The sequence below is a fragment of the Podarcis muralis genome, chromosome 16, assembly GCF_964188315.1.
Source record: "Podarcis muralis chromosome 16, rPodMur119.hap1.1, whole genome shotgun sequence".
In the NCBI taxonomy this organism is placed as follows: Eukaryota; Metazoa; Chordata; class Lepidosauria; order Squamata; family Lacertidae; genus Podarcis; species Podarcis muralis.
The window spans coordinates 19,980,104-20,268,461 of record NC_135670.1 but is presented as its reverse complement, the minus strand read 5'-3'; the positions used below and the strand labels follow the sequence as shown (position 1 = coordinate 20,268,461).

The 288,358-nt window shown below is 44.2% G+C and overlaps 1 protein-coding gene and 1 non-coding gene across 2 annotated transcripts; both read right to left on the bottom strand.

Annotated features, from left to right (window-relative positions):
* Window positions 1–56,035: 56,035 nt before the first annotated feature.
* MED13L (mediator complex subunit 13L) lies at window positions 56,036–221,805 on the bottom strand. Its single transcript, XM_028711063.2, has 31 exons — window positions 220,911–221,805; window positions 191,421–191,658; window positions 154,836–154,920; window positions 151,535–151,618; window positions 116,361–116,506; window positions 112,120–112,311; window positions 111,558–111,746; window positions 106,680–106,842; window positions 104,596–104,700; window positions 102,755–103,480; window positions 96,851–97,073; window positions 95,484–95,589; window positions 94,802–94,926; window positions 93,972–94,071; window positions 90,135–90,355; window positions 89,047–89,252; window positions 85,009–85,955; window positions 82,622–82,801; window positions 82,028–82,251; window positions 79,877–80,069; window positions 77,956–78,406; window positions 77,045–77,264; window positions 74,404–74,592; window positions 72,795–73,018; window positions 71,641–71,783; window positions 70,946–71,104; window positions 69,265–69,441; window positions 66,437–66,591; window positions 62,414–62,575; window positions 61,165–61,277; window positions 56,036–59,146 (listed from the first exon to the last, which is right to left on the bottom strand). Exons 1-31 carry the CDS (start codon window positions 220,968–220,970, stop codon window positions 59,014–59,016), a joined length of 6,639 nt encoding a protein of 2,212 aa, XP_028566896.2. The 5' UTR covers window positions 220,971–221,805; the 3' UTR covers window positions 56,036–59,013.
* A 36,045-nt stretch (window positions 221,806–257,850) lies between these two features.
* Window positions 257,851–257,924, bottom strand: TRNAN-GUU (transfer RNA asparagine (anticodon GUU)). Its single transcript has one exon. It is a non-coding gene; the product is annotated as a tRNA-Asn (tRNA).
* Window positions 257,925–288,358: the final 30,434 nt, after the last annotated feature.

The following is a 288,358-nucleotide window of genomic DNA, read 5'->3' as shown; positions in this document are numbered from 1 at the left end:
GCGTCTGTAACCTGAAGCGTCTGTAACCTGAGGTACCACTGTACACAGATAGTGAATAGGGGGGGGCATGGGATTGGTTGTTGCCGTGAGCCAGAGATTTGGTGTGTTATTGGTGGCTGTGTCAAGGGCTGGTGTTAATTGGCTGTTGTTTTGGCAATTGGGTGGGTGATTGGCGGCTTCTGCCAGCGAGGGAACAGACGATAAGTGGGTTTTGCGAAACGTGAGATTAGCAGTGTAGGTCAGTCGGGTAAGCAGTTTTCGGCAACCCCCCTAAGAAAAGCTCAAGAACTCTGGGCAATATTCCCCCATTTTCTAAATTTGGAGTCCCCCAAAATAGGGGGCGTCTTATATAACGGGGGCATGTTATACATGGAAAAATATGGTATTGGGCCCAGTCAGCATTGAGTTTGACCCGCTTTGTGTACTGTGTTCAAGAGTTCCCTGACTCCACTTGGCCAGGAGCCCAACCTAAAGTCTTTCAGGTTGGAATAATAGACTCATAGAATTGTAGAGTTGTAATCATCTAGTCCAGGAATATGCAGCTGTCCCATATGGGGATTGAACCTGCAACCTTGGCATTATCAGCACCATGCTCTAACCAACTGAGCTATCATGAACATAGGAAGTTGCCTTAAGAACATAAGAAGATCCTGCAGGACCAGACCATATGTAGTTGGATAACACCCTGCAAACAAGCAATCTTGATATGGTCCTATGCATGGATTTGTGTCACAACAGGAAGCTGAGTATGGAAGCAAAACAAGTCACTCTCACTCAACAACGCAGCAGAGTAAGGAAAGGGGGAGTCTCACAAGTGTTATTGGTAGGGTTGCTATTGATTTTCTGTTTCATCTTAAAACATTCATGTGTCAGATTTGTCTAAGTAATGGTTAACGTTGCCAAAGTGAAAGTGGCAGGTACCTGACCACAGCACTAGCTCAAAACATCTAGATAATGTGATCCCTGCTGCACCCGTTCCTAAGAAACAGCGGTCTCTCCTCTAATGCTCTTTGGAGGAGATTTCTCCATCATTTTCTCGCCAATGATCAAATGTCAGCCTACCTAATGTTAACTCCAACGAAGGTGGAGAAAGGATCTCCCAGGTAACCAGGTGCGGTAGCCATTTTTCAAAGCATAAGTTATTTTGCCCCTCTCTCAGGTAGGGTTGCCACAGCTCAACAACTTTGTGCAACAACAACAAAAAAAAGCAGCTTGACAACCTTTGCACCCAGATGTTCACTTTTTGAAATATGGGCAACCCTATTCTTAGGCCTCATCCTTTCCCCTCCCAGAATTCTCTGCAAGAGGGATGTATTGCTAAACCACTCTGCAAATTGTAGCTTTGGGAGGGGAACAGGGGCCTCCTATCAACTCCCAGCACCCTTCACAAACTACACTTCCCAGAATTCTTTGAGGGGGAGCCAAGACTGCTTAAAGTGGCATCATAGTGCTTTAAATGTAACAGGGTGACTGCGGCCATTGCCTCCTGTGCCCTGTGGATTTGTGAAGGGGTATTTATTGAGATCTTTCACAGGGGCACAAGCAGGTCCTGGTAGGCACCTCCTAATACAGAGAAGGTAGACGAAAATCTTCAGGAATGTGTGTAATGGTACAGAGAGCCTGAGACAGTGAGCCATGGCACATAAGAAAAGGGGTGCCTTTCATCTGAAACAGGTTGGCAGGGATGTCGTGTGTCTCAGAAAAATAAATAAAAGCAGACCTGGAATTGAGCAAATGCTTCTGCCTGCTTTTGTGTGAACTCCAACGAGATGCCCCTCTCGTTTGTGGGCAGGACTTTTAGAGGTAATTATATTATAATTACCAAGACTTTCCTTCTTTCACAAGCTATAGATTTGGGGGAGTCCCCCCCCAAAAAAACCCCTAGAAATTAATAAATGCTAGGATGTTGATTATTTGGGATGTGAAGGGAGAAATACAAGCTACAGAGGAACTCCTGGATTAGCCAGTACAAAACGACCTGGCCAAGCTATGGTCATTAAGGCGAGCCATTGGCAATGCAAGAGAACTGTCCTTCCCCCTTGCCCTGAGGTGTGAACAGAGCTTTGGAAGGTGGCCAGGGTTACTGGGTGTGAGGTGACAGGAAAATAGAGTTTTTAGCAGGGTGTTCTGGGAAGAAGAAAGAGGGAGAAAGACTGGGATCCCTCTTGTATGGATTGGCTGGGAGAGATGCCTTGGACCAGGGGTCAGCAAACCTTTTCAGCAGGGGGCCGGTCCACTGTCCCTCAGACCTTGTGGGGGGCCGGACTATATTTGGGGTGGGATGAATGAATTCCTATGCCCCACAAATAACCCAGAGATGCATTTTAAATAAAAGCACACATTCTACTCATGTAAAAACACACTGATTCCCAGACTGTCCGCAGGCCAGATTTAGAAGGCGATTGGGCCACATCTGTTGCCTGGGCCTTAGTTTGCCTGCCCATGCCTTGGACTCAAGGGCTGCACTGCTGGGAAGGACAAGCCCCTCTCAAAATGACCATGCCGTAAGACCTGGGCTCCCTCCATGAAGACTGAAAGTGTAAATAGGTGAATGAACCATATTTTCTTAAAGCTATGACAGTCTCAATTCTCCAAAGCACCACAGACACTGGGCTAGTGCTTGGAACCCCCTGAGACCTTGTTATTGCTCGGCAAAGAGCGGGAGTGGCACCCAACTTTTGTAAATATGAAGTTGCTTGAGAGCAGGGCTGGAATAACGGAATTACGTTTTCACCTTGAATTGAGCCCCGACTATTAACCGTGGGCACAGTCGCTGCCCGTTGAGGGTCAGGGCCAGGGAAACAGCAAAAGGGGCCTGTCAACAGAGCTTGAAAGGAAGAAGGGAAAGGATGCAAACTGTTTTCCTGGGAGGGGGGAGGGATGCTTATAAAGATTTATACATATTTTAAAAAGTGATATAGCCACACAGATTATGTCCCAGCACTCTATAAATCAGGGGGTGCCGTCTTAGGCCAAGGTACGCCGTGATTTGGTGCCCTGCTAACCCATGGCAGTATGGCTTTTCCAGCATCTCCCATGACATCATTGCTGTTGGATACCTCTTTAGAATAAATAACCTCTTCCATATGTCCAGGAGTGTGGAGCTCCTGAAATACACTTTATTTGATATAACCTTCGAGGACGCCTTAAATCACTTGGGTTAATGGGCAGGTATAGGAGAGTCGGAGGAGGAGGGAAACGATCCAGTTTTAATTTTCATGACTCCAACAGAAACGTTTTGGGTGAGGTCACCTTGGAGCGTATCAGGTATGCTGCGGGGAGAGCGAGGGAGCAATGGAGCGGGGTCTACAAAATGCAGGGGCAAGCACCTAGGTTTGTTCCCCCCCCCCCATGTAGAGTTAAGTTAAAGCCACTTAGAGGCACACTTCCTCCTCTGGCAAAATGTTTCTGCACTCCCTGAGCATTGTTGCATGAGAGGATGCGTAAGCAGCTGCCTTGTGCAATAGATTGCACCGTCTGACGTGTCTTGTGTTTCAGCTAGTGCATCGAGCCTCTCCATTGTGAAACATTGAAACTCATAAGGAGAACCCTGCGGGGTAGGATAGGGCAGGGCACACACAGAGAGAGAGAGATACCATTTCCTGTTGTTCCCTGCTGCACCTGATCGCTTCTGTGTATGCATTCGTTTTCTGGTTTGATCCAGAGCCAAAAATTCAGGTAGAAAGGACACCCTGCAAAGCCAAGGTGTCGTAAGAAAATCAGAACACAATAAGAGCCCTGCAGGATCAGGCCAATGGCCTGTCTAGTCCAGCATCCTGTTCTCACAGTGTCTGGCCAGACGCCTGTGGAAAACTTGCAAGAAGGATTCAAGCATCAGAGCATCTCTCCACTTCCTGTGGTTTCCAGCAACTGGTCTTCAGAAAGCAATGCTGCCTTCAGGTGTGGAGACAGAGCATAGCTATAATGGCAAGTAGCCATCAATAACCTTCTCTATTTGTCTAATCATCTTTTAAAACCGTCTTCGTTGGTGGCCCTCACTGCCTCTTGTGGGAGTGAGTTCCATAGTTTAACTCCATCCTGAGTGGAGAAGTACTTTCCTTTCTCTGCCCTGAATCTTCCAAGTAAATCCTTGGTAAAAAGGGAAGGGAGATGCAGGAGATCTGTGGTCCAATATAAAAGACCAGTGCCTCAGATCCCTGCCTAACAATCCCCCAGTGTAGTTATACCCCAGTGTAGGTCCTATTGCACCAGGGGCAGGAGGCGGAGAGGGCCGAAAGCTGACAAGTTTTCAGTGTCCTCCCTCTCTTCTTGGATGAGCCATGAATTTTCAGCAGTGAGATTGTATGAAAATGACGTATTGATGGTATTTAACTCTGAGTAAATTAGCAAAAATGGACTAGCTCAAATATCTGCTGGAAATGTAAAGAAAAGGAAGGCATTTTTTAATCACATGTGGTGGAATTGTAAAGTAATAAAAGAATTGTGGGAAATGATATATATAATGAATTGAAGAAATTTTAAAAAATAATGTTTGTTAAAAAACAAGAAGCCTTCTTATTAGTAGGTTCAGAAATACTGAAGGAGAAGGAAAGACTGTTTATGTGTGCAACGACAGCAGCAAGGATGCTGGTAGCCCAGAGCTGGAAAGACGAAAAGGTTCCTACCAGAGTGGAATTGTTGGACTATGCAGAGATGGCAAAAATGACCGGGAAAATCAGAAATCAGGAGGACCAGAACTTCAGCAAAGAATGGGGAGATTTTATATTATATTTGAGAGACCGCTGTAAACAGTTGAACTCTTTAGCAGGTCTTAAATAACTCGTGTAATGTAACAAAGACTTTGGATACAACGGAGAACTGGAAAATTCGAGTGACATAGTATGCAGCTGAAAAGGTTAAGTAAAAAACCCACGGAGGGGAGAAGGGAAGTTTGGAGATCCGGAAGGATCTCGTGCATTTGTTATTGTTTGTGATTTCGAATGTGAACATTAATTTGTAAAACCAAACAAAAACTATTTTTTTAAAAAAAATGAATTTTCAGCAGTGGGTTCTCAGCTGTGTCCTGCAGATCAGCATATTGTCACTAAATTTAGCCAGATGCTTTCTCAGCATTCTTCAGCTGCATGGCTGGCTGTGGGTAGTTCTGTTCTGGAGTCCACAGTGCACAGATCTCCCTTCCTCTCCTCTTTGATGCTGCTCCTCCACACACACTTCAGCCTTTTGCAAAAAGACACATTCTCCTCCTCCTCCCACCCCTCCACTTCGCTTTCTCTCAAATCAAGGTCCACCTTAATGACATCTGTCTGGGGCTATGGGTTCACATATTCTCCAAGGCTCAAATGCAGTGCCGGATTTACATATAAGCTAAACAAGCGATAGCTTCGGGCCCCATCCTCTTGGGGCCCCCAAAAAAATTTGAAGGAAAAAAACTGGGTGTACATTTGCAAAATATAAGATAAAAAGCAAATAAAATAAAACCTATACACAGCAACAGGTTTTGTGTTGTGTAGGCTCCTATGATGTAAATAATGGGCCCCGCCTGCTAGCCTGCTCCCTAAAATATCAATGGTTTGCTCATTTCTATATACAGTGGTACCTTGGTACTCAAACCTAATCCGTTCCGGAAGTCTGTTCCAAAACCAAAGCCTTCCAAAACCAAGGAGCGCTTTCCCATAGAAAGTAATGCAAAATGGATTAATCTGTTCTAGATTAATTTCAGTTCAACAATTACTTTGATAAAATACATATTTTGTTATGTGCAAATGGCTTTGGATACCTATTAGGTCCATAAATTACGATATAGCATATATTCAACACAAAAAAACAGAGACAATTTGTTGTTGACAAAGGACAGCTGGACATATAAAGGGCCCCATTACCTTCAGTAGCTTAGGGTCTCATCAAACCTAAATCCGGCCCTGCTCAAATGTAGGGATAGGAGGACTGGTTAATTTTGTGGGGGTTCTTTACCCAGTTTCTCATTTTTCCCCAATCTTCAGTTCTCTACAGTACCATATCACCTGGTACATTTTAAGTTTCAAGTCATCATGAAAATTCACCTCTGTTTAATTGTGCATTGCCTTCGCCTTACATTCCACCTAACACTGAAACGGTTTTTCCTCTCATTATTCAGTAATATAGGCATTTTAATGAACATTTTACCCATATCTATGCAATTTTCGTGCACATTATTCAGTGGGGGAATTCAATGCAAAATTCAAGACGCTACCGATTTCGAAGGCTGGCTGTTTCTTGTTACAGGAAGTGCATGTTGCTTTGCTCCAAAGAAAAATGACTCGAAGTGACTTACAAACACAACAGAGATACTAAAACCCACTACAATAATCGCAATCAAGGAAAACCTAAAGAATAAACACATCTATACAAAAAGAACCAGGTCTGCCAGAGTTCCAGCCCCACAAAGAAGGAGACACAAGGGGTGAAAAAAGCCCAAGTAAAATTAGGCACATTCTCTTTTCAGGGTACACTGTATTAAATTTCCTCCCAACCCAACTCAAGCTGCTCCTGACACCAAAATTCTGTGATCCTTTCCTCTATTTTGAAGAGGGGAAGGCATTAAACGCATCATAGACTTCAAGGTGAGGAAGAAGGATGATGAGTAGCCTAAAGGCTGCTTGAATCTTTCTTTGCTTGTCCTTTTTGAAGGTCAAAGTCACCCTGCCCTGCCCGCCCACCAGCTACCCACACTTCCTGATGTGAAACAGTTCCATGGGGGGGAACTAATCTTATGGCATCTTCTCCTAAGAACATAAGAAGAGCCCTGCAGGATCAGGCCCGTGGCCCATCTAGTCCCACATCCCATTCTTACAGCAGCCAACCAGATGCCTGTGGGAAACCCGCAGGATTCGAACACAAGACCACTCCCCACCTCCTGTGGTTTCCAGCAACTGGCATTCAGAAGCATTGCTACCTCTGTTTGTGAAAGCAGATCACAGTCACTGCAGCGAGCGGTCACTGAAAGCCTTCTCCTCCATGAATTTGCCCAACCCTCTTTTAAAGCCCTACAGGTCAGTGGACATTCCTGCCTCCTGTGGGAGTGAGTTCCGTAGGTTAACAATGTGCTCCGTGGAGAAGTACTTTCTTTTATCCTGGGCCTTGGTTGAAGCACAGAATCTTGGAAAGACTACAGAACTCAAGCCGCTGGCTAGACAATTTGTAGGATGAAGGAAAAGACACTCGTACAATACCCGTCAGAAGCCTCAAAAGTAAGATAAAATCTTGTTTGTGGCTGGACACTGTGGGAACAAGATGCTGGACAAGACGGACCATTGGCCTGACCCAACAGGCTCTGTTCTTATGGGTGGGGGAAGAAGTCTAAAATGAAGCAGACACGCATCCCATGCAAACCTGTGTCCTACTTCGAGGGTGATGAGTAAGCCAGTCCCCTTTAAAGTCGCCCTTCTGCCTTCACAAGCGCTGAAGAAACAGGGGCAAACTAAATTCTTGGCCTACACCACATCCTGCTTGCCCAAAGGGCACCAGGAGCTCAGTCAGAATGACAGAGAAGGAGCCCAGGAAAATTGAGTGTAGCAGACTATAAATCCTGGCTCCCCTCACCCCTCCTCCTCCTCTCTTTATTGCCTGTCTATGAAAAACACAATCCGATATAAACCAGAGAGAGTGGAAGCAGAGTCATAAAACAGCGCGGGCCCCGAGCGTCGAGTGTCACAAGGGTGTTATATTACTGGGCATACCAAGAAGCTGATGTCAGATACACAGGCAGGTCGGCAACCCACCGGGGTGGAAAAGAACGGTGTTCTAGGCTGGCTGGCCTAAAGGTAATTTTGGAGGGTCGTGCACCAGATCCCGAAGCGAATCAGGCTGATTGGGGCAGGTCCAGGCTTCGACTGAACGGAGATGGTACTGGGTCACCCCCCAGATCACCAGGGGTTGCCTAGAATGGTAAGCAGCCCCGGAATAGGGACAGCCAAGGTGGTGAATCCAAAATGCCAGCTTCTTCCTGTTCATTCACAACAGGAATGGTCTGTTCTCCTCATTGGGAGGAACCAGATGCCAGCAAGGACACAGTCGCACTAATCTCAATGAGAGCTGTATAGGAGAACCTCTAGGTCAGGGCTGGTGGATCTGTAGACCTCCAAACACTGATGGGACTACAACTCACTTTCTTGTCACTTGAATCTGTTGGTCTGAGTCCTACCCTCTGGAGCAGCAGAAAGGACACTTGCTCCATCTTTCATGTGACAACCCTTTAGATATTTAAAGGTGGCCATTGTATCACCTCTGTCTTCTCTTCTCCAGGCTAAACACATGCAACTCCCTCAACCCTTCTTCATAAGACTGGGTTTCCAAAACCTTTGATCATCTTTCTTTCTTTCTTTCTTTCTTTCTTTCCTTCCTTCCTTCCTTCCTTCCTTCCTTCCTTCCTTCCTTCCTTCCTTCCTTCCTTTCTTTCTTTCTTTCTTTCGAAACAGATTTTATTTGATTTCACAAGTATATAATTATAACAATACTACCATTCACATCCACATTTACAGATTCCTCTCAATCTCTAGACTTCACACCTCCCTTCCATGGGTCCTTATATTGAACATTTTCTACTGCATCTTTGCCAATAATCTGTATTTTATATAACAGAATGGTCTCCATAGTACTTGCTACATTACAAGTGTTATTGCAATCCTGCTAATGTTTCCACCTGCTTACAGTGGTCTCCAAGATAAATTATAAAAAAATTCCCATTCTTTACTGAAGTCAAAACCCTTGATCATCTTGGTCACCCTCCTCTGCACAAGATCCAGCTTATCAATATCCTTCATAAACTAGGGTGCCCAGAACCAGGTGGAGGCTGACCATTGTAAAACAGAGAGGTTCTATGCCTTCCCTGGAGTCTATTGTTTCAATCAGATTTGCTCTTCTTGTTGATTTGTAACCCACCCTGGCATCATGAACCTGGTGACTCAAACAATGGATGATAAGTATTATTAACAGCCTCATAGCCAGCATTGCTCAGGAATTTTAAGAAACCAAAATGTCGGTGCAGTTTTGAATTTGCCAGTTAAAACCAATGCGGTTTTGAAAAGTTCGGTCGGCCATCTTGATTCAGTGGTGTCCAATTGTATCCAAACACAGGCAGAAACTCGCTCCTTGATCTCAGGAACCTTCCTGCGAAATGTGGTTACGTTAGCCTAAGCAATATCCACATGCCTATCAAACAAGGGGCTTTTCAAAACGTGTGGTACCCCTGCCCGTACGTGCCAGTCTTGCCAGACTCTGGGGTTGTGCGCCCATCTCACTCAAGAGGCCGGGGGCCAGCGCTGTCCGGAGACACTTCCGGGTCACGTGGCCAGCGTGACATCGCTGCTCTGGCGAGCCAGAGCCGCACACGGAAACGCCGCTTACCTTCCCGCTAGTAAGCGGTCCCTATTTATCTACTTGCACCTGGGGGTGCTTTCGAACTGCTAGGTTGGCAGGCGCTGGGACCGAGCAGCGGGAGCACACCCCGCCGCTGGGATTCGAACCGCCGACCTTTCGATCGGCAAGCCCTAGGCGCTGAGGCTTTTACCCACAGCGCCACCCGGGTCCCAAAACGTGTGGTAGATAACAATAATTCTGAAGACACAGCAACAACAACAGTTTTCTAACTGCTCGGCACATCAGAGATATAACAAAGGCAAAGCAATCTGTGAATTCAACGTGAGCCGTGATCCTGCTGACAACCTCTGTGAACCTCTGTTCAGCCAAAAGGTCCATTGAGGCAGAGGCAGAACATGACAGATTTGGGAATGAGCGCCTGGCCCGTAGTTGCTTTTGTGGCTAGCCTCAACTGAAATTATATTTCCATGTATTAAAGCAGTATTCTACTGCAAACAAACAGCACTGAACGGCATCCCCTCCAACATTTCTCCAGTGAAAATAGGGACATCCTAAGGAAAAGTGGGACATTTCGGGATCAAATCAGAAACCGGAACAGCTTCTGTAAATCTGGGACTGTCCCTGGGTGGGGGAAGGGTCTGCAGAAGTTTGGGAGAGAGTTGCCAGTGTGAATCTTTTGCTTGCAGGCCTGTACTGTGCGTGCTCCCTCCCCCCCCCCCAACCAAGGTGGGCCCTTTCTGTTCCTAATCTATTGTATTAGCTCCTGACTCTTCAAGCGCCATCTACCGAATTGCGGGGGGTGAAAGGTCAATGCATTAAGCACAGCAGATTAATACGCTGCAGTAAATCCCGGGGCTAGCACTTGAAGGAGCCAGCCATATTTCACACGTGATTGTTCCCCCGACTGATTGCGCCGTCCGGCGAGGGGCGTGCGTGTTTGGTTTGGTGGGGAGAGCGGGGGGGCTTTCTTTTTACAAGCTTTCCCCAGTTCCCCTGTTTAGTGCCGATTGCTGTGCCCCACACCAGTTGTGCTTTGATCAGAGAAACCGAATACGTGAGGTCTGGGCTTTATAGGAAAGCAAGGTCCAGATTAAGGGAATTAGCCACAGTATATCACAACTAATAAAACGGTGATTGTGCCCCACCACAGCGCTGCCCGGGGGGATAGCAGTGGCGAGGAGGGGGGGCAGAGCCTTTGCTTATAATTAGAAGGAGCAACTGCACCCAACAGGAGTTTCAGAGCTGTTAATAATACTTCTTGATAGATTACTTATTTTTGAAAGGAAGAGGTAACAGGAAAGGAGAGAGAGAGAGAGCATGCGTGTTTGTTAAGTCTCCCCAGACTTGGAGCAATGGCATTCTTAAAATTAAATGACAAAGGCAAAGTAACTCCTAACTTAAAAGTGATTAAAGGAGACAGTGGGAGACCAAATGGTAATTTTTGTGCAATACAGTGATTGTTTATTCAAGATGCAAACGAAACTGGTCTTAAATTAAGCTCTCCAAAGTATCTTTGCAGATACGGCTATCCTGAATGGCACCACTTGTACTATATTCTTCCGTGGGAATGATTATATGTGATGAATAGAATGACTTTTGCTCTGTCCCTGGCAAATGATGTGCTGGACATGTGGATGATTTGTGTGGACTGACAATAATCGTTCATGTTAATGTACTACCCGATATCTGTTTTGGGATGATGTTATGTTACATATTTGTTATCATGTTTGAAAATCCATTAAAAAGTTATTTTGAAAGAAGGCAGAACAAAGGCAAAAATAATACAGAGGAACTATAACTAATCTTAAATAAATATTGCAATATCCATAGCAGCAATGATATTTCAAAGTGCTCTTAGTAATAAAGCACTGACGTTGGTGAACTCTTTTGGAATTAAACAATCATGTCTGATGAAAAGATCAAGAGAAGTGTTGTGGTTTCACTTCAGCGTTTTGTCTTAAATGTTGGGCGAAATGTTCAAGCATCTATATTTCAGAAAAACAAATGGTGTTCAAATAACTTTTAAAAAACGGTGACTAACAACGACCTGTAACTTTTCTGGTAGTGATTGCTGCCCAGAGAAAACTGCTTAGAAATCTAGGGTATTAGTGTAGCTGCGATTGAGTTTTGGCATGTCCAGCCAACAAATCTGGAGTTCAGGCTCTTTCTAACTCTGCATTAATTTCATGCAGCGAGTATTATATCCTGAAGATGTGCAAGAAATAAACACTGTGTTAATGCAAACCAAATTCATCCTTTTATATCGATATTGCAAGTAGGGAGAGATTAACATGTCCATTTCGGCTTCTCTCTCATTTGTTTTTCTAATATTAAATTCAGATCTCCACATTTCCCCAACAGTGTGTGATTATTATTTTTTAAGTCCTCGTGAAAATTCATCAGCATTTTAGTACAGGTTCCTCCTGATATATATATACATGTTTGCATGCAATTATACGCCTTTGCAAAGGAATTCCCCCTGATTCGATGCAGTTGTTTTTGCTATCTTCACTCATAACGTGCATTTACATGCATTTTTCTACGCACTACTTGCAAAATGCAGAGAAGTTTGAATACTGAAGAATGCCTGGAGTTCGATTCCCGTATCCTTTCCCAAAGTGCAAATTTTTATTTATTTATTTTTATAATTTTTATTAGAAATCTAAACAAAACATATTATCCAAAAACATGTCATATTGGGGGGTCCCCATTTTCCTCCCTCCCCCCACCCTCCCATACAGACCCCACCCAAACACACCCCACCTTCCCTCAGTTCCAATCTTTGGTTTCTCTGTAAATGCTATTCTCTGCATGTTACAAGGTTGTATAAATCCTTAAATTATCTAACTGATTATTGTCAATAAAGAGTTTGTGAGTGTTTATTCAAAACCTGCCTTGGCAGGTCCCAGAGTGCAAATAACAGAGGTTTGCCTTTAAAAGTAACAGACGACCTCGGACGACTCTTTTTCCTTGAATATTTTTGAACAGAAGCTGGATGGTCATCTGTCAGGGATTCTTCCACTGTGATTCCAACATTGCAGGGGGGGGCAGACTAGATGGCCCTGCAGGGGGGAGGGTTCCTCCCAATTCAACATTTCTAGAATTCCATGGAAATGGAATTCCTTCCCAACCCCATCTCTAATTTCATCATTGAGAAAGCATTGGTAATGTCAGCCTTGCAGAGTAGCCCAGCATTGCTATATTAATATCGCTTGAGTGGCAGCTAAGAGAAAGCAGCGTGCGACAAGCCTGCAGTGTAGTGCAGTCTCATTATTCTTTTTGAGGGTTGCTGTGGGAAAACAATGGAGAGGTGCCTGATTTGACTGCAGCAGTAACAAGCGAGCAACTGATTGTTTTTCTCACTCATGGGGGTAGACAGGGCCGGATTTTGGTTTGATTACCCTAAGCTACGGAAGGTAATGGGGCCCTTTATATGTCCAGCTGTCCTTTGTCAACAACAAATTGTTGCTGTTTTTTGTGTTGAATATATGCTAATTTATGGACCTAATAGGTATCTAATGCCATTTTCACATGACAAAATATGTATTTTATCAAAGTAATTGTTGAACTGAAATTAATCTGGAACGGACTACGCTTTTGCATTACGTTCTATGGAAAAGTGTGCCTTGGTTTTGGAAGGCTTTGGTTTTGGAACAAACTTCCGGAATGGATTAAGTTTGAGAACCAAGGTACCACTGTATATAGAAATGAGCAAACCAGTGATATTTTAGGGAGCAGGCTAGCAGGCGGGGCCCATTACTTACATCATAGGAACCTACACAACACAAAAGACTGTTGCTGTATGTAGGTTTTATTTTATTCGCCTTTTATCTTATATTTTGGAAATGTACATCCAGGTGTTTTTTTCCTTTAAATTTTTTTGGGGCCCCCAAGAGTTATAGCTTGTTTAGTTTATATGTAAATCCGACACTGGGGGTAGGGGATAGTGCGATCCTTGGGAGTCAGTGGTTGTTGCTGGTTTAATTTCTTAAATGGATATATGCATATCAAGGGCTCTAATCGTTGTTGTTTTTTGCTCCAAAAGAAAATAAAAAGGTGATTGATGGAGCTGTTCTGAAAAACCTGCTGAAGTCATTGCAAGGCATAAATAAATAACCGCAACAAATTGTATTAGAGTACAGCGCTTAGCAATTCGATCTTGACTTTATGCAACCATGGGCTTCGGAACCTAGGCTGCTGTAAATCTTTAATCTCTTTTGACCCCCGTCCTCTGAAACACCATGCCAGGGAAAGAAGGTACCTTTCTCCATATGTGGTGGTCTCGTAATAAAGTTTACTGGGAAATGATATATAATGAATTGAAAAAGATGTTTAAGTTAACATTTGTTTAAAAAAAAACAAAAAAAAACCCACCAGAAGCTTTTCTCTTGGGAATTATGGGATCAGAGTTACCTAAACAATATAGAAATTTATTTATGTATGCGACTGCTGCCACAAGAATGATATTCGCCCAAAAATGGAAAGCCATTTTCTATATTGAAATGCAATTATGAGAACAGTGCTGCATGCTGTCTGTAAAAGATTTTACAACTTGCATGTGCCTCCTGATTTATTTTCCGGGGGGTGGGCAAAAGAGAATGCAAATTTGAACATGATGCAAAGTCTATGCCAGTTTTCATTGGAGGCTGGTAAACTAGAGCAAGCAGGGAGCTGCCCTGCCAGCCCCAGCCTGCCTTTTGCCAGCCCCCACCTTCCATGCCTTTCTACCTCCCCCCAGTCCAAGGGGCGGCCTCGCCTGTCAGCTTCCTCCTCCTGAGTCTCAGTGCTGCCCTTGTAGAATTCGGCATGGAGGAAGATGGTGGCAGAGGTAAACTTAGTTAGCTCCACCTGCCATTGGCTCTGGCGCCACCTAGTGTTGGGCTCCTTGCCTTCAGCCAATCAAAATGGGCACCATCCACTGGTCCCAATCCTTTTTTTAAAAAAAGACTTTATTAATTTTTCATAACCTAACAAATTAATTTCAGACTTCAAATTTGTTATACATCTCTCTGACAATTGGACTTTCCCCCCTTCCCTTGCTTGCTGTTTTTTAAACCCATCCCTTTTGTATACTGCGTAAATATCGCACATTTCACATAATAAAATCATAGAATCTTAAGAGTTGGAAGGGACCCAAGGGACATCTAGTCCTGCAATGCAGAAAATACATATTCCTCTATTACATCGCACATTTCATCTAATATATACCCCAATATATATATTTCATATATTGTCATTTCTTCCTGTGGCTCAAATTTCAAATCCTGCTCATGATTTCATTTGGTTATGTTTTGGTTTTTTTCAAATAATCCAAAATAAGGCTTCCACTCTTTCATAAACTGGTCTCTTTTTTTTACCAGTTTTATTCGAATTTGCGATTTTTACATAAGTTATATTATCTCCTTCCAATTTTTAAATTTCCCGTACAATTTTTTCCTTTCCCTCCCTTCCCACCCCCCACCCCCATATCCATTGGAAGGGTTCAAACAATTATCCTCAGCCACAGGCATAGCGTCATTTGTTTCCACTGAATGTCTTTTGTTCCAATAGTTTTTGAAATTGATCCCAATCTTATGCAAATCCCTCTCCTCTTTTGCATATGGGTAGGAGAGGCACATAGAACAAAGTCCTGCTGGCATCCTACTGGCTATTGTGTTGTTGTTGTTGCTAGGTATACATTCTGTGGTGTAATTAATTCTGTGTTGTACCCTGCCCTGACATCAGCACCGATGAATGTCAGGCAAGAAACCTTTTTCGTATAAGCATCCTTGGTCTCATCCATTAAGGCCCTGAAAGTCCTAACCAGCATTTTGAACAGACCCTGGAAACAAACCAGAAGCTGGCAGTGTTCAGTAAGGGAGCAAGAGGCAAACAGCACAAAGCTCCTGTTAAAAAATTCTGGATCAATGAAAACACTTGAGCTATTTTGAAACGCACCACCTTCCATTGAACAAGTTGGAAACGCTGAGATGAATGTGCTATATTGCTAATCTGGTGATAAGAACGTAAAAAGAGCCTCCAGGATCAGGCCAATGGCCCATCGATTCCAGCATCCTGTTCTCACAGTGGCCAACTAGATGCCTGTAAGCAACCAGCAAGCAGGATTCGATCACATGAGCATGCTCTCCTAACACTGCAGCTTTTGAACATCCAATGGCGCTGAATGTTGGAAGATTCAGGACAGTTGAAGGAAAGGACTTCTTTATGCAGCGCAGAATTAAACTTTGGAACTCCCTCCCACAGGAGGCACCAACTAGGATGGCTTTAAAAGAGGATTAGACAAATTCATGGAGGAGACGGCTATCAATGGCTACTAGCCACAATGGCTACACAGTTGTACCTTGGTTCTCGAACGGAATCCGTTCTGGAAGTCTGCTCAACTTCTGAAAATGTTCGAAAACCAAGGCGCAGCTTCTGATTAATAATAATAATAATAATAATAATAATAATAATAATAATAATAATAATTTATTACTTATACCCCACCCATCTGGCTGGGCTTCCCCAGCCACTCTGGGCAGCTTCCAATAAAATATTAAAATACCATAGTACATCAAACATTAAAAGCTTCCCTAAACAGGGCTGCCTTCAGATGTCTTCTAAAAGTCTGGTAGTTGTTTTTCTCTTTGACATCTGGTGGGAGGGCGTTCCACAGGGTGCGTGCCACCACCGAGGAGGCCCTCTGCCTGGTTCCCTGTAACTTGGCTTCTCGCAGTGAGGGAACCACCAGAAGGCCCTTGGCGCTGGACCTCAGTGTCTGGGCAGAACAATGGGGGTGGAGATGCTCCTTCAGGTATACTGGGTCAAGGCTGTTTAGGGCTTTAAAGGTCAGCACCAACACTTTGAATTGTGCTCGGAAACGTACTGGTAGTCAATGTAGGTCTCAGTGGCTACTCCCAGTCACCAGTCTAGCTGCCGCATTCTGGATTAGTTGTACAGTGGTACCTCGGGTTAAGTACTTAATTCGTTCTGGAGGTCCGTTCTTAACCTGAAACTGTTCTTAACCTGAAGCACCACTTTAGCTAATGGGGCCTCCCACTGCCGCTGCACCGCCACCGCACAATTTCTGTTCTCATCCTGAAGCAAAGTTCTTAACCCGAGGTACTATTTCTGGGTTAGTGGAGTCTGTAACCTGAAGCGTATGTAACCTGAGGTACCACTGTAGTTTCCTGCACCCAGCTTCGGAAACTGCATCAGACGTTTGGCTTCCAAAAAACATTCGCAAACAGGAACACTCACTTCTGGGTTTGAGGTGTTCGGGAGCCAAAACATTCGAGTCATGAGGCGTTTGAGAATCAAGGTACGACTGCATTCTGCCTCCACAGTCAGAGGCAGAATATTCTGAATCCCAGTTGGTGGAAACCACAGAAGGGGAGATGGCTTTTGTGATCGAATCCTGCTTGTGGATCTAGTTGGCCACTGTGAGAACAGGATGCGGGTCTAGATGGGCCATTGGCCTGATCCAGCAGGCTCTTCTTATGCTCTTAAATCCAATCCTGGGCTTATTGCTAAAAGAAAAGAAAATGGCTCCTTTCAGCTCATTGTCTTGTCATTTAAAAAACAACAACAACAGAGCCTTCAGCAAAATATAAAATAAAGGTCTGGTCTGCTGTCCAAACACCTCCTGAAGTGGCTTCCTGACCTGCACAATTTTTGCTCGTCCCTCTTTTTTTCTGGTGAAGTTTTTAGTGGTCATGTTAATTGAGTCCCTGGCAGTCTGAAGAGCATTTAATAGAAGGTTTAATTATTTTCTCCCCCATCTGTCTCAAGAGACAAGTGTTTTAAATAAACATCGCTTGCTTCAGAAGGCTGGAGAGAGGGTTGCTCATGTCCTCTGCCATCTCCCTCCCATGGCCAGTCTCAGTATTATTCCTTGCTGCCGAATCGGGAGCCTTAATAAACGCATTTCTTTTGAAAACATCTTGGATCGCAAGGGGGAAAGCACTTTGTGTGTTACATTGAACCTCCGCATAAAGAAAGGGCACACGCTCTCTTGAACGTGAGCAAATCTGTCGATTTCACTTTCTCTCTCCTTCTCATCTTCCCCCCAATTTTAAGTCCTGTTCTCCACATTTCCACATCAGTTTGCAATTTTTTAAAAAATGTCCTAAAAAATCCATCAGGACTTTAGTGTGAATTTCTCCTTGTGTACAGATTTCTGGATGCAGTTTTGCATTCCTTGATGCGGTTTTGCAAAGAAACTTTCCAGGGGATAATGTATTTCCAGGGTTTTATTTATATTCTGTTTCTTTGTTGTTCCCACCCTTTTCTCCCACCTGCTGGATCAGACCAAAGGCCCATCTACTGTAGCATCTTTCCCAACCAGGTGTACCTATGGAAAGCTCACAAGCAGGACCTGAGAGCGAGAGCGGAAGACTTATGAGAACCTAAGTAGAGCCTGCTGGATCAGCACCATCTAATGCAGCATCCTGTTTTCAAAGTAGCCAGATATCTTTGGGTACACAAGCCCAAGAGTACTCCCTTGCCTGTGGTTTCCAAAAACTGGTATTTAGTGGTCCATGTACCTACAGGACCGCCTCTCCTTGTATGCCTCGTGGAGGACCTTAAGGTCCACAAATGACAACACCTTGGAGGTCCCAAGTCCCAAGGTAGTTAGATTGGTCTCAGCTAGGGCCAGGGCCTTTTCAGTACTGGCCCCGACTTGGTGTAACGCTCTGTTACAAGAGACTAGGGCCCTGCGGGACTTGACATCTTTCCGCAGGGCCTGCAAGACAGAGCTGTTCCGCCTGGCCTTTGGTTTGGACTCAGTCTGACCCTTATGTTCCCCTCCCCTTATGGTTTTGATCTATGGGCTACTATTAAAATGAGGCTGCATTTTAAATTATAATTTAACCTGTATTTTAAATTGGGGTGTTGTTTTTTTTATCTATTTATTGTAATTTTACTGGTGTTAGCCACCCTGAGCCCAGCTCTGGCCAGGGAGGGTGGGGTATGTATGTATGTATGTATGAATGAATGAATGAATGAATGAATATATTATTATTATTATTATTATTATTATTATTATTATTATTCAGAAGCATTGCTGCCTCCAGCCATGGAGGCAAAGCATTGCCATCATGGCTGGTAGCCATCAATATTCCTCTGTTCCCTGAATTTGTCCAATCCACTTTTAAAGGCATCCAAGTTGGTGGCGATCACTGCGTCCTGTGGCAGTGAGTTCCATAGTTTAACCTGAGTGCTACAGCAACTCTCCCCGCTTGTGATTTGCAGCAATACATATTCAAAGCCATATTGTTCCTGACAGAGGAGGAAGAACATGACCATCATGACTAGGAAAGGTGGAAATATGTGCATCTCTAACAAAGCCCGCAAAGGTGGACTTCAGCAGAACTCAGCAGGGTTGGTTTTCTGAGGCCCCAAATTCCCAAAGCTGTTTGCTGTTTCCTGTTGGTCCTGGAAGAGAGAGCAGCAGATTATGGGCCTTCCTGTTGCCATCAGCCATGTTGCCTCTTACGGCAAGCTTGCAAAGAAGCAGAGCAAGATTTCTCTGCCTATCTCGCTTTCCCGGAGAGAGGTAGAGAGTTTAAGGCTAAGGTCACCCTCTCTGGGTTTATAATCCTAAATAAGCCGGCGAAATGGCCTTGTCGATTAGCCTTTATGAGAGAAGAAACAGGAAGATGGTTTATTTCGCAGACAGAAAGGTTACTGGGCAATTATATTTTTTATAGAGCTGTCGTAGGACAAATCGCCGGCCCCTTTTAGCTTTGATGCTCCCCAGCAGACGGCCCAATAAAGATCAGAACAAGGCAGGGCAGAGGGGGTCAGGGACAGGCCTTTCTGTGGGGCCCTGCCTCGCCAGTCCGAAAACAGATGCCCCTGGTGAGCGTCACCACCGGAGAGTTTGGGCGGGAGCCTCCACCCAGAATCTAAAACAACAACAACAACGCAGAGTTGCAAATCTCCATAACATGAGGAGCAGAGATCAGAAAGAACTGGAAAAACATCCCAGTGTTTCACATTTGCAACAACCAGGCCCGGAGCCAACACACAACATCCTTGGCCAGCTGCTGGAGTCTGTGGTTGATGGAGACACCTGCTGAAATCCACGGTCAGTGGAGATACCTGCTGGGACCTCTGCTCTGGACCACAGCAGCACTTGGAGAGGGGGCGGACCATCGCAATTGCTGGGAGTGGCCTTGGAAAAGAGGGAGTGGCCTGGGAGGAGGTGTGGTCTAGAGAGAGGACCAAGGGTCAAGTAGAGAGACCTGGAGGACCACGTTCAGCTCCTGGTCCTGAGGTTGCCCAATCCATCTTAGGTTCTACTCCACCTTCTGCTATGCTAGAGAATTAGGTTAGGACCTGGGAGACCAAATCACAGGAACACTGGAAGCTGCTTTAAGACTGAGCCCATCTCGCTCATTATTGTTTACACTGACTGGCAGAGGCTCTCCGGGCTTTCAGGCAGAGGTCTTTCCCTGGAAATGCCAGGGATCAAAACTGGGGTCTCCTGCATGTAAAGCAGATGTTCTGCCAGTAAGCTACAGCCTTTCCCGTGCTCAGGCATGAAACTCAATGGGTGACCAGGGGCAGTCACTCATTCTCAGCCTAATAGGGTTGTTTTGAAGAAAGAATGGGGAGGAGATATATGCATGTCAGCTCTCTGAAGGAAAGATGGGCTATGAATGTGATAGACAGATAGATGCCAGGAGAGGTTTTGTCCTTTTGGTTAGAGATGCACTATACAGTGGTACCTCGGGTTAAGTACTTAATTCGTTCTGGAGGTCCGTTCTTCACCTGAAACTGTTCTTCACCTGAAGCGCCACTTTAGCTAATGGGGCCTCCCGCTGCCACCGCGCCGCTGGAGCACAATTTTTGTTCTCATCCTGAAGCAAAGTTCTTAACCCAAGGTACTATTTCTGGGTTAGCGGAGTCTGTAACCTGAAGCGTATGTAACCTGAAGCATATGTAACCCAAGGTACCACTGTATACACATACCGATGGCCCTAAAATCAGATATCAATACTTCAAAATATGTTAATATATTTTATTTTATTCATCTTATTGCATTTCTGCCCTACTTTCTGTTGGAGACAGAGGCATACATACTGTCTCCAACGGTGAAGAACTTGGAGACACACACACACACACACCCGCCAAAGAAACACCCCAACTATACACATTCCACAAACATCCCCAGATCAGTTTGAAACTTTCCCAACCTGTTAAATGCATGCATAACTCTGTGTGTGTTTAAATTGCCGTTCTATTTACGCTGCGAGAGAATCGATACCGACTCTTTAAGAGCAGAAGTTAAATGCACGCATAACTCACTGGGCAAAAAGGGATTTCTTAGCACTGTCCAGAAGCCAGAACTGCTATTAAGTTGTAATCCTCGGGGCGTTGTCTTCTTATTCTTCTTATTCTTATTCTTTTCTCAAACCTTTCCAAGAGGAGCTCCACACATGGCCTGGTCCCTTCCCCTCCAAGCCCCGGAATCTTGCCCCGGAGTCACATTTGACTCTGTAATTCACCTGCCTTCAGAAACCTGCAGAATCTCACCTGTGACAGCTCTTCTAAGAAAGAGAGGAAGGTGGCGGGGGTGGGGGTAATCGGAGCCTTTTATCTGGGTGATGTACAGCCAGCTTGTCAGAACAGTGGAGCATCTGTGCCGAGAGACACACGAGGGGCAGGGGGAGGAAAGGCAGAGATGTTCGGGGTCTGACCTTGGCAAGCTCCGGGGAGAGCTTTGCGCAGCAGTGGCGCCCCAATGCCTTTGGGCACTGCGGCATGGGCCCTTGTCTGTAGCAGGGGTAGCCAACCCGGTGCCCTCCAGTTAGGGCTGTTCTGCAAAGAAATAAACACCAGTCATCAGCCCTGACCATCAGCCATGCTGACCCAGGTTATGGGTAGAGAGAAATTTGATTCAGCTCACATTTAAGCTATTAATGATCCATTTCCTGGTGGCAGCCTAGAATGGAGGTTGCATTCTTATGAAGAGCCAGTGTGGCGTAGTGATGAGAGTACCGGACTAGGAGCTGGGAGATCAGGGTTCGAATCCCCACTTGGCATTGCTTACTGGGTGACCTTGGGCCAATTATGGTCTGCTTTGGATGCAGAAGGTCCCAGGTTCAATCCTTGTAATTTCCATGTCAGACTCATTGTCTGAAATCCTGCTAGTCAATGTGAACATTGGATACATTGGTTTGATTTAGCATGAATTGTGTTCATTTTAAATTGCTATAACACACCCTGGGACCATATGGTGAAGGGAGAGTAATACAATTATTATTATTATTATTATTATTATTATTATTATTATTATTAATCTTCTGACTTTCTAAGAAGTAACAGGCAGCCTCCCCCGGCTTTCCTAAAACAGGAAGTGCATACAAATCCAGGAAATATTGATGCTTTCAAATTAATAGTTACTTCTAGGGAAATTGGCATTTTACATTGAATGGATGTCACGGAAATAATGAAATATGTACAGATATGACTTGTAGAGGAAATTTCATTATGATATTCCGGCAGAGAGGAAGAAAGAGGGGAATTCCTTTCTTTGGCCTCTATGTAATAAATCACCAGTGTCAAAGAGAAATATTAACGGTGCAGACGTATGGATTTTCCCCTTGGGAGGCAGACACTCATTCTGCCTATTTGAACGGCTTAAAAGCGAAAGCATCGGGTATATAAAATTATGCACAGTGTACGTAGGACTTCTCCCTTCTCTGATAATACTAGAAATTGATTGCATCCAACAAAGCTGAATGTTGCAAAAAGAAGCAGGTCGTGAAAGCAATTCCTTCTCAGCAGCTGGTAACCTAAGCTGCAATCCTATATCCACATACCCCAAAGCAGGGTTGGGGTGGGGCTCAAAGACCCTTTACTATTTCTGCAGCAGAGTCCCAGACTCTAGCAGCCTAGAAGTGCCCAATCAGCATGAAAAGGGAGCTTGTTTTAACCACTGAGAAGAAGCCTTCTCACCCTTTGTGCGGATGGGAGCCAATCAAAGTGAAAGGAGGAGAATCAGCCGCTGAGGATTGGCTCCTGGGGCCAATCTGGGGAAGGTGTGCGGGAATAATCCCCGAGGAGTTGTTGTTCTGTGTGCTCCAAAGCTAAGCAGTTAGGAACCCTGAAAACACAAAGAGGCTCCCTTTCAAGAAAATAGAGTACATAACCATCTGTCATAAAATTATTTTATGTGCAACAGAACTTCAACGAAAGCACAACTTAGCTCACCCTGAAAGAAGGTAGCCCCACAGGGGGGCAATTTGATTTTTAAGGGGGGCAGTTCAAGAATGAGTTAGACCAGGCATAGGCAAACTCCAGCCCTCCAGATGTTTGGGATTACAATTCCCATCATCCCTGACCACTGGTCCTGTTAGCTAGGGATGATGGGAATTGTAGTCCCAAACATCTGGAAGGCCGGAGTTTGCCTATGCCTGAGTTAGACCAAGTTAATGGCCTTTGAGGCTTCCTCCACGTAAATAAGAGTTCACTTTTTGAATTATATGTCACGGGGGGGGGGGCATGCATCAGGGTTTTAGAGATGCTTAGGTGGGGCATGGCCAAAAAAGGTTGGGAACCACTGGTCTAGCCAAAAGGCAACACAAAGAGGTCTGCACTGATTGTTGCAATGCACCCCTGATTATTACTACTGCATAGTTATAAGATTAATATTACCGTATTTTTCGCTCTATAAGACGCACCAGATCGTAAGACGTACCTAGTTTTTGGAGGAGGAAAACAAGAAAAAAAATATTCTGAATCCTAGAAGCCAGAAGCTGTTCTGGCTTCTGGGATAGCTGCGCAGCCTGCATTCGCTCCATTAGACGTACACACGTTTCCCCTTACTTTTTAGGAGAGAAAAAGTGTGTCTTATAGAGGAAAAAATACGGTATTTTAGAAAACAAGAAAAGCCCTGCTGAATGAGGCCAGTGGCCCATCTCGTCCAGCACCCTGTTCTCACAGCGGCCAACCAGATGCCTGTGGGAAACCCGCAAACAGGGCCCAAACACAAGAGCCCTCTCCCCTCCTGTGGTTTCTGGCCATTGGTATGTAGATGCATTGTCCAACCGTAGAGGCAGAGTGCCTTCATAATCTTTGCAGGAGGTGTAGCTGTGAGTGGGCGTGGCTGTGCCTACCATGACTAGGCCTTGCAGTTCTGAGTTTGACACTATGTTGGTGGCCTTGCTGGGACTGTGTTCTGAGCAGACATGCGTAGGTTTACCCTATCAGAGGCAAAGGTCCCGTGAACGTGGTGTAACCCACGAGACTTGAAAAGGTGGAAGGACATCTCCTCTGAATCTCCTGTCCCTGGCTGCTGCTTCAGACCACGAGCTTCTCCTCCAGGGTCTGTTTGGGGAAAGCCGCCGCGCTGCCGCACTTAATTCACGCAGCCGCCGGCTCCGTGAGCTTCCTCCTCAAGCACACAGCAATTATTTTCAGACACCCACCCGCCCAAGAGGGACGTGTTCGATAAAGCCGATAATTTTGTCCTATTCAGAGTCATTTAGATTGCAAGCTCTTTAGTGCAACGACCTTCCCAAACCTCCTCCCTTAATGCTTGCCTGTAAAGCACCGAGTAAACGGCTATCATTATAATAACAATAATTATGGTATTTTAAAGCATTAACCCTGGGCTCTCGGTGATCAAGGTCACCTCTTCAGATAAACAGAGCTCAGCGCCAGCCTTCAGCAAGCTGCTGGAGTTTCACTTAAAACACACACACACACCAGAGTCCAGAACAGATGAATACTGCACCAAGGGGGGCAAAGGGAATATGCCAGGGTTGGAGGTGGGGCTGGAGTCCTACTGAAGCGCTGTGGCTTGGTGGTAGAGCAGAACATCTGCTTCACAGAAGAAAGCACACTGGCATCTCCTGGTAAGGCTGCTTGTGGGTTTCCTGGAGACATCTGGGTGACCGCTAATGAAAGCACTGCTGTGCTAGTGAAAGGGCAGGTCCAAGCCCTTCCATCAGGTCCTCAGGACCTGTCATAGGCCGTACGCTCCCCCAGGAGACACCTCTCTGTGTCTTTGCTCCAAATCGCCCTTGAGGATGTAAAGATGGTCATCCTGGAAGTGTAGGGTGGTGGCGATGACAGGCTGGGAATGTGTCCCTCTGTGCAGTGTGGCTACGTAAGAGGCAGCCCTTAGTTTCAGGGGAGCAGAGGGTTGCAATAGGAGGAGCCTGTAGGGAGAGCTCCTGGATCTGAGCAACTCAGAGCAGTGCAACGTAACAACAACAACATTTTTAGTATTTATACCTCACTCAACTGACTGGGTTTCCCCAGGCACTCTGTGTGGCTTATAGTGCACATAGAAACATATTAAAACATCAAATATTAGAAACTTTCTGACACAGGGCTGCATTCAGATGTCTTCTAAAAGTTGAGTAGTTCTTTATCTCCATGACATCTGAAGGGAGGGCATTCAACAGGGCTGGTGCCACTACCAAGAAGGCCCTCTGCCTGGTTCCCTGTAGCTTCACTTCTCACATTGAGGGAACCGCCAGAATGCCCTCGGCGCTGGACCTCAGTGTCCGGGCAGAACGATGGGGTGAAAATGCTCCTTCAGGTATACTGGGCTGAGGCCGTTTAGGGCTTTAAAGGTCAGCACCAACACTTTGAATTATGCTCAGAAATGTACTGGGAGCCAGTGGACCAGTGTTATATGGTCCCAGTGGCTGCTCCTGGGAGACAGTGAATGCAAGTGAGAGAGGGATTGAGAGAGAAACTAAAGGGGGGCAGAAAGAGAGAGAGAGGATGTCTCCAAACAACAAATAAGCAGACTGAGCTGGAATGCGAGGAAGGAGAAGTCAAAAGGGGGGAGTCAGCTTATAGGGTCCTTGGATAAGAAGAGCCCCTAGCTTCCAGGGAAGCTAGGGACCCACCAGGTGTACCCTGCAGGATACCGAGCTAGATGGCTTTAAAGGAAAATCAGACAAATTCATGGAGGAGAGGACTATTGACAGCTACTAGCCAGTTTGGCTGTGCTCTGCCTCCACTGCTGGTTGCAGCAATGCTTCTGAATACCAGTAGCTGGAGACCACAGGAGGGGAGAGGGCTCTTGTGCTTGGGTCTTCCTCTCTAGTTTCCCACTTACATCTGGTTGGCCACTGTGAGAAGAGGATGCTGGACTAGATGGGTCATTGATGTGACCCAGCAGGCCTCTTCTGATGTTCTATGCACCGAGAGTTCCTTCTGACAGCACATTATTTCAGTGGCCTTGTTCCCCCACCTCTCTCTCTCTCTCTCTCAGAGCCGTCTTTCCTATTGGGCTTGGTGGCGTGTTGCGCCAGGGCCCTGGCCTCTCAGGGGTGCCCCAGCGAGTGGGGAAGCTGTGCGGCTTTGCCGGCGGCCTCCCCTTTCCCTGTACACCTGCCAGCTGCGCCCCATTGACTATATGGCAGGCAGGCAGGCAGCTTCCCTCCCAAACCTCCGCAGAAGGAGAGCGATCCCTACAGAGGCTTGGGAAAAGGTCAACAACTCTGGAAAACGGGGGTGGGTGGCGCTGGAGGGATTTTTGCACCATGGCGCCGGATATGCTTAAGACAGCCCTGCTCTCGCTCGCTCGCTCTCTCTGCAAGTGCTGAAGTCACACAACCTCCAGAAGCGAAGAGCTGAAGATAGGGATGAGCTGATAACAGCCCTCATCTCACATGAAGGATTAATCGCCTGAGCTTCCCCATTAGCAAAGGCTCTGCTCTGCCGCCTGCATCCTGTGCTCATTGGCTCAGCAGCAGGTGCTCCTGCACATTCATGGGATAATGATATACTAGAGAAGCGCCGCTGCCCTACAGTCAACAGGTCAGAATCAGCCTCATCAACAGATGTCATGTGGAAACAGGAGCTGCACCAGTTCCCTCTGGCCCCCCCAACCTTCTGATTTAGTTATGGGGGGAGCCAGAATTTCATACCCTCAGAAGCTGCCACCAGGAAACCAAATCGCCTGCAGGTAAACAGGGCTGCACAATGGCAGGATATCACCAGTGTGATGTGCGTTCCAGATGTTGTCGATGGACTCCATCTCCCATCATCCCTGATCATTGGACACGCTGACTTGGGTTGATAGGAGATGGAGTCCAGCAAGATCTGGAGGACCCTTGCTCTGTGGAGAAGCTCAGGGAAGTGGATGGGAGTTGTTATTATTATTATTATTATTATTATTATTATTATTATTATTATTATTATTATTTTAATTACCTGCCATTCACCCTAAGGTCCCAAGGTGAATTACAACATTAAAAACAACTTGCAGGTCCTGCAAGTTTAGGTGGTCCTAAAAGAACCCCATACACCTCAAGTATCAAAGGGCAGGGTGAAGAAGTGTGACTTTGGCATTCTCCAAAAGCTGTACAGTCATACCTCATGTTATGCCCGCTTCATCTTACATTTTTTCAGGTTATGTCCCGCGGCAACCCGGAAGTACCGGAAAGGGTTACTTCGGGGTTTCGCCACTCAGGCATGCGCAGAAGCGCAAAATGACATCACACGCATGCGCAAAAGCGGCGAATCGCAACCCACGTGTGCGAAGACGTGCCGCTGTGGGCTGCGTTCTTTTCATGTTGCGAACGGATCCCATTTGCAACCAGAGGTACCATTGTATAATGAAGGTGCTGGGAGCACCTCTGTGGGGATGGGGTTCCACAGCTTAGGGGCCACCACAGAGAAGGGCCCACCTTCTTCTGGGTCGCTGCCACCCCGAGTGTCTGAGGGTGGAGGAATTACCAAGAGGGCCCCCTCTGCCCATCTTAGCACCCAATATGGTCTGTAGGGGGGCATTTCAGGTGTTTGGGGCCTCAGTCGGCTCTCTAATGCATGTCTTTCCAGCAAGGAGGAACCCTGCACATTTGTTTACAAAGAGAATAAAACAACAGAATGATCGGTGAAAACAACTCTTGAAAAACATTCAAAGGATCAAATTTTTATATTGTAATTTTATGTTGTGAACAGCCCTGAGATCTACAAGTAGCGGGCGGTATACTAATTTAATAAATACTAATCATTGAATGGCCAAGGGCCTGGGTTAAGAGGAATGATTTCACCTGGCACTGAAAGACGTAGAATGATGGTGCCTGGCAAACCTCTCTGGGGAGAGCATTCCACAGACGGGGAGCCACCACAGAAAAGGCCCTCGAGTGCATCTTTTCTATTATTCTATGATTCCAGGAAAGCCTCCTCTGGAAGCCTGGCTGGTTTCTCTCCAAATGAAGACACCCATACAGTCACCAAGTTCTTGCTGAAGGAGACTTGGCTGTGCCACGCTCAGGCATCCTGAGCTCAGCGCCTCTGCGCCTTACCTGCCCGTACCTGCTTTCCCTGAAGCCTCCACTCGCGCACTGTTGTCTGTGTGTTTTGCATGGAATGAAAGGTTTCCCCCTACAAGCTGACCTGAATGTCTTCCCTTTGCTGCCTGTCAAAGGCTCCCTTTTATGTGAGCAGGTATTTCAATAGGGCCACGGTGATTTACAGCCCAAATAGCGCTGTTCCCTGTCAGAGATTGCGATCGAAGAGGTGTGTTTTGCAGCTAATAAGAGTTTCTCTCCCCCCCTCCTCCTCTGCTGTGTGTCTTCCCCCCGCAACTTCTTCAAATATTGTTTTACGAGGCTGGTGCTCGCTGTCTTCCCAACACAGAGGTTCCACCTGAGGGGATAATTCTATCACCTCAAACCCACAGGGGTGAAGCTTTGATGCTTCACTTTTGAAGAACTTGGAGCGGCTCCACTGAGGAGCTCACCTTTTTTCTCCTCCTTCCCGCCTCCCCCAAAACCGCCGCAACTTTCGAGGAACGCAGAACCGCAAAGGCAGTGTTGCATAGTGGTTAAAGCAGGCATGTCTCTAGGTCCATTTTGGGGGCCTAACTTGTCCCCCCCAGCTGGTTTTATCTGGCCTCTGTGGCAGTTCATTTATTGGGGTCAAATCCTTAAAAAAAGCTGCTCAACAACTTTCGTTGGCCCTCGTGCATGTTCACTTCAAATCTGGCCCTCTTTGAAAAGTGTGTAAGCTTCTCCATATACAGCATACGTAATCTGCTACCCGAGTTGCTTCTCCGTGAACTTTCCCCCATCATATTTGCAGTCTCGGTGTGAACTGTAACTGATTTTGTTGATTTAAAGGATTTGATATGCCGCTTTCAATTCAAATGAATCCCAAAGGCAACGTGGCAGATTGCATCATGAGTTGGAAGAACCAAGCAAGAAAAGATTTGCAAATAAGCATAACAATCTGTTTCTGAAGCTTTTTCAAAAGCAAGCAAAACATAAGCCACACATTTTTACATTCACACACACACACCCCCATGTGTACATGCTGACCAGCTCACTACTCATTCTGTCTGCTCAGTTCATAAAAATAAACAGCCAGCGCACAAGAGGACCCACATCCACCAGAAATCCCCACAGGCACCTCTCTAGCCCCACACCAGTCACATGGATTGCATCTTGTGTGCTTTTTTATGAATTGCATGTGCATTTGTAAGAACATGTTAATATTCGAATGAATAATATTTTTAAGCATGCGTCCTGGAGAAAAGTGGCAAGTAGGTGGGGGGGCGTAGGGTTCTGTCCTGGGCCAGTTGCGGATCGATGTCTTTCTAAGCAACTTGGACAAAGGAATTGAGAGGATGTTCATCAGATCTGTAGATGGCATTGGAGGGGTAACCAGTGCCACTGAAGACAGAATCAGAATTCATGATGACCTCAACCGATTGGAGTACTGTGCCAAGACCAGCAAAATGTTGAAAGCGACAAATGTAAGGTTCTAAACTTAGGCAGGAAGATGGGGAAAGGGCTGGCTTAGCAGTAGTACACGGGAAAAGGATCTAGGCTGCAGGGGTGAGCAAACTTTTTCAGCAGAGGGCCGGTCCACTGTCCCTCAGACCTTGTGGGGGCCAGAGTAGATTTTGAAAAAAATAATAATGAACAAATTCCTATGCCCCACAAATAACCCAGAGATGCATTTTGAATAAAAGAACACATTCTACTCATGTAAAAAACTTGCTGATTCCTGGACCATCCGTGGGCCGGAATGAGAAGGCGATTGGGCCAGATCCGGCCCCTGGGCCTTAGTTTGCCTACCCATGATCTAAGCTTAACACAAGCTTAAGACGGGCTGCATCTACACAGCTATAAAAAAAACACTCTGAAAATGCTGGGGGGGGGGTGTTTTAAAGCTCACAATGGAAAATTTCGTAGAGTTCCGATTTCAGCTCTACAGCACCATTTGGTGTCACAGCGTTATAATGTTTTATTTTTACTAGTGTAGCCATGAACCATCTATGTGGAGAGCAATATGGAAGATGGAGCAAGGTTGTTTTCTCCTGCTCTAGAGGGTAGGACTTGTATCAACTCTATGAGACTATGGTATCTATAACGAATTAAAGAGAGCTGAAGTCTTTATTTTGACATAATTTGGCAACAGTCTTTCTAGGTACAAACACCTTCAAGCTGCTCAACCTTTTCCTTTAATTCCAAAAAGACATTTGGTGATTCCTCTCCCCACCACCCCACCACCCCCCACTGTATAAGACAATACATGTAAATGCAGATTTTCCGGTGTCGCCGTTGTAACAGTTTGCTTGTGAGACATGTCTGTTATTATCTTCCCATCCACCGTGAATGACAACCTGTGATTTTCTCATGTCAGGACACATTTTAATCGTCTATTAGGCCGGGCTGTCCTTTTACAGCACCACCTACAGTCTCCTTTGGGTGGGGCCTCCTATTAATCATCAGACCCATAAAAAGCAATTTCCTTTGATACCGGCTCTTGGGAAAGTTTGTGCCTCACGGGGCAGAAAGGTGAAGAAGGTAAAGGTGAACCTGCGGCGTCGAAAAAGAATCCCTCATACCGCCTGGCTGACATCTGCCAGCCATCTTGAGCAACTTGCTCCTCACTTTTTTTCCTTCTTGTTTAGTAAGTTACAACAGAATGTCAAAATAAAATATTTAACAAGGTTCAGGCTCAGGGGTCAAATAAAGCTTGCCAGACCCCTCTTTCTCTCTGGCCTGTGGGGCTCTCCCTAGGCCACACCCCTTTCTTCACAGGCCACACCCCTTCTTCACAGGCCACACCCTTTCTCTCCAGGCCAGGCCCATCCCTGGCCCTGTTTTGTAACCTTGAGTGCTTTTTACCTGAGCTGAATGTGTCCTCAAGTTCTGATTATGCTTCTCGCTTGTTTGGATGAGGGACACGAAGAATTACGAGGAAGTGGGCAAACTCCCGATCTGCGGCGTTTATAGCTAGGTTGGGGCATAATTCTTTACATGCAGATAAATGAATTTTCACATTGTGAGCAAGCAGATAGCGCAACCTGCATGTAAAGGTACCCCTGCCCGTACAGGCCAGTCGTGACCGGCTCTAAGGTTGCGCGCTCATCGCGCTCAAGAGGCCGGGAGCCGGCGCCGTCCGAAGACACTTCCGGGTCACGTGGCCAGCGTGACAAAGCTGCAGCTGGTGAGCCAGCACCAGCGCCGCACACGGAAACGCCGTTTACCTTCCCGCTATAAAGCGGTACCTATTTATCTACTTGCACTTAGGGGTGCTTTCGAACTGCTAGGTGGGCAGGAGCTGGGACCGAACGCCGGGAGCTCACCCCGCCGCGGGGATTCGAACCGCCAACCTTGCGATCAGCAAGTCCTAGGCACTGAGGTTTTACCCACAGCGCCACCCGCGTCCCCTGCATGTAGACAAAGGTAAACATCACATTCTTTGCTTCGCCCCACTTTTGCCTCTGGCCCCGCCCACCACTCATGCGGACCCTGGAAGTTTGCCCAGAAGAACTGGACTGGAGAAGGAGAGAGTGAATGTGAAACAGACAGCTTCATCCACCTGGATAGCTCAGTTGGTTAGAGAGTGGGGACCAACACCTGAATCGGCACAGGCATGTGGGATAAGGTTACCAGACGTCCCTGTTTCCCGGGGACAGTCCCCAGATTTACAGATCAGTCCCCTGACAAAATCCATCTATTCAGTAGGAAGTTGAAAAGTGTCCCTGGATTCATTGAAAAAAAATCTGGTAACCTTAATGTGGGATCTTTCTGCCACTGGTGGCGGCCTCCTTTGCGACACGCAAGGCACTTCAGCCGGATCATTTGCTGGTGCTCCAACTTCAAAAGGTGTTGGGACACTTAGGAGAACAGTGCTGGGTTCAAAACAACCCACAACACCCCCAGCCCCCAAAAGCCTTCACTTATTATAGACTAATTGTTGAACCATCACTGCAGTGATTCACCTCCCCATTGCCAATATCGCTTGTCCGTATAATGGCTCCAGGCACCAACTGATGGCATCTTTGGAGATGCCAGGTGCCGTTAGGTGTTTTTGTCATGTTATACACACTTTGTGGGACGTGGGTGGCGCTGTGGGTTAAACCACAGAGCCTAGGGCTTGCCGATCAGAAGGTCGGTGGTTTGAATCCCCGCGACGGGGTGAGCTCCCGTTGCTCGGTCCCTGCTCCTGCCAACCTAGCAGTTCAAAAGCATATCAAAGTCCAGCACTCCGGCAGGAAGGTAAATGGTGTTTCTGTGCGCTGCTCTGGTTAGCCAGAAGTGGCTTAGTCATGCTGGCCACGTGACCTGGAAGCTGTACGCAGGCTCCCTCGGCCAATAAAGCGAGATGAGTTCCACAACCCCAGAGTCGGTCACGACTGGACCTAATGGTCAGGGTCCCTTTACCTTTACACACTTTGTACAGGACAGGTAAAATGGCAAAAGGTAAATGACCCCTGGGCATTTGAGTCCAGTCAAAGGCAACTATGGGGTTGCAGCGCTCATCTCGCTTTCAGGCCAAGGGAGCCAGCGTTTGTCCGCAGACAGCATTCCTGGTTCTGTGGCCAGGAAGACTAAACCGCTTCTGGTGCAATGGGACACCGTGTTGCACCGAAAGGAATGGGCAGTCTGGGTACATGGGGCTCCGTGTTTTCTTTCCTCATTCTTACAAGCAGCGATTCAGAGCAGGAAACCGCGCACGCCGGAGAGTCCACCTGTCTCCTAGATCACATGCGCTCAGCATGTGCTTTTCTGGAGGGGCTGATCATTGTGAACTCCTTGTCCCTGAGCTCAGTGTTTACTGGCTGGTTCATCTTGTTTCTCTCTCCATCTCTTAATTAGCTCTTTGCAAGAGAGGAGATGCCCTGGGAAGCCGTGGTTCGTCTGCAGGGGACAGCTGCATATTCTTGCATTGAAGTGGATGATCCAACCCTACAATTCTATTATTCCACAGTCGGAGGAAGTACATCTCTGAATCACTACTGGGAATCACAGGTGGGAAGAGCTCTGTTGAGCTCAGGTCCTGCTTGCAAACTTCCCATTGGTGCATCTGATTGGTAAAGGTAAAAAAAGGTAAAGGACCCCTTCGACTATGGGGTTGCGGTGCTCATCTCGCTTTCAGGCTGAGGGAGCCAGCATTTGTCCACAGACAGCCTGACTAAACCGCTTCTGGCACAATGGGAGACCGTGACGGAAACCAGAGCGCACAGAAACACTGTTTATCTTCCTGCCGGAGTGGTACCTATTTATCTACTTGCACTTTGATGTGCTTTTGAACTGCTAGGTTGGCAGGAGCTGGGACTGAGCAAAGAGAGCTCACTCCGTCATGGGGATTTGAACCACCAACCTTCCGATCGGCAAGCCCTAGGCTCAGTGGTTTAGACCACAGCGCCACCCATGTCCCTGCATCTGATTGGCCACTGTAAGAACAGAATACTGGACTAGATGGGCCTTTGGCCTGATCCAGAAAGCTCTTCCTACATTCCTAAGCCCAGTCTCTCTACTCTGCCTCCCCCCCGCAACTGTCTGAGAGCACAGCTGCCTAAGACTGTTAGTCTCTAGCTCATTTACAATACCATACATATATCATAATACAAAAGTGTGGTGTAGTGGTTAAGAGTGTCAGACAAGGGCCTGGGAGACCAGGGTTCAAATCCCGGCTCAGCCACAAAACTGTAAAACTCATTGGGTGACCCTGGGGAGCAGCCACAGTCTCTCAGGCTCACCTGCAGCACAGGGCTGTACTGCTCTTTTTGGTCACTTTAAAAAAAAATTTAAAGGGGGAGAAACAGACAAACGTGAGGGGGAATTGAACCTATCTGTGAAATGGAGAAATATACAAACTACGGTAATAACCTGCTTTTGCTCAGGGCTGGGATACGAATGGTTGGTGGAGCTGGAGGCTGTAAGTTTTGACTTTTTGCTGGTCTCTTCCCATCTGCTCATAGGGACTCTCCCAGGGAGACAAAGCCTATCATATGCCAGATCTTTATTATAACAACTCCACTCAAGCATACTTTTAAATATTCCCTGTGGGTCCAACAATTCTCTTTCAAGGGCAGCCTTTAAAACACTTATTTCCCCCCCACACTGGCTCACAAAAGACTGTTCTGGGCTCTTTGCAAATGTGTTAAAATAACGATCTGCGTTGGTGCATCTTTTCAAAAGCCGCCTTTTGAAAAGATTGCATTAGCGGAACCTTTTCTACAATTATCTGCATTGCAATGTCCCCCCCCCCTCCTAATTTTGTGTGTGTGTGTGTGTGTGTGTGTGAGAGAGAGAGAGAGAGAGAGAGAGAGAGAGAGAGAGAGAGAGAGAGAGAGATCACAAAATAACTCCTTTCACAGATGTGCTGTTTGATATTATTTTTACCTGGGAAATGGCAGGGATGGAACCCAGGACTTTGTGTTCACAAAGAGCATGTGCTGCCTCTGGCCTTGGGGAAAACTGCAACATCTTTGCTCCTCTTGTTAATGGTTTTGCTCCCAAGGCTCTTAGGAGCAGGAGTGAAATAGGAACAGAATGTTTTTTATTGGACTCACTCACAGCTGGTGTCACGGGACTGCCCATCAGGGAAAGTCACGTAAATGGTGCCATCTTACCTCTTTTAAATCACCTTCTTTCAGAGGCAGCAACTACAGAAAGTATCTTAGAATCATAGAGCTGAAAGGGACCTTGGGGTCATCTAGTCCAACCCCCTGCAATGCAGGAATCACAGCTAAAGAACCTCTGAACCTCAGGCCTGGAAGACAAATCGGCTCCCTCAAGACCTCTCTACCTGGCCTTTGGAACCATCCCCACGTAGGGTGGACAGACTTCCAGGGCTGCCCTGAAGTCCTAAAATTAGCCTGCCTGCCTGCCTCCAGGTGGCCAGGGGAGTGCTTAATAATGTTGTTGTTGTTGTTGTTGTTGTTGTTGTTGTTGTTGTTGTTGTTGTTGTTGTTGTTGTTGTTAAGGCTGTGCATGCAGCTTGCAAGCTTCAGCCTGGCAAGAGCCAGCTACAAATGATTGCATAGACTCTCCAGGAGATCTGCCCTCCTCCCCTCCCTCTTCCCCTCTCCCAATTAACCTCCATCTCCAGGACTCAGGGAGGGAATGCAGAGGAAGAATCGCCCCGTGACATCACCAGGGGCCCATCCCTATGTCTCACATCTCGGCCCTGAAATCTGAGGGTTTGAGATATTCCTGACCTGGCAACCCTATACACAGGCCACACCGCTCACCAAGGCTTGCATGACGACTAGAAGGAGTCCTTGATCTCTTATCTGGGTCGAGAGGGGCGTGCAAGTGTGTGTAAAAATGAACCGCAGGGAGGTTGAGTTGCAATCTCTCCAGAGCAAGCGTTTCTCCTTAGCTTGAGGGAAGCTGAGCTGTGGAACTCCTGGCCACAAGGAAAATGCAGGGGCAAAGGCTGAGTCATAGGAGCCAACTCCTAGGGGCTTTGGGGAGCTTCGGCTCCTGCAATAAAATATTTGAGGGGGCTGGGGCCCCCCAAAGTGGATGGGCATTGCTATTCAAATGGTGTGTGTGCATTGCGTCATGTGATTGATCATGTGGTGCGGGGCTTACCTGGGCCCCCGCAATATTTTATTCAAGTTGGCACCCCTGGGCTAAGTCATTTCCAAAGCTAGATTAGATAGCAGCAGGAAATGACCTGGCACTGCTAAGGATAGAACTCGGTTTATTTTACATGCAGAGCCTGTTTCTTGTCTTTCTTATAAAGGCAAAGGTAAAGGGACCCCTGACCATTAGGTCCAGGTCATGGCCAACTCTGGGGTTGCGGCGCTCATCTCGCTTTATTGGCTGAGGGAGCCGGCGTACAGCTTCCGGGTCATGTGGCCAGCATGACTAAGCCGCTTCTGGCGAACCAGAGCAGCGCACAGAAATGCCGTTTACCTTCCCGCCAGAGCAGTACCTATTTATCTACTTGCACTTTGACGTGCTTTCGAACTGCTAGGTTGGCAGGAGCAGGGACCGAGCAACGGGCACTCACCCCGTCGCGGGGATTCGAACCGCCAACCTTCTGATCGGCAAGTCCTAGGCTCTGTGTTTATTTTACATGCAGAGCCTGTTTCTCGTCTTTCTTATACCTGTCACTAAAGACTGAGTGATGTAGCTGAGCTGACTGCCAGCTCTCAATTTAGTTCAGTTTAACCGGAGCCTCAGGATCCACATCTAATCTTTAGCCTTCCAGTAGTAAACCTAGTTAGTGCAGAATGCTACAGCACAATTGCTGACAAGTGTGAGGCCTTGTCAGCATCTATAACTCAGAGATCTGCACTGCTTGCTGGTTTTGCTACTAGTCAATGCATCATTACAGTGGTACCTCAGGTTAAGAACTTAATTCGTTCTGGAGGTCTGTTCTTAACCTGAAACTGTTCTTAACCTGAGGTACCACTTTAGCTAATGGCGCCTCCCGCTGCCACCGCGCGATTTCTGTTCTCATCCTGAGGTAAAGTTCTTAACCCGAGGTACAACTTCAGGGTTAGCGGAGTCTCTAACCTGAAGCGTCTGTAACCTGAGGTACCACTGTATTTTTATTTGTGTGCTTGTTGGCAAAGCAGTGTGTAGGTGTGTGCACACACAGAGAGAGAGAAGATTTCTGGGCATTGCCCACAGATTTTCTTTCTGGATTTGCCATGGGAGAAGCAGAGTTCTTTCATAAGGGAGGGGCCGCTCTCTATCACAAGCAAGGCAGCCGGGACAGCCACGGACATTGGCTGTGAAAATCTGTGACCTGAAGAACTTCTGCTCGAGCTTTGCTTCCCCCTCCTCCCTCCCTTTCATTCTTTCCTTGCATGCCGTGACTGTTTTAGATTGTAAGCCCAAGGGGCGAGGGCAGCCTTGATACAGGCTTGTTTGATTGTTTGTAAGCCCTTGTCTGAGATAGTCTGAGAGCCCTTTTGGCTAATGGTCAGGGCGTATAAATGCCCCCAAATAAATCAACGAATCAACGGCCCCGTTTCCCCTCCCGGGAAATGGACAACTTTTCTCGGCACACAACAAGCAGATGCGGAAAATGAGCAGAGACCTCTCTGGGAGCCGTAGCTATAAAAATCCATTACCTCTCCTTTTGTTCCTCTCACATCCTGAACTTGTAAGAAAGGGGACCTAAAGAGGATCAGTAGGAAGAAAAGCTCCATAATTGTGGCTTCCAAGTACCATGCGTCTCGCACGTCACCGTGGCAACCAACCAGCCAACCGCAAGGACAGGGGTAGCTCAGTTGCTATAAATCCCCTGTAATCAGAGCATTTGGAAAAAAAATACACACAAAAAACAGGCTCTTGTGTAAAGTAGCAAAAAAAGGGGGGGAACAAGGATGAAGGGGTGGAATTAATTTCCTCTTCTTCCCCCGCTTGCCGGCTGATTGTGGTCCGAGAGCAAATTGCATCCATTCCCCCCGCACCTGGGCCTGTGGCAACGAAGAGTCTGCCTCTTACCTAGCCAGCAGGTGCAGATGCAGTCCTGTGACAAGGGCTCTTCCATCTGGAAGAGAGATCAGAGGTTTTCTAACAGGGGCTGCTGGGGGGTGCCAATCTGCTCCTCTGAAGCCCAAGTACTTCCATTGCTGCACATCCTTGAGAGATCCTTGAGGCAAAGAAAGAGAGTGGGGTGCGGGGAGGTTGAATCATTTAAGGATGTTTCCATAAACACCCGATTTCCAAAGTTGAATAACCACCGCCACATTACAAGCCTTCTCTCATAAAATACTGAGGCTGAGAAAGTCAACATATAGCCTGGACGGGTGCAATTCTGCTCTGAACAGCTTGTTCGGTTTTTGCAGGCTTCTGAAATAAATGATGCTTTTCTATGAAGGTGTGCTTTTCCCAACAAAACAAAACAAAAGCCCTCTACACACACACACACACACACACACAGCTCTGGACTGCATGATGCATCAATGCTCTGTGTTTTCATTTCAAACTGGGCACTCAGAGCTACATAATTTGAATAGTCCTTTTGGGGAGAACTTCTGGTGTCCAGAGAAAAGAGTGGAAGAAGAGCCTTGCAGGATCAGGCCAGCAGCCCATCTAATCCAGCATCCTGTTCTCACAGTGGCTGTTGGAAACCAGCAAGCAGGATTTGAACACAAGAGCCCTCTCCTCTCCAGTAAAGGGAAAGGGACCCCTGACCATTAGGTCCAGTCGTGACCGACTCTGGGGTTGTGGCGCTCATCTCGCTTTATTGGCCGAGGGAGCCGGCGTACAGCTTCTGGGTCATGTGGCCAGCATGACTAAGCCACTTCTGGCGAACCAGAGCAGCACACAGAAACGCCATTTACCTTCCCGCCAGGGAGGTACCTATTTATCTACTTGCACTTTGACATGCTTTCGAACTGCTAGGTTGGCAGGAGCAGGGACCGAACAACGGGAGCTCACCCCGTCGTGGGGATTCAAACCGCCGACCTTCTAATCGGCAAGTCCTAGGCTCTGTGGTTTAACCCACAGTGCTACCCGCATCCCACCTCCTCTCCTGTAGCTTCCAGCAAATGGATTTTCTGAGAAGTTAGACGGAAACAGAAATGGGAGTTGAAATTCCCATTGTTTGCATATCAGTCCCATGTCTGGAATGGAAATCAATCCAGCTAATATGATACGTATCCATAGTTGTTACTGTTTGGGGCCTGACAACAAAACATAATTGATTGTGACCGCCCCTTTTCATTGTGTTTCCTTTGCACCGAAATGAATCTACATTATGACAATGTAATGAGTTATGTAAATTTTCATAGGTTATGTAATTTCACCAGAGCGGTCGGCGAGACAAATAGTGTAGGCTTCTTTTAAAATTAAGGATGAATTGCAGCAGAATGAAAGCAGTACTGCAAAGAATGCCGGGCAGAGCCTTCTTGCATTCCAAGCGATATCTACTGTGTGAAAACACGACACAGACAGGGATGGGCAAAGATGAATGGTGTCTGGTCAGCCTTTAGAAACTCCAGCCAGAAGAGCAAACCCCCCTCAGCCTTGACTACTGTAATGTATTATATGTGGGGCTGCCCTTGGAGACAGTATGGAAACTGCAGTTAGCACAAAATCTGCTCGAGTCCTTTCATCATCCACTTTCAGACCAACTTCTCTCTCCCTAGCCTAGACTCTTTCATTAATATTAAATGCTGTAGCAATACAGCAATGTGCGTGGTGCTTTAAAAAAATATCTTCTCAAGGTTTCGATCACCTGAACTGCCTACATTATCTTCCTGTCATTCTAATGTCTTATTCAGCAAACATTTCTGAGCTGGGTTGGTTTTTCCCCCCCTCCAATGCCTTTGCAAGACCTTCTGCAGCAAGAATGCGTCTCACTTCACTGCCTGATCTCACCTCCCACCAATCCAGCTGGTCTGGTTCCAGTTATTCCAGGGCACTTGCTGCATTTCTGAAGAAGGTATTGTTGTTCAGATGTGGGAACACCTGTAGGTTTCAAAGCATGACACCTGAACCTCTCCCTTCGTCACTTCCCTTCAGGAACCCACTCAGTACAGTGGTACCTCTGGTTGCGAATGGGATCCGTTCCGGAGGCCCGTTCGCAACATGAAAAGAACGCAACCTGCAGCGGCGTGTCTGCGCACGCGCGGGTTTCGATTCGCCACTTGTGTGCATGCGCGTGATGTCATTTTGCGTTTCTGCGCATGCGCGAGTGGCGAAACCCAGAAGTAACCCTTTCTGGTACTTCCAGGTTGCTGCAGGACGTAACCTGAAAGAACATAACATGAAGCGGATGTAACATGACTGTACTATGACACCTTTGGCTTTTTCATGCTTCCATTGATGCTAGTTCTGCCATGCAGGGGGAATATACTAAGCAAAAGACAAGCTCTCTGTTCTTAGGCAATTACAACCCCAGGGCTGTGTGAGGCTGTGTGGAGCAGGCTGCCAGCTAAGGCTAAGCAGGCCTTGTTGGGGCAGTTTTTGCACACACGGCAATCCAGAGTGAGGGCAAAACGCATTGCCCTCACTCCGATTTGACTTCATGATGACACCAGGTGATGATGTGGAATCATCATGAAGCCAAATCAAAGTGAGGGCAATGCTCTCTGCCCTGGCTTTATTGAGCCTTATGAGAGGAGGGAATTAGCAGTAGCCTGGACTCCTGGGAGTATGATCATAGACCATGAAAAACAGAGCAGCACCCCTATGAGGTAATGTTGCAGCATTTGGAATTTAGAGGAAAGGGTGACTAAGAGGTGGCATGACAGAAGTTCATAAAATCATACATTGGCATGGAGAAAGTGGATAGAGAAAAGGTTTTCTCCCTCTCTCATAACACATGGATGGGTGGACATCCAATGAAACTGAAAATTCAAAAAAGAAAGGAATTCTTTATGATGCTCATGCATGGAACGTCACGGCGTATCATGTGCAAACCCACCTCCCCTCACCCCAGCGCCCTCGCAAGCTGGTGCCTCTGGCCCAAACTGTTCCTGGCAAAAAATTCAACTGCACTCCATTGTCCTAGTCTTATGCAGAGATGCTGGGGTGTTGACTGCTGGAACCTCTGCATGTAAAACTGATATTCTACCACTGGTCTGCAGTCCTTCGGCTAAGGCCCTGCCCCTAACTTGACCAGGATGCTCAGTTTCCCCCTCACGCCTTCTTGACTCCTCAAAATGGAAACAGGATCAGAAGACGAAGCTCAGGGTCTCCATGCCTCCTGTTTTGCTACAGTTCCCAGGAAACAGACCTGAGAGACATCACTCAGCTTCTTCCTCCTCCTCCAAACATGGAAAGCTGGCCTCTGGATAACTGGTGTGAAAGTTAAGCCAGTGAGAATGGCCTGTGCCCAGTGACCAGGGAGGAGGACTTTTGTTATTTAATAATAAAACAAAAAAAAACCCCATCTAAATCCTCCTTTCTTCCCCCACCTCCCTGGAAGAAACATTTTAAAAATATTAAAAAGGCCGCTTGCTTAAGCCGGGAGATTAAACAAGTCGAAAGCTCATCATCTCAGGTGGGAGATCGGATTCCAAACAAATGAGGAAGGACGGTGACACGTGTGGTAACAGGAGACCCCACCCGACCGGGGAACTAATCACTCAGAAAGCATTGTCCAGGGGAGGGAATAGGAGGGGGCACATGGATGAAGGGATGAGAGGCAAACAACCCCACGGGCACAAGCTCCTGGCAACCCCGGCGCCTTGCCATGGAGATGCACAAAGGAGGAAAGAGACGCAGGTCTTTCTCTGGCAGCTGGGCTGATCAGAGGCCTGGCCTCACCCTCCAAAGCAGAGGTCGGCAACCGAAGGCCCATGGGCCAGAAGCAGCCCATGAGGGTCGCTTAACCGCCCCCGAACCGAGCCGCCCACTTGGCGAGTCCCCATGCACAGGGGACCCTCTTCTGCGGCTCCAGAAATCACTTCTGTGCATGCCCAGGCACTGGAAATTGCTTCTGCGCAGGCATGATTTTCAGCATCTGGGCATGCACAAATGCAATTTCCGGCATCGCGCTGCGCCGGTCCAGCCCATGGAGGAACTCTGGAGGAGTGATCCGGCCCATGTCCAGTAAGCCTTGCCGACCCCTGCTCCAAAGGCTGGCCGACACTCCAGGTGTCCCTATTTTCCAGGGGCAGTCCTGGATTTACGGAAGGCATCTCAATTTCTAATTTGATCCCCGAACGTTCCACTTTTCCTTAGGACGCCCCTATTTTCATCAGGGAAATGTTGGAGGGTAGGGAGTTACCTAACACCCGAGCCATCTGAAGGGAAGTTTTTTTTAAAAAAAATGTATGATGTTTTATTAGGTTTTTATATATGTTGGAAGCCGCCCAGAGTGGCTGGGGCAACCCAGGCAGATGGGCAGGGTATGATGATGATGATGATGATGAAATCGGGTGCCCCTGTTTTCATCAGAGAAATGTTGGAGCACCAGCCCATCAGCTGCATAAACTGTGAAACTTGCTCCCACAGGAGGCCACCCAATTGGATGGCTTTAAAAGAGGACTAGGCAAATTCGTGGAGGAGAGTGAATGGCCACTAGCCAGAATGGCTGCACTCTGAATAGCAATTGCCAGAAACCTCAGGTGGAGAGAGGGCTCTGGAGCTCGTGCTGCCACAGAGATCTGGTCAGCCACTGAGAGAACAGGATGCCGCACTACAGGGGCCCTTGGCCTGATCCTGCTGGCTCTCCTTATGGGAGAGCGCTCTTGTCCTCAAATCCTGTGCATAAAAGTATTGGGCTAGCTGAACCAACAGTGTGTCTTGGTCTAAGACAGCTTCCTGTGTTCTCGTGTCTTAAGGGAAGGGTCATAGCTCAGTGGCATCTCCAGGCTGGACTCAGAGAAGTTGCTTCATTCAACCCTGGAGCAGTGGCATAGCTAGTCACTCGGGTGCACGTGCCCTGCGCCCAGGGGTGGGGCAAACTGGGGCAGGGTGCACTGTGTGGAGCCTCACCACTGCCTCCCCCTCAGCTGTAGGGTCACTGAGGGAGAGGAGGTGGGCAGATGCAAGCCTCATGCTGCTGTTTTGGGCAGTGCAGATCTTCTAGGCGCACGAACCACCACGTCACTTCCAAGTAAAGGTCAAGGACCCCTGGGCAGTTAAGTCCCATCAAAGGTGACTGTGGGGTTGCGGCACTCATCTCGCTTTCAGGCCAAGGGAGCCGGCGTTTGTCCACAGACAGCTTTCCTGGTCGTGTGGCCAGCGTGACTAAACTGCTTCTGGCGCAACGGAACACCATGATGGAAACCAGAACTCATGGAAACGCCCTTTACCTTCCTGCCAGAGTGGTACCTATTTATCTACTTGCACTGGTATGCTTTCGAACTGCTAGGTTGGCAGGAGCTAGGACAGAGCAATGGGAGCTCACCCCATTGTGGGGATTCGAACCGCCGACCTTCTGTTTGGCAAGCCCAAGAGGCTTAGTGGTTTAGAGCACAGTGCTACTCCCAGGAGGGATTCATGGCTCAGGCATGCTGCAGGCCCCATGGTAAATACTGCCCCCTGCGGTGTGGCACCCAGTGCCCTGTCACCCTAGCCAAGCCTCCACCCTAGAGAACTGCTGCTCATCAGAGCAGGTAATATAGAGCTAGATGAATGAAGAAGAAGAAGAGTTTGGATTTGATATCCCGCTTTATCACTACCCGAAGGAGTCTCAAAGCGGCTAACAATCTCCTTTCCCTTCCTCCCCCACAGCAAACACTCTGTGAGGCGAGTGAGGCTGAGAGACTTCAAAGTGTGACTGGCCCAAGGTCACCCAGCAGCTGCATGTGGAGGAGCGGGGAAGCGAACCCGGTTCACCAGATTACGTGTCTACCACTCTTAACCACTACACCACACTGGCTCTCAAAAAGCCAGTGGGTTCATAAGTAATAACTGCTGGGGCCCTTCATCTTTGGCTTTTGCCTCCCTCCCTCAAAGAGGACATGCAGCTTATTTGAAACGGCTCCTCATGTCCGCAGCTTTTAAGAAACCCCCCACACCAACCACCCAGAAAGCTTTATTCAAGGGCACAGTGCGATCTGCTTGCTGCAGACAGGAGATCATGGGAGACGGTCCTTAATGGCTGGGTCAGTGCATTTGAGTTTGCATTAATGTTTGCTATTTTTTGCAGGACTATTTGTATTTTTAATACAAGGCAAAAGGCACCTAAGTGCTCTGACGAGGCACTCTTTAATGCACAATTTGTATATATCCAAATCAATACATTAGTAAATGAATAATAACAAACTGGGAGAAAGCACTAAAGTTATGGGAACGGCCCACTTCCCAGTTCTCCGTCTGTTCAGACTGAAAGGGCCATTAGGAGCGAAAGGTCCCCCGGAATGTGCCACCTGAGCTGAGCCAAACATGGACCCAGCCGGCCTCGCAATATGGCAGGGCTGTTGCATTTGACAGCCTTTCCCCCCCTTATTTCAGCAGCCCCCGGCAGCAAGTGGGGGAAACCTGTTTCTGGCCAAGGGCCACATTCCTCTCCAGATAACTTTCTGGGGGCCATATGCGAGTGGCGGGGAAAGTGGGTGGGGAAATAAATGTTAATTTTACCTATGTGCAGCAGGCTACTTCCTGCACACAGACACACAGGTGAACATCTCCCTGCCCAGGCAGACAAGAGGCACTTTCAAAGTGGAAGGGCACATTCCAGCCAGGCAAAAACTCTCAAGGAGGATGTGAGGCAAGGCAGGGGGGGGGTGGTCAAGGGAGGGGTGTGTGGCCAAGGGAGAACAGATAGAGAGTCCATACCCCCCAATATTCTTACCTGTGGATCTGGGACATCAATGGGGCAGAGGCGACGGGGAGGAGGACATACCCTCCAACATTTCTCCAACGAAAATAGGGATGCCCTATTCAATAATAGGGACGCGGGTAGCGCTGTGGGTAAAACCTCAGCGCCTAGGACTTGCCGACCACATGGTCGGCGGTTCGAATCCCCGCAGCGGGGTGCGCTCCCATCGTTCAGTCCCAGCGCCTGCCAACCTAGCAGTTCGAAAGCACCTCCGGGTGCAAGTAGATAAATAGGGACCACTTACCAGCGGGAAGGTAAACGGCGTTTCCGTGTGCTGCGCTGGCTCGCCAGATGCAGCTTGTCACGCTGGCCACATGACCCGGAAGTGTCTGCGGACAGCGCTGGCTCCCGGCCTATAGAGTGAGATGAGCGCACAACCCCAGAGTCTGTCAAGACTGGCCCGTACGGGCAGGGGTACCTTTACCTTTACCTTATTCAATAATAATAATAATAATAATTCTATTACTTATTCCCCGCCCTTCTGACTGGCTTGCCTCAGCCACTCTGGGCGGCCTCCAACATAGATAAAAGCATAATGAAACATTAAACATCCCAATACAGGGCTGCCTTTGGATGTCTTCTAAAGGTTGTACAGTGGTACCTCAGTTTACGAACTTAATCCATTCCTGAAGTCTGTTCTTAAACGAAATCCGTTCTTAAACCGAGGAGCGCTTTCCCTAATGAGGCCTCCTGCCACCAGTGCCCTTCCACTGTTCGGCTTCCATTCTTAGACCGAGGTAAAGTTCACAAACCAGAACACTACTTCTGGTTTTGCAGAGTTTGTAAACCGAATAGTTTGTAAACAGGACTGTAAACCGAGGTACCACTGTATAGTTACTTATCTCCTTGGTTCGTGCGTCGTATAACTCCATACCCTCCAACATTTTTCCAATGGAAATAGGGGTGTCCTAAGGAAAAGCTGGATAAAATCAGAAACTGGGGTGGCTTCTGTAAATCCAGGACTGTCCCTAGAAAATAGGGACACTTGGAGGGTCTGAAAGGAGCGTCTCTTTTTCACTGGCCTCCACAGCGCACCAGGGAGCTGTGGGGCAGTTTCCTTGGCACCAGCCCAGCACGGCCAGGCTGCAGCTCCACTCCAGAGTCAGGCCTGACCTGGGGTCAAAGAAGCAGCAGAGAGGAGGAGTGTTGGTAGCACTGCCCCTCTCCTCCACTGGGCTCCAGCGTGCGAGGGAGGCAAGGACAGCCCCTGCGAGTATATGATCCTTGCAGCACCGGCCAGGCTGGCAGTTCCTGCAGCAGGTGGGCCAGAGATGGGGGTTCCGCTATGGGTTCTGGTACATCTCTGGGGGCTGCACAGCAGCCTCTTCTCTCTTCTCTCTTTGCTATGACCTGCAAAAGGGAGGAGGCCAGCAGCAGCCATGGAGAGGCTCGGCCGGCTCATCCTCCTCTCAGAGCTTGGCGGTGGTTCTGGAGGGGGGAAAGAGGGACATTCTCAAATCCAAATGGAAGCTGGGAATGCTTCTGTGTATCTGAGATGGCCAGGTAAAATCAGAGCGCGGGGGAGAGGAAAACATCTGACTTATGGGGCTGTGTTTAGCTCCCAAGTTCTGCTGTGATGCACCAGTGTGAATAAAAATAGTAACAGTGGAGATTCATGATATACATTGATCTCGGGAATACAACAGAATTAATAAACTGCCACTTGGTCTACCAAAGCTCACGTGATCCTTCTTATCTTGGTCGTATTGGCTGAGTTAGATATATATGGGGGCACCTAATAATTACTGTTGTTGTTGTTGTTGTTTATTACTTATACCCCACCCATCTGGCCGGGCCTCTCACACCACTCTGGGTGGCTTCCAACAGATTAAAAACACAATAAAACATTAAACATTAAAAACAGGGCTGCCTTCAGATGTTTCCTAAAAGTCAGATAATTTATTTCCTTGACATCTGAAGGGAGGGTGTTCCACAGGGCGGGCGCCACTACCAAGAAGGCCCTCTGCCTGGTTCCCTGTAGCTTCACTTCTCACAGGGAGGGAACCACCAGAAGGCCCTCAGAGCTGGACTTCAGTGTCCGGAGACACTTCTTCAGGTATACCCAAATCTTGTAAGTGCCTCTAATGGTCTCTAATGGTCTTAATCCAGCCCTGGCCACCCCCACTAGCCAGCCCCCTGTCTATCTCCTTACACAAAAGCCAACCTCATACACTCAGAATTCCTCTTCACACTCATACACACACACACCGCTACCTACACTGCTACAGAGCCAGTGTGGTGTAGTGGTTAAGAGTGGTGAACTCGTAATCTGGTGAACCGGGTTCGCTTCCCCGCTCCTCCACATGCAGCTGCTGGGTGACCTTGGGCTAGTCACACTTCTCTGAAGTCTCTCAGCCCCACTCACCTCACAGAGTGTTTGTTGTGGGGGAGGAAGGGAAAGGAGAATGTTAGCCGCTTTGAGACTCCTTCGGGTAGTGATAAAGCGGGATATCAAATCCAAACTACTCTTCTTCTGCAACGTTCCCTGCAGAATTGAAACTCAGTTGAGCAAAATCCCTTTTTGGGTGTCACTTGCTGGACAGCTTGTGGGGTGGTGGGATTAACTGGTACGCTGTGCCATCCAAACAGGGGTCGGGCAAAAACGTGGATGAGCCCTAAGGTCTGCCTGAGGTGAGTATGCCCAGAAACAAGCCTTCGAACTTCTTCACCTATGAAGATCGGCCACCCTTGTCTCCAGGGATGAAGAATTTCTCCTTCCCTTTCATAGTGTTGGCCTGTGGCGACACCTGCTGGAGAGAAGTGGGAGCAAGCTAGGTAGTTCTGAAGGTCGCTAACACACCATCGGACAGCACCAGCCTTCGTACTTCACCTCCTGACGCCCATCCCATTCCATGAATTGAATTAGCCATCAGAGCTTCAGTGCTGAATGCACCGGAAGAATAATTCAGGCTGTGCACACTGACTGTCCCAGAGAAGGGCAGGTTTGCTCCGCTCTGTGATGACCGAGAGGGGGGGGGGGGGACAATGGAGTCAGAAGAGCCCTACTAATTAGTCCAGCTTCCTGTTCTCACAGTGGCCAACCAGATGCCCCAATGGGAAGGCAGCAAACAGGACCTGAACACAGCAGCCCTCTCGCTTCCTGCAACTCCCAGCAAGTGGTATTCAAAGGCATGCCATTATAAAGGCACAGAGATAGTCATGCTCTCAGATTTCTCTTGTAGGCCACCTCTTTCTGTGATGCTTGTAGGGTGATTTTGGGTCACCATTTCTGAAGCCTTTCAAACCTGTTACAAACCTTTATCCTTTATCCTCAGCTCAAATCAAGGAGGGGGAACTCAGTTGTTCTCTTACCGACAATGAACTTCTGGGGTCCCTTAAAGTGAGAGTTGGGCTGTAAAGGCCAAAGCCTATTTTTCTATAAGAGTCCTGACCCACAGTTAGAGTCCTGACCCACAGTTAACCCACTGCTTACTGGTGAAGTGGAACAAATAGCAATCTGCAGAAAGCTCTATTGACGTTCGTTCCAATTCAGCAGTAAACAGTGGGTTTTCCTGGGGAAAGCAGAGGGACAAAAGGAAAACCCCATTGGAGCCCTGTCTAGAAATCACAGGACAAATGGAAATGGGAATGAGTCGGAAGGATCCTGTTCCCTGTGTCCTGTTGGGTTCTCATTGCAGGGGACCAAGTGCTAGAATCAAAGACCTTCCTCCACTCATCTCTGCTTGGGTCAAAATCTCACTCTCCGATGGATCCACAGGGCAATTACAGCCAAAAATAGGAGATGATGAACACCATCAAGCCACTGGCCGGGATGAGGACAGAAGATAGAATTGGCTCAAGTGTTCTGCAACCTCTTCTGGCTCCTTCGCCATTGCCCCCCGCCACAACTCCCATCTGCTCTGGAAAAGAAACAGCCCCAATGGCTGGCCACTTGAGATTACAAAAAACGTCAGGTCCATTAGTGTTTGGCAAAGTGCTCTCCGATTTTCTCCTGCTCCTAACTGGATGGGAGGAGGAAGCAGGAATGGGAGAGAGAAGATGGTATACCGGTACTTGTCACATACAGAGCCTGCCCAAACATTTCAGAAGAGTGAGGCAACTGCTAGGGATGAAAGAATCGGTCCATCCCAGTTCTCTTAGGTTCCCATCTTTTCCTATCTTAATTTCAATTCTCCACATTTCTGCAACAATTTGCAGATTATTATTTTTTATTCCTCATGAAATGTCATCAGCACTATCCACAAATTTCTGCTCACATGCAGATATTTTAGGGTTGCCATATTTCAAAGAGTGAATATCTAAACACACACACACACACACACACGAAGTTTTTGGCCAGAGTTGTTGGTTTTTAGTTTTGTCCAAGGTTGTTGAGCTTTTATTTGCAATATATATATTTAAAAATGAAGTTTTTGAAGTTTGTTTGTTTTTTTGCCATAGAGTCCAGATTTTCCCAGACATTTAAGTGATTTCCAGCCAGACGTATGGCAAGCCTAATATATTTGTATGCGGTCCTGACTAATGTACATATTTTTGCAAGAAATTCCCCCCTATATAATGCATTTTTGTATGTTGGCTTCACATAAAATAGATGCATTTTATGCACACATCACCCTTGCACATATACATACACATAAACTAAGAGAGAGAAGATTAAAACCTTGGTTGGTTGGAGACCTGCATTGCAGAATTCAGAGATGTGCAATTTTTTAAGGATAGCTGTGTTTCGGTTCTCATATTGCTTTGGAAAATGTGCATCTCACCCTTCTTCCAAGGAAAGGAAGGACGGATGAAGGGGCTTGTGGTATGATGGCTAGATCTGTCTGTTTCCATTCTGTGTCAGTTCCACATGTGTTCACTCATAGGTTTTCCATCTGTCAGCACAAAATTCTTCTTCCAAGCTACTACTAAGGATCAAGGGGAGAACTTGAGCAGGAAATCTGTCTGCTCTTTCAGATTTGCCAGTGCCATGTTGTCTCTTGCTCTCTTCCTTTACGAACCCTGACTGCTTCCATATATAATTCACACGCAGTCACGCTGCATCATGAGACTTGAAGTCTTCATACAGGGTATGCAAGGATGAAGGAAGTTGCCTTAGGATTCAGATCAAACCTTAATGCCACAGCTGAATTCATACACACCTTAGCGCTGTCCAGGTGACTCAGCGTGCTTCTCTTGAAAGCCACTTCCGACCTCGGGAGGAGGTGGTGTTGCGGGCTTCATGCCCCCAACACGTGTGCGGAGGCTGGCTTCCAGCCCCTGCGTGATCTGGGGAATCCTCGGGCCACGTCATCCCCTGGCCAGCCAGTCAGCTGGCTTAGGTGGTGTGGCTTGCCTCATTTAAGGCAAGCACGGCCCCGGGATCTCCCTCTTTGGTCCGCTCAGCTGCTGTGGTTTCCCACCTGCCCACCCTTCTAGGTTCCCCTTCTGACCTTGCTATGGACCTCGGCTGGTCACCTTTAAGGGGCCTGGTAGGAATTTTTTCCACTTGGCAAATTGGCACCAGCCATTTGGTTTTTCGCCTACCTCGTAGCAAATCGTCACAACTCCTTGGTTTTGGCGGTTAGGCATTGGTAGGGGTATTGTTCTGTAGATGTGTTGGGGGGGAGCACATCACCTCCCCCAAATATTGAAGGGTAGTCCGGTAAAGGATTCCGGGGGCGTGGCCTCATCCGAAGCCTATGGAGGTCAGGGCCTAAAGCGCGCCCCCGAGCGGTGACCCCGGGGGAGTCCCTAGTTGATGTGCATCAGCAGGGCTCCCCCTGCTGGTGTTAACCCTTCCCGGTCTTCAAGCAAACAGGCTGAAGCCGGATAGTCGGATAGGACCAATGCCTAAGGCAATACCACTCTTTACCTGTAACCAATAAAGTTGTGGCCAATTTTAGCCCATTAACCTAAAATAACGGTGTCATGTGTCTTTATTCCTACTGGTGGGAGGCAGGAACTCACCACACAACTTCCCTTGCAGGATATACACACATTTTCTTAAGTCTGGTGCATCCACCAGGGATTGGATATTACAGCCCCCCCCCCCCTTTCTGGCTTATTTTGCTGCTGCTGTTGTTAAAAGCCACTCTCTGTCTGCTTCATCACAGACCCCAAAGGCCCAGGCCCCTTTGTCTAACAGGTGGTCAATGCAGCACGTACGGTTTAAGTAATGGTTTTGCAAAAGGGTCTCCTAAAAGCAGAACAGCAACCATACAATGAGGCCATTAGAGGTGAGTGATACCCGGTGAAGTGCCCATTTAGAATGGCTTTGGTGTCCCTGGGCCTGCCAAAGCATCCAGCCACGAGCCTGCAAATCATTCAGCTGCCCCAGAAACAGGGGAATCATTCTGTACTGAGGCACGAGTCATGCTAAATTCATCTGGGAAGGACAAAAAAAAATAAACCTGGACATTGGTGGCATAGAAAGTTATGAGCTTTCTGCAAGAAGTTACAGGATACGAACTGGAAAGGAAGCTGTGAGGCTGCCATGGAACTTTTTGTAGGCATGAACAGGATTGGAAATGGGTTTGCGTGTGATACCCCCTATAGCATTGTGAGCACAAATCATCATAAATGTGCTGTAAGGAGAACATCCAAGTAGTCCCTATTTTCTTGGGACAGTCCCGGATTTATGGAAGCCATCTCAGTTTCTGATTTGATCCCAGAAATGCCCCAAGGGATTCTCATACAATGGAGTTAATGTTGAAGACGCACTTTATCTTCCCTGAATCTCCCATCATCATGATGATCATCATTGTTATTTGTTAAATTTGTATATCTCCCTATACACGCAGGTCTCAGGGCGGTTACCTAAAATCACAATATAAAAACACAAAAAACATTCAGTTCCATTGGACGTCCCGAAGGGTCTAGTGTTAGAAGGGGGGAACACTTTTCTCTATCTTCTTTCTCCAGGTCGTGCATAATTGTGTAAGCTTCTGTTGCTTCTTATTCACCTTTTCCTTGAATTAAAAAGCGCCCAACACTGCAGCCTCTCCTCTTGGAGATGATTTCATTTGCCCTTTTCTGAACCCAACCATCCTAGCTCATTCCCCAATGGGTATGTCAGCCAGCCAGCCAGCCAGCCAGTCTCTGGTCGCAGGGCTGACCTTTCCATCACGGAGCTCCGCATCCTGGAGAGGACAGCAGAAAGAGAACGCAGAGCGGACTTCTGCAAGGGACTTTCTTATTTGTCAAAGCCTGACTCCTGGTGGGCAAACACAGGCATGACTTCAGCTTTTCAATACATTAGGCTTCCCCAACCTGTTTGAACCTTCCAGATATCTTAACATACGAAGAGCCCTGCAGGATCAGGCAAATGGATCGTCTAGTCCAGCATCCTGTTCTCACAGTGGCCGACCAGATGCCTGCAGGAAACCAGCAAGCAGGACCCAAACACAAGAGCCCCCTCCCCCTCCAGTGATTTCCAGCAACTGGTATTCAAAAGCATTATTGCCTCCAACTGTGCTGGCAGAGCATAGCCATTACAGTTAGTATTTATAAAATGTGCTTTTATATTTTCTTGTATTGCTGTTTTATCAGTTATAGGGGTGTTTTTGTTGTTGTTTATATAGCATACTGTTTGCTTTTTAGACTGTACAGCCATGTGCTCCAACATTTCTCCGATGAAAATAGGGACGTCCTAGAAGATCAAACCTCTCCAGTCTGAAGGAAATCAGCCCTGAGTGCTCACTGGAAGGTCAGATCCTGAAGCTGAGGCTCCAATACTTTGGCCACCCCATGAGAAGAGAAGACTCCCTGGAAAAGACCCTGATGTTGGGAAAGATGGAGGGCACAAGGAGAAGGGGACGACAGAGGACGAGATGGTTGGATAGTGTTCTCGAAGCTACCAGCATGAGTTTGACCAAACTGCGGGAGGCAGTGGAAGACAGGAGTGCCTGGCGTGCTCTGGTCCATGGGGTCACGAAGAGTCGGACACGACTAAACGACTAAACAACAACAACATTCAATCATGCTCCTCCTCATCATCATCATTATCATCTGGCTGGAAGCCCAGCTAGATGGGAGGGGTATAAATGTTGTTGTTGTTGTTATTAATGCCCTGCCTATCTGACTGGGTTGCACCAGCCACGCTGGGTGGCTTTCAACATATATGAAAACATAACAAAACATTAAAGAACCTTCCCTATACAGGCCTGCCTTCCGATGTCTTCTAAATATTGTCTAGTTACTTATCTCCTTGGCTCAGGGGTTGCTTAACTCCATACTCTCCAACATTTCTCTGACGAAAATTGGGGCATCCTAAGGAAAAGCAGGACATTCTAGGTTGTTTTTTTGTTTTTTGTTTTTTAAATCCTGTGTAAAAGCTGGTGGTTACCATTTGCATGTTAACAGTGGCGTAGCGTGGGGGGTGCAGGGGGGGCCGGCCGCACCGGGCGCAACATCTGGGGTTAGGGCAAATCCATGGGTTAGGGGGCGCAAATCTACAGGTTAGGGGGCGCAAATCCACGGGTTAGGGGGCGCAAATTACTTGTCTTGCCCCGGGTGCTGACAACCCACGCTACGCCGCTGCATGTTAACATAGTTTTTTGGGGGGCTCATGGTTTCTGATGCTGGCGAACTGCAAAGAGGGTGCCAGTGTCGGGTCTGAAAGCATAGGCTGTCTCTGTCCCCTTCCAAACATTTGCCAAAGCAATAAGATCACATTTCAAACACAAGAAAATAGGTAGCTGTCTCCCTTGCATTAACGTTGGGAACAACAATAGCAGCTGCCGTTGCAAAGCCTTCCTGTTTGGGGACATCGAAGGTGTTTCTGGTTTCAGTCAAAATAGCAAGTGGTTTGATATCTTTTTTCAAAAAAGAAGAAAGCCCATAATGTTTATTATTTTTCTGGGCCTGCTTGCATCTTGCCGTCATGTGATTTCAGACTCGCCCGTGCCCTGCTTTGAACTGTGTGATAATGAAAAGCAGGACACACCCGCAGCTCACACGTTGGAGCTCTTCCTATGATGCACACCCTGGCTCTGATCCAGCTCTTCTAATGCCTGCAGAGACGTAAAAGATTGCTCTGTGTTAAAGTCACTTGGCAGTAAACTTGTTCCGCTGATGAAACGTGCTTTGAACCAGCGGGAAATGGTTGCTGGTAACTGTTGCAAATGTTGCGCTGGATTCCTCAAAGCTGTGCAATGCTTTGAGAACTCATCCTTGCGCTAACGGACGGACAGAGGATAATGGATGCAGCTCAGTGCCTGCTTAAGAACATTAAAAAGAGCCTGCTGGATGAGGCCAGTGGCCCACCTGGTCCAGCATCCTGTTCTCACAATGACCAACCAGATGCCGGTTGCAAACCTTCAAGCAGGACCCCAGCACAAGAGCTTTCTCCCCTTCTGTGGCTTCCAGAAACTGGCACTCAGAAGCATTGCTGCCTCTTGTCCTGAATGGGGTAACTGTGTCCCTGAAGGACCAGGTGCGCAGCCTGGGAGTCATTTTGGACTCACAGCTGTCTATGGAGGCACAGGTTAATTCTGTGTCCAAGGCAGCTGTCTACCAGCTCCACCTGGTACGCAGGCTAAGACCCTACCTGCCTGCGGACTGTCTTGCCAGAGTGGTGCATGCTCTAGTTATCTCCCGCTTGGACTACTGCAATGCACTCTACGTGGGGCTACCTTTGAAGGTGACCCGGAAACTGCAATTAATCCAGAATGCGGCAGCTAGACTGGTGGCTGCCGGGACCACATAACACCAGTTCTGAGAGATCTGCATTGGCTCCCAGTACGTTTCTGAGCACAATTCAAAGTGTTGGTGATGACCTTTAAAGCCCTTTAAAGCCTCCTCCTCCACGAATTTGCCGAAACAGGGTTGGGGATGGGGGACCTGCAGGAACTGCGAGGGCCAGGTGGGTTTGGTTGAGGACCGGAGGGAGAGGATGGAGGGTCTGACAGGGGTAGGGGGTGGGCAAGGTTGGCAAGCAACAGGGGTTGCCATGAGCAGGGGTCACAGCCCCTCGACTTGGGAAGCAGCTGCCTTGAGACCTAATATGTGTGCCCTCTGGAGCATGTTATTATAATAAGGAAAGTTATAGATAGGATGGAATGCTGAGAAACTAATTTTTTTTGCTTTTCTCTTCCCAGTAAAATTCACAGAATTGGAATTATTCTTTTCAGGGCACCATCCTGCATTATAAATCTCAGATGAAGGCTCTGGAAAACTTGGGGAGTGATAGCTCCTATCCCATCCAAATAGCTGTAGAGACTGCATTGCGCAGTAAAGTCAGAGAGTTGAGGGAAAGTATCCCTGGGCCATTCTAGTTGATGGGAGGGATAAACCCTTGGCAAGCAATTGGTTCATCCCCCCCCCCCCCAAGTTCTCTAGGGCAGTACAGTGGTACCTCGGGTTAAGTACTTAATTCGTTCCAGAGGTCCATACTTAACCTGAAACTGTTCTTTACCTGAAGCACCACTTTAGGTAATGGGGCCTCCTGCTGCTGCCGTGCCGCCGGAGCACGATTTCTGTTCTCATCCTGAAGCAAAGTTCTTAACCTGAAGCACTATTTCTGGGTTAGCCGAGTGTGTAACCTGAAGCGTATGTAACCTGAGGTACCACTGTATCTTTCTTTTCTTTTTAGAGGAGAAGGGTTAAGCAATCCTTTTGGAGGTTTTTCTCGAGAAACTTTAGGAAAGCCAAGTATTAAGAGAGCATGCAACACAGCCCTCCATGCCAGTGGCTGTTCCCCCACTCAAGCAAATTATCCTTGTGAAAAGGGTGGGGAAAGACAACTGGAAGTACAGTCGCACCTTGGTTTTTGAACAGCTTAGTTCTCAAACGTTTTGGCTCCCGAATGCCACAAACCCAGAAGTGACTGTTCCGGTTTGCAAACTGTTTTTGGAAGCCAAACATCTGATGGGGCTTCCGATTGGCTGCAGAAGCTTCCCGCAGCCAATCAGAAGCCGTGCTTAGGTTTCCGAACATTTTGGAAGTCGAACGGACTTCCAGAACGGATTTCGTTCGACTTCCAAGGTACGACTGTATCAGGAAAATCTCCTGCAAACAAGAGGTTGTAGAGGCTTTATCCTGGACCTGAAAGCAGGCTTTGGCAACTTGGCACCCTTGTGAGGTTTTGGACTACAATGCCCCATCAGCCCCTGCAAAGCACAGTTGTGCTGCACTAAAAGGATTCGGGAGGAGTCAGAACATTTATGCAGTCCAGGTAAGTTGAAATTTTTCCCAATTATAATACTAGTGTTTCTGAATTTCATTCCGACTAGTGGGCGTGGCGTGGCACAACTATGAACATTATCCCCCAACCTTTCAGCACATGCCTGCTTCCTTTAAAATGGCAGGAAATAACTGTATACCAGGATTATCGCCCCAAAGTTCGTTACTTTCCTCCCGTGATTTTCTGGGTTATGGAGATTGCAAACCCCCCCCCCCCCAATCAAGTAACACAGAAATGAGTGCTTTAAGATGCACTGTGCTGCGTTAGTTTTCTGGGAGCAGCTTTTACATGGTGTGACAGCTCAAATAAAGTGGAAATTATCGCTTAAGGAAACGTGGGGGAAATGGAATAAACTGCCGTGTGAATGCAGCCCTGGTCTACTATGATATGCTAGAACAAGGCAATGTTTCACGACTGTGGAATCATAGAATTGTAGTGTTGGAAGAGACCATGAGCGTCATCTAATCATAGCTGTCAAGCGTCCCTTATTTGGCAGGACAGTCCCTTATCCCAGCGCCATGTCCCGCTGCTGTCCCTTATTGATGATGTCCCTTAAATTTCCTGGGTTTCAAAGGAAGCAGCTCCTCTCCCTCCCTCCCTGCCGGCCAGGGAGGAGGGAGGCTCCAACTGTGTTGCTTGGCTGCGTTGCTCACCCAATAAGGAGTCTAAGAACAACTGGGGGGTGGAGCTTGTATGCCTTGTGCTGATCAAATCGGCCGCGTTGCCTGGGGACTCGCCTTTGCTCAGCACTTCCCAGCGGAGAGGTGATGGTGGTTTTCCTTGCTGCATCCCCTTTGCCAGGTTGCTGCGCTATAGGAACCACCACTTGAGGCTTTGTTTGGCTGCTGGTTGACTAAAATCCCTTATTTTGGCTGCTGAGCCCTTATTTTCGAGGCTGCTGGTCCCTTATTTTCAAATCTGTAAGTTGACAGCTATGCATCTAATCAAACCCGCTGCAATGCAGGGATCTTTTGCCCAACGTGGGGCTCAAACCCACAGCCCTGAGTCTTGTGCTCTACAATCTGAGCTATCCTATCGCCTTGCCCTCCCCCCCCCCAAAAAAAAGAGCACAGTTAACTCAAGATAGGCCGACGAGCAGCTTGAATCACCAGCACGTAAATAGAGCGGCAAAACCCACACGAGTTTCAGTAATTCAATAATTTATTCATCTAAAAAAGTGTGTAAAAGTATATAGCTCTCATCCACAAGGTATATATGAATGACATTTAAAATGGAGGTCTTTATTATTATTGTTTCTTCTTTTTATCAAAGTCTTTTTTTTTTTTTAGTGTATTGTACCAGCGATATACTGTAAGATTTAAAATGAACTTCACGTAGTTCTTTTTTTTTTCTCGTTTTGTTTTGTTTTTGTTTCAAATTGTTGGCTATATATAAAAGAGGCTCACTGCAAAAATGCTCAAGGGGGAAAAAAAGCTCAGAACTCCCCTCCCCTCCCCGCCCCAAGAAATGTACAGCTTTTACACTTAAAAAAGGTTCTGAAATATACATACAAGCATGCTGGACACTCCCTGCACACCCCTTGCCTGCCTCCACCCACCCACCCCCACCCCACTGCGCTCAAACTGTTATAATTCCAATTTCTGCATGATTTCCAAAATTAGAAATTAAAAAAAATAAAATAACTTCTTCACTCTGTAGGAAATCCAGGGCTTGTACATTTCAGATTAATTCAGTAAAAAACTCACAAGTAAAATAATGCATATTTTAAAGGGAAATATTATACAGATTTTCACACTGAAGTACATAAGATTTTTTTCTTTTTAAAATCTATTGCCATTCATTTATTTTGCACAAAAATGTATAAATATGTTACCAGCTTCTATTAACTTAAAAAAATTAAATAAAAACACCACCAGATGAAAACTACTTCTCGCTACCCCCTCCATCCCCTTATTTGTGGGGTAGTGGGGGGGAGGCATTTTAATTTTTGCATTAGAACTGGATCTCTGGGGAAGGAAAGAACCCCCTTGGTAAAAACAGCCCATTAAAAAGAAAAAAGGTAAAAGTAAATCCATCTCTAATTCAAAGTTCAGGTGAATTTTGGGAACAAAGAATCCCAAAAATGGTAAAAGATAACTTTACATAGTTTTCCTCACCAAGGTTTTTTTTTTTGTATACAAGTTTACAATCTTCATCTTTTAATGCTCTTCAAAAGGCCTTGAGAATTTTCCTTTCTGATTAAGAAAAAATAGTAATGCAATATTTTTTTAAAATCAATTTTACACTGTATACATTAGATACAAATGGTTTTGATATATCTGATTTTTCCCCCTCCTGTACATTGCAAAGGTCCCCCCTGCCCTGCCCTGCCCCTAGAGCAGAGAATAAAAGCGATCCATTTACAGGGTCTTCCTCTGACCGATCCCTTCACCCATCACGCATGGGATTATTATTATTATTATTATTAATAATAAATTTTGTTTTTAAACCTTACACCATCATTTCAAGAAAAATATTCTTTAAAGTCATAGAAATTTTAATTAATTATTATTATTATTATTTTCTTCTTCTCCTTTTTTTTTTTTTTAACCAGAACAAGACGGACTTTTGGAAGAACTTCAAAAATGGTATTCTCTCCAAGGACAATGGTCAGCAACCTTGACCACGTCCCCACAATACTTGATTCCTCTTCTTTAAAGCAGCCCAGGCCTGCCCACAGTGCAAAGAGAAACATTAGAAATGGGATCTTTTAACAGCATAGACTTCTCAAATCCTAGAATTAAGGAGTCATAAAAATAATATGATTTGCTTTAAACTTTTTTTAAAAAATGGCAAACATTTTAACTAAACCGATTCATTTTTTTTCCACCTCAGTGGTCTTTCATTTTCAAGTACTAATTTAATGATACAACTTTTAAAAATTATTTCTTTGAAATAATATTTTTCTTCCTATAGACAAATACACCAGATTTGAAACTGATAAGAGTGTAAACAATCTAAGTATGTGTGTGTGTGTGTGTGTGTGTGTGTGTGTGTGTGTGTGTATGCACATATATATCACACATACATACATAACACACACGAATATATGACAGATGAGTCTCTCCCAGTTTATAGGTGACTTGAGCTTCGGGATTAATTTCCACATCCATCAGACTCCTCTCTTAATTAGTATTTCTCCCTTCAATTTGCCTCGACGCTAAAGTGTTTTATTGCCTCCCACTGGTCTGTTGTCCTGCATTTTGCGTTATTGTTCATGTGACTTTATTTAAACCTCGCTAGAGTTCCTTAATCAAAAAAAGTCCACCAAAGATAGTAATAATAATAATAATAAAAATAGTGACTCCTAAAGTTCTTCCTCGAATGCTCTTCCTAACTTGGTTATTTTTGGATTTCCTCCATGGTTTTTACCCCATTTCTCAGTCAGAAGAATGTGAGGTATGTCGATAAATACTTCTTGGCAGAGCATAGCTGGATCAACTACTGTACCTGGTCCTCTATAATTTAACAGCCCCCATTAATAAATTAAAAAACAAACAAAACTCGAAGAGAGCATCTCCAAGACCGTTCGCATCTACATGGACAGGTAACAAATGCATGCATTCAACCCAATCCACTCAGACAGGAATTGCAGGTAGACAGAAATCCCACTATTTTTCTTTTGAAAAGACTACAAGAACTGGTTCTTCATTGCAGCCACGTTCATCTGGCGGTTTTTCAAGGAACAATGTTAAAAGAGTTTTGGGCCACCCAAACTGGTCACGACAACATTTCGCTCGGAAAGGAGAGCACTTGTCTCTTAGGCAAAGAGATCCGTGCGCAACAAAACAGAAAATAACAAAAAAGAAATAACAAAAGGGAAGGACACTGTCTTCTGTGGTCCGTTGTTCCATTAACGTCCCGCCACTGCGTTAACACTGCCCTTGAGGTTGCGGTACATCTCACTGTCTGGTATGCTTGGCAGAAGTCCTGATGTGGCCCACCAGGCACACTCCACAAACACTGGAGAAGCCTCCTGTTATTATTCCTGGAAGATACAAGGCGCTGCTTGGACCCCAGAGGCTGGGGCCCGACGAGGAGAAGGGCTCCTCAGACCCTCGCGAGCCACGGCCCGTCTTTCTCAGGTTGAAGGGGAAGGTCATCCAGGCGCTTCCGGGTGATTAGAGGATGTTCATGATGGCATTGTATAGCTGTGTGAGCACCACAAAGTGGACAGGAAGGCAGGAGCTGCGGTCCTGAGTTGCGGGGTTGCAAGTGAGCCACGACAGTGCATTGTACTGCTCCAGCACAAACCTGCAGGAGAGGAGAAGGGAAAGAAAGGGGATGGTGGTCAGGACAAGGGGCTCCTTCTGTCCCACAACCTGCACTTCCCAAGGCTTCTACTTTAGGGCCTGCTCGGTAGTGGCGCCCTTCCTGTGGAACACCCTCCCATCAGGGGTCAAGGAAATAAAGAACTATCGGGCTTTTAGATAGTTTAGGGAAATTTTAAGTGTTTGATGTTTTATTGTGTTTCTAATATTCTGTTGGGAGCTGCCCAGAGTGTCTGGGGAAACCCAGCCAGGTGGGTGGGGTATTATATTATTATTATTATTATTATTATTATTATTATTATTATTATTATTTACTGATATATCAATTACCGGCCCTTCACCAGCAGGTCCCAGGGCAGGTTATGACAATCAAAACACAGTATTAAAAACTCTTTAATACACAGAAATAAGGTGCAGCAGGCAGAGGGCCTTGTTGGTAGTGGCACCCACCCTGTGGAACACCCTCCCATCAAATGTCAAGGAAATGAACAACGGTCTGACTTTTAGAAGACATCTGAAGGCAGCCCTGTACAGGGAAGCTTTTTAATGTGTAATGTTTTCTTATGTTTTTATATATGCCCCCCAAAGTGGCTGGGGCAACACAGTCAGATGGACGGGGTATAAATACTATTACTACTACTACTACTACTACTATTATTATTATTATTATTTGGTAAGATGGAGATAGTAGCCAGGTTTCTGCAACATGCAATGAGGATTTATGAATGTTATACAACATTAACTTAAGTGTTAGATGCAGATTTTGCTGAGTGATTTTATTGCACTGAACCTTATTGGAATCTTGTATAAATGCCAATAAAGGTTTGAGAATTGAACTGAAAAAAGTATACATCACAGGAGGGTAAGTATGTCTTCTACATTTGACAAGAGCTGTGTTGCAAAGGTGCCAAGCACACCACTGTGGAGAGGGAATTCTGCAGCCTAGGAGCTCCCACAAAGAATGCTTTATCCCGAGGCACCCTCCCCAGACGTCGGAGGGAGGTGGGACTACCAAGGGCACCCTGCCTGCTGATCTTGACACCTGGGAAAGGTCTGTAAGGAAGGAGGTTTCCCTTTCCTACTGCTCAATATTTTGAGATCAGCTTGCTGTTCTACTTTTGAAAGACGGAATATTGAGAAGCATAGCCCTGCCTAAAGGGCAGGGTGAAATGTAGCTTCTTTCTCCAAGACACAACTAAATATGGCAAGACTCTAAGAGGAGATTGTGAGTACCTTCCCTTGGCCACCCAAAAATACAATAGACACTAGCTTTAATAAATAAATGATCTTATCTCTAAGACAGGCATAGGCAAACATGGCCCTCCAGATGTTTTGGGACTACAACTCCCATCATCCCAGACCACTGGTCCTGTTAGCTAGGGATGATGGGAGTTGTAATCCCAAAACATCTGGAGGGCCGAGTTTGCCTATGCCTGCTCCAAGATCTTCAAAATTTCAAGCTTTTCCTATCTAGGATGTTGTCAAATGCTGGTGATGATTCCTCACTGCTCTCTGGCTCAACCTTCCTGGCAGCTAGGCTGGAAATTCCTGCAACAGTGGAGGCTGGCTGGCGAATGGGGTGTTTCCCCGCAAACCTCAATCTGCCCTTTGCTAGCTCTCCAACTATCTGCCTACTTCCTTACAGCCAGTCTAGAGGTGGGCCTGACAGGTTGCAGCGCCTTAGCGAGGCCCTTGTAGGATGCAGCAGGGATGAGGATGGGGCAGAATCTGCTCTGCTTTTCATTGGATCTGCCCACTGTTGCTCTCCCTGCTTTCCATCCCACTAGTCCCGTTGGGCACCAGCCACCATTGTCCTGCAACGATAGGCCAACGGAAAGGAGGGCTGTTTGCACATGCCCCTCCCATAAACGTCTGCAGAACGAGCCAAAAGACATCTTTCAAAGCAAATGAGCAAAGATCAAAGGGCTGGTCAAAGGCCAGCACTTATTTCCGGGGCTTGAAAAGGCGGGGGTGGGTGGGACGGACACAAAACTCAGTTACCTCAGAACATCAGACGTGGTTTTAGAGTCCAAGGGGTGGGGAACCCTCTGGGAGTTCCGTGCAGGGAGGAGTTCATCCGTATGAGCAACAGAGATGTGGTGGTGCAACGATGCCTGTTTTGGAGGAAAGACAGGTGTCACCACACAGGGCTGCTGCAGTTTCCTTCCAGGTTCATAACCACCACCTGACGACGAGGGAGCAGCTACTCTAAGGTGACCAAAGGGCTTGGGCTAGCGGGGTTCTGCTCTCTCCTCCATCCCCTTGAACCACAACCTTCTCAAAACCTGCCCAAAAGATGCCCATGATAAATACTGGCCAAAGACATTTCCTTCAACTTGGTGGGGGGGAAAGCTGGCCAAAGAGTTCCTTCAGTCAGAGATCAAGACTGGTTCTTGCTGCTTATGGGGAGGGTGGAGCTATGGAAATTCTGCAAATATGAAAGGGGGGTGAATGCAAGGAAGGTGCCTGAGGAACCACTAACGAAAGCAATTTTGGCCCTCGCTGCCCAACCACATCACATCAGAATCTGTTTTTGCTGACAAAAGCAGGAACTGCTGCTATCACCATGTTCGGCAAGCCCATATGCATTTCAGTGAGGTGCTTAGTTTGCAGCTGATCTAGGTAAGTATCCTCCCACCCCACCCTGGCCAAGCGCCTCACAGGAAGGCTAGAGGAACCCTTGAGAGCTTTGGTCCCAGTTTTAACAATACCACCAAGCTGAATTATGAACAGCATTCATGAATCTGGTCTGGGGTGGGCATTGTGGGCATTGGGGTAGGAGAGATGGGAAGAAGGCCTGTGAACATTAAAATGAGGTTTCTGGCCATCCTAGAGGGCTTGGACTAGGGAGACAGGCATTTGAATCCATGCTTAGCCATGAAACGTGGACTAAGTCTCAGAACGAGGCTCCCCTCTCAGTGCCAGTAAGCGGGGATGCTAGGGATTGAGTCAGGGATCTGAAGCGGAGCATACAACCCAGTTACAATTCCCTGCCCTTCTTCTGTCTGCTTCAGGTACATTCTTACAAAAGAGCAAGAAGTGCTGGCTGAGGTAAGATGGATGTGGTCATGCCAAACACGGCAACACAACATTCCCCTGAGTGCATTTCTCTACAGCAAAGGGCACATACAAGGCACTTACAAAGGTGGGTCTAAGAACTTATCTATGACCAAGAGTAAAAGAGCTCTACTCAGGTTACAAATGCCACCAGAAGCAATGGCATTCCTTTCAAAAAAAATGTCCAACAAACCTTCAAAAAGAGGGGACACTGATTCTGGGCCTGTGGACAGGATGACCAGAACCACTGAGGGAGGTTCTCAGCTTTGGCAGTAGAGACGAAGTACCCCAGAGCAAGAGGCTGCTGCTTCAGTTCTTCGGGTGCCTCCCGGGAGAGGAGACGTTCTCCTTGGCTCTGGAGAAACGAGAAGTGGGATAGGGGGAGGAAATGCAAAATTAGGCATGAATGACGTATGGAGAAGACAATGGGGTACTCAGCTTCAGTTGGTACAGGAGGCTTATTAAAGGGAGGTGGCAAATTTGACTGCCAGTCTTGTCCTCCCCTCAAATCATGCAAATGTTGTACCTTGTCTCATTTAATATTTTACTGATCCTGTTAAGAAGGGCAAGCATAAGAAACAGAGAGAAAACAAAGAATCAAAAATGTAAATGATAAGGTGGCGTAGGCTGGAAGGACAAAAGTACAAAGATGCAGTGCAGGTCCAATAATAATAAAGTATTGACTAATAAATAACAAGGATATGTATAAATAAAATTATTTTCCACCTGTGAGTTCCATCACTATTGAGAATAAAGATTGTGTGTGTGTGTGTGTGTGTGTGTGAGAGAGAGAGAGAGAGAGAGAGAGAGAGAGAGAGAGAGACCACATGCCCCAATATTTGTATAAGAAACAAAATCATGCCGTACAGCCAAGTAACAGTAATTTGAGTTCTGCCTATTCAGATACTTTTAGTTTATGAGATCTTTTCAAGGAAGGCAATTTGCCAAACCCTAGAATACCACGCAAATGTTATGTCTTGTTTCAACATACATTTGTATTCCACCGGGCTTCTCTTTGCTCTCTGAGCATGACAATTTCCGATCAACATTTGTGTTGATCAGTTGGGTTGAAAATTGGAGGGATGCAGGAGCTAACAACTTCCATCAAATCAATCAACGTTCAATGCAAAACTGGTCTACAAGTCACACTGCTCATATGGGTTACTTCCAGTATCATGTGGAATATGCTGCTATATGCATTGCATATCACACAGCGTATTGATGGCAGAATTTCTGCATTGATTCTGGTAATTAAAGGCACTTAGATCAAACTGTGGTGTGATGCATGATTGTCTCAGCTTACATTTCAATGGTATAGTGCAGTCATTCTCAAACTTTCTTTCCCAGAGACCACCTGAAATTGCTGAGGGTCTTGGCAGAACACTTGATGATTTTTCTGCCAGTTGTAGCAATTGTAAGGTGCTGTGCTAGGTGCTAAATGGCAGGGATGTCAACAACTTTGATGAAGCTTCCCCCCCCCCCCAAAAGCTCAACAACTGTGGTCAATCCAATGGATAGATCATTGCCTGTGTTGTTTTTTTAATATATAGTGGGAGTAGATCGCAGTCTCTTGGAAATTGGACGTGCCTGCTATATGGTTTTTAAATGTACATTTGCAGACATATAACAGGTTGGGCTCCAAACTCTGTGGAACTATTCAAGATTTTAAATTTGTAATGTTTTATAATGTTTTCAGTTATAAAATACAAATATGCACCCCATCCCTCCTCCAGAAAACAATAAAGTTGTGGTACATTTTTACAGTAACTGCAGGTGATTTGAGAGACAGCTTGACCACCACAACATCCTCAAAAGGACCCACTTAACAGGTCCCTGCTAAAGTTGAAATTCCTTTATTCATCAAGCTGGCCCTCAAAGTGACCAGTTTGTCCACCCAGAATGCCTCAGAGTTCCCCTGGCTGAAAATTCAACAGTAGGACATGGAAGCAGCACTCGCTTGCAAACCGCAGCAATTAATTACAAGGTCCATGGACGAAAGCGTGCCCTCCCTTGACCTGGGGGGGAAATGATCACACGCTGCTGCTTTTGTACGAGCAAAAATTACACCTCAATTACCAGGCTCGTGTTAATGGTTAAGCTAGTTGCTCCAAAAGGCATTCGCCTACAAGGGGCCTCGCTGGGTTACCAAACTCCCTGATCGCTCATCTCATTATGGGAGAAATCTGAGGCTGTGCAGGATTGTCACGCCATGCTGCGAACAATCTCCAAAAATGGCTACGACTTGGTAGAAATTACTGAACAACCTGTTTGCTTGAAGACTGCAGGTTGGGTGCAGAATGGGAAGGAATGCAAGGGTTCAGAGGTGGTGAGGATGAGGTACAGAACGGATAGCAAGGCTACACTTTCAAGCAGGAGTGAGGACCCTCTTTCATACAGAGGGCCACCTTCTCTTCTGGGGGACTTTCCAGGGGCTGCATGCCAGAGCTAGTCAGGGCAGAGGGGAAAGTGAGTGGAGCAATGGATGCAATTTGACCTTTGTACCATAGGCTAGTTTTACAAGCACTTGGGCATCCCTTTCTATCCTCTATCCAGGGAAGCAAGAGGCATTATCAAAGTTCAAGCCAGACAAAAATACCCAAGGAGGATGTGAAGGGTGTGGGTTGGGAAGAGTCCTGATAGTTAACAGAGGCATCTCTGCTTTTAAGAACCTAAAAAGTACCCTATGGACAGGTGTGCATGTTGCAATATATTTAGGTTAACCCAGAGAGCAGGAACTTGAAAATGTCAGTGTCCGGGGGGGGGGGGGGGGCACACGAATACAATACAAAAACTAGGCCAGCAGCCTATTTCTATCATTCAGTGCCACACTTAGTAAACAACAGGATTCTGGAAAATTTGCATCTGCCGCCCCAAAGGAAATCCACACAGTAGCTGCCTTTAGGGACCACTGGAGATCTCTCCACTTCCGCACCTGCCACTGGAGTAAATGTGTAACCCCCGGGATGCAAAAACGAAGCCATTTTACTTTGAGTGAGGAGAAGAAGAAAACAGATGTTTGCCCTAGTGGAGCTGCGAAACTCACAGATGTGCTATTAATCAGGAAAGCAGCATCAGAACCTTTCTATTGACTTTATTGTCCCCATTATCCTTCATTTATTGAGAGCGAAGATGAAGGAAAATGTTCTCTTTTGAAGAGAAAACACTTTACAAGTCCTGCCGCCGCCGCTGCCACCACCATCTCCTTAAAAATGCACAGCCTGCAGGTTGCAGGAGCGTTCCAAGCAAAGGATGATAGGCATACATAATAACCCCCGTGAAGTGCCTCGTGCCACAGAGGCTGCAAGTGGGACGAACTTTGCTAAACACTTCAACTACACGCTAAGCTTTCCAGAGTTAGAACCTTCCTTTCTGAAATTAACAAAATTAATTTACATTTTAAATAAGCTTTGATGCTGGAGCCAGCTTCTTAAAAGCCACTTTAAGGAGAACTAACTGCTGAACTACAAGCACCCTAGGCTAAGAAAACAAAATCTGCATAAAAATCCCAGCACCTGGAGAGTGTGCGTTCCGATGGGTGGTTTTATCGCTAGCAGGAAAGGAGGAGGGTGGGGGTGGGGGGGAAAGCCTCTCTTCTTGCAGAAACCCTTCTGTGGAAACTTAAATCTAGCCCGTTTCCAAAACTGAATCCTTAAATGTGATTCCTTGAAGCCAAGGGCACCTCAGCACGGTTTGCAAAAAGAACCAAATGTATTCGATTGTCATGCTTGCTTCTTGCAACATGGCACAGCGTTCTCCCCCAGGGAAATCCTAGCTACTCTAAAGCAGGACCCCAGGGAACTTCTGAATGTGGCCTCCAAGGCCTCTTTATCTGGCCCTCAGGACTCTACTGAGGCCACACCCATCACGGGCTGTGCTTCATACTCCCCCTTGAGTGCTTTTGCCTGGCTGGGATGTATCCTTGAGTGGCAATGATGTCTCTTGCTTGTATGGATGGAGGCTGCATAGACTGTCGGGACAGGCAGGTGAACTGAGTGCAGAAGCCCTTAAATTTTTGCATGGCTGGAATGTAGCCTTACTGGACAAAGGTAAGGGTCACTCCCCTTGCATGTAGACCCCAGGAGGTTCCCCAGCCCTGCTCTAAAGTAAGCACTTTGTGACTGAACTGAGAGGGAGGGGAGACAAGAGCCCAAACCCATAATGGATTTGGAGCACTGCCTACTGAGCGAGTACAGTGCAGAAATCGAAAGGAACTTACCCGGCTATGCTGGAAGGATGGTCCTATTCCAATCCCAGAAGGAGAGCCAGGGGAAGGGACCGGGGAGGAGTTGGGAGACGAGTGGAGATTCCCAGTCATTAGAATCCCAATGTCGTTATCCATGTCATCCGGGAATGGAAGGACAAACATGTCATCTCAAAGAAGAAGGAAGAGTGAAAGAAGAGATTAGTCATGTTGCCTTGTGGGATACAGAATGACTTGGGAAATGGCAGCACTTGCACAGAGAAATGGCAACTGTTAACATTTGAAAATCCCCTGTGTTGCAAAACAGGACACTCTACACATCAATATTTTTATACCGTTTCAAAATTCATAAACAGAATACATATAATATGTGCATGGAGTTGCAAATTTTAGTGACCATTTTAGTGATCATTGAAAGTGACTTACCACTCCTACCATTTCTGTTTATGGAACATTTATTTGATTCATATTAATTTGTGACTCCATGCACATATTATATGTCATCTGTTCGTGAATTTTGAAACAGTGTGATGTTATAAAAATATTGTCAGTATATTATTAGCCGACGTGTTGCTTGTGATTGTTGTTTAGAACATTTGCCTTTGGACAGGTGTCCCTTCCATCAGGACAGTAGCCAGGACTCAGTTTTCAACAGGGCACGTGCTAATTGGGCAGCTGCTCATCAGTGGCTCAAAGCCTTGCAACCTTTCGCGTTAAGGGACCAGGGCTGAGAACCGCCTCCCTCTCCCCTGCTGTCGCTCTCAATACAGGACAGCAGAATTTCTCTAACGTGGATATGCTAAAGAAATATTCATTTCTTCACTACGTTTAAATCACACAGTAAAGGAGCTCAATACAGTGTTACATGATGACGCCTCACTTCATTCTAAAAACAGACCTGCGAGGCATTTTAGGCTGGGAAAGGGTTGGATCCAAGGGAGTCATCCTGTTCATGCAAGAACTTCCACTTATGCAATGTGACTTCCCCTCCCTCTCCAACCCCTAAGTCTGTTTTTCCCCCCCTACGTCGCCCCATGTGCTTTTTATGCACCACACAGGAAAATTCAGGTTGTTCCATTTCTTAATGCACTCTCCAGGAAGTCCCTGCTGAAAGTGAAGTAAGTGGCAGTAAATTCTTGCTCAGTAACGATTCCAAAAATATTTTCAAACACAGATCTCTCGTTTGTGAAGGAGATCTAAATGTTTGGTGAATGGTTTTCCCCTTTCCAAGGGCACTGGGTTGGCTGGTTGTGTGTGTCAAAAAGAAAAAAGAATACCACTTTTGACTTACTACAAATGAAAGTATATGATGTTGATTTGCGGCAGAGAGAGAAAGACCAAGAGATGGGGGTGGGCAGGAGCCTTTTGGCTCCTCTCTTCATCCACACCTTCTCTGAAGCATTTCTCTCCCCCCCCCCCCCAACAAATCTTTCACTCTTCCTTCTCCTCCTCCTCTTCCAAAGACAGCAGCCAGAAGTGATTTTTAACTTGGCTTATTAAAACTTGCTTCCTACAAACGTGTGCGCTACAAACCAAAAAGCCATTGCCATGCTCTCGACAGCCTCCAAGGCACAAACAAGAGGGTTAATGGCTTCAGAGGCTTTAATTATTAAACATAGAACAAGGAGTTGAGAAAATTAAATCTTAACACCATTTTGGAAAATGCTAGCCTTTAGACATGGCTCCAATTAGCACACGAAACCCCAAAGGCTAGGTTAATGCAGGTTAAATATTTGGAAGCCCTGTGCTCAGGCGGAATTTGGGGGCCATAATAGGATAGTGGCACTGGAGGGTAGGTGTCCCCCATGAGGCCCACTAAATTCCATCAGCAGATCAAAGCCAGGCCTTTGCATTAAAAAAAAAAACCCCAATCACTGAAGGGCCCCCTTCATACTGCAACTTGCATCCATTTTTAAGGCCTCTTCTCTCTCTAGTTGAAAAGTATTAACATTCTCCTTATTTTCCTACAGAAAATTGCTGAAGAGTTGTTTTACTGATTATGTGTTTGCCACCGTGGATTTCTTCAAGAGGAGGAAGGGCAGGATATAAACTGATTTAAAAAAAAAAAAACCACTCTTCCACTCAGAAGCAGCTTTTACAAATATAACCTTAATAATTCAAATCATTTTTATTTATTTCATTTATAGAACACCTTTATCTTCCAAGGATCTCAAGGTGGTATACATTGTTCTCCTTCTCCCTGTTTCATTTTAAGAAATTATGTATAGGAACAGCCAAGCTTCTGCAAAAGGATGAAACATTTTGGGAAATGAGCTTCTGGGTTCTGTGTTGTTTATCCATGTATCTCTGCTGGTCTTGCATTATTTGCCTCTCTCCAGAATATCCCTCCCTGTCACATGATTCCAGACCCTCTAGAAACCTACGAATCAGGCGCAGTGCAAGAATGCAGATTGATCAGCTTGATGCTAATCACAGAACAACAGGGCAAATCATACACCCACAAAAAATATTTGCCGCATATGGCTATAGGGTAAGAAAACAACCGGCCCTTACAAAATCCTCACTGGCCACAGCAATGCCAAACCATACCACACAGAGTCTTTGCAATTAGCCAAAGCTATTAAAGAAAGAAACTTGGCTTCTTTTCACTATGTGCAGCTTGCAAATATTGGCCAATTTGGCTTCCTAAACAAGAGCACGCTGCTAAGTAGTCAGTTGAACAGAAAAAGAAACCATTTTTCTCAATGAACAAGAAGCTCCCATTGTTTGTCTTCATGCTTCTGGTATAAAAGCAGCAGCGCTTGCCAATGACTGTTAGAGAAAGAATGTTTTAATCAACATTATAGGGCAATTCCCTACACACTGCCCAGCAGCTGACTTACCATTATTGGGGCTGAATCCATCCTCATTTGGATAGTTTGCTGGAGCGACTTGGATGGTTGCAGAGGTTGGAAACACCAAGATGTGTGTACAAGAGGCATCCTGTGGCGTATTCAGCTGGGACGACTGCAAGTTAAGAGCAGTGCTGCGGCCAAACACAGACCCCATCGTGACAGCATCTGTCAAGAGAAGCAGAGTAGATTTGTCAGGCCTCAGAATGGCCAAGGCACCATCAAAAAGAGCGTGTGCAAGTGTGTGACTATCAAAAGAAGCAACAGGAACAAATGGACTCAAACCAGCATAGCCCAATCAGAACACAGCTGCTTGCCTATGGTTTCATCCTCAGACCAAAATGTAGGGTTCTTCCTCCTCCCTCTCACACACTAATCCTTTCTACGATTCTTTGTACAAGCAAACCAGGGTTTGCAGTTGCATCTGAATCAGCCATCTCCAGTTCACATTTATCCTCCCCAAGCCTGAAATGGAAACAATGGGTTGAACTGGATTTGCAACCCAGGTTCAAAGCAAAGCTTGCTGATATGAACATAACTGGAAACCATGGCTCAGCCAAACAAGGAAGTTAGTGAAGGAACTGAAATGTGAACGGAGAACCAAACGGTCAAACCATGGTTTCCCCATTGCATTCAAATCAGCCTTTTTCTCTAACTCAGTATATCCATGCAAGAAGGAAGACAAAGGTTTTAATTATATGCCCCTGGGGGAAGGCTTTCCAGGAACAGGGAATGTTTAAAAATCAAAATATAAAGGGAAGGTGCCCACATTGCTTTAGGCTGCTACTTTTATTTTATAAGAGATACTGTTGAAAAGTAGCAAGAATGCATAGAACTGTGGTTTAGAGACACAAGCAGCATTGTGCTCATGTCCTGCTTGTGAGACTCCCACTTCAGCATCTGGTTGGCCACAATGAGAACAGATGGGCCTTTGGCGTGATTGAGCAGCAAGGCTCTTACACTCTTAAGCACATCCTCTCCCCATTAATTGGAGGCTGAACCTCTGAAGCAAAGAACCTCTGGGACTTGTGGAAGGTTCCTGCACAATTTAGAACACTTAATGTGCTTGTCCCTGCTCTCCCCTACATGATGTTACCCGAGTAGGAGATTATAATGACTAGAAGCCTATATGCAGTGGGGAATGGGGCTCTAATGGTTCTCCTCTCCTTCCTCTAGGTCCAATGGACATCCAAGTGTTAGCTACAATGCTTGCCCAAAGCTTATGCATGTGGAGTCCAATCTATGTGGACCAAATCAGTGTGATGCTTTCATGGGTCATTCAAGGGGAAGCAATTTGTGTGGATTGGGCTCTGACAAAAAGTTGCACCCAGCACCCAGGATCCAGTAAAGATGGGCAGTTGCACTGCTTCAACACATGTAAATTTTACTCTCATCTGAACACAATATTCATCAGTCAGATTGAAAAGGAGATCAATGTATTTTATATTTGAGGGTTGTGGAATGAGGGAAATGTCATCTCCTCCTGCCGCTTCGTCATACTACATCTTTTCACAGTGCTAAATACATGGGCACAGTACTTCAACATATGCCAATGTAGATATATCATTTTGAAAACAAATCCAGCCCCCACCCAAAATAGTGGAAACGGATGAGATGTTAAGTGAAGATAAACACATTAAGCACAACATCAGACTCTAGTGTGGCTTATTACCTGGCATCACCACAAATGACCCCTGGGGCTCCATGGCAACCAAACAGGCACTGAGAATTGAGGGGGAGTCTGCAGAAGAGATGCCACACATCCGACACACCTCCTTCAACTGCTTGCTGATTGTCTGCAGCGAACACTCTCCAAGCAGGATGCTCCAGTCTGGAAAAGGGAGAGCAAGGGAGAAAATGCCACTGGAGTCTCTCAGGGGATCTTCTCACACTCAAAAGAGCCCCAACAGTACTCAACCCAGTACTTAAAGGGGAAACTTGCCCACTTGACTGCAACACGGTTACACACCCCTGTCTGCACAGCTCTGCATTCACACACTGGTTCCCTCAGCATCATTCTCTGCTTCATAGTTCTTAAGAGCTCTCTCCTCTCCCTTTATGCCCTTCCTTATAATCTTTGCTCTGCATGCTCACCTGCTCTCCCCATCCTCCCCCCTTTCTCACCCACCTCCCTTTCAGCCAACAGAAGACATGATTCTGTACTACAGGTGAAGACCCCCGGACTTCTTAACTGGGGGTTAAACTGAGCTCAAGACTGTTGTGGCTTAGTGTGGTTTTAATCTGTACTGTCGTGCTGTCAGCAAGGGTTCTCTTCCAAGTAACATAATACCATAAGCAACTTTGTTCCCCAAGTCAGTACCTGTTGCTATGCTTTACAACCTGTTAAAGAGCACGTGCTCAGCATACCTTTCAACTCCCCATGGCCCAGTCGCCCAAGGCGTCCAATCACAACTCTCCAGGGCAGTGATGTCATCTGGACGATCCCAATACACCATTCCCACAGCTTCTGCAAGCCAATTTTACGGGCCGATACCTTGCACCTCCTTGATCTATGAAGATGAGAGAACAAAAGATTATTTTTGTATTTCAGCCTAGGGTAGCAATAACCTAATTTAAGTTGCGAATTCATGGGATTTCTAAAACGTATGCTCCATCTGTGAAGAACTGGAAAGCAGTAGTATAGATTCACATTGAAGAGTATTTCTTCTCACATGGGCAACCAAACAAGAACTTTGAGCACCATCGGGGTGACTATATGAATTGTCTGTAAACAGAGCCAGGCTGCTAGTCCACCTAATCAACTGATTCTGTAGTTGGAAGTGAGTGGATGGAAGTAGCTCTATACCCTCCAAGGTGAGAGCCTGATCTAGCCTGATATAGATCTGGGCCCTTCTTAGGTGAGAGATGAGAGGTATTAGATGGTCCAGCAGTGATGGGTCATGAGTCCAGTACTGCTTCAGAGGGTATCTTATTTGTGTATGCTTGGCAGTGACCCTTCAAATGTGGGCTGCAATATTGTTGAATGTGAGTAGTTTACGTATGGGCGGTTGATGATGCTTGAGGTAGTGAATGGTTGCAGTGGTTGTGTGAAATAGATGATGAGAGAGATTGGATGGCTGATTGTGTGTATGTTGCGTTGTTTGAAATTTTATATTTATGTGACCTCGTAGTGCTCTCTGATTTTAGATTATGTTCATGCATAAGGATATTATGAATTTTGCTATGTGAATCATTTGACATGGTTTTATTTGCTCATGGTGTGCATAAACTGCTTTGAGATATTTTAGATAGTAAGAAGTCTATAAATGGAAATAATAATAATAATTAATTAATTAATGCTAATGCTACTTCTACTACTACTAATAATACAGTACTGCCACTTCTGTGGCTAGCAGAAGTACTCTAAGATGTCAGGGAAATAAAGGGCTTGTCCAGCCAAGCCAAGCCAAGCCAAGCCATCCAAGATCCCCCAAACTGGAAATGCTGCGGATGACTGAAACCTTCTGCGTGCAAAGAGCATGCTCAGCTACTATGTGCAGAAACCCGATTTTCTGCCCTACCTGTTTGGCAAATCGATGTTGACAATGCAGGTTTCCAACAACTCGCCGTGCAGGTCGGTGCAGGAGGCCAGAAGCCACCGCTGGTCGTGAGATAAACAATACCCAACAAAGAGCACATTGTATTTCTGGCTGGCTTCTCCAAAGGTCTCCCCGAGCTCTGTCTGTTTGTCTTTGATGGGTGCCAGGATAAACGGAGGGGAGTACAGCTGAATGGGGCTGGGCCGCTGTAAAAAGAAGAAGACATCACGTAAGATGTTGAAAAAGCTTTTAAGGTCACAGCAGCTTTCTGCTTATGGTATGCCATTTGTCTGAAGCAAGGGCTGTGGAGAGCTACCAGCACTGTACACCTTGAACACTCAAACAGCAAATATCTCAGTATTTTCATCTTAAGGATGATCTGATACAAACACTCCTCCATGGTCCTCTATGGCTAGAAGCAGTGCATTCAGTGTTGGATGCCCACGCCTGTGGCACTCCCTCCCATCTGAGATTAGGCAGGCACCCATCTTGCTGTTACCCTTTGTGTAGTTTATTTTTAATTGTAATTTTGTGTACACCACTTAATGATTAAGCAGCATATCAATACTTCAAATAAATAGATAAAAATCCATTGCGTAGTGGGGCAGCCACTTCATAAAAACTTCTGAAAACAAGATCAGAACATAGGTATTATTATTTTTTCAGAGCAAGGACAGGTGTTGTGCCCATTCATTCACTCCCTCCTCTCTCCTCTCTCTCATCACAATATGTAACAAAGTTTTGAACTGAGATAGAGAAGGAATGGTGTTTAAACAGATTTCTACGTGGAATTTGTCGGCTCTGACCCAAGTGAGCTTCTTGCATCAAGCATGAGCTTATGCCTCAACTGCTAGTGCATGGTTGTTGTCCTTTCTCCTCAAATAATGACATGCCAAAGAATAAACGAATTACATATATATATCACGTATAAAAGAGTCAAGCCACGTGAGATAATGCAGTTCTCCAGAATAATTTTATATGCATCTTTTATGGTTAGATGCACTGATGTAGACGTCTGTTCTTGTGCTGCTTACTTTAGAAACCCTGAGTGTATATATAAGTCAATGGAGGTGCTCATTCAGGTTCCACTATGCAACTGATAAATCCTTGGCTCAAGGAAGACAGCATTTGACACCACCATTTTTATTTAATATTTTTGCAGTGTCATATTTCTGGGTGGTGTTTTGTTTTGTTTTGTTGATCTGCACAGTTGGAAGTTCTACTGACCTAAGGGTGATGAGACAATGCATCGGTGTGTTTGCTTCATTCCAAGAGACACGTATTAAGGTGTTTAGTAACATGTGAAAAGGAAGCAAATGATCATTCAGCTTTGAGGCTTCTAAAATTCAGGGTGGGAGGGTTAGGCTGCAAACCCAGCTGTGCAGTTAACCTCCTCAATGGATTGAGGAGACTATCGCTGCTCTCGGTTTCTCAAGCAGCGATTCAAAGCAACTGCCACATCCTCCTCTGCCTGCTTCTTGCAATGACTTGGGCACAAGACAGCAATTAGATACTTCAGGCCAAGTACCGGGTTCCGATTCAGCTTCCCAGGGCGGGGCTGGTTATTGTGTGTGTTTGTTAGAGCACTCACCTCCGGGTTCTTGAGAGTCATCTCGATGTTGGCTGCTGGCCCAAAGCCGGTCAGGGACTTGATGTGGATCTGTGTGGGCAGCGGTTGCCTGCACTGGCAGTAGACAGAGAACGCCAGAGACTTCAAGTGCTGAATGTAAAAGACTTGCTCGTCCTTCATGGTCTGCAGCATGTATTGGCAAGGCACAATCTAGAGTGTGATAGACAGAGGAACCAAGTCAGGATTATAAGGCTCATCTTAGGACCCATTTGCATGTTTAATATTTAAGGGGCACCCATAAAATATTTTTTTTGCCCGTATACACACAAAAGTGAAAGCAAGCAAGAAACCTGATAATTTTTTAACTGTTTTGGAGGTTGTAGCTTTTTGAGAGTAGAAAACCTGGACACGCTGTTCCCTTAATGTGTGAAGCAATCACTGTTATTCTGCCTGTTCTACAACATGAGCCATTTGCCACAGACTGGGGTGAGCTGAGTGAGTTCACACAAACTGATGCCATTTCAATGGCCTGGAGAAAACCCGCTATCAATAATACAGTCCCATTATGCCACTGCTTAGTCATCTAGAAGCAATTTTCATGTGCATGTCTGATGTACTGCAACTCCATGGCCTTCAAGAGAACCTCTGACACCCAAGTACTTCTCAGAAAAGCTCTCAGAAACAGCAGCTGCAATAGGAAACCTGCTCCTTGGCTGTTCAACTTCACAAAGATAGGAACTCAAGAGGATGGGATATTCTTTCATCCAGAAATGAGGCTTCCATATAGAAAGATGGCTATCAAGTAGAAAAGGTCCTGGCCAAGGCTTCTCCCTGACAGGCTAACTCTATCTAGTTGGAGGCAGAGGAGGAGAGGACAGGGAGTGAAGAAAGAGATGGGGGGGGCACACTTTCCCATTCTTTGGACTCCCTGGGAAGCCTGCTGTTGTTAACTGGAACTGGGTGTGGAGAGTGTAGCTGAATGGGGTACAGCTGTGGGCCTGCCCATACAAAGCAAGTCTACAGTGAGAGACTAGCCTTCTCGTTGTGAGACTTTTATGGGTGAGCTGAGAGTTTTTGGGGATCCTGGGTGAGAACCCAGAGGCTGAAAGGGAGGGTGTGTCAGAAGGAAAATAAACTGATCTCTCTCTCTCTCTCTCTCTCTCTCTCTCTCTCTCTCTCTCTCTCTCTGTATGTCTGAATGTAACTCTGTATTAATGTAACATTTTTATATGTAACTCTGTATTTTTGCAATATTTTTGTTTAAGTTGTCTGTTGCTGCTTCAGTTTTCTGTCCACTTAATGTATTAAGTGGTATAGAAATGCTGTAAATAAAATAAATACATAGAGGTAATTTCCCCCCCATGGGTAAGTGTTCCATCGTATGAGCTGCAATTGCTGTTAATACTCCAGATACATGTTTACTTTGCTGTTTGTGAGAATTAAACCTCAGACTCATCTGGAGGTCAAGATCTTTACAGAATAAACACTGAACTAATTGTCTGTTGTAATCAAAGGGCTCCAGGCAGAGGGCCTTCTTGGCAGTGGCACCCTCCCTGTGGAACACCCTCCTATCAGATGTCAGGGAGATAAAGAATTACACAACTTTTAGAAAACATCAAAAGGCAGCCCTGTTCAGGGAAGTTTTTAATGTCTGACAAGTTAGTATTTTTTATATTTTGCTGGAAGCTGCCCAGAGCAGCTGGGGAAACCCAGCCAGATGGGTGGGGTCTAAACAATATCATTTATTATTTATTATTAATTATCATCATCATAATCATCATCATTACTCCTGGGTACAGTAGACACATCACACATTCAATATGTGCCTAATGGCCACTGCCAATTTCCTCCCAAGATTTTTGTGCTTTATCTTGCTACAGGGCCAGCAAAAATCTGCTACGGTCTTCCAACACAGCTACATTCACAAAGCAAATGAGATTAAATCAAGATCTTAATTTGAATGGTTCTGCAGGATGTCCTGTGCAGGTGTCCTATGAGATATTTGCTACTAGGGGTATGTGATGTACCCTACCCTACATAAATTTAATTTCTGCTCCCAAGCCACAATAAACTCACAAAAAGACACGTTGCTCTAAAAACGTTTGCACAAACTGTGCTGTCCGGAAGAATCTTGCAGAAGAGAATGTGCTATATTCAATATGTCATGCTGTGTTCTATTTAGAGCTCTGATTTCCACTGGCAAAAGGCCATGTACTTACAAACCAAACTACAGGTTCGTGGATATAAGCAAGGCACATAATGAGCTGGCAAGAGCACCATTTGGCTCAAAATCTAAGAGGCAAACCGGTCTCTCTCTAAGTGGCCTGGGCCCAGGACACCTGAGGGACCTCCTCCTTTATCACCCTCCTTGCTTCCAAAGATCAGAAGGAGAGGCACCTCTCTGTGTCCCTTCTCAGTGTGGAGGCACTGTTGAGGATGACTAGGAATAGAGCTTCTGTGGTTGCACCAATACTGTGGAATATCTTGCCCCATAAAGAACAGATAGCCCCCTCTCTGGCTGTCTTTTGCCGACCAATGAAAATGTTTTTTGCCTGCTGAGGTCATTTTTACTTGTGATCTCTGCTGCCGAGGTTGCTTTTAAATGGGTTTTAGTGGCTAGAAGGGCCCACTATAAAAATTTCTATATAAATAGATAAGTTACCTGGAGAATGAAAGAATTCCTCATATGTTCAGGCAAGTTGTCCAGCATCTCTGTGTAACACCGCATCAAGCTCAAGAGCCAGAAGTTGGCAGAGGTGGATTCCTCCTCAGCAGTGTAGGTGAAAGGATCCACCATGTAGATGACGACAGCCGGAGGGTAGGCGTGGCTATCTGCCGACTCGGGTTCCGTTGGAATTCCTATCCTCTCCCTCTCTGCAGAACTAGAAAAGAACAGGGTGTTAAGTGCCGGTTTAAAACGTCTTCAGTAAAGAGATTACGCACGTGGGGGGCTATGGAAAAGAGGCATGGGGGAAAGGAAGGGGGAGGCCCTGAAGCAGCCAGAGAAAAGAGGACCGGCTTGCTCCAAAGGCACAGAAAAAGCGAATTATTAAGAGACAGCAGCTTAGTGCTACGAGGTTACCTTGGGCTACTCCAAAGCCCAAGCGTTGGTTGCAGCAGAACACAGGCTTAGCTGTGGTTCCTGCAAAGTAGGGACTAAATGACCCTTTGGGTCCCTTCCAATTCTGTGATTCTACACAGAGTTATGCCTCCTTAAACCCTCTAACAAGGAGTTCTCAGGGTGAATATTTTAGTTTGGGGCAAGCCCATCCATGCTGACGTATTCTGATTTGGTTTAACAGTGCTACTCTTGCGTTTGAATTTATACATTCCATCTGCCTTGGGACCTTTGGGTGACAGGATCTGAACTAGAAATGTCGGAAAGCAAAGCAGCTGAAATCAATTGGCTTAAGCAGTCTTAATGCTGCGTTCAAGATTATGAGCAGAGCGTCAACAGCAACAAAAATCACCAGTCATCGCATAGTATGTAAGGATAAACTACAGAACATCAGACATAGACATGTAGAGAAACAGAGCTAAAAACCCTCTACTGTGAATGCTCACTGGACCTACCTTTCCTGCCCTTCTTGCTGCTGTTGAGATGAATTATGCCCTGTCTCTGCATCTCCTCCAGAGACTGTGCTTCCTTGGGGTCTCTCCGTAGAATTTACACCAAGAATTGGGTTTTGACCTTGAGGTAGGCCACCGCTGAACCCTGAAGAGGAGGTAGTGCTTGTCTGGTTAATACTGGGCACTGAAGAGGATGCTGACAGCTGTGGCACTGTGGATCCAGAGGTTGAACTGTTGCCTCCTGGGAGGCTTGTGGTCCCTCCGTTGGGTGTGGGGGTGAAAGAACTGCCAGTTGGGGGAGCCCCAGGCGCAGCAAGGCAGGCCGAATTGGGAGGAATCGGTGCAGAATTCCCGGGTAGCGTTTGTTCCTGGCTTGGTGGTGGTGCTGGTGCTGTCTGGTGTTTAGGTGGCACCAGCAGGCTGCTGTCAAGTTGCAAAGTAGCTAAGTAAGGTGCTGAAAGAATACACAGATGCAAAGATGTTAAAAATCATGACCGAGAAAAAGGCTGCCTGAAGGGCAAGCCTTGGCAACAGCAAGCAAAAAAAAGCACCACAAAGTCTAGGCTTTCAAAACAAGAGTCAGGCAGGCAGACAGAATTATTTCCTTGATAAGGACTTTACTGACTGGGAGTCAAGTGGCACTGCAGAGTCCCTGCAGTGTGACAAGTGGGAGGAAAGGGAAATCATGAAGTTTCCTTTTTATTGCTTGCTCTGGAAGCCCAAGGAGTACAGATGTATAAATCCAATTTTGCAAAATGTCCTGGGAACTGGCTGTTTACGTTACTGACAGGTTTCACTGGTATGTGCTTAACTGAGGATTCAGCATATGAATTCCAATCCTGGAAGTTGTTCTGGAGTTATGTTGGGAAGGACAGGCCTCATCCATTACTCAATGGACCAAATAAGGTGCTGGCACTTTTCACATACTGGTGTGCAGGATGTTCCCCACACTGGCCAGGGAATGATCGCTCCCCTTCCTCCTTCACACACAATTTGATCAGACCTCCCTTTTGATTTGAGGTTACGTATTAGTAGAAAGCTGTTTTTCCTTGCCCCCCCTTTTTTAAAAAAAGTTAACACCGTAGGCTATCCCATGTCTTGGGGATAGAGTGGAACATAAAGTTGCATGGTTCTGAACCTGTATCTTACTGAAGGAAGGAGCAATGTTCCCGCATATAGTAGAGGGCATCTGCCTAGAAGATTGTATCTCCTGATTATCCCAAGGCAGGGGCATGTTGATTTGTATACGCTTCCTCCTTTCTGGCTTGTCTATGACTAAGCTTAGGACAGAGTAGAGTTCCCTTAGCAGTAACAGAGAAGCAGAGAAGGCTACAGCTGGGCCACATAGGAGAAAGCCAGAGAATGCCAATTCTTTCCACTATATACCCCAGAAAATATAGTGTGCTAATCATAACCATTTGATTGGGTATCACATCCAGCAGCCAAGAAACTGACCTCATGAATCATCACATACATCAGTTTTTCAGCCAATGCTCAACAGATTCAGAACAAAGTGTGAGCAGTAAAAGAAGTCAGGCTGGTTGGAAAAACAGGATATACCTGCCAAGATTAAGCAACTACAAGAAAATCACCCCAACACAAGCCCGGGGAGAGAAATGTAAAAATAACTATTAGCCATGAGAACTAGGCTCCATATATAATATATATATATAAGGAGAGGTGTTACCCTCATGTCTGTTTATATGCTTCCCAGAAGCACGTGGCTGACCACCGATGGAAAGAGGACGCTGAACTAGATGGACCTTTAGAGTTCAGTCCATCAAAACTATCCTTCTGCTCTTGGCTACCTATGCAACCTTTGGGACAGGCAGCACCATTGAGAGAATGTAAAGTGTCTGGGCTTTCAAGCTGAAGAGCCCAGCTGAAATGAATTGCCTCCGACCTACTCTGTCTCTGCACTTACCTAGGTGGTGACGACAGACTTGCGCATAAAGTTTGAGCCTGGAATGATTGTCACAGTCTTCATTGCCCCAGGGTGGGTTAAACCAGTCACTCACAAGCTCATCTGTCAGCTTCTGGGCTACAGTCTTTCCCACTTGCATGATCCCATCATGCAACACTTTACAGATTGGTTTATGTTGACCAAGTCGACACATCTGGAGACATAAAGAGGAAAACTGATTGTAGTAGTGCAATACATATTCACAAATCACAGATCTAGTTCTAGAAATCTTCAGAGGTCTGAACATGCATCCCCAATCCAGCATTTATTTATTTTTTAAAAAATGGGATACTCCCACAGGTAAAGCATAAATGAAACAAAAAGTCCATCTCTCACTTTATTTCAACTGGCTCACAATTAAGCCTAAAGGACAGAAAAGAAAAATCCAAGTTTGCCCAAGTGCAATTTATTTCAGTGCCAGTGTGCTTATCTGCCATGACTTTCACTGGAACTCAAGCACTCTGAGCTATCTCAGGATATCACACTAAAACAGTGAGCAATTGCAACAAAGCTTTCCTGCGACACAATATTTGCAATTGTGGAAATTGCAAAAGTCTCTGTTTCTGTTACCCACCCTGACTTGTTGCTTAAGCATTACTGCATCCTAGTGGATAATTAAAGTATTACCGCTGTCTTGGACTGGAAATAATAAAAAAATAGGTGTGTGCCTCTGAGAATAAACAGAAAATTGAATGGACTGGCAATGCTACACAATAACAGGGCTTTCCAAAAATAAAATTAAACCAACACGAGCAATTGCATATAATCCAAATGTGCCAATGTTTCAAAGAATTGTAGGTATTATTCCTTACCTCATGATCCCCCTGGTGTGCTAGGCTAAGAAAAAGGTTTGTATACTCCAAAGAACACCCCCACACCCCCGGATATGACACTAATTTTCTGCTTCTTTGAGAATCTGCTGAATCAGAATCAGAAGAATCTTTATTTGCATCAGCCACTAGCCATAGCAATAAAATAAAAAGAAGAGTACTGAAGATAGAGGCAAAAACTTAAGTATACAAAATATATCAATAATGAAATAATAGATCTTATTCTAATTGCCCATGCTAAAATTGCAGTTTTTGCAACCCTGGTTATCTTGAAGAGAGAATCTGATGCCTTAAAGCGGACTTTGCCAACCTGCTGCCCTCTGGATGTTTTTAATCTGCAACTCCCATGAGCTAGGGGCTGTAACTAGGGGGTGGTGAGGTGGGCCCCCGCCAGGGGCACAAGCAAGGGGGGGCACAAAATCGGCTTTAAAATATGTTCATAAATATGTCTATAAATAAAAATATTGATTATTACCTCATAAGAAAATGTTTTAAATAGAGGGTGAATTGAATGGGGGGCAGGTTGGAGGAGAGTCAGAAAGAAGAGTGAATTTGTCAGTGTCTAGGGGGCACAATGTGGACAGTTCTGCCAGGGCGCAAGATCACCTAGCTATGGCTCTGCCCATGAGCCTCAGCAAGTTTGTGCTTGCTAGAGCTGATGGGAGTCACAAACTAAAACCGGTGCAGAAGGGACCAGGTTGGCAAAGGCTAGGTAAAGGTAAAGGGACCCCTGACCATTAGGTCCAGTCATGGCCGACTCTGGGGTTGCAGCGCTCATCTCGCTTTATTGGCTGAGGGAGCCAGCGTACAGCTTCCAGGTCATGTGGCCCGCATGACTAAGCCATTCCTGGCGAACCAGAGCAGCGCACGGAAATGCCGCTTACCTTCCCACCGGAGTGGTACCTATTTATCTACTTGTACTTTGACATGCTTTCAAACTGCTAGGTTGGCAGGAGCAGGGACCGAGCAACGGGAGCTCACCCCGTCACGGGGATTCGAATCACTGACCTTCTGATCAGCAAGTCCTAGGCTCTGTAGTTTAACCCACAGAGCCACCCGTGTCCCAATTATTGCCTTTAGCCTTCCCATGCTGCTCTAGCTATGCCATTTTTCCAATAATAGATGCTGATGGTGTAATCTGTTGGGGCACAAATGAAAGACAAAAGACGAGGGCTGCTGTTTGCTAGAATTTCGGTCATGGACACCTTTTTTTTATTGTGGGGGGGCAGGCAAGGGCACAGAGTCCTAATAAACCTTACGAAACTCCCTCTTGCTCACCAACCTCATATACGGCGCTCAAGTCCCTGAAGAAAGTTTTGGCTCCATCAAGCAAGGCCTCGTTTTCTGGACACACCACGATATAAGCAACATCCCGATGGCCTCCATATGGGTCCAGCAGCAGCCTCTCCCAGAATGGCAAGGAGAACGGAGAGATTGTCAGGAAGTCCTTGTCATAGCTGACCAGCAAAGTGGGGATTGGAAGAGGCTCAGGAGACTCCTCTGAACCTGAATCAACATGGAAGGAAGTGTCAGAGAACTCAAGACACCACAGGCTGAGCTTTGACAGGCTTTCCAAGACTAGCTTTCAATGCAAAAAGTACCCTATGGCTCCGGACACCTCCCATGGAGCCACTTCCTCCACAGAAAGGTTACCGGAAATGCCTTGCAATCAAGCAATAATGGTTTTGCTGCTGTGAAAACCACAGCCAGCACAATGACTGTTGGGTGTGAATGGTGCATGGAGCGTAGCTGGCATGGTGCCTACTGGATAACACACATGGCAATGTGCATCCCACACCTGCCATTTTTAAATCTAGAAAGCTGTGATCTCCTGCACCAGCACAAAGAAATAAAAGTATAGGTGTGTTTGCTGTACCATAGGTTCCCCGTCCTGCCATTTTATGGAACTGCTGCCAGGTGAGGGGTCCTTGGACATGCTGGATGTTTTCCCAGGTCCTGCCAGTCCGCTTCTTCTGGATGGCATCTTGGAGGAAAGGCTGGAGAGACAGAAGCATGCGTACTACGTCCTGGGAGGAGAGCATGCTGATGTCTAGAACTGAAAAACAACAACAAAGCAGCTAGACTCAAGAATACAGTGACAGGCATCCAAAATGGTTCAATTCCCTTGCTTTAAAAGAAAATAATAATCACAGAGTATCTTACTTTTTTATCCATCAATATATTAATAGTAGTTTCAAAATTCCAAGGAAGTCTTTTTCATCTTTCTGGTGGTATCCAACACTATACTCTGATCTCTAGAAGCCTCACCCAAAAGAAGATCTTACAGAAGATGCACATAAGCCACAGTTCTGAGATGTGCATGCACAGCTTTCACGCATTCTGCAATTTGCAAGACACTTGAAATCCTTGTGTGACTTTCAAAAAGCAGTTTGAAGTTGAAAAAGAATGAGAGCTCCACTGGGCATAGTCCCTTGTCCACATGTTAAGAGGCTCTGCAGAATATCACATGCATGACCTACATGCTTCCAGTGGCTGCCGAGTCTTGTTAAAATAAGTGGAGTTCAGAAAACAGAATACAGGCACTCAAAACATACACAGCTTAATATTGTAGAGCATCATACATTCTAAATGACATTCAATCATTTAAGTGCCATTGCTGATCGAAACAAAATGTCAACAGCCATGCATAAAAGAGAGGTTATCAGCAGGCACTGGGTAAGTACAGAAGTACAGAGAACCCACTGTTCAGAATATTGACTGACAATTGGGCTAGGGATGAAAACCAGGAGGAGGAATGGAGTTTTCAGAAATGGGGGAGGACAAGACACATGGACATAAAAAAAGGTACACAACATCACATCATTGCAGAGGTAGGTCAACTGGGAAAGTGTTTAAAATGTCCCCAGGGATGGATGTTAGAGCTGCTAATAGAAATAAATAAATCAAGAATTTTAATGTAACTGAAACTGGCCACCAGTGTGTTCAGCTTACCTGCAAAAGAAATCGCTAAACAGTCCAATGGACAAGTGAAGTTGGCATAGAATGCTGACTGCTGTAGGTCAGCATCAGGGAAGGAAAGGGCAAAATGAACTGAGAACATAGAACCCCAAATAGAAGCACTCCACACTGCAACATTTTGTTGCAGTGCCCTGCTTGTGCAGAATAATACTGTATCATATTGGAATTTGAAATGAACAGCAGTAAAGGGCTAATGAACAAAGCCAGGAAACTTCAGGCACTTCTCATGCCAGGTCAGTATATTTGTCCATCTAACTCAGTAATGTCTACTCTGACTGGCAGCCACTCTCTACGGTCTGAGGCAACAAAGGGCCTCTGTCATTTTTCCGTTATGTGATCTTTTTAACTGGAGATGCCAAAGATTGAACCTGGGACCTTCCATATGCAAAACATGTATTTTACCCCCGAGCTACCACTTCTCTCTTTCTCTGAATTATTAAATTCTGTCTGGCCAACAAATAGGACTGTGCAGGGTGGGCAGGGCATGAATAAAGGGGATGAAAGAGGGTCAAAAAGTAAATTTACAAGATCATGGGCATGTTCACCTCCATTGCCAGTGAAGAATCTCTGTATTTAATTAGATGATCTGATAATACAACAATTTTACATTTTAAGATTCCTCGTAATGGTGACTGATGATTTATAAGTGTTGATTGTATATTGATATTTCTTGACTTTATTTAGTTTGCACTCCCAAGAATTTGGGGTTCGGGTTGAAGGCAAATTAAAAGCACATCAAGGAGTGATGTGCTGTGATTCCTGCACTGTGGGAGGTTGGACTACGCGCCCCTTTGGGTCCCTTCCAATCAGGGCCAGTCTGCCCATGCGGCAAGGTGGGACAGCTGCCTCAGGACGCCAGGCTCCAGACAGCCGAGAAGGGCAGCAGATCCAGCCTCAGAGGAACGCAACACTCAGTGCCACTACCTCCTCCACTGGGTACCCAATGCACACCTGCCACTGCGCACTCACCCGAGTGGCCACTGCTGCTGTTAGGCAGCAGTTGGCAGGTGCAAGACAATGGGCACATGGTGGGTGGGCATGCAGCAGAGGTGGCAGCGATGGGGGGGCGGCATTTCTGCTTTGCTGCTAGCAGCAAAATGCCCCATGCTGGCTCTGCTTCCATCTGTACAATTCTATGAGTTGGTGAACTCAGAAGTTTGAGAAACCAACCCTGTGAACCACCCTTATATTGAAATGAAGTTGACAACAACAACAAAAATAAAATGATTAACCATAGCACCCAGAAGTATTTTCCGAAACACCGAAGGAAAAGCAAAATCTCACCGTTGCTGTGAGGCCAAGAGTGAACTGTTGCGCTTCTGACTAGAGCTTCATCCACTTTCCCACCCGTGGGGTTATCCACATACTGCCTGCCTTGCTCCAGAGCGTTGAAGCACTCGATCCAGGAGTCGTTGCTCTCTGCCTGAACTCTGTCATAACTCCAGTTTGTGTAAGACAGCGACTGCCTGCTAGTGGCGGACATGTAGTCCAAGCAGCTCAGGGAGGTGAAAGGCTGGGTGTGCTGATTCTGGAGGAGGAGGAGGAGGCTTACTGGGGGCTCCTGAGCCCTTTTGGACCCTTCTCCCAGCTGAGGAATCAAGGTGGTCTGACACATCATCAATCTCCTCTCTGCCACCTGGCCAATGTCTGAAGTCCTGCCAAAAATATCCAGTTCATCCTCAATGAACAGCCCAGAGTTGTACCCTAGCTTGCGGTTCATAATTGCACTGAATCCACAAGTGCACCGATACTGGTCTTCATTCGATGAATCTGGGATATACAGCCCAACGTCGGCACCTTTGATATTCATGTTGCACGCGCAGATGCAGCAGCTGTCGAAGTTGCTGTCTTTGAAGATGTTCAGCACGGAGTCCGAAAGGATGAGTGTGACGTACAGGCTGTGGGCTTCCAGGATTGGTTGCACGGTGGCCGGCTCCACGGAATTGAGAGGCCGGGTTGTGGAAGGCGTCGATGCTGGCGAACCTTGGTCCGTGCTGTCGTACTTGACGGATCCTTGCCCGCTGGCAGTGCCCCCGCCTCTAGGAGTCCTTGGGGTCCTGGGTGTGCGTGGCGTAGGGACAGAAAAACGAGGAGTGGCCGGGGAAGGCAATACTCCCGCCCCACTGTTGCTGGCCGGGGCAGCGCTGTTTAGCGTCACTGGAGTGCTCATCTGGGGAGTGTTCATCTGAATGTAGTCTTGATCGGCCAGGCTCCCAACACTGGGGACGTTGCTAAGAGCAGATAAAGGGAAACAGGAAGAGTTATCTGGCTGTGTTTATGGTTTCATCACACAACTTTCATCTAAATGGGAAGTGGATACAGTGGTACCTCGGGTTACAGGCACTTCAGGTTACAGACTCCGCTAACCCAGAAATAGTACCTCGGGTTAAGAACTTTGCTACAGGATGAGAACAGAAATCGTGTGGCAGCGGGGCAGCGGCAGCAGGAGGCCCCATTAACTAAAGTGGTACCTCAGGTTAAGAACAGTTTCAGGTTAAGAACGGACCTCCAGAACGAATTAAGTTCTTAACCCGAGGTACCACTGTACAGAGTTCTGTCTTATTGAAGCCTTATCCATAGCATGCCACAAGAGATCTCGTCAACAACCAAATTAAGGAGCTTTCTGATACGGCACAGGAAAGACATGAACAAAAAAATACACCAAGCTTTACAAATTAAAAATTAAAAAATGCATCTACCAAGTGGCTGGAGCCAGGTCACTATTAGCAGTGCAACAGCTTGGAAGGAAAACAGAATGCTGAATAAATAAGACAGCCACAAGACAGCACAAACATGTATAGGAATAACAGCACTTAAAGTGCTTGCTTCTGAATATGGATCTTATATTTTAACTGATTTATACCTACTTCACCTAATCCTGGGTAAATTTCGTAAGCTGTTGAAATTCAGATCTCTGCTTGCAAACTAGCCTTTGGAGTTTGCTGTCTGCTTGTGCCACAACTGGAAGAGGCCAACACTTGTATTCACATTATTCAAAACTGCACAATTAATTTCTCAAATTTCTATCATCAGGAAACGGCCTTCCATTTCACCAAGAAGCTACTTTTAGATGACACATGCACAACTGCCATGGAATTGCACAGTAAGGGCAACATGGATGCAGATCTCCACAGTTGTTCCTACTTACCATTGCTAATAAAAACACTTTTCTTAAAATGTGCTCCTTATGGCAATTGCTCCCCTGATGAAGGAGTAGAAACCTGCAGATTTAAATGCTTCTACTTTCCCTCTTCAGCTAATGTGAAAGTTTAAATATTCATTTTGAACTCCCATTCTGCCAGCAATTTGAGAAGGAAATGCAGTGAAACTTGATTCTCCAGAATAATTTCCCTGTTATCTCTAATGGACTGGAGTGCCAGTCAGGGAAAATGAAATGGGGAAGGGGAGGGGAACAGCCTACAGGTTTAGAAAGAAGCTGAAGCGCAGCGAGTGCCTCTGAGAAGCAACAAAAGGTGACCAAGAAATCTTGATTAGCAATCACCTCTTTCGCAGAAGCCTGCAGTAACAGTCATTGCTCTAATTGGATTACACTGGAAATAAAAGATTTTTATCCCAATAAATACCTGCAATTAATAATCAGCTCAGGCCTTGGGAAGTAGTTACCATTACAGGGGAAAAAAGAAATTAAATTGCTGCCTAGGTGGTGTCAAGAGCTTCACATTTCCCCTGTCTTTTCCTTTTTTTGCAATTCCTCAGAGAACACCGAAGAACCTTTGAAGAAAGTGATTGATATAAAGGACTGATATAAAGATACTAGCTGCTTCCCCTCTAAAAATCAATTGACTGCGGATAGGAGAGCCTTACATTGCATGTTCCATTTTTAAGGGGTTTCATACATTTTATGGTTTCCATGCTTGCTGTGTTTCGAGATCAGCAGCTGGGCTTTGCATTTCATTGAGACTGCTAAACAGGGTTCCAATTAATTCTTAGTTGATATACTGGCACTGACTTCAGAGAGGAGAGGATCAGAGCACAGCAAATGGGCAGGCTGTGTCTGGACCAGGAAGAGCCAGCAAGCTGGACAAGGAAGTAAGTAATGGGAGAAAAAACTTGACTGGCATTAAGGTCAACCTCCTCTTTCTATGATGGGTGCAAGGAACCTTTGCAAGTGCATTCCCTTCCAGGCAACCTTCATGCCAGCGATGGGCAAGGTCAGCAGCAAAGGTGGGAACAGCAGTGAATCTAAATTCTACCACTGTGCAATAGGCTACTTTGTATACAACGTCACACAGCCCTGTCCATCCTCTGGCCAGCCACGCCAGAAGAATCGTCAGAATTCAGTGACACATTCTAGCCAGGCCAAAACATGCAAGGAGGGAGCACAGAAGGCCTGAGAAGAAGAGTGTGTGGCTGGAGAAGGTCCTAAAGGCCAGATTTGACCCCCAGGCCCAATGTTCTCCATCCTTGATCTATGAGCTAAGAGGTGCAATGGGCACTTTATGCCAGTGTTAAGAGCTGGCTAACTCTAAGCTTGATATGATGTGAAAATAATGACTAACGTTCCCCCTCATTTGATTGTACATTAGCAGTGGGAAGGGCAGCCATCACCCTAACCATTGTTGTCAGGGTCAGAAGGTTAGCCTGCCTCTCAGGGAGCCCTGAGAGTAGCTCACTCAAGGATGCTTCCAGGAAAGAGGAACACAGCCATGATTTTCTCCCCATCCTAGGTCTCTGCATGAGTAAAGGTCTGTTGTACACACAAGCAACTTAAAGGGAACCAGAAACCGAGTGTGGCTCAAGAGCCACAAATTAAAGGGGAGAAAGAAGACAAGGAGGGCAGAAAGCAGGAGAGATCAGCCTTAGTTCCGTGGCTGCGCTGGGAAGACAGTCTTGTGCCACTAAGCACCACTGGAGCTGGGTGTTCTGCACAGAGGTAAGCAGTGCATGCTACGCTAAGAAACAGAAACCTGAAGAGGCCAACAAGGCTGTATAAATCCCAGTGAAGTAATTTGGGGTGATGGATGTGCATGCATGAAGGATTTTTCAAAAGAAGTGAGAAAGCAGTCGCTTCTGTCACCTGTCTCTCTTTTGTGGCTGACAGATATGGGAATTGACCTCCATGGCTACACCCATCATGGTAGTTTTTTAAATATTTGATTGATAAAAATCATGCCCAGATCATTCTTGGCAGAATTAACGGTACTTCTAAATAGCCTCCTCTCCACCTCATTACATTCCAAGTTAATCCCAAAGGCTAAGTAAAAATCATACACGGTGGATTAACAAGGAAGTCAATGAATATCCTGCATGACTATGCAAAAACACATAAATCCGTTTTCTCACTTCCACTGCTGTACTTACTTGTATCCATCTCTGATGAAAGCAGCTGTAGGCGGTAAAGGAAGTTGTTCGATTTTTGGAGGAATGGCCCAGGAAGGCCGATAGACACAGGTCTCTGGGATCTTCAGAGGTAGCAGGCACTGGCTGGGAAGCATCTTCAGAGGAGCAAACATGGAGGAGCCCACAAAGGGCTGAAAGGTGGAAGATTTGTGCACAAAGGAGAAATCCTACAAAACCAAGGAATTGCATGGGTTGGGACACATAAAAGAAACATACGAATATTATCCAGGCAGCTTTTCTTGCCTAAAATTATAATTAGTGGGCTTTAGGAACCTGGAAAGGTGCCAGATACTGAGTCTGACCATTGGGTCCATGTAGCTCAGTACTGTCTACACTGACAGGCAGCAGCTCTCCATGGTTTCAGGTAGGGTTCTCTCCTAGCCTACCGCCTACCTGCAGATGCCACTGGAGATTGAACCTGTGACCATCTACAGGCAAGGCAGATGCTCTTCCACTGAACTACATCTCTTTCCCATTTTAATCTTCAACATTGGCAAGCAGCTCTAAATTCTTTGAAAACAGGAATCACGGGATTTATTCAAGCAACATTCTAAATGAAGAAAAATACACCAGAGTATCACGCTACCAGCTTTGCAACTGGGAAATGGGTGCTCACTACTTGCTTAGTACAGGTGGCAACATCAGCACCTGGCAAAGTATTATCTACCCCAAATGGCAGCAGCTCTCCAGAGGTTCAGGCAAGAGTCTTTCACATTACTTTTACCTGATCCTTTTAATGAGAGATGCCAGAGATTTAAGTTAGAATCTTCTGTGTACAAATGCATCTTCTACCACTGAGCTACAGTTTTTCCCTGAGCTCAGCCACTGTACTTTATGCCACTGTACTTAATGCTCAAACTTTGCTGCATTGGGATGTCTGGACAAAGAATGTCTGTCCTTCTTTCATTGGCTGCAGTACCTGCAAACTCCCAAATCATTTCCATGGTTATTCATGTTCATTTTAAGGCAGAGCTGATCAACAACTTTCCTGCCCATATCTCTCCACCCATGTTTCAGTTTTACACCACCACCTGCTTTTAGCTTGATACCTTGATTTCTTCTGGTTTAGGGCTGCCTAATCCATCTTCCACTTCCATTTTAAACTCTGTGAGCTGGGTTGTAACCATGTTGACCACAGGGCTTTCCATCATTCCCAGTGTAGTCACGGTCTCCGAGTTGATGCCGTCTTTATAGCTCATCACAGGGGAGAAAGCAGGGTGCTGCTCCAAGGAAGGTGGTGTTGGAAACATCCTCTGCAGATCTGCCACGGCTAGACAAGATAACCCATGTGTTAACACATTGTATATACTTTTTTTTAAAAAAGCAAGCCTTCCATGATGCTCAAAAAGCAGACTTGCTGTCAGTTTCAGAATTAGCCTCTCTGAACTCTTATGGTAGTGGATTCAATCATTTAACCTTAGCTGTGTGAAGAGACTCTTTGTTTCATCTGTCCTGAATCTTCCAACAATTAGATTATGAGAGAAGGCCATCACTACTATGGAAATGGAGGTTGGCAATTAAAACGCTCCTCTGAGAAAAACTGGCAATGAACAGTAGTTGTACTATGAACCTGCTATCTTTACAGCTTAGCCAGCAAAGCCAAATTTAAAAACAAAAACAGTACTTTGAATCAAACATTTCCCTGCTCCACCTCAATTGTATAGTTTCAAGTGACACATGTCGGGGGGTGGACATGTATACACGCAGCTCTCAACCAGGTCTGGAATGGTTTGCTCCACCATTGGCCCATATCTTTATAATCTCAAGAAGTTTATAAATCAGCAATTCATCTCAAGGTAAAACAAACTGCAGGAGCAGATCTGGGGTATCTAACGTCCTCTACTCTATTTCTTTACCTCATTCTTTTATACCGATTGTGAAACAGGATTGTGACATTTTTATTTTATGTTTTATGCTATATATATATATATATATATATATATGCTTTCGTAGATTTTCACGGGTATAGGAATGCAGGTTTTGGTGTCCTCGGGTGTCTTCCCGTGTAAAAGTTGGGGTGTCTGGGCGACGTTTCGACGAGGTCTCACTCGTCATCTTCAGGCTGGTGCTTTCGGCTTCTTGTTACTGGAACAGAGCAGGATCTCAGTGTTTGAGTTCCTATAAATACTGTTGAGGAGGTGTGGTGTATAGCCTCCAATGTTCTGGGCCGAGAGGAAGTTCCCAGGCTAGTGTGCCTTTTCTTCTTTTGTTCCTTAATTGCTTGAGGGATATATTGAGTGATTTCTTGAGTGATATCCTGAGTACCACTTAGGTGGGTCATTAGGTGTGGATTAGTGGATTAACTCCTCAACAGTATTTATAGGAACTCAAACACTGAGATCCTGCTCTGTTCCAGTAACAAGAAGCCGAAAGCACCAGCCTGAAGATGACGAGTGAGACCTCGTCGAAACGTCGCCCAGACACCCCAACTTTTACACGGGAAGACACCCGAGGACACCAAAACCTGCATATATATATATATATATATATATATATATATATATATATATATATATAGCTTTTGGTTGCTTAATAAATAATTATTAATATTAAGAACAGGCAAGAAGTTATTCATGCTTAACAACGCAGCTTGCTTTGTTCTTCTCAAGGACATATCAAGGTAGAACTGGTAAAGGAAAGGGAAGTCACAGGTTGGGCAAACATTAAGGAATGCAAGTCTCCAAGTCTAGAACCAGACTACAGTAGAGATCCTATCCATCCCTGAGCAGCGAGAGACTAGCTTGCTAGCAATATAATAAAAGGAGAAAGCAACCAAAAGAACTGCAACATAGTGTGAACAGCAGCTATGTGCATTTCCTAAACTCAGCTGAGACATGCATGCACAAAGCTGGGCTTATCAGTCACGTCCAGACCAGAGGGAACAGCCACTGATGCTACAGTGTGGTCCATGAGCCTCTCTTTGACAGGCAGTTTGTATAACATGCTAAGTATCCATCAGCAACTCTGATCAGTGCTCTCCAGCAGATTTGCCGCTGGGACATCCCTGTGGAGATTGTAAGGCACACACAGCATGCTGATGTCACCCTGCTATTCTTCTAATTGGCAACAAAATGGAGCTTAGGAAAGCACTGGTCTTGCATCCAAAAGGGAAATCCTTCAGAGAGAGACCAAGCTTCTAGCCCATCAAAATCAGTGCAGAAGGGGAAGCAGGTTCTGCTGTCTAATCGTCTCTCTTTCTGCTCTTTCTGAAATCTTTTACAGAAGCTGCTGCACAGAGAGAGAGAGAGAGAGAGAGAGAGAGAGAGAGATATGAACATTGAATGGGGCAAGTCCTATCTACTTAACCCTTCCCAACCTGCTCCACACTGTTCCATTCTTTTTGGAATTCCCTTTTTTTTAAATTAAAAAAGAAGGTGGGGGCAACTTTTCTGCAATGCAGTGTCATTAAAAGAAGAAGAAGAAAATATTTAATTAAATAAACCCACAGAACTGACTGGGTATCATTATTCATTTTCATGTGTGTCATGCTTGAGAAAGCCTTGCATATTTTAAGCAGCTATAGATCTACTAAAACTGTCAAAACCCAATCTCTGTGTACTTCATACTTCTGCATTTGAGTAAATCAGCACTGCTTTTATGGGTCCATAAAACTCTCTGACTCATCCTCGTGACACCATGGTTTTTCCCCTCAATTTGTTCTCATTACCAGCTAGAGTTAATGAGATAATGTTCAAGAATGATTTGCGGCAGAATGAGAGTTCAGCTTAGAGTGGCCGTGGTATCTCTTCTCTCCCTCTCTCGGAAGCAGGAGGATATTGTAATTCACAATGACATCTGTTAGTATCACACACACACACAATTCTATTTTCAAATATACATAAAACATTTCTAAAGCATATCACGTATGCGAGGGTTGCAGTGGGGAAACATCTGCGGATCTCAAAGGACAATACAACTCCCTGCAGTTCCTGGCATGATGGAAAAGGAGCAGGGCATTGGGAATCCACAATCTATATTAATATATGCTGGATACAAAAAGCCCAGCGCAACCCAGATTCTTCTGATTTCACCTAAATATTTAAAGTCATGCTAAGAGACAGCAGTTTGAACACTGTTAAGCTTCATTTCTCCCTCGGTATAAATTGAATGGAGATATATAATGCAGTTTCAATTAGAAACCGTGGGCTTCTATTGCAGGCAGCAAATTCCTTATCCACTTTTTTTAAAGTGGTAGCCTTTAAATGAAGACAGCATAAATTAAAATAATTGCATTTCCCTGTGACTTGTACAATCACAACTTGGGTAGGAACACTATGCTTCAAACCACCAGCTAGCAAACGAACAATGGCGTCTGGGACACCGGTACTGAACAGACACAGCTCTTGTCAAGAGGCAGCCAAGCTGTTTATGGGAGCCAGGTGATTTGATTTTATCATGCTGGTTCTATTGGATTTGCACAGGCTGCCATTTAGTTTCTGAGCTCAATTCAATTTCTGCTGGCTCAGCTCCACATCACTTTCATGCTGCTGGAATTTGTTGAACAGGTTGAACACTGTTAACTCATTAAACTGAGTGTATGCTGGGATGGGCTTCTCTTTTTTTAATGAATGACGCTTGGGCTGTTCTGACCTTATTACCGTATTGTTAGCCACTCTGCGTCACAACTTTGGAAAAATAAGCAGGACAGAGATTTCGGAAAATAAATGAGTAAGAGGCAGCCAATACCATGGAACACAAGACAATTCCAACTGAGGCAAAGCGGTCCTCCTCCTGGGTCTCTAATAAGATTGGAATACCAGTGGAATCACCCCAGATAGCTAAAGAACAGCTAAGAAAATTAATACCCATTTACATAGCAATTCTTTCAAAACATGGATGTGGGTTTTAATATTAGGTGAAACCCTGGAGACACACTTAACACTTACTTGGAGGATAAGGTACTGCTGTTCTGCCGTCCTTGCCCAGAGGGCGCTCTTCTGTCCCCACTGCAGGTATTTTTGATGACCGAAGGGCAGGTGAGACAGCCTAGATTTAGGATTTTTTTTAAAAGACCTCATTAAAAGCAAATAATACCTCTTTAAAGCCAAACTGGCCATAACACAACTTCACAGCCTTTTCTGTTTATTCCATTTTAAATAAAGCAATGAATAGCACCTTTTAAATGAAAAAAAATCAAGGGGAGGGGGCGGAGAAACCTAATTTTGCATCATTCACTCATTTTTAATTTTATTTTTTTAATGGTTTAAAAAGTCAACTTACATCTGTGTGCTTTTTACAAATGAATTTTTTGTGTGCTGGTGTTTCCCATGAAACTGGCAGAGGAACACGACTACTTTATTAACCCACATCAGCACAAAGTGAAATTTCTGGTATCGTGGGCAAAGTGAATGGAAACAGGAAAAAAAAACATAGAGAAAAAAGAATTTGGTGTATCTGCTGCATTAGACACAGACTTTGTTCTCATGCTGAAATCTTCCTTTGGGGCAAGAGGAGTGGCTGTGGAATGACATTCCATTTACCACGTAGTTCACACTATGGGGAAAACTGGAGGCTTTCAAACACAGGTTGTATGCTCATCTGTCAGGGAATCTTTAGCTGTGAACTAGATGGACCTTGGAATCCCTTCCAACTCTGCAATTCCATGAAATCAGATGGAGGAGAAATCAAGTCCCAAAATTCCCTGAGATTATATATTACTCCAAAGGGAGAGTGACACCAAGAGTATATAGCATATCTTAACACATCACACACTTACTCCAGGATCATCTTCATCTGAGTTATCGAAGAGGTTGTCTAAATCATGTAGTGAAGGGGCCAAATCTGTTACTTGTGTGAGGCTACTAGAACCAGCTCGGCCTGCGGCATTATCTTGCCGTGTGTCTGCAGGGAGGATGGAGAGAGAGAAAAAAGAGGGGGCGGGGGGAAGAAACATCAAGGATTTTAGACGTCAGGCAGAAAGGCATTAAATCACACTCTCCAAAAACACAATTGCTGTATTCCAAAGTTTATCTTTTAAAATAATCAGCTGGACATATGTGGACATATTTTCAGGTGCCAAGCAACATTACAGTTGTACCTTGGTTCTCTAACTTAATCCGTTCCAGGAGTGTTCAACTCCCAAAACTGTTCGAAAACCAAGGCACAGCTTCCAATTGGCTGCAGAAGCTTCCTGCACTCAAGCGGAAGCCGCGCTGGACATTCAGCTTCTAAAAAACGTTCATAAACTGGAACACTTACTTCTGGGTTTGCGGCATTCAGGAGCTGATTTGTTCAGGAGCCAAGCCGTTAGAGAACCAAGGTACCACTGTACTACTGTCCCCTGTTTTCTACTAATTGCTTGTGTCACAGTTCATCACTAAAGTATTACTGCCTTATGATTCTTATTAAGATGTCGAGTGGCATCTTTCACAAGAAGGGCCCAACACATTTTCACATACCTGTTTTAGGAGCAGAACTGAAAATGGACATTGCATCTTTCCCATCTGGAATGGTGGTGGAATGGCCTGCTGCAGAAATCTCTTTAGTTGCTGTTCCATCTTCTGACTGCAAACAGAGAATTTAATCAACCACAATTTCCTTAAAAGAGTTAGAAAAGTAAAATAAATCCAGGTGAGTAGTTCTGAGCTCTTACAACTTCACACCCACTGCTTTCAATGGTGTTGCAAATAGTTCTTCCGGTAACTATGCAATAACAACCTGTCACATGGGATGTGGCTCCAAACAGCAGATATAATGCCCTCCCCAAAGCAATGTTTCAAAAGCAGTAGGCTCAGTCAAAAACCAAAATAGCAGAGAAAGGTTTGTATGAATGCAGAATGTAAAATCACCATGGCTTTCCTGAGCTGTAAGACAATTCAAAAATGATAATTTAATGTATGCTAGCTAGCTTCCACATTTAGGTAATGTGTGTCCCAACTATTTTAATGAGGATTCTTAAGGATCTTTATTTCACAATGAGCTTTTCCAATCAATCTGGAATGGGGGTCCTGCATCTGCCAACGGCATTGCCAAGAAGTGTCCTACTGAAGTGAATGGAATTCTTTTCAGCAGTGCAAACTCCAGGTGCAGAAGACCTGGTTCATTAAAGCCTCCCTCATCCTCCATGCTAGGGTCCCAATCTGGAACACTCTCCTTCAGCATGCAGGCTTTTTAAAAAACAAACAAGAACAATTACCAACAAACTTTGACTTAAAGGTACAGCTATATAGTTTGTATTATGGGAAGTTTGGACTTTGGGCAGAAGGGAATGTCTCACGAAGGGCCTTAGGCTCAGTGGTAGGCTACATGCTTTGCATGCAGAAAGTCCTATTGTTCAATCCCCAGCTTGTCCCAAAGACTCCTGTTTGAAATCCTGGAGAGCAATCAGTGTTCACAACACTAAGCTAGGTCGGATTAATGCTCTAACCTGGTATAAGGCAGCTTCCTGTGCCTCTATGGCATAGACATGTGGCATTTTAAAATGGCGAAAGTATTCAGAACTATTATATTTACTCATAGGCAAACATAATCACTTACAGCTCAACTGTGTGTATGTTTGCATTGAAGCAAGTACTATTGTACTGAGTGAGTGGTAAGCCATCTGGCAGCATGCAGCCATTCAACAGAGCTTTCACTTTGGTAAGTATATGCAGGATTGCAACCTTAATCAATTAAAATTATTATGTCTAAATCTACAAAGAAATTTTTCACCACAAGACATAGAATTTAAGACTTCAAAGGTCTGAGTTGTAGTACAACAGACAAAAATTTCCAAGCAAGAATCACTGTACTCAAAAAATATTGTGCTACTAGTTTGACAGCATACCTTATTCTTCTTCAGAGATTCTCTATCAGCTCCAAGCTTGCACTTCTTCGTGCCAGTGAAGCTGTATTTGATATCGCCATCCTGAAATGTGTAAGGATCGCTGACATCTCCCAAACATTCACCAGGTTGCTGTATTAGAGGTAAGGGGTCGAGATAATTCATTGCTGGCACTGAGGGGGTTTCTTCCAAGATTTTAAATCTTTTATTAGGTTGTGCTAAGAGCCTAAGAGAAAAGGAAACAGAAAAACAGTAAAGTCTGTTCTGCAGATTTATAGATTTTTCTTACACAAACACAGCTAATATAATTCCTCTTCTGGTTCGATATAGCTGAAACAAAATGCTTCTTTAGCAGAGCATTACGAATTTACTGGCTGACTTGTAAGCTTGCATTCTGGCCTAGCCACAGAAAGGACTGAATCTTACAGAAACATCACTGAATCAAAATCTCCCCCATAACCAGAAACATTATGGAATACTTAGAGCATCTGCAGAAGTGGATACTGGAGAAAATATGGCAATAATCCTCCTCTTTACACCCAATTTTACTGGTTGTTAGTTACCTTTCAGATGTCTTTGAAAATGGAAATATGTGTTGCAATAAAAGAAAGAAAGGAATGTTCGAACCCCTATTTTTGGTATTTGCTTTAGACATTATCTTGCTGTGCAGGAACAGGATGCACAAGTTTCCTGTTCTTCCTTTTCCTCTGCAAGATTGTTGTATTGGAAATATAGCTCTTAACATTTCTCTCCCAGATATGTGGGGGGAGAAATATACTTCTGACACAGTTGTGCAGGATCAAAAGCATCTCATTTTTATATGCTGTGGTGGACAACATTTTTTCCCCATCAAGGGCTACATTTTCTGGGAGTCAATTGGGGGGAGGGCAGGAGGGCATGCCAGTGGTAGGTGGGGCCAAAGCCAGCAGTGGCCAGGCCCACCGCTTTTCTCTCCTCCTCCTTCCTGCCTAGTGTGGGTTGGTGGGGTAGAAAGAGCTTGCTCTTGACACAAGTCTGAACTGATCTATCTCAGGGGGCTTCTGAAATTAAGATGAGCGCCACGTGTGACCTTAGGGCTGCAGGCTGTCCACTCCTGTCATATGGAACATATGGCCTGAGAGCGCTTTTCTGTCCTCCAAGTCCTCCAAGCCTGGTCTCACATGAAGAGCTCACTTTAGGACATCGATTTAGCCATCACTGAGATACACGTGTGAAAAATTCACAAATATTTTTGGAGATGTTCAAGTGCATGCAAGTTTCATTCATCCCAATCTCCCATATGCCCAGCCAAAAGTTCAATTAGCTCTGTCACAGCCAAAATAACAAGAACGTATAACAACTGTAAAAGGCTCAAGGAGTCTGAGACATGACCACAGGGCTGTCCTTCCACACTGGCCATAATGATAGGGTAAGGTTCATTTCCAAACAGAATTCAGCCTGCAAAACCCTAGGCTCCAATTTAAGCACAGTATTTCTGGAATGGATCTGGTACCTACTGCATTCTTCATCTGTTCTACACACACCTAGAGATCACTGGCCACTTGTTGTGCTCAAGTTTTGCAGGCACATAAGGGGAAGAGGGGGGAAAGTTAACGAGGAAATGCCCAAAGTCTCACTTTATATGCCCTCTGATGTAAAATGGGGCTTTCTGATGTAGCATTCTGGAGGTCTCCAAACACAAATAGAAGGTACTGCTGCATAATCAATTCTAAACTCCAAATTTCTGGGCTGGGAAAGTGAAATCAATCAACTCAGATCTTTGCCAATCCTTTCTAGAGTGGAGAATTTTGTAAAAGGCAAGCTAAAGACTGGATAGCATTTGGTATAGGTATTACAAAAACAAGCTAAAAAGCTCCTTAATGACTTTTATGAAGTGCAACTGCCACACTCTCTTGAAGTACAAATATAACACTCCCTGCGGCACTGATGTCTGTGAAAGCAAATTTGAGTATTTCTGTTCGACTCTTATAACAGCTGTGGTCATTTCTGGACCAGGATAGCTTGACCACTTCAAGACTAGATTATAGCAATATACTCTTGAGGGCTTGCACTTGGTTCTGAAACTGCAGTTAGGGCAGAATGCTGCAGCACGATTGCTGACAGGAGTAAGAATCCTACCAGCATATTACACTTCTGCTAAAAAATCTGCACTGGCTGCCAGTCTGTTACCAGGCCAAGTTCTAGGTATTACTTAATAGTATATAAAGGTTTTAACAGCTTGGGACCAGCTTACTTGAGGGATTGCCTTGCCCTGGACATGCCTACCCAACCGCTTTGATCTGCAGAACTTCCAGTTTTAAAAGTGCCATGTAGTGTACTTTCCTCATTTGCTTTGGAACTCCCCGCCTATTAATATTAGGTAAACACCCCTGTTATACTGCTTTAGTAAAGGTAAAGGTACCCCTGCCCGTACGGGCCAGTCTTGACAGACTCTAGGGTTGTGCGCCCATCTCGCTCTAGAGGCCGGGGGCCAGCGCTGTCCGGAGACACTTCCGGGTCACGTGGCCAGCGTGACATCGCTGCTCTGGCGAGCCAGAGCCGCACACGGAAACGCTGTTTACCTTCCCGCCAGTAAGCGGTTATACTGCTTTAGATGCCTGCTAAAAACTTGACTGTGGCAGGACTATCCAGATACATAGTTTAGTTATGCATGCTTGTTTTTAACATTTCTTGATTTTATCTGTGTCCTATTGATTACTTTCTATATTGTTTTATGTTCACCACTTAGGGGATTGTTTTTTGATTAAGCCATTTGCAATCTTTTTCTAAATAAACAATCTCTAGGTAAAACAAAGTTAAACATCACATTAGCACAGATTTAGGCTTTGATGAGGACTGAAAGTTCTATGTAACCTCAGGAAACAGCTGGCATTTTCTTTCCATAATTCTAGATTGCTCACAACAGGGTGCACACGTATTTCCATGATCTGAGGCTGCCTTTAGCACCAGAACAGCAAGGCAAAGGAAACCAGTTGCCCACATCTAAAAAGTTTAAAACTATCCAATCTTCTCATGGACATGCAGGGACATTCATCATTTCTAGTATTTAATAGCATTTATTTAGAAGTCAAATCTAATTCTCAGTAGTAGAGCCCTTTTTAAATATGTTACCTTCACTTGCTCTCATATTCCTTAAGGAGTTTCTGCAATAAACTGCTTTTCTGGGGGGTGGATGGAGGGGGGTATGTTTGTGTTCCAATAGGGTAAAACATGGAGCAAACAACAAAATTGGCTTCTATGTGGCTACATGTCCAGACAGGGCATCATTTGGAACCAGAGACCATGGTTAACTGAAGTAATCAAATTGTTGTTGTTGTTGTTGTTGTTGTTGTTGTTGTTGTTGTTGTTGTTGTTGTTGTTAGCTTTATCTTGCCCAGGGCAACCCAAAACAACAACAAAACCGATGAACAAAAAACCCCACATAGATACATTAAAACCAAGAGGAACATCCCACCCACTTCTAAAGGGTCACAGAGAGTTAAAGGCCAAAGGCCTGATTATAAAGTCTTTGCCTGCCACCTAGCAAAAAGTATTAGGATACCAAATTACTGCTTTCCAAAGCAGCTCACCACATGCAGAGTCCCAAAGAAGCTTCTGAAAGGACTCACAATGTAACAGAGCCTAGCAATAGTGTTGTTTCAGTCATAAAGGAATCCAGTAAGTCCACAGCAGCTTCTCATACTGAAGATTACAGTGAAATATTCAAGACAGAAAAACTAATCACGCCACTCTCTATTGTAGGCCCCTGTCAAGTTCTTTATCACCTTGACACTCAGCTCACCATCTTCCACTTATGGCACTCCCACCTCCTTGGAGACTTCAGAATTGAAACAGATACCCTATATTCTCCTTCAGAGTTCATCACCTCTGTTGAATTGACTCTCTACTAGCAGCTATGACTGCTGTGAACTGCTCTGTCTTGGACCATTCTGTTGTGGAATTAGAGGACTTGTTTTACAATTACTGTCTCTTTCAACAATGAATGCACCCTACCTCCATTGGTCCTCACTTCGCCCCTTAGATCAAGTGGTCACTACTCCAGAGCCTATGAAAATCTACCCAACCAGAAAAATGACAAGAGGATTCACATTGCTCGTTTTCTAGATTTGCTATTGAAGCATTTGTTGCTTCCTCATATAATCACTTCTTATCCTTAGGGATACCAATGTAAAGCAATTTTCTTCAGAATCCACATAATCATCTTTAATCCCAGGTTTACAGCTATTTCATTTGGCCTAACATCTACAGGGCTACATCAGTGTGGTACTCAAGAGAACCCTTTCCCATCTTCCCCAGGTTTAAAGAACACAGTTCAATGGAGGGTTTGTAGCTCTGCAAGGGGCATCGGGGTCTCCTAACACCACTCAGTATCCTTAACAAATTATTCCTGAGAAACATGTTGGGCTTTTAATAAATTGTTAGTGGCACTCCTGAGAACTCTTCTCACTTGCTTTTGCTATATTCAGGAGAAGACAAAATCTCCTGTAACATCTAAAGGTAAAGCACCCTGGATGGTTAAGTCCAGTCCAATTTGACTATGGAGAGAGGCGCTCATCTCGTTTTTCAGGCCAAGAGAGCAGGCGTTTGTCTGCAGACAGCTTTTCGGGGTCATGTGGCCAGCATGACTAAACCATTTCTGGCACACAGGACGCCGTGATGAGTGCCATAGCACACCGTTTACCTTCCCGCCAAGCAGTACCTATTTATGTGCTTGCGCTGGTATGCTTTCGAACTGCTAGGTTGGCAGGACCTCGGATAAAGCAACAGGAGCTCAACCCGTTGTCCGGATTTGAACTGCCGACCTTACGAGGCCCAAGAAGCTCAGTGGTTTAGACCACAGTGCCACCCAAGTCCCTGTCTAGTTTCACCTTTAGTCACAAAACACTGGTACCAGACCTTCTGACTTTTAATATCTGTTGGTACCATCCCAGATTTGTTTCCAGGCAGTCACAATACATCACCAAAGAGGTAAAGGTCTCACAGTTCTTACAGGGGTCAACAATGTGGTCCTCCTTGAACATTCAACAAAAATGTTCTTATTTACAACAGAATTACTTTGGCTACACTGAACAACTTTTGAACCCAGTTACTGAAGCAGCAATCACAGTGGGAGGTATGCTGTGACTCTATACACAAAGGCACGGAAACCGATAGCAAGACAATGATATACAAATCTCACAAGTTATCCACAATAAAAGCAACTATGCCTGCTTGAAAATTGCTCTTCCCATTATTGAACGCACCCTCCCAAAACCTTACAGGGGGGCTGGGAGAGAAACAAACCTCCACTCAGCCTTCCCCCACCACCTAAGGCTAATGATTTCAACTGTTTCACAAATATATATATGAATATGGCACACTTTAAAAGTAGTGATCCATGTGTAAACATTTGGTCTAATGCAAACATGGGAGCGCTCTTGTGGTATTTTACTTCTGCATAAAAATTATACAGCTCGACTGGCACATACTGCAATTCCACAACAGGAGTGGTGCCATATAAAAGCCTGTCAATGAACTTTAAAAAGTGCCTATCAAGTTTCTTCTAAAGTTATAAGCAGAAGGCATTTCCTCTCTAAAACTATGACATGGCATTTCCTATTGGCCTTTAGAGGGAGACATTAATGCACTGTACAATATGAAACTACTGCCTGCCGCTCATTCAGCCCAGCACAGAACAGGAAACAACACTGAACCTCACATTTTTTTTCAAGCTGTGCTTTTACTCTCCATTTTGTCTGAAAACCTAAGGCCCAAAAGCTCATGTACTCATGGCTTGGGTCTTTTTCTGTACTACAAACATGCATCGTTAGCCAAGACATATAGAAGGACCACTAGCCACCAACACCCAGAGCAACCTCAAATGGCAACACCTGGGACAGACAGTAAGTCTTCCGGGAGTGTCCTTACCTTTTTAGTGCAGTGCTCTCAGGGGCAACATCCATTTTGGTGTCGTATCTTTCACACTGGAGTTCTGGTGGGCTGAAGTCTGGATCCCCAGTTGAAGGAAGAACATATCCCTGCCATTTATTTGATGACTCTTGGTTATGTATAACCCCACAATATAAAGCTGTCTCGCTGACTTCTGCCATCAGAGGAAGCCTCTGGCCCAAGAGGACTGTCCTTTCCTCTGCGCCGGCCATAGGCTGGAGCTCTAATCCATTGCTGTAGAGGGCTGGATTTACAGGAACTGATGGAGGGTCCAAACTGTCTGCTTCCTGCCCCCTTGGCTGGGGGCTAAGTGTGGGAGGCAGAGGGGATGTTGGGGAATGGGGGGAATCCATAGGATTCAAATTCGTTTGTTTGCTTGGGTGCCTGGGTGGAAGAGTGAGCTGCTTTTCATATTTCCTGTTGCTAGGGGCTTCCAAAGAGGGCTCCATCCCCGCCAAGGCCAGCTTTTGTCCTGAAGGGTCCTGCTCCATACACAGCTCTTCAGTGACAGACGGACGATGGTGAAATGGCAGCAGCGATCTTTTTTGGAGTTTTTCCGACTTCTCTTGCCTCTCTGTGGTTTTGTGCTTAGAGGCAGGAGGTGGCAAGGCAGAAGAGGATGAGGATCCTGCGCCAAACCCTGGTTGTGATATCGTTGGTGGACGACTGGAACCCACAGCACAGCGCTGCTTGAGAAGCTTATGCCTGGAAGAGAAACAGCAAGAAGAATTTACCAAGTGGACTGTAAAGAAGAGTAAAGAGGGTGAAGTGTTAAGTTTGTATGCTGATGCATCTAGATTTCTCCTCCATCTCATTTGTAAGTGGCTTTGCAACAGTAGCAAGTTATTTTGGTGATTCATCTGTTTCGAACCTGTCACTACCTTGACTTTCACATGAACTCCCCTGACAGCTAGATAAAACCAGTCGTCATGAAATACTCAAATCATGTGTAAAGCATTTTCTGGATAATCCTATGAATTTGTTCTGGAGGGGGGCAAAAATATATATTCACTTGCTTGTTTCCTCATCTCCTTAGAATGAAGACTTCTTCTACACAGTCATTCATCATGGAGACTCAAGATCGGCCCTCCACACCAAGCCAAATTGTCATCAGTTTTACAGGTAGTGAAAGGGGTGGCTGTCTCTACAGAGGGTGAGAACCTCACACAATGGCAAGTTCATGCAAAACTCCAATTATGTGGTGTGAGGCAGCAGGACTGTGGCCATCTGTCCCGTCTACCAAGCATACTTTGCTGCAACCTCTGCCCTGCCATATGTTTACGTCATAATGTTGCCCAATATGTCTAACCTACAGAGGCATGGACCTAAGAAGCCCCATCATTGGTGCCTTAAGCAAACTGATTCTATGTGGCTGCTTTTATGACAGATTATAAGGCACTTGAGAGAACAACCAACTTTTGTAATAGACCAACAGTTTGAAGGGGTAGGTACACACGCTGATGATAAAGATTGGTATGACTGACCAGGAAGAAAGCAGCTCAGGCATCATACAATAAACAGTTAATAAGTCCCATCCTTTAAAACCTGGTGCTACAATGTAAGATTTCACCCTGGTCTTAGGAAGCCAAAACAGGAATGCCTTGCCAAATCCAGTGAAACTGCCAGCTCTGGATACAGGCACTTAGCAGACTGAATGGCTTTTGGGATGATCCCACAACTTTGTTAAGCAGAAGCTAAGCATGTGCTTGTCTGGCACAACCTTTAAACAGAGAGCCCCCCCCCCACACACACACACAAACAGGTATTCATGACAGAAACCACCCCTAATCATCTTGAGAATTATTCTCTTATGCACTGACCTGGAGCAAGAACAGCACACTCTTTGGACTGGATCAACAAAATCCCAAGTAACACAGCTTCTGGGGGCCTCTTCCTCCACATTAGTAGCAGTAATTTGACTCCTCCTGATACACAAAGAAATAATTATTTAGAAATAAGTCAGCAGTCACCACGGTAGCAGAATTCAATTTGTGATCTTATAAGCTACAGGAAAAGAATGCTGTGATCATTAGAGAATCTTGCAGCAACTACAACTGGGCACAAATCCTGGGCCCTTTGTTGTTCATCATCTTTATAAACAATTTGGATGAAGGCACTGAGGGGACGCTCATCAAATTTGCAGATGACACCAAACTGGGGGGGGGGGGGTCAAGATGACCTTAACTGATTGGAGACCTGGGCCCCAACTAACAAAATGAATTTCAACAGGGACAAATGTAAGGTTCTGCACTCGGGCGGGAGCAGGGCACCCAGCACAGGTGAGGGGGCAGCCGCAATGGCACCCCACCGGGATCGCGCTGCCCGTGGTGGTACACACACACACCCCACTCCTCTTCCTCCGCCAGTGGCACTTAGACAGGAAGAACCAGATGCACAAATGTAAAATGGGGGACATCCGATTTACTAGCAGTACATGTGAAAAGGATCTAGGGATGTTAGTGGACCAAAACTGAACATGAGTCAACAGTGTGATGCAGCAGCAAAAAAAGCTAATGCTATTCTAGGCTACATCAATAGAAGTATAGCTTCCAGATCAAGGGAAGTAACAGTACCACTATATTCTGCCTTGGTCAGACCACACCTGGAATACTGTGTCCAATTCTGGACACCACAATTAAAAAAGGACATTGACAAGCCAGAACATGTGCAGAGGTGGGAGACCAAAATGGAAATCAAGGCTTATGAGGAAGAGTTGAGGGAACTGGGTATGTTTAGCCTGGAAATGTGGAGACTGAGAGGAGAGATGATAGCTATTTTCCAATATTGAAAGGGCTGTCACATGAAAGATGGAACAAGCTTGTTTTCTCTTGCTCCAGAAGCTAGGACCCAAACCAAACATATCTGACAAAACAACCAAAGTGGGAAGTACATAAATTAAAATTAGGAATCCAAAACCTTTAGAAATACGTAGTGAAAACCTTAAAGGACTAAGTGTTGAAAGCAACCATACACAGATACCTTTAAGTGTCAAGTGGCAGCTTTCTCTCAGAAGACACCCAGCAGTGGTTGTGACAAGCCTCCACTGGCCCATTTTCTGAACTACACAATAACCTTAACTCTGGGTTGGAACATGAAGCTGCCAAAGTAGTACAGAGCTCCAACCTTCATTCTACAAAGTCAATCAGTAATTGGATGCCTTATTTAAGATTAATAAATTATTAAATGGAAATAAATTAAAAGCAAGCCATGTTCCATTTCCCCTATAATTATTATTGCACCTTAATAAAGCACACATCCCCATTTTTCTATATATATATATATATATATATATATATATATATATATATAAGCTCTTGCCTCAGACATGTGTGTGTGTGTGTGTGTGTGTGTGTGTGTGTGTGTGTGTGTGTGTGGCAAGAGCTCTTCCTTAGGGTAGAGGACCATACATAGTTCATGGACAGAACATGTCCTCTGCATGCAGAAGGAAGCAGATTCAATCTCCCACACTTCCAGATAGGGATGTTCTTAAATTTGTTTGACTCACAGTTCTTTTGTAGTACCTCAGGTTTCAACTCAGGGTTAAGGCCACAGTTTATAATGCCATGTTCTTCACACATGGCACAACATGAGGAATCTCCTGAACCTTCAAGGGAAGAGAGCTGTGCAATCCCTGAGCTTATCTGACTAAAACCTAGACAGACTTTCTTCCTACACTCTGTGCAAGCCCTCCACCAGCACAGGTTATTTTGACTCTGCTCCGCTACTGAGCCAGCCACTAACCTTCACAACAACAAGACAGACAATGCTTCTACATGGCATATTAAAATGCAAATGAGGAAAATGTTATCTATGGGAGGGGGGAAAACACCACCCTGATAACTGTTAGAACTGGATGCCAACTGCAAGTCAAAACAGAGGAAAACACGTGTGATTATTATCTTACTTGGACTGTGTCCTGTTGAGGATACATTCCTTCCAAACTCGGCGGACCATACGATTCTGGAATTTTGGAGGAATCTTCCCTGATTTCTTTGGACTTTGCACAGTGACCATACCGTCTGGTGCTGCTGAATGGCTGACTGTGCTTGGAATGCCTCCACTTTCACCTGCAAGATAAACAACAACATCATAGGATACAGTCATACCTCATGATGCATTAGGTTCAGGTTGCGTCTTTTCGGCTTGCGAACACGGCAAACCCAGAAGTGTATACTTCCGGGTTTCGCTGTACATGCGTGTGCAGAAGCGTTCTGTGCGCTTCGCACATGCGCAGAAGGGCTCTATCATGCTCCGCACTTGCGCAGAAGCGCCGCTCTAGTTGCGGACTTTTCAGGGTGCGAACGGCACCACTGTATAGCAAAAGGTACAAGAGTTAATTCCTGGAAATGATGTTCTTTGGGGGGCCAAAAATGTAGGATTAGAGTGAAGATTCAAGCCAGATCAGATATAACTTCATTGGCTTCATAAACCATAAATGAGTCAGGCTCACATACACTTTGCTCCAACTTCTTCAACTCATAACACCAGCTCTGGCATGGAGATCTTGGTTTGTTTGGACCAGAGTTCCCTGTCATGCCTAATATGGTGAATTCTGGCTTAACCAAACGAGAATATCCATGTTAAAGTCAGTGCATAAGGAGGGGGAGGGAGAATATGGGTCAAATATTATGTCCAAAACCAGCCTTTCATTTGGGTGACATCTTAAACCTTACATTTATTACCAGTTGCCACATTTATTATCAGACCATGGATTGGTTTGGACACCAACACCAAACTATGATTTAATGTTACATGAACAGGCCTCAGAGCTCCTATAACTGCTTTGTGAACTCCAGTTCCCTCATGCAGTTCCTTTTTTGGTGACAGAGCTTGCTGTTACACTTGAAGTGGGGAAACTACGATTTGCACAAACTATGGTATGTTTGCAACCCAGAATTTGGAAACATGGTTTGATTGCTTTTCCATTTGCAAAACAGGAAGCCAGAGAGGGCATAAAGGGAGGAAGAAACGTGAAAATCCAAGGCTTGCTCATATAATGGCAAAACACAGTTTGATCTTTAATCTGAATCAAGTTCATTTTGAAATTACTGCAGAGGTTGAGCTGATGTCATGCACAGTCATTCGGGACTGGCAATGTGTCCTCCCCCCGCGCCCCCGCCAAGGCAGTAAAACTGCTTATGAATGGCACCAGCAACGGCTTCTGTTCTCTGTTATGAATGATATCTTTAGACCAATTGGATGAGCGGCAGCACTCTAAGCATGAACTGGAACAGCAGAGGGAGCTTTGAGCTTGCTTAGCCTTCCTAACTGCATGTCACACACTATGTGCTTGAACTGAAAAAGGAGGTAGTAGTACAAATCCTCAACAAGGTCAAACATGTTTACAGAACTCCTTGTTCTTATGTCTGGCATGGCCAGAAAAAGCCTTATGAATAAAACACTGAAAGCAGCCAAAGCACTGCTACATCAGAAGGCGAAAAGGCAACCACGCCTGCCCCTGCTGTAAAAGGACGTCTGTGCCAGGGTTTTGTGTTTGCTGTTCTTTCCAGCGGCTACAAGTGTTTGCAAACCAGGTTGTACAATGGCATCCTGCTCTCTCACTTGGTTCTTACTACGCTGCTGTCAGCAGCCAGGGTCTCTCAAGGGACAGTTCCCCATCCCAAGTCTACGTTTCTGATCTGCAAATGCTGGCTGACGTGGAGCAAGCATCTGCGTGCAGTTGTGATGCTTTCAATAATGCCACAATGATGCAACCCTTCATAGGATCCAAGTCCTGGGTGGCGGCATGCAAACACTATCCTGCACAAGAATGAAGAAACAGGCACCAGCTAGCAACACATTTCTGGGATTTTCATAGACCTGATGTGCTGCATTCATTGACTGCCACATTCACAAAGGCATCAGTAGGAGTGTGCCTAGAAATGTAGACAAATCCTAAGACGTGAGCCAAATTGAGTTTGATTCTGAAAGCTCTACCCAAACACACACACACACAGAGAGAGAGAGGGAGAGAGAGAGAGAGAGAGAGAGAGAGAGAGAGGAGGGACCTCTGGAGCAATTCTGACAATGGGGGGAAAAACAGTGCAGACCGTGTGTCTGCCAGAAGTGAAACCTTTCTCCTCAAGCTTCCCATATAAGGAAAACACCAAGGTGGGGAGAGGGAGAGCTCTTTTGTGACTGACAGGTCTAGCTTCCAATAAGAGGAAATGATTTTACCAAAGATCTTCAACCACAGTGCTTTGGAGACGGGATGCTTTCCTCTATTCATCGCTCTCTGCTCGTTCTGTCTCTTCTGTGCAGTAACAACTACAGCAGGGTGGTCTAACATGTGGCCTGTGAGCCACATGTGGCCCTTGAGGCCTTTTAGGTGGCCCCTGGCAGAGCAGGGAATGGAAGTGGCTCCTGATGCAGCAGCAATGGCAGTGTGACCCAGCTTCAGGAAGGAGGCATGAGGGTTATGGCATGGTCCTAGAATCCTTCCACCTCCTTTCCCAGCTTTCGGGGAGGTGAACTAGATGACCCTCATGGTCCCTTCCATCTCTACAATTCTATGCTTCTATGCTCCATGACAAGAAGAGCCTGTGGGATCAGGACACTGTCCAATCTACTCCGGTATCCTGTTCTCAATGGGAAACCCGCAAGCCTGGATTCGAGCACTGTTCTCTCCTGTGCTTTCACCTTGAGTTTGCTTACTAAATATATTAAATCTATTGTGTATTTAACTGTATATATTTCATTAAATATATTGTGTTTATTTTAAAAAATATTGAATATATTGCAAACACTTTAATTTACGATGTGGAAATATCGTTCAGAGTGTGGCCCGTGGGCTGTGTGTTGAAATGCTCTTGCAGCTCACTTGGCGTAAGAGGTTGGACCAGCCCAATCTAAAGAGTTCTTTGTGATGGAGTTGAAAGCTTTTTGCTTATATTCTGAAATCAGTTTCTTTCTCTTGTTTTCTTGTATCTACCTCTCATTCCTTCTCAAAAGTCCTATCCATTTAGCCCTTTTGATTTATTCTTGGTGCAGTTTGTTTGACTGAGTCTTTCTTAAGGGTTGGCTTTTGTCTGTTATCCCTATCGCTTCCCCCAAGTCCTATATATACACTAGCTATATCATGAGGCATGTACAGGGTGGTGGTACGCCATATGTTGCCACCCCCACCCCACCCCCAGAGACAGAAGCGTTGGCAGTTATAGTCCAACAGCATCCGTAATATAATTAATTGCTAAAGTTGTTCTTTCTTAAAGCCTTCTCACATAGCTTTTTCAGCGAGAAGAGTAATACTCGCTATAATTAATTGCATCAACACAAAGCAGATCTGCCTACAGTGTGTGCCCAATACTAGAACCAGCTTATGTCCTTGGACATTGGCAGCCATGCAGGAAAGGAAATTATTACAACCGGATATACCTGTGTAGTGCTGAAGGACATGCCTTGCCTTTACCCAAAGTAAGTTAAGTACTTTCATTGATTTAAAAGAGACACACCACTTTAACAACCATCAAGGAACAGCAGAGGATATTAGATTGAGGTTTCACTAACACATAAAGACAACATTTTTATGACTCTGACTGGAACTCTTTCTGTTTCCTGAAAGCTGTAGAGCTCAGATTTTATAGCGCTTCTCAAAATTTTGCTCCATCACTATGCATTAAGAAGCATGTGTTTTGAAAATATTAATTTTACTGAAGGTGTAACTATGCATGGTAGTAACAGACCTATGTATTCAAATGCAAGTCAGTGCCAAACTCTGATTAGGGGAGGGGAGGAAACTTAAAATAGATACAGGGACAAGGTGCTGAATTCTTCTACTGCTTGCTACATTTGACTTGCACCTTGTCCACCTAAGCAATTTCCCCTTACACTTCATCAAGCCTTTGCTCCATCTAGCTTCACATTATCTACATGGACAGGCCCAGTTCTCCAGAGTTTCAGATGAGGGTCTTTTCTATCACAACCTGGAGATGCCAGGGGCTGATACCAGAACCTTTTGCATGCAAAGTATGTTCTCTACCACTGAGCTATGGTTTTCCCCAGTGCTTGGGAGTGCAGTGGTGTTGATGGTGTTAGAAAACCTCCTCCCACCCCAGTCCCAATGATAGCCCCCCACCAAAGTCTGCTATTCACACTATAAGTGATGTTTCTGTTCACTGGTGGTCCCAAACTGTTTAAAATTTAAAAATGAGATGTGCTCATTGCAACTACTGTTGATGTGCCACATCTAGTTTGCCCCAAGGGCTAGAAGAAAGTCCCACCAGGGGAAATACAGATAGCAGGAGGGGATTAACACAAAACATAGCAGACAGAGGAAAAATCCAACAAGCTCTCCCTCCACTTTTTATATGAACTGAGCATGAGCTGTCTCAGGGAAAGAACTGGGTGGTAGGAGCTGTGCTGTCCTCCTGGGCCAGGGCACTGCCTCCTGCTATGCTCCTGAAAGTGACTCGGCCAGGACAGGGAGAGAGAGTTTCCAAGGAGGGCAAGACAGCCAGAACCAGCACTGACATTGGCAAGGAAGCAGGGTACCTCTGTCCAGCACCCTCCTACGAGGAATCCAGCTGCCATCTAGTCAAGGTGTACAAGAGAAGAACTGTGTGGCAGGTGCTGCCCTGCTGTCCTGGTCTGGGCCCTGTCACCTACTATGAATCCTGGATCTGATGTGAGCAGGAAGAATACTTCTGAGTACAGCCTGGTCTTTATTAAGGTGAAGACTGCAAGAACGATCACTGACATTGGCAAGGAGCTTCTGTTCTTCTTCTAGACAGGCAGAATACACATAAAGGTTTTAAAAGAACTGTAAGGTGGCTTCCTCGCTTACCTATGACGGTCTGCTCTGGAGAGGTGGGTGGTGTGAGTAACATTCCACAACTGCTGGGATCTTTCGCGTTGCCAGCTCCCTGCTGTGTCATGCTGTTGTGGGCTCCTAGCGTGGAAGTGTTTTGTGACACAGGAATATCATTTTGCGAGATAAGAACGAAAGCTGAAGGATATACCATTCGGACGCCACCTGTTAAGGCAGGAGTGAAGCGACAAGAGTAGGCTATGAATGCTTTTAAACGTTTCCGATTTAGCGAAATTGTTTCTGCTTCGATACACAAATTTTAACTACACAGCCAAAATCCATTATTCATAAAAATCATCTTTTTGAAACGGTCACGTTTGTAACTAATAGGCAGCACGGATCAATAGTCTGAGATCATCGTGAGCTAGAAGACAAAGCAGCTACCAAATCTTAAGGCCAAGTAGTATCTCCAAAATTCTTTAGTATTAACAGATCCACAGTAAAGACTGCTACATATTGAACAGGGCTGCATTTTTTAACTTTTTGAATGGCAGTCGCAGGAGGGGAAAAGCTATATGAGCAAAATATTGAACATTACCAACTATGACTTCTACTGCCACCGGAAAATCGTCATCATATCCCAGTTCTTCCTCTTTCAAGTTCTCTTTCTTCTTCAACACCATTGGGTAAAAATACTGCCACTCCTCAATTAGCTTCCGGGTTGCTGGGTCAGACATCTTGTATGCTTGGCCCGTTAATGTACCACTTAAGCCATAAGGGCTTATCAGCACTGATAAAACAAGGGGGGAAAGAAAACAAAAAGATAGTTCAGCATACAGCCTCACCTCAGGCCCCAGCACACATTGCAATAGCCTAAACAAATTTACTCTGAAGTCAGCCCCACTATTCCATGGGGCTTACTTTCCAGGAACTGTGAACTGTCCTGGGATCTATGGATGAAGGGTGGTATAACAACAACAACAACAACAACAACAACAACAACAACAACAACAACAACAACAACACCGTATTTTTCGCCCCATAGGGCGCACCGCCCCATAGGACGCACCTAGTTTTTTTGGCGGGGAAATAAAGGGGGGTAATTATTATTTTTTCCCCCAGGCGCGGGGCTGGCACGGGGGAAGCCCGAGCTTCCCCCGACCCCAGCACCCAGAACAGCCTGCTATCCGCAAGCCTAGGGAGCCCAGCGGGAATTCGTGCCGGTGTCCCCAGGCTTGCGGAGAGCTGTGCGAAGCCCGGACGCACTCTTCAGCGAGCCCCAGGCTTCAGAATGCAGGCAGCTCTGCGAAGCCCGGGACTGCAGGCAGCTCTGCGCAGCCCTCGGGAGCCCATCGCGAATTCGCGCCGGGCTCCCTAGGGTTGCGCAGAGCTGCACGAAGTCCAGGACTGCAGGCAGCTCTGTGCAACCCTTGGGAGACCGGTGTGAAGTCGCGCCGGTCTCCCAAGGGTTGCGCAGATCTTCCTGAACCCTGGAGAGCGAGAGGGGTCGGTGCACACCGACCCCTCTCGCTCTCCAGGCTTCAGCGAAAGCCTGCATTCGCCCCATAGGGCGCACACACATTTCCCCTTCATTTTTGGAGGGGAAAAAGTGCGTCCTATAGGGCAAAAAATACGGTAATAATAATAATACAACCAAAATGTTGCCCTAATAAGTAGCTTCTTACTATACACAGCTCATAAACACACAGACAAATTAGAAGTATTTTGGCTGGGGGATTGTGGGGAAGAAGCATGTTTTAATTCTGGCCAAATGTATATATATTGTTGTCAATTCAATTTAAAATTGGCTCCTAAACCTTGCAAACCTGGCCAAAGAATGTTCTGTTAAGGACCTCAAAGTACTCTGTGCAGCATTGAGACTCTCAGAGCATGTTGTCCTCTCAGCTGTGGAAAGCAGAGAGATTTAAAAATGTGATAGTAAAGAAGACGCAGCTCAAATTAATTAAGTGTTTTCCTCCTCAAGTGTCATTATTTAAGATCATTTGATGTTTTTAAGGCCACTGAGTTTAAGGATTTAAATCTGGGGATAACTCTGGAGTAAGAAGATTATAGAGTAAGGACGATCCGTCCTCCAGCTGTAGCTTGGCAACCAGCCTTTCATGCAAATCACATGCTAATTAATTAATTGCATGCTAATTGGATGTCTCCTCCCTCATTTCCTGGCCTGTCCACTTCTACAGCCTTCATTCTTCATCTCTGATCTCTTTTATTCATTCTAGAATGCCCCCATTTTTAAAACATCTCCATATCCCAGTTCTCTTGCTGAGGCTTCCTTTATAAGTTTAATTTGTTTATTTAGTTACATTAACATCTGACCTCTGTGCTGCCATGGAACCCAAGGCAGAAAATATTTATTTACATGCTACATTTTTATCCTGCCGTTCCTTCGAGGAGCTCGAGGCAATGTACAATGCATCCTCCACTTCTAGTTTCAATACTCTTCTGAAAACCTTTTTCCTTCTAGCTGTTCTATAAATTCCTCCCCCCCCCCCCGCAAACTTATTCAATCATTTCAGAAGCATTCCTTGTCATTTTAAATATACTTTTAATTTCTCTCTCTCTTCCTTGCTTCCCTGTTTATTCAACCCCATTTGTAAACTTATCAACTATGGATGGTTTTCAGGCAACAACTTTTAAAAATGCTTTGCAGTTTGTACAGCACCAGACACATTGCTGACATCCCACTATCCAGCAAAGCAAGGCATTCAGCTCTGTAAACAATTTTATTCATATAGGAGCCTCAAGGACTAACAGCTGCTGAACTTTATATTCTACAGCAAAAAAGGTAAACGAAGAGTTAAAAAACCGACATTGCATCAATTATATTGAACATCTCTTTTTGAAAACAATCTGGCATTTTGTAGCAAATTAAGAATATTTAAAATTGCCTAACGAAGAGCTTGGACACGTGCATTCCTTTTCATTAGAAAAAAAAGGTGCAAACAATAATTACTAGCCCTTTGCTTATTAGGTAGGCAACGCTTAAGCACATTTAACTCTGCTGGACTATGGCCCTCATCTTGAATTAAGTGATCCTGCTTAAAGTGTCTGTACAGAAACAGTCAAACAGAAATTCATTATTTCACAATTGACTCCTTTGTCTCACTAGGCAGATATAATCCTTTAGTGCAAAAGGATGCAAGCTGCATGGCCAGAAGACATGGATTTACTCCTAGATAGTAAAAATGGTCTACTTAGTTTCAGACCGATATTTGTTAATTGTTACAACAACCAATTAGCGCACACACCTCTTCAGGAAATATATTAATTAACAAATAGAAAACTTCATTTAAACCTGGGGGGTGAGGGTAATTTAAATCACCAATTTACGAAAGTCCACCATGTGGCAAATTAAAAGCTCACATTAAGTCCAATTAAAGCAGATATTTGAAGGTGGGAAAGGAAAGGAACACACTGAAGGTGGTGTCATCCAACAGTGAATAGCACAGAAGGTACTCAATACATCTATTAAAATGGAGAAGGGGGACCTTCCGTTAATATCAATACTCACACACAGGGGCCCATCAGAGCTGAGGCTTAAAAGGACTAAGTTTCTTACAGCAGCTACTGAGCTTTAGCACTGTCTGTCACCAAGCTAAAGTTCTAGGAAGGGTTTATAAATACAGGTCATGTGCTCAACAACCAGTGCACTATTCTTATCATTCAATCAATTAGCCTAGTTTGCCCATCATGCTATGCCAAACCATGGTTTAGCATTTACATGTAAGTATCCAGGCTCCAGGAGGGTTTGTGGCTGCTTTGTTCCTCCTCCTGTCATTCTGCTACTGTGCTACATACACCATGTCACCTAAACATGGGCTCAGGGTTTAACTCTCTCCAGATTAACCACAAGCTGAAACCAAGGTTTGTAACAATGGCATACAACCCATGATTTGTGAAGCAGAGCTAAACAGTGAGCCAGGGTTTGGAAGATATCCTAAGCTTAGTGCACCACAGCAGCAGAGTAAAGGGAGGAGGAGCAAAATGGTTGCATTCTCCCCTCGGAGAGCCCGTGCATTTACATTAAGCCAGGATAAGGTTTTACTCAAGTGATGGACTATGCTGAATCAGCAAAGCTAACAGTTAAAATAAGTGAACTTAACAATGATTACTTCATGGAAGAATAGAAGCCTTTTTCGGACTATTTAAAGAAATGATGAATTTGTGTGAGCAGGATTTGAACTATGAGCAACAGAAAGAATTGAAGACTATTGCATTATTGTTATGATATGAAGTAAAAGGTAAAGGACACCTGGACAGTTGAGTCCAGTCAAAGGCGACTATGGGGTTGTGGCGCTCATCTCGCTTTCAGGCCAATGGAGCTGGTGTTTGTCCACAGACAGCTTTCCGGGTCATGTGGCCAGCGTGACTAAACAGCTTCTGGCGCAACTGAGCACCGTGACAGAAACCAGAGCACACGAAAATGCCATTTACCTTCCTGCCGCAGGGGTACCTATTTATCTACTTGCACTGGCATGCTTTTGAACTGCTAGGTTGGCAAGAGCTGGGACAGAGCAATGGGAGCTCACCCCGTCGCGGGGATTTGAACCGCCGACCTTCTGATCGGCAAGCCCAAGAGGCTCAGTGGTTTAGACCACAGCGCCACCCACGTCCAATGATATAAGAGAGGGGAGATGGGGTGCAGCAAAGGGGAGAGGAAAAAAACACCATGGAAAATGGAATGGGAAGTCAATAAAACAAAAGAAAAATTATTATGTATTGGAATGTCTATGTGATTATTTTTTTTGAAAATTTAGTAAAACTTATTTGAAAAAAGTTACTCCAGATGACAAGAAGACACGCACATAGGACACCTACCTTGGAATGGCATAGGGGAAGACTGAGCCATGTGGAGATGCTCCTCGCTGATCAGATATATTGGTTGGTGCTGGACGATCTCCACACTTGTACACACATTGCACTCCCCATGAAGGAAGAATGTGAAGGCGCAGGACAAATGCTCACTGAAAGGAAGAGAGAAGAGGGAAACGTGACAAAAGGTCGTTTAATCCTGGGATCAATGCTTCAGAGAATGGCAACAGAGATTCTATGGATCTTGCTGGAACAGAAACTACAACACATGGTGCTTGCATGGGTGTGAACACACTTTCATCTCCAACGTAAGTGGCAGAAACATCAAGCCCTTCCCTGCTGAAAAAGCAGAGAAGCATGTAGTGAAAAGGAGCCTGTATGCTGATCAAGACATCATACATTCAGTCTTCACAAGACTTCACACGAGAGTTGGAGCTGCTGCAAACTAAAGCCCATGCCTCAAAACAAATCACAATAAAGAACATGAACAAGGTTTTACTGCCTTAACCACAATCAAATCCCTTCACAAAAAAGGCATGTTGCAAAACAGGGAGCACGTGCCCCATTAAAATAAGTGCATTTTTAAAGAGTTGAGTTAACTTCTAACTTCCTTTCTTCTAGCAGATCAAGATGATCAGGTGACAGCAAAAACTGCAAGGTTTTTAGCGAGGGCAATCAGAATAAGATCTATTATTTGATTATTGATGTAAACCTCCAAAATGTATTTTGTATAGTTAAGTTTTTACCTCTATCTTCAGTACCTTTTATTTTATTGCTATGGCTAGTGGCTAATGCAAATAAAGATTCTTCTGATCTTGCTCTCTCTCTCTCTCTTCTAAGAGCACAGTCAGCTCAACCCTGGCTATGAAGCATGCATTTCATTAACTTCCAGCAACAATAGTAGTTTTCAGAACAAATCTCTTCAACTTAGTTGTTGAACGGAAACAGGGCTGCTCTGGTTCCACAGGGACAGTGTTGATAGCATATGCTAAGGCACCAGATTTTGTCTGCTTCACTACTAGCTGGAGGAGCAAGATGCTTGTTGGGCTATCGAGCACCCAGAGCCAGGTACATAGAACATGCAGCTCTGATCATTTCTTTATTGTTCAGCCTGCTGAACAACTGCTGAACAATCCCAACAGTCACTAGAAAATTCAAATATACCTTTGCCATACTGGGTATTTTAGATGTTTTAGATGCTATTCATCACTCAGTAACACTAGCTAGCCCTCTTCTACTTTATTCTAGCTCCCATTGAAACTGCTTAGTGCCCAAAGAGAAGACGATACTCCTGGGTCTTCCACACAATGGCTGCCCAGTGAATAAAGGCAGGGTGCGGGAAACACTAGGACACCCCAGTGTTTCCCAGAAAACATAACTGGCTTTATATGCAGGTGGAGAGGAGATAGCACTGCCTCACAACTCTGCCTCTGAGAATCGCAGAAGGGTGGGTTCCCTGCACCCTTATAGCTAAAGGGGAAGTGTGGCATTGCTCAGTTGTAAAGAAAAGTTGCTTCTGGGCAAAGTTTCCCAAAGTGAAAGAGAGTTGGGGTCAGCTGATTTCTGTTGAATCACTCATGACCGTGCCTTTGATCCTTGTTGCTTCCTTTGGCACAGAGCCCAGCTCTAAGAGAAAAGCACTGCCCAAGCCAACCCACAAGTACGCTTGAATGAAAGAAAACAAACAACTGGGATAATTTAGTGGACCACTCTTCAAATCACTGCAGCCGTTTAACCAGCCGGCCCTTATTGTAAAACTAAAGCTTCCACACATTATCCTATCACTAAAGGAGGAAAGATTTGCTCAAAAAGTCTTTTTGACGAGGCCAATATTTTTTCACCTACCCAAAAGAATGTTGAATGGTTTAACGTCTCAGAACTGCAAGCATAGTGTATTTATGACTTACGACTGGACAATGGTAAAGTTTAGTTAGTGATCCCTACTTTCAATATGACCCAATTCAGATATTGCAGCCAAACAATAATTAAGTTCTACTGAGCTTTACTATCCCTGGTGTTTTTATACTGTATTATTCCAATGAATGGAGTTTACAATACAGTGGTGCCTCGCAAGACGAAATTAATTCGTTCCGCAAGTCTCTTCGTCTTGCGGTTTTTTCGTCTTGCGATGCACGGTTTCCCATAGGAATGCATTGAAAATCAATTAATGCGTTCCTAGGGAAACCGCCTTCAGACCAGGTCCGGGGACAGTCTGTCCCCGGACCTCTTCTGAAGGCTGGGGGGGGGGGACAAGGGCTTTTCTTCCCACCCCCAGCATTTTAAAAAACCCTGCGACAGCGGAGGACTTCTCTGCTGTCCGGGGCGATCTTAAAATGCTGGCGGGCGGCATTTTAAAATCGCCCCGGACAGTGGAGGACTTCTCCGCTGTCCGGGGCGATTTAAAAGCCCCTGGGAAGGCAGGCAGGGGGGACAAAGACTTTCGCCCCCCGCCCGCCTTCAGAAGGTCTTCCCGCCCCCCCTCCCCGCTTCGGAACAGCGTTCCGAAGTGGGGCGGCTGGGGCAGGTGTCCCCGCCCCCCCTCCCCGCTTCGGAACAGCGTTCCGAAGTGGGGCGGCTGGGGCAGGTCTTCCCGCCCCCCCTCCCCGCTTCGGAACAGCGGGCTAAGCGGGACCTCCCGCCGGGCATGCAAGGCTTGCCGGCATCTCCCCCAAGCAGGGGGCGGGCTCCGCAGCTCGCCCCCTGCTTCGGGATGCAGGCTGCCGCCCCAAGCCTTGCGCGCAAGGCTTGCTGACATCTCCCCCAAGCAGGGGGCGGGCTCCGCAGCTCACCCCCTGCTTCGGGATGCAGGCTGCCGCCCCAAGCCTTGCACGCAAGGCTTGCCAACATCTCCCCCAGGCAGGGGGCGGGCTCCGCAGCTCACCCCCTGCTTCGGGATGCAGGCTGCCGCCCCAAGCCTTGCGCGCAAGACTTGCTGACATCTCCCCCAGGCAGGGGGCGGGCTCCGCAGCTCACCCCCTGCTTCGGGATGCAGGCTGCCGCCCCAAGCCTTGCGCGCAAGGCTTGCCGACATCTCCCCCAAGCAGGGGGCGGGCTCCGCAGCTCACCCCCTGCTTCGGGGTGCAGGCTGCCGCCCCAAGCCTTGCGCGCAAGGCTTGCTGACATCTCCCCCAAGCAGGGGGCGGGCTCCGCAGCTCACCCCCTGCTTCGGGATGCAGGCTGCCGCCCCAAGCCTTGCGCGCAAGGCTTGCCGGCATCTCCCCCAAGCAGGGGCCAATCTTAAAATGCTGGCGGGCGGCATTTTAAAATCGCCCCGGACAGCGGAGGACTTCTCCGCTGTCCGGGGCGATTTAAAATCCCCTGGGAAGGCAGGCAGGTGGGACAAAGACTTTCGCCCCCTGCCTGCCTTCAGAAGGTGTTCCCGCCCCCCGCCCCGCTTCGGAACAGCGTTTTAAAATGCTGGGGGTCGGGAGCGAAGTGCTGCCGACCCCCAGCATTTTAAAATCTTCCCGGGACACGGGGAGATTTTAAAATGCTGGGGGTCGGCAGCGCTTCGCTCCCGACCCCCAGCATTTTAAAACCTTCCCGGGACACGGGGAGATTTTAAAATGCTGGGGGTCGGCAGCGCTTCGCTCCCGACCCCCAGCATTTTAAAACCTCCCCGGGACACGGGGAGATTTTAAAATGCTGGGGGTCGGCAGCGAACGCTTCGCTCCCGCCCGCCAGCATTTTAAGATCGCCCGGGGCAGGCGGGGGGAAGGCAGGCGGGGGGGAGCAAAGACTTTTGCCCCCCACCGGCCTTCAGAAGAGGTCCTCTTCTGAAGGCCGGCTGTGGGCAAAAGTCTTTGCTCCCGACCGCCAGCATTTCCCTATGGGCTTTCGTCTTGCGATGCAAGCCCATAGGGAAATTCGTCTTGCGAAGCGCCTCCAAAACAGAAAACCCTTTCGTCTTGCGGGTTTTCCGTCTTGCGAGGCATTCGTCTTGCGGGGTACCACTGTACTAAAAACAAAGCCCCATCGAGCTGGAAGTTCAGCGACACTGAATTATTTGTAGCCTGATACTCACATGCCTGGTATATCAAACAGGAGCCTGAAGGCTTGTTTACCTCTGGTGCAAATCCACTGGCAGGAAACAGTACAGAACTGTAGGAGGAGGAACTGAAGCCCTTAGTTGCAGGCCTGTTCACTTTGTTGTGAAGGAAGCCTGAACTCTGCCTCTGTGAAAGGCTGATGGTCTCCTTCTCTCAAGCAAATCTGAAGGGACATTCTTCAGAGAGCAAGCTACAAAGCTGCAGCTATTCTGGAAAAGGAGATCCACTTTGAGGAAGGATGGGACCCTCTGCCGGGTCCCCAGCAGGTCAGTTTGTGAGGAGGGGCTGCTGCTGCCTGCCACGTGAAGTAGCAGATTAGAGCCTTTCCATGGCAGCTGACCTGCATGTGTGTAGGTACAATGCAACCTATATAAAGAGTGTGTTACATTTTTGCTTTGCCTCTTTTCTAGAGCCTCGGTATGCAAGCTGCGCAAAAGGGGAGAGATGGGGGTCAGGGAGAAAAGAGAGAGGGATGTCAAAGAGGGAAGGAGTGGAGAAAGAAAGGCTGACAAAAGTAGCAGAGTGGAGAAGACTCTGAAAAGAGACCTGAGGGAGGAGAGAAAGAAAAGGAAGGAAGGAAGGAAGGAAGGAAGGAAGGAAGGAAGGAAGGAAGGAAGGAAGGAAGGAAGGAAGGACAAAGATGAGAATGCTGGGGGGGGGGGCATGGACAGACAAAGAGTTTTGACAGAAACTGCTATTCATCTAGCAACTATTAACTGACATTAATTTCCTGATTCAAGAAATCTAATGCTGTCAAATAACCAGCAGTGGTTTGATTTTGATATTGTGAATTGTTTGCTTTGTTCATTGTTTATGTCAACAGTTCTTAAGCTTGCGAGATAAAGAAATACTGTCAAATCCATTGGAGCCCAGAGTGATTGCCAACCTGCCCTCCTATACTCTGATTACAGAACTCTAAAGGCATCATACTATCATTACTCCAACAGAGATAAATAAAAAGACAGATAGTCTCCAGTGCTATTTTGTGGACAACCATTATTTATAAAAGAATCAGATTGCATTTCTGCTTTTAACTTGTACAAAATTTTTCTAGAGTTAGGGTGGGAAGTGAGGTAGCCAGGTTTGCAATGATTAGAACACTGGGTGAGGGTGGGGGTTGTGAAGAGATCCAAAGGGATTTCTCCAAAATGGGTGAGTGGGCAGCAAATTGGCAAATGCAATTCAATGCAAGCAAGTGGAAGTGATGCAGACTGACGTAAAACAAACAAACAAACAAAAAACCAACCTTATTTCAGATATACTCTAATGGAGTGTGAAATGGTGAGTGATGCAGCAGCTGTAAAAAATACTGTGTACAGCTCTAGTTGCCTCACCTCAAAGAAAGATTTTGTAGAGCTAGAAAAAGTTCAGAACAGGGCAAACAAAATGATCACAGGGCTGGAGCAACTCCCCTACAAGAGAAAGTTAAGGCATTGGGGTGGGGGGAAAGTTGAGAAGGAGGGACAGGAGAGGTGTGCGAGCATGCCTAGTGCACAGAATGTGGATGAGGCCAAGTTTTTCTCATGAGAAAATATTGAGGCTCAAGATGTGCAAGTTCCCTTATCAGAAGAAGAAAACAATAGAAGTGGGTGTGACTCCACACATCCACTTTCTGTTTGGATGTTATTTATAACATCTAAATCCACCCTAAAACTGAAAGCATATGAAGTATAACACTTTATGTTCCTGGAGACCTAGAACACTCAGAAAGGAGTGTGCCATCAGAGGTGAAGTCAAACTGTTGGAAGGTTGCAGGGATTCCCACATGGTGGGGCTAATGTTTCCCACTTTCATGCCACGTTTGCAGATAACTTTATAACACAGAGCTGGTCTGCCAACAGGCCTGGTGCTTGAAGCTAGCTCTCCGTAAAGCACACCCTTGGGATCCTGCTATCTTCCTTTCTGCGTACATGACCAAGCCAGCATAGGCCACTGAGACAGAACTGCAAACCTACTGGAAATGTGGGCTTGGATGAGCAAATTTCTGTTTGAGACTCTATTCGGCCATGTGATGCCCAAAATCTTCCTGACACAGCACGTACAGTGGTACCTTCCTTCTCAAACTTAATCCGTTCCGGAAGTCTGTTCCAAAACCAAAGCATTCAAAAACCAAGGCGCACTTTCTCATAGAAAGTAATGCAAAATGGATTAAACCGTTCCAGACTTTTAAAAGCAACCCCTAAAACAGCAATTTAACATGAGTTTTACTATCTAACGAGACCATTGATAAAACGAAAACAATAAACAATGTACTGCAGTCACACAATCAATCAATCAATCAATCAGTAGCTGAACTGGGTTCCACACAGTCACAAAAACAAAACAAAAAGAGCCGCAAAAACAAAAACTCAAAATAAATAGCAAAAACAGACAGACCTCAGCGTAACACTCAAAGCAGAAGTGTGGCACTCAAAACCGAAGTGCAACACTCAAATCGGAAGTGTAACACTCAGAATGGAGCACCTTCGACTTCTGAAAAAAGTTTGCGAAGTGGGACACTTACTTCCGGGTTTGCAGTGTTTGGGTTCCAAGTTGTTTGAGTACCAAGGTACAGTGGTATGAAAGGCACTAAGGTGTCACTCCTAGCAGGTGTAAGTTGCCCACAACTCACTTCCATAAAGCAGCAGCCTCAGCACACAATCTTAGTAGAGCTTCATCTTTGTATTGGTGATAGCTGCCTTGCCTATATGCTTATCTAGCTCAGTGTCAATGGAAAGGTTGCTAGTTATGGTGGAGCCCAAGTACACAAAATTGTCTACCACCTCAAGCACGTGCTCAATCAATGCTGATGCGTGGAGCAAAACAGTTGATGAGTCTCTGTAAAGCTTCTCTGGAGTATGCTGTCAAGGCTGCGTCATCTGCAAACAACATCTCACAGATAACAACCTACCACACTTTTGTCTTGGCACAGAGACATGCCAGGTTGAACAGAAACCCATTGCTCCTTGAGTGGAAGTATACACCGTCTACAGTCATACTGAAGGCATTAGAGAGCTACAGGGAGAAGAATATACCAAAGAGAGATGGGGCAAGAACAGAGAATACTCAGAGAGCACTATGTTTTTGAAAATCCTTCCCTAGAGAGACTCGCCTGGCTCCATTTTGCTGACCTTCAGGTGAATTGTGAAAATCATAATCACCACCAACAACATATATTCACCAGGAATTTTGCTCAGGATTTTACACCTGCTACTCTTGATAGGTTTTATCTAGCTCTGTTGCAGTGGGGTTATACTTCTGCTTTGTATTTATGCAAAGTTGTGTTTTAATGGTGAGATAAGTGTTTTAAACAGATAAATGCAGAGAAAGTTATTTTGCATGGGCATCGTGGTAAAAGCCAGCCTCAGGGCTGAATTCACACAATGAAACGGTAAACTACCGTACATAAAATATCCTGTAAGATTCATTCAGAAGCACATTCAGTGTAACTTAGAAATGCATGAATGACAGACAAGGAAGCGGAAAGGTGTGTGTTCCACTTCAAGGTGTATGCACCTCCAGTAGTAACCTGCTTATGAATAGCTGCAGCATGTCTGCGGTTGGTTTCAACACACATTGCCTCAACTAGAATTTATTTGATGAGCCAATCATATGTTACAGTGGCAGCTCCCCTGGCCTTCCTCCAGAGGGCTCCCTTGCAGTGCTTAGCATGGAAATAAAGATGAGGACACACTGGCTGAATCAGATGATCATATCTGGACTTAATAAACTAAGATACACATACGCCATTTCCCTGCACATACAGCTCCTTTGCTCATCAAGCTATCAAACCACGAAGCTTCGAATTAACCATAGTTTCCCATTTTGCCCAACCTGGGAAACTATAGTGATGAACTACTGAAGAGGCCAGGATATTAAACATGCTTAACATACTGTTCTCCACACACACACACACACACACACACACACAGCTGGCAACTATAGTTCAGACAAACCAGAAAAATATGGTTTATTAGAAACTTTCTGGTTTGGCTGCATGGGCAGGCAAAAACTGAACTGAGCTCCGAGCATCCAAACTGGGCCAGACTCCCTATTCCAAGTTTAAACTTAAAACCATGCAGATCAAGGGACCCCACCCTGTTCCATATCTTTTGGATTACATTCTGCAGCGACACACTTTATCAACATACCAGTGTTCAGTCTTTTTAAATAAAATAAAATGTTGTGTCAGTATATATAGTCCTGTGCAGCCATATCAAACTGTAAGACATTATTCCTCTCAAAGTGAAACATCACTCACTCACCCTCAAAAAAGATAAAAGCCACAGGGCTGGAAGGAGAAACTCAAAAGCTGCAACATCACAATTTAAGATTTTAGTTTTATTTTTATTTTTTTAAAGCAGACTTGACCCATTACTCTGTCTGTACCTAACGATGGCTCCGTGACGAATAAGCAATTTTGAATTATTCCTCAGTCGTAAGCACAGAAGTAACAATTCTGAAATTCTTATGGAAGTTTCTCAGGCAGCACAGCTTGGAAAGACATCCCTCTATGTTCAAATGAGGATCCTGGATAATGTCTTCATTTGGAAAGCTTCTGCAAATCCATTTCACCAGATATGCACCTTGCTGTACCATTTAGAACCTTACGCTACTTTTAATAAATAATACAGCTGGCAGGAGCCGGGGTGTGTGTTCTGACTGCTGCACCGATTCTCAATCTCCAGGGTTCAAGAAGAAAAAGCATATGCAACTAAGGCTTTAAAATATACTTTGATGTTTCCCACTTTTAGGATTTCTAGCACGAGGAGACCTCTGCCAAAGAACATATAAATTCAAATCAGAATAGCCCTTTCTTTCCGACATTAACACTCCTTTTCAAAAGCTATTTTTATCTCAGCTTAAGGAAAACAGATTGTGCTATCTGATAGATGTCTCCAATCATGTTCTACTCTTGTATTCAAATTTGTGTATTTATAGAAGAGCATTCCAGTGCTTTCTCTACATTATCCTTCAGATGTTATGAAGATGTTCTTACCAAAACAATTACACAGGTGAAACAACACAAAGAGTCCCCTGGCACCTTAAAAAGACTCATTTATACTGGCAGGCACTTTTCCAGACTAGAGCTTACAAGGCTGGAAAACAAGCAGGGAAAACTGGCAAGACAATTTCATGCACATGATTTAACTGTGATGATTTCTTGTTTTAGGAGGAAAAACTCCAGAAGGTAAACTAAGATGGCTCATAGCCCCTGAATGCTCGCCTTTGTAAATATGAGGTGCAAACAGGATCACTACACACAGCAGTCAGAGCACACCAATATTCCATGTTTGCTATGGACAATATTAAAAGCATACATTAAAGAAAGTTCTTCTTGAGGATAACCCTGTGCCTTGCAGCTTACTCATATTCAGTTCTCTTACCCCAGTATTTAGACTATTTAAAAGAAATGGGAATGAGTAGATAAAAAAATAATATTCTCCTTCAGATGCATGAATTACATGCTCCAGAGTACAGAATATTCTGCAGGATTTAAAATCACATCAGAAGCCCCTTTGCAAATACCAGACCCTTCTTCAACTGCAATTTAGGACTTACTTATAAATGGTTGACCATATATACCCATCTTTCTCATAAGCAATGCAGGAAAGTTCCCTTATACTGGGCAGGCTATCAGTCCACCTACCCCAGTGTGGTCCAGCGTCTGGCCCTCAAGACCTTTTTGGGCAGCCCTCAGCAACGTTTGACACCCTGCCCAGTCCTTGCACAGCCTGGCTTTGGTAAGGAGGTGTGAGGGCTCTGGCAGGTTCCTAGAACTCTCACACCTCCTTTCCAAAGGCCAGCACCTTGCTGAGGCAGCTCTGGGAAGGTAGTGTGAGGGCGGGGGGGGGGGAGATCAAGTTTTGCCCTTGCTCCTCACTCTTCCCCCCGCTCACCCAACAACACAACAAGGCAGTGTGCAGCCCACTGGTTCCATGTCAAAGTACTCCGGCGGCCCATTTGGTATGAAAAGTTGGACCGCACTGATCTAGCCTAACTAGCAGCAGCACTCTGGAGTCTCTGGCAGAGATTTATCCAATCACCTGGTACTTTATCCTTTTTTCTTTCCTTTCCTAAGGTGCCATGCAGTCTGCTACAGAGCTACAGTTCCTCCTTTTGCTCTTTGCTTTTCTTTCCCCTACTCATAAATAAAAATCTTAAGTGACAATGCTCCACACCCTCCCTCCAGTAGTGTGGTAGTACCAGTGATTAAATTCATCTTCTATCAAGGCAGGACCCATTTGTACATGCTAACCCACCAGCTAAAAAACCAACAGACCAGGTAATCAATTGCAACCCTACAAATAAATTCTGCAACTGTACAAGAACTTTCAGAAGCCATAAGATTCAAACACCAAGATCCTCCCTATGAATATAAATTAGCCTTTTTCTTCACTAGCATCCAGAGTGTTGAGATAACAAATTCACAATGCAGAAAATGTTTAGATAACACAGGAAGCATTTAGATAATGTTATGAACCCATTATCTTGACACTTTGTATGCATTCTTGCCAGGACTAGCATGCTAGAACTAATTTGCTTGACTCTTGATAGTCTCTTCTCACTGATTTTATCTCCAACTCTCTTGCTATCTCCATTCACAAGCAAAGGAGAAAGGGATCAGCTAGCAGTTTGGGTTCCAAAGTGGGCTGTCATCAGACACCAAGGCAATGCAAAGGAAAGGCTTCAAGCTCCACACTAGAGCTTGCCAGCTCAAACACGGATCTGTGTTCCCACTGTAACGCAAACCATTTCATAGCGGCCAAGATCAGTTCTTCCAAATGCTTACAAGCATGCTCTCTAAACACTTAATTATCAGTGATGATGCAACTGGGTTGTTTAACTTCACTTGGTGTCATGAGGCACTAACCACTGCCCTACGTGGTAAACCAAGTCGCTGTAGCTTCTCAGGGTGGAAATCTCACATGCTGGCCAGAGGAACAGCCAGGAAAACTCACCTGGTACCCATGCCCAATAGATTCTTGGTGCCAGACATGGGCCTTCAAATGGCACTTAAACACTGTAACATACTTCAGTCTGTTTCTCATAGCACTTTTACTGATTTGATTGTTTTATATTGATAGAAACTAGCTTGAACACTGGTATCTAAATACTGTTAAGAAATAGGAACAGGAAAGAAAGATATAGAAGTGTTGGGAAGACAGAAAATGAAAACAGGCAGGGAGCTCTAAACCATGGTGCCTGGATACTAACTCCATCACTTAAAACCAAGTTCTATACTACAGTTAGCATTTATATTATTATTTATTGGACTTGTTAAGACTGTTTTAAATGTAAGCTCAAAGAGACTTATAATATAATGTAATACAAAAATTCAAACCAAAGCACAACAAAACAAAAAGCTAAAACAAAACAAAAAAAGCTGAAAATACCGATATACATAAAAAGCAGTCTAACAAATCCCACCCACTAACAGAGGCCACAGTTTCTAAAACTCTCCAAGCTAAAGGCCAAAATAATGGCTGAAAAGAAGTATTTTTCGTCCAGTACCTAAAAGTAGCCAGTGATGATGGCAGGCATGTGAGGACAACATTCCATAAGGAGGGAGCCACAGCTGAAAAGGCACCGTGGCAACCTATGGTTTGTCATGGAGTCCGAAAAAAGACCCTCACTGTAACTGAATGCCAGTATCTATTTTACTGTAAGCTGCAAAAACTGTGTTTCTGACACAGAATGAATTAAGAAACTATCTGGCAGGGTCACACAATAGGGACTCACAGGTTTCTGTTCAGTATCTGAGTACAGAAGAAAGGTTCACCTCTATGTTAACAGTAGTGGTTTTCTTCAGGGCAGAGCTGCCTGCTCCTCATTGCTCCCATGTTTCAGCTTTATGTCCTACTTCTTTATTCTCTCCACCCTGTGATATTTGAGTAGCTTGATTTCACTCTCCATATGAAGCTGGTAACCATAGTTTCTCCATATTAATAGAGCCTTTTTATTTTATTTTTTTTAAAAAGCATCTGAAGCAGACAGAAAAATGGTTAGCATTGTAGCAATACATTTCTTTTCTGTAACAGGCCACTACTGTCAATTCAGTTGAATGGGATTCAAATACATTACTTGTAAAAATGCATCACTTCTCCATTCCCTGCAGGCCTTTCCCTTTAGAATGGCAGTAAAGGTTATTTACAGGGCTAGAAAAATCTCAAATGATGCAGACTTCTAGGAATTTGCAGTTATTTCCACAGCTCATTTTCTACGCAGTGTAATGGTAACAGTTACAGAAGCTTTGTGTTAGGGCAGCTCATTCCAAACATATAGGATACTGTTAATGGCATCCATATATTTTATTCTCTAGAAAATACTCAAATGATTAAAAACTAGATTTAATTCATTCAAAGGCTCAAACCAGCTCTCACAATTGTTCAGAGTATAAACACACACCAAATCAATATTAAAATGATCAGAAGCAACCAATAGTAAATGTGGTAAGCAACACATGTGACACAATCAAAGTTCCATACATGTTAGTCCCATAGTTTCAATGGAAACTGTCAGGGAACTGCCATCGGAGCCTAGAGTGGAGGTAAGGCTCCCCAACGATGCAGGAGAAGGGACCAGCAGGGGGAGAGAGAACACTTCCTTTGAGGAAGGAAATAGGAGTGACACCAGGAAGCAAGGGGGAACTGCGGAGAGAGGGCTCCAAGACTCTTCCACAGAGACCAGCGGGGAGAGCCCAGGACCTCTGTTGGGCACGCCCACTCTGCGCAGGAGACTTCCACACAGGGAGGCTAGGAGGAGACTTGGCGTCAAAGAGTTTCTATGTTGGAAGAAGTTCAGGAAACACCCACTGACGGATTCTGCCAGCGACTGACACAGCCATGGAGAAAGGGCTGTCCAGCCAGGGAAAGGTTTAGCCAGGCTACGTTGCCTAGAACAGTAGCACCCTTTACGCACAAGCAACCCCAACTCCCTTTACAGAAACATTAAACATATTTTTGTCTTAACTGTGGCTACTAATGCTTCACTTCTAATGAGGGAGATCTCCATTACAGGCTCCTTAGCAAGACGTCGCTCAGCATTCATCACAGAAAGTTTCTCAGTACTCCTCATGCTGGAAGCCGTTTTTATTTTTATAGTTGCTTCTTTTAAGGAAGCCAGTGACGCTAAGCACTGCACATTGTTTTAAAAGGACACACCCTGACCACAGCCTTACAACCTAACAACTGTGCTTTAGACTGTGTTTATCTTTTTATCCAGTTGAAGCTCTTGCAAAGCAATACTCCCAGCCTTCTCACACCTGTAAATATGTACTATGAATGTCACATATCCAGAGCTAGTCCAGAGCAAGGAATAGCACTATGTGCAACCTCAATGCAACAGATTGAATCACAAGTCTGCCAACCATTCCAGTAGAAATAACTGGCAGAAATATCCTACGTTGGATTTCGTTCTATAGAAGCATGACAAACCTCACCATATTTTATTTAATTAATTTGTAAGCTGCCTTTCAAGGCACAGGTGCCCACTCCCTGTGCCCTCACCGCCTATGTAAAGTTTTTTTAGAAAATAAATTCTTAACATAATCATCACCATGCTCATAAAGCATTCAATTAAAACCACATTACACCATCCTAAAACTGAACAGTAGCAATTAATTCATCAGAATAAATATAAACAGCTGGAATACACTGACAATCCATCTCTGTCCAGTTTAGATTTTTGCCTATAAGCTCATGCCATAGTTCCTATTCTGGATGTAAAAATGAGCAATACTTTATTATTACATGCCTGAACCTTGGGCTCAGGTGCTCCCTGCTTCTCCTCTTCTCCTTCAGTATGGATGCAAGGAGAGCAGACACATTAATCTCATCTTTATTAATCTCAGTTTGCCATTTTGTCCAGACCTGAACTGTGGTTGGTTTTGACTATCTACAGTTATAAAAAACCAGCTACATAAACTTTCAAAGCATTTCACACATACCAAATCTTAGTTACACTTACATAACTATGGTTAGGTGCAAGTTCTGCACTGAGATGATAAACTGTGGCTTGCGCTTGACCAGCAGATCAGAATCCAAAACCATGGCTTAAAATGGCTTTGTATAAACAAAAATAAAGGTACATCATTTTAAAAATCCCAGCTGCTGTCAGCTTCTAAGAAGTCAGCTCTTTATGCTTCTGCCTCACCAAGTGTTTCACAGAATTCAGTAAGAACAACATCAGATGCAGAGGAATCTCATATACTAAAATCCTTCTTAATTAATAGTTCTCTCTCCCTCTCTGGTAGAGGGAGATACCTCACACTCCTACCTGTGGAAAATATGTGCTTTCTTCTTCTGGCACCTCCACATTAGGGGTAGGTAGTTTTTTATATTGATTTCATGCATTGCTGCAGAGGCGACGTGCCATCTCTCTTATAGCAATTCCTCATTGCCATATTCAAAGGAAAAACTATGTGTACTCCTCCATACGTTTTCTCAGACGTCTACTGGAATATTATCTTCTATGTTTTGAATGTGTTTCTTTATATAATATTTAACTTGTCCAGGCTCTGTATCCGATTTGGAAAGCAGCTGATACTTTCTTTGCAAATATGTGTCTGCTATTTTTTATTATTAACTTCTCAAATTCCATTGCCTCTCTTCATTGCTCATGCACTCTGTTCCTTTGCACAGGATTGAACCTGGAACTGGAGCAGGAGGGGATTTCCTCTTTTAAAGGAAATCTTTTAAGCTTTGAATATGCTGTGTGATATCCCAAGTCACCAAACCTAAAAATACAACCTTTCTCCCCCCCCCCCCCAATTTCAAAGCTTTATTCATATTCACAGTCCTATCAGCTTTTACTCTTGCACAAGGGGCCTTTTCTCCTCTACTCCTCTGCCCATGTCCTCCCCAGGGGGTTGGGGGAACCCCAAAACCGATTCAGGGGGCTTGCACAAGGAGAAAGCCTTGTGCTGATGAAACATCCACCTTAACACTATGTTGAACTCCACTCCACCATTACGCTATTACCGGTAAGTTCTGATTTCCAAGAGAGAAAATCTTGGACTCAATAACTGTAAGAATCCCACATCCTTAACAGATTAGACAGTACATATTCTCTTCAGTTTTCCATTGGCTCATTACCACAGTCTATAGGTTCAACAGCCTTCAAAGGTAGTACAATGGCTGTAACTACCAGGTCTTTAATAAGCTATCAGAATTTTTTGCTGAAATACACATTCTCATCTAGAATTTGTCACTAACTAGAAGCATTAACTGGGAAACAGGCACTGAATTTCAGATGGTGTGCTTAAAATGGAGGCATGTAGTTATGTCTTAAAAGATTATCAATCATATCTGAGACATTCAGCTAAGCCTTTTTCAACCTTGGGTCCCCAGATGTATTTGGCCTACAACTCCCACCATCTCTGACCACAGGTCCTGTGAGCTAGGGATCATGGGAGTTATAGGCCAAAAACGTCTGGGGACCCAAGATTGAGAAACACTAAAAAAATTAAAGACGTTGTTCTTGGAGTCGTCTAATTTCTTTGTTTCTAACAATCTATTGTTTAATTTGAAGTTATTGCTAACAAGTACTTCAATTCGCTTGCCATGTTACACAAACAAGTAAAGATAATTTAATTACAGAGCACTGGCTTTATTCGTCAGTTAAGATGTAATGCATTTACTTAAACAAAAGGTGCAATAAACAAAGCATTTTGATAAGAAGAATAAAAACTTATTCAATGACAGGTATATTATATTCCACTGATAGTACCATTTCTCACAAGGAAGAAAGGGAGGTCATATCTTCTCCTTGCAGGGAATTAAAAAATATTTGGGGGAATGGGTATGATTAACCTAAGAATTCCCTATAAAGGTTTTGTTGGTACATTCATGGTCAATCATAGTTAACAGTTTACTATTCAACACTCTTGTCTCCAGCTGTGAGAGGTGCTGCCATTAAGGCATTTAAATATGCTCCAGCAAGTAGGATCTACTTTCATTTCCTGCAATTTCACTCTCTGTAGGACTGCACATGTTAGTAACACAACTTGGGAGCGGGGGAACAGGATCCTGTTGGGTCCTTCCCATGGAGCTGGAACCCAAATTAATTCCATGGGAGAGCCACATGCAATTGGTCCCATCCATGTACTCACATTACTCATACACAGGACCCTGAAGAATAGCATCGCATCACACAGAAGTGCCTACCATGCTGCAAGAAGCACATGAAAGGCAAGAATCAGCCAGTTCAGACACTCCAAGTTTACAGTGTAACGGGGATGTGCTTTCTATAGAGCTGGCTTCCAAAAGATAAGAACCAGAAAGAATTATAAAGTGTATTCCTCAAAACTAGAACTTCTAATTCCTCCCCACCACCACCTGAGAACAAGTAAACAAAACTACCAACACTCCTAAGGATTCAGGATAATTGAGCTAAAATAGATCCAATTACTTATGCACACAGAGACATAGGATAGGGGGAAACAGCTTGATTAATAGAATGACATAAAAGCTAAAGCCTACACCCAAAATGTTTCAAAGCTTCATTGTGCTAGGATAATATTATGTATAATAGAAACAGTGAGAACAATCCCCAGGAACTTCTCTTGGTGAAGTCCCGCTGCCTGGTTTACTCTCTCATTTGTTATTAGAAAACACATCATGTCCTAGGCACAATAGAAGGAGAATAAAAAAACAGCACTCCTACATAAATTGAACATCGAACACAAAAGGAAGTATTTTCAGGAAAAACAAATTACAAAGAAATTTTACTCGTGAAGAATTCACAAGCCAGAAGTAGTCCACTGTTACCAATTCACTCAAATTTGGACTGATTTAGGGTGTGCCATTTAAGCAAAACCCCATTTTTCATGAAAGCAGATTTGCATTCTTTGCTCATTTATCATCATCTACGGTCAGACATGCCAAAGGCAACAACGACTGAACCCTGCCGTTCTGTAGGTGCCTAAAATCCTCAAGTAAATCCCAAAGAGGGGGGGTTGACAGAACATTCAGTGTCTTGGCACAGATTGGAGTGCGCTGCTGACTCAGGAGCACTGCCAGTTCAAACAATTTTATTGGAAAGAAAACACCGTGAATATTAGCAGAGCAGCGAAATTTCAGCCATAGGCAGAAACAAAATTGTTGAAGTTTTGAGGTCAACACTATGCCATGAGCTGCTGTTACAGACTGTCCCCCTGTTTGCTGGTGGGAATCATCAGCCATCCAAATAAAGTTGGCGATTAAACTCCCAACAGCTGGCAGTGTATTAATTACTGCAGTGTAGCCATAATTCCCACACTGACAGATTTGCATGATCTCTGACCTCAGACTACTAATACTAGCTAGCAAATGTACCACTGGTCAGTTTTCTGGCCATACCAAGCAACACACAAAGACATGGAAATGCAGGATTACAGGACAGATCAGAGGTTTTGCAGTGGTCACCTCTTTGCGTAACAGTTTACAGTCTTCTGAAACGTCTCCAACAGAGGAAGAATGTCAACTTCCCTAGGGACCTTATTCCACCTCCGTCTCATGGCACCATTTAAACACTTCTCCAAACAGTGCAATATAAACATAATCAAAAGACTGCCCTAATCATGGCACAGCCTTTGCAAATATGCCCTATGCGTAAAGGAAATAGAGGAGTTCTTGCACATGCAGGATCCCTAGGTATGTGTTGGAGCTCCTGGATCAGAATATGTATATGCAAAATTTTATAATACATATAAAGAATTACAATCCTAATGCAAACAAAATAATGCAAATAAAATAAATAAATAAATTCCTTCCAGTAAGGTGCTACTGGAAGGATTTTTTTTTATTTTGTTTTTGTTTCAACTATGGCAGACCAACACGGCTACCTACCTGTAACTAATCCTAATGCAAAATTCACACAAACCCTTGGGGTGTTTACAAAGTTATAGAAACTGATATGCTCCTGTGAAAAAAGTCTTCACAGCCATCACCTCCCCCTCCCCCCCCCAAGACTGCCCATTTGAAATCCTACATTATTTTGTTTATTTGATTATTTTGATACCTTTATACCCCACCCTTTTCCATTATAGAACTCACAGCGGCATATGTGGAAGTCTCCTGGCAGTCTCCCATCCAGGCACTGGCTGCCTCCTGTACCCTCACAAACAGTGTACTGGGTTCTGTCTACGAATGAAAGAAGCTCAGCTTGTCCAGAGAACCACCAAATACAATTTTGCTTGTACGCACACATTGCACAAGAGGTCTGTCAAATGGTAACAATGCTGCAACATTTTAATAAGGGGAGTGAGCAAACTTGTGATATTTTGAGGACAGTACATTCAGATTCAGAAGCATATTGCTATCTTCCATGTAAGTACTGGGGTGGCAGAGAGGGAGGAAATCCTGCCAACCTAGAACCATCCAGAACTCTTACCAAAACTACCAAACTAAGGTAGTCAGCCTTATTAACAAATAAAATAGTACACGAAAGTATCAAAGGCTCTCAAGGTCTGAAAGAAATGGAGAAAGCAGTTCAGGGCTTTTAAAAATTAATCTCAGAGTGCATTCTTTTGTTTGAATATTTTCTTTGAAGGGAGAAGGTCTTGTAGGCTGAACTGCTAGGTCAAACAGCCTCTGCAACCCACCAACTTTCTGAAGCTCTGAACAATTAATGCAAGGTGAGGTTTATTTGTTTGATGTTTTTGTTTTTTGGAAGGTGAGGGTCTTTACAATTGAATTCATTTTTGTGCATTATCCTTGTGGAAATTATTCTTGATACAGTGAAGTCGGGTGTGATCTGCTCTGGTAATCAAGATAAAAATAGACTGCATCTTAATGACTAAGAAATTATGAATACATGTTGAATTTGTTGCTTTAAAAGCCACATAAGCTTCACAGTAATTATCATTATTATTTTGAAAAAGCTAGACAATTTATCTTCATACTAAATTATTTGGAGGTTTCTGTTAACCACACACCATTAAAACACACACACACACACACACACAAAATAGATACAAGGTTAGAGTAGACCCACTCAAATTAATACTTAGTTTAGTCACATCCATTAATTTCAATTAGTCTACTGTGAGAAGGAGTAAAATTATGACTTCTTCCTGCTCCACCTAATAATTGTGAGGTTTTTATCTAGGATCCTATAGCCTCTCTTTAAGAGCTGGAAGCAGCAGGCAGGCTAGAGGTCAACTGCTGGTTTAGGGCTGCAAAAAATTAAAACAAAAAACCACAACCTTGGACTGTGAAAATAAACATCTGAATGGAAGAAAGGAAAAAACTACTGGACTTCTGTACACTGCAGAGTAGTTTCAGACAGTCTCATTGTCATTGTATGGTTAAAGCGTCCCCTCACCCAACTTTAACCTAAAAAGCATGGGGACAGGACATTTTGATCTACTCCAAGTGTGTCCCCAATAAATTGGGGCCACTGGTTTTTAAAATTGAGAAACATTTTTTAATAGCATTATTTATTAAAATGGCAAGCACCACTCTTCTATGCTGAGCCTTTCTGAAACACTAGCACCAGCCTGTCATCAAAACCAACTTCCACTGATGTTGCGGGTCTCTGGACTACATATGTTGAGGAAGGATAATAATAATAATAATAATAATAATAATAATAATAATAATAATGCCACCAAGTGTGCTCTCTTCTTTAGAACTACTTTCTTCTTGTCTACATATTTATGTAAATTAATGAATTGTTCAGGTTAACTGATTTATAAACTAAGCCCCATAAGAAAATGTTTATTTACAGAAGCATTTATATACCACCATTTATATACTGCAATATCCAGGCAGCTTAACAAAGCATAAAACTATCATTCAAATGACTGACCAGTCAATAAAGCTTCAAACAGCTGCATAAGCATGTTGGCATTATATATATATATATGAAAACTGGGATGAAAATTCATAGGGTTCTACTGACCATAAAATTTCAGGAAGTTGGATCATACGAATAACAAGAGCAGCTGGCTGAGGATTTGGGGGCAGGTCTTTGCCCTCATTCGCACCCTTTACTACATTGAAGAATTGATATTATAAAACGATTTGTATGAAGTGTTATTCACACTCTGAAAACTTTTCTTTTTAAATCACCCACCTAGGTCAAAGTTACATGGGAGTAACCATATTTCTCTCCTTACCCTAGGAACAGCATGCATGTTATGACACTCAGTTTGGTTCCAGTGTGCATTTTAAAACAATTTTTCTACCGCACAGTCACAGAGGTGGTATTTAAGTGGCTTTAACCGTTGCTCAGTCCCTGCTCCTGCCAACCACGGCATTTCCGTGTGCTGCTCTGGTTCACCAGAAGCGGCTTAGTCATGCTGGCCACATGACCCGGAAGCTGTCTGCGGACAAACGCCGGCTCCCTCGGCCTATAGAGCGAGATGAGCGTGCAACCCCAGAGTCAGTCACGACTGGACCTAATGGTCAGGGGTCCCTTTACCTTTACCTTAAGAGGCTGTAAATGTTAAAGAAAGAAAAAGGCATCACTTGGACCATCTTATAAGTACAGTGGGAACAGAGGCCTCCGTCACACTTGCTTTTTCCCTTCGCCAAATAGAATCTTGTTAATTTTTGTCATTCTTCCGGCCAAAAAGTTTTGAAATATACATGCAATTCTTGGCAGACTGTTTTAATTTTATTTATTAGTTGTAATAATGGTGTGGTTACGTTTCCCCCTCAAGATTCCAGATCTTCTTGGATTTGTTTCTTCACATTTACATCATTATCTTTGCATCAACTCTTTAAATTCCCATTGATTTTTAAACCCTAAGTATTTGGGGGCGCCATTTAAAAACATGTATCCAACTTTTCCTTATCTATTTCCTCATTATATGTGTTCATTAGTAGTTCCCTTTTTGTCACATTCATTTTAAGCCCCATCACCCTTCCATAATCTTGCAAGGCTCTTAAGTTCTTTAGCAGGGTTAGTCATATCTGCCATAAAAACTATCATGTCATCTGCCACAGCAAACCACATACATATATCTAACCCTAGAAAGGGTCCAATGTGTTCAGGAGGTCTCAGCAGGTAATCTGCACAGCTTTCACTTTCTTTCTCCCTCTAAAATGTGCACCCTCCAGATCACTCAAGAGGTTTCTCGGGGCTTGGGTAATACAGTCAGTTTCCTTGAACTGGCAGTAGAAAGAGTTGTCAGCAAGCAGAGAGGAGATTGCCAACAGTGCTTGGAATGGACAGACCCTGTTTCCCTTCTCCCCTCCGCTATCTCTGCAGCTAGCACTTGGATAATACAAATGGCGGCATCATCACCCAGTCCACAGATGGAAATTTCCAAGTGCTCTGGAAGGTCCACATTGCAACAGAAGGAGGAAGTGAGACTGCATAGGGAGGACCTATTCTCACAGTTCTCCCTTTGCCAGAACTAGGCAGAATTGGCACCCAGGAGCAGCAGCTGGCTGGGCTTGAGGCTCCCTTTCTCCAGAGCCAAGACTGCCAGGGATACTGGGCAATGCACCACGCAGCAAGCAAACCCATGGGAGGGAGGGTCTGAGGCCATCACATGATATTTCTGGTCCTTTTGTAGGTAAGATGACCCACTTCAGAGCCCACCACCTAGCAAATCCTCCACAGTAACACAGCTATGTGTACACTTATGTGTAGATGTTAGTGTGGTCTGCATATCTGGTGGGGGGGGGGTTGCATGTGCGCAGTGCATGTAAAAAAGTGTGTGACATCCACATCGGTCCCGCACATACACTGTTGCCATGTGGTCCTCTGGAGGGTTCACCAAACAGCATCTCTGGGTAAGAAAAACTTAGGTCCCTCCCATCCCAGTTTTACCTAGATATTTTCTCATCATCTTTCAACATTACATTATAGTCAACATATCATTTCCTTTTGTTGTCACCCTAGCTCTCTTTCCCTCGTGTTCCAACTTGCTAAATTGTTGCAGGCTTTTTCTGTGTAGCTGAGCCAAATCAGCACCGTGGTATAAATATTTACATTTTACTATGTGAACTGGAACTGAAGTAGCTGATTCAGGTGTGACAAAACTGTTTAATAAACTGTTATTGTATTAATGTAATAAATATGAACAGCTGAACCCGAACTAAACCATCGACTGCTTAACTCTCTGTTCTCGTTAACCATTTCTGAAAATTTGCATTGTATACAGCAGTTGCTAATTTACAGGCTGCTTTATTGTTTTTTTACTGTGTTTGGTCACTCTACACTGCAATTTTCTGAATGAGAGGCATTAACAGATTCACGAGAGTTCCACTGCTCACAAAGGAGTTCTCACATGACCAAGAACACCCTGATTCACCCTAGCGGTATTGGGGCAATCCACACACACATTCCATTGCATGAAACAGGCCAGTGTCCTTGAAGTGAATGACAATGCAGCGCTAATTAATGTGGGATCTCTCTGTTCACAGCAGCGGCACACAGAGAGAGCGAGGAACTCACGAGTCCCTCAGAGATAAGACTTGAACCCAAGCTGTCCAAGTCCCCACTCTCCCCCTGAAATCACACTAGCTCACAACCATTTATAACAGAAGGTGCCGAAATAATGGAAATCCTAATTTTATTAGCATTTTTTTTAAAAAAGCAAACACAATGGAAAGCCCTCAGGAATTACACAGACTCTCCGCAGCCCGGGCGGGGGGTGGGGTGGGAGTGGAGAGGGAAGCAAGTAGTTCCGTCTTTATAATGCTTTAAAATAATTTATTTTTTTAAGAAAAGGAGGAGGGGACACCTGAACACATAGTTGGTTTGAGGCAATGCTCTTCTACTGACATCATGCCTGTATCTTTGCTACTTAGAGCCAGTTACCATGGCAACAGCTAATGTCTCAATGTCACACTATGAATAATTGCTGGCTGAAAATGAAGAGTGCAACAATCACAGCAGTTCTATATTCAAAAGGGAGGGGGGAGAAAGAGAGTCTTATGTTCAACTTGACATTAAAAAGTCAAATGTTTAAGTTACAGTGGCATTTATGGTATGCAAGAACAAAGCAAAGACTCCTTTTGTCTCGAGTAGAGTGTGTGTCTCCTGAGGAACCAACACTTGAAATGAAGCAGTGCGTTTATGTCTGGGAAGTGCAACTGTATGCAATTCATGGGCAGTCTCTGAACTGCTGGCACCCCCCCCCCCGCCTTCCACCACCCCCCCCCCCCAAATAAGGAGGCTCGGATACTTTGCTTCTCAGTGTGTGACCGGTACAGACAGAGTCAAATTCGAAATGAAATAATAATTTTAAGAAAGAAAGAAAGAAAGAAAGAAAGAAAGAAAGAAAGAAAGAAAGAAAGAAAGAAAATTTCATAAGCACCTGCATCCCCCAAGTATGTTTCAAAAGGCCCATAAAGCAACGTGGATCTATGCACTCCGTTTAATGGCAAAGGAAGAAATGTCTGAAGTGTTCAAAGACCTTTACTTCACAGCACTGCACCTCTCTTTGTGTCTCGAAGTATCACAGGATGTGTCACGCTTCTGCCCAGTGACTGTTAAGCCCTGCACACTATTTTCCAAGTGAAAATTTCCCCACCCACCTTCACTGCAATTTGCCCTGTAAGGGAAACTTAACAGAACTGTGTTCCCAAACCCAAACCAATGGGGAAGGACGCAGCGGATATTATATAAAAACAACCTGGGGGATCTCACTCACAGATCTTCCACGTCACACCTGATTTGGTCCTTTAAAAACCCCACATATTCTGATGATATGTAACCTTGTGGGGAAGGAAGGGGAGGAAACACATTTGTTCTTAGATACCTTCGGTGCCTTTCTCTCTGAAACATGTCGGGGGGGGGGGCGGTTTGCTTTCATATTCTCCTTCTTTCCTTTTAAACATCACATGAGGAATAATCAAGAGGGAAACTTCCACCAAATATTTTTTGCACCTTCTCTCCTTTTAAGGGTAAAGGATGAGAATGTACTCCTCATAAGCAAATGAGAGGCAAGCTGAAATTATGAATAGCTGATATGGAAGGTCGGTTAAGGGAATTTGTCTGTTATTTAGCATTTATTTATTTCTGCCTGAAGGCACATAAATAAATGTTTATTTGGGGGTTGGAGAACAACTTTACTAAAAGGTACAGGCCAATGAATCAGCTGCTATATCATTTTTGGGTGGCACTAGGAAACTAACGTAGGAGGTAACAATTTTGGAATAGCAATAAACTTAAAATCTTATTGTTCCATTTGGAAGACCTTGCTGAGTCTGCTACTCACTGATACTGCTGACTATTAATAATATGAATACATACTCTTTTAGCTATCCCTCCCATCACATTTGCAAATGCTAATTCACATGAACACATCCTGAAGTAGAGAATCAATAGTATGTCAGAAGCTATAAATACTCCTTCCACTACCCTAATGTGAACCTGGCCTTCTAGACACCATTGCCACCTCTCAATTTGCTTACTCTTCTATGCAAGCTACCACTAATTGCATAGTTTTTGGTTGAAACAGCATCAACAGGCAATGACTGTAACTGCTGGGGGGGGGGAAACCTTTGACCCTTTAGATGTTGCTGAACTACAATTCCCACCATTCCTAGCAGTTTCCAACAACTGCTGTAAATGCTAAAGGATGCACTGTTGGCATGCAACTGTCTCGAGAGACAATGGAATGCACCTCTAGGGGTGAAGTCAAACCGCTGTGTTACCTGAGAATTAGAAACTGTCATAGGGGAGATGGAGAAGAGGGAAGCAGCAGTCAATGGGGGGGGGAGAATATGTGTGATTATGGTTACATGTACTCAGGTTTCATTTCAATAAGAAAGTGAAGACTAAAGGCTTTGGAGAAGAAATGAATTTTGAGGAGGGACTTGAAGAAGATAAAGAGCTAGCACCATGCAGTGTTCTGGGAACGAGTCCCAGGCACAAAGGGAGAAGGGGCCAAGGTCAGGTAAAGGAGCAGGAAACCTCTGCCCCCCCAGCACCTGATCCCTAGAAATCTTTTGACACCTCAGACTTGGGTAGAAACAGCCCAAATACTTCCAAATATCTGGAGCTAAGAGATAAAATAGGCCAAATTCAGCATAAGGAAGAAATGTAGAGTTTTTTGAGGATTGAGACTTCTAAAATATCTGGAGAATTTCTTGTGACCAAACTGTCTCAAGATTGTACCATGCTCAGTTCAGAGTGAGGGATAGAAAAAAGAAAAATAATTATTCTGTGCTGCTATTTATGCAACGGCTTGCATGCAGAAAAGTATGTTTGGGGGAGGGTCGTTTGCAGAAAGTCAGCAAGTCATATATGGGCCAAACAACGAAGTAAATAATTTCAAACATTTCATTCTGCTACACTTGGAAAAATCCAGCCAGCAGCTTCTTGTTCCGATACAAGCAATCAGAGCTTCAATTTACGCCTCCTCCATTTAAATATTGTTTTCACATTTCAGACTGTAATTTCTGTCAGAACCAGAATATACCACTTGTTTCCTCCAAAGGGGGGGGAAACTACTTTTGAAGAAAATAAAACCTGGAAAACATTTGGGTCATCCCTACATGCAATACCGTGTCCCGGTTAGCACAAGCAAAGGGAAGAGAGAGGTATTTTTATACCAAAAGGCAGGGAGTATGTAAAGCCAGAAGGATGTTAACTTTGGTTAGGCAATAGGAAGTTTTATGTCCTCACCTGAGCTAATGACAGATATGTGATTTCAAAATGTATATATTATTGCAGATACTTTTAACCACTGCCTTCGGTGTTCCTTCTTCAACTTACTATTAGAGAAACAAAAATGGTGCTTTATTTAAATAGACTTTTAAACAGCAGGCTACTTGAGTGCTTTAGAAAACTGACACCAAATGCTTGATCATCTCCTTCAGGGTTTATGGTTCACAAAGCTGCACACCAGTGAGGTTTAAAAGCAAGTCCTTGTGTTACACATACCATTTGAACAAAAATCTATTATACAATCATTCAGCAGGAAGAAACACAACTTCTGCTCTCAAGCAGGGCACCTTATATTTACAACACCCCCAACAGATACTTTTTCAACCACTTTGTGAAATCGCTTGGCGATTGTTTTCACAATCTTCCTAGTCCTGTGCTTTTACGTATTGGATGGACATTTCCCACTGTTGGCCTACTTATCTGTGCACCCACTGACTACAGTCTTAGGCGGTCTTGTGGGAGGGAGCATTTGCAGCCCAACAGTGTTTTGAATGTTTCTCTTGCTGCACCCAGCCACCTGACAGAATGGGCAAACCTTTCTGTTTTAAAATGACCTGCCTGTTCAGCTAGGTGATTGGGTATAATAAAAACTCAAAAGACAACTCTGTCCACAATATCTGTACACTTCTCCATACAATGCAATGCACACCCTGATCACTGGTAACATATGGATCTATACAACAAGCCATGAGGTCTTAAAGAGACTACAGTAGTTCAATTTGTTCTCTCGTAGCTTTAATGATCAGACACATTAGTGTCTTTAAAGCTTATGACATTTTAATTCCAGAACCTGTGATTTCCCATCACAGTCTAGCATTGGCACCAATGTCTCTGCTATTATTCCTGACATCTGGAACCATAGAACAAAGCCTGCTGATTTTACAATGTCTACACTTGTTTCAGCATAATAGACTCCTAACCAAGGTCACTGTAAATTGAAAATGGATTATGAAGCACAAGCCCAAACAAGGTGTCACAGAAGTAATTTTCTCCTCTGTTGCTTGAGGGGTGGGTGCAGTGTTTTAATCCTATTTGTGCCCAGATCTAGACAGTATACAGACCATCATTCTGGTATAGGAATATCCAATCAAGTTAAAAGCTTTGTTCAGATGGTTAAGGATGGTTGCCCTGCAGTTTAAAAATTTAGTGCTAGTGTCTGAGAAAGAAAGAAAGAAAAACCCACCCCGTGCAGACCTGACACTTTAAACAAAAAATCAATTGCAGCGTCTAGGATCTGGAAATCATCCTCCAACCATGCAAATTAGAGCAGGTAGCCACCGTGGGGTGGGGGGGGGGGAGAGAAACCAAAGTGGTTTGCCATTATTCCTTCCTTCCTAGAGAAGAAGCATATACTTGGATATGTTCATTTAGCAATGACAAAGCCCTTGAGCAAGAAGGAATAAGCACAACCGCCACAGGCAGCTGTACAGGGAAAGCAGAATAGTACAAAGAGCGACAGCTGTTTCACTACCAGTTTGCCAGAGATAAGCTGAGTATCCACTGGACTGGATATTCTCATCTCCCACATTCAACAAAACGTTAGAAAAGACTGTTCAATTATATACAGAGACTGGGTAGGTAAGTCAGGTTGTGTGTCTGTACAAGTCACAGATCAAATTAACTGAGGTTGGGCTGACAATCTAGGAAAGATTAGGCTAGCAGCTCTCTGGTAAGGAGGAGGTGGCCTAGATGCTCACAGTCTATTCCCCAAAAACACAATTTCCACCCCTTCCTCCTTCCCTCAGGAACCAGGTTGCGTCAACATCCTCCCCTCCTGTCCAGTGGCATTCCTTTTTAATGTCAGGTCAATCCATAATAAGATCTCCATCATTCACAATTTGTGGATGGGGAGGGCCAACCTAACATGCATTACCAAAACCTAGGAGGGCAAGCCAGGGAGATGATTTGACCCGGCTGTGATACACCTGGGTATTTGATACAGCATCAGAACTGGCTGATGGGACCTTCTCAATACATTCTGAACCAGCACAAAGCAGCGATTTGGTTTTTGTTCTGGAGTGTTGGATTTGTGGGGGCTTGTAACAATTCTGTTATCAAGGTTCCAGACCACTTTATATGGTGAGGTTTGGTCTTACAAGAGCATTTCCTCCATGCAGAGACTAGGAGTCTGCTTGTTTTATGCTATGTTGTCTTATATTTTTAATGTATATCAGTACTGAATTTGCCCTACAGTGAAGAGCAGGTAATGAATCTGTTAATTAAATAAAATTTTGAAAAACCTTGTTTCTCCAGCAGCCTCTCCATGGTAGAATTATCATCCTTAAAAAAAATTCTGCTCATGTGAGGTTCTGAAAGCATTAATCAGATAATCCATCAAATTAAGTTAATGAATCAATCACAGGCTGATAGACGGATCATTACTGCGAGACGTCTCCTATGAAACCATGTTCAGTGCAGAGGACATTCTTGCTCTACAGCGGGCCTTTCACCAGCTTATGCCTGCAAGCCACCTGTGATCACTTCTCTAATTTGGCCCATCACCGTGCTTTAGTAATTTCATAATATTGAGTACTGCAAGCAACTCTATGCAGAGGTGTCTTCGAAGAAAAATGTTTAGAAATGTTTTAGAAATTTCAGCTAGCACAGAATCCTGAGCCTGATTTCTTCACAGAACAGGCCACAGGGAGTTGGCTTCACATTGAATCCAGACCCAGTTCAACGTGCTAGTGATTACCTTTAAAATCCGACATAACCTGGGGACTGCATTCAAGCATCTCCTCTGAAATTTACCTCTCCACTCCCTTAGATATGTGACAAAGATTCTGCTCCATGTTCATCCTTTATGGCTACATTGAACCTTCTCTGTAACAGCACAAACGCTGAGGAATATTTTGTAAACCAAGGCAAATCTGACCTGAGGTTAAAATGCAGCTTCCCCAGCCATCAAGTGGTTGTTGGAGCTTGGTCTTTTTCCTTTTATCATGCAAAATTTTATCTGGCCAAGTTTTACTCCTGACTGTTTCTCTCTCCCTCTCTCCCCCCCATCTCTCTCTCTCTCTCTCTCTCTCTCTCTCTGTGTGTGTGTGTGTGTGTGTGTGTGTGTGTGTTAGCTGAATAGTAGTTTAGATAACAATTCTATGCAGTATTAAGCCATAAAATGACACCTAGAGCAGTACAGCCACAATAAAATAGTAACAGCAATAATAAAACAAACTATGTGCAATTCTAGGCAATGGATATGAGCCACCCATCTGGACGCATTCCTGCCTGTTTGCTCCAATGCTAAACCACCTTAGAGAAGAGTGGGAACTGCAAGCATAGGATTCTTGGATACTTTAATGGGTCCCGTAAACTTTCTAGGCTAGGACTGGGGCGTTTTTAATGTGACTAACTTGAATTGGACAGGGGTAAGCTGCTTTCTGAACTTATTATTAAAGAGGGGGTGTACTTTTTAATATCAATAATTAATAGTAATAGTAATAGTAATAATATTTTTTTAAAAAAACTAGAAGCTGGCATGACAGTGACATTCCCCACACAAACTGCCTCTGAAGAAAAGGTATACCATAGTCTCTCACCTTCTTGGCTTATGGCAAAGACAATTATTTTTACCTATTTAGTTTATTTACACTGCATTATCAGAGTGCATGGTACTTTAGAGAGTTACACAGGCAACAAACATAGCTCCCTGCCCGCTAGGAGTTTATGATCTAAAATAGGCAGTGGGGAAAACTACAGAAGGAAAGAGAAAAGAATCTAGGCAAACGCTATTAAACTTGATTACAGCTGGAAATTAAGGATTCAAGCAAAGCCAAAGTTGACCCTGAAAAGGTAGGTTCTGATGAGGTATTTGAAGGAAGGGAGGAGGCACCATGTCCATATCCAGGAAAGGAGTTCCCCACTTAAGGCAGAACTAATGAAAGACCCAGGAGATCTTCAGTCAACTGAGGTGTAAGAGGAGAAGCAGCAGAGATCACAAGAGGAGATGTAACTATAGACAAAGGACAGGAAGGAAGAATGGGGGTTATGCTGGGGGTAGCTTTAAAAAGACGAGGAGTTTGTGCTGGATATGGAAGGGGACAGAAAGTCAATAAAGGGATCTGAAAAAGGGTGTCATGCAGCTAAAGTGATAGAGAAGGTTAATAATTCTGGCAGTGAATAATTCCACATGTTTATTCAGAAGCTGTACTTATTTCAATTAGACTGAAGTCTTCACAAAGTGTCCAAAGGACTGCAGTTCAAACCTTATCTGGCTTCAGTCACTTAGCAACTAAACTGAAGCATTTATCCCACAGTGTTACATCTGAATGGCTTGACCCTTAAGAAGGTAGCTGCTACGCAGGGTCAATTCAACCACCACTGCAGTTGTTTTGCCTAAAAGGAAGGCCTGTTTTTATTTAGACTGATGCGGCTGCTGCCACAAGGAAAAAGATTTATACAATCTTATTTAGCTTCAGTTTATGAGACAGGCAACACTCATCCCAAGTTCCTTCTCTTTGAAACTCATAGCAATTAATATTTAATACTAAGCACCAGCTGTTTCTACATGGTGTGGTGTTATTCCCTTGAATGTGTAAATCAAAGCAGCCAAAGCAGTAAAAACCTTCAAATTATGCTGTAATTCACCTCATCTTTAGAAATGGCTTCCTTCACATCAGGCAATTAACTTCCAAGAGTTTGCACCTTCCACAACTTACATGATTTAATGGTAATCAGGACATGACTGAGTTTTATTACATGCTCAAATGGTTCTCTAAGTAAGTGACCAGAATGCTCAGCATACCACAAACGACTGTGCTAATATGCCAAGAGCTGCTCTGTGGGAACATCAATGGCCCTGTTTATCTTTTGCTGGTTGACCTGCAGGGGTGTAGGTTGTGGACCAAACCAAGGATTAGAACTTCAGTGCCACCAGGACAACTGTGTGAGAACAGCTGTGGTTTCCATGGAGGAAGTTGTCTTATGCCAGACCAGATCATTAGTCCATCTCAATATTATCTATACTGACTGGTATATAGTTCTCCAAGATTTTGGACACAGATTTTCCCCAGTGCTCCCTAGAGATGGCAGAGATTTAACCTGGGGTGCACGTGCTCTACCACTGACTTATGACTCCTTGCCTATGCCACACAATTCAGAAGCCATCCAACTGCAGTATATGAGCATGCAAGAGAGACTGTTGTGGCTTCTTGCACCCACAGCCAGGCCGGCCTTTGAAAAGCCCCATGCAGAAAGGTTAGTAATGGAGCAACCCCAGTGCCAGAAGCTGTTCTCATGGGATGGGTCATCTCCACCCAGTCCTGCTTTGATGAGGTTGCTCTCACCTCACCTGGTGCTTCTCCCCACCCCCCTCTGTTGCAGAACCACCATCAAGAGTACACTCCAGGCCAGCTACAAAGCAGTAGCTGCAACTGCTGGGATCAGGGTTGCTTGGTGGTCTTTAAAATACACTCCCTCCAGCCAACTAATTCTTACCCCAGTAATGGGCAAAGTGATGTTGCGGAAATTGCCCACACTCCACTCTTTGTTATTCTCATGCAGAGGTAAAAATGTTTAAAGCAAAGGATTTTCAAGGTTCTATAACACTATATGTGTACTTTAAAACATCAACATTAATATGCAATTGCAGGTATTTCATTTTCATTATCTTTTTTACAAATGAAATTAGAGGCTGCAGAATTAGAAAATGAAGGAAACACATTCTGATCATAAATATCCACAAACTATTTCATCCCACAGTCTCATTAATTCCAGAGTAATTCTCCAGAAATTGAAATACAAAGTTGCATTTAAACCAAATGCAAAGCACTGAACAATGGGAGAATCTCTCAGCACTTGAAAGGGTTACATTCTAGTAAAGATGTATTGGGAAGTGGCACAATTATTTTTTCTGTTCTGACCATCACAAACTAGACACTCTTGCTTTGGAGATTGTGCTGCCAGAGAGATTTAATGATCCCGTGGTTTATTTTTAAGAGGAGTGTCTTCCTCCCCACCCCCACCCCCAAACCAACGTGCAGGGGCAACATTATTAGAATAGCCATTCAGAAACTAAAAAGGAGCTTTTCAGTGTTTACTGATGCCCTTAAGACAATTCATTACAGATATAGTAAGTGACAACACTGTGTGGCAGGCTGCACAACTGGGGCTCCTGACAAATCTAATTAACAGCACATCAGGGGTACTTTGCTTATCCTTTACATACTCCGCCAGCTTTGAGTGTCTAATGAGGAAAGCAGCTTAAACATTCCTAGAACTTCAACTAGTTGAACAATACAGCCAGCAACAAGGCCTCCCCTTAAAAGAACTGATGTCCAGATGTGTCACGTGTTTGTGTAAACGAAGACATTCATGTCAAGACAACTAAAGCAGTTCTCCACAATACTGACAGATGGAACAGACAGAAGTGGGCAGACGCTCTTCATGCAGTCAGCTGCCATTTGTGAACCTAGAGTGGCTGCAGGTAGTTACAACTGCACTGAAAACATCAATTGCCTGTGTACTTAAGACTGTGCACCTTTAAGCCAGGCAAACAAGACCTTATATGCAAATCATATATAGTAAGGGTTACCTCAACAGTTGCAGCTGATTCCTTTACCTTCATAGCCACCCCCAACCTCCCTGTGAACATCCAACATTCCACATGCTGTATTAAACTCTATCTACACTATTCATAACTATAGTAACTCATCCAACCCAAAAGCTAAGGTACTTAATGTTTAACCTCTGGTAACCAACTATATCCATCCACCATATTCCAACTTAAACAGCCTAATATGCAGCCCACTCACCATAAATCACAGTCACCATCTACAAACTGCCAAATGAAACACAAAGGTGAATCTTCTTATTTCAGGGACATGTCCTATTCCCTTTCAAGCATAATTCACACAGTGGGGTCTCCAGCCATTGAAAAAGTAGTGAGGTTGTGCCACTGACTGCACTCCCAAAGTCAAGCAGCTTGCTCCCATTGCTCCCCAGGTCCATACATTGAGTGTGGACATCTGCAAAAGGGAAACCTACAGGATCAAGAACCCCAAATACTTTGAGGTTCTCAATCCCATTGAGATCAACACATGCAAGTTTCCCTTTTACAGTCATCCACATTCAGCATGTGGGCATCAGGAATAGGGCAGGGGATGCTCTATAACATTGGGCTGGGGCCAGCAATGGACCTCCTGTTGCTTCAGTAACTCACTGAGGAGACAACTGAAACCATGTAATTATACAGGGCCCTATACAGTCCTGATTTGAAACTTACTAAGAAAGTCTGAAATGAATGCAAGAGGTGACTGTGCTCCCAACAGAATAGCTGTGTTAGAACTCCAAAGGCTATTAGCTTCAGGAGAAAGAGACAACATCTGCAAGTTGGAGAATTGATGGAGGGGGGGCTATGTGCCAAGTAAGTCTCCAAAAGACAACACATGGAGGCTAAGAGTGGAGGGTTTGTAGCTGAAATCAAATAAATCCATCATAATAGAAGAAAATCAGCAAAATCCAAGGCTGTAAAAGCATACAAAGAATTCAGGAAGAGGCAGTGTCTGAAATACTGCTAATAAACCATGAGTATCATTAATGCAGGCGTGGCACAACCAGTTCTGCAAAGCATCTCAAATATTTGATAGATTATGGAGTGAGACCATGCAGTTCCCATGGATGGTGCAACAGGTGTTCCTGTTTCTCTGGCCTAATCCCAAATGGCTTAAATTTAAGAGAGACACCCTTTTTACAGGGATGTACCAATATCAAATGGCAGGCTGGATGTCCACAGTACTGTATCTCAGTAGAGTGCAGTGAACTTATGTTCTGGCTTCTTTCGTGTCCTTGATTGCTTTTATTCAGGTGACCCTAACAGCTGGGAAGCACCGTGGTCCTGGATATAAGAAATGCTATGCAGTGACTTAGATAGTACAGAAAAACTACAATTGTGCAAATTCACATATTTTGGCTCAGAACTACTTCCAGCTATTAATGGAAAAGTGATTTGCAGGCATAGTGAAAATAAGATTTGAAAAGCACCCGTTGAAGAAGCAGTAACCCTAGCAAAGGCTTTGAGTGTATGAATCCTGAGATTCTGAGCCACGTCGTCCTCCCATCTTGAAAAGATTCTGACGGTCTGAAGCATAAATTACCGTGGAAAGGACAGATCTTTACTTAAGGTAGAAGGTATATATATCAAGCTACATTATTTCAGAACCCTACAAAAGTGTACATCTATCTTGCATGTGAAAGTTAACATATTAGATAAGAAATGTAATAAGGATGGCTGCAATCCTCCAGCCAGCATATTCTAGAAATCTGCATCTGCTCAGCAGTGCCACAAATGCCTCTGTAGGCTTTCCCTGAGCATTAGTTAACCACATGGAAAGTCCTCCCTCTTTCTATAAAGCACATTAAAATCACAAAGCATGTTGCTGCAGCTTTTACTACCACGGATGCAAAGCAGGAGTCAAAAGTGCAATGAAGGAACTGTGGTCTCAGGGGCAAACCCAAGCTTTTAAACTGAACAAGCTGTATGCACGATAAATGCTGGACTGGCAGAATCGCTGAAAACAGAACACACTGAAGCCTCTCTTCACAGCTGGGGACTCAAACAGAAGCACACCACACCACCAGAAACCAATCAGTTTTGCTATTTTTACATTCCTCTTCCTTGCGAAGTAAGCACACTTTTGAACAACTGTAGTTTTTTTTAAAAGTACTTAAAACATTCAGTTCAGTCTGAAATATCTTCTTAATGTCCGCCAACAGTACGCTGCATTTCTGTACCAAATGCATCTGTACTATTTAGCTAAGATTACTGAATTCCTGCAATTCTTTGAAACTGGTGTTTAAAAGAGGAATACATAACATCAGTAGAAAAACACTACTCAAAAACCACTTCCTGCTTAAGTGAAACCTATTTCAAACATTGAAAAGTACCTTAGGCACATATAAATTTTATACAAAACTTTCCTGTAGACCAGTATTCACACATGCAACCAATTATGGCAGTATCAATAAGACTACATTTCCCAATATTTCCTATAAACTTCACTGGGCTTCCTACAAGGTTTTAAAGTATTGCAATACAGACAATTAATACACTGACGGTGTGAATTGATGAGTATCCTTTTCCATTTCTCTCTCTCTATATATATAAAACACACATACACACACCTACCTCAGTCCAATATTTCAACATAAGCTTGCAAAAGCAAAGCAAAAAGGCCTCAAAGTCACGGCACACACACACACACACACACACACACAAAACCACCTGGTTCTGGATATAGCCACCTCTCAAACGAGAAGTGTCAGGGAACCTTGACGGCAACATATTCCAAAGAGTAGGCAAAAAGGTGCTAACACTTCTGTTACAGTGTGCTACAAAGTTGGGAGAGGAGGGAAATCAACACAATAATGTCAAACTCGCTAACAGGGCCACCAAGGACTAGTTATTCATTATCATCATGCAAGAGTGGGAAGAGAATATGTTGGAAAAGTGGGTACATGAACAGGGAAACACCGCAATTAAAGCACCAAAATAGCACTGTCAATTTCGGCAGCATACTTCAAAGCCCTTGGGATCCTTACCTTTTGTTAATGGGTTTTTCATCTTTCTCATATGGCCGGATGAACCATTTGCCAATTCTTACGAAGTTCTTATCCATTAGGCATCTAAAAGAAATAAATTGTGACACCAATTACTCAATAACTACTGAAAATATTATCATCGCCGCACATTCTCCATTGTATTGAGCTTCTATATTTCACATGCAAAGCTCTTCATCTGTTTGCCAGCTCTGCTCTTTTGTGCTAATGATATCAGCCTTGGTGTATCACTGGCCTCCCTCAAGGCTTCCATCTATGGAACTCCTTGAAAAGAGCTGCTCCCCATTAGCTTCTGATACTCCAGTCTCAAGCACAGTAACTTGGAACGGAATCATATTTAATTTCAAGGGAACTTGTTTCCAAAGCAGGCTTGCCCATCTAGCTTTCAATATGTACATCTATACCACTTTCAATATGTACAACAGACAGCTTTTTATTAGCTGGATGTTGGTACTAATGGTCCCCCCAAAAAACTGCTCAGCTGACTGGCCAAGTATTGTCAAATGAAGGTCAAACATTTTATTTAAAAGCATAAGCTTTCATTAGCATTAAAATTGGCATTTTACAAAGCAAGTTCAAGTGGCAGCAGGGAGAGTTCAGTGTTGGATGTGCTGCCAAGAGCAAAGCGAAGTCAGAAGATAGGTGGGCATTCTGCCCCACCCCCCAAGTTTCTTTTGAAAATAATCTGGGGGAAATTAACTACACCACCTAAGGGACTATAAGGCTAGTGATGGGGACATTAGAAACTGACCCTCCTGGCACACTCTATTTCAGCCCTTATACCACCAGCTGAAACACTGTTGGTACTACATCTATGCCCACAAAGCTTTTTGCAGGCATGCCAGGGCAGACAGGCTTCCCCACACGTGGAGCTCCTCTCTGCTGGTCCTCCTGCCTTGACCTAACTGCCCTCATCTGGCTTTTGGCAGGGGTTAGGATTGTTCCCTTAATTGCAATTAATCTTCACAAAACTTTCAGCATATGTAAAAGACTTCTAGAAATGCGGAAAATTAACTGTTAACTGTAATGTTCTTTTTGGCTGTTTTCCTGGAATACTAGGGCCAGGCTACAACTTTCAAGGAAACAACACAAAACTATTTCTATGACACCCCTTAATGAAAGTTTTCTGAGTGGTATACAAAAAGATGTTAAAATACATTATGAATGGTTTTGGTTTTTTTAAAAAAAAGAGCAATTACAGCGTCACAGCAAGAGATGAAGCAAATAAAATAAAGCACAGACAAGACTTGAAACCTTTTTCAAGTCAAAACATTGAAATATGTTAAAAACCCTGAGGTTTGCTTGTTTTTTAAAGGGAGGGCTACACATGATTCCAAAATGGATGTGAAATAGACCTCCGTTCCACAACTAGGGTGCTATCATAGAGAAAGCCCTCTCACTTTCAGACACTCAATGGATCCACTTGGGAGTGGCACTTGGGGAACAACCTCCAATGAGCAAAGCAATGTCCAGATAAAAATATATGGAAAAACCTAGCCCTAAGCCATTTAGGAATGTAAACTTTAAACCGAGGGCCTGGAAATGTATTAAAAGCCCATGGGACTGACAAAGCACTTCCTTAATATGTCCAGCCCCAGTTAGCAAACCTTGAAGCACAATTTTTGTGTTGTGTTTAACTGAATTTTTGGACTTTTTTTTTTTAAGGCAATTCAACGCACAATGTATTGCCGTACTCTAAGCATGAAGTTACCAGAGCATAGCTAACTGTAGCTTGGCTCTCTGTCTATTTGGACCACAGCTGTGTTTTCAACTGAAGCTGATAAAAGGCACTCTGGACCACCAAGGCCAGCTGTGACTCCAGTGACAATGCTAGATAGATCATGAGTATCCCCAAACTGCAGAGCCCCATCCAGGACACACTGCATGCCACTGAATCACTTGCTTATACTGTAGTACTTCCTTCTTGTATGAATTGAGTATCAAAGATATACAAATCAGAAACTCATTATCCAAGCAGCTAACCTTATGTAGCCAAAACGGTATCACCTAAGCATAAAGAGGGAAGTACCAGCAAACTTGGATGAACCCCAAAGTTTGAAAAAGTTCAGAATCATCACCCTACTTTGAAAGAACAACTCCCAAACAGCACAATGTGACAGTGGGATGCTAATTCTCTCTTTGGGGCTGGGGGAGAACACCAGAAATCCAGGAGAATGTAATGCAATACCTTCAAGTTAGTTGCTGGTGCACTGAGCAGAGACATTTCATATTGCGATGTGCTGCAGATCCTAAGTTTGTACATATATACACATAGGGGTGTGTGAGTGTGTGTGTGTGTGTGTGTGTGTGAAAATAGCAGTAACCAATAAGAAACAAATGTCAGCCTTAAAGGCATATGACACTTGGCCACTTGGCTCCTTGCGCCAGAGAGGCTGTGACTGCACAGGAACTTCCCTACACCTATGGTGATATTGCTAACATGTGCTTACCTTTTGGACATACATTTTCAAAGAAGTGGAAAACATTTACAAGACAAACATCAAAATGTCTCCAGCATTTGTACTAGTGGTGATAATGAATGACACCAGACTTCATACCGTATATAAATATATTCTGTCGTTTCTGCTGATAGCAGCTTCTCTGGAAACCAAGAAATGCTGGTGAAGGCCTGGCAACTGAAGTATGGCACCAAAGGGTCTGGTCAGTAGCACTGGGAGAAAAACTAACATGCTACATCCATGTGACTAAAGGAAGGACAAGCCCCTTTTCTTTATACATGGCATGGAAACTACTTATATCTTACATGAGACAGGAAGAACCGACAAGGATTCCCTCGGCGTCTCATGGTGGAGTTTGGAGAGATCTCCTTGATTATATTATCGTATGGTGTTTGTATGGTGTGACAATGTAGTTTCCTTTCGTTCATGGTATTTTTAATGTTCTTATGAGTGAACAATGCAAAGACAGTCAAGATGTTGTTAACAGTTCTTGTTCATTAAATACTGCAAAATGAAATACAAACATCTTTTTTTAAAAAGGCACTAGCCTGATGTCAATGGACAGAGACTTCCAAAATATAGGTGTGCCACAGTCAAAGATCAATTTTTTAACAACTACGAAACAAGTATTGTGTAGCAACTGTAGCAGTAACAGTTCTGCTGATCAAAGTGGTTATAATGAGAATATTCTCCACCTCTTTCTCCCCTTGATCCAATCCTCTGCACAAGCTTGGGGGACTTATGAGGATGGGGTTGGTGACAGGACAAGTCGGTAGCCCAAACCAACATTAACAGACCCCTCTGAACAGATGGAGTTCTCTTACCTTTCCAGCAAGTTGTGGATTGCCTTGAAAAGCAGTGTCCTGCACTCATATGAAAGCCCATTCTCCCAAAGTCCTTCTTCCACCACTGTAAAAACAGGCAAAGTGTTAGCCTATCATCCAGAAAACGAGAGAAGGGTTTAATCATTCAAGGAAACAAAAACATAATTCAGCCGGGTTTTTAGAAGGACTATCCAAGCTGGAGCCATCCCAAAGTATCAGACTACAATTGCCTTAATTCCTGACTACTGCCCATGCTGACTAGCACCAGGGGATTATGGGAGCTATAGTCCAAAACATCTGGAGGGCACCAGATTAGTGAGGGTTGGTCTTCCTGCTTACCTAAGCAAGTACCAATATGCATTACAGTACTACCAACTGCTTCAGTTAGAAATCAACTGTAACAAGGTATCCATCCTCCTCCCAGTTTAATAGAAAGCCTATTTCAGGTTTATGCAAACTTTATGGGATGAGTGAAGCAAGTTATTTAAGGTGAAGCAAGTTGACCAAGCAGGATTGCCATTCAAATTAAAATGATCCTAAAACCAGGTAAACTGAAGTGCTTAACTCCACATTATGAATTCACACATTTCACACATATAAAGAGGTTATGGCCTTTAATAATACGCACTATGACAAAAAAAATGAGTGAAAGCACATTATGTGATTTCTGCAAGTGACACAAAATGAAAACAGAAGCAAGATAACTGGGGTGTTGTTGTTTTTAAAAAAAGCAATTTAAGAATAAGTAACCAAGCAGGAAGAGCAGTCAAGTTGAAGGCTAGGGAGCCCAAAGACAAGGTAACTGAAGGAAGAATGATCAAGGAAACTGCATCCTGACAAATAGAATTCTGAGGAAAAGATGGCTGGGTGAAGGAGGCAAGAGACTGACAAGAAAAAAGCAGGCACGCATGGTAACTCTGGAGGAAGCCAAAACCGAGGGAGGGGCTCTCCCCCTTCACAAATTTGTTTACGTTAATCGGTCAAACGCTTGACTTCAGCTGAAAAGCAAACACCTCAAAAGCATGCAAATGTTCAAAAAGTGCCTTGCAAGTTTCATTTTATGGGAGAACACTTATAGGAGAGGGCACTTTCAGCTTCTGCTCCTTTGGCTGGTCCATTCTCAGACTTTTGCAGTGCCAAGCTACCATCGCCTGGAGATCACTGTGTCTAACTGGCTCAGATACATTTCAGTAAATGAATAGTAAAAACACTCAAAGGAGCTTTTTTAAAAACCTTGGTTATGGGTGCATATAACCTTTGTTTTTAACATTCCTAGTAATCTCTCTCACATACAAAAGCCAAAAACCAATTTTGTGCCCCTCACAATTCTTTACTTCCCCCCTTCGCTAAAATATATGAGCATTTTACTGCGCAGATTCTTCTCGCTCCCTGCCCAAGTACCACCTGCAGGAAGCTGGGGCAAGACAGAAACAGATATAAGAGACCCCATGGGGAAAACAGAAAGCAAATAACATATTGCATTAATTAGACAGTATAATAAACATATTATATTACAAGTAATATAAATATAATAAGATATAATTAAGTTGCATGTGGGAATACTCAAGTAATTCCCACTAGAATGAATAGCAGAAGCATTTATAGTAAGGAAAACAGGTATATGCTAGTAAAGACTTCAAACAATCTATTGATGGGGTATGGGAATGCAAAAATTACTACGCATTTGAACTGCTCTGGAGGATATCACTAAAGAAAATCCAGCTTCCTGCACTGTACACCAAAAAGAAAAGGGGGGGGATGTTTAGCTCCAGGAATTCTAAAGTACATTTCACTGTTTTACATGCACCATTCTGCTTCCCTCAAACCTTATTTTGAAAATTAAGTAAAACTATTTGAAAGTAGCTTGGAAGGGAATGGGGCTCTTATTTGATCAGAGCAATGTCCCTGGGGAAAAGTGGGCTTAAACCTTTCTCCCACACCATTTATCTGATATAATACCACTTCTACCATATAGTATTAGCTCCACCCTTCCCCAGTGCCACTGCTGCTATCAAAATTAGGGCATTCCATACATACATCCCTATCTGCTTTCAAGTAAAAAGCAAAACGTTGGGAATTCTGCTCACAGATTTCTCATGTACAGTGGTACCTCTAGTGCGGACACGATCCATTCCGTGGTGCCGTTCACATCCCGAAAAGTCCGCAATTAGAGTGGCACTTTTGCACAAGCGCGGAGCACGATAGAGTGCTTCTGTGCATGTGCAAAGCCGCGTTTGCAAGCCAAAAAGGCGCAACATGACCCTAATGCAACACGAGGTATGACTGTAACATGTACTTCAACCCTTAAACAAGAAATCTGCATGCATGTGAGGAAGGCCGAAATACAGAGCTTTTCTACCTCCCACAGCAGGACTAATTAAACCTGTTTACTCTGAACATTGAGTACTCTAACCATATTGGCCACTGTGAATATGAAGGGGAACATACTCTATAGGATAATACTAGTTGTTTCACCATTAAAAATGACTGGAAATCAATTTATTGCTCTGTTCTACCGAAAGATAGGAGGGTGCCTGTGACAAGGAAGTAAGCAACTACAGGAGGAGTTATGTGGTAAGCAGGGTTTGGGGCTCCTTTTTCCTACAGTATCACTTCTTCCTGGTTTTCTTTTTTAAAAATCAATTTAAAAATCCAATTCACTGGCAAATGTCTGCATTAAATAAATATATCAAAAATTCAATTACCGAAAGCCTATACTAAAGCTTTCATTTCATTTTAGATTAAATTTGTCTACAGTGAAGCCGTTTAGTGACAAATGCAGATGTATCAATGTGTCCTGGAAATTGACATACAAAAAAGCAGCAAAGGAGTGCAATGCTACATTGATTCTGAAATACTGCATTAAGGCCATAAAATATCTAATTAAATGCAATGCTATTGATCGATCATTGTTACATCGCCATTGATTCTCCTGTAAGATTTGTGTTCAAAGTCCTTAGTGACTAAATGGACTTGATACTATACCAGGTGTAAGCATACTTCCTGCTCTGATGTCCTTACACAGGTCATAGCTAAAGAAATGTGGCATCAGTTCTCCTCAGAACTGTGGAAGTACCTTCCTTTGTACAACCACAAACCATCAGTACTAAAATGCACTGTTTGTTTTGACACTCTTGCAAATACAGTTTACAGTGCAGTCACTCAAAACGCTCAAGAAATTGAACAGCTTGGTCAGTCTGTAACCTCCAGCTAGTGTGAAACAACCTCTTTTTTAAATGAAGTTGTGCACAACTATCTACACAAAGCCTTTTAAATCTGAGGAGAAACACAATATAAAAATAAGGTTGTAATCAGAAACAAATGGAAGCCTATTGCACACCATTCACTCAACATTGCTATAGCACTAGTAATACCATTCACATCTCCCAAAATGTAGATAGTAACAGCTTGTACTGTTTTCAGCAATACAAACGACAAAATGGTTATCAGAACATATTTAGCTCTAATTCAACAATCTGTGGTCCTCCAAATATTGCTGGACTACAAATGACCATTGATCATGCTGGTTGGGAGTTGGCGTCCAACACCACTGGAGGGACACAGGCCACTCATCCCTGCATGAATGTTTGCAGAGGTGAGCTCTCGCAACGCTACCTGGACTAGAACATTATGCAAAAGTGGACACACTTTTAAACTTTTAACTATGAGATTTCCCTTCATCATCAAAAGAAGACAGTCCAAAACTCGTATCTGAAGTGTCCTCATTTTGTCTCCCCTCTCAAAAACAGCTATGAGAACTAATGAACATAAGACCAAACCTACCCTTGAATTATGACAAGCATGTGTGTGTGAACACAGAGAGACATACATTGAATCCAACAAAATGATTACACATAAAATTGTATATTTTCCCCCACGGCCTTCCCATGCATGCAAACAAACAAAACAACAACAACCCGCCATCAAATCACAGGCCACATCTGATTCCATTGACAAAACCACTACAAATCAAAATATTTTTGAAAGCACACATACAGTTCATATGGGCATTAATACAAGCAGAGCAAAAATCAAAACAAAAATCTGTGGGGTGGTGGTGGTGGTGGTTGCTGTTGTTGTTGTTGTTGTTGTTGTTGTTGTTGTTGTTGTTGTTGTTGTTGAAGGCATGGCTACTTTTACTCCTGGTGACTAGATGACCCTTTGGGTCCCTTCCAACTCTACGGTTCTATGGGTTTCTAAGTAGTAGACCCTTCCCAGCCAGGCATTTATTTTCTTTGCTTCTCCAGCACAAGGGTTTTTTTAAAAAAACAAAACACAACCGTATAGTTATAAAGGAGCATTGCCAACCAAGTATCTGACAACCTGCGTCCCTGAGAAAAGGGCTTTATGCTGAGCTGGAACAGTTGTCTGTCACTGCTGCTCCAGCCATGGCAAGAAATCCCAGCAGCTGTACTGACTGAAATGCAGTTGCCTCATTAACATTCCCTCCACCACTACCACCAAACACCCATCCAGCGTTTCTGTGCTTTCAACAATAATCTTAAAGAGCATTTTACAGAAGACTTAGCCCTGCTAAGGGCACTCCGCAGCATGATCGAGGGAACATGGAAACACGATTCATTAGACACGCCTGGAGTGGTAACAATGGAGCTACTTCTCGCTGCCTTTCATTTTCTTATACTTTTGCTAAGACTAATGCATTCCTGTTACACAACAAGCAAATTTACATCCAGAAGAAAACTGTTAGCACCTCTGATTAAGCAATGACATTTTCTCTTGTATTAAGAAGATAGAAAATGTTGACATGTTAAACAAGGGTGTGGGGGAAGACAAACACAATCCAATAAACTGCCTTCTAATAAGTCTAATACGATGCATACAATAAATAGATTGTGGAAGGGTCTAAACTATCTCATCTGCCTTTAACCTGGATGCTATTAAAAAGAAACTGCTCCACAGTCTCATTATTATGCTCCTCTGCCCCAGTAGATTTTCATGCTTAGCTGTTGTTGGCTTCCCTTGAAATGCTGTTTGTATAACTATTCAAAACAATGAATCTTTTATTTGCTTTTTTTCACTTGCCCTCAGCATTGTACTGTCCTCTCCTCTCCATTCCTATTTATCACCAACTCTCATCATCTTTATCCACGTACTACAAAAGCATTCATTTCATGATGTACGCTTACATTTTTACATACAACCATCTGAAATGTAGTTTGGATTAAGTTGTTAAAACAATATACCATGGAGGGGGAAGGTTTTTATAACACGGTACCCAAGTAATGTTTCAGCATTTTGGAGCAGTAGTCCTTTCAGACCCAGGACCCATCTTTAATCCAAGCATGCATTTGAGGACCCATTTCTTAATTTGCTTGATGTGTAACAGTGTTGGTTGTGTGGGTGGTTGTGTGGGTGTATGGGTGTCTTTCAGAAGAACAGTCACTGTCACCAGGACCACCACAGCAACTCTGCAAAATAAAAAGAAAAGGAGATCCACGCTAAGGAGTTGAGTACTATTGCCATGGACCACAGCCACTAGTAACTAACCCAGTCAGCAAGATGCAAACCTCATACTGAAACACCTCTGTATGGAGCTACACAGCCCACTAACATATGGAAGTAGACTCAAGAGGATGATAATGCTCCAGACAACTTAATTAAATGATGCTTGAGGCTACCTCAACCTCCACTGCATCCAGCTCCTAAATCCAATTCTATACTCAGTAACCAAAAGGCTCTTCATCATTCTATTTAAATATTTCATACCTTTTTAACATCCTGCAGGAACCAGACCTTCCATGACAAAATGTCATCAACCTAGCAGTGTCTCTTTAAAACTAACCCAACTACTGAATATCCTATGGTGAAATGCGTCCAGTGTGTTATGAAATGCCAAGATGCCTCTTTTAACAAAGGAAATAAACCAAGGTCTGTGGATGGAAGCAGAAGGTGCTTTCACCTCCTGGCGGCATTAGAGCAGATTCTAGATAGAAACAGACTTCACTCTCTGGAGTGGTACTTGGGGTGGTGGGATGACAGGTGGATGAGCCTTTCTAATGACATCCAGTGAAATACAGGGGAAGCTCTGTTACGAGTCAAAAGAGGAAAAGAATGTTCTGTAGCAAGGTATACTCTCTGACAGTTAGTGCGTGAACAAAAAAGGTCTGCTACATTTTGAGGGCTGTGTGTGTGTTTGCTGCAATTCTGCACAACCCCAGATAATCCACAAACCAGTGTTTGGTACAGATTGCTTTAGATAAGACAACTGAAATTCTTAAGGGAAGGTAAGTCAGACTGCGCAGGTCTGTTTGAAAGTGTCTGGGCAATGTCTCCTGAAAACTCAGAAGCCAGCCACAAAGTTGCTCAAGAAGACTATCTTCAGAGGCTTCAGTGCCACTGGTCATCACCAGTCAGAAGACACAGAACCAACTAAGGCAAAATAATCCTACACATCTCAATTTGAAGGATTTGTTTTTCAGCGGATGAATTTGGATTACCAAGATAGGCAATATTAAAGAGCACATACAGCCCTGTTTACACATCATGTGATTTGATTTGTGGAACTCACTGCCAAAAGGATGTGGTGATGGCCATCAGCGCAGGTACCTTAAAAGATTTGTTTGTTTGTTTGTTTGTTTGTTTGTTTGTTTGTTTGCTATTAATGGCTACTGGTCACAATGGATATATGCAGCATTCACCTTCAGGGGCAGTTTGCCCCTGAATGCCAACTGATGGGAAGCAACAACTTCCTGGATGCATCTCTCTGTTCGCCTTCAGTGGGAACGCATGCTAGACTAAAGGAACATCCAGCAGATGAAGCTGTCTCCAGGCCACTAGTTCATCTAGCTCAATATCTTCTCAATATTGACTGGCAGCAGTTTTCCATGGTTCCAAACTTTTTTTTTTTTTTTTTTTTTTTGCCAATTCTACCTTGAGATGTCGCAGATTGAACCTGTGTCTTCCAGCACACAGATACCTGTACCACTGAACTATTGCCCTTTTCATGCTCTTATATTCATATTACTTAACCTTTTTATTATTGATTGGCTGATTATCATCCTACATTTCTTCATGTGGACCTTCAAGGTGGCTTTCCCCAGCCTAAGACAGTTTATGCATATGCTGAAGTTCTGTTCAAAATCCCAATACATTTTCCATGGCAACTAGACCTGGAGCAGAAACTCAACAGATATGCAGCACGTTGACAGCATGGGTGACAAAACTTCTAAATATACAAGCATGAACAAGGCCCTCAGCCAGGAGACTAAGGACCCCTGGGAGGCTGCTCCCCTTGCCTTCCAGGAAAAACATCATGGCAACAAGACCAGCCTGGCCTCATCTATTAGCTAGAGAAGGAGAAGTGCAGGCAGCTACACTAAGGCTGCATGCACACTATATTTGCAAACAACATTCAAAACACATTTACCTGCTCAAAGAATTCTGGGCACTGTAGTTTGTTAAGGGCTACTAGGAATTTTAACTCTGTGAGGGGTAAACTGCTGTATCCAGACTTTTTTAAGGGGTAAAATGTGCTTCAAATGTACTTTAAAAGGTATAGGGAGCACACAAGCCTTTAAGCATGTGCCTGAGTTGGCTTCAGTTCTCTACCCTCCCAATCTCTTCTTCCTTTGGGGCTGTGTCTTTTAGATTGTAAGCCTGAGGGCAGGGACAATCTTATTATTGATTGCTGTAAACTGCTCTGGGAGTCTTTTTTTCTTCTTCCAGCTGGATAGCAACGTAAAAATACCTTAAATAAATAAAGCAGCTTTTTTATTATTTTATCTAACCAATAAATGCTTAAATCATTGATGTTCCTTTTTTTAAAAAGGTATCGGGGGAGGGGCAGGGGAGAGAGATATGGTATGTTTTAGAACCAAGGTGTGGCTTCCGATTGGCTGCAGGAGCTTCCTGCACTCAATGAGAAGCCATGGAAGCCATGTCGGACATTCGGCTTCCAAAAAACGTTCGCAAACTGGAACATTCACTTCCAGGTTTGCAGCGTTCAGGAGCCAAAACATCCGAGTACGAAGGCGTTCGACAACCAAGGTACGACTGTATACTGATAAATTAAATAGTGCCATAATGTGGTGGCTTAATATTGCCCTAAAACCGTAGTCTTTGTACTGGCAAAGCAAAGTCTCAGAATCAGACTCTGGAGCTTTTGTACCAAGTTTAGAATTCAAGATTAATTGACTTTTTAACATGACCCTAAGATAACTTTCTGAAGGAAACAGCTAGCTATGGACATGTTTTGTGAATCAAACTCTAGTAACAAACTTGCCAAGAAAAGGCAGACCAATTCAACGGTACACAATAGAATCACAAGAGATGCGGGACATGTTATGTGCAGGGGGGTGCAAAGGTGTGCATATCCTGTAAGTACAGGAGTCTGGAACATGTTATCTGGAAAAAGCAAACTTCAGCAATACTAATGCACAGTGCACAATCTTTGTGGGGACTCAGATGTATTTCTGAACTCCCTCTCTATACCAATGTTGCTGAAAGTAGCATACAAGCTGACAGTTGTGTCCCAATAGAGGGAGTGCTGGGACATGTCAAAAACTCTTTACATTGCTCCACAACTGCATAATATTATCATAATTAGCAGTTGATGCAGAATTTATATGGCTCACAGTCTGACCAGAGTAAAGCCACAACTAACTATTCACAACAATGAAATGACCTTGCAGAAATTTTACTGCACATTCCTATTCCACAGCAGCACACACAACGTACTGCAGATAATCCAAAATAGTCATTGAGGTGTAGCACCCAGAAATTATAGTTGCAGATAGAGGTAGTTTTCTCAAGACACCACCCTCTGAATCTTGACTACACAAGGAAATCTTCCGTTGCTAACAGCTGTCCAGACGCAGACATCATAGGACAACTTCACATGCTCTCTTTTTGCACTCGGTTATAGAAAGCACCTCCGAGTGCAAGTAGATAAATAGGGACCGCTTACTGGCGGGAAGGTAAACGGCGTTCCGTGTGCTGCGCTGGCTCGCCAGATGCAGCTTTGTCACGCTGGCCACATGACCCGGAAGTGTCTGCGGGCAGCGCTGGCCCCCGGCCTCTTAAGTGAGCGCACAACCCTAGAGTCTGTCAAGACTGGCCCATACGGGCAGGGGTACCTTTACCTTTACGTTATAGATTCCTAATGAAACATATGCATGAAACCCCATCAAGGGCAAACAATGTGCAGAATGAATTCTGTGCATGTCCCTTCCCATTTCTGCTTCTAAGTATTTGAAAACGCCATAAAATGGTATGGCCTCTGGTTTCTAAACTTTAAAATGGCAATTCTACAATATTTCTAGCCATCTCACTACCACCTCTATAGCTATGTCTGAGATGACTTTGATAACCATTGCTGTGTAGGACCTCTGAGGTTAAGGCAAATAGAAAGAAAAATGGTTCATCGGGCCAACAGGTCCAATAAAACATATCAGAGCCAATTGTGATATAACTATCTTTTCAACAAACATGAAAAAAACCTGGTTCTCCCTATATATTTTTTCCAATCTAATGTGTGTATACATCCTGAGTATATACAAAACAAAGACCTTAACAGTCAAGCAGAAAGCTTTATCCGCAAAAATCTTTACAAGGACTTAATTGGAATCAGAACTGACACTGCCATCCCTGCAGTCTTAGTGTAGCCCTAAGCTGATATTTTTGTTCTGGATGACCATGCAGGACATGTCATCATGCATTAGTTTCAGATAACTCAGCCAACAAGCATCTCATCTTTTGCGCTTGCCTGGAGCCAGAACTTGGTTTTGCTTATAGTCAAACTGATTCTATCGGGCAGGCACACCTACATTTCTTCTGAACAAGTGTGATGAGGGATCCCTGAAATCACTTCTCTTTTTACACTATCCAGCCCTCCAAATGCATATATACACACCTATAACTCAGGATAACACTTATTGAATCCGATAAAGTGGACTGCAGTCCATGAAAGCTTATGCCGTAACAAATTTGCTGGTCTTTCAAGTGCCACAAGACCCTCTGCTGCTTTACAGCAAACATAGCAATAACACCCCTAGATACAGCACTCAAGTTTCAGATGTCACAATTCTACTTAGTTATTGGAGTAATTAAAAAAAGAAACTCATCAGAAAATGTTATATTCTTTACAAATAACTTATATTGACTTTTAAGGGCATTCCACACACATTCCACAAACCAGGATATGGTATGAACATCATGATGTTGAATCAGGCCTAATCAGTGCCTGGATCTGTGACCACCTGGGTACCAATGACACTATTTTGGTCATTACTATGTCTGAGAAAGGAATTTCTTCTTAAGAAGATATACAGGGCAGATTTTACTCAGAAAAAGAAATAAAGGGAACGTTGAACATATAAATTCAGTGATAAGACTAAATGTTTCACTGAATAAGCTGAAGCAGCCTTCCAATCCTAGTATTTTAAAAAATGTGAACTTACACACCCTTTTTACATAAAAGAGATTTCCTCCCAAGTATGCAGAGGATAGGCACGTGAGACAACTGATTCCTGAGTAGAGATATTAATCTCACATATAGCAGTCCAACTCCAGCACCAGACACCTATGCATTGCACTTGCAGAGCATCTTTGAGACTCTTTTTTCCCCATCTCACATCCTTGGGAGATGGCACGTTATCACGTCCCATCACTCCCAGGGGCATTTGCCATTTTTAACATGAATGCAGTGGCAAAAAGGCTTTCTAACTGCTTACAGCAGTTACTGTTTGTAAAAAAGAAAGAAAACATTGCAGTCAGCACTTGAATCATCTCATAACAATGCAAGTTACCTATTTAAATGCTAATTTTAGAGCATTAAAAAAAACCTAATAGGAACTTAGGGAAAACATAAACAAGAGTGGCACAGGCCAGACATATACTTATACAAAAGTGACACACCCAGAGCTATGTTCCAGTAACAAGAAGCCGAAAACACCAGCCTGAAGATGACGAGTGAGACCTCGTCGAAACGTCGCCTAGACACCCCAACTTTTACACGGGAAGACACCCGAGGACACCAAAACCTGCACCCAGAGCTATGTATACACACCCCTTTTCAAGGGCAGAGGGAGAGCCATGCTCAGCCAGTAAAGGGCTGAACTAGGTACTAGGATGTGCATGCAAGCCCCAGCCCTAATATCTCCAGGCACACTGGCCGTTTTATATCTTTGTGCCATTAGTGTGAAAGTCTGGGCTAAAAAATAAATAAATGTAGGATTCAACAATGCACTTCAGACCATACTGGCTCTTCAGGGAAATAAGGATTCATCATTTAGATGTGCTATCACTTTTCTTTTCCTTCCGGGCTCCCATTTTTGTAGCATTTAGCTTTAATACCCAAAATACTTTTAACACATATCAATTTACCAAAATAAACTGCTAAGTAATTCATGGATTTTGCAACACTTCTTTTTTTTTCTTCTTTTTTTTAAGGTTACATATATCCCTGTTTGGGCGTGCTCTAAATCATTTACGCTTCTATCACCCAAGCTAATTTCATCATCATTCTACAAATTGTTCTTTACAAGAGTCCAAAACCAATATTTTAAAGTAAAGCTACAAAGTAACATCGTTGCATACTGGAGAACATTAGCGGGAAAATTTGAGAAAGAAAAAGAGATAAAGCAGTCATAAGGAAAGTACTGTACAGGCTTTAAAAACTCAATAAAAGAACAAAAAGCAAAACAATGGCTTAAGTTAAAGAACCAAAACAGGGGGAGTAAATACACTGCATTTAATCTAATAATTAAGTGATATCATTTTCAGAAATAAGTTTTGACTTCATTGCTCTTGGGAAAACTTAAAATAGTTTTCGTCTTCACTTAGGGAAGTTTCAGAACACTTACTGAGAGCCATCTAGAAGCAGCTTTGCTGCTTTCAAATGAGATGTAGATTGCACTTATAAAACCTTGAAAGAAGGAAAATTTCACACAAAGATTGGGCAAAGTCTAGCTTAAGAGACTTTAAAAGCTTATCTACACACACACAAATCTTTTTATCAGTATCACAGTAATTCTTTTGTCTATCATGTGTGTGCCAGTTTGTTAAAAACCTTTCTTCCCTGTGCACTAGCGAACACATCTTTATTTAATGGCATGTGCCCAGAGGGATGATATATTTTTGTAGCAAGCGTTCAAAGAACTTTTACTCTCTAGATGTAAATCTTGTTTGAAATATCTAGGTTAAAACAAATCTGGATTGGTAAGGCACTTCAAAACAAGGCTTCAACTTGCTTTTGAAAGAGACAATAGGATTTAATCAAAACTGTAATTTGCGCTTCTCAGTGTGCTACCCGTCAGTTTCACAGCAAGGCCTGAATAGAGTTCTGAAAGCCCCTCTTTCCTGCCTTAATATTAGACCTGCCAGTGGACAGTCAGTATCTCTCTCTTGTATTTAACCTTTATTTAAACCATTTATGCATAGGATCTTATTGAAATTAATTCCATGGTTTGGTTTAAGCATATCACTGGCTTTCTAAGAACTTAGGAAGCTATCCTAAGTTCTTAGAAACCTATTTATCAGTCTTAGGAACCTATTTATCAGTCTGGACTAATGAAGTCTACTCACACTTGCAGCAGCCTCTGTGGAAAGTGGGGTGGGTGGGTGGGTGGCTTTTTTTGCCAGACGTATTTAAGCAGAGGCTGGATGACCATTTGTCAGAAATACTGTGGTAAGGGAAGGTCTCCAGCTCAGTGGTGGAGCATCTGCTCTGCATACAGAAAGTCCCAGGTTGAATCCCCAGCATCTGCAGGTAGGGCTGGGATAGAATACCTGCCTGTATTCCTGGAGAGCTGCTGCCAGTGAGTGCAACCAATACTGAGTTGGATGGGCCACTGGTCTGAGGGAGTAGAAGGCTTCCTATGTTCTCTTGCCCAGCAATGCAGATCCTGCATTGATCAGAAAGTTAAAACTAGATTGCCTCCAAGGTCCCTTTCAATACTGATTCTACCACCTGCAGCATGATCATTCTAATGAGAAATACCAGGAATTGAAACTAAGACTTTCTGAATGCAGTGTATATGCTTCTACCACTGTGTGAAAGATACCATAGAATTAAAAACAGTAACAGAGGCCTACAGAGAGATATAAAAACATTAAAAAAACAACAACACCTTAAAGCCTAATTTTACAATGGCTTATTGTTTGATTCATGACAACAGTTCAAACTAAAATGGTTCAGGATCATTAGTTCTATTACAATTACACGACAATCTGATAAGTGCACACTGTGTGTGTATCTGTCACACTCACACACACATAGTAAATATTCCACCAGTTTAACTAAAGTTACTAAATCCTTGATATCTCCCATCACTCTCTAAGCATTTTCTTTCACCTCTCTATAGAAAAGTGCAGAGATATAATATCAAGTTTGTTGGCTGGTTTAATTATGAACGCTTTAATTTTAAAGAGTGTCTTGTGTAAACTGTTTTGTTTTTGTTTGTTTGTTGAGTTGGAGAACACATGTAAGCAAACCTGACCTTTAGCTTATACTTTGCATCCTGTTATCTAAACTAAGTTGCTTGGTGCTCAGTTGAAACAAGAAAGAAGATTCTGCCCAGTTTAAGTAGCAATTGTGAAAACAAAGCCCACTATACTAACAGACACAATCCAGATAAAGTTGTCTATTTAGGATGCATTGAGATCAATAAGGCTTTGGGAGTGCTAATTTCTATGGTATAGAGCCTGTAACCCTCTCTCTGCATTTCAGCCCACACAGCTTGCTTTCAAGTAGAAAAGCTGTGGGATCTCCTTCTTTATAAGATTTCAGGAAAAATGTGAAAAGGTACTGTATACTTCATGCAAGTCCCAACTTTGTAGAAAGCACACTGGGATTCTACCTCACTGTACAGTGGTACCTCGGGTTACATACGCTTCAGGTCACATACACTTCAGGTTACAGACTCCGTTAACCCAGAAATATTGCTTCAGGTTAAGAACTTTGCTTCAGGATGAGAACAGAAATTGTGCTCCGGCGGTGCGGCAGCAGCAGGAGGCCCCATTAGCTAAAGTGGTGCTTCAGGTTAAGAACAGTTTCAGGTTAAGTATGGACCTCTGGAACGAATTAAGTACTTAACCCAAGGTACCACTGTATTTTGATAAAGATATATGTTCAGCTAGGTAAAGGTTAAGGGACTCCTGACCGTTAAGTCCAGTCACGGACGACTCGGGTTGCGGCGCTCATCTCGCTTTACTGGCCATGGAGCCAACGTTTGTCCGCAAACAGTTTTTCCAGGTCATGTGGCCGGCATGACTAAGCTGCTTCTGGCGAACCAGAGCAGCGCACGGAAATGCCGTTTACCTTGCCGCCAGAGCGGTACCTATTTATCTACTTGCACTTTGACATGCTTTCGAATTGCTAGGTTGGCAGGATATGGGACCAAGCAACAGGAACTCACCCGGTCGCAGGGATTCGAACTGCCGACCTTCTGATCGGCAAGCCCTAGGGCTCTGTGGTTTAGACCACAGCGTCACCCGTGTCAGCTACTTGATCCAAAAATGAGACCAATAAAGTTATTCAAACTAAAATATGTAAGTGTCATAGATTTGGGAAGTACCACGTTTCTCATGACCCAGGCAACTCTGGCTTCAATGCTTTTAACATTCCATAGCTATGCCATGCAAGGACCTTTCCGCCACCACCACCCTTGTCTCTTTGGTTGAAAGGGTGGTTGAGATACACATACCTTAAGTAACTAACAAGGAAGATTTAAGTAAATCAATGGGGGACTTCAGTGCATTATTTTGATGTTTCTGGAATAGTTCCTATTTTAGCTGATAGGAATTTTAAGGCCGTGTTCAATAAGACAATTTAAAGCTAAATCCAAATCTTTTTCTAACAGAAAATAAATCTCTTTTTGAGCCAGTGAAAGTGCCTTTTCAGCATGGAAAATAAGCTTTAGAGAAACAGCAAAAGAGAGATTAGATTTAACACTCAGAACATATTTTGTGATATACTTGTTTTTTCTTTCTTGCATTTTTAAAAGGTACTAGGCACTTCACCTGAGAGAAGAGAGTGTTGAAAACTTCTGAATGTGTCTCCCCATATTTCTCAGAGCAGGAGAAAAGGACTGGTCTTTCCTTACACTAATCATGTAAGGATGTTTGAAGACTTTCATTACAGGAATGAACAGAGGGAGTACTGAGATAATTTCACTGCAACTGTTCTCACGCTTAGAAGGGAAAACCTCACCCTGATAAAAATCTAAAATCAAAAGGACGAACCCTTTGACTTGCAGTCATACACAAATGCGGATTTCCAATCAAATGCAAGATGCTTATTCTGCACTTGCCATTTTGACTGTAGAATTTCTGTAAAGTTAGAGATTGAGCCTTCCAGACCCCAAGATACTTTGCTCCTGAGTGCATATCTAGTAGTGTGTGTGTGTGTGTGTGTGTGTGTGTGTGTGTGTGTGCTTGTAAAATCTTCCCTACTGACCACTCCTATAAAGCATGTGCTAACACATTTCAGTATTTCCTAAACTCTGATCTATTTTCTCTGTCCCTTGCTGGCAACCAGTACCATTGGGTTGCACTGGCTGCTGTTTTATTTTGCATGCGTTTTTTCTCAACATGTATTTTAACACCTATGTATAGAAGAGAGATTTACAGTAGACTAGAGGGCTATTGGAGTTTAACTATAAATTGTGCGCACAACCCAGTTAAATAACCATGACACCACCCCCCCCCCCCAATCTCAAGGAAAGAGGGAGTTTCAGCAACTTCTACAGGTGGTCTTCAAATGAAGTCTGATCAGAGACTCCCTTTGTGAGTATTAAGAAACCAGTCCAACACCATTTTTAAAAGTGACAAGTATGGTCACCCAGTGCAATTCATAGGTAACGGCACTGGTGAAATCATTTTTCTCAATGTGCATTTGTAACTTTAGAAAGATCGGGAAACAGATGAGGGGAAGTCATAGCAGATCAGAACAAGAAACTAATAAATTCTAGGTATCTATGTTAACAATACGGATTGATTGTATGGAAGTGGCTATATGCCAGATAAAAACTGGTATGAGTATCTGTTACTGACCCAGCTGTTTCACTTATAATCAGAAGCCACGTGAACTAGCAAGACCCCCTTCTTTGCCAGTTTCCTAAAGAAAGAGCAACTGGCTACTAACAGATCTTAATAATCCACAAGGCCTGAAGAGCACTACTTTAGAAAAGCTTTTCTTCTTGACAGAAATCAATGAAATGCCTCTTGAACACAGCAAGAAGAGAGTCTGTTCTGTCTACAATGCAAGCCTCTGCAGAGCAACCAAGTGCCAACAAAGGGGTCACATTTCTCACCCATTCACTGGATTCTTTTGAGTTTCTCATGCTTGCAATAATCTGAGCAACACCATTGCTTCCAATTTGAAACTCTTTTTATACAACCTGTTAAGCATATTATGAAGACACAAAAAGCTCCTGCAACCTACTGCTGCTGCTATTAGTCATGTGAATCCTGTTCAAATCAATTTATTTATATGTAGCCGCTTAGATTCTGACCCTTTGCAAAGACTGGAGAAAGCAAGAGAAAGAAATCAAGCAGTTCTGCTTCCACAGAACTCGCTGTGATTACAAGTGTTTGGGAGTGGGAAATTGGTACATATTTTGCAATTTCAGAACGCAAGAGGAGCATCCACTTCCTCCATTGATGCAGACAAGCTGCCTGCAAGTATGGGTCATGACTGGGCCAGGAGTCAAGTGCTAAATAAATGCCACCTACATACCGCCACCAAGTAACTGTGCCAAGCAGAGACTACTTAGAAAACAGACATCAGCAGTCTCACTGGACACAATGCCAAATGAGTCCTGTGAATTTGTGAACAGTATTCACCCTACTTTAGAAAGGGCCTCCACCCCTCTCAAAATTGTCTCTAAATTTATTTCTGCAGGCTATCATGTTTGATACTGTTGAAAATCCAGTGATGCATTTGTCAAAGAGAACACACATTAAGTCCTTCTATTGTCTTTACCAGATAATCTTGTCCTGAGATACAACAATTAGCCTGGTCACAGATACTGTCAGGGCTAACATCTCAACAAGGTTGTCATGGACTACAACCTTTCCTATGCAATTGTTAGGGTCTCTCCAAATTTCAGCACTATCCTACTTGGTTTCCTTAAAAGACATTTTAAAAGGGAGGGGGGGGGTCAGAGTTGCTACATAAAAATCCTCCTTAAGGATTTTCACCAAGGCAGGGAAAAAAATGAAGTGTTTTCCAGCTAAAGAGATCTAAGTCCAATTTTTTTTGATGCATAACTTTCTTTTATTTAAAGCAGCCCTATAACCTTGTAAACATACACTGAATAATCATTTGCTATTTATACCTATTTTGAAATCAAGCATGTTTATTGAGGGTATCATCTCAGGGTTGTTTCCACACACAACATCCCCCTCTACTACATCAAGATACAACACACAAATACATGTATACAAATCTGTGCTTATTTTATATGAAGCTTTATATCCTACCCTGCAGGTGCCTACACCCCACTCAGTGAGAGTCAGTGTTATTACCACAAGCGCATGTGATGGGAAATCAAACACATGCTGATTTACACAAAAATGCACACTCTTACCAACTTCACACATCTATATGTGTGCTTTTCCTAAACAACAATTCTCAATAGGAAAAAAAGAAAACCACAAGTGAAACAGCCCTTCACACGGAAGAACCAAATTTCAGAATGTTGCTGAAATTTCTTTAGCATTGCTTTTCCAGATGTCAGTTCACATCACATTTGTTATTCTAACTCTGGCACAAGAGGGCTTAAAATGGAGGTTAATCCGATCCTAGGAGGCAACAGACAGAATGTAATTTAAAATGGTGGGGATGAGTTTGCTCCTTTTTTGACTGTATGCAAATTGATCTATCAGAAGGGATCCAACTATTTGCTTTTGTAAGCAAGAGACATAAGCCATGGGAAACACCATCTAAACTATGTTAAAAACAGCCATTGTAAGGTATATTAATAGGATCCCAAGTATACAGTTTGATGAATTGAGGCAGATAAGAATAAAAATCCCAGAGAATTCTCACAATCCTTCTGGGAAGAAAGGCTTCCAAAGCAACAGAGAATGCATCTCTGTGTGTAACTATTATCTGAACCTGGTTCACACATACTAGCCTTGATTTATCTTAAGATTCAGTATAGGATATGGAGGGGAAGGCAGCCTTAAGGGATAATGGATCAAATTCAGTTAACACTGCAACCCTGAGCACACGTCTACTCAGAATTAAGATGCGCTGATTTTAATGGAGCTTGCTCCCAAGGAAAGTCTATACAGACTTGCAGCATCATCCACACAGACTAAGAATGTTCTACAAAGTACGTACAAATAACATTAGAAATACAGCATCAATTGATTCACTCTCAGATAAATGTCAACACCAAGCAAACACACATGGAAAACAAAATTAAAATATTTCACTAGTGTACCCAGTGTTAAACCTACTCAGAGTTGACACATTCAAAACAACCGATGTGACTAACTTAGGTCCGTTAATTTCAGTGAGCCCACTCACTGTAAAACTTAGCTGGATACCCCTTTGTTCAAGTAATACTACAATCAAATTATGGCTTTGAGGAATTCTTCTTTATTCTTACAAATAAAATTGTATCACTAGCAGCTGAAATATCACCACAAAACAAATTCTGCATTCTAAAAATGGCTTACTGAAAATATTTCTGATTATATAATTCTTATTACAATGAAAAGTTCAAACAAATGGCCAAAACTGTCATATCAGACATATTGTAACATATTCTGGAATCACTCATCTCTAAAATCTATTAGTTTTACAATTGCTTTACGTTGTTAAGGCCTTGTTATTTGGGGTGGGGGGTGATTCAACGGTGTATTACATCTGCAAGCCCATAGGCAGGATCCACTGGTCTAACACTGGTTTGCCTTAGACAAGGATTCCCAATTTGTCTTTAGTGCTAAGCAAAGACTGTGTGAAGGAAAAATGGAACAAACAAACAAACAAAAACCACTTCCCAGTGACACAGGAGGAGGAGGAGGAGGAAAGGGGAAACACACAAACCAGATGTTTCACTCATATTCATGGAAGTTCATCTACAGCACATTAAATCGTGTTTTAGCACTGCATGCAGAGGTAACCAGTAGCCATACAGTCAGCTAAATTTTTACCCATAGCAACTTGAAAATCTACTGTTGCTGCGGCAAAAGTGCTACATGAAAACAGACTCAGCCACTTTAGCAGCTCAACAATGAGCAGATAAACTAATGGCTGTGATATCACAAGCCAACTTCTCCTACCTCACCAAGAGGTTTTACAGCTTGGCTTTGTTTGCTTTTAGTACATGAATAAATAAATGTGACAGTCATTAATGGGGTCTTGAAGAAAAAAATTAAGATGGTATGGAGAGAAAGGCTAGACAGATAATTTAATCAGCATTTAAATCAGTGACTGGTGTATCGGTCCAATGAAGTGCAGAGTTAGGCTCATACCAGCACACACAAAATATACATACAGCAAGCTCTAAATTTATATTCCATTGCTCTTGTTCTTTTTAACAATCACCACAATTTTCAGTACACTGAACTTATTGTAAAATCCTCTTAAAAACTTTGATATAAATGATAACATAAAAACTATAGATTACACAGTATATTGTATGGATACAACTACCACCACAAGCATACATACATGCTGTGCTCATCCTACATTCATTTGCCAGATGCCATTTTGCAGCCTTATCTCCTCTTATATTTCCCTGAATTTATTTCACAGTCATTGGCACAGTACATTTTTATCAGCTTGGGCTTTGTGGCCCATCGATTTAGAGTAAAAAAGAACAAGGGGGAAATGTCACCATATTGCAACACTGGATTTATTGGTAACAGGAGAAAACAGAATGTGCTCACCTGGAAGTGATTTTGGAGAAATTCTCATTAGACATTGCTTAGTATTTCAGAATTTGAAAGGACAGCGATCATAAAGCACGCCTTCCATACCTAATGAAGTTCAATATTCCTCCAGAATCTCTCTCTCCTGTTATCACCCAGGAGAAAAACCAATCAAAAGGGATTTCTTCCTTCTTAGCAGCATTTTTGCCAAGCTTCTCATTTGTTACTGATTTCGGCAACTGTTTTGTGTTTTTCTTTGTCAACGTTTGAAGTCAGATATGGATTTAGTTGATAATCTGCTTGCTGGGGTCAGATTCGTTTGCTCTACCTATTAATGTGCCAGAAAGCCAAAGGCACAGTGCTATTTGTTTACACCCTGCATAGCTTTACACAGACCAGTTGTACTACGACTATGAGAACGGACTAACACTTCATATGGAGCCAGCAGCTTATACTACAAATAAATTTCATGCAGCTGACAGGTGGAGATATATCTCTGACCTACCTGCCAGACAATATACTGTGAAAGATTCCTTTTGAGGTTGACACTGGATTATCCTTAGAATGCTGCATAGATGAACTTTCCCTTCCCTTGTGGTCCTAAGTACAGTATCACTGTACCACCAAGAGTCAGTATGGTGTAGCTGTTAGAGCACATATAACTAGGAGCAGGGAAACTCATGGTGAAACCCTCAGTCAGCCATATAACTCACAGGGTAACTTTAGGCTAGTCACCACCTCTCAAGTCTAAACTAAAAAGAGGACATAGAATTACATACACCCGGCTATGCTCCAAAGAGGAAGGATGGTCTATAAATGCAATCACAACACCAGGTAGGAGGTCCCTTCGTCGTCGTCCCCATAAAAAAAATTGAGCCTCTCCCCCCCCCCCTTGATGGGCATTGCTATTCAAATGGTGTGTGTGTGTGCTGTGTCATGTGATCAATTATGCACGGCAGGGCTTACCTCCCCCCCCCCCCAAAATATCTTATTCAAGTTGGCACCCCTGTGCCTGCTGTTTCACTAGCACTTGGACACCTAAACCTATGCAATATTGTAACAGTGCAAAGCTTCATAGTGCAAAGTGGGTTGTTGCCATTAGTGTAGAGTTTGGAGGCAGGAGTAGCTAAAATGGTATCCTCCAAATGTTCCGGATTACATCTCCCATCACCCTGATCACTGACCGGGGGGGGGGGGCTGATGGGAGTTGCAGGTCAAAACATCTGGCTACCCCAGTCTGAAGGATCCCAGAAATTCCTTAAGCAACTGTGTCCGAGTTGCACCACCTTTCTGCAAGTTGGCTTCTTACAAGGCAGTTACAAAACTTAAGACATAACTTCTAATAATATTAAATACATCCAATGTTTCCAAGCAAAATTTCAGCATAGGAATTCAAGTTTGAAAACTGAATCCTTGCTGAAGTGTAACATACATGGCATGTACATGCACTACACACCCAAGACAGATTAACTCACACATGGGTTTCCAAGGCAATTGAAGGTTAGGTCCACCTATACTTTGTAGTAACAGGTGCAGTGGCTTCTATTCAAGCTGTCTGAAAGCAGCACTATTTGCAATTTGGAAAATGTTTCTCATCATGTTACACAGACTCTTTCACATTGGTGGAAAGTTCAGTTCTGACTAAGGATTCCAACTCAGGCTATGAAAAACTTTCATTTTTCTAAAAGAGACGTATAGATTTCCATTCAAACTGCCACTTCCTCAGGTTTTGGCCACTTTCTATCTGAGAAATGAAGACCATCACAAAGAATTTAACATCAGTGACATTCAGGTGAACAACTAGTAAACAATATAGTAAATGGGGGGGGGGGCTTCTTGTAACCAACGGAAACTAAGGAAAACAACAACTTATCACCAGCTTTTCCAACTGACAAAAAGCACAGAAAAAGGCATGTCAGCAGCTACTCCTTCTCCTTGCTCTCTGAAACTGAAAGGCACATCTGCCAGCCATTATCTTTCTACTCTCTGCTTCTAAAGATAACACCAAGAAGCCAGAGAAAACAAAACTATCTATAATATTTAGATAATTTTTAGCAGCATCTACAAAGTTAAAGTATTTTTTTTTCATTTTAGTAAAATGAAAACTAAATAAATTATCCCAGTTTTGCAGTATGCAGCACCAAGAGATTAAAATGCAAAAACACATCTTTAGGGGGGGGAGTATGGAAATTAATATCTAATGCAGAATAACTAGAGTCAGCATGGTCCAGAAATGTATATTATTTCCCTCAGAAGACCTAGCCTCAAGTGCAACCTACCACAGGCCAATTGTCACTCTTGCATGTTCACAGTTACTTGCCATGAAAGTAAGTCTGCCACGTGATCTACCTCACAAGATTAATGCAAAAGGATGCAAAATACATTTTTAAAAAGTAATTTAGGCTGCAATACTACACAAGCATACTTGTGAGTAAGTCCCATGGAACTAAGAGGATTTACTTCTGAACAGACATACACAAGATTTCACAGTTTAATGAGTGCTTTTGAAATCAGCATAAAAAAGCTCACAGTAGATTATGGTTTGCTTGTATTAGCCTTTGGCTAATTAAACAATCTATGACCTTTTAAATTATGTGAGGGGTGTTGTTTTTGTTTGTTACTATGTTATGTATTTTTGTGCTTTTATGCTGTAAACTGCCCTGTGATCCTTGGATAAAGGGAAATATGGAAATTAGATGGATGATAGATAGATAGATAGATAGATAGATAGATAGATAATTGTAATGTAGTTCTTAGACTAGATAATATTTTATGAGTCAACTTGGTGGATTTTGCTCACTCTTCCAAAATTGTTGCCACAGTGGTTGAAATATTCCAATTATAACTTCATTATATCCTTGGTACTTAGAAAGGCTCAGGTGTGCAAAAATAGGCTTTAAAGGTGGCAAGCGGGAGAGTTTCTTACCTCCTTCCTTTGCAATATCACTCCCTCCAACAACTAGAGCCAATCTTCTAATGCAATGCCACACTAAAATTGTTTGCTTGCCTCCCATTTTACACTGATCACAACACCAGACCCTTATTTGCTATGTCTAAAGCATTACAGGACATCAGTTTCACCCACTGGGGCTATGGGTTTGTGACAGCTAATTCTACACACATACTGGCTGAGGGTCAGAATTTGAAGCAAGGCCAGCCACATGCAGCATCACATACATAAGCTGTTTTAGCCCACCTAGTGACACAAGATTGGAGAAGATCAGTCTACATCCCAATCCCAAAGAAGGGCAGTGCCAAAGAATGCTCCAACTACCGCACAATTGCACTCATTTCACACGCTAGCAAGGTTATGCTTAAAATTCTACAAGGAAGGCTCAAGCAGTATGTGGATCGAGAACTCCCAGAAGTGCAAGCTGGATTTAGAAGAGGCAGAGGAACCAGAGACCAAATTGCAAACATGCGCTGGATTATGGAGAAAGCTAGAGAGTTCCAGAAAGACATATACTTCTGCTTCATTGACTATGCAAAAGCCTTTGACTGTGTCGACCACAGCAAACTATGGCAAGTTCTTAAAGAAATGGGAGTGCCTGATCACCTCATCTGTCTCCTGAGAAATCTCTATGTGGGACAAGAAGCTACAGTTAGAACTGGATATGGAACAACTGATTGGTTCAAAATTGGGAAAGGAGTACGACAAGGCTGTATTTTGTCTCCCTGCTTATTTAATTTATATGCAGAATACATCATGCGAAAGGCTGGGCTGGATGAATCCCAAGCTGGAATTAAGATTGCCGGAAGAAATATCAATAACCTCAGATATGCAGATGACACAACCTTGATGGCAGAAAGTGAGGAGGAATTAAAGAACCTTTTAATGAGGGTGAAAGAGGAGAGCGCAAAATATGGTCTGAAGCTCAACATCAAAAAAACGAAGATCATGGCCACTGGTCCCATCACCTCCTGGCAAATAGAAGGGGAAGAAATGGAGGCAGTGAGAGATTTTACTTACTTGGGCGCCATGATCACTGCAGATGGTGACAGCAGCCACGAAATTAAAAGACGCCTGCTTCTTGGGAGAAGGGCAATGACAGGCCTAGACAGCATCTTGAGAAGTAGAGATGTCACCTTGCCAACAAAGGTCCGTATAGTTAAAGCCATGGTCTTCCCAGTAGTGATGTATGGAAGTGAGAGCTGGACCATAAAGAAGGCTGATCGCCGAAGAATTGATGCTTTTGAATTATGGTGCTGGAGAAGACTCTTGAGAGTCCCATGGACGGCAAGAAGATCAAATGCATCCATTCTTAAGGAAATCAGACCTGAGTGCTCACTGGAAGGACAGATCGTGAAGCTGAGGCTCCAGTACTTTGGTCACCTCATGAGAAGAGAAGACTCCCTGGAGAAGACACTAATGCTGGGAAAGATGGAGGGCACAAGGAGAAGGGGGCGACAGAGGACGAGATGGTTGGATAGCGTTTTTGAGGTTACCAGCATGAGTTTGACCAAACTGCGGGAGGTAGTGGAGGACAGAGGTGCCTGGCGTGCTCTGGTCCATGGGGTCACGAAGAGTCGGACACGACTAAACGACTAAACAACAACAACAAAGTGACACATTTAAAAACTGGACCTCATTTAACATTCTTCAAAGATGGTATGCTGGAGTAACCCAGTGTTCAGTATATCTTAAGCACTCCATCTAGCTATTTAAAAAAACAACCCCCAACCAAGATGCCAGGAGACAAGTATTAACAACCAGGCAACCTACCCAAGCTTGAATGCTCAAGACCCTATGATGATGTTCGCCCCTCAGTTGGAGTCTGTTAGTATTGCCTCCCACAAAAAGGGCCCGTGACTAATAATTGTCTAGCTAAGTGTCAATTCTCATAGGAAATGTCTCCTGATAAACAGTTACCTCCTTTCCAGTACCATTTGCCTTTAATAACAACCAGATCTACAGCTCCCTGCTGTGTAAACAAGTAACACTAAGCTAATCAAATCTTGGGGGATGAGTTAACAGTAAAACAAGCCTAGGCAATTTGTATGGAGGCCCTGGGCTGCCCAGATGACAAGACGCACTAATGTGGTCCAAAGGAAAGGAAAGCAATACATTTGTCACGGGCTTAGCGGAAGGAGTTGCCAGAAGGAGGCGTACTCCACTCCAGGGAGTGCAGGGTTCAGTCCTTAGCCTTTTTTCCTCCCAAATATGCCCTGAAAGGCAGTGGAGGTTTGGGATCAGTGTTTTCACTCTCCAGGTGGACAAGTCCCATCTGGCCCCTCATTTCCCTGGCTTTGGTTCCATCCATTGTTGGTCTCTCTGCCTTCTACCCCACCAACCCCAACCTTCAGGACTATTGCCATGTATTTTATGAGGAGCTGTCCTTGAAAGCTGATATTTCAAAACAGAAATACTACCGAGGGTCACTAACTTCTGGGCGCACCTAGAACAATATTCTGTCTGCCAGACTGTAACTTCCAGTATATGTGTTAGTGCTGCTCAGAAAAATATCGGAACTTCTGTTATAATGTCAACCGTTTCTAAGTTCTTACTTCTCTTAGCCCCATATTCCCAAGAGAAAGCTCTGATCATATTATGCAAAACTGATACCATATTTTCATTTTTCTCCAGCAGGCTACCTAAATATATGCACTCAATTTTGAAAAACGGCAAAATGCATTTGCATTCTGCACATGAAAGAACTGCAAATGCAAAACCAAGTAATGTTTTCCTTAAAATGGAAGAGGTTAGACTGTACTAACTTTCAGCACTATGTGCTTTTAGCAAGCTGGAGTGGTTCCTTCAGAGAAGCTGCAGGGATAATTACTTGATCTCATGAAAACAGATGAGGAAAAGGGAAGAGCTCAGCATGGGAAGACGGTGATTCTAGACAGACATAATAAAACTATCATTTCAATCACTTTGATGATCTTTCTGCGCCTATGTCCTTAAATGCCTTACTAATAAGCATTGTTTCCCACATTCATTATTAAGTTATTTAAAATGAAGTCTATCATTGATATCCAGCGGGCTCTTTAATTATCTCCTGCCTGAACAGAAATGCTTACAGGTCAAGTAAATTAAGGAAAATAAATTTGGTTGAAAAATGTGAAGCACACACTGCTAGAGTAATGACATATTTTTCTTTTAAAAAACAACAACATGAAGTTATAGCCACGCACTGGTCCAACCAAAATGTTATGGCATGTCTCAGAAGCAAGGCAGGCAAGTGAGGAGATGCAGGGCAGGCTGTGGCACCGAGGACCACATGAAAGTGGCGCAAGACCCACTGTCTGAGAAACGCTGCATGACATGACAGGTTGTATACAGAGGCACAGTTGAGAATCCCAACAAGCTTTCGGTAAATCTTCACTTCCAGAAAACCTTTGAGCAAAATCTGCCCTTATATCTATCACCACTCCTTAGTGAAATCTACACAGCCTAGTTGTAGTCAATTTCCCCACCCACCCCTCAACTGTGTGTTTGTTGTGATGGGCACATGCCTGTAGCTTTTCCAATGAGGTAGAATCTCATCAATTCAATTGCAATTTGAGTAACTACTTTCTGGGAAGACAGATACATGCATTTTGTTTACAATGAGATATGGAGGTTTTCTTTGGTATGTGCTAGGAAATATACAAGTTCTGCTACACACCCCAAAGAAAAGATTACACACTTTTGCAGAAGAATGAATAACACAGGGTGTCGTATTTCGCAGCATCTTGTGCCTCAGGAAAGCACAGGGTGTGACATGATTATAATAAGACTGCATTCAGAGGACATTCTCCTGGATGTGTAGGCATATGATTTTATGATTTGTAGTGCCCCAAAACTTACTGTGGGGCACACAACCTTAATTCCTTGTTTGTTTTTGTCATCTGAGATAATCATGCATTCATGAGTGCTACACAAACACAGCAATTTTGACTGGATAAAAGTATTCTGCGCCTTGAAGGAGATTGTGTCCCGGGTTATGGACGGTTAGGATATTGTGGGGTATTTCAAAGCTTACTGTGGGGGTAAGGGACATATAGACTTCAGTTAAAATAAAATAAAAACTTTTCTGACCCAGAGGTGTTTTGAACCTCTGTGCAAATAAGGAACTGGGGACAAGCAATAAACTTCAACACATGATTTAAGGCCACTTCCCTAGGTAATACCGCTCCAGCAAGCCACACTTTAAAGTAATCACTTTGGGGAGGGTGTGTGTGTTTGTGTGTACACACATTTCTATAGTTTTCTTCATATGTACAGTGAAGAGGGCTGTGGAAGCGTGTCATGGAATGAAAAGTATGTCATAGAAAACAATACTGAGATGTTTTTAAGAATGTACATTATTTACGCCAAACACTAGCCAAGGGGCATGATCAGAGAAGCAGCTTTGCCTCATTTTGGCACCAGATTTACACAAGGGTCTACAACTTATTCTATCGTTTTGCTTTCATTCTCTCCCTCTATGTTTGAATTGCTGTTTGCTATCTGGTTTTAAATTTTTAAAAGCTTTCCTTCTGTAAATTGTTTTGCTTTCCATATCACTGCAGACCACCTTTAACTGATCATGACCCTAATTACATTGAAAGCAGGTCAACACATGTCACTGTTGACTGTGTAAATCTATAGGCATAAAGAATAAAGCCATGCCCTAGTCTTGGCTAATGAGATATAAAGAATAGGAATCAAAAACAGAACTCCAGAAATTTGATATTGCTGCTCTTTAAGGACAAATAAATAATATGCATGAAATATAATGATAGCTCAACATGAAAAATTATTTGTACAACCCTCATCTGCCTCTTACAATACAAACAAGGGCAACACAGAACCTCACGCTCTTTAACAACAGAGCGAGTCAGTCTGAGAGCAACAATTATTGGTTGTAAGAGGAAAATGCACATTCCAAGGTAACAGTTCATCTATTTGTAAGATTAGCTCTCCCTTTGTATAGAATGACTCAGTACACAACACAGGCATTAGCAATGAATTCTATTAATGCAGATCTTACTGGAAGCTAACTTAAATTTACTTTACACAGTTAAGTGACTTTATTTCACTAGAAAAAAGGATTCTCCCTAAAGCAAATACATCTACCATTATAAAAGATATTGCTCAAATTTCCCCAATAAATGGCAAAAAGAAAAAAAAGCTGTCTTATTAGATTTTCCCCTCAGGCAACATTTTTAAAAATGCAATCTTTTAATGATTGTTTAATTTTCATATAACTAGAATACATACTGCTCTGCCGTTGCCTCAATATAATGTCTTATTTTCATAGGAAAAAAACTAATTACATGGTTCAGTAACTTGCCTATGGTAACACATTGATTTTATTTACTTTCAAGAAGTTGGACCCTAGCTCACTCTCAACACTCCAACTAATTCCAGCCACGTTTAATAGCTCTTTCAATTCCTTCTAAGCATTTAGATTACAAGGTTTAAGTGAAGATATTGAAACAATTTACCCATAATCGGTGTTTATTTGTTGCTGAATTTGACAAGGGCTTTTATTGCTGTTGTTGTTATTTGAAGTATATAATTAGAAATTACACCCTCTCATTTCAAAAATATAAGTATAGCCTAGGTAATTGCTAAACAATGAATACTCTATGATCATTTTCTAATGCATTTGTAAATAAATAATACAGGCTGAGATCCAAAAAGCCCCTCACGTAACAAGCAAAAACACTTCTGCTTGCATGGGGACAGAAGAACATCTGAAGCTGATGCAGTTTCCACCACCATTACACGGGGTGCTTTTCCAAAAGGCCTCATGGTCATCAGTAATGGATTTTTCTGAAGGGGTGTAAGGGACTGCATTAGGAAGGAAGCAGGAAAGTCCCACTGCACAAGCAGAATTCCCCAGAGGTTATTTATATACATAGAATCATAAAATTGTAGAGTTGGAAGGGACAACGAGGGTCATCTAGTCCAACCTCAGATCAAGAGTCTCACGCTCTACCAATTGAGCTATCCAGGAAGCTCCAAACCACAACACTAGAAGAACAGCATTTACTGTAACTATGTGAGAACTATGTGTGCTGCACTAGGTTGCTCATTCTCTGTTCTTGGGAAATGAGACAACCTGCTGTCCCAGGTAGAAGAGAGAGGGAATTTTTTTTATCTTGGGACAAAGTCACGCAACTAGCATTCAGGAATTGCAAGTCAAGGAGAACATCCACAATAAGATATTGGAACTATATTGGGGGCAGAGGGATAATTTCAAGCACTACCAGGTAGATGGGGGGGGCTGCTGTGCGTTAAACCACAGAGCCTAGGGCTTCCCAATCAGAAGGTTGGCAGTTCGAATCCCCGCGATGGGGTGAGCTCCCATTGCTTGGTCCCTGCTCCTGCCAACCTAGCAGTTCGAAAGCACACCCCAAAGTGCAAGTAGATAAATAGGTGCCGCTCCGGCAGGAAGGTAAATGGTGTTTCCGTGCGCTGCTCTGGTTCACCAGAAGCAGCTTAGTCATGCTGGCCACATGACCCGGAAGCTGTACTCCAGCTCCCTCGGCCAATAAAGCGAGATGAGCACCGCAATCCCAGAGTCAGTCACGACTGGACCTAATGGTCAGGGGTCCCTTTACCTTTACCTTACCTTTACCTTTACCAGGTAGATAGATACAGCTACAATATATCTACACACATTTTTAATGTAACGTGCTTTAAGGATCCTTCCTTCTGGCTCAAAAAGCAAATAACAAATACAATATTATTTAAAGAGCTCAGGCCAAACTACAAAAAGGGTACCCATCTATTCTCTTCCATGGCTGATATCAGTTTGGGTGGGGAACACTTTTACGGCAAGGGAAAAGCAGTAAATGCAGAGAATTACGAGTTAAATCCCCCAACACCACAGTCCTGGTCCAATTCTCTGTTACTAAAGTTGAAAGATCCAATCCAGATCTGCATCACAAAAGTGGGGCTTGCAAAGCACCGCAAGTCAGCTGACATGGCTCAGCATCCAAGTCCCAAAGTGCAGAGTCCAACAAAGAGTTGGACTGCCATGGTGGACTGAAACCAAGTAGAAACCTGAAGATGCAGGCTCAGATCCTGCTGATGTGAATCCACAGAGACTACAAAGAATAAATACCTTTCTGCTGAATAAATATCAGCCCCTGCCTTTGGCAACTTCTGGGCACTTGAGAAAAAGTTAAATGGCCTTGGCTTTGTGTCCTCACACAGTGGAGAGGTTGCCAACTAGAAATCCATAGTTTCATATCAGAGATGAGAACTGTACGACCCAGGAGTTTTGGATTATGCACCTGGATAGTACCTTTTACACTATAAAGAGTCAGCTGCCAACACAAAGGTTTAAGAGAGAAGCCATAGTTGAGTTGCAGAGATTCAACCTCACCCCCACAGAATCAAAGATTCAGTTCCCAGTGATTCCAGTTAAGAAGACTGCAGACAAGGGGACTAGAAAAAGACCCCTAAAGTGCAGCTGGCAGTGGGAATTAACTGTACTGGGTACAAAGGTCACCAATGTAATGCCCATGGATGTTCGTATGCCAGCCAGAATCTTCTACTGAATCCACATAAGGTCTCAGTAAATATCCCCTCAAAAAGCCACAATGCCAGAGACCATTTGCACAACGTATGTGAGAACGTATGATCCAAAAATATAAACCCAAACACCACCTTTATTGTGACAACTAAAATGTCAATGCAAGTTTAGTTATAAGGCACCCTTCTGTTTAATTATGATAGCAAAATTTAGCATACACACCTGATCTGGAAATGTATGAAACAGAAAGTTGGAAACTTCATTTTAAAAAACCACTTTTATTTCACAATTGCACTGATTAAAATTAATCTAATCCTGATTAAGATGAATAGAAGCTGTAGAAGAGCACTATAAAGTTGACTAAAAGTATTAGCAGATTCAATGTATTCGTCCCCCTGCCCACATGTACCCACATGTTGTCTAAATTCACACACAAATCCATAGTGGGGGTTTTATAAACTAGTGCCTTTTAACAGACTGAAATGAGGCCAAAAATGTATTTTTAAATCCTTTGTGAATTCCCTGCTCTCATTTCCTGAGGAAGGAAGTTAAATATACATGTATGGAATGTGCAACAACTGTACTACAGATGGCAAAAAAAATAAGATGTCCAGGAAATGCCCAGCAAGCTACACAACGGAGGTTGTGACTCTCGCCAAGTAACAGCTTTTTCTGCTCCCAAGATGTCAACCAGATGTTGAAGTAGCATAAGGGGGGCAGAATATAATTAATGTGTAAGAGGTAAGCCCTTGGCTTAATACTGCATATTTTGGCATGCTAACAGCCATAAACTAAGTTTGTCAGAGCATAAGAGTCCCCAAACTTTCAGTCCTGAATATGTGAAACAATAATAATAAAGAGTCCCTTCTAAGCATATGCTGAGGACAAGCTCCTGATCATTAAACAAAAGATATTCTGGGAACGCCTAATTTAAAATTTGTACCCTCAAGATGGGGCTCAACCCAACCACATTGACTGACTGACACACACACACACACACACACACACAGAGAGAGAGAGAGAGAGAGAGAGAGAGAGAGAGAGAGAGAGAGAGAGAGAGAACTACTAGCTGGAATTACGGTTTCAATGTGAAAAGACTACTCAAGGGCCAAAGGGGGGGGGGACCACATTTATGAATGCAGGAGTATTTTCCAGCACTTGCAAGCTAGATACCAGCTAGAATCCTTTAATGCTAGGGAATATGAAGAGAGCCGTATGCTGCTTCTTGGATCAAGCTTAAACAGTCATGCTAGCTCCATATGCTCACTTAAAAGACTACTGGCTGCATGTGCATACAACACAATCTAGGTGCCTAGTGATCCTGTCCTCTTCCTGTTTACCTCCTCTTCCTGTTTACCTAGTGTAAAGTTCCATTTTGTAAGCTGTGGGAGGCAGGGGTCTTCCTTTAAGCACACTGGAGGCCTTATATCACCAATATTTAAATATCTGAGGGAGTTACGCCCCACCCTTCAATAAGATTTCCAGTTTATAACTGTAACATGTGTACAGTACATACATAACATATATAATAAATGACATAGTTTTTGTTTTATTATGCACTCTGTATTCTCATTTTGTATTTTTGTGTTATGAACCACCCTGGGATCTTCAAATGAAGGGTGGTATACAAATTTTAATTTTAATAATAATAATAATCGTTCACACATAGTGGTAACCCAAGATCAGAAACAAACCATGCTTTACCGCAAACATTGTGCCTGCTTCACTTCTCCCTTTTCCAAACCAGAAAACAAACCATGTAATGGCTGTCTTACCATCGCATGTGAACCAGCACTTGTGGTGTGCTTCTTACAAATATTAAGCCAAGAACAAATCCTGGCTTTTGCTTGTGGTTTGTTTGGAGAAACGCAAACCATGAGCACTGGTTCATACATAATTGTTAGCCAGCTGCTCCATAATTGTTTCTAACCCAGGACAATGAGGAGGAAAGAAGGCACAACTGAGCAGAATGGTGTCGGTTCATAGCAAATTTCTACTATGGCTTATCAACCTGACCAGTATAAATGCATGGTCCTTTAGAGGAGTTGAAAGTTAATATAAATTTTCTGTTGTTGTTTTTCTTAAACTTTAAACAATGTAAAGAAGTATATGCCATTTGAGTTTTAATGGCTTATATTTACAAGAAGTCCAACAATAAGGATTTCCAAAGCAACACTTTGACATTGTTTTAATATAACACTTCATCAAGAGTAAGGATACTTTAATAATTTTTCCCTAATCAATTATTTCAGCTCAGATGCTTTGGGGTTTTTGACAAGCTGAAGGTATTTATACAGCATGTAAAATTAACATGGTAAAAAATAGCAGTGCTTACTAGATAGAATTTCAAATGTACCAATGTACCAATTCTGATCCCAATCAATTTAGGGCTTTTCCACTCCAGCAAGAAGTCAAAGAAGTGCCAATGTCTATGGCAATGCATGGCAAAATTGCATTCAGACTGGTGTCCCCTATAGGGCTTTCCTCCTAATCCCAAAGGCCAAGGCAAAAAGCTAAGAGGTGCTAAACCAGAGTGCAGTCAATTCCCATACCAGAGATTTTCTTCCTCAGCAGCACAACCTGACAATACACAAGGTTCCTTTCAATTCAAGCCTACATTCTCCTCTTTCAACAAAATTATCCTAAACATCGCCACTTTTGGTGTTTCCCCTTTTTCTTTTACTGGATGCTTAACTTCAAGGTTATTCTTGTATTTAGGTAAACCTGAAACAACGGCAGGTGCTAAGATTCTTTCTTTTGAGAGGGAGTGTGGAAATACAAAAGATCATACATGCACACAGCGACGGAGTCAACTCCCCAGATGTTACATGTTTTCCAATTTACATTTAACTCCAGAACTAGCAAATATTGTAATTCAGTTACTTAAAGCATTGCACATAAGCCAGAGACATCTTTTTTTACGGCAGCAAAGGAAACAGGAGGTGGAGATTTCCTTCCAACAAGATGATCACCAAACACACTTAAGCCCCAAACTGCACTTGAAAAATAAATAAAACTTGTTTCATAAAGAGAAAACATATTATTGAAGCTTATCTGAGTAAGTAGGAATGTCACCAATGCCTCCACTCCGAACAGGTGCCTCATAAAAAATTAAGAGCCATGGAATTGCTTGATGCAGCACTTCTGAGCCATCGCTTTAATTATACATGAACGCATTGCTACCTGCATAAAATAGGCCAAGAGGCACGCAGAAATCATCCCTGCTCTGAGATTTCTCAGGTTCCTTGCCAAGTAAACAATCTGGTATTCGTGGAGGTACACATTTTGTAAAGACCCAAGAACGACAGCGCTGACATGTTACAAAGCAGGGTTAAGGAGGGGGGGGGGGAGAAAAACCCACCACCTTGCTAAACTTCCATGACCGCAGCCCAAAGACAATACAGCACACAGCAACCAATTAGGCATTGTGGAGTGCCATGCATATTTTAATCAAAGGACGACAGTCACTGCCTTTAGGATGTTCCGACTATGCAGCTTACAAGTTAAACAGCCTATTTATTTATTTATTTATTTAGCTGTCTTGGATATTTTTTTCCTCCATTCCACTCTTTAACCAGAGTTTATTTATATACCGCATTTTGCTGAAAGCGGTTCGACTGGCAAAGACTCCCCAAATGGGTTACCAATGAACGATACTAGCAATATAAAACTGTAACAATAATAAATAAAACAAAAAAAGCAACAAACAGATTATAACCAAGTTTTTTGTTTTGTTTTTTAAGAGAATTCAGTATAAGGTATGCGCGTACACATTAGAAAGCCTGACAAATAAACATTTTTACCGGGCACCAAAAATAAAATAAAAGGGAAACCAGGAAAATTTCACTGAGAAGGGAGTTCAATAAAAACGGGGTAATACAGCTAAAGGGGGATGCATCCTTAGGTGACCACCTTCTTTATTTCAGTTTTGTGGAGCTCAGAGCTGAGCATTAATAGCAAGGCAAGCTTTTAGCTTATGAGACTAGCTAGTTGAACCCTTTCTGTTCATATGTAAGCAGCATGCAGAGAAGGAACAAAGAGTCTAAACGTGTGAACCAAAAATAGCCAAGCCAGCAAATTGTCATAGAAAACAGAAAAAAGATGATGTACAGAAGTTGTTGTTTTTAAGCAGATTAAGTTCCTCCACCTGGCCACTAGGCACTGCATTTCCACAGCACTCTCTAAGACCAGACAAATTTTATTTAATTCCTCCTACTGCCCCATTGGTTTTAGTCAGCGTTTGCCTGGGAATGGCATGACAACGCCAAATAGGCATCTTCATAGCCTGCTTCAAAAGCAACAGAAATTTCTTATTTATCTTCACATTCATTATTATATACCATGACACTAGATTTGTTTTTACCTCCACCCCACATATTATCAAAACATTAAAGGTAAAGGGACCCTTGACCATTAGGTCCAGTCGTGACCGACTCTGGGGTTGCGGCACTCATCTCGCTTTATTGGCCAAGGGAGCCGGTGTACAGCTTCCGGGTCATGTGGCCAGCATGACTAAGCCGCTTCTGGCGAACCAGAGCAGTGCACGGAAACGCCGTTTACCTTCCCACCTATTTATCTACTTGCACTTTGAGGTGCTTTCGAACTGCTAGGTTGGCAGGAGCAGGGACCAAGCTACGGGAGCTCACCCCGTTGCGGGGATTTGAACCGCTGACCTTCTGATCAGCAAGTCCTAGGCTCTGTGGTTTAACCCACAGCACCACCCGAGTCCCTATCAAAGCATTAGTTGATGTGTTAACTAATCTCTATTTCTGCACAGCTGGGGGTAAGGAGTATTTACAATGGTTTTTTGTCTACAAATTGGTGTAGTAGCTTCCCTGTCCACAAACTGCCTCAATCGCCAGCAGTATCCAAAATTCTGGTCCAGGATGCTTGAAAGCATGCACTGTTTTTCTACCTAGCTATGTGAAATTTAACATTATAATTGTCATTGTTCCTATTGGGATAAATTAGAGAATGAAAACAGCCCAATGAATATTGATAACTGCCTATAGATTAGTGCTGCACTGAATTTTCATGGTATGTTATTATCCCCGCAAAAGAAGTTGCAATTTGGTTTCGACATAATTTTTATTTTTTTTAAAAAAAACACACCTACCTTCACTCTCTCACATCTGTTCACAGCCACTGACCCCCAGAACACATCCTTGACCTTGCCTCGGCAATAAGGCCAACCATACCCTGCTTTCCTGTGCTACAGTAGCAGGGTTTTTTTGCCTACCAGTGCTACATGCAGGATTTTTGCTCCCAATTTTTTTATTTAGAACATTTGTTGGCAACCCAATGAACAAAGTCCTCTGGGAGGTTCACACGCAGCATACAATATGCAAATTAAACCATAAAAAAAAACAATTAATTTCTGACCTAAAAACCAGCACAGTGAAACAGCATTTAAAACCTAGAAAAATCAACATGTTCCAAGAGCCAAAAAAAAAAAAAAAAAAAAAAGCCTCAGAGAGATTTTTTTTTATTTTATGAAATACATAAAGACCTGTGTGGCACCAGGTAAGTGCCAGGTTGACTCTCATCAGGGAGGGCATTCCATAATTAAGGTGCCACCATCCTTGTTCCAAGAGCTCAAGGTGCAAGCTAAATAGAATAATTCTAAATTGAAAAGTACATCCCCCAAGGTGAAGCAGAGGAACTGGTGGTGCTCTGGCTAGTGGAGATGTGGAAATAGATGTCCTTTATCCATACTGAGGCAAACTGTGCTCCAATGTGATGAAGTGGAAGGACGCTAGACATCTTCCTTGCATCTTATAAATGCATCGCAAGATCTAATACAGGCTGGAGGCCTCCATCTTTCTTGGAGATGGTGAAATCCTTTGAACAGAATCCATGATGTCTTTGGGCCCTGTACACTACTTCTATTGCCCCCTTGTGGAAGAGGGTTTCAATCTGCTCCTCTAGAGGAGATGGTGGTGTTCCAACAGAAAATATAGTTGGGATAAAGTCTCTGTACTGCCCGATTAGGTTAAAAAGACAACGCAAAAAGTAAAGTCTCTACATTCTTGAATAATATGACCATTAGGTCTCTATGCTCTTCATCTGCCTATTTTAGTTCAATACGTGCGTTTACACTTGTACTCAAAAATCACCAACATTACCAGTATCCTTACATCCAATTTATTTCTGGTCTGGGGTTTCATTCATATATTGCATTCGCAGCTTTTAATAAATTTTTCTGTACACAAGCACTGAAGACCACACAGAAAAGAAACGTTCACTGTAGAATTAGAGCAAGATGGAGAAGGGGGAGAATACTTACTGTGTAGCTCACGATGTATCACATCTACTAAGTTTGGTTCATCTCCCCACCAGAATATCCATAACTCCTTACAATCAGGTTTGACATCACGGCGCCAGACACAAAGCAGATTGGCCTGCAGACAGCGGATGAAGCTCAGAAGAATGGGGTCATCTTGAGCAGGGGCCGAGATAATGGGGCCACAATCTCCATGGCCTTCAAAGTTATACCTACGCCACTTGATGCCAGTGAGTTCCGCCTGCAGGGAAGAAAATCAAGAGAGTATTAAAACCTTTGCAACTAACTGATATGCAAGTTTGCCAATTTATTTTAAAGTTCCTTATTTTGAATCTTAGTTATCTAGAAAATAAAACAGATTTTAAAAATCAATGGAACCTAAATTAGCTTTAATCTGATTGGACAGTTCCTCAAATACTTCAGATTTTAAAAGAAACCGAAACATTAGCATTGCTCTTTCTTAAACTTTCAGTGCCTCTTCAGAAGAGAGACCATTGTTGTTGATACAATAGATATTGGATAAGTCTGCAAAAAATGAATAGGCAGAAGCTTAATAAGAAAGCAGATTTTCATACAACAGAATACAGTGGTACCTCATTTTTTGAGCATCTTGGAAGCTGAACGTTTCGGTTTTCAAACTCTGAAAACCCAGAAGTAAATGCTTCCGTTTTCAAATGTGCCTCGGAAATCAAACGGCTTCTGCTGTGTGTTTTTCAATTTTCTCCACTGAACTTGCAGCCAGTCTTTTAGGCCTCAGTTGTCAAACATTTCAGAAGTCGAATGGTCTTCCAAAACAGATTACGCTCGAGAACCAAGGTACCACTGTACTACGCTTTAAAACTTACCATGCTTTCTTTGTAGGGAAATAGGTATTTCTCCTATCAAAAGCACTAACAGAAATAAGACCCATGGAAACCAACATGTAAAGCACTTGCAATTTAATATGCAGGGGTATAGCTGAACTGTTTGTTATTGCTGAAAGCTAAGATTCTATATAGAAATCTAGCAGTTCCTCAAACTCCCAGGCACTGCCAACTGTTGCAAACAGAATACAGGATAAAAGTGCATGCCTGATCTGGCTCTGTCTGCACATTATCACAAAACAGAAAACAAAACAAAAAAGGGAACCCTATCTTATACCAAAGCTCTTTTATCTCAAGCTAGTGTTTTATGTTAATAAAAAGATGAAATTTAAAACATTCTTCATTTCATTTCAATCTGCGCCCTATTCTATAATTACATTTTAAACCCTTTTGGTTTGACAAGCTCCTGCATCAATGCCCAAAAATATGTAGCTGCTACTAGCGTACACAAGATTAAAATATGCAGGATAACTGCACAGCCTGTTTATATTACAGAAATGTAGTACCACATATCTTAATCATTAGAATCTATTCAATCCATTGTTTGAATAAATAAATATTTCAAAATCATTTGGCAACTTAGGGAAAAAGCATAAAGCAGTCCTCTGTTTTCAGCAGCTAAGAAACATTTTGGAGCCCTTGTTCTGGGTATCTGCATTCTGCCTACTGACAAGAGAAATATGAATGAAAGTGAATTCATACTGATTTATTATGTGGATTATTAAATTGGGGCACCTAATGACTCTGTTCCCTCATGGCAGGCACACATACATTATCTTCTTCAGAGCAGTTACTTTGTTAATTTACTATTTATTTATTCAATTTGTTGCCTACTTTTCATTATAAAATAATCCCAAAGCAGGATACAATACTAATGAAACCCAATAGACTCATACAATCTATCAATAAACAAAAGAGAAAGACAGCAAGCTGGCAAGAGCACATACACCAGGGGGTGGAGAACTAGACTGGTGGGGCAGATCCTCAGTTCCCCAAATCCCTGTGGTCAAGCTTTGACAGGTGGACAGTCAAAGCTGAAAGTGGCTTGCTATCATCAGTTCAGTGCAAAAATCAAATTGAGGGTGTCCCCTTACACCAGGGGTCAGCAAACTTTTTTAGCGGGGGCCGGTCCACTGTCCCTTATAGCTTGTGGAGGGCCGGACTATAGGGGGGGGGTGAACAAATTCCTATGCCCCATAAATAACCCAGAGATGCACTTTAAATAAAAGCACACATTCTACTCATGTAAAAACATACTGATTCCCTGACTGTCCACGGGCCGGACTGAGAAGGCAATTGGGCCAGATCCGGCCCCCGGGCCTTAGTTTGCTTACCCATGCCTTACACTATGTGTTGGGCTGAAAATAGACTTAGGCAGCCCCATTCTCCTCATGGTGCCCATACATAACTGAGATAGTCCCCTGGTGTAGGTGTCTCAAATCCCCACAACCTCCATTTCTTGGATTCATAGAATTGGAAGGAATCACAAGGATAATCTGGTCCAAAACCTTGCAGTGCAGGAATCTTTCACTCAGTGTAGTGCTCAAACCCACAGCCCTGAGATTAAGAGACTCACGCTTTACCAACCAAGCTATCCCTCAGGACTACAACATCACCTGAACAGGCTCACTTAGGAAGGTTGCTGGGCACTGGTGTGGGCAATATACAAGCAGCATCCCTTTTCTGTCTATAACCCAGCACCAAAATTCCTGCACTGCAACACAACACAGAGAACAGTAGTTGCTATAGCTCAACTGGCCCAGCCCTGTCATCTGACCTCTTCCTCCCATCTCAAGAAGCAGCCATTTCAAGCAGCAAAGAGGAAGCATTCAGAACATCTTTCTAATTTTTGGTACCACCACACTCTTAGTAGTATATATGGGGGGAAATACTTTGCATTCTTAAGCAGAAGTTTCGCATCTGTATACACTGCAGTAAGCCAGGTGCCTAGGAGGTTTCCTGTCCTTGTAGGGGGAAGAGAAAGGAGCTCATGCTGTATGCATGAGGAGAATCATGGTAAGGAGGGGCACAAACACACCCCTCCATCTTGCGTGTATGCTGTGGGTATTTCTTAATAAAGGACAAAAGCAGGCAAAAATCTACATGAGGCCACAAAGGCGTAGGTAAATACTAAGATCATGTAACAGTATCTGGAAGCAATAAACTATGTTGCTAAATGTCTAGGGTTTCTGCTCCTTCCTACCCCTGCTGTCTCACACACACACACACACACACAGAGAGAGAGAGAGAGAGAGAGAGAGAGAGAGAGAGAGAGACTAACTGACTGACCAATTTCGGGTGCTGGGCTGGGTGTGGGGGGAGTGAAGGAGGAAGAAGCAAAAGCTTTGGCAGTAGCAAATGGGAACACACTGAGGACAGGACTTGCCGGCAGTTGCCTTGATCATCCTAGGGGATTCCATCTTCTCAGCAAAGCTAGTTGCTAACTGTGGCCATACAGCCAGTCCCATAAACCACAGGACTATATTTTAATACAGTGGTACCTTGGTTCCTGAATGGCTTAGTTTTCAAACAAACTAAGATACCACTGTATTCTGAAACCACTGCAGTACAGCCTTCCAAATCATTTTGCTGTGTAGTCCTCCTCTGCTTACTCCTTCCTTCCTCCCATCACTCCTTCCCAGGTGATACTGCTAGTCCTAAAGGCTACTGGCATTACTACAGGGCTGTCCAGGAGACCATGGACACAGCTCCTCACAGGGAGATAGAAAGAAACCAATCTGGTTTCCCAATTCAGGTGCTCAGTCAAGGACAACTGTTGCCCACCTCAGAATAACATGAGGTTAGAGACTCCATCTACATCCACCATCCACAGCTGACACTGCTATACAGTATTTGTTTTACATAAGCAGTTTCAATAGCCTCTCATATTTTTCTGTCTTAACAGGCAGGGATTGAATGTGGGATCATATGAGTCCAAAGGATATGCTCTTCCATGAGCTATGGCACCTCCTCAGTCCCTCCATTCTATCATTCTGCTTTCACAATTATTTTGAACACGACCAAGTACAGACATAAAAGAGACAAATCTGACTCCATTGCAAAAAAACACAGCAAATGCTTCCAAAGCCGACCCTCCCCCACCCCCCAGTCATACTGAAACTTAAAGCTCAGAATTAACGTTGTTATTTCCAAAAATACTACTCCTCAAGCAAGAAACTGGAGCCCTACCCAGTGATGTGGATTTTCCAGAAAAAGTTGAAGATATTTTTCCAACGCCCTAAATCAATTGGGTTCTAATTTAGCATGCTTCAATTATGCATACTTCTGCTTTTAATCCACTCTCTTCACAAAGAATAGAGACTATGCAAGTAGATATATTGCCTCAAAAAAGTTATTCAGTCTGACAGATAGTGTATCCAACCATTCTGTTACTAATTAATGGACTTCCCTGTCTTCTTTGCCCTCATATGCCTCCCAGAGTTGCTCAGATTTGGGGGTGCATAAAGGGGTGCAGAGGGGAGGAGAGGAAGGAGATGTCCCATTGCATCGGTGAAAATCTGGGGTGGCAGGTGTCCTCAACAGTATGTCACCCAATCTATTTTTAGAAATGAGAGAATTTAATACACCATCTGATATACAGGGAGAAAGAGGATTTCTGCCCCAAATCACTAGTTGCATTTTTTCCCTTTCTTTTGCTTTTCTTTAACTTACAGTGAAAATAATGACCTTACTATAACAGGACTATTTCTAAGGCTTTGTATTTGAAAATACCCTTTCAAATTTTCAAATTCCTACAGACACCACCCTGGCAAACCCTATAAACAAGAATACTGTACTACTGTCAATTTAAACCAAAGCTGAGCTTTCTAGTCACATCACCGAATGTGAAATGCTACATTACTAATTTCAAAACATGAAAGCACAGTATTTTAACTTCCATCTGGCTCTTCCTGCTTCTAACGAAAAACTGAGCAAGCTAACATGCTTGGTGAGTGCTGAAATGAGCTGGTTGATACATGTCATCTGAGGTATGCAAAAGCTGCGATCCTAACAACACTTAATAGGTAGTGATTCCCATTGAAATAAATTGAATTTATGTCTGAATAAACATGCTTAGGGTTGCAATGTGAAGGTGTTATTTTACCAAGAATGTTCAAGTACTGTCTCCATGGTCTAAATGTAACTCTAAACTGAATGTACAGAGAATATGCCTCCTGAAAATGAATTATGAGAAAGGGGCTCCATTTCAGGGAACTTTTTCAAGAGGTGGGGAAGCCTTCAGGGGCACAGAAGTAAATTTATGGAGTCCAACGCATTTTTAAAAATCTTGTGCCTTTGACCTCCAACTCTGATGCAACATATCCTGTTGGTTGTGCCCAAAAGTTCCCCTGTAGGATTCCTCCCAATTTTCTGCCTTCCCATTTTTCTGTTCAAGTTTCAAACACCAATATGCATGTCCAAAATAAACTTTATAATAAAGCACACGCAGCCATAGCGCAACATTCAGAAATTGTCACTGTCATGCTATGCACCTCAAGAGAATCCTCAAAATGCTAGACCCTTGAAGGTAACAGTAATGTGGACTTCTTACTTGAGAGCCACTATCAGATCGGGCATTCTTATGTTTCTCCTCCCCTCCATTAAACTGCTTTTGGCCCTTCAGGAGAGGAAGTCAATTTTCAGCATGTGTCACATGCACACATTCACAGAAACAGGACAAATATTTGACTCCCCTTCATCAAAATAGGATTATGAGACAGCTCACAGTATAAACACATCAATAAAACCAATGAACACAAACAAAAATGTGGAACAGTACAAGCAATCTACAACTTCCTATATCAATATAGCGGTCCACAGAATCAACACATAACTCTGCCACAATCTGTAAAAGAAAAACATCGTGAAAAATTACATTTGATTCTGCATTTTGCAGCATGGTAACACAGAGATCTGAATAGGTCCGTATAGTTAAAGCTATGGTTTTCCCAGTAGTGATGTATGGAAGTGAGAGCTGGACCATAAAGAAGGCTGATCGCCAAAGAATTGATGCTTTTGAATTATGGTGCTGGAGGAGACTCTTGACAGTCCCATGGATCTTTGCAAAAAGATCAAACCAATCCATTCTGAAGGAAATGAGCCCTGAGTGCTCACTGGAAGGACAGATCCTGAAGCTGAGGCTCCAATACTCTGGCCACCTCATGAGAAGATAAGACTCCCTGGAAAAGACCCTGATGTTGGGAAAGATGGAGGGCACAAGGAGAAGGGGACGACAGAGCACGAGATGGTTGGACAGTGTTCTCGAAGCTACCAGCATGAGTTTGACCAAACTGTGGGAGGCAGTGGAAGACAGGAGTGCCTGGCGTGCTCTGGTCCATGGGGTCACGAAGAGTCGGACACGACTAAACGACTAAACAACAACACAGAGATGCACATACATTCAAGCTGCCAGAAGGGGCTCATAAGGTGCATCCATTCCACCAAAACTTTCCTCCCCAAAACAACCAGCATGCAGACAAGTCACCAGAAGCATTACTGGGCTGTAATCTCATCAGGCCAGGTATATTCTGAATTGCCTGCCCTGAACTTGTTTCAACTGCAGCAGAATTTCTGCCAGTTAACTTTGAATTAGACGTGTATATGATCTGAAGGAACTAATAATAAGTGAAAGATAAAACCTGGAACCGCTATTTCAACAAAACCAAAGTAAGTAGGTCAGGAGTAAAAAATTAACAAAAGGTAATGCCTTTTTTTCTCCAAGCAATTTTTACCCCCACAAAATCTTGGTTTGCCACCACCCCCTATCCTTTGAACACACAGTAACTCAAACCCACTTTAAAGGCAATGCACATTTTGTGAAAAGATATACACTTCAGTACCACAAATTTCACAGCAAGAGAGCAGGCTATAGTGCATGCAAAGCTACACTTGGGCATTAAGAATAAGTCCTCATTTTGGTTTTTAATTATGCATTTTGAGAAATGTTCAGCGAAATGACTTTCTGAAGCAAGCATTTATCTGTATCATGCAATCTATGAATTATGTGCCCAAAGCTCCAAGCACTCTGTGTTTTGAAGCAATTTAAGTCATCAGCATAACAAATTTTACCAGTTGTGCTGGAAGTACTCTGTGACAAAGTTCTTGCAAGTTATCTTTCACCCCAATAGCTGACCAAAGCTATATATATTACTCAGCTAAAACTCACAATTGAAAACTGTTTTCCTGTTTACATTCACTGAAGGGGAAACAATGTTATTTCAGTGCAAGAATTGCCCTTGTATGACCACTCAGAAAACCACACTTTACCCAATAAATCTCTTTCATCTGTAAGCAAATATAACCAAGTTGGTTGAATGCTGTTTTCATTACACCTCTTTGTGTACAGCTTACTTTCAGCAGAGTTTGATGTTTTATTAACTTTCGAGTTTTCTGCAATTCTAATGTGACCCTGTACAATTACTATCCACTGATTTCAAAATTTCCTCTACAACAGCAGTCCACACTTGTATCCCACAGGACATCACAGCATGGCATATGTGCAACATAGTGCTCTGGTTCACATATCACGCTAAAAAAAACCATTTGGCACAAACATGTAAGCACACAGGTGCTCCTCCCTGGTATTTTTGCTCCTGAGCCCCACAAAGGTGAACTGTAGTTTGGCTTAACATGCCATCTGAACTCAGGACTACGGTTTAGCAATCTCCAGACTAACCATGTGCTGTAACAAAGATTTGTTCTTGGTTTATGAATCATGCTTTGTGATGATGATGATGATGATGATGATGATGATGATGATGATAGCAGCTAGAACCCCACATTAATCTATAAACTGAATTAAAGCTTTCTAACCAGTATGTTGAGATAAATGACTTTTCTAGACGAAAATCATTTCTCAAATATATCTGTTCAGTAGGAATCTGGGCCTGCTTCAACCTGCATGCCATGAGTACCTCATTTTTGCTTTCTACTTTTGGGCTGCCAAGTGAAGCACAGAGTAGCAACTCTGGAAAGAAGAACACAAGAAAATAAAAAGAGCAGTGTACAGGTTCTTCTAACCCAGTGGTTCTCAAACTTTTTTCTCTGAACCACACTTTAAGAACAAAAATTTACTAGCTCCACACCTATTTTTTTATTGCTAAGAAATACATTGGAAAAGAATAAGAAACAACTCCTTAGCAGTGCTTGATTTATAACATAGAACACAACTACTTTATAATATGATCATGGGACACCCAGAAAGAATAAAACAATGCAGCTACATAGGAAGACAAGTCGTTCCCAAAATATAATTATAAACGAGACACTTACATATGTACCTTAAGTATGCTTACAAACTCAATTAGAGGTGTGAGTTTGCTTTTTCTCATTTATATTAGGTCTAATTTGAGACCTGCAAACTCTCATCTCCTCATTCAGACAAAGAAGCCTTTCTCTTTTCTGATCTTTCAGATCTGACAAAGTTGAAAATCCCTGTTCACAACAGTATGTCGTGGAGAACTGTAGACTAGCAAATGCTCTTGAAGAGAGTTGTAGATGATGCTATCCAAAAATACATATGTTATGTTGTTGTTATGTTTTATGTTTTATGTTTTATGTTTTATGTTTTATGTTTTATGTTTTATGTTTTATGTTTTATGTTTTATGTTTTATGTTTTATGTTTTATGTTTTATGTTTTATGTTATGCTACAGTGGTTTTCAACCAGTGTACAGTGGCACCCGGGGGTGCCTTGAGTGATGGTCAGGGGTGCTGTGGGCAACATGGCCTCTGACCCCCTTCCCTTCCGTCTCTAATGCCATCTCGTGTCTCTGCCTCCCAAAGTCTTGCGCAGCTGTTTGTTGCAACAGTTTCGGCTACAAACTCTGCAAGCGAATGGTGCCACTGGGGCTGGCCAGGGGGTGCTGGTTGCCAGGATCTAAGGCGGCCTCAGAATAAGCAAGCAAGTGGGTGAGGAAGCCCAGCCAGCCAGCCTGCCAGCCCTTGCTGTTGGGAATGGACAGATAAGGCACAGGCCCCCAAGGGGCAGTGTGAGGAAGCACCTCTCTTTGGGGTGGGGGGCAGCTCAAAGATGAGGGGCAGTGGCTGCCTGGAGGGTTCCCAATGAGAGGAGAGGAGAGAAGGCTGAGAGAACACTCCCCAAGGGAGGATGTTCAAAAAAGGGTGAGAGGCTGCCAGCTCTGCAGGCAAGGGGTGATATAACTGGGTTCCTGAGCCCCACAGGGGTGCCGCAGAAAGAATAGAGTTGGTCAAGGGAGCCATGAATTCAAAAAGATTGAAAACTTCTGATACACTACACTACACTACACTGAAATGTTTAAATGTTTCTTTGATTGTCCTTGAATCTCTCCCCGCCCAACTTGTCATCCTCTCATGCTACATCCTTTGAGAACCACTGTTCTATCCCAATACTTGACAGAAGAGGACAAAATTTGCAAGCAAGTAGTCCCTCCTGAATGGAAAGCCTGCCAAAATTCCAGACTTCTATATTTCCATATTTCGGCTGTAGCCCTAAACCCACTTACTTGGGAGAAACCACCACTGAACTCAAGGGAACTTACTTCTCATTAAATAGGAGTGTGTTGTTAATCTTGTAACCTGTCATGGGTGTGGCTGTTAAGATCCTTTATGAAAATATTTGAAAGATACTCCCTCTAAATAGGGAAGCTATTCACTCTACAGGTTTTTTTAAAAGGAAAGCATGCAAAATGTATACAGTATCACTAAGAGATGAAAGGATTGGTTATAAGAATGAAACAACAGTGTAAATAACATACATGATTTTTGTTGGCAGATTTGCATCATTGTTCAGGAAACACAGGAAGTAGTATCAATGGAAAACATGATTTAGGATTTATATCAGCCTTTTTCTTGCCAATTTAAAATCATTGATTTAAATCAATCTAATCTGCAGGTTAGTCACCCTTTCTTTATTAGAATTTCAGAAAACAATCAGTTTAAGTGTACACCAATGAATAATCCCTAATCTTGAAACAGTAGCGGCAGTCTGAGACTCCACCAGTCAACCATCTCAGCAAGCAGAATTATAAGAATGAGATTGAGGACATACGTCCATATAGGATTTAAGACTGGAAAAGATTTACCACTTCCAGTGCCTACCAAACAGATTTCAAAGATTACAGGATTAATAATTCAAAATTGAATATTCTAAAGAAAACAAAGGCTCAGATTTACTTTCAAAAGCACCAGTGTAAACAAAATCCTAGAACTGAAACATAAATACAAGGTAGCATCCAGGTACAGTGTAGGCCTACCATCGTTTATATTTGTGCTTGCCTCTAGCAAAGGCCAGTAATAGCGCTTTTGTAACAAAACCAGCAGCTCCCAGTGCTTAACTGCAGGCTACAGAATAATCAAAGCAGCACAAAGATACATAATCCACACCCAGTCTTAATCTTTTAGCAGCAACCCTGGCATTTTTCCAAGAGGCAGGTGGTATGCCATAGGGCATGAAGTCCAAACACACACACACGCTAACCATTTGCTCCTCAAGTAGGAAAGAGTGAGGATTGCCCCCATTTGGAAAAGAGAGCTATCATATTCCCAGAAACTGCCATTCTGACACCAGAATCCCATTTCACTAGCCTGATGATTGCAAAACAATGTCTACAACCACTGTGCTTATATTTGGCATAATTCAGACTGCAGTCCTAAACACATTCAGCCGATGTGAAGCCCCGTTGAACTCACTAGGGATTACTTCTTAGTCGTCACAAACAGGACTGTCCTGTCATTCTACTTTCATCATTCAGATTGTGTAATTGGAACATACGAAGTCCATTATCATATAAGAAAAAGTCATTATCTATAAAAATGAAGTTTACATGGCTTCGTAACAGCAATGTAATCTGTTAAGAATTCTTAGTAACTTGATTGCTACCTCTGCAATAAGAACTAGTTTCAGCAATGTAGACCAGTAAGCAATTTTGTATAATAACTGAAATGATGGTGGTAGAACATGACTTGCTTTTGAATAAGAAAGCTACTGCAATATAGGGGGAAACTGCCTCTTGCGGACTACAGCCCAAGGACATCCCTCTTCAACAGCTGCTCTTTTGTAGAATTTATTCAATAGTATTTGGTAACCTCCCATTTAGACTTCTGCAATGTCTACTGTATGAGGAGGATGGATAAAAATGGAGGGGTTTTCTTAGAATAGATTTTTTTTTAAATGTAAATGATATTTTCCTTTCTATAATAAATAGGTTAAATAGGGAACAGGTAAGTCTATGGCTGTATTTAAGATATAACTGTGTGAATGAAAAAACCAAACTGATCATTTCTCAAACATGAATATTCACACACTACCTACCAGACAAACATATTTCCTCTTCACCTGAGAAATATATACACTGCTGTTGTCCACCCAGTAACAATCATTCCTGCCCTTAGTTTGTGCTTATTACCTATTTTTGTGATGGCAGGCCTGGGCTAAGTGCAGGAAGGAGCAACACTGGAAAGAAGAATGGAAAACAGCATTGTGCAGTGTTCAGATTCTATTTCACACTTCAGCTGCATCGCTTAAGGTTACAAAAAGATTGCTTTCTTCTTTTCTCTCTCTCTCTCTCTACACACACACACACACACACACACACACACACACACACACTTTTCCTGTCCTCCACTGGGCATAAGGAGTCATCCAAAAGGACAATCAAGGCAAACACAAGCCTGAAATCAAACTAAAATGGATCGAGATCAGATTTTCAATCTCATTCAATAATTCCCGCAGTTGCACATTATCCACACATTCAAGCACATTGCCCAGAAAAGCATACGTACTCTTCTCCTCACAGAAAATTTGTTTCTAACTTGAAAGGCAAACGTTTAATCAGAGAAGTGATCCCAAATAAAAGGGAATTTGTTCCCTTTCCACATTTCTTTTTCTCAGACCTTTTTATGGTCCACTAGAGTTTCTACTCCACGACCTGTATCTTCTTCATTCATGTTTCTCATGCAAAGCAACATCCACTACACTGTGGAAGTCCTTGTGGGCCAACTTATGGAACAGTGGTAATATTATCTATCTCTCTCTCTTTATCTCTCTCTCTCTCTCTCTCTCTCTCTTTGTGTGTGTGTGTGTGTGTGTGTGTGTGTGTGTGTGTGTGTGTGTGTGGTTCTTTGGATGCAAGCCAGTGCATCTCAGGAACTAAACCAGCCCCAGGGCAAGGAGAAACCAGTTTCAGAATCGGCTAAAGTATCGGCACACCTGACAAAGCAGTTCATGTCCCTGTTAACACTAAAATGCCTGCTTGTAAGACAAAGTATTTGTTAAGGCGTTTGGCAAAATGACAAATAATTTGACAGCGCTCTATAAGTGCTTGTAAGTGTATTTAAGTTCAAAACAGTTATCAAATTTATAGCAATGGCTGACTGGGTGACAAAGAATGGGCATGAAAACTAGAAGCAGGCTACTCGCCAGGAACAACAGCCAAACAAAACTTTGCAGGACTGTGGGCATTAAACTTTAATCAATTGCTACTGGAAGCATTTTTACGAGCCTTCAAACAGAACTGAACTATTTCCAAACTTTACTTGAAAGAGTCTGGATGCTTAAGCTTCCTACCAGGTAAACAGATTTCACATAGGCACAACCAACTCATTAAGTAACAACTGCCTTAGAAAATATTATACGATTTTGAAGCGAAGAGTTCACCAATCATCTGGCAAGTAGAGTTTAAGGTTTCATTACCATTTTATATTTTTAAAATTATCATTGTAAGTAGTGTATACTGACCTTTTCAACAAAACCCACTTTTTCTAAAAATAGAACTACAATGAGCTTACTATGTACTTTAGAGACCAGATCTGTAAAATCATGTGAATATTAGAATTCTGTAAGAAGGGCTCTGGGCTGTTCTAATTTTAATCATCATCATCATCATAATCTTATCATTTAATCCCTCTGAATTGAAGTGTCTTTAGAGGCATTTGTTCCACGCTCCAGATAGAGTGGACTGAGGAAAAAAGCAAATACAGTAGTTGAAACGACAGCTTATTGTGCAATGCAAACCAGTGAACTTGTCGGGACACCAGAGGAACTGCTCCACCCAACTCAGGCAAGTTTCCAAGGTCCTACTGCTTGGATCATACGCATAAATTCTACAGGTGTGGGGAAACAGGAAGCTGGGAAAGTCACTCTCAAGGTGTACTGGACGGTCGCACAAGTTAGCTTTGCTAACTGGGCCTAGCAGGGAGGGTATCCCCAGGTGAGCATTTCCTCAGCCCGTACTTGCTACAAAACAGAGGAGGGGGTCATTTTCAGTCCAATGGCTACATTCCCTCACAGGCAACCTTCTAGCTGACACATGCCAGGGGCAGAGGCAAAAGTGGGTGGAGTAAAATATGTGACAATTATCTTTGTACAGCCTTCATTTTAGCCCCACAAAAGCTAGCAGTTTCTACAGTGGGGAAGGGTTTGGCAGCTGAATATGCAAACCCCACAGAGAAAGGTGAAGAAACGTGCAGGGCAGGCTATTTCTCCCTATTTTGTAACAAGACTCCTACCAGTTTAAAGCATTCGCCGAAGAACTTGTTCTGTTGTCCTAATCTCATAAGTAAAATCAGTGCTTTTTTTCTTTAAAAAAATGTTTAGGGGTACTCTCATTTTCCTATTCATATTGAAATACTGCCCCTCAATGAGGCCAAACTTAAGATTCACAAAATGTTTAGGGGTATGCGTACCCCCCAGAAAAAAGCACTGAGTAAAATATATACAATGATTTTGGATTCAGGCCTGCAGGTGTGGGGAGGTAAAGATTTTTAAACAACAAAATACCTGAAGAAGAGTAGATTCGGATATTTAACAATGTGTCAATTAGGCTGATTAGTGCTAATTTGAAATATATATAAATTTATTAATTTATTAAACATTTATTAATGGCACCTTACTGTAGTAAAATATACACAAATGTGACAGGTAAGTGTTGGAGATAGAGTGTTAAGGTTTGTTCAGATATGCAAAGGCTTTGGAGATGAAGTGTTAGGGAGAATTAAGGAAATATCATAAAAAGTACTTAGCAGGATAAGTAGACACTACAGATTTAGAATCTGAAAATTACACCCATCCCTGAAATTTTAGAACAGCATTAAAAAAAAGGGATATCACACTGTAAATGACAATGGTATCTTATATATATATATATATATATATATATAAACTAACAGATTTATTGAATCTGTTCATAAACTTCAGGAATATTAACTTTAATGATAAGATACAACCATATGTTTTCTATGCTGCAACAACATGCTGACTTTATTACTGCTTGGTTTATCATATGTACTTAGCAGCATATTTACTGCAGTAATTTTATATGTATTATTTTCTTATGGTTATGGTTATGAAACAAAATGAACAAAGCAAGCATTTTGAAACAGCAGGACTTCTTTGATAGATCATTTAGCTGGTTATTATAAGTGGAAAAATAGTATTACAGCTGGCAGAAAAGAGTTTTGTTAAGCAAATGCTCAGCGCGTTTTACAGCCTGATCAAATGCATGCTTACTCAGGCAGCAATGCTTACTTCCAGGTAAGTATGCATAGTACTGAAACCTAGAAGAAAGTTGTGGAGCTGCCAAAGTTTGTAGACAGAAATTTTACAGATTATTTTTTTCTTCTGAACAGACTTTTACACACACACACACACACACACACACACACACACACACACACACAAATGGAGGCAATTTTGAGAGACTTGAATGAAGTACATTAAAATCTGGTTTCATAAGAAAAACTGAAGAAAGAATACAGCTCAAAATTACAGCTTTTCCAACCCCTGTGGACAGAGTTTCAATGATCTAGCTTAGAAAATGGCTACTGAAAAGTATACTATAACCAATGAAGCCACGCCACAAAAAGGGGTACATCTCTAAGACAGAATTAGAATTGGGGGGGGGGGGGTTGTAAATCACTAGATCCAATCTGCTGCTTGATGCAGGATGTCACAAGTCTTCTACTTCTGGAAAAGGGTAGAATTCCTTACTCAGTGTTGAAATAAAATGTTTAGACAAGAAACTCAAACCGTCAATGCTGGCCAGACACTACACTTTCCCCACATTTTGAGTTATGTACCCAAAAATGTCAGTGTAATATTTGAGCTTCAAATACAAATACTGTATATAATAAATATGCAGCCTTTAAAGGGAGAAAGGAAACACATAAAGTGAATTTCATATTAAATGCTCATGTAGTTATCAACCCACATTATTATACATAACTTCATTCCATCAGATAAAATTGGTATGCGTTTTGGCAATACATGTAATGTTGCTATCAGGATGGAACTGAACTTAACAGCTGGCTAACAGAAAGTAATAGCTGGCTACCGAGATCAACCATAATTTCTGCATCCTGGCCTTGCCATTTGACCTGACTTGGATTTAATGAAGTCACTGAATACTGAACTGGACAATTATTTCTATGCTTAAGGTGCTAGCCCTGCGTTAGCTGAAGTAGTATTTCAGATTCCTGGACACCCAGGTGACAAAGACAGTTTCCAAACCATACAAACAGCCAGAAGCAGAGAAAGTTACTACTTTGATATGGCATTTTTTAAAAAGCATTTTGCACAATAAAAGTTAAAGTTTACACTAGTATATACAGTGGAAAGAGGTAGGAATTTGTGCATATCCCGCTATACATAAAAAGTAATGCATCACACAGTTGATGCCTGCAGATGCCCAATCTGCACAAGCACTCTGCACGCACCCTCCTTTTTGTGAGGGAGAAAACTGTCAGGAGCTCGGCCTACACTCGAGTACATACAGTACACACAAATTGCACATCACCAGCATCACGTTACCTTTGTAAACACAGTGAGAAGAAAGCCATAGCTCAGTGGAAGAGCATATGCTTTGCATGTAAAAGGTCCCAGGTTCAATCCTAGCCTGTAGTTAAAAGGGCTGGAAAAGATTCCCATCTGAAACCCTGGAAAGCTACAGCCAGTGAGTGAAGACAATAATGAGACAGATGGATGAACTTGGTATAAGGCGCTATGCTCCTACAGGATTTCCAGACAGTGAAAACATTATTTGTCCTCAGTTTCAGTTTAATAAGGGTGGAAACGAAAAAAGTAGGGCTGTAATAATTTGTTCATTAATCAGATATAGTACACTGATTTTAAAATCTTGTAACTGATTTTAAAAGTGTTCTCTATATTGGGTGACATTTTGCTATACAGTACAGCTTTACTCAAATACTATTATTAATTTGAAAATTCACAATTAGATGGACTAGGTCAGTTATTTTAAAAATTATCAATAGATCTACCACAATACCACCGACAACAACAATAAAAATTAAAAAGTCACCAGTTTCAGCTGAAAGAGTGTGCTGCAAATCAGAACTATACCTAAATGTTGTGGTTCTGCATGAAATTAGCAGGAGTAACACACAATTAAATCTGCTGTCCTCAAAGAACTTTAAAAAAAATGTTTCCTCCCACTTCCACACCCACACCATCACAGGGAAGGGCTGCAAGTGGCTCAGTGTTTGATCTCCTGATAATTCCCTACACCTCTGCTCTCTTGCCATTTTTAGGCATTTGCATGTAGCAAGATGGCTAGCTATTACACAACTTTTAGGAGAAAGGAAATTGTATTTTCTGTAGCAATACTTAGCTCCAAGAATTGCAATCATCTCATCATGCAGTGCCACAAAAGAGAATGTTTTCAGTTCACATTTTATCAGAAAAACTAGAAATGCAAGAATACACATTAGAGCCTGCCTGGCCTATGGTCCCTAGGATATCAATCTAACAACAGCTAAGTGCTTGACCATGCACTTAAATTCCAGAGGTTTCCATGAGTGATCCCAAACAGACAAACCCAACATGTGCTACTGCTGGTTGTGCTCAATTATGCATTTTGAGACTGGAATCCATCTAGCGAACTGATGTTAGAGACATCAACACAACAGAACTACAGTAAGAAGACTTTATATAACCTTTAGAAATGGGGGAGGGGGGAACTGCTGCATTGGCAATGATCCAGGAAATGGCTCCGAGTCCGACATGCACTTAAGACTGCATTTTCAAAAGAAAACTAGAATTGCACAGCATTCCAGCATCTTTTTCTAGAACTCTTTTTCAACGCAGAAAAAAATTCTACTGTAATATAGTAATTAGGTCAAAGTTACATTCCACATCAACCAAATTTGATACAAGAGAGCCTGAGAACTGTTCTACCATATGTTAACTCGAGGGGGGGGGGCACCAACTCAACAACCATGACAGCCTGCTTTTTAAAAAAATTAAAAAATAAAAAAGGAAGCCACTAGCACTACAAAAAAAAAGAGGTTATGAAGCAAACTGTGTGGGTACACTTTGAAGCGGTTTCTGCAAAATAAGCCAGCCTGGCTGCTCCCACCTGCCAGTGTTTTCAGCCAATGTGTGAAGTCAGATCTGTGATTGATAAGTGAGTCGGACATCAGGCAATAAGAATCCCTGGATTCCCAAAAAGCTTTTGTTTTCCCCTCCTCTTTAGAGCACATTTCCTGCTTCTGTTTTATTTTCTAGTAGTCTTTGGAATCTCCCTAGTTTGCTCTTCCTTTTTTCCTAGCAACCGGGATGCATCTTTCCTGTGGGGTGGTTCATCTGAGATCAGGTACACACAAGATGTTATTTTCTGCAAATACTACTAAGCAATCAAGTGTGGGTGAATATTAAAAAGAATGTCAAACGCACAATGTGAAAACTCTGCAATGAGCCATGTCGCCTGCTGTGCAGGAGGTGATGTCCAGGAACTCATTAAGAATTCACTACATAGCTAACTTACAGTAAAATTGTATATATATCTACTTCAGAAAGAAGCCTCTTTATGTTTAATGGAGTTAATGGGCACAGGATAGCAGCCTAGGCTTGGGTGTAGGACTGGCATGAGGGGGAACAGTGCTCATGTGCCTTTAACACCTCTATCTCCTCCTCAAGAGGCCCAGAGGGTGGCAAGAGAAGAACAGGCCTTCTCTTCAGTGGCTCCCCGTCTATGGAATGCTCTCCCCAGGGAAGTTCTCCTGGCGCCTTCATTATACACCTTTAGGCACCAGACAAAAATGTTCCTTTTTAACCAGGCCTTTGGTTGATCTTATTGACATCCAACACCCTTTCAGAATGTGGGGGGGGGGGGGGGTATTGCTTTTGGTTTGATTTTATATGTTGTGGTCTTGTTGTGAATCGCCCTGAGACCTCCAGGTATAGGGTGGTATATAAGTTGAATAAGTAATCATCATCATTATCATCTCCACAATCAGGACTTTGTGTTATGCCACGGCAGCCATTTTGTGTTATGCCACACCCCCACGGTAGCCATTTTCAAACTGGACCCCATAGCACTTGAAGCGTGCCCACTTGTTCAAAAATGTTGACAACCCCTGAGCTAATTATATATGCATCATAATGGGAGCATTCATCAGGCTTAACTTTTTTTTACAAAATACAGATGCAAAAAAAAATGCAAGGTAACAAGGTGCAAAAGTCATTAGCACTAATGTTGTTTCAAGGTACCCTGAGTGCATTGTTATTTTATTTTTTTTAATTAAAGATTTTCTTGATTTACAGAAGTATGTGTAATGTCTCTCGTATTTTTTCCATGTAAAATCCCTGAGTGCATTGTGAGCCTTGGATTTGGTCTTCAGCATGAACACTGAAATGAGATCCCAGTCCTATCTCACACTCCTGCTTAGCTTTCTTCATTTCTTCTGTCTAGTTTTAGGTGGCAAAAGTTGTTTTGCTATTGCTATTTTTAAACAATATGGAGCCGGAAAACCTCGCCAATCTACCAGAAATATACCAGCAGATCCTGATCTACTTTCTGCCCATCCCACACATAGATACACACACACACACACACAGAGAGAGAGAGAGAGAGAGAATAGTGCTCCTCTCTTCTATTCAGTATAAGTGCTCAAAGCTATCACCATAAAGGGAGGAGAGAGATAAAAGAAGACCAGGGTGTCCTGTGGCCTAAAGAATGACAAAAGAGAACTGAGGTTTTTTTCAAAAGCTGCATCCTAGGGGAGTTCCACTATGTCAAGCCAAGGAGCATACAGATAAGCATATAGGCAAGTAGGGTTTTTTAAATCCTTTAAGATCACAACTTATAACCCTCTCCCTAAAAATAGAATTGCGTATATACTATTCCCTGAGGCACAATGATGCCATCAGGGAAAGACTCCTACTGAGCGGCAACACTGCTGAGCTGCATGAAAGAAGCAGGAAAAATGAGGTATAACATTATTCCAGTGTGCCAAGAATGCTGCTTCAAGCTTTAAACAGTGTTCAGTGCAATCCTATTTAGGTTTACTGAGAAGTAAGTACTATTGTGTTCAATGGGGCTTTCTTTCTAGGAAATGTGTTTAGGATTGCAGCCTTCATTTGTTTGATATATTCATTTAAGGCTGTGGCCTCAATGCAGAGAAATGGGCAAGTAGCCAGGGCACCATACATCCTGCAAAGTTAGTGCCTGATCATACACACAAGAACTGTTTAAGAAGCAACCAATGGCATCTTATGCTTGTTATGTGGTTACATGATGCAGTCATCCTCTCAAAGAGGTAATAAGCTCTTTTGTACCATAAAGTATCAGTCCCTCACATAAAAAAACCCATCTCAGTACATGGATTGCATGTACGTTATCACAACATTTACATTTATTATCCCCAATCGGGCTTTGTTACAAAGTTCTCCAGAAACCTATTCCAATTTTGAATTCTATCACAAAGTCCACACCTCTAGTAAGCACACAACAATTCCAGCAGACAACATTTTTGCACACTGCAATTCCAGCAGATGACCTTTGTAAAAAGTAGTATGAAAGTTGATAAAGATTAAGAGGAAATTGACAATGGCCATATACCATATACATATATGCATCACATATGAGTACATGGGTTAGTAGGATGCACATATACATATGGAATTATTGCCAATATCTTAAAAACAAGGCACCATCATTAAGCAAAATCATATTCTTTAGCTACGGAGACTATTAAGAAGCTGTCAAAAGATCAGTCAGTGGCAGCATTAAAACACTATCACATGTTGCTAGATTTAATGCACAGAGTAAATTAGTTTAGCTCTGATTAAAGCTTAGGTTACTTGCACACAATCTGAAATCCAAAAATGATTTCAGATAAAAGCTACTGAGTCCCTGAACGCTAACACTTCAGTCACAAATAATTCTCTAAGTCATAAAAACAAACAGCCAATGAGATTTTCTTCCATCATGCACCCTTAAGTAAACATCTGGAAAACACTGCCCTGTCTGGGGTATCCTGACGAAATGGCTAAATTCTCATTAACTCAGCTTAGTGAAATGTTGCAGTGCAGTGTTTTCAGAGGTCAACACAGATCAGGAATGCAGGAACCAAACAAATTTGACACTAGCAACATGATACTTGCTCTCACAGATAGTATCATAAGCTTACAACCCTCCTGGCTCAGAATTCCTTATTCATGTGCCCAAAAGAATTCAACAGTGGCAGGAGGGACAAGGCAACAAGACAAGGTGAGAGGTGCAGATAAGAAGTTTGTTAAATTGTTTCTCTTCGCCTACTTCAGGTTTTTAAAGTCACACATTAATATAAATTGCCTTCCAAAAGAGAATGAAACAGAACAGAAGCCACCTGCAAAAACAATCCTGGTCAGCAGCACAGTATACTGAAAGAAGTGGGGAAATCCTTATCTAATTTCATTCAGAATAGTTTCCATAAAACTACCACAACATCAAGACAAGTTATCAGTAGACTCAACTAGAACAAAACCTACTGGATCATGTATCTCAAGTTGTCATGGAGCAGATGGATATGCAACAAAAGATAACCTTACTAGGTGCCTGCCCCAATTCTCCCAGGGAGACCTCTCCTGAAACCCATTCCCCACTAGATCTCTGCTGATCTTATACTAAAGAGGAAGAGTCTGCTATATTCCCCACTTTTCCCTGTGCCAAGGAGCTCTTGATCCTTGCCCTGGGAAACCTGAATCAATTTCTCTAACAACATTGCCAGGCACCTGTGACAGTCCAAGAGGGAACTCAACCCTGCCAGCTCGTACATGGGCATCTGCACTCTCACCAGGAAGAGCAACCTGAAGCACGGCAGCAAAACTTTTATCAAGAGCCTGGTATAAAATGGTCCTGCTAACTAAGCTATCAAAATTCACTGGGTATTTTAGGTCTGCATCGTGTATCACCAAGTAATTAATAAAATGAATCACACAAGTATAAATTTTTGTAAGTCAATGGCAACCACCATAATAAAAAATAATAAAAAAACTTTTTTCAAACTGTGGTAACACCTGTGTCTGCCTAAAAAGATATTTCAGCAGGCCTATCTCTGCACATACACTTCAGTTATATTTGTTTTGAAATGTTGCTTAGTGTATCTGTACATTATAGATTTTTGTTGTTTAGTCGTTTAGTCGTGACCGACTCTTCGTGACCCCATGGACCAGAGCATGCCAGGCACCTCTGTCCCCCACATTATAGATTATTGTTTGATATTGTTTTATGTACACCGCTTATGGAATTTTTCAATTAAGCTGAATATATATAGTCTTCTAATTCCTAATAAATACATTTGGGAGGTTCAGTTACAACTAAATACATTTGGGAGGTTTAATTTACATTTTAAAATTTTGTATATTTTTCATTTCATTGTTGCAAGTTGTTTTGAAACCCACCTGGTGAAGAGAGGGGTATATTTTGTTTATTAAAAATAAACAAACAAACTTGTCAAAATCAACAGGGTGGGAGGAGAAAGTAACAAACTAGAATCCCCACTCCTTGTCCCAGCAAGACGCGAAATAAATATTTGTCTCTGCTCCACCAATAATCCACTCAAAAGGAAGGAGAAAAGAAGTGTTTTCCCACATCCCTAGAAATTCACAGCTGGGAAGAGAAACCTCAATAGAATGCAACAATATCAAAGTAAACACATAATTCTTACAGAATAAGTTGCTAGCTCATCTAGCTCAGTTTGGTCTGCTCCGACTGCCAGCAGCTCTCCATGATAATCCCCCAGCCCACCTAGAAATGTCATTGGGGATTTAACTGGGACCTTCTGCATACAAAGCAGATGCACTACCCAGGGAGTTACAGCCCTTCAGTTGAGTAGGCAAGGACTGTATCCAAATTCCTACTTCAAACATTCTTCATTACCTATGATAAGGAAGGTGCTTTTTCTACACCTAAAGCAGCTGAGACAAACATGGTGCCCCTCCAAGTTGTTTTGGACAACTCTCATCAGCGCCATGCAGCACAGCTGTATGATGCCAGGGCAGATAGAATTATGCTGGGCATGCTACCAGCAGCTGATGGGAGTTGGTTGTCTGAAACATTTTGAGAACATTGGAGAGGTGTCTTAAAGGAACACAGTTATAGAAAAGGGCTGAGCACCACCAGTCAATTCTTTATGCCTCCTTCAGATGTCCACCTCACACTTGGCTCTATGCTCCTAGCCTGCAATCAAATTTTTGATGAGAACCATGCTTTCAGTTGAACAACAGAACAGTCACCACTGATTCACCCAAAAGCAAAAATAAAAGTATTATTTCCTCATTTCCAGTGTGTAGACATTTTTACAAAACCCTCCCCACTGAGTCTCTATTGCAGGAACCACTCTTAAGATACAGGCAAAAGGCTTTTAATATTACGTCACTTGCAAAGGGATCTTAACACCTCTTACTATAGCATGGATATTTCATATTCATTAGATCTATGAAGAAATGAAATTTAAAGATGTCAGCTTACATTTTGACATAGGTAAACAGGTAATTTATTGTCCTTTATTCATGCAACTAAAGTCTGCAGCACCAAGTTCCACAGATGAGACATAAATATGGTCTCAATAATGCATCCTCAATGTAATTTTTAAACTGAACTCATTCTCAATACAGGCAACAACTGATTTAGGCGCATCAAAATGATGTGTGACCGTGCACACGTGAACGGTACCAAATCCTGAAGTAGCCCCAAAACGTCGTAAAGATGTAATGAAAAGGGGCAGAGAGAGCTTACATGTGCTCCACCGATGCGTGTAGGGGTCTGGAAGGGAACCCCCACGCAAAACAAGTATTGCCTGTAGTTTCCAAGCTGAGATCAAAGGAACAGAACTGACAAGTCTAGTGCTACATAAAACTGTTTCCTACCAAACAAAGAAGGCATATGCTGCAATGCTGAAGAGTTAGGATTGTGAAATCCCACAGATCAGCAAGAACTTGTCTGTAATCAGGATTGCAGTAAAAGACTGGAAGTGTTATCGGCTAAGAACAGTAAAAGTATCAGACACTATACCAAGCTTTTAACAAGAGTGTGCTACATAAAAGTATGTTTTACACAGCATATCAGTTAAGTATAAGGAATCAATGGAAATATCTGCATTTCATCTGAAACAATCAGATCATCATATAACCCACAAATCTTTTGCATTTTCACAGAAAAAGCATATAAGCACTGAGTTGCCTGAAGGAAGAGCTGGTGCTGCCCATTTAATAAGAAATACTATGTACTGGTGGTGATAATGGTATGAATCGAGAAGTGAAAATCAGAACCTAAAAAAATCATCCGAACAATATCAGTCACGTGGTTTGAGATTACAAAAAATCAGCATTTGAAAAGGCACTCTATTTCAGTAGGAAGAAAAAATCCCAGCATAACCTAACTGAGAGCCGATCCACACCACACAGCCAAAGTTCATCTAACACATATTTAAAACAAGTAATTTAAAGCAAGTGGGAACTGTAATCTGTTAAGGGAGCTTGGAATTGTAGTTCTGAGGAGGACTGCAGTTCCTTGGATACTCTGGGAGAAGTCAAGTGATTTAAATGTATGGTGTAGATCTACTCTAAGAATCTCGGGGGGGGGGGATTTCCCTCAAGTTTGTATCTTTCTGTGAAAGTGTATTAACTATGCACAAATCAGTACATTAAAAACATCAGGTCCTGAATGTTCCAATCACATAATCATTCCTGTTCATCTTCATAGAAACAGGCTGCCTTTTCATAATACTCCTTTAAAGTTGGCTCTTGAACAAAAGGACAAAATATCACGTTTTTAAAAATGCTTAGTAAAATTAACCACATAGGTCCCAAAGGAGGCAGCGGGGACAACTTCCCAGGCACAAGGAGTCTCCTGCACTCTGGAAATACTTTGTGAGCAATGAGAAATCCATTCTCTATTATAAACCTGTGTTATTTAGAAATCAATCAAGCATTGAGGGTATCTTTTTTATTATACAATCCAGGGTAGCTTTAACCTTTATAAAGTTTGGCTTTTGGGTAAATGTTAAGTATTCTGATCTCATTTTTAAATTATAAAAGAAACCCTAACAAATTAACATTTATGAAGTACTTCATAGTTTTCACTATATTTTCTATTATTTCATATATGTCAACAATACCATAAGTGATGTATTGAAACACATTATTGTGAATCATCAGATCCTTGTTATGAAAACACTCACACACAAATGTAGTGCAATAAAAACTAGACAAACATACAAGTTTTGATGTTCTCTGCTCAAGTTAAGAGTCCATTACTGTGTTTACCCCATGGTGGCAGAAACCATATGCTTGCTTATACAGAAACCCCTCAGATTTAGCAACTGCAGCATGATTGTTCTTTGTTTCCATATGCTCAATATCTGTTCAATTAAAAAAAAAACTTCGCCAAGGTTAAGAGACAAACATTGCTTTGTGTAATATGGGCAGGATTCTTGTACAACAAAAAAGTGTATAATGGCAATCTAATGCATACTTAGCAAAGAATATGCGAGACTTGCTTCTGGGTAGAGATGCATGAGACAGGGATATATTTAATCAGTAAGAGGATGAACCCTTTTCAAATTAGTCACATTGCAGCAATCGCATCACTTGCATTCATTCATGACAAAGGTGGGTTTAAACACAAATTCTAGAACAATGCAATTTGAGGCATTGTTGAAAGCAAGACCACTTTTTAAATAAATTGGGCAACGTTATTTTAATCCATTAGCATTTTAAAATATAAAGTATTTTTATTGTGCTGGGGCAACCCAATAAGTTGGGTGGGGTACAAATAATAACATTATTATCATTATCATTATAAGACCAATAAGCATGTGGGAGAAAAAAGTCTTAAGTCTGATGCACACTACACTTTTTCAGGCTGTAATCCTGAATTAATAGGAGGTAGGCCCCATTGTGCCCAGTAAGAGTACCTAAGAGAATGCATAGAATCAGACTGTGGCATTGATACCCTCCAATTGGGTAGAAGGATGAGATATAAATTCAATATTGTAAATAATGTTGGCACCCCAGATCTAAGCATATTGGACAGAATAAAAAATGCATGAGTGGGCTTCTTCTTCTAATGCAATGGGACTTCACCTTCTTCTTCTTCCCCTCTTGCACTCTAAAATTTGCTCCTGAGGGTCCCTCCAAAGCACATTTTAAGGGTTCACAGGGGAGAAGAGGGAAGAGGAAGTTCAAGTATCACTGCAAAAGCAGAAATATATTCTTCTCACAGAGACAACTCATTACATGGAATTGAGCCCCAATGACTATACAGACAACTTTCAAACGACGAGATATACTTTCACATTTTATGTAGAAGTGCCTGTGAATTCATGTGGACTTTTTTTAAAAAAGAGAGGGGCCAGAGTATCATCTTTTAAAACTTAACTGATTCTACTCAGATGTCCTGCTATGAACACATACACATCTGCATGTGTACACACCCAGTCACTCTGATGATCTTTAGCTTCCCAGCCATACTAATTTAGTAGAAAAAGAACTAGACTTCATTCCTGTACTGAATGCAAGATCTACACCGGGGTAGGCAACCTAGGGCCCGGGGGCCAGATGCGGCCCAATCGCCTTCCTAATCCGGCCCACAGTCCGGGAATCAGCGTGTTTTTACATGAGTAGAAAGTGTCCTTTTATTTAAAATGCATCTCTGGGTTATTTGTGGGACATAGGAATTCGTTCATTTTTTTCCCCAAAATATAGTCTGGCCCGCCACATGGTCTGAGGGATGGTGGACTGGCCCACGGCTGAAAAAGGCTGCTGACCCCTGATCTACACAATTCACTCACTGGCAGTCCTATCTGCTGCCCATACAAAGTAACACCGGTCCTGAGAGATCTGCAATGGCTCCCAGTATGTTTCCGAGCACAATTCAAAGTGTTGGTGCTGACCTGAAGGAATGTCTCCACCCCCATCATTCAGACATGACCTTGAGGTCCAGCGCCGAGGGCCTTCTGGCGGTTCCCTCACTGCAAGAAGTCAGGTTACAGGGAAGCAGGCAGAGGGCCTTCTCGGTAGTGGCGCTTGCCCTGTGGAACACCCTCCCATCAGATGTCAAGGCAATAAGCAACTATCTTACTTTTAAAAGACATCTGAAGGCAGCCCTGTTTAGGGAAGTTTTTAATGTTTAATGCTGTATTGTGTTTTTAATATTCGGTTGGCAGCCGCCCAGAGTGGCTGGGGAAACCCAGCCAGATGGGCGGGGTATAGATATTAAATTATTATTATTAATTATTTTTTATTATTATTATTATTATTATTATTATTATTATTATTATTATTATAAAAAATATTAGCAAGAAAGCAATTTTAAACAATATATCTCTCCTAAATTTGTATCAAAAATTTGAGGAACATCAAGCAAGCCCAACTGATTTACATAATTTAAACTACAATCAACAAACATTAGTTACATCATCCCACCACTTTAAAAAGACAACAGAAGGATCTCTATTTCCTAATGCATGGCGGAGAGACATATCAGTTATATTTATTTAAAGGCACAAGCAGTTATCTCTAGGACAATCAGGCAGAGATATAAGGGCAGCAGCAATAAAGGGTATCACACTACTGCAGGGACTAGTTATATAGAGCATTTAGTGACATTAGAAAAACTCCAATACACATGTTGGGTATATAGACTGAACTTCAGCCTTTTTAGGTTTGGCACCCACCTATTAACCCCAACCTGCAATGTGGGACTGAATCATTTCCCTTCCCCTAGGCTTAGTTGGGTGGAAACTCTTACGCATTTCTTCTGCCAAGTGAAATGCTTTTATTCTCCCAGGCATTTGGGGGTAAATTAGTTGTTAAAGCTTTATATTTTCTCATGCTGTTATTTTTTTTATTGATTGGGTTTTTTTAATGATTGCTTTTAATTAATATATCATTTTACATTATTGCACATTTTGTAACATGTTGGCTATTGCCCTGGGATCACCCTATGAAGGGCTATCTACAAATCTGGTAAATAAAAGAATAATGACTATTTCTCCATATCTCTCTGTTCTTAACTCTTTCCACCAATCCCACTTTTTTTCTTTTATTATTTATTATAAAATTGGGGCGGTATAGTGCTGCTGTTGGGAGCTAGAACAGATTGCTGTACAATCCAAACAGCTTAAAACCATGAAATAAGCAACCCAGAGGTCCTTGATTCTAATAAACATAATCATTCTTTTTTGCAACTCCAGTCCACATTAAGATGATACACTGCTCTGAGCTACTTGCAATACTCAGCACTCCTCTTCTCACACTCGACTTACTTTAACTTGTGCTACTAATTAACAATTGCAGATGTAAACAAGCACATGCCCTAAGTAAACCCACTTCCCTCGAAGACAGCTGACCAGGCAAAAGACCCACCCCAAGACTTCTTTTTCACCTGCCTGCCAGAAAAGCATAACGATTGAAAACATCAACGACCTGGTCCTGAAACAAATGTTGGTCTTTTTCAAGTTCAGCTGACTTTCTCTGAAAAGATCCATAGGTAGCTGCCAGTCTGAACAGCTGACCCTTACAGCTCCATTCATATCAAGTTACACAATCCAAGTAACAGAGTGAAAGTTGTCAATTACCAGCCGCAGGAGGAGGAGGAGGTGGTGGTTGAATGTGGGAAGACGGAGCACCACACAGGAACCTACGCCAAGCAAAAGCTGTAGTTTTGGCTGGCAAGGGGAGGGGGTGCATTGTTTTCCTCCCACCCCCTCTCCTCACTCAGCCACGCCGACTTCTGCCGGGGGTCCCGGGTGAGAATCCTCCTCTGTTTTGCATAGCGCTGAGAAAAGGGAGGAGGCGCAGCCAGCTCCAAGCGCGTGAACTGTTTTGCAGGACAGCAGAGTCAGCCTTCCTTCCACCGGCCTCCACTCTTTTTCCGCTTACCAGACGGAGGGGAAACACGGAGAGAGGAGGGGGCGCTGCAAAGCGGCAGTTCCCCCTGCGCGAGTCCCTTTGCAAGAAAGAGGGGCGGGCGAGTGGAAGCGGGGCGGGAAGAGCAGTCGGGGCCAAGGACTGCCTTGACACCCAGGCTATAAAGGCCGAGAAAGTTGCTGCCGGGAGCGGGTCAGCGGAAGGCAGGAAAACATTAGCAACAGCAGCAAGCAGGCCTCGCAGCGTCCCCTGCCTCTTGTCAGACTCTCACCCTCCTCCCCTTCCTGCCTTCAGGCTTGCAACAATCCCAGGCACGCTTGCCACGGGAGCAAGCCCAACTGGCAGACCACCGCAAGGGTCACGCTGCGAATCTGAAAGCCGAAATGCCCGCTCAGCAACACGGGAAGGCCAGCTTGCGAGCAGCTATGCCTAGGATCCCGCGGAAAGGCGGCAAAGCTGCTTATACGCACGTTTGTACTTGGCCTAGGCTGAACACAGAGCACAGGATTGCAATGCAAGGCCGCTAGTCCATAGGCGGAGAGAAGAGGGGAAAACAACCCTTGCTTAGCGTAGCATGGAGCTGCGATTCTCTTAGGAGCTGCTCCCGGCGAGCACAACGGCATACTTCCGAGGAAAGCATGCACAGGGTGGCACAATAAGGCCGCCGTCCAAGCACACCCAGGAAGCAAGCTGACATCCCCATGAACGTGCACAAACGGAAGCAGTTTACCCATCAGCAAAGCCTACATCCAAGCAGGCCTTGCTCCCAAGGAAGTGTGCTTTAGGATGGCGGCCTCCCATATAAGAGGTTTGCCCCCCCAAGTGCCCAAGACTGCAAAGCCCTAACCCCACTCGCCAGGGAGTAAGGAGGCGCGTTTTAGCATGGCAGCTTCTACATTTGGCTCCCAGGTTAAGGGCCTCTGGCTGCAACCCTATTTACCCCAGGAAATCAGCCCCACGACATTTCCTCCCTGCTTCTAGAACGGCTGCCTCTCAGCTCCGTGGGCCTTTACCTCTCTTTTCCCGCCGCCGCAAGAGGTTAAATGCCTACGGGATTGCAAGCTCAGCCGGCTGCCATCCTAACAAAACCCCTGTGTGCACGCAGGAAATGACAACAAACGGCGTTTTCTCTTTGTTTCAGCCTGGCCACCTGAGCTCCGTGGGCCTTACCCCCAGGTGGACTGAGTGCCCACAGGGTCGCAGGCTTCAGCATGAGGCTACTTGCGATCCTAACTCTGCTACAAACCCTATCATTTTTCTCCTTTGCTTTGGCTCGGGTGGGCCTCATCCCCACCCAACCCACCCCCGATGGGGTGCGAGTGGTGGTCAAGCGCCCAGCGGGCTGCAGGCTCCAGCTCCTCAAGCAGCGCAGGGAAGTCAGCACCGCCGGATCCTCCAGCGTTTCCTCCCCGCAGCGCCTGGGCTTGCTCCCGAGTAGCCCCGGCTTAGGGTCGCATTGTTGAAGGCACAAATAACAAGAAGGATAAGGAAGGCCACTCACCAGGGAGAAGAGGTTGGAGTGACAGTCCTCCAGGCTCGCCCCGTTCGCCACCGCAGTCATGATCCTCCTCGGCGAGCCCGGCCTCCAGAGCGGGGCATGTCTGAGGAGGAGGAGGAAGGAGGAGGAGGGGAGGGAGGAGGAGAGGGGGGTCTCAGGAAGGCCGAGGTGGGCGGGCCCGGCCGGCCGGTGGAGACGAGGGGGGGCGCCGCCGCCGCCGCTCTCTTTTCAAGGCCTCCCCCCCTCCCTCCGCGCTTCTTCCGAGGAGAGACGGAGGAAGGAGGAGAGACGCCGCTCAGCCGCCTCGCCCACCCCGGCCACACAGCGCGGGCGAGGCCGGGCTCTCTCGCTCGCCTTCCTTCTCCTCGGCGCCCGCCGCTTCGCCAGGCAGAAAAACAAAACACACACGCACACAAAAAAAGAAACGAGGAAGATCGGCGCGGGCGGCGGCAAGCGGAGTGCGGCGGCGGCGGCGGCGGCGGAGGAGGGTGTGACGAGATGTGAGGAGGCGGCGGCGGCGGCGCCGGGTGGGTCCTCCTTCTTCACGGGCGGAGGAGGAGGAGGAGGGCGGAGGAGGACGGGGCCTCCCGCTTCCTTCTCGTTCCCTCACACACGCCCCGGCTCCTCGCCGTCGTCGTCGTCGCAGTCGTCACCGGGATATTAGTCGAAGCGCGGTCCCGTTCGTGCGCGCGACCGACCAGTCTCCCTCCTCCTTTTTTGGCCCCCCCTCTCTATTTTTTCACCCCTCCTCCTCCTCTTCCTTTTCTTCTTCTCCTCAGCGGCGGCGGCGGCGGGGAGCTTTCCCCCCCTCCTCCCTCAGCGCCGCCTCAAACGTACATAGAGATATGTACACACACACACACACACACACGCTCACATACAGCCCTCTCGCCTCAGCTCAGGGCTCTGACAGCAATGGCGGCCGCCAGGAGCACCGCGCCTCGCCATTGGCCCAGCGTGGCCCACGTGGGACAGGCCTCCCGGCTGGACGGGGAAAGGGGAGGGAGAGGAGGGAGGGAGAATGAGAAGAGCGGCGGCTCTCCTCTCTCAGGCGCGCCCGCGCGCTGTTACGAAGCGCTCCCCTTCGCCTCGGCCGCCGCTAGGGGCGCTGCGGAGCTGGAGTGACTAGAGAGCGGCGGCGGCAGGAGAGGCAGCCGTAAGTAACCCCTGCCTGGCCGGCACTACCTTGCTGTAGTGGAATGCGCAGAAGTTGCAGCAGGCGCCTGGGTACAGGGACACACCAAACACGCGAACCACGTTTTCCCACTCGCCCGAAAAGGTGAAAATGGGAAGTGTAGTTTGTTCAGGGAGGTGTAGTTCGGTGAGGAATAAACTAGCCATAGAAGTAAGGTAGCAGGACCGACGCACCGACCTTGCTGTAGTGCAGAAGGCGCAGGGGGCTCTCTCCTTCTGAATGCACGGGCGTTTAAAAAACACACACATTTATCTTGGAAGCTGTAGTTTGTAGCAGGTGCTGGGACTTGTAGTTTGGTGGGGGGATAAAATGTGCAGAAGATGCTGTGGGTGTTCTTTTTTCTCTGGATGAGTGCACACTATACATTTAAAGCACACACACACACACCGAAAAAATGGGAACTGTAGTTTGTTGCAGGCACCGGGAGTTGTAGTTTGGTGAAGGATAAAGTGGTGAATGAATGAAGGTGATGGCAGAAGCAGTAGTACTACCCACGCTACCTCAGTATAGATGACAGTGAAGAAGCTACAGAGGACTCTTACTCTTTCTCTCTCTGACTGTGTACACACCATATACTAAAATAATGCTCCCCCCCCCCCAGTGCTGGATTTATGTAGAAGCTAAATAAGCTATAGCTTAGGGCCCCACTCTCTTGGAGGCCCCCCAAAAAATTAAAGGGGAAAAAACTGGATGTACTTTTCCAAAATATAAGATAAAAAAACAAATAAAATGGCTTTAGATACCTATTAGGTCCATAAATTACCGTATAGCATATATTCAGCACAGAAAACAGTGACAATTTATTGTTGACAAAGGACAGCTGGACATATAAAGGGCCCCATTACCTTCCGTAGCTTAGGGCCTCATCAAACCTAAATCCGGCCCTGGCTCCCCCCCACAAAAAACCACAACACTCCCACACTCCAGGGAACTTTAGTGTTTTAAGGGTACTGGAAGTTGTAGTTTGTGAGAGATAAACAAAGGTAGTGACAAGAGAGGCAGCAGTAATGCCCATTTCTCCCATCACACTGTAGCAGAATGTGCAGAAGTGTCAGTAGGCTCTCTCTGGATGTATACATACATAAACTTATTCATTTATATCCCACCTTTTCCTCTCAGTTGGAATACCGTGTTCTCTCCCTCATTTAATCCCCACAACATCCCAGCAAGGTAGGTCAAGCTGAGAGGCAGTGACTGGCCCAAGGTCTCCCAGTGAGCTTCATGGCTGAGTGGGGATTTGAACCCTGTCCCCCAGCTTCATGTTCTAACCACTATACCACACAGGATCTCCTTAAAGCACCCCTCAAAAAGGGAGAGTCCTGTGAACTGTAGTTTGTTATGATGTAGTTTTGTGAGGGATAGACTACAGTTCCCAAGATTTGTGGGGTGCTTTAAATGTGTGGTGTTTTCGCAGCCAGCAAATCAAGACGGGACACAGAAAAGCCTCCATGTACACACCATATTTTAAAGTTTATCCCCATTAAAAAGAATACTGGGAACTGTAGTTTGTTGTGGGTGCTGGGAGTTGTAGTTCTGCGTGGGATAAACTGAAATTCCCAGGATTTTGGCAGGGGGCAGTAATATAATTTAAATGTATATGTACACAGTGAGTTGAGAAGGGATGTGGTGTAGTATATAACCAGTGCTGGAGATATAAGCCTAAGAGCAGTTTATGGTATGTAACAACTTGTACAGTAATTGTAACCAAGTCTGAGAAGGTGTATAACTGAAACAGTTGCATATTGCTTCCTTGTTTACCACCTTGTTTTTTCCACTGTGTCAAGTTTTATTGTAAGTTCTCAGCCCTCTGTCAAGTGCGATGCACACTCAATGACTAATGAACTGTTGTTATTATTATTATTGCACAAGTTTTCTGCTTCTGGGGCACTTAGAACAACATATATCAAGCCTGTGGATCCTACTGAATCATTCGCATCTATATAACATCTCCTCTTCATCTGCCGAGAAAAATTATAAACCGCTTGACCCAAATGTTCTCCAAATATAAAGATAAAGCATGGCTAAAATCCACACCCAAACAGACATAAAACCTCTGCTGTTAAAAACAAAGGTAGCTAATTAAATTGTGTGTCTGCATAGGCTTGGCGGAACAGAAAAGTTTTCAGCACGCAGCTAAAACAAGACAGCGTTTGCACTTCACTTGGCTATCTCTTTGTACATTTGGTGGGCATATATTACTCTATATGTGTAAACTAAGACAGATTTATTGATAGTTATTGTACTATCAGCGTGAACTGACAGCGGTGGAATCTGGGATCCCCACAACCACCTGTAACAATTTTTCAGTAAAAACCCCCCAAAACCAATGACAAATATATAGTGTTTTCCTCATTTGCCACCTTGCAAGACAGGTAGGCCGGATCGAGAGAGATACAGTGGTACCTCAGGTTACAGACGCTTCAGGTTACAGACTCCACTAACCCAGAAATAGTACCTCGGGTTAAGAACTTTGCTTCAGGATGAGAACAGAAATCGCGCAGCAGCGGCGTGGCGGCAGCAGGAGGCCCCATTAGCTAAAGTGGTGCTTCAGGTTAAGAACAGTTTCAGGTTAAGAACGGACCTCCAGAACAAATTAAGTACTTAACCCGAGGTACCACTGTTGCGACTGGCCGAAAGTCAACCAGTATGACAAGCTTCACGAGGATATAAATCTGGACCTCCCAGGTCTCATCCTGACACTCTTCGCCACTTCTTTTAACACAAGTAAGTCCTGCTGAATGTTCAGCAGGGGGGTTTTACTGCCAGGTTAAGTCACCCAGGGTGGACTTTGGTAATCTTTCGTAATATGGTGCCTCATGTAAGGCCAACATTTGGTGCCCCAAAATGGATCTTCTCAATTATGGATCTCCTGAGTCCTGCACCAGCTTGGCACCCAGGGGACGGGGGAAGAGAGAAACCGCCCGCACCACCCTAAATATGGTGCTGGTGTCACCTTAGAACAGGGAGACTCCAATTCAAATCCCCACACAGCGACAAACCATATTGTATGATCTTGGGCCTTCCATTATTTATTATACCAGTGATTCCCAAACTTTTTCAGGACACCCCCCCCCCACGGTTCCATAAATTCATCCCCAGTGCCCCCTAAAGCATTAGTGGTTTGCATGACTCACTAAGGAAGATAATGACACAATAAAATTCTAAACAGCAACAATGAATTGCACGTTTATTTGGAATCCAATTAAATCAATTTAGTTTAATTAATTCAACAACACTGATGCACTTGTTCCTGTGATACCAGCTTTTCACAGTCTGCCCCTTGCCTCTTGGCACCTGCCTAGGCAATCCCGCTCCCCCCACCCCAGGGGACAGTACTATCCACAAAGGGAAAGGGAAAGGTACCCCTGCCCGTACGGGCCAGTCGTGTCCGACTCTAGGGTTGTGCGCCCATCTCACTTAAGAGGCCGGGGGCCAGCACTGTCCGGAGACACTTCCGGGTCACGTGGCCAGCGTGATGAAGCTGCTCTGGCAAGCCAGCACCAGCGCAGCACACGGAAACGCCATTTACCTCCCCGCTATAAAGCGGTACCTATTTATCTACTTGTACTTAAGGGTGCTTTCGAACTGCTAGGTGGGCAGGAGCTGGGACCGAAAGATGGGAGCTCACCTCGCCGCGGGGATTCGAACCGCCGACCATGCGATCGGCAAGTCCTAGGCGCTGAGGTTTTACCCACAGCGTCACTCACGTCCCTATCCACTTAGGGAACCACTGTCTTAATCTACCCCACGGCTCCTTTAGAGAAGGGCAAGTTTAAAATGTAATAAATATTGTGCAGGGGGGGTGGAAATACTGTGCAGGGTGGGGTGTGTGGAGAAATATAACAGAAATATAACAGGAGGAGCTGAGGCTCCAATACTTTGGCCACCTAATGAGAAGAGAAGACTCCCTGGAAAAGACCCTGATGTTGGGAAAGATGGAGGGCACAAGGAGAAGGGGACAACAGAGGACGAGATGTCTGGACAGTGTTCTTGAAGCTACCAGCATGTCTGACCAAACTGCGGGAGGCAGTGGAAGGCAGGAGTGCCTGGCGTGCTCTGGTCCATGGGGTCACGAAGAGTCGGACACGACTAAACGACTAAACAACAACAACAACAGGAGGAGTCACATTGACAAGCTTCCATGGACTTCTTCAGATCTATGCTATGGTTAGTGTTGGACTAGGACTAAGGCAGTGATGGCCAAACTTGGCCCTCCAGCTGTTTTGGGACTACAACTCCCATCATCCCTAGCTAACAGGACCAGCGGTCAGGGATGATGGGAATTGTAGTCCCAAAACAGCTGAGTTTGGCCACCACTGGACTAAGGGGACCCAGGTTCGAATCTACTCTTGGCTATGAAACCCAGTAGATGACTGCTGGGATAAGATGGGATGAAAACTTGCCATAACGTTAAGGTACCTCCTGCATACCTCTCATATCCTCCACCATGGAATGTACAAGTCACGTTCTCTGCAAATGTATAGTTCTCCCATTGGGGCTTAGTTCGGCTGGTTTATAAAGGAAATTAGAACATACAAAACCCTGCAAACAGTTTGATGTTCACTGCCACCGAGTCACAAAAGCTACCAACTCACGAACACTTGTAAATAAGCCTTCTTGCAATCAATCAAGTTCACTTACGAGTAACCGGGGATCAGGTGATGATTTGTTCTTTTCATTTATTTAAAACTTTTTAATGCTGCCTTTAAGCGAAGGGAAGGCAGCCTACAAAAGGCAAAGCTGTACAACTGAAAGGATATAGGAATGTAGGAAGCTGCCTGCCATTGAGCCAGACTCTTGGTCCATCCAGCTCTGCAGCCCCCCAGAGTTTCAGGCAGGGAATGTTCTCAGCCTTTCCTGCAGTTGCCACTGGGGTGTCTCACTTTAGGGGGTGAAACCTAATATTTGCGCATTTCTTCAGTGAAGGGTCTTAAAAATATGATTTTGGGCGTGAGGAATCTAAACCTACTATTATTTTTGTGGCTGGACAACGTTTAGCTTGGTAAATCTACCTCTGATGAAGAAACACATAAACCGCTTTCAGAAAGCCAAATAATTTTAATGTTACCTTCGGAAAATGTCAGGTAAACAAAATAATAAAAATAAACAACAATAATCACCACCATAATAATATATAATATAACTGCAAGTACTTGGCAATCCCATCATCCCTGACCACTGGTCCTGCTAGCTAGGGAACATGGGAGCTGTAGGCCAAAAACATATGGAGGGCCGAGTTTGAGGAACCCTGCTTTAGAGAGGCAGTCAGGGGTCATCTTTCATTTGATATATAATTTTATGGTATTACTCCAAAAGAAAGTGGTGTTATGAGCCATCAAACCTCAGAAATACACTTTTTCCAAAAGGCTTCCACAATTTTGGCCACTAGTGTATTCCAGGTGTGGTCTGACCAAAGCAGAACAGAGTGGGACTATGACTTCCCTTGATCTGGACACTGTACTTCTGTTGATGCAGCCTAGAATAGCATTAAGCCCTTTTCTGCCATTCTTGCAACAAACTTGACACTCTTACTCACGTGTGCATTTAATGAACAAACCCCTCTATTTTTTCCACCAGCAAATTAGGGGGGGGGGGCACGGGCAGGTGGAATTTAGGTGTGCGGGATAGGGGAGATATGATGTGAGACTGAGGCAGAGCATTCTCTTTCCTGCCATTTCCCCACACCTCAGCCAGTGGCAGGTTCAATACTTAGTCCCAAGGACAAGGCAGCATAGGAACTGACAGCGGATCTTAACTGACAGCCATATGGGTGAGTCCGGGAGAGTGCCATGTTTCTTGTGATACAAAAGCATAATAAATATGTGTGTGTTTTATAAGGCTTTGGAATGGCTTCTTAGTAGGATGGGAGTTATTTTCCTTGCCCGATCAGATCTATCCAGCCCAGGCACAACTTGTCAACTTAAGCACTGAGCCTGGCAGGAGCGCCAACTTGAATAAAATATTGATGGGGTGGGGGCAGGTAAGCCCTGCCCTGCATAACTGATCGCAATATGCAGCACCCACACACCATTTGAATGTCAATACCTATCCATTTTGGGGGGCCCTCAAATATTTTATTGGGGTGTGTGCTTGTGAAGGAACCTTGAACCCTATGAGTTGGCTGCAATGGAGCCTGGCAGCTGGATTGCTCACAGGAGCAGGGAGCAGGTTAAGACTCTCCCCACGGGAGCTGCCCTGCATTTATGGTCATCTCACCAGCAGCTGATGCCCCTTGAGACTCATGGAGCTGAAGGGTGAAGGCCCAACAGCAGGCCGAGCCACAGCCAACAGCAGATGGAGAAAAGTAATTCTAGTTTTGTCCCCATCCGACTCCCTGCCGAGTTCTAGAGAAGCAACACTGAGACTAAATAGGAGGAGGAGGAAGCTGACGGCCCCAGCCACCTCCTGGACAGGTTGAAGGCAAATTGAGGTTGGTGGGACAATGGCCTGCTTGCCTTGAAGGACCAGCCTCCACTGGTTCATCTTAAGACAAAACAACAGCTGCGGCCAAAATATGCCTCCACATAGTATCTGATCTCAAAACAGGAAGCCTGTGAACAGAGGGAAGGGGGAGCCACGACTCAGCACTTTCAAAAGGTGATCATGAAACCTTTTTAGGATTATTATACTGCAACAGTTTACTCTTACTTCAGTGCACAGCTTGGTTTCATTTTCTTTTCTGCTCTACCGCAAAAAAAAAAAAAAAAGGCACAGCCTTGAACAACCTGCCGCAATACTCTTTTAGAGAACATTTACCATCCTCAGCTCAGGCTCAAATTATTCATAGTGTATTTGGAATTGTCTTTCTTTCTACACCCGGCAAAGGTGCCTCTTTATCCTGCACTCGCAGGACTAGGAAGTTCATTAAAATCTAGTGACTTGCTAAAGTTGCCTCCTAACATGTGCAAGCACAAATGATATTTTAGAGGCACAGTCAGAGTACGAGGGATTTGGTGGATATTTGCACGCTGCTAGTGTTTGTATCCTGTGCTTTATTTTTGGAGGGAGTCTCAGTGACATCACAGGCACTAGCCAACTGGTGCTGTGCACAGCGAGCTTTTGCTGCTAACCTGCAAAATGGATTTCCTCCCCCTTTGTTTTAGAGCAATCTGGCACTCCCTGCTTTTCGGTCCCCAGTGCATCGTCTTCACACGAGCAAGATAATTGACAACAACTTTGGTTTGCTGTAACATCTTCTAGGAGACTCTGACTCAAGGATGAAATGTAACCCTCAGACTCTTAAAGCAGGGCTGGTAACCTCTAGCCAACAGGCCTCATTAGAGTTAGCATGGCTCCCTACGTGGCCTGTGAGGCTGTTTCCCCCAAATGACCCCCATCTGCCCCCCATCTGATGTTATATGTGATGTTAGGTGTGGGAAGCAGGTAGGGAAACAGCTGTCAGTGAATAATCAGTGCACTCCTGATTGCAATGCACTCCCAATCCACTCACCACTGGATAACCAAGCTCTGATCCACACATAAGCCCTCATAAGGAATTTGTGTAAGATCAAATTGTTAAACCATTCCTTCATACTGACCCCGCTTTCAAACTCTCTCAGGCAGTACAATCCTATGCATACTTACTCAGAACCAAGTCCCTCTGAGTTCAACAGGGTTTCCACTCAAGTAAAGAATTAATGGGGTTGCAGCTTAACAGCTTCTCCACACTTTTGTGCGTGTGCATGCGTGTGTTATCAAGTTAGACTTTCTAACTAAAATGTGTCATCCATAGAGTGGGAGGACATTAAAAGGAATTCACAGTGCAGGCTTACTGCCATCCCCTAGATGACCTGCTTATTGAGCGTTCATTGTGATTTGCTTGTACAAAGCTTATGGGGAGGTTAGACTAAAGTCTGTTATTTCTTGAGCTATTGTTCTGATTTGGTTGGAAGACAATTAAACAAGAGGATAACAGGGATCAGGCAATCCTGGAGGTATCCGGGACTCAGATTGTTCAGGGCCTTGTAAATTAATTCAAGAACCTGGAACCTAGCAGTGAACGTATCAATGAAAACAGCATGTAGATCTTGGAAACCAAACAATGGGTACACTTGGAGAGGGACATAATCGAAAACAACCCCACCACAGCATACCCACTCTTCCAAAACAAACTAAAGAAAATCCCCACAACACTAAACAGGAAGGAAAAAATAGGCAAACTGGCCCCAACCCCATCCCCACTAACCCCGCGGCTCACCACCCACTATTCCACCACGCAGCATGAAACCTTCAGATAAAAACCTGGTAAGCCAAAGGCCTATGCTGCCTAAAAGACTTCTACAAAAATAACAAATCCATACCAACACAAGAAATACAAGACAAACTAGTGGACACTCAAATACCCTGGCTAACATACCACCAGCTACATGGCTTCTTAAATAATCCAGCAGTAAAATCAACAGCCACTAGACCAATGACCACCATTGAAAATCTTCTAACAGCAAAGGGACACGGCAAGGGGATGGTGTCCATAATCTATAAAATACTGCTTCAAAACCCCACAAACCCCTTGACACAATCAAAAGGCAATGGGAGGATGGCATAGGCTACGAAATGAACCACACCCACTTGACTAGAATGTGGTCTAAATCTCCCTTTAGATCGATATCAGCTAAAAGAAAAAGACTCACTCTGAAACTTACTTACAGATAGTATTTAACACCATGGAAACTGGTTTGATATGCCCAGGAACCTCACCAAAATGCTGGAGAGGCTGCAGCACCACAGGCACATACCTGCACATGTGGTGGGAATACCCACAAATCCAGCCAACATTTTAAAACTTAAAATCCATTGTTGTATATTGTTTAAAATGTTTGTTTTGCTGTTGGGATTGTAGTTCCATTTGTGTTTCACAAGCTGGTCTCTGACGGTAATAAATTTCATGTCATGTCATTACATTAAGAAAAGAAGAGAGGAAATAAGACGAGCCTCTTGGCCAAAGGCAGCTCAGCATCCTGGTCTCAGAGTCTCTGGAAAGTCCCAAAACGGACCAGAGCACAGGAGCGCTCTCTCCTCCTGCAGTTTCTAGCAACTGGCACTGAGAAGCATTGCTATCTCCAGTGCTGGAGGCAGAGCATAGCCATCATGGCCAATTGCTGTTGTTTAATCGTCCGACTCTTCGTGACCCCATGGACCAGAGCACGCCAGGCACTCCTGTCTTCCACTGCCTCCCGCAGTTTGGTCAAACTCATGCTGGTAGCTTTGAGAACACTGTCCAACCACCTCGTCCTCTGTTGTCCCTTTCTCCTTGTGCCCTCCATCTTTCCCAACATCAGGGTCTCTTCCAGGGAGTCTTCTCTTCTCATGAGGTGGCCAAAGTATTGGAGCTTCAGCTTCGGGATCTGTCCTTCCAGTAAGCACTCAGGGCTGATTTCCTTCAGAATGGATGGGTTTGATCTTCTTGCAGTCCATGGGACTCTCAAGAGTCTCCTCCAGCACCATAATTCAAAAGCATCAATTCTTCGGCGATCAGCCTTCTTTATGGTCCAGCTCTCACTTCCATGCATCACTACTGGGAAAACCATAGCTTTAGCTATACGGACCTTATCAATGGCCAATAGCCATTGATATCCCTCTCTTCCACGAAGCCAGTATTATTGCACTATAAAATCAGGGTGTAAATATTAAACTGAATTTTAAAAAATGCTTCCAAGAACGTGTGTATCGGACAGCACTGCATGCACCCCCCAAACGCATACAAATTGTCACGCAGGCCTTTTAAAAGAAACGAAAATTGCAAACGGATGAGAAAACGTGGTGAACTGAATTTAAGGTTGGCGTGGAGATGGGAAATTGAAATTGACGGGTGCCTCCATCCCTACTTGAACCCAAGCACACCGACACAGTTGAAAGGAATCTCAGCCCAGCTTGGAGCCAGAGGAGCAAAGCGAAGGATATTTAGCGAACAGTGTAAAAGCAGGCAGGTGTCACGCGGAAAAGCCTTGCGTTCCCTCCAGCCGGCAGAAGGCTGTCAGCTGCTGGGGACCAAACGCAATCGTGTCAGGAGCGCACCCATCGCCTGGCATACGACGGAGCCTGCCTTGTGCTGCGGGAAGGAGCCAGTTGCTTGCCTCTCCAGACAGATTCCAAAATTAGATTCAAAACACAGCCAAGAGCTGGTATCAGAGGAAAGATTGCTTCATTCCAGAACAACTTAGCACATGTTAAGCCTGCGCAGCCTGGTGGGTGGCTGAGCAAAGCCACAGCAGGTGGTGCTTACCTTTTCAAAATAAGGAGGGAGAAGACGAAAGGTTGCAACAGCGTCCTAAGGGAAGGATATATAAATGAACAGCTACCATTGCTGCAAATGCTCAGTTACCCACCCCTTTTGCATTCTGAAAAAGGCTCCCTCACCCCAATACAGTGGTACCTCAGGTTAAGTACCGTATTTTTCGCTCTATAAGATGCACCAGACCATAAGACGCACCTGGTTTTTGGAGGAGGAAAACAAGAAAAAAAAAATCTGAATCTCAGAAGCCAGAACAACAAGAGGGATCGCTGTGCAGCGAAAGCAGCAATCCCTCTTGCTGTTCTGGCTTCTGGGATAGCTGCGCAGCCTGCATTCGCTCCATAAGACGCACACACATTTCCCCTTATTTTTTAGGAGGGGAAAAGTGAGTCTTATAGAGCAAAAAATACGGTACTTAATTTGTTCCGGAGGTCCGTTCTTATCCTGAAACTGTTCTTAACCTGAAGCACCACTTTAGTTAATGGGGCCTCCTGCTGCCACCACACAATTTCTGTTCTCATCCTGAAGCAAAGTTCTTAACCCGAGGTACTATAACCTGAAGCGTATGTAACCTGAAGCGTATGTAACCCGAGGTACCACTATACATCTACAGGGATCATCTACACTTATCTTTTACTCTGTGTTTTTTGGGTACAGGTCTGGGCTCTTCAGGTCTGTGTCTGAGTGGTGTGGGGTTTTTGGGTTGTTGGTGTTTTTTTTTTTTGTGTCCCAGCACTTTCTCTAAGAAATCCTGCATTTCCCCACTGAATCAGTATGCCCAAACCTTTGAATGCACTTGTTGGCCTAACATTCTGTCTGAAATGGACTGAACTGACTGCACGGCACCAAGTACAGGTAACATTCTCCATTCATTCAGTGTACTGAGTGTGTACTGTGTTCGCTCTGTACTTACCAAGGTGCTAGGACATGGGTAGGCAAACTAAGGCCCGGGGGCTGGATCCGGCCCAATCGCCTTCTAAATCTGACCCGTGGACAGTCCAGGAATCAGTGTGTTTTTACATGAGTAGAATGTGTCCTTTTATTTAAAATGCATCTCTGGCTTATTTGTGGGGCATAGGAATTCGTTCATTCCCCCCCCCCAAAAAAATATAGCCCAGCCCCCCACAAGGTCTGAGGGACAGTGGACCGGCCCTCTGCTGAAAAGGTTTGCTGACCCCTGTGCTAGGAGGAAGCCAGGATGACTCCAGTTGTCAGATTCAGGTTTTCTGGTGCAGATAGCTCTTGACGAGGCTAGACTGTCTGCATCTACAGGTGGGATGTATTTGTCTGTGAAATTTTCCCTTTGAGATTGTCATTTCCAGGAAAATGAACTGTCGGATTCCTGCACTTTCTAAAACAGCACTGTCTAGACCTAATGGAAGATAATGCCTTTCAAGTCAGAAACGAGGGCTTTCTTATAGATTTTATGACGGCACGGGTATGCAGATTTGTGGAAACTCTTGACAGTGAAACTTAACAAAGACAGCAAGGGACTTCAAAGAAGAACTAGATAATAAGATGATCAGATATATTAGGTTGTTGAGAAAGAAGAGTTATTTGGTTTGGTTGACTTGGCTCTTCAGCTTGCTAAATAAATTCAAGCCAGTCTAAAAGTGCATTTTGCTCACCTCACATCATCGTAGAGAGACCAGCAAACCTAGAGCAGTTGTCATGGAAAAACAAAAAAGGTGCCTGTCCCTCACCTCACCTCAGTTCCCTAGTTCAAGAACTGACACTAGTGTTGCCAACTAACCAGGGAAAAAGTCTCCCCTACTCATTTGCCGTTTAATGTGCAATCTGACCCCCAAAAAGCAGGTAAAGTTTTTCAGGGCAATTAGTTAAACATTATTATCTGTCAATATCAGGGCACAGGAGCAGGAGATGGTTGAAAATCTGGCAATCTTCACCGCAACCCAACTCTACAGTTCACCTTTTCCAAGGCCATTAGGATTCAAGCTTTGAAACATAGGACCTGGGCATAGGACGACTCCTTCTGCTGTGTGTTTATGATAACAGTGGAAGCTTCTCGCTTTCAGCTTAAGACTGCAAATCTATGTATGGCTACAGCCAGAGTGGGAAGGGTTAACCACCACCACCCATCCTCACACTAGGGCAGGGGTCTGCAACCCGTGGCTCCGGAGCCGCATGTGGCTCTTTTACACCTTTGCCGCGGCTCCGGGGCGGATACTAGCGAGGGGAGGAGGCGCATTGTGCGCCCCAACACTCCCCACTGTGGCGGGCGCTGTACTGGCTGTGATGTCGCATGGGGGCGGTGCGTGCGTTAGTCACGCACTGTCCCGACGTCACCTTCCCGCCCACTGTCAGATCGCGGCTCCGGAAATATATTTGTTTTAAATGTTGCAATGGTTTTGCGGCTCCCAGTTGTTTTTTTCTTCGGAAACGGGTCCAAGTGGCTCTTTTTGTCTTAAAGGTTGCAGACCCCTGCACTAGGGTCTGCATGCATTTTTAACAACTTGCACTAAAAGGCACAGATAATTAGCCAACCTACTTAAGTGAGAGGCAAAAGGATTTCTTTGCACAAGGGGGCATGTTGCACAGAATGACCTGGCCTCACTCCACACCCAAAGGAACAAGCCGTAGCTCAGTGGCAGAGCAGGCAAAACACCCCAGGTTCAATCCCCAGGTTCTCCAGATAGGACACATAAAGGAACAGCAGTACCTATGATCATCCAAAGCCTGGGAGAAGAGAAACCTCTTAAAGGATGTCAGTGATGGAACTGGGCAGGCCTCGCTTGAGAAAGCATTTTGCAGGCAGGGGACCACAACCAAAAAGGCCCTCTCCTTTGTTGCCACCCTCCAAACCTCTCTCAGAGGGGCACCTGGAGAAGGCTTTTCCGATAAAGAAAGCAGATTCTGGGCAAGAGAGGCGTTCTGCACGATACTGGGCTTTGTAGATTCAACCAAGCACTTTGAGTTGCAATCCGAAACAGCTGAAAGGTGCCCAGCTGGCCAAAGCTGGGATGATCACATTCACAGCCACTGCAAATTGCTGAAAGGTACCCACTTTGCGCCCATGCAGAACCACAGCCAAGGGTACCTTTTCATTTTTACCAGGAGCTCAGGCTGTAGGGCCCTTCAGTCTCTTGACCCTTTCCTCCTAGATCTCTATGGTTAAAATTTTGCTAGCCAGGACTGCAGAACCAGGGAAGCGAGGTCACTTTAGCCAGAGAAAAACTGGGACATCGTTCTAATGGCGACATCCTCACGTTACTTGCTGTGGAAGGAGAGATCATGTGGGTCCAGTGCTCCATTAGATCTCTAGAAGAAAGCCACAACCCTCCTTGAAATTCCAATGGAATTAATAATCCTACTAGCCCTCGAGGCAGACGATGGGCTTGTTGAGTCATGGTTATCCAGTGTCAAACACATAGTTATGAGCTTGCCTGTGATGAGGAAGGTCTTCTTTGCCAAGAACTTATTTATTAAGAATAGGTTCCCAGATGGTGATCAGGTTGAGCAGGGCGAACATTATGGAATGGAGCGGGTGTATGTGTGTGTGTGTGTGTGTGTGTGAGTGCATATGTAATAACTGACCTTGAGATGTTAAGCTAGCTTCCTTGTTTCCTTACGAAGGAGAGCCTAGCTGGTGAAGTGTGTTATTCCCCTGGAAACAGCCGATCAGGTAACACATCATGCACAGCCGTATGCCGAACACACAATTCTTGGCATGAGGACTAGAGACTTGGCTCATAAAACCTAGTGCACTTCAGGATGTAAAAAACCAAAAAGGCGTTTATTTAGGCAACACCGAGAAATCGTTCTGCAATAATTCAGGCTGTGTATATCCATCCCATTTACTCTCACTGCAGGTTTGGGAAGCGGTGTAATAATAATTAATAAATAATAATAATAATAATAATAATAATAATAATAATAATAATAATACTTTTATTATTTATACCCACTCATCTGGCTGGGTTTCCCCACCCACTCTGCGCGGCTTCCAGCAAAATAAATAAAAAATGTCAAATATGAAAAACTTCCCAATACAGAACTGTCTTCGGCTGTCTTCTAACATGCAACGTTAGCCACAATCCGTATCTGTCCTGTTGTTTCTTACGAAACAGAGTCAGTGTGGTGTGGTGGTCAGAGTGCTGGGAGACCATGTTTTGAATCCCACATTCACTGGGCCAGTCACTGCCTCTCAGCCCTAACCTACCTCACAGGGTTGTTGTTGGGGGGGGTAAATGTGGAGGGGGAAAGCCATGTGCATCACCATGAGTTCCCTGGAGAAAATGATGGGATGGAGATATATATATATATATATATATATATATATATATTTGCTTTCGTAGATTTTCACGGGTACAGGAATGCAGGTTTTGGTGTCCTCGGGTGTCTTCCCGTGTAAAAGTTGGGGTGTCTAGGCGACGTTTCGACGAGGTCTCACTCGTCATCTTCAGGCTGGTGCTTTCGGCTTCTTGTTCCAGTAACAAGAAGCCGAAAGCACCAGCCTGAAGATGACGAGTGAGACCTCGTCGAAACGTCGCCTAGACACCCCAACTTTTACACGGGAAGACACCCGAGGACACCAAAACCTGCATATATATATATATATATATATATATATAAAGGTAAAGGTACCCCTGCCCATACGGGCCAGTCTTGACAGACTGTAGGGTTGTGCGGCCATCTCACTCAAGAGGCCAGGGGCCAGCGCTGTCCGGAGACACTTCCGGGTCACGTGGCCAGCGTGACAAAGCTGCATCTGGCGAGCCAGCGCAGCACACGGAACACTGTTTACCTTCCCGCTTGTAAGCGGTCCCTATTTATCTACTTGCACCCGGGGGTGCTTTCGAACTGCTAGGTTGGCAGGCGCTGGGACCGAGCAGCGGGAGCGCACCCCGCCGCCGGGATTTGAACCGCCGACCTTTCGATCGGCAAGCCCTAGGCGCTGAGGCCTTTACCCACAGCGCCACCCGCGTCCCATCTCTCTCTCTCTCTCTCTCTCTCTATATATATATATAATATATAAATATTGTGCTTTGATGAGTTTTCCCCAAAACTGGTTTCAATTGGAATCGAGAAATAGAATGACCTACAGTAGCTGTGTTTGAAGCCACCAGTGTGCACACGGCCACTATTTTATATCCCCTCTTGATCAATACACCACCCCATTTCCTCCCCTCCCCTCCATTCAATCCAGATTCACCATCGCTGTGAGGGTTTTTTTACTTAGCAGATTTTTTTTTTATAGAAATGGGAATATACAGACAAAATGGGAAGGAAATGCAGGACGACATTTTGATGAAGATGTTGTGCAGGCACTACTCAAATTCTGCACACATAAGCAGTGACAAATTAACAGTAAACTGCTGTGTGGAAGCGCCCAAACAGCCCTGTGAGGTATGCTAGGCTGAGAAAGACCAACTGTCCCAAGGTGATCTCTGTGGCCAGGTGGGGATTTGAACCTTCAACTCGAAAGTCATCACCCACCATTCTTAATGGCCACACCACACTGGTTTTCTGTTACTGTGCATATATTCTAGAGGAAACGGCACCTAACAGGTTGATCTGAAGACGCGTACAATCTACTCAACAGGCCACAGCTTCCAACATTCGCTCCAAAATTCGCTCCCTGCTCCACAAGCACCGCAGTGCTCTTCTCAATCTTTATTTGCCTCTTGTCAAACAAACCTTAACTTGTAAAGTTGATTGTGTAACTATTTGCCCAGTGTCTTCACTTGGCTCCAATTTATATTTGTTTTCTAACTTTATTGCCGTTCGCTGAGATTTAGGAGTGGGTTGGGCATTAAATAAATGCATTTCTGGAAGATGGAAAAAAGCAGACTTTACGGATCTAAAACTATGAGTTTGGGGGGGGGGCATCCACAAGGACTCATTTGTTGCCACCTTTAAAAATAAAAAGTTAAGCACTGCAGCTTTGTTTATTATTGGTTGGACAGTAAGCTCTGAAGGCCACCATCATACAAAGGAAAGGCATGAGATAAAGGCATGAAAAAATAAATAGTTTAAAGAAGTATACTGTATTACCACTTTCAACATTCAGGTAGATGTTTGTGTGAACCTCCCTAAGATCTTTAGCAGTATTTAGAAAACAAATGAGGAACGCTATAGACCAGGTGTGATGAACCCTGGCAGAGCTACAACTCCCATCATCACTGGTCATTGACCATGCTTGCTAGGTTTGATGGGAGCTGTAGTTCAGCAATGTCTGGGGAGCCAAAGTTTCCCCACACCTTCTGCAGATAGCACAATGTGGTTTCTGCATATCAGTTGTATGTGAAACTGGAAAGCTGAGAACTTGGGAAGTCCGTGTGGCCCCGGTGGGGAATCTGATTATAGAGCTAAATACATACCAACCAACCAACCAACCAACCAACCAACCAACCAACCAACCAAATAAAGAAATAAATAAATAGGATATTTCAAAAGCTTGCCCTTTTCTAAACCCTCACTGTGCTGTGGAGACCTGCAAGATGTCAACTGCAGCAGCAGCAGCAGCAGCTGTGATTTGCTCCAGGGCCAGGGGGAGGGGGAATGGCTCCAAGTTCCACCCTGAAGAATTTCTTATAATGAACAGTTACCATCCCCATCCCAGGTGCTGAGAGTTGTTTGTTGTTGTTGTTTAGTCGTGTCCGACTCTTCGTGACCCCATGGACCAGAGCACGCCAGGCACTCCTGTCTTCCACTGCCTCCCGCAGTTTGGTCAGATGAGAGTTGTTAGGAGAGCCCTATTCCCCTCACAGAGCTATAATATCCAGGGTTCCCTGAGATGAGGGATAGGTTGTTGAACTATTCAGAGAAAACGTATTTATCTTCAGCTCTGTTAATTAGAGTGTGGTGCTGATAACGCCAAGGTTGCAGGTTCAATTCCCATATGCGACAGCTGCCTATTCCTGCGTTGCAGGGGGTTGGAATAGGTCAGGGTTTCCCAACTTGGGTCTCCAGCTGTTTTTGGACTACAATTCCCATCATTTATAGCCACGGGTCTTGCTAGCTAGGGATGATGGGAGTTGTAGTCCAAAAACAGCTGGAGACCCACGGTTGGGAAACCCTGGACTAGAGGTTCCTTAGGGTCGCTTCCATGATGATAATATTTGCAAACTGCTTTGAGATTTTGTTACAATCAAGCAATCTTGTGAATATATATTCACATTTTATTCATTCTGCTTTATGTTTATTCTCCACTCTCCTCTTCCAATGGTTTGCTTTCCTTTGCCATTTAAATGTATTTATTACATTTCTATCCCACCTTCCCCTTTCAGGAGTTCAAGGTGGAGCGCACCCACTTATCCTCTTCTCCCATTTTATCTTTACAACAACCTTGCAAGCTAGGTTAGGGGGGGGCCCAATAATAATAATAATAATAATAATAATAATAATAATAATAATAATAATTTATTTATACCCCGCCCATCTGGCTGAGTTTCCCCAGCCACTCTGGGCGGCTTCCAATCAAGTGTTAAAAACAATACAGCATTAAATATTAAAAACTTCCCTAAACAGGGCTGCCTTCAGATGTCTTTTAAAAAGAAGATAGCTGCTTATTTCCTTCACATCTGAAGGGAGGGCGTTCCACAGGGTGGGCGCCACTACCAAGAAGGCCCTTTGTCTGCTTCCCTGTAACCTCACTTCTCGCAATGAGGGAACCGCCAGAAGGCCCTCGGTGCTGGATCTCAGTGTCCAGGCTGAACGATGGGGGTGGAGACGCTCTTTCAGGTATACAGGACAGAGGCCGTTTAGGGCTTTAAAGGTTAGCACCAACACTTTGAATTGTGCTCGGAAACGTACTGGGAGCCAATGCAGATCTCTCAGGACCGGTGTTATGTGGTCCTGGCGGCCACTCACAGTCACCAGTCTAGCTGCTGCATTCTGTATTAATTGCAGTTTCCGGGTCACCTTCAAAGGTAGCCCCACGTAGAGCGCATTGCAGTAGTCCAAGCGGGAGATAACTAGAGCATGCACCACTCTGGCAAGACAGTCCACAGGCAGGTAGGGTCTCAGTCTGCGTACCAGATGGAGCTGGTAGACAGCCGCCCTGGACACAGAATTAACCTGCCTCCATGGACAGCTGTGAGTCCAAACTGACTCCCAGGCTGCGCACCTGGTCCTTCAGGGGCACTGTTACCCCATTCAGGACCAGGGAGTCCCCCACACCCGCCCGCCCCCTGTCCCCCAAAAAAGTACTTCAGACCACCCAGGGGAGATTCATGGCCGAGTAGGGATTTGAACCCCTGGTCTCCTGAGTCGTAGTCTGGCACTCTAAACGCTATACCATCCTGACTCCTGCTACATCCCACTTTGCGTCTCCCCTGTTGATTATGCTCTTGGCTTTGTGGTGCTTAATTGGGATTACTGTATCTTAACTGTTCTTTTGTGTGCTGCTTCGAGAGCTCTTTTTAGGGCTAATAAAAACACAATGTAAATCTTTTTATAAATACAATAAACTAAAGCAAATGCTTCAGAGTTAATCTGTACATTACACCCGTCTTCCCTGACCGCATGGCCTCGGGATCTTTTAAGCTACTGTTTCCATCAGGCTTTTCGTTCTGCATTCATTCTTCCGCTGTGCTTCCTCAGTGTTTCTGCACTGTTGCTATCTAGGGAGGAAATCTCGCACTCAGGGGCAAGAAAAAATAGCTTAAAAACAAAAGCAAAATGCTGGAAAATTTGTGTGGTTCAAAAAGTTACAGAATCTTCGCAGGAACTGATGGGACAAACACTGATTGGAAACTAAGCAGATGGAAAAGGGATTTATGCTGATTTAACCCACCAGGAGCCCATATTTTAAGCCTGCTACATATTCTTAATCATTTTATTTTCAGGGTTAAGCCACAGAAAGCTATGAAGACTATGCTTCCCTACACCCCTTGGCTAAAATCTTATTTCTTGCAAACAGCTTTCAGAACTCAGCAAGAATATGCTGAGGATTTTGAGAGCAAGACATTTTGGACCATGAAATCACTATTTTCAACTCAAGATTGGATATGACAAGAAAACAGAATAAAGGAGGGATGAAGACCTGCCCCACAGAGCTCAGAGCTAACCTGAATTCGGAGAGCTCTCTCTCTCACACACACGTGCACACACACACTTTGATAGCAAAACTGCCCATGCTTCCAGTTGAGTGTTGATAAACTTGGTGCAGAAAGCTTTTTGCTGAGATTGCAAGCAAGCAGGATAGAAATGGGGGGAAAGCAATGGGGTGAAGAAGGAAAGTTTCCATCAGCTCTCAGGACTGAAACCCCGGTTTTCCTTTTCCAGTAAATGGGAAGTCCATTCCCAGGCCTTCAGAACCTTACAAGCTTCAGTGTTAAACAATTGTGGGGTGTGCTGTGGTGGTACTAACTAGAGTATCGCGGAGAAAATCCTTTCTTATTACCATTTGCTGCTGCAGACAATTTCAGATATTACTCCGGTGAAGTATTACACTAATGGAAATACCGGTACTTGCTGTTTAATTATCCAAGAAAGTAGGAATGACTTGAATTTCTTCCCTTTTATCAGTGTTTCTCTTCTCTTTGCAAAAGGGCACATGGAAAATATATCTGTTGGCACAGATATCTATTGGCACAGATCCTATGTTGACAGTCGTCCTTTGGGTTTCAGGGAAGCAAGACTCCTGGGAGAAAGGAACGGGAACAGTTGAGGGTGTTGGGTACATTTAGAAGATGGAGAGGAGATATGATAGCCATCTTCAAATATCTGAAGAGCTGTCACATCGAAGATGGAGAAAGTTTGTTTCCTGCTGCTCCAGAGGGGAGGACCCAAACTAACAGATTCCAATGATAGGAAAAAAGATTCTGACTAAATATCAGGAAGAACTTTCAAGAGCTGTTCAGCAGTAGAACTGACTCCCTCAGAAGGCGGTGGACTCTCCTTCCTTGGAGGTTTCTAAACAGAGGTTGGGTGGTCATCTGTCAGGGATGCTTTAGCAGAGATTCCAGCATTGCAGGGGGCTGGACTAGATGACACTAAAATCCTATGATTCTTGGCTTGAAACATAACAAGGCTGACTCAGCTTTGCATATTTAAATAAAAGACCTTCCACTGTCATCAAGGCTGCTAGAACCAATGCAGAAGGTGGCTTACCTTGGTGCAACATCACTAGCATCCAATAGGTAAAGGTAAAGGGACCCCTGACCATTAGGTGCAGTTGTGGCTGACTCTGGGGTTGCGGCGCTCATCTCGCTTTACTGGCCGAGGGAGCCGGCGTACAGCTTCTGAGTCATGTGGCCAGCATGACTAAGCCACTTCTGGCGAACCAGAGCAGCACACGGAAACGCCGTTTACCTTCCCGCTGGAGCGGTACCTATTTATCTACTTGCACTTTGACATGCTTTCGAACTGCTAGGTTGGCAGGAGCAGGGACAGAGCAAAGGGAGCTCACCCCGCCGCGGGGATTCGAACCGCCGACCATGCGATCGGCAAGTCCTAGGCGCTGTGGTTTAACCCACAGCGCCACCCGTGTCCCATCCAATAGGTAGGGATGAATAAATCTTACAGTTTTAACAACCATTAACAAAGCTGCATATTTTTTGGTCACCGCCATTTTAGCAACATGTCGTTCTTCATTTCCAATTCACCCTAAAATTCTCTGAATTTTTCCGCCTCTCTCCTTACTAGAACTCATGGACATCCAGTGTGAAGCAGAATGTTTGAAGAATCCATGTAAGATAAAAGAAAGGGCTTCTTCATGCAGAGCCTAGTTAAACTGTGGAACTCACTGCCACAGGAGACAAGGATAGCCACCAACTAGGAAAACTTGTTTGTGCATGCATGCCAAAAGTTGTTTGCATGAACTTGAATTGAACTGTGAACTGGACCAAACTGGTCTGTTTTGTAAAGGGATCAAAGTGGATCCCTTTGGGGGACAGCTTGAACTTGAACCTTTTTTTAAAAAAAGCTTTTAAAGCTCTGGTTATCTAATTGATTTATATTATTGCATTTCTATCTCAACTTTTTCGCGGGTGGCGCTGTGGGTTAAACCACAGAGCCTAGGACTTGCCGATCAGAAGGTCGGCGGTTTGAATCCCCGCGATGGGGTGAGCTTCCATTGTTCGGTCCCTGCTCCTGCCAACCTAGCAGTTCGAAAGCATGTCAAAGTGCAAGTAGATAAATAGGTACCGCTCCAGCAGGAAGGTAAATGGTGTTTCTGTGCGTTGCTCTGGTTTGCCAGAAGCGGCTTAGTCATGCTGGCCACATGACCCGGAAGCTGTTCGCCGGCTCCCTTGGCAAGAAAAGTGAGATGAGCACCACAACCCCAGAGTCGGCCACGACTGCACCTAATGGTCAGGGGTCCCTTTACCTTTATCTTTATCCCAACTTTTTGCCAAGGAGCTTAAGGGGGTGTACACAGCTCTCCCTGTCTTCCTTTAATCTCCACAACAAGCCTTCAAGGTAGGTTGGGCGGAGAGGCTGTGACTTGCCCAAAGTCACCCAATGAGCTTCATAGTTGAGTGGGAATTCGAAGCCTGGTCTCCCAGGTCCTGGCCCGAGGCCCCAACTAGTCCATCAGCCACCGGCTATTTCAATAGCTAACAGCAACAGCCAGAACAGGTAGGAGATGCCGAGGCCTTCTGGTGATCTGTCAGGGCAAAGCGTGCTCCAGAGATGCCTCTCTTCTCACCAGCTGACTGCAGCTCCCTGGCACATGTGCGTACAGTAGAACAGACGCGCTTGTGACCAGCACCCGTGACAACCGACATGTGACAGGCATGCTCCTCTTTTGTTCCTGCCCAGGAGTGCTTTTCTGCCTAGGAAATTGTCATGTTTGAAGTAGCCCTGAGTTGCCAATGGTTTAATTCAAACAGGAAAGCTGCCAGACAAAAAGGAGAGCGGGGTGTGTGTGTGGAGGGAGAGAGAAACATTCCTCTGCTAGTTCTGGATTGTTCCTCTCCAGACTTGCTTTTCAGCCTGATCTCCTGTTGCTTCTTTTCATCTCTCTCTCTCTCTCTCTCTCTCTCTCCCCACACACACACTGCCCAAAGGTGCTGCAATGCCTCCTGTCTCCACAGCTACCTTCCCTGGGCACGCAGGTTTCAAGCACTTTCGATGCACTGTGTTCAGCTGGGTTCGGAACACATTGCTCGTCTCTGCTGCTCAAAGGAAGGGATTGTTACAAGCGCTATTACATGACTCACCCCGGGCTCGCTCCCGCTTCCCCCTCCCTCGTCTCCCAATGCACAGCGTCGAAACATTCCGGCCTGCGTGCCAACTCCCCTCATGCTAAGACTTCTCTTTCTTTCTGTCTGCCTCGTTCCATCTGTTCCACGTGCTCCCTCGGTCTCCCCTCGACAGTCACTGGCACGGCGCGCACAAGAGGATGCCCTCGCCAAAGCACTCTCGCATGCCAGTCGAGTGAGCGAGCGAGCTATTCGGGCAGATTCAAACAACCAGAGCGGAGGGAGCGGGATTCCTCTCTCTTCTCTGCCCACCCATTCACCCACCTCAATGCAGGCTATGTGTGTTCAGCGACAGCTGCGTGGCAGGCAGAAATTCAACCGGCGAGGGGTTTCTCCGGGAAAAGAAAGTGGCTGGATTAAAGGGCAGGTCCACAATGTGCATTAAAAATATATCCAATGTACATTTAAAGAGCATGACCTCCCCCAGAGAATCCTAGGAGCAGTGGCATAATGGGGCAGGGTACACCGGGGCAGTTGCCCTGGGCACAGAATTCTTAGGGGTGCAAAATTTCAAAAGAAATAAAAAGAAAATAGTAATTAAACATATATATATATATATGCCCTCTCCCCTCACACAGAAAATCTCCCAATTCTCGTGTGGGCATAATAAGGAATAGATTTGAGAGATGGTCGGTTGCTAGGGCACCTTTTGCATGGACTTTAGAAAGATACCTGCTCCTGACCAATTGTCCATCCCGCTCTCCACCATGCTCAGTGCTCATAGGGTGCCGTGGCAGCCAATCAGGTAGGTTGCCAAGCTATTGCCCCTTTGCTCCAGCCCATCTGTGGTTGGTACTGAGGATACTTGCCTTGCCCCGGGCACTGGCATCCCGCGCTACACCACTGCCTGGAAGCTGTAGTTTGTTAAGAGTGCTGCAAAGGGAAGCTCTGTAAGGGAGAAGCAACAGGTCCTGGGATTCTCTGGGAGAAGCCATGCCCTTCAAATGTGCATTGGATGTCCTTCAAATGTATCGTGTGCAGCTTATGAACGTATGAAAAGTCCTGCTGGATCAAGCCAAAGGCCCAGGATCCTGTTCTCAGAATGGACAACAAGATAGCTTTGGGGAAGCCTGCAAGCAGAACCTGAATGCAACAGCAGCTCTCTCCAATTATGATTTCCAGCAACTAGTATCCAGAGGCAGGCCGCCTCCAACACTGCAGCAGCACAGAGCCACCATGGCTAGTTGCCATGCATAGCCTCAGCCGTCATGAATTTGCTTAATCCCCTTTCAAAGCCCTCCAAGTTGGTGACCATTGCTCCATCTGGTGGGAGTGAATTCCATAGTTTAACTATGCACTGCGTGAAGAAGCATTTCCTTTTGTCTGCCCTGAGTCTCCCAGCACTCAGCTTTGTCAGAAGACGGGGGTGGCTGAGCCACAAGCCAGGTCCCCCCACATCCCCCATTCCCTGCCCCACCTCCAGTTAAGCATAGATGTAGCAGTGTCTTTCATATACAACAGCTTACTTCACCAGAATGCAAGAGCCAGGCTACAAAGGATACATCCATATTTGTCTGTCCTGAATATTCCAACATTAAGCTTCCCCAATGAGGAGTTGAATAAATCCAACAGGTGCTGCATTCTCTCTCTACACCAGCCTTTCTCAACCTGTGGGTCCCCAGATGTTGTTGGACTACAACTCCCATCACCCCTAGCTAGCAAGGCCAGAGCTCAGGGATGATGGGAGTTGTAGTCCAACAACATCTGAGGACCCACAGGTTGAGAACCGCTGCTCTGCACAATTGCAAACATTCGGCTTCATGCACTTCTCCTGGGAAGGGCTGTATCTCAGTGTTGGGGCAACTGCTTCAAATGCAGACAGTCCCAGGGTCAATCCCCAGCATCTTTGGGCGGGACTAGGAGATAGAGCCCTGCCTGAAGCTCTGGAGAGCCTTTGCTAATCATTGTAGATAATACTGAGCTATATGGACCACTGAGCTATATGGGAAGGGATGCAGGTGGCGCTGTGGGTTAAACCACAGAGCCTAGGACTAGGACTTGTAGATCAGAAGGTTGGCAGTTTGAATCCCAGTGACGGGGTGAGCTCCCGTTGCTCAGTACCAGCTCCTGCCAACCTAGCAGTTCGAAAGCACGAAGTGCAAGTAGATAAATAGGTACTGCTCCAGCGGGAAGGTAAACATCATTTCCGTGCGCTGCTCTGGTTCGCCAGAAGCGGCTTAGTCATGTTGGCCACATGACCCGGAAGCTGTACGCCGGCTCCCTCGGCCAATAAAGCGAGATGAGTGCCGCAACCCCAGAGTTGGTCACGACTGGACCTAACGGTCAGGGGTCCCTTTACCTTTACTTATATGGACCACAGAGGCAGGTCTGCAGCAGCGTTCAAAATTCCCCAGACACTGGGCGCATTTTTTGACTGGCACGGGTCCAACTGCGACCACACGAAGATCTCTGGTTGCCAGGTTGGCAACTGACCTCTCCATCTGGCTGGCCCCTCCAGCTTTCTCAAGCAGGTAAACAGAAGAGTTTATTCACTGTGTTTATGTCCCACCTTTTCCTCCAAGGAGTCCATGGTTCACCCCACTCCTCAGTTAATCCCTACAACAGCCCTGTGAGGTAGGTGAAGAGGCTGTGACGGGCCCAAGGTCACCCAGTGAGCTTCATGACTGTGTGGGGATTTGAACCCTGATCTAAACAAATATGGGGAAAACCAAATGTCACTTTAGAGAAGGATCTGAAATATTTTCAGTGGAGCTTGAATTCCTTTTATTCTGGATTGTTTTATTGGATCTTTTAAACTGTTTCGAGAGTTTTTCTCTCTCTTTAAAATATAAAGCAGGATAGAAATGAAATGAATAACAGTAATAATATTTATTAAAATAAATCTCATTGGGCAAAAAAATGGCACCTAGACATTCTGTTGTGGCGACCGTAACCTAGGTTTAATGTGTCATTTGGTGATTGGATCATATACTGTGTCCTGAACCACAGGGTTCTTGGTGGCAAGTCCTGCTAGTGTACACCATCCCATGGCATAATAGGGATGTCCTATTATTATTATTAGGGACGCGGCTGGCTCTGTGGTTTAATAATAATAATAGGACTTGCTGATCAGAAGGTCAGTGGTTTGAATCCCAGCGATGGGGTGAGCTCCCATTGCTCGGTCCCTGTTCCTGCCAATCTAGCAGTTCGAAAGCATGTCAAAGTGCAAGTAGATAAATAGGTACCACTCCGGTGGGAAGGTAAACAGCATTTCCGTGCGCTGCTCTGGTTCACCAGAAGCGGCTTAGTCATGCTGGCCACATGACCCAGAAGCTGTACGCCGGCTCCCTTGGCCAATAAAGCGAGATGAGCGCCGCAACCCCAGAGTCGGCCACGACTGGACCTAATGCTCAGGGGTCCCTTTACCGTTACCATTATTATTATTATTATTATTATTATTATTATTATTATTATTATTTCCCACTCCTTGTAGACCAGGCATAGGCAAACCCGGCCCTCCAGATGTTTTGGGACTACAACTCCCATCATCCCTAGCTAACAGGACCAGTGTTCAAGGATGGTGGGAATTGTAGTCTCAAAACACCTGGAGGGCCGGGTTTGCCTATGCCTGTTATAGACAATGCTGCATTAGACGGGCCACCTATTTGACTCAGTATAAAGCACCTTCCTCTATTCCTCCATATTCAGATGCAGAACCAAGCTAGCCATGCTTTTCAAAAGCTGGGCTTAAACCAGCTGCTTTTATTTTGAAGACATAACAGCTTCAGGGCCCAGATCTGGAATGTGCTTCCAATCTAGATCAGCATCGCCCCACCCCACCCCCATGTGGATTTTCCTACCAAAAATCTCTTCCTCCCACCACTGGTTCCCCCCCCCCTTTGCTGGCAGTGTTGTTGAAGAAAAACAGCGGCCTGGAAGGTGTGATGGTAGAGGAAACTGGTGCAGGGCCCCAGTCCAGATTGGGCCACCACTGTTATTTTTCTTTTAAAGTAAATTTGGTCAGTTTTCGAATAAGACGGGAATACCATGCCATGTGGTTTGGCCTGCAGAGATGGGGAAAACAGCATGTATCTTTGTTTTCGCTAGTTTGAGGGGTTTTTTTTCATTTTGGGGGGAGCAGAACACTGCAGTCCATTCTGCCCTTTGCGAAGAAACATGTGGGTTCCAGATGTCACTGGACTCCAGCTCCCATCACCCCTGACCATTGGGCCATGCTGCCTGGGGCTGATGGGAGTTGGAGTCCAAAAACATCTGGAGGGCCACAGGTTCCCTACCCCTGCTCTGCAAACTCTGGATCCAGATTTGAGCTGCAGTGGGAGGGAGCAGTATTTTTGGAACCGAAACGTGGCAATCCGAACACTTCTTGCTTGCTACAGTCCTCTGGGGCTGCATAAACTGTAACCTGTTTGTAGCCACAAAATATAAAGGTAAAGGTAAAGGTACCCCTGCCCGTACGGGCCAGTCGTGTCCGACTCTAGGGTTGTGCGCTCATCTCACTTAAGAGGCCGGGGGCCAGCGCTGTCCGGAGACACTTCCGGGTCACGTGGCTAGCGTGACGAAGCTGCTCTGGCGAGCCAGCACCAGCGCAGCACACATAAATGCCATTTACCTTCCTGCTATAAAGCGGTACCTATTTATCTACTTGCACTTAGGGGTGCTTTCGAACTGCTAGGTGGGCAGGAGCTGGGACCGAAAGACGGGAGCTCACCCCGCCGCGGGGATTCGAACTGCCGACCATATGATCGGCAAGTCCTAGGCACTGAAGTTTTACCCACAGCACCACCCGTGTTCTGTATTGAGAAAATATAGCTTTTCTCAATACAGAATCATTCATGCACACCCCATACCCCCACACACACTGCTTACAATCTAGATTGATTCTAGAGCCCACCATCCACAAAGGTGGCTGTGGTTACTTGATATGCGTTTGACTCGCCACCTCCTTGATTAGGACCCAGTGCTGGATTTATGTATAAGCTAAACAAGCTACAGCTTAGGGCCCCACTCTCTTGGGGACCCCCCAAAAAAATTTAAAGGGGAAAAACTGGATGTACATTTCCAAAATATAAGATAAGTTCAACAATTACTTTGATAAAATACATATTTTGTTATGTGCAAATGGCTTTAGATACCTATTAGGTCCATAAGGTAAAGGTAAAGGGACCCCTGACCATTAGGTCCAGTCGCGGACGACTCTGGGGTTGCAGCGCTCATCTTGCTTTACTGGCCAAGGGAGCCAGCGTACAGCTTCTGTGTCATGTGGCCAGCATGTCAAAGCCGCTTCTGGTGAACCAGAGCAGTGCACGGAAACTCAGTTTACCTTCCTGCCGCAGTGGTACCTATTTATCTACTTGCATTTTGTGCTTTCAAACTGCTAAGTTGGCAGGAGCAGGGACTGAGCAACGGGAGCTCACCCCATCATGGGGATTCGAACCACTGACCTTCTGATCAGCAAGCCCTAGGCTCTATTCAACACAAAAAACAGCAACTATTTGTTGTTGTCAAAGGACAGCTGGACATATAAAGGGCCCCATTACCTTCAGTAGCTTAGGGCTTCATCAAACCTAAATCCGGCCCTGTTAGGACCCTATACATTTAAAGCATCATCACTTTAAACAGGCATGGCTTCTCCTAAATAATCCTAGGAACTGCAGTTTGCAAAAGGTGCTGAGAGTTGTTAGGAGACCCTTATTCCACTTACAGAGCCACAGTTCTCAGAGTGAAACCAGCAATCAATCCTTCTTCCCACGGAACTCTGCGAATTATAGCTATGGGAGGGGAATAGGGGATTCCTAACAGCACCCTTAGGGAAGCGGGTGGCGCCGTGGGTTAAACCACAGAGCCTAGGGCTTGATGATCAGAAGGTCGGTGGTTCGAATCCCCGCAATGGGGTGAGCTCCCATTGCTCAGTCCCTGCTCCTGCCCACCTAGCAGTTCGAAAGCACGTCAAAGTGCAAGTAGATAAATAGGTACCACTCCGGCGGGAAGGTAAATGGCGTTTCCGTGTGCTGCTCTGGTTCGCCAGAAGCGGCTTAGTCATGCTGGCCACATGACCCAGAAGCTGTACGCCGGCTCCCTCGGCCAATAAAGCGAGATGAGCGGCGCAACCTCAGAGTCAGTCACGACTGGACCTAATGGTCAGGGGTCCCTTTACCATTTACCTTTAACAGCACCCTTAAGAAACTACAGGATTCTTTGGGTAAATCATGACCGTTGAAAGCACCATGGCACTACTTTATAGTGCAGATGGGGCCAAAGTTACCTGCACCTCTTTCTCCCTGAATGTTCCGCAGGTGAGTGAAGAAGGGAGCGGTGATTGTGAACTTGGTACCCATGCATCCACAACATGGGGGAGGTGTGAATATATACAGACCCATCACTGGGACTGCCTACATTTAAAATGGACACACTGTTGGGTAATTGAGAATGAATCTTCAATGAGTTTCTATTTTCAGAATGAAACCAGTTTCCCAATAAGCACTTTTCATGGGCAAATAAGACGGGGTAGATCAAGACTGTGTGTTGACAGTATAGAAAGAACAAGTACTCAGTCTCCATTGATTCTAGCGCAAAATGTTGAGCGCATGCAACCTTAATTCCCCCATTCCCAGCATAAGGAATGTTGCTCTAGGGACTTTATTTTTTAAGTGAAAAAGCAAATCATCCAACTTTAAAATTAAAAAAGAGTGAGGTTCCCCCACCTCCAGATTCACATAGAAACTTACCAGTCAGAAGGACCTGCAAGCTGTCAACCCACCACCTGCAGGGGCACATTTTCAGTCAGTGCGGGGAGACGTTTTTGGAGAGGGTGTCAAATTTGGCAAGATCTGAGATTCCCACTCTTGATTATATTCAAGGCTAAGTTGCAAACAGCAGTGTGTTTTCGAGACCATCTGCTGAGATTATTTTTACGTATACATCATGATAACTACAGTGATGTTATCAGGCCCAGTCACACTTTGTCTGTATCCAAAGGAAAGGGATTTTGTGCCTTTGGTCTGATTCCCTAATTCATAGGCTTATTGAATACTATACAATTAGAGTCAGACAGTGCATATATCCAGTGAGCTAGCTGGATATATGGAAATGACTGGGAATGACATCATAAAAGCATGGTTCAGGTTTCAAAACATACAAAATTACAGTGGTGCCTCGCAAGACGAAAAGAATCCGTTCCGCGAGTCTCTTCGTCTTGCGGTTTTTTTGTCTTGCGAAGCAAGCCCATTAGCGGATTAGCGGATTAGCGCTATTAGCGGCTTAGCGGGTTTAGCGGATCAGCTGATAAGCGGCTTAGCGGCTTGGGGAAAGGGGGGGGGAGGAAAAAAACCCTGCAGGAACTCGCAAGACATTTTCGTCTTGCGAAGCAAGCCCATAGGAAATTCGTTTTGCGAAGCACCTCCAAAACGGAAAACCCTTTCGTCTAGCGGGTTTTCCGTCTTGTGAGGCATTCGTCTTGCGGGGCACCACTGTATTAAAAACCATTTTTATGTGGCTGCAAGCCATAAGAACATAAAAAGAGTCTGCTGGATCAGGCCAATGACCCATTTCGTCCAGCATCCTGTTCTCACAGTGGCCGACCAGATGTCACCTAGATGCCCATAGAAACTTGCAAACAGGACCCAAGCACAAGAGCACTCTCTCCTCCTCCAGCAGCTGGTATTCAGAAACACCACTGCCTCTGACTATGAAGGCAGACCATAGCCACTGATAGCCTTTACCTTTGGGAATTTGGCTAATCCTCTTTTAAAGTCGTCCAACTTGGTGGCCATCACTGCCTCCTGTGGAAGTGAGTTCCATAGTTTAACTATGTCCTGCATGAAGTACTTTCTTTTATCTGTCCTGAATCTTCCAACACTCACTTTTATTGGCTGTCCATGAGTTCTAGTGTTATGAGAGAGGGAGAAAAGCATTGCGCAGAGTCTGACAAATTAAATAAAGTATGCTAAATAAGTAAATAGAAGACTTTCTAAACTATTATTATTATTATGTCCCCATCTTCCGAAAGTGGGGGGGGGGGGGGAGAGAAGACCTAGGTAACTACCAGCCAGTAAGCTCGACCAGGAAAGGTCCTAGAAAAGATAATTAAACAGTCACTCTGTGAGCACTGGGACATGGGCGGCACTGTTGTGTAAACCACAGAGCCTAGGGCTTGCCTATCAGAAGGTCGGCGGTTCGAATCCCTGTGACGGGGTGAGCTCCCGTTGCTCGGTCCCTGCTCCTGCCCACCTAGCAGTTCGAAAGCACATCAAGTGCAAGTAGATAAATAGGTACCACTACAGAGGGAAGGTAAACGGCGTTTCCATGTGCTGCTCTGGTTCGCCAGAAGTGACTTATTCATGCTGGCTACATGACCAGGAATCTGTCTGTGGACAAACACCGGCTCCCTCAGCCTATAGAGCGAGATGAGCGCCGCAACCCCAGAGTCGTCCGCGACTGGACCTAAGAGTCAGGGGTACCTTTACCTTTGCACTTAGCAAAGGATGTTGTGAATACTAATACCCAACATGGAATTCTCAAAAACAAGTCATTCCAGACAAATCTCATTTCTATTTCTGATATAGTTACAAGCTTTGTGGATAATGGGCATGCTGTGGATGTAGTAAATCTTGATTTCAGTTAGGCTTTTGACAAAGTCCCTTCATCCTCCCCCCAAAAAGCTCAAGAACTCTGGTCAATCCAATGGCTAGGTCACTGTCAGTTTTTTTTATAGTGGGAGTAGATTGCAGTCTCTTTGAAGCTGGACGTGCCTGGTATACAGTATTAGCAAACTCATTATCGGACTGCTAGTTTGTATGTAGCCAAAATAGTATCATCTATGAACAGGAGCGAAAAAACGGCATGTTGGGTGGGTGGGACTCAAAATTTGCTGAAGTACAAAAAAAAAGGGGGGGGGGGAATCCTGCCAGTGGCAGAACCAAAGAGGAATGGACATGCTCAGTGGGTATGGATTGCTGGTTGACTTTTGGAGGAAGAGAAAGAAAACTAGGTCTGGAATGGACGGAATGTAGTCTCCCGGGGAAAGGAAAGGCTGGCTGGAATCAGGAACAATAATTTTCACTGCAACATTTTGGTTGCAGATTCCTCTTGCTTCCGAGTCTCTGAAACACTCTGTGTTTGCAATTTGCACACAAGCACGTACACCCAAAATGGGCTGGCAGTGTGTTTCTGCGGGGTAGCGATTGTATTTTGTCTGACATACAGTCTGTAATTATAGGGTTAGGTTTTTTTAATCCCCTTTCCCAGCTGACCCGAGTTTGTGTCATGGACTGGCATTTGGTCAGGGGCATACCGAGAGGGTAGTCTCCCTGTCTGGAAAACTGGGAGGGTAGCAGGGAGGAGTGGTGTTATTTGCTGCTGAAATATTGCCATCTGCAAAGTGCAGTAAACACGGGGCAGACAGAATATTTCACAAACCTGCATGCCGCCGTTTCTGCCTTCACAGGGTTAGAACAAAGCAATACATCACAGGCGCCACTGCAGAGAAAAAAACAAACAAGTTGAACATGTTCTTCATGAAGAGGTTTTTTTCGTGAGCACAGCAGAATAAATATGCCCATAAGTTTGTGGTGATATATGATTATTTCCTGCGTGCATGTGTGTGGTATGGTGAATTGCTGCGAAGTAGATTAATATCACGGTTAGATTTCAAAATAAACGAAAACAACCACATAATCAGCTGATTGATCATGGGCATATCCGCAATATACATTTAAAACTCTCCCCTCAACTGCGATCTGGGGGCAGCTACTGCAGCAGTGGGAGAGCAGGGCAGCAGAGCTCACTCCCTTGGAACTGGTTTGAGAGACCAGTTCCATCAGGGACCTCCTGCCCTTGAGCTGGGTGAGCTGGTCTGTATAGGAACAACTGTTTAGAAATTGGTGTCTGAGTTTTGGTTTTCCTCTTCCCTCCTTGTTCCTTTTCCTTGTGTGCTATGTTTCTTTTTAGATTGTAAGCTTGCAGGCAAGGATTGTCTTGTTTTGATTGTAGATGAGCTTGCTCTGGGAGCCTTTTTGGCTGAACAGCCAGGTAACAGTGTTCCAAACCAACCAACCAACCAACCAACCAACCAACGTTAATCAAATAAAGTTAATTGAGTTAACTGAGCAGACTATATTTCATTGGGTCACAGCCATCATCTTGCATGCGGTGTGAAGTCTCTGAGCTGGCAAAGGGAGACCAGGGCAGAACTGAGGAAGGAAGGATGGAGGGAGGTGGGGAGAGTGTATTCAACACTCACAGGAAGAGCTTGTGATATGGTATCATTCTTCCTTGGAATCCCAAAGGCCAGGAGGACAAGGGGTTGAGGAGGGGGAGGCAGAGCAGCAAGCCATATGTGTCAGTCATCTTGGAAGCCTCCCTGACCCCTTCTGGGTTGGAATTTCTGACTCCACACTTGCTCTGCTTTGACTCAGAGTAGGAACCCATTCCCCGACCACATGTTTCTTTTTATAGACACCGACTTTTTATTGCCAGCTTCCTCTGGAGCTCAAGACTGTTCCTTCTAGCGCAAGAAACAATATGTACGATTGCAGCCTGAAAAGCGAAAGGGAGAGCAGCCCGACTGCCCCTTCACACTGCATTGGGAGAGGACCCTTCCTTAGAAAGAAAACAAGGGGTGTAGGAGCAGCCTGGGAAACTCTCCAGCGCAGGCTGGCCTGTTGGGGCTAACAGGATGCTGCCCCACTGATCTTAATCTGCCTTGCTCTTACAACCAGTCCAGAAGCTGAGGTTTCCCCACTCTCATATTTTAGATTGTAAACACCTTGTGGCAGGGACCTGTACTCTGTAAGCACTATAGATACTGAGTATGCTATATGCATACATACATACATACATACATACATATATACATACCGTATTTTTCCATGTGTAAGATGACCCCTACGGTATTTTTTTAGTCCAAAATTAAGAAATAAATATTTTAAACATTCTGTGTATAAGATGACCCCCAATTTTAAACTTAAAATGGGGGGGGGAATATGGTCTTATATACGCAAAAATATAGTACATACATACATACGAGTGTGTGGGATTAATTCCCATGACACATGCCAGAAAGAAAACAGCTTCAAAAGAGAGTCCTGAGGGCCAGACAAAGATGCCTGGAGGGCCACATTTGGCCTCCTAGCCTGAGGTCCTCCACCGTTGCTGTGTGGTCACCAATAAAAGTTGCTGCCATATTCAATCCCTTTTTCTTTCTTTTTTAGTCTGGGAGCAACAATTGCTCTCACATTCCACCTTCACTCCATGTAGACATAGACATGCAATTTTCGCCCAATAAACACATGTTGGTATGCAGTCTTGATTAATGTGCACATTTTTGCAACCAATTTCTCCTAATATGTACATTTTTGGTATATTGTTTTCACTACCACATCACTTCTACGCACAATTCCCCCCCCCCCCCCAAATATATGCATCCTTGTAAACTGTTTGGCTGGAGAGCTCATTGCAAAATTCAAATATGTGCAATTTTCGGATGGCTGAGTTTCGGTTATCATATTGTTTCGGAAAGGGCAAAATTGATGGAATCGGCTTTGAATGCGAACCGGGTCAAATTTCTCCACCAACCCAAGCCCCTACTGATTAAAATCTGCATGCACGTATTAAACACAGCCAGTTAATCAACTCTTTGTTTAGTAGATTAATTTACTGATCGGCAGTTACTTCCCTTCGGGTCTATCATCCCTTTTCCCTGCATCTCCAGCCCTGACATGCTTTGAAGAACACGCAGTTCCCCAATTAATGGCAAATCTCTTCCCAGTAGCAGCTCAGGGACGATGCAGCAGCTAAGAAAGGGAGAAACTCCGTCTCCATCTGCATTCCCAGGCTCAGCATGAACTTTCGACCCCATTGTATACTCTAATTGCTGGAACCAGCAGGATTAATCCACGACCTACTTTCTAGGTCTTTTTGCTGCCGCAGAGCAATGCTGCCTGGCTTCAGTCAGTTGGAGAATCTGCTATAAACCCACATTTAAAACTTGCAAGGGGAGCAGGTGACTCCCATCCAAGCCTCTTCCTTTAAAAGCTTACTGATGTCCAAAGCCAAGAGGTCCGAGATGCTGGTAGGAAGAAACTTCCCATCCTTTTGTTTCCCATGTGGAAATGGCACTGTTACAGGTGCCAGACTCAACATCAGTCTTTCTGTCTTTCACCCTCAGTTTCCAACCTTTAACATGGTAATAACTGTCCTACTTCGCAGGCATGGTGTGAGCAGGGACAGGCAAATCTCTCCATTCCAGTTTCTTCCAGTTTTACATTACATAGAATCATAGAGTTGGAAGGGGCCAACAAGGGTCATCTAGTCCAACCCCTTGCAATGCAGGAATCTTTTGCACAACATGGGGCTTGAACCCACAGACCTGAGATTAAGAGTCTCATGCTCCACCAACTGAGCTACCAAGGCAGATCTTTATCCAAACTTAAGTTCAGTTTGGTTCAGACTTTTAGAAGACACCTGAAGGCAGCCCTGGTTAGGGAAGCTTTTAATGTTTGATGCATTACTGTATTATTATTATTTTTTGCAATATAATCTTTATTAGTTTTACAAGTTTCATACTACGCATATTGTATTACATTTTACATTTATACTTGCTCCTAGAAGCTGACTTCCCTCCTTCTTTCTTCTGACTTTTTATATCACCTCTAAATTTTCCACATTGTCTTTATCCATTTTTTTTATATATTATTGTTCTACTTCAACATTTGTCCATAAACTGTATATTAAAATACAGTAATGCATTATGGATACATTACTGTATTTTAATATCTTGTTGGAAGCCGCCTAGAGTGGCTGGGGAAGCCCAGCCAGATGGGCGGGGTACAAATAAATAAATAAATAAATAAATAATTGCCAGATTTCCACATTAGTTTTAGAGCTTAACTAGTTGTGTAGAACGTTAAGACATGTTTTCATCTGGTTTTTAGCTAATTGCTGATTTTGATTTTCTGTTCATGTTTTAAATAGTTGTTTTTAACTTGTTTTGTTGATATTTTTTATAGTTTCATTCTTTTTGTAAACTGCTTTGAGGTTTCTTTCAATCAGCATATAAATTGTAAGAACTAAATCAGTAAAGGAGGTTGACGTTAAAATGGACACATGCCGGACACGTGGTGATTCAGGCCGATGGAAGAAAGCAGTGTTAGTCTGGAGACCTTGAAATTGCAAGAGACCACCAATGCAACGGATGGACAACCCAAAACAAACTGCGGGGCTTGTGTGGATGTAAGAAGCAAACAACGGAAAATGATGCAGAGAACTTGAAAAGACAAATATGCAAAGATGGGTGCGAGAAGCTGAAGAAGACTCATTGAATCATAGACTTGTTGGACCCTGAGGGTCATCTAGTCCAACCCCCTGCAATGTAGGAATCCTGCCCACAGCTGTCCCTGGGTGGGCTTGAACCACCAACCTTCTGGTTAACAGCCAGACACACTGGCCCATTGTGCTACTGGGACTGGGATAAGAAGATGGACAGGAGGAGGAAGGAGAAGAAGGAGATTTTTAAAAATGGTTTCTATTATTTCATGCTGGGAAGCACAGAGGACCATTGAGAAGATCAGCCCCAAGGAGGACCTTACGGTCTACAAATAATAACACCTTGGAGATCCCAGGCCTCATAGAGATTAGGCTGGCCTCAACCAGGGCCAGGGCCTTTTCGGCCTTGGCCCCAGCTTGGTGGACCGCTCTGCCACAAGAGATCAGGGCCTGCGGGATTTTACATCTTTCCGCAGGGCCTGCAAGACGGAGTTGTTCTGCCAGGCCTTTGGTTAGGGCTCAGCCTGACTCCCCTTTTCTTTTTGTATAAGAACTAATATGAAAAAGGTCTCCCAGCATTCTCACAGGCCCATATAAGATCAGCGTAAACAGTTGGGCCAGTGAGCACTTACTGTTCCCAACCCTAACCCTGCGGAAAGCCATCTAATTAGACTTTAATTCGATTTTGACCTGTTTTTAGGAGGTAATTTAATTATTGTTTGATTTTATACTGATGTTGTTGTTGTTTAGTCGTTTAGTCGTGTCCGACTCTTCGTGACCCCATGGACCAGAGCACGCCAGGCACCTCTGTCCTCCACTACCTCCCGCAGTTTGCTCAAACTCATGCTGGTAACCTCGAAAACACTATCCAACCATCTCGTCCTCTGTCGCCCCCTTCTCCTTGTGCCCTCCATCTTTCCCAGCATCAGTGTCTTCTCCAGGGAGTCTTCTCTTCTCATGAGGTGGCCAAAGTATTGGAGCCTCAGCTTCACGATCTGTCCTTCCAGTGAGCACTCAGGGCTGCGTTTGATCTTCTTGCAGTCCATGGGACTCTCAAGAGTCTTCTCCATCACCATAATTCAAAGGCATCAATTCTTCGGCGATCAGCCTTCTTTATGGTCCAGCTCTCACTGATGTTAGCTGCCCTGAACCCAACTTTGGCAGGGGAAGGTGGGATATAAATAAAAGTATTATTATTATTATTATTATTATTATTATTATTAGGCCCAGACAGAGGGGGGGCCATATGGGCCACTTGGCCCGGGCCTCCGATTCCAAAGGGGGCTTCAGTCAGCATATTTATATACTTACTTATTTATAAGACTTCAGTTATCCCCAGGGTAAAAAGCGGGGGGGGGGGGGCACATTATCTCTGCCTGGCTCTGCAAGGCCATTATTATTATTATTATTATTATTAATTCCAAAGCATTATGGGATGTCATCTCCCAAAGGGAATTGGATGCTTCCAGCAAATTTGCACTGATATGGAAAGCCCTAAACAACGTGGTTCCTGGATACCTTAAAGACCACGTGAGCCCTTATATCCCTGCTTGATAACTGAGATCATCCGCAGGAGAGCTGCTAGCCGTCTCCCATGTTACAGAGGCCTGACTGGCAACATCTAGATGTCAGGAATTTAGAGCTGCCAGTCCCATGCTGTGGGACGCTTTTCCAGCAGAGATACGGCAGGCATCCTCATTATTTTTTTTTAACTTCTGGGCATCTCTTGAAGACCTCTTTATGCCGACAGGCCTCTGCGGCTGTTTAATTAGCCAGCCACTTTAATGATTAACTGCCTTGTTTCAAATGGTGCTTTTCACATTTTGGCGTAGTACACTTCCCTGTTTATTTTGCGATGCCGCGGTACAGAAACACTTTTTTAAAAAGTAGTTTTTATTGATTTTTCAACGATACAACAAGCATAACATAAAATCAAAACAGAAGGAACTGAGAACAGTAAATAAGATGAAGCAAAATATGGGGGGGGGGGGATATGATAAACTCTGGAACAGGCCAACGGCTCCGACTGCTGAAAATTTTATATCCCATGATTCCCCCAGCTCCTGTAGTGGGTATTTATTTAAGTATAATCAGAATAATAAATTTGCAGCGTTTCAAGGGACCCTCAAGTTCATCTAGATCAACCAACGGCTTGATGAGCTGTTGCAACACACGCTACGTGAGGCTTCCCTTGAAGACAGCTTGGGACATGGGTAGGCAAACTAAAGGGGCCCAATCGCCTTCTAAATGTTTTTACATGAGTAGAATGTGTCCTTTTATTTAAAATGCATCTCTGGGTTATTTGTGGGGCCTGCCTGTTGTTTTTACATGAGCAGAATGTGTGCTTTTATTTAAAATGCATCTCTGGGTTATTTGTGGGACCTGCCCGTTGTTTTTACATGAGCAGAATGTGTGCTTTTATTTAAAATGCATCTCTGGGTTATTTGTGGGGCATAGGAATTCGTTTACAGAGGTACCTCTAGATACAAACAGAATCCGTTCCGGAGCCCCGTTCGCATTTAGAGGCAAACGTAACTAGCGACAGCACGTCTACGCACACGCACATCGCTTTTCGCCGCTTCTGTGCATGCGCGTGACATCATTTTGAGCGTCTGCGCATGCGCAAGTGGCGAAACCCGAAAGTAACGTGCTCCGTTACTTCCAGGTTGCTGAGGAGCGCAACTCGAACGCACTCAACTCGAAGCTTATTTAACCCGAGGTATGACTGTATTTTATTTTATTTTCAAAATATAGTCTGGCCCTCCGCAAGGTCTGAGGGACAGTGGACCGGCCCCCTGCTGAAAAAGTTTCCTGACCCCTGGCTTGGGAGCTTCAGCTGGTCCAAAATGCGGCAGCCAGGTTTCTGTCTGGGGTTCCATTGAGACCTCATGTGCCCCCTGTTTTAAAAAAAGCAGGACTGGTTGCCAGTTTGTTTTCCACTGGGGCCTCTGGTTGGCCACTGGGAGAACAGGATGCTAGACTAGATGGGCCACTGGCCTGATCCAACAGGCACTTCTGATGTTCTTAAGTTCTATATCAAGCAAGTGATGCCAAGAAGCTGGTTCATACCTTTGAATTGTGCTCGGAAATGTACTGGGAGCCAGGGTAGGTTTTTCAAGATCGGTGTTATATGATCTCGGCAGCCGCTCCCAGTCACCAGTCTAGCTGGCACATTCTGGATTAGTTGTAGTTTCCGGGTCACCTTCAAAGGGTGTCCCACATAGAGCACATTGCAGTAGTCCAAGCAAGAGATAACTAGAGCATGTACCACTCTGGGGAGACAGTCTGCAGGCAGATAGGGTCTCAGCCTGCATACCAGATGGAGCTGATAAACAGCTCTCTGAGATGACTGATCTGCCCACTCTGGGTAGTTGACCAGTTGGCCCATCCATATCACAAGTCCATTCAAAGCCAGGTATGGAAGGGTAGTAGCTGAGTGGTAGAGCATCTGCTATGCATACCAGCCATCCCGGATTTGATCCCTGGCATCTCTAGGTGGGAAGAAGGCTGATCACCAAAGAATTGATGCTTTTGAATTATGGTGCTGGAGGAGACTCTTGGGAGTCCCATGGACTGCAAGAAGATCAAACCTATCCATTCTGAAGGAAATCAGCCCTGAGTGCTCACTGGAAGGACAGATCGTGAAGCTGAGGCTCCAATACTTTGGCCACCTCATGAGAAGAGAAGACTCCCTGGAAAAGACCCTGATGTTGGGAAAGGGGAGAAGGAGCACAAGGAGAAGGGGACGACAGAGGACAAGATGGTTGGATAGTGTTTTCGAAGCTACCAGCATGAGTTTGACCAAACTGCAGGAGGCAGTGGGAGACAGGAGTGCCTGGCGTGCTCTGGTCCATGGGGTCACGAAGAGTTGGACACGACTAAACGACTAAACAACAACAACATCTCCAGGTGGGACTGGGAATGTCCTTTGTCCTTTGCCAGCCAGAGTAGACAATACTGTGCTAAACAGACCAAGGGTTTTGTTCAGTTTAAGGCAGCTTCCTATGTTAGGGGCAGGCCTTAGCAGTGGACCCTGTCCGATGACTGAGGGGCCCAGGCAACTGCCCCAAATGCCAACACTGGCCCTGCTTATGGCATGTTCCTTTTAAGGAGAAGCAAATGATTTCGCTTTATTTGAACGTAACTGTTCTCATCCATTCCTCTTTTCCGTTCTGAGACTTCTCCCTCCTTTGATTCCACCAGCTCGAGTGCAGACCTCAAATTGCTAGCAGCTGATTAAATGGCACCATTTCTATGCATTGATCCTGAGGCTGGGGGGGGATGGGGGGCGGGAATCAAGGAAGACAGAGAAACACGACCTGACCTGCTTAACCTCGTCTGACCCACTCCAGCAGGCAGCCTGACCCAGCCTCACTCCTTTTCTTCTCGGGCGACACTGTTTAATGGAATCCGCAGCGCTAGGGAGGGGCCAAGGCAGGCAGGCAGGCCGTTACTCCCCTCGCAAAACCCCATCCCTCATTCCTAGGAAGCATCATCTTCTTAGATAAATGCTCGAACGTTCCATAATTAGCCATTCCAACATGACTGGGGGGTTGCTTTCCAGGCTGCCCTGTAACCTGGGGAGGGGTTGGTGGGGGGGTTGAAGGAATGTCAGTGGGTCAAGTAGGGACGCGGGGAACTTCCGTCCAGTTTGCACTTTGAGAAACAATCTGCAGGCCAAAATGCAGCTCTCTTTCCAAATCCCCACTTCTCCAAATTTTGCAATAGAAATGTAAGAACACAAGACAGTGGAATGGGAGGTAGAAGAAGAGGAGGAGGAGGAGTAGTAGTAGTTTGGATTTGATATCCTGCTTTATCACTACCCTACAGAGTCTCAAAGTGGCTGACATTCTCCTTTCCCTTCCTCCCCCACAACAAACACTCTGTGAGGTGAGTGGGGCTGAGAGACTTCAGAGAAGTGTGACTGGCCCAAGGTCACCCAGCAGCTGCATGCGGAGGAGCGGGGAATCGAACCCGGTTCCCCAGATTACAAGACTACCACTCTTAACCACTACACCACACTGGCCCACTACACCACGCTGGTAGACTCTCCTTCCTTGGAGGTTTTTTTTTTTTTTTTTAGTAATATTTTATTAAGTTTAACAATAAAAAACAACCACAAAAAAACAATGAACACAGGGAAAAATATAAAACATACACAATTTCACAATACAATACAAAAATAGACAATGCAAAACTACAAACATTTAACCTAACAGGGGAAAAGGATAAAGTCAATACACACACAAAGAGGTAAAACACAAATCACTCTTTTCTAATTTCTTATCTTTGATAACTTATTTTCCCGACTTCCTCACGCCTCCCTTTTTTGTATCCCTTTTTAACAGTTGGTTCAGCAAATTCATATCCTATTACTTTATCCTTACTTATATTAAATTCCAAATTTATAGTTTCTAATTTTTATCTATCTTATTACTAGGACCCCTTCATTTCATTTCAATGTCATCAGCATTCATACATTTTACAATATTTCTGTAAATAGATTTTAAATTTCCTCCAATCTTCTTCCACCGACTCTTCTCCCTGGTCTCGGATTCTGCCAGTCATCTCCGCCATTTCCATGTAGTCAATTCTTGGAGGTTTTAAAGCAGAGGTTGGATGGCCATCCGTCATGGATGCTTTTGTTGAGATTCCTGCATTGCAGGGGTTGGACTAGATGACCCTTGGTGTCCCTTCCAACTCTACAAATATAGCTGGGGGCCTTCTGCAAGCAAAGCAGATGCTCTACCACTGAGATACAGCCCTTCCCCTAAAAGAAAAGATTCTAGTCCTCATGTTTCTAAATAAAGGGCTGAATCAAATACGAATGTAGGAGGCTGTCTTATATCAATCAGAACATTACTCTACCTAGCTCAGTATTGTCAAAACTGACCAGCACAGCCTTTCCCAGTATATTTCCAGCCCTACCTGGGGACGCTGGGAATTGAACCTGGGACCTTCTGTATGCCAGGCAGGTGCTCTGCCACTGAGCTATTGCCACTTCCTTGGTTAATTAGCTCTCAGCATTGCTTAGGAGTTGAAAGCCAGGCATAACTGTGACTTGACACATAGAAATGCTGTACGGCACCCTGACCCCAGGCTCATCGGCCCCTTTGGGATTTAGCGCATCTCGCCCAAAGACCACCCTTCCCCTCTTTTTCCCTGCAAGGTATTTTACTATGCGCTTCTGAAATAAAAATTAATTATTGAAAGGGAAAACATGTCTCGGGGCTCAACAGCTATGAGAGAAAGTACTCAGCCACAAAAGGTATGCTCTGAATAATTAATCAGGGCTATATTTAGCAAAGAGGAAGCAGGCAGAAACCTAAATTAAACCACTAGGCATAAGTGAGTGAGTGTGTGGATGGAATACCACACACACACATATATATGTACACACACACATATGGTATAGTATACAGCAAAGGAGTTCAGCTGGAAATGTAGAGAGAGATCTTAATCTGAGTCCTGCTGAATAAATGCGTGCACACTCTAACATATCCTATATGTAATGTGCAGAACATCACTTTTATGCTTTTACTGCTTCTTGGGGTCCCTGAACTTTTTAGGCCTGCGGGCACATTTGGAAATCTGGGAGACTGGTGTGGGCACCACAAAACACCCATTTCACAGAAGGAAAACTGATGACACTCAGAACTCCACCACCACAGAAAGAGGCAAAACACATGCACACCCACCCAAATAAAAACAGACCCCCTATCTCCTGATCCACACTTTCCCCCCACCACTGAAAACAGGCAACCCTCGCACCAAACAGAAAAAGAGTGAAAACTGTTTTTTTCTAAAGGGGGAAGTGTGACAAGGGAGTACCTGAAGGAACCCATGCACAGATATATCCATAGAAACATAGATCCATACCATTCATTCCTCTTTTATCCCACCATTCAGAGAAAACACTGTAGCAGGGATTCTTCGGCTGCTATTACTGCACTGCAGGGGGTTGGACTAGACAGCTCTTGGGGTCCCTTCCAACTCTACTGTTCTATGATTCTGAGTACAGACAATACTTCAAAGGTCTGATCTGGCCCTGTGTGTGGAGCCAGCACAGCTCCAGCTCTGCCATCCACCCAGGGACAGCCTTTTCAAAGTGGTGGGAGGTCAGAATTGGCATGGTGAATTCCCTGGAAGAAATATGGGCTTCAGCCGAGTCCAGGATCACGAGTACAGTGGTACCTCGGGTTACAGACGCTTCAGGTTACAGATGCTTCAGGTTACAGACTCCGCTAACCCAGAAATAGTACCTCGGGTTAAGAACTTTGCTTCAGGATGAGAACAGAAATCGCACAGCGGCAGCGAGAGGCCCCATTAGCTAAAGTGGTACTTCAGGTTAAGAACAGTTTCAGGTTAAGAACGGACCTCCAGAAGGAATTAAGTTCTTAACCTGAGGTACCACTGTATATCATGCAACAGAACCCTTTTTCTGATCTCGAATACACAAAATAATTATAAAGAGTTCCTCTGACCATGTGCAAAGTTCCCTGCCCTTTACATTTCTGCCCCACTGTGCAGGGCATGCCTATCTTGGCCAGGTATAATGTGCAGGGAAGCTTCTTATATCCAAACTTAAATATATGGTGTGACCTACAAGTGGGACCTGTATCAAAAATGGGGCAGTGTCGAGTGCTCCATTCCTTCCTGACCCACACTGGTTTTCCACACACCCCATCCCAAGAAGCAGTGTTCCATGGCCACCATGCCTCATCAACCTGGTTCAGGGTTTGTTTTTTGGCCCCCTTAACTTTGCATAAGAACATAAGAAGAGCCTGCTGGACCAGGCCAATGGCCCCTCTAGTCCAGCATCTCACAGTGGCCAAGATGCCTGTGAGAAACTCACAAGCAGGATTTGAGCACAGGAACCCTCTCCCCTCGTGTGGTTTTCAGCAACTGGCATTCAGAAACGTTCCTGCCTCTCATTGTGGAGGCAAAGCAGAGCCAACCTAGCTAGGAGCCATTGATAGGCCTCTCTTCCACAAATTAGTCTAATCCATGGGTAGGCAAACTGTTATGTACTGAAGTTCTCACCCTGGGCCAGCAGGGGGATACTGTAGATAGTTATGCAAATGAAGGATTGAAAGTGACGTTCAGTGATTGGATAGTTTTAGAAAGTTGCAACAGTTACTTTGTTCTGGAGCTCTATATAAGCAGGCTGACTGAGCCCTTCAGTTCAGTTCTGTTCTGGCATCTGAATAAAGAAGAGCTGTTTGAAGAATCGCTGTGTCGTCTGATATGTTCACCCACAACATAACACAAACTAAGGCCCGGGGGCCAGATCCGTCCCAATTGCCTCCTAAATCTGGCCCACGGATGGTCCAGGAATCAGTGTGTTTTTACATGAGTAGAATGTGTCCTTTTATTTAAAATGCATCTCTGGGTTATTTGTGGGGCATAGGAATTCATTCACCCCCCCCCCCAAATATACTCTGCCCCCCCACAAGGTCTGAGGGACAGTGGACCGGCCCCCTGCTTAAAAATTTTGCTGACCCTGGCATCTAAATTGGTGGCCATCCCTGCCTCCTGTGGAAGTGAGTTCCATAGTTTAACTTCGAATTGCACAAAGAATTACTTTATCTGTCCTGCATCTTCTTATGTGGTTTAACATTCCCGAACCTACTGATACCTCCCTCGTTTCTCCGGTCGCCCCATTTTAGCTGCATAGCTGTTGGCACTCAGCACATGCGTCCGCTATTAACGGGAGTGATTTGTTGCTGGCGGAGTGTGCTAGGAGCTGCTTGGAATACAGAAGCAGCCCCCTCCTCTTCCTCCAATGTGTGCTAAGGAGTTTCCTTATCTGGAGAGTATATTTAAAACGGGCCTGGCAAAAGGATGGGGCAGGGGAAGGGGGGGGGTGAGAGAAAGAAACTATGAGATAATTCTGTTCTTGAGAAATAAATTAAAAACATTTGGGGCACAGGGTGTGTAAGTTATTGCAGCCCCAGGGCAGCAGGAAATTATGGGAATAATAATGTGTGCACCGCGTTTCTGTCATTATTTACCTTGGCGCTCGGTGAGCCTCCTGTTGTTGCCAAAACAGCGCCTTTCCACCCCAACTTGCCCAAGCAATGAACACACGTTCAAATCCATTCACACACAGAGCAGGGAAGCCTGAATACGAGGGGCAGCGTCTTTCTCATCCCAGACCCCCGGATCACATTCGTAAGGCAAACTGGAAGCATCTTACGGTTGTCTGGGAAATCGTTCAGACTTTGGATCTGGTCCCGTAAACATTTCCAGAGTGCTTTCATCTGCCGGCTCTTGTGATTCCACAGGCACAACTTGGCATTTTCCACCAAAGGGGCCTAGTGGGCTACGTTTTTCAGTTCAGAGGAGGCAGTGATGACCATTCACTTAGGTGGCTTCGAAAGAGGATTGGAGAAATCCATGGATGGTTACTTGCCCTGATGGCTATGCTCTGCATCCACGGTCAGAGGCAACAATGTCTCTGAGTACCAACTGCTCAAAGACACAAGAGGGGAAAGTGAGCTTGTGCTCAGGTCCTGCTTGCAAGTTTCCCACTGGAACACCTGGTCGGTCACTATGAGACGCAATTGTCTCCCAGCCCTGTGTGGAGATGTCGGGGATTGAACCTAAAGGGACCCCTGAACATTAGGTCCAGTCATGACCGACTCTGGAGTTGCGGCGTTCATCTCGCTTTATTGGCTGAGGGAGCCGGCATACAGCTTCCGGGTCATGTGGCCAGCATGACTAAGCCGCTTCTGGCGAACCAGAGCAGCGCACGGAAACACCATTTACCTTCCCGCCAGAGCGGTACCTATTTATCTACTTGCACTTTGACGTGCTTTCGAACCGCTAGGTTGGCAGGAGCAGGGACCGAGCAATGGGAACTCACTCCATCACGGGGATTCGAACCACTGACCTTCTGATCGGCAAGTCCTAGGCTCTGTGGTTTAACCTACAGCGCCACCTGCGTCCCTGGATTGAACCTAGGACCTTCTGAATGCATAGCAGATGCTCTAGCCAGTGAGCTACAGCCCTTCCCCATGGTAATAAAGCAGGATTGCGTATAATTGCCCTATAACTGCCCTATCATAAGCAAAACCATCAGGACTTCTGGAGGCATAGGGACAGGGAAGAAATTTGATTCAGTTCACCTTTTAATGCTGAGCCTTCCTCACACTTGCTGAAACAGTGCATGAAACAACACATGGCCATCCTTCAAAATCTGAACTTCTCCAAATTTCTCCAGCCAAAGAATGTGTTTGAAAATGCATATATATATATATATATATATATACAGTGGTACCTCAGGTTAAGTACCGTATTTTTTGCTCTATAAGACTCACTTTTTCCCTCCTAAAAAGTAAGGGGAAAATGTGCGTGCGTCTTATGGAGTGAATGCAGGCTGCACAGCTATCCCAGAAGCCAGAACAGCAAGAGGGATTGCTGCTTTCACAATATTTTTTTCCTTGTTTTCCTCCTCCAAAAACTAGGTGCGTCTTATGGTCTGGTGCGTCTTATAGAGCGAAAAATACGGCACTTAATTCGTTCTGGAGGTCCGTACTTAACCTGAAACTGTTCTTAACCTGAAGCACCACTTTAGCTAATGGGGCCTCCTGCTGCCGCTGCACCGCTGGAACACGATTTCTGTTCTCATCCTGAAGCAAAGTTCTTAACCTGAAGCACTATTTCTGGATTAGCGGAGTCTGTAACCTGAAGCGTATGTAACCTGAGGTACCACTGTGTGTGTATATATATACATATATATATGCATACAACAATGCATTATACAAAGGGAAACTGGTTTGTGTAAAGTGTACACTGCATACAAAAATGTGTATATGAGAAGAAATTTGCACAAAAACGCTGGTGAATTTTCACGAGGGTTTTTAAAAAATTGCAAACAGATGTGAAAATGTGGAGAACTGAACCAAAGAGTGGGTGGGGACATAAAAATGAAAATTTGAAACATGGAAAGTTCTCCTTCCACCGAGGAAGGCCACTGAGCCATCTAGCTCAGCAATGTCTACATTAACTGGCAGCAACTTTCCAGGATTTCATATGGCGGAATATTCTTAGCCTTCACTGAGCAGGAAGCAGATGAAGCAGCTTTGTGTAGCTGCAGATTGCATGGCAGAAACAGTTTAAGACAAAGCTCAGCATTGTCTACACTGACTGGCAGCAATTCTCGATTGGGTTTCAGGCAAAAGTCCTCCCAAACCCTGGAGATGCCTTTGGGGATTGAACCTGGGACCTTCTGAATGCATGGCAGATGCTCTCCCACTGAGCTACAGCCCCCTTTCCATCCTGGCCCTAATGTTTACCTGTGAGATCACCTTATCTCTCTCACACACACACACTTGACCACTTCGATCAGCTGACCTGGTTACCATTACATGTGCTACATAATACCCATTTGGCATTTGCAAGAACTCGATATTTCAGCGTGGCAGCACCTACCCTTTGGAACTCCCCACCTGTTGACATCAAGGCAAGCGCCTCCACTGTGCTCTTTTCAGCACCTGCTCAAAACCAATACAGCGGATGCTCGGGTTGCGAATGTGATCCGTGCGGGAAGCACGTTCACAACCCGCAGCGTCCGCAACCTGCAGCGCTGCATCTGCGCACACGTGGGTTGCGAACTGGTGCTTCTGCGCATGCGCAAAGTGCAATTTAGCGCTTCTGTGCATGCGCAAGTGCCGAAACCTGGAAGTAACCTGTTCCAGTACTTCTGGGTTCGGCGCAGTGCGCAACCCGAAATCACACAACCCGAATTGTCTGTAACCTGAGGTATGACTGTAGTTTAAGGTAAGCCTTCCCAGTTGTTTCGAATGTGGGTGTGAATGCTATTCTGTGTTTAGTCTGTCATTATTTCAATTTATCGAAAGCCTTAAATCCTTGTTGTTAATTTTTATTATAGATAATGTCCTTGCTTTACCTTTCTCGGAAAACCGCTTTAAGGATTTTTTGCTCTCTCTCTCTCTTTTTTTTTACAACCAAGTGGTGTATGAATCTGAAGCAATAAATAAATAAAATGTGAAAAAGCAATGAGAAAATAAAGTGAGCAGTAGTGGAGGGCGGAAGCCACCCCATATTCTGCGGAAAGCTGGCTTTAGCATCCACCCTTCGATTTGACAACTGTGGGCTTGCCCCCGCATCTGGCAGCATGGCAAGTCTGCTGTGAGCAGAGTCCTCCCCCCTCCCCCTCCTTCTCCCCCTTACCACGGAAGGACTCTGAGCATGTGCAGATATTCCCTTGGACCTCCTTTGAAGCTGGTTAGGCTTTCGGGGAAGACATTTGCAAAGATGGATTGAGCAGGAAGCAGATCCAAGAGGAGAAATTAATTAGACCTGCCTCACTTCATCCCTGGAATTGCTCGTTACAAAAGAAAGGATCAGCAGAAATAAATAAATTAAAAACTAAAAACTGAGAAACGTAGACGCAGCCAGGAAGCCCCTTGTCAACTGAACTGAGTCTATTGTTTAAAACAGTTAACAATGTGGCATTTAACGCAGCTGTTCCCAGAGGTGTGTTATGATTGCAAATGCACGAGAAAGAGAACTTTCATTCATATATATATATATATATATGCGCGCGTGGCATGCAGAAAATGAACAGAGGGAAGTTTTTCGCCCTCTCTCGCAACACTAGGACCTGTGGACATCCAGCAAAGCTGAACGTTGTAAGATTCAGGACTTATAAAAGGAACTGTGGAACTCCTTTCCCCAGGAGGCAAGTGAGGGCCACCAACTTGTTTGGCTTTGAAAGAGGATTGGACAAATTCATGGAGGAGACGGCAATTGATGGCTGCTAGCCACCATGGCTATGTTCTACTTCCACACTCAGAGGCAGCAAAGCTTCTGAATGCAAGTTGCTGGGGATCGCAAGTGGGGAGAGAAGGGGCTCTTGCTCATGAATCCTGCTTGAATTCACAGGCATCTGGCCGGCCGCTGTGAGAACAGGATGCTGGACTAGATGAGTTTGTTGGCCGGATCCAGCAGGGCTTTTCTGATGAATATACATCTGTACTGGTGGAGGAAGAGGAGTGTGGGGAGAGCGCACTGCCCCTCGCAGAGCGATCCTCATGGGGTGCCATTGCAGCTGCCCGTCCTCCGCCCGCACTGGGCACCACGCCCCGCCCCCAGGATGCGCACCACGCCCCCAGGACACGCGCCAGCCCCGCCCCCACCTGCTCTCTGCCCCCCCCCCCGGTGCCGGAGCATGAAACTCCACCACTGTGCATCTGGATAAGTGCGAGGAACGTTTAGCAGTTTCAATTGATAGGCTTTTTAATGGGCTTCCACAGGAGGCAGTGATGGTCACCAAGTTCGATGGCTTTAAAAGAGTGGAGAAATTTATTCAGGAGAGGGCTATCAATGGCAACTAGTCTGAATGATTATGTTCTGCCTCCAAGGTTGGAGGCAGTACAGTGGTACCTCAGGTTACAGACGCTTCAGGTTACAGACTCTGCTAACCCAGAAATAGTACCTCGAGTTAAGAACTTTGCTTCAGGATGAGAACAGAAATCGCATGGCAGTGGCAGCAGCGGGAGGCCCCATTAGCTAAAGTGGTGCTTCAGGTTAAGAACAGTCTCAGGTTAAGAACAGACCTCCGGAACAAATTAAGTTCTTAACCCGAGGTACCACTGTAATGCTTCAGAATACCAGTTGCTGGAAACTGCAGGAGGGGAGAGGGCTCTGTTGCTCAGCTTGCAGGCTTCCCATGGAGGCAGCAGGTTGTCCACCGTAAGAACAGGATGCTGGACTGCATGGGCTATTGGCCTGGTGGTTATGTTCTTATAACCATGCCTAATATGTTCTATGGAGCTGCCCTTTTCTGGAATGACATTTTCAACAAAGGGATGTGCCTTATGACACAGGGTAGCAAACCACACTCCCTTCCAAATACTTCAGATGCACAAACAAGAACTTTTTATGTGGGGAAGAGAGATTTGGTCAGGATCCTCGGTTTCCATCTGCACTGAAATGTCAGCACTTGTGCCCATCAACTTTCAAGAAACCCTTGAACCCCATAAAGCAAATTTATCCTTTTTGGAAAATTTGTGTCTGTGTTTTGTTCCATTATTGCTGCGGTACCTCTTTGTTGGTGGAAACAAAAGCTGTTCCCATGGCAATGCTGCGTGATGTCAGAGAAAGCAGGAGAGTGAGGTCATAAATTGTCCAGGGAGAAAGACAAAACAGCCACAGGGGCTGGTGCGCTGTGGAACTTGATGTGCCCTTAAAGTTTAAAGCATTTGGGACCATTACTGGAATATTTGTTCTGTTATGTTTCCGATTCTCTTCTCCACCCTCGCCGCCCACAACTCCTCTCTTTTCTTCTGTGGGAGGAGGGAGAGGAGGAGGGGGAAACCATTAACACACAATGGAAAAAAAATTGTCCCAGGAATTTCCTACTGGTGGAAGTCCAGGAAGCTGCAAATGCAATAACGCAAACACGGCATGTTTCATGTTTCTCCCCACGCTATTCCAAGAAAGCATCCCAAATCCCTCTACCGCTCCTGAAAAATGACAGAGCTCTGGAGAGGTTATGAGCTGTGTATTGAGAGGTCAGATCTTAAACATTGATTGTACGCCTAAGGAGGAATCGAATCCCTCAGGCTGTACACACGGCATACATTTTTAAAGTACACCCTGCCTTAAATAAAGAGATTGCTAGGAAGTGTAGTTTGTTGTTATTGTTGTTTAGTCATTTAGTCGTGTCCAACTCTTCGTGACCCCATGGATCAGAGCACACCAGGCACGCCTGTCTTCCACTGCCTCCCGCAGTTTGGTCAAACTATTGTTCATAGCTTTGAGAACACTGTCCAACCACCTCGTCCTCTGTCGTCCCCTTCTCCCTGTGCCCTCCATCTTTCCCAACATCAGGGTCTTTTCCAGGGAGTCTTCTCTTCTCATGAGGTGGCCAACGTATTGGAGCCTCAGCTTCAGGATCTGTCCTTCCCAGGGCTGATTTCCTTAAGAATGGATAGGTTTTATCTTCTTGCAGTCCATGGGACTCTCAAGAGTCTCAAGAGATTGCTAGGAGGTGTAGTTTACTAATCATAAAATTGTAGAGGTGGGAGGGACCCTGAGGGCCACCTTGTTCAACCTCCTGCAATGTAGGAATCACAGCTAAAGAGTCCCTGATAGATGCACCATCCAAGTTCTTTAAAAACATCCAGTGAAGGAGGGCCCACAGTCAAACAGCTCTTACCACCAGAAAGTTCCTCCTAATGTTTCATCAGAATCTGTTTTCTTTTCATTTGAATCCATTGGTTCAGGTCCTCCCCTCTGGAGCAGGAGGACACAGGCTTTCCCCCTCTTCCATGTGTGGCAACCCTTCAGACATTAATAATAATAATAATAATAATAATAATAATAATAATAATAATAATAATAATTTATTATTTATACCCCGTCCATCTGGCTGGGTTTCCCCAGCCACTCTGGGCGGCTTCCAACAAAGTATTAAAACACAGTGGTCTGTTAAACATTAAAAGCTTCCCCAAACAGGGCTGCCTTCAGATGTCTTCTAAAAGTCTGGTAGTTGTTGTTCTCCTTGACATCTGGTGGGAGGGCGTTCCACAGGGAGGGCGCCACCACCGAGAAGGCCCTCTGCCTGGTTCCCTTTAACTTGGCTTCTTGCAGTGAGGGAACCGCCAGAAGGCCCTGGGCACTGGACCTCATTTGAAGATGGCTATCACCTCTCAGTCTTCTCTTCTCCAGGCTAAACACTCCCAGCTCCCTCAGCCATTCCTCATAAGGCTTGGTTTCCAGACCCTTCATTACCTAAGTCACCCTCCTCAGCACATCTTCCAGCTTGTCAATATCCTTGTTAAACCGGGGTACCAAGAACATGGTGCAGGACTCCAAGTGGGGTCTGACCAGGGTAAAATAGAGCAGTATAGTACTAAAATTACTCCCTTAATCTGGACACTATACTTCCGTTGATCCCAGATCTACAATTCCCTGCTCCCCTAACAAACTACAGTTCCCAGAGTTCTTTGAGGGAATCCCTGTTCTTTAAATGGATGGTGTGTGCAAAGCCTCAGTTCTGCACAGAGCAGGAGATGGAAACCTGTGCCCCTCCGAATGTTGCTTTACTCCATCCACCTCTGCCCCAACCACTGTGGCCACTCACTACCCAGGGACGATGGGAGTTGTAGGCCTGAAACACCTGGAGGTCCACAAATTCCTCACTCCCATTTTCTGCGCCCTTGCGATAACAGATTTCACACCTTTAAAAATGCTGCGCTTGCCACATCATTATAAAGAGATAAATCTGCACCGACGTTTCAGTACCAAATACCAACAAACTCCGCTAACTTGCATAAATTATGTAGGCTAAAATCATATGTAAAATCATGTGTTTACTTATTCAGTGGTCAGGCAGGGACAGTCCAAAATCAATATTGGAAGGAGGGGGGGAGCAGGCAGCAGAAACAAGCAAAGGATGGCTCAGGAGGGAAGCCTTACGTGCTCTCGCCTCCTAAACCACAGCTATTTCACAGTGAAGTAGTAGCAGGGACTGCTTATGCACAAGTAGACCCCCTTTACTCACAAGTAGGTCATAAACACATATCGCAATATTGCTCTTCAGCCTGGACTCAAAGTTTTCGGACAGCTCCCCCTCCAATTCCCAGAGTTCCCTGCAAAGAGGAATTGATTGTTAAATGAACCCTGGGAATTGAAGCTCTGTGAGGGGACTTGGGACCTCCTAACAATTCTCTGGTTTTACCAGAATCGGCTTAGTCATGCTGGCCACATGACCTGGAAAAACTGTCTGCAGACAAACGTCGGCTCCCTCGGCCAGTAAAGTGAGATGAGTGCTGCAACCCCAGAGTCGTTCGCGACTGGACTTAACTGTCAGGGGTCCTTTACCTTTTTAACAATTCTCAGCAGCCTAATGAACTGCACTTCCCATAATTATTTGGAGGAAGCCATGAGAGTTTAAAGTTGGATCATAGTAGCAGAATGGAAATTTATGGCTTGCTACTCGCTAAGGGGAAATTTTTGGAAGATGTTTTACAGGTGGTATATAACCCCTAGCAAAATATCTAAAATGTATAAAACGAGATACAGTGGTACCTCAGGTTACATACGCTTCAGGTTACATATGCTTCATGTTACAGACTCCGCTAACTCAGAAATAGTACCGCAGGTTAAGAACTTTGCTTCAGGATGAGAACAGAAATCGTGGCACGGCAGCAGCAGGAGGCCCCATTAGCTAAAGTGGTGCTTCAGGTTAAGAACAGTTTCAGGTTAAGAACGGACCTCCGGAACGAATTAAGTACTTAACCGAAGGTACCACTGTATAATATGTGCTGGAGGTGCAATCAGGTAGAAGGGACACTATTTCATATGTGGTGGAGCTGTAAAAAAATTAAGAGCTTTTGGGATACTGTATATGAAGAGTTGAAAAAAATATTTAAACAAACTTTTATAAAGAAACCAGAAGCCTTCCTATTGCGCAAATTAGATTCAGATATCCCAAATGAAAATAAGAGAATATTCTTATACACAACAGCAGCAGCAAGAATATTAATAGCTAAAAATTGGAAAAGTGAAATAGTATCAACGAAAAAAGAGTGGCAGGACAGACTATTTGAATAATTTGAAATTGCAAAATTGACGGATACAATTAGGGGACAGTCTAACCAAAGGTTCCAAAAAGAGTGGGGAGTGTAAAGAGATTACCCTTAAAAAAGTGTCCTCAAATCAAAACCTGGACTTGATTTGAGTAATTTTCACAAACCACAATATGGTCTATAAGTACAGTAGATAGAGAAGGGTAGAAATGATGAAATGAGAAAGAAACCGTTTAACAAACAGGAAAATAGACCCGCTTTGAGGAGGGAGGAAGTCTACTAGAAAAGAATAAGAATGGGAAATATAAAGTAGGGTAACATAAGTCCTTGTGCAAGAGAGTACGGATTTATGGTTGTAGGTTTGTTATTTGTTTTGTGATTTCTTTTTAGTTTGTTTCTTAATAGTCGTTATATCTTAGTGTGTGTGTTTATGTGTTATAACAAAAAGTTAATAAAAAGCATCGAAAAATAAAATAAAGTTGGATCATAGTGCTCAGGCCCGTTGACTCACCTGTCTCATTATTGTCACTGATTGGCAGCAGCTCTCAAGGGAATCCGGGGGCGGGGGGGGGCGGGTCCCCCCAGCTCTGCCTGGAGATACCAGGGATTGGTCTTCTGCAGGCAAGGAATGTGTCCTACCCACTGAGCTGTAAAGAAATTTAACCGGAAAATAAAATGTGAAATAGCAATAAGACAATGTAAAATAATAAGCAATTTCCCCAAATGTGATGCATTTCCACATTTTTAAAAAACAACACCACATCACTTGGCTGGATAACGGCAATGCAAAGTTTGGAGACATGTGAGTTTCAAAAGTGCAAGCTAGGTATGGACTGTATGTCCTTACCTCTCTCGCCCTGACCTCGCCACTGTGATGCACGTGACAGTCACCTCCAGGCTTGACTCTTGTAACTCACTCTACGTGGGGCTGCCCTTGAAACTGACCCAGAAACTCCAGTGGGTGCAGAATGCCGCGGCGAGACTCCTTATGGGTCCTCGCCGTGGGATCACATTCACCCAGTGCTATACCAGCTGCACTGGCTCCTGGTGGAGTACAGATCAGGTTTAAGGTGCTGGTTTTAACCTTCAAAGCCCTATATAGCCTAGGACCCTCGTACCTGTGGGACCCCCTCCTCTGGTATGCCCTACGGAGGACCTTACAGTCTGCAAACAACAACACTCTGAAGATCCTGGGCCAGTGGCGTAGCGTGGGTTGTCAGCACCCGGGGCAAGGCAAGTAATTTGCGCCCCCTAACCCGTGGATTTGCGCCCCCTAACCTATGGATTTGCCCTAACCCCAGATGTTGCGCCCGGTGCGGCCGGCCCCCCCTGCACCCCCCACGCTACGCCACTGTCCCAGGCCACAGGGAAACTAGTCTGGCTTCGACCAGAGCCAGGGCCTTTTCGGCCGTGGCCCCGACCTGGTGAAACGCTCTCCCACAAGAGAGATTTGACATCTTTCCACAGCACCTGCAAGACGGAGCTGTTCCTCCAGGCCTTTGGCCAGGGGGCAGTCTGACCTATTTTCCTTTGTATAAGAACAAGCATGAAGGAGGCCTCCAAGCCTGTTCACAGGTCCTTATATGACCAGTGAAAAGAGTTGGCCCTGGCAAGTATTAACTGCTCTCAATCTTAACCTGATAACTGCCATTTCTCCATATTTTAATTTGTCTGAATTAATTTTAAGATGTATTTTAATTAATTGATGCCTGTTTTTATGTATACTGTGTTATTTATATGATGTTAGCCGCTCTGAGCCCAGCTCCAGCTGGGGAGGGCAGGGCACAAATTTATTTATTTATTTATTTATTTATTTATTTATTTATTTATTTATTTATTTTTATTATATTATTATTATTATTATTATTATTATTATTATTATTATTATTAAATTTATATTCCACCTTTTCTTCCAAGGAGTTAAAGCTGGCCTACACAGTTCTCCTCTCTCCTCATTTAATCTCCACAACAACCCTGTGAGGTAGGTTAGGCTGAGAGACAGTGACTGGCCTCTTCTTTCATGGCTGAGTAGGGTGATTTGAACCCTGGCCTCTCCCAGGTCCTGCTATACCACCACTGGCTCTTCGTTAGGTAGCCCCCCCCCCTTTAAATGTGAGCTGAATTGAATTTTCCCTACCAACCTTACAGGGTTGTAGTGAAGGGCAGCTGCACCCGAGAAAGACTAGCCAAAATGTGCCGTTTAGTCATGCCTCCTAAATGACTAAACAATGATGAATGGAGATGAATAGCCGCGGCATTTAGCTGGGATGCAGGGACGGTGAGAGGGTCATGTTTCAGTGGCCGCCTGCAGTGGGCGGAAACCGGTCCCATGAATCGCTCGTTTACCTACTCCAAATTACTCTGCTTTGGGATTAGAATTTCACAAGGGTGTTACTCGCCATCCTTAATGGATAATTACCAGCGATGACCTAAGAATACTATAAATATAAAGTATGCCATATATGTGGTCATGGTAACCACCGCAGAAAACGCGAATGTTTACAAGACTGTGGTATAAATTCCCAGCCATTATATAACGTGACTTGATCCAAGCACTGCCAGAGGTCCAGAAAGATTCTATCCACGCCAACTGCAGCATGTTTCTATAGTAACCGATGCATTTCAAAATGGGGAGGGGGACGACGACAAGGCTAAGGGTGGGGTGGGGGAAGAGTAATAATAGATGGGGAGAATGTGATGGAAGGTTTCTGTTCTCACTTCACCCCACTGGTGCTGAAAGTGGTCTCAAGACTTGGGGCACAGTCAAGTCCACGGAATATGTCGGGGGGGGGGGGTGTCACAGAGCCAACGTGGTGTAGCAGTTAGAACAGAGCTTTCCAAACTGTGTGTCGCGACACGTTAGTATGTCAGCTGCAGTGTGTAGGTGTGCTGGGCAAACGCTGCCCACAATTCTCCTGGGGCTGGAAAGGGGTTAATTTAACCTCCAGCTTGCTAGTAAAACTGAATTACTATGTCGCAAAATGACGCATGTCTAAAAAGTGCATCACCAACACGAGAAGTTTGGAAAGCTCTGGGTTAGAGTGTAGGACCTGGGAAAGACGAGAGATCAAATCCCCAACTCGGCCGTGAAGCTTGCCATGGGCGACCTTGGGGCAGTCACTGTCATGGATGAATGAATGGGGAGTAGTGGGAGGCAGCAGCTGGGGAACCCCCAAGAGAAACCCCAGAGAAGGAAGGCTCAGAGTCTGGGGATTGGTGGTGGGACACTGGGGAGAGGTCAGGGAGAAAAGATTGGGAGAAGGTGCCACAAACCACAGGGTTTAGTGAGCAGGGAGAGCCTGTGACAGGGAGCAGTTCAGACTCGGAGGCTGAAGCAGAGGGGGAACTGCTGAAGAATTCATGGAGTCTCTCTCTCCCGCTGCGACAAGGTCCCTTCCATGCTGGTCTCCAAGAACATGCAGGTCATCTCCACATGTGCATTTGATAAGCCTGAGTATTCAGTGTCTTTTTATTTGATACTGCTTCTTTAAACAGCCATCTGAAAGCTCCCCAATAATATTTTCTACAGAACGTTTTGGATTGCCAGCCAAATATGTTTCCAAGAGTCTTCGCCAAGGTTGTAAGCAACACTTGTACTGAAGCCACAAAAGTGAGGGTGTGGAACATTTTTATTCCCGTCTGAGGGCCACATTCCCTCTTGGGTGACCTGCTGGGGGCCGTGTGCCTCTGGTGGAGGTGTCGAGAGGCAGACGTGGGCAGGGCCAGAGGTAAGTGTGGGTGGAACACTGAGTGCGACATTTGCCTTTATAGTCCCAGTCATTTGAGGCCCTTCGGTGTGTTGGTTGTAAAGGGACTTGCGCTGCAAGACTGGAAAGATAAAACACCCACCATTATCAGCTGGGGCTGTTGGGAATTGTACTCCAAAACATCCGGAAGGCAGCAGGTTGGGGAAGGCTGGCATAGGGGATGACAACAAACACCTGTTTAAGCTTCCCAGTCAATTTCCAGACTGTATGTTACCTTGCAAAAGAAGAAGTCTCTTCTGAGTCTGCCTTTGACAGGTTCACTTGCCTTTTTTGTTCTCTTCGATTCCTCTGGTACTGCAGCACACACGGGGAAGATGTCGTATGCATTTTAGACAGTTTGATTTTTCTTTTTTAATCAAAAGGAAATTAAAGGAGAGACAGCAGTGTGTATTCCTTATGAGCAATGCAGGGTGTCTCATTCATTCTTAAGGTAGCCTGAAAGAACTACAACATTTTCATTATAATTCTGGGTCAGCTTTGCCATGGGACTACACATGTAGAACTGAGGGAGGTCAATTTCCTTCCGGTCTCATTTGAATTATTCTGCTCCCTGCCACCACCTCAAATCACATCTGCCACTGATGCCACCTTCTTTTGATCTCTTCTTCTTTGGCAATCACTTGTAGCCGAGTAAGATTGTCTTTCATGAACATGGTCTTAACAGTGGGTCCGTAAGTGCCTGTGGAGGCCAATTCTGGATTCACACGTCCTTCCATTGTGAGGACATAGGTTTCCAAGTAGGAATTGATCACGGTTAGGGTTTGCCAAATGTGCCTTCCTGTTAGCTCATTTCTCCCTTGCGTCCTGAGTTCAAGTGTCTTCAAAGTCCACGACACTTTGGTAAGGGCTGTTCTCCAATTGGAGAGCTCGCTGGCCAGTGTTTCCCAGTTGTCGGTGTTTATACTACATTTTTTTAGATTTGCCTTGAGAGAGTCTTCAAACCTCTTTTGTTGACCACCAGCATTACACTTTCCATTTTAAAGTTCGGAATAGAGTAGTTCTTTGGAAGACGATAATAAGGCAACCAAACCACATGACCAGTCCAACGAAGCTGTGTTGAAGCAACGTTGCTTCAACACTGGTGATCTTTACTTCTTCCAGTACACTGGCATTAGTTCACCTGTCTTCCCAAGTGATGTGTAAATTTTTTCAGAGAAATCATTGATGGAATCTTTCAAGGAGTTGGAGATAGCGTTTGTAAGTGGTCCATGTTTCGTAAGCATACAGTAAGGTTGGTAGTACAATAGCTTTGTAAACAAGCATTTTGGTTTCCCTGCAAATGTCCCGGTCCTCAAACACTCTGCACTTCAATCAGGAGAAAGCTGGATTTCGGCATCAATGTTGGCCCTGGTGGAAAGATAACTGCCCAGGAAGGAGAAGTGATTGACACTGTCCAATGTTACACCATTGAGTTAGATTAGTGGTGCTGCAGAGGGGTTGTTTTGTGCTTGTTGGTGCAGCACTTTGGTTTTTTGGATGTTGAGCAATAGGCCAAGCTTTTCATCAGCTTCTGCGAAGATATTTAGGATGGTTTGGAGGTCATCTTCTGAGTGCGCACACACTACGTTGTCATCAGCATACTGAAGCTCTGTGACGGAAGTTACTGTAACCTTACTTACTTATATCTTTTGATATAAGATGCTCAATACAACACGCAATGACTGGGGGGAACTGAGCTCACACCCACACCATATATTTAAAGGGCATTTAAAGCAAATCGCTTCCCTCCAAAGAATCCTGGGAACCAGTTTGTTAAGGGTGCTGGGGACTGTAGCTCTGGGGAGGTAAACTAGAGTTCCTAAAATTCTTTGGGAGAAGCCATGATTGTTAAAGTGGACACTTTTGAAATAAGATTAGACAAATTCATGGAAGAGACAGCTATCAATGGCGACTAGCCGTGGTGGCTACACTTGGCCTCCATGGCTGGAAATAGCAATGTTTCCGAATTTCAGTTGTGGGGAACCTCCGGAAGGGAAAGTGCTCATGCACTCAGGTCCTGCTTTCAAATTTCCCACGGGCATCTGGTATGACATCATGAAACAAGATGCTGGACTAAATGGGCCATTGGCCTGGTCCAGCAGGCTCTTCTTATGTTCTTAACAGAATTTAAGTGCCTCAACCCCATTCATCTGGAAAGGACCCAGCAGGCAGGAGCACCACTTGCAAAAAGAAATGTTAGCAGCCGCTGCCAAGCTTCTTGAGCAGAATTTGGTTGTACGATGCTCTGGGGAAAAGCTGATGGCAGCCTAATCTGTTGGAAATGCTTTTCCCCCCCAGCAGCCATGAAACGTAACAGAGACTTTGGATACCGTCGCAGATACTAGAAACAAACTCCAATCTCCCTTTATGCGTCTCCCAAGTAGCTTGACGAATTCCACTGAATTTACTCTTGAATTAATCCAGCGCAATTGAAGCCTTTTTAGCATGTTTAACTAGCCTATATTGTCGCCGATAAGGGTTAGCTGACCACTGTTTAAAAGCCTTGCCGGATAATCTGTCTAGATTAATTAAGGGTGGCTTTTTGGAGCGAGCCTAGTTCTGCCCCTTGTCTGAATTGGCTTAATCTACTCGCAAAGCCACAGTTAATCTGTGAAAAGGGTCAGGAGGGACTGCATGTCCCAGCAATTGAAAAGTGCCGGTTAAGTAACAAACGGAAGTCTTTTGGAAGAGGGACGTAACGCGACTTCGTCTGAGGGTCTGGTGCCAGGCTAAAGCCGCAAGGCATGCTTACGATAGGAATAGGGAACCTTATTCGAGTCGAGGTCTGCATTCCTTTCTAGACAACCATCCCGGGGGCTGTGTCTTTGGTGGGCAGGGCCACAGGCAAAAGCGGGTGGAGCAATGAATGTAAATTTCATTGTTGTGGTGTAGATTAGTTTCCACGCCCACTCACACAACCCTCTATCCAGGGAAGCAAGAGGCGGTCTCAGGGCTCACGAGCACACTCCAACCAGGCAAAAATATAGTAGGACCAGGGAGGGATGTGGACTGAAGAGGGGTGATGTGGTCTGGGGAAAGTTTGGAGGGTCAGGCAGAGAGGCTTGGAGGGCTACATTCAGCCCCACAGGCCTAAGGTCCCTACCTCTGTTTCACACTATTGGATCACGTCACATAAAGCATAAACTGCAATCTAACTGGGAGGGTAGTTAGACATGTCTAGGTAAATGGCTAAACTTTGGATCTCGATCCGATGATGGCCAAAAACTTGAATGGCTTTAAAAGATTGGATAAATTTGTGGAGAAGGTCGCCAGCCATGATGGCTGATCTCTGACTCTATAGTTGGAGGCAGCAATGTCTCTGAATACTAGTTGCTGGGAGCTGCAGAGTGGGAGAGTGCTCTTTTGCTTGGGTCTGCAGGAAAACATCATTTGCAATCACACTAACCCAATTTGTGATGTTATCGCCGATATCTGTAAGTCCAGAATTGTCAATGTGTGTAATAAACGGCCGCACTACAATATTTAGTTGTGGGACTCACTTGTGACTCCATATTGCAAGCAAGGTCTGGGAAAGAAGAGAGAGAGAGAGAGAGAGAAGCAGTAAGTTCATTCTTGGAATATGATTTGGGAGAGGGACATAGCAGTTGGCCCATTAAGCCATTATATGATGTGCCTTTCACCAAACCCAAAGAGTCATGAATGTTATTTCTTAAGAGGATGAAAATGACTTGGCTCTGCTTTTTTAAACATTTGCATATAACTTGATGAGAACTTGTGTGATGTGCAAATAAAGAAAATAAAAATGACTTTGAAGGAGAAAGCAATGAATGAATTCCTCCAGCTCAGAAAAACATTGGCAGGGAGGTCCTTGTTAGATCTGCTACACTCCCTCTGCTGGATCTCAGGCTCCAGAGCACAAGACGGAATGCCCATTTAGGATGCATAGCCATATTCGTTTTCTTCTGTCATACTGCATGTGTCAAAACTGGAAATGATCTCTTCATTAATTCACAACGGTTAATTGATTTCTTATGGATTTATTTTACCTTTTCATCGAAGACCTTCCTGAAAAGAATTATGACCCCCCCCCCAAAAAAAAGGTATTGTACAAAAGAAATTGGACAATTTCACGGAGAATAAGGCTGTGCAATGGAAGAGTCGGGGCAGCACATTTCGGGCAGCACATAGTTAAACTATGGAACTCTCTGCTACAGGAGGCAGTGATGGCCACAAACTTGGATGACTTTAAAAGAGGATTGGGCAAGTTCATGGAGAAGAAGGCTATCAATGACAACTAGCCACGATGCCAATGTTCTGCCTCCACCATCAAACACAGAAATGCTTCTGAACTCCAGTTTCTGGAAACCACAATGTGGGGGAGAATGTTCTTGTCCTCAGGTCCCTGCTTGTGGGATTCCTACAGGCAACTGGATGGCCACTGTGAGAACAAGATGAACAGGCTTGTTTTATGTTCTTGCAGATCACACCGATTCAGTTTGCCTGCGTGACTTGATGTACAGTCATACCTCAGGATGAATACGCTTCAGGTTAAGCCTTTTCAGGTTTGCGCTCCACGGTGACCCGGAAGTAACGGAGTGCGTTACTTCCGGGTTTCGCGGCTCGTGCATGCACAGACACTCAAAATGACGTCATGCGCATGCGCAGAAGTGGCAAAATGCAACCCGCGCATGCACAGATGTGTTACATTTGCTTCAGGATGCAAATGGGGCTCCGGAACAGATCCCGTTCGCATCCAGAGGCACCACTGTTTGTGCGTCTCAACTTTCTTTCCTTTTCAGTGGAGCTTTTGGAAACAGCAGCAAACTTTTCATCAGCACTTTGCCCTTTTACATGGTATCGACACTCGTAAATAAGGGTGGGATAAGAATATGCTCTGGTTTTGCCTTTTAATGCAAACTATCTAATTCATACTGTCCCAAACAGTATGTGGATAAAAATGAGGCTGCCTTTTAAAATTCACACTTTTCTGAATTTTGCAAGACAGTTCTCCTAACAAATACAGTGGGGGAAGTCTGCAAAAAAAAAGCTTTTGTTTGTGAAAATAAATGCATTATATTAGGGGCTATTGCTTTCAAAAACATGTATCACAGGCAAGATTGCATACGAAAATGTTTATCTTAGAAGTGCAATAGGAAAATGCTGACAAACTTTTTTTATTGCACAAAATTTATATGCCACTTGATTTTAAAACAAATTCAAAATGGTTTGCGCAAAGAATAAAACGGTGAAATTTTTGATCAAAGACAGTTTGAAAACAACTATTCAAAACATTCACAAATAATTGAGATCGAGAAGCTAAAACAGATTAAAACAGATGCTGACATTTGACATGTCCAGGTAGCCTTGCCTAAACAAAAGCACTTTTAGGTGTCAAAATGAGTACAGTGAAGCCTGACTTCAATAGCTGGGCTGCTACACTAAAATATCCATGGAATGAGTATTCTGTGGCACCTGTAACAGTGCCAGCTCCACAGATCAAACTGGCCGAGTGGTATATATGGGCAATGCAACCCTGCAAGTAAATTTTCACGAGGTCATTTAAATAATAATAATAGTCACAAACTGATGTGGAAATCTGGAAAATTGAATTTGAGTTTGGATAAATGAGAACCTGGAGGAAACTGAAATTGAGACCTTTGTCTGTCCCTGCTCACACCATGCCTGCGAGGCAGGCCACAATTATTTCCATTTTACAGGTGGAAAACAGAGGCTGAAAGAGAATAGCTGGGATTGCCCAAGAACTGATGACAAATATGTGGAACAAACGATGCATGATGATCCCAGGTCTCTCTGGCTGGTGCAGCAGCAGTCTGAATCACACACTGCTGATGAGTTATTTGTTCCCTTTGATGGTTTGGCTGCATCTGTATACGCAAAACCAGACATCTGTTTTTATTCTGTCTAGTCTCATTGAAAATTTAGCTCTGGTGCTGAATTTATAGTCTTTTACACGATGAGATCTCAGCTATGGAGATTTTCTATTTCTTTGTTCCTAGGTCAGAATGTGTGGGATTTCTCCTAAAGCTGAGCTAAAATTACTCTCCTTGGGCCTCAGTTGTGTGTTACACATAAGGGTGGGTGGACCTGTCCGCTATTGTTTATCTCAGTTTCTAACACTTGAAAGGCCACCTCCGTCCTTACACCTACCTTTATCAATTCAGTTTCATCTATTTCAGCTAGGTTCATCTATTTTTTAAGCTGAAATATTGGGGCGGCCCATTCCTGGAGACAGTGTGGCATAGTGGTTAGAGTGCCAAACTACGTACTGGGGCACCGGGGTTCAAATCTCCTACTCAACCATGAATCTCCCTGCATGACCTTGAACCAGTTCCTGCCTCTCAGCCTAACCTACCTCACAGGGTTGTGGTGGGGATTAAATGAGGGGGGCACCACCTTTGGCTCCTTGGAGGAAAAGGTGGAATATAAATGCAACAAATAAATATTAGAGTGGAAAGATAACACTCCCCCTGTAACCTATTGTAACATATATACCCGTTTCAAATTACTATATTGATTTCTCTCTCACTGAGGTTAGCAAACATATTTACGCGTAGCAATGCAGAATCCAGATAGAAAAGGTATGATGAAACTCTGACATATAACGGCATTACTATGCAGAATAAAGACATGGGAATCTAAGCTTTTCTAAAGAAAGTTTTTTTAAAAAAATTTAAAAAAGAAAGAAATACAATGCACCTCCTTCTAGTGGCGCGAGAGGGGGAGAGACTGTAACTAGGTGAGCCTATTTGCCTGCTCAGTCTGACAGTTTATAGGTTGGGATGGGGAACACCTGGAAAACTAGAGATGGGTGAGGAGGAGAGATTTCATGTTGCAGAAGGTTCTACTTATATAATAGTGGTTTTCTAGCTGTGTTCTGGGAGACTCTTTGAACTCTCATTCAGGGTTCTTCAAGCGGAAGTGAACAAGCTTCCAGAGAGACTGTTTTTGCCTGCCACTACTGTTGTTCCAAGATGCTGGTGGTACTGTGGTCTAAACCACTGAGCCTCTTGGGCTTGCTGATCAGAAGATCGGCGGTTCGAATCCCCACGACGGGGTGAGCTCCTGTTGCTCTCTCCCAGCTCCTGCCAACCTAGCAGTTTGAAAACACGCCCAAAAGTGCAAGTAGATAAATATGTACCACTCTGGCAGGAAGGTAAATGGCATTTCCATGTGCTGCTCTGGTTTTGGTGTTCCGTTGCGCCAGAAGCGGCGTAGTCATGCTGGCCACATGACCTGGAAAAACTGTCTGCGGACAAACGCTGGCTCCCTCAGCCTCTAAAGTGAGATGAGCACTACCACAACCCCAGAGTTGTCTGTGACTGGACTTAACTGTCAGGGGTCCTTTACCTTACTGTTATTCCACCAGGATGTGAAGTTGTGTGACCCATAGCTCTGTATCCTTTACACCTGTGGTTTCCAAAGTGGGTGGTACTGCCCCCTTGGGGTGGGTGGGGTTACCTAGAGAGGCTTCTAAGAGGCAAGTGGAAGGCGGGGGGGCACTGGAGGTGTAAATGACTATCAGACTTTGAAAAACTGGTATCATTGGATGAAGTTCACCAATTTTGTGGAATTAAACTAAATAGTTTTAACTGGATTTTAAATAAATGTGCAATTCATTGTTACCGTTTTGAATTATATTGTGTTATTAAATTCCTTAGTCATGCAAACTGTTATGCTGAATAATGCTTTTTATATGGTAGGGGGTGCTGGGGATGAATTTATGGAACCAAGGAGGAGGGGGGCCTGAAAACTGGGAACTGGTGCTTTACACAGATTCAATCCATGACATCTTCAATAAAAGATTCTCAAGTAGCAGGACTAGGAAAAACCTCCACCGATAACTTCCTGCCAGGAGTTGACAGTTCTGGGCTCAGTTATGTGGGTTTCCCCCGGAAAGCTTAGAACTGGAAAATTACCTTGCAAATTACTGTAATCTGCATAGGCTAATTTGCATCTGAAAAACTGCATTGGAACATTTTCGGGTGCCCCAGAGAGTGATCTAATATAGCATATTTATTTACTTGCATTTAGTAAACTTTATTTACTTGGCATTTAGCAAGGCTAAAAACTTCAAAGCTGTCACGCTTGCCTCGTATTGTACTCGCAATTGGCATCCACTCATTGTTACTAATGAATTTATGGAACGGAACATTTCCCGCAGAAAAATGGAGCAGTGGGAAATTTCCGTCCCGCATCACTGACTGGGCCAAATGAACCACCAGTATGATCCAGGGTAAAGCAGCTTTGTATGTTCAAGAGATGAGAGGATATGTTCATTCAGGGAAGCAGGGAGGCCCAAGTGCTGACATGGGAAGTATTGAGCTCAACTGACCTGCTTCCTGGTTAAATATGTTTTGAATTGCAACCTGATTGTGTACCAACGAGCATCCCCCAGGAGTCTCTGCAATGCACAAACGAGTCAATGTAGGAACGACTCCGTAAGAGTAGGAAGTGCCCTGACTCCTGCCATTTGAAGGACTCAAACTCAATTATGGTATCCACCCAAAACTCTAATGCTCAAATTGGTATGGTACGTAAGCAAAGTGAGAGGTCAAGACAGAGCAGGTGAATTGCAGCATTTAATTTTATAGTATACTCATTGAGAAAATGTTATTTATTGCTTATGACGACTCATTATATTTTTGTAATTATGCACATTTTTCCGTGTTGCAAGTCGCCTGGTTCAACTATGGAAAGGAGGCATACAAATAAACCATGATGATGATAATAAAATATCTCTCAAATTCTTTTTTTTTTTTTACTTAGAAAATCATCAGGTCCAAAATTCTAAAAATGCTTCTTTTTCTTTTGCTCAGTTTAAATCGGTCCAAATACAGTGGTACCTCGGGTTAAGAACTTAATTTGTTCTGGAAGTCCGTTCATAACCTGAAACTGTTCTTAACCTGAGGTACCCACTTTAGCTAATGGGGCCTCCCGCTGCCGCCGTGCCGCGATTTCTGTTCTCATCCTGAAGCAAAGTTCTTAACCCGAGGTACTATTTCTGGCTTAGCGGAGTCTGTAACCTGAAGCATCTGTAACCCGAGGTACCACTGTATTGAATTCTTTTCTGGATATGCTTCAGACATGGGGGCTGCTGTTTGCAACCCCCCAGCCCTTCTTGGAGATATGGCTGTTTGGGGGTGCTCCCCCCCCTTGCTGTGGGGTGTATTCAAGAGCTAGAAAAATTCTTTTCCCCCCCCTTCACGAGTTATCCTTAAATAGCAGGCGTGCAGCAGAGCGTAGCAGAGAGGATGGCGGTATCTTTTTGGTGCAGAGTGAAACAGAGATCCATCACTCCCGGTGCCAAGGCAAGCCATCAGTTACCGAGTGTGCTCTCCAGAA

What these genes read in the sequence shown, in the direction of transcription:
- MED13L (XM_028711063.2), bottom strand. Translation starts at nt 220,970, where the DNA reads ATGACTGCGGTGGCGAACGGGGCGAGCCTGGAGGACTGTCACTCCAAC. An exon ending in GGCAGTAGAAGTCATAGTTG is followed by an intron (nt 111,747 to 112,119) that starts GTAATGTTCAAT and finishes CTGCCTTAACAG; the next exon opens with GTGGCGTCCGAATGGTATAT. An exon ending in CAGCAAGAAGGGCAGGAAAG is followed by an intron (nt 77,265 to 77,955) that starts GTAGGTCCAGTG and finishes GTTCTTTTCTAG; the next exon opens with TTCTGCAGAGAGGGAGAGGA.